At 51.0% G+C, this 220993-nt stretch overlaps 3 protein-coding genes and 2 long non-coding RNA genes across 8 annotated transcripts; 3 read left to right on the top strand and 2 right to left on the bottom strand.

The window, feature by feature from the left end:
* Positions 1 to 5256: 5256 nt before the first annotated feature.
* On the bottom strand, positions 5257 to 7828 carry MCHR1 (melanin concentrating hormone receptor 1). Its single transcript, XM_040991279.1, has 2 exons — positions 7522 to 7828; positions 5257 to 6276 (listed from the first exon to the last, which is right to left on the bottom strand). Exons 1-2 carry the CDS (start codon positions 7601 to 7603, stop codon positions 5297 to 5299), a joined length of 1062 nt encoding a protein of 353 aa, XP_040847213.1. The 5' UTR covers positions 7604 to 7828; the 3' UTR covers positions 5257 to 5296.
* Positions 7829 to 98231: 90403 nt separating this feature from the next.
* On the top strand, positions 98232 to 105466 carry LOC121160595. The gene is made up of 3 exons (XR_005884558.1): positions 98232 to 98243; positions 103061 to 103065; positions 105343 to 105466. It is a non-coding gene; the product is annotated as an uncharacterized LOC121160595 (long non-coding RNA).
* Positions 105467 to 108823: 3357 nt separating this feature from the next.
* Positions 108824 to 193770, top strand: MRTFA (myocardin related transcription factor A). The gene is made up of 13 exons (XM_040986471.1): positions 108824 to 109774; positions 161330 to 161395; positions 180333 to 180388; positions 182863 to 182938; positions 183647 to 183808; positions 185006 to 185181; positions 185416 to 185565; positions 186966 to 187216; positions 187307 to 187490; positions 188134 to 189165; positions 189668 to 189817; positions 189953 to 190013; positions 192598 to 193770. The coding sequence occupies exons 1-13, from the start codon at positions 109729 to 109731 to the stop codon at positions 193104 to 193106; spliced, it is 2919 nt and encodes a 972-aa protein (XP_040842405.1). The 5' UTR covers positions 108824 to 109728; the 3' UTR covers positions 193107 to 193770.
* On the top strand, positions 116694 to 117722 carry LOC121160590. Its single transcript, XR_005884557.1, has 2 exons — positions 116694 to 117204; positions 117561 to 117722. It is a non-coding gene; the product is annotated as an uncharacterized LOC121160590 (long non-coding RNA).
* A 148-nt stretch (positions 193771 to 193918) lies between the features above and the next one.
* Positions 193919 to 220069, bottom strand: SGSM3 (small G protein signaling modulator 3). Of its 4 annotated transcripts, none has more exons than XM_040986485.1 (22): positions 219999 to 220068; positions 201896 to 202009; positions 201586 to 201671; positions 201244 to 201310; positions 198017 to 198225; positions 197828 to 197935; positions 197438 to 197581; positions 197124 to 197319; positions 196887 to 197032; positions 196570 to 196794; positions 196328 to 196382; positions 196106 to 196233; positions 195847 to 196002; positions 195645 to 195699; positions 195496 to 195545; positions 195257 to 195409; positions 195099 to 195169; positions 194972 to 195020; positions 194806 to 194891; positions 194578 to 194700; positions 194360 to 194420; positions 193919 to 194267 (listed from the first exon to the last, which is right to left on the bottom strand). In XM_040986485.1, exons 2-22 carry the CDS (start codon positions 201900 to 201902, stop codon positions 194187 to 194189), a joined length of 2256 nt encoding a protein of 751 aa, XP_040842419.1. In that variant the 5' UTR covers positions 201903 to 202009; positions 219999 to 220068; the 3' UTR covers positions 193919 to 194186. The 4 variants fall into 4 exon arrangements, with proteins under 4 accessions (XP_040842419.1, XP_040842429.1, XP_040842438.1 ...); XM_040986495.1 differs by having other exon boundaries at positions 193919 to 194264; XM_040986504.1 differs by having other exon boundaries at positions 198017 to 198222.
* Positions 220070 to 220993: the final 924 nt, after the last annotated feature.

The raw sequence follows: 220993 nt of genomic DNA, 5'->3' as shown, positions 1-220993 counted from the left end.
TGACACAGGTTGTGCGCTGTCCGAGAAGCCTCTTCATGGCTGGGCCTCACGCTCGCTCTCATCCCCCTTTTCTGCTCAAATCCTTTGAGGTGGATTCCTGTTTGTGACACAAAAAAGAGCTCTTCCCAGTTGTCTCAGCTAGTTCTGGCTGCTGTCACAGAATCCCAGCTGCACATGAGCACTGTCTCTCCCTCCACCTTCTTGCCGTGTCCTCCCACGGCCTCTCCTGGCTGTGCGTGAGTGGGAAGGGAGAGAGAACGAGCTCTCAGCCACCTCTCCTTACAGGACACAACACCACGCCGAGGGCCACAGCCTTGTGACTTCCCAAGGCCTGCATCTCTGAATACCATCACGTTCGAGATGAGGGCTTCCGACACGCCAACTTTATCTTTAAAATGCCTCTCTTTGGGGGGCCTCTATAATGCCAGTATCCCATATTGGCACCGGTTCCTGGCTGCTCCACTTCCAACCCAACTCTCTAATGTGCCTGAGAAAGCAGCGGAAGATGGCCCAAGTGCTTGGAACCTGCGCCCATAAGGAGACCCAAATGAAGCTCCTGGCTCCTGGTTTGGAGCTCTGGTTTTTGTAGCCATTCGGGGAGTGAACCAGTGGACTGAAGACCTCTTTCTCTCTGCTGCTCCCTGTCATTTTGCCTTTCAAACAAACATATCTATTTTTTAAAATGTCCCTCTCTGTTGTCATTTAGGGATTGCTCACTGTAAATAATAGAATACCCAGACTGAATAGGTTCTTTAGTAAAAGGAAATCATTGACTTCTTTTTTTTTAAAGATTGATTTATTTTTATTGAAAAGGCAGATTTACAGAGAGGAGGAGAGACAGAGAGGAAGCTCTTCTGTCTGATGATGCACCACCACCCCACCCCGCCCACGTGGCTGCAATAGCCCGAGCTGAGCCAAGCCGAGGCCAGGAACTTCCTCCGGGTCTCCCCGCACGGGTGCAGGGTCCCATTGCTTTCCCAGGCCACAGGCAGGGAGTTGGATGGGAAATGGAGCAGCTGGGATTAGAACTAATGCCCATATGGGATCCAGGCACATGCAAGGCAAGGACTTTAGCCACTAAGCTACCACGCTTCTATGATAAATTAAACCAAGAATAGCCCCAGTTTCAGGGAAATTTGATCAAGCCCCAAACTATTTCCCGACTCTCTGCTCTGATTCTTCTCAGCTGACCTTACTCAGCAAGGCTTTGCCCCAGCAACCCCAGAGTCACTGCCTGCAGTCCGGAGGGCTATGTGCTTCCTCAGGCAAGTCTTGAGGAAATGAGAAAGGCCCTTTGTGAACAAAACGTAGACTTCCCTTTTCAGAAGCCCCAGCTGGAACTTTTTAAAAGACTTGACTAATTGAAGAGATACAGCGAGAGACAGAGAGATGTTGCTTTCACTTGGCTCACTCCCCACATGGCTGCAGTGGCCAGAGCTGGGCCAAACTGAAGCCAAGAGCTTCACGGGGTCTCCCGGGCGGGTGCGGGGTCCCAGCACTTGGACTGTCTTCTGCACTTCCCCGGGTGCACCAGCAGGGAGCTGGATGGGAAGTGGAGCGGCCTGTCTGCAGTGCAGCATCGCTGGAGGTGCTCTGACGTGCAGGGCCGCCACACCTAGGCTGAGATCTTAGATCCCCTTTGCTTACCATCGCCAACCCTGGATAAGCCTATGCTGCCAGGAAGACGGGGCACCGGCTGGCTAAAGCCAGTCAGGGCTAGTCCCCGCAGCATGATGGGAGCAGGGGTTTGGTCAAAACATCCAAACCACAAGGGCGGAAGTTCAGGATGGTGTCACGAGGGGGTCACAGTAAAGGCAGACAAAACTGAAGCCCTGTCACGCTGCTTGATGTCGCGTACTCCACCTCGGAGAGAGCATCTTGTGCAACAGCTAAAGGGAGAAACGTATTGCTCTCCAGCCACATTCAGGTACTTATTAGCTTCGCATCACTGAGGCGTGAAACAAACAGAGAAGAGGTCTGACAGGTGACTTTTCCTGCCCGGAGGACATCAGTGGGGCCCTTGGGGATACACGCTGCTTGTCCATTCCTTAGGCGTCCAAGGCAGGGCATACAGCTCCAGACAACGCACCTGCAAGGACAAAGGAGGGAGAGCCCAGACAGCACTGCCGTGGTCCACGTGTCCCCCTGGACCCAGGGTTTTAGGCCCCAAAGTCCATGTTAATGGGAGGAGAGGGCTGGAGAGCCTCCCCGGGGCCTGGAGCCCCAGACGGACTGGGGTTTCCTCCAGCATCCCTGTTCTTTTGTGAAGCCCCACCCTCAGGAGGCTTGCATTAGTGCTGGCTGTCTCGGGATGAAGCCACCTGCAGAACTAGCTTCATCAGGTCACAGGAGGACCTTCCTCTAGCCACTCACAGAGATACTGAGAAAGTCTTGGTCAGTCCCAGGGCCCTCAGGAGGGGCTTCTGCCAGCTCTTAAGGTGACCCAGGAATTTCACTCAGCCATCCCAACCAGCACACCACATGGTTGTCATTACTGCCATTCTACAGATGGGTGAACAAGCCCCAGACAGGAAGTCACAGGCCAAGGTCATGGGGCTAGCAGGAGCCACATCTGAAGATTTGCCTGCTCTGCCCTCCGGGAGAGAGGGCAGCCGTTTGCAAAGAGAAGCCCTGCGGGATAGAGAGAAGTCCCGCTGGCTTTGGCACGCCTCTGGGATGTGGGCATATGCCTGCTTCTGGCCAATGTCTATGATTTGACCATGGCCTTGGGTGGTGCATTGGCTCTGTGCTGAAGGACCCCCGAGAGAGGCCCAGGGGCCAAGCCAGTAAGACCAGCTCCTCCCTGTGCAGCGGGGAGGCCATGGGTGGAAACACTGGGGAATGGGCTGGCTGAACACGAGGCAGCTGTGGGAACCAAGTGGAAGTGCTGACTTCTTTCTCCCTGCATGGGCCCTGTAGGGGTCTCGGCTCCCCAGGGCTCCATCAGAGAGCAGCTCCAGCCTTTGCTGCCATCTGTGGAGTGACCCAGCCAACGGAAGAGTGAGAGCAAGCGAGTGAGAGAGAGATGGCTACAAGCCGCCAGCACTGTACAAGGCCAACGCCTGAAAGTCCACCAGGGTTTCTCCGTGAGAGCAGCTCGGGCCCAACCACTTGGAGGCAACTTCCATGCTTTCTTAGGTTCATCAGCAAGGAGCCAGATCGGAAGTGGAACAGCCAGGACTTGAACCAGTTCTGATATGGGATCCCAGCCTCACAGGCACAGCACCAGTCCCAAGCAGGAGCTGGAACTGAGCCATGTGACCGGTGGGCGGGCCGTTGCCTAATTTCTGAGGGTTAGAGCTGACTGAAAGGGCCACAGTGACATCTCTGTGTCAATGTACAAATGAAGCTGTGTGGACCTGGGACTCGGTGCCTGGCCTCTGGCGCTGAGATGACAACCCCTGTGGGGTGGCTGCCACTTGACACACACACATTGGGACTTTACTCCACCAGCACTGTCGGGGTTGGCAGAGTCGCGCTGTGGACTTGACTGTGCCCCAAGAGGGCTGGGCTGCTGGCCTCTTGGACACGGCCCCCTGCTCTTCCCAGCAGGCTCCCACAGCACCCCACAGCGCTAACCACAACCTTGGCCTTGAAGGGGGAGGGGAGGAATGTGCTACCCACCTCCCAGATCCTCCCCCCTCCCTCGTCCAACCAGCAACACACTTCAGGGGATTTCAAGAGACAAATCCCACAGCTCTCCCAGCCTCCGCCTCCTCTTCCCTCCCCCAGGGCCCGACTTCCCCATCCCTAGCCGTCTGTTGACATCACCGCCCACTCGCTCTCCCTCTCACCTCACTTAGCCTTCCACCAGAGCGGAGAGCTCAAAGCGGGAGGGGCGCTCTGCCCTGGGAGCAGCTGGGGCCCCCAGTGGGCCTAGAACAGCCCAGCTACCATTTGCCCGCTACCCACAGGCGCTTGGCTTCGTCACCTGCACCTCTCCTCCTTCCCAGACTGCCGCTGGGAGAGCTGGGAGGAGAGACAGACCAAGCAAGGAAGTGGAGGGGGACACTCCGGGGAGCCCCCTCTCCCTCCCCAGGAGGCCAGCCAGAGGCGGGCTCCACTAGGGAGCATCAGCTGCAACCGTGCACCCTGCTCACTCCCAGCTCTCCCGGCCCCTTGCTGGCAGGGACACCGAGCCACAGCAGCCGGCCTGCCTCGCAGTGGCCCTAGCTCTCATCTTCTGTCGATGAAGCAGCAAGTGGGGACACGGGCTCAGGGCTTTACAGTAGGTGACTCAACACCGGGAGGTGGCACTGGGGGTGGAACTTAGGCCTGAGGCGGCCAGTACCCATGACAGCCAAAGTCCCTGGGCTTCGGGTCAGAAGACAGAAAACTGAGGCGGGAGAAACAGCCCAGCAGCTGGACTGCAATCTGAATTCTTAGTAATGCCATCTGTGTCACTGAGTCCTCCCTGTGGGTTTAGGAAAACGCTCTCCCTTTCTTGGAGCTGAGGTATGAATTCCACAGCCCAAGTTAACTCCTGCTTCTTGTCTGTGACTCCTGGCCACCCCTGCGCCCAGGCTCCCGCAGTGGCAACACAGGAGCTTCCAGAGAGACTTGGGTGGAGATTTTTCTTTTATTCATCTTTGTTTGGGAGGGGAACAGCCACAGCGGAGAGATGCTGCCGACAGGGTGGCCACATGCGCAGCACACAGGCACCTGCTCCAGGTTACAGCAAGTACTCCCAGGGAAGACAAGGGGCTGGCAGCTGCAGAGGATGAGTTTTAAGACACTCCCCCATCTCACACCCACAAATAGACATACACACACCCACACCCACTCCGGGTCGACCAATGGTGCATCTCCCAGAGAACTGAGGGCTAAGAGCCCCCACACCCCCAAAATAAGCATGCACCCTCCCCCCCGAGATGAAGGATGATGAAATGGAGCCACCAAGCTCTCCTCCTCCATTGGCTGGAGATTAAGGCTCACCTTCCCTCTCTCCAATCAGACACGGGGGAGAGCCTTATGGTGACACCTTCTCCATCTCCCCTGGGGCACCCCAGCTACTTTAAACAAGACCAATCTGGAGCCTTCTACATCTTCTGTTGGTGTGTGCATGCGGAGGGGGAACAGTTGGAAACTAACAGGTGTAGGCTTCATCTGACTGACTTGCTCAGCTTCTGTTCCACTCACAGATCCCATCCTGTTTACCTGCAGGACATTCCTGGTGTCTGAGCTTGACCCTCACCCCACGCTCCCAGCCCACCTGCACTATCCCCAGGGTGGCTTCCCCACCCGCACCACGCGTGCTGTCCCGGCTCGGAGGTGTCCGGGTGGCAGGAGGGGTGGGTCAGTTGCCTTTGCTGTCTGTCCGCTCGTCCTCCCCCGTATGAGCATTGCTGACTGTGCGGAGCTGCCCCTGGGCGGCCGGCTTCACCGACAGCACCAGGCGCTTGCGGAACGTCTCACAGAGCACGATGTACACGAAGGGGTTAAGGCAGCTGTTGGCGTAGCCCAAGCTGATGGCCGCGTTGTACAGGTAGACGAAAGTGAGCGTCGGGCGGCTGATGGACAGCTGGGTCAGCTGCAGCACGTAGTAGGGCGCCCAGCACACGAAGAAGACCAGGCAGATGGCAATGGCCGTGCGGGTCACCCTCTTGGTCCGCAGCCGGATGCTGCGTTGAGAGGCGGGGGCCACTGAGGACGTCATGCGTTGCAGGATCCTTATGTAGGCGGCCGTGATGACCACGAAGGGCAGGGCGAAGGCCAAGAAGAACTGGTACAGGGTGAACCAGTAGAGGTCCGTGTCTGGGTTGGGCAGGCGGATGCCACAGCCCACGGCTCCCCCGGGGAAGGGGATGAGCCTGGCATAGAGCCACACTGGGGTGATGCTGATGAAGGACAGAGTCCACAGGAGGCAGATCACCAGGGTGGCCACAGAAGGCTTGCGGAACTTGGTGGAGGAGATGGGGTGCACCGTGGCAAGGTAGCGGTCGATGGCCATGGCTGTCAGGATGTAGGTGCTGGTGAACTGGCTGTTGGCGTCCATGGCTGTGATAAGCGTGCACATGGTCTCGCCAAAGTGCCAGACGCCGTTGCCCATGAGCTGGTGGATCATGAAGGGCATGCCCAGGAGGAAGAGGAGGTCCACCACCGAGAGGTTGATGATGAAGATGTCAGGGACGTTGCTGCACCAGTGCAGTTTGGACCGCTTCACCACCGCGAAGATGACCGTGGAGTTGCCCACGATGCCCAGCAGGCAGATGGTGCCAAACACTGAAGGCATGATGATGTTGATGTAGGCCACGCTGCCAGGACGCCGCGGCGACCCTGGGGACAGAACAGTCGCTACCTCCGAAGCCTGGGCCTCTTGCTTCCCTCCCACCCTCGGAGCCGCGAGCACACCTCACCACTTCCAGCCCTCCCCACCGCTGTTGCTCAGTCTCTCTTCTCAGCCCTCCTCCACCCCTGAGGGTCTCCTGAGCACCTGTGGGATGCGGGACCCCATCCTTGGCCTCCTGAAGGCAGGGGCCCAGGTGCCATGGTGGGCTCTGGGGGTCCTTGGGCTTCCCCTGCAGTCCTCAAGAGGAGACCGCAGGTGTGAGCATGTGCACATGCGTGTTCATCAACGTATACATACATGACTGTGTGAGGCCTAAGTTCATTTCCGTGTGTGTGTGTACACGTGTGTGAGTGTGCCTGAGTGTGCACGTGGGACCATCTGGGCGCTGCGTGAGTGCGTTTGTGCCCGTTTTGTGACGCGTACCCGTGCATGCTGTGTTAGTGTGTGTTCTCCCACTGGCAAGCTCTGCTGGTTCCTTTCAGAGGCAGACGCTGGCCACGGCCTCAGGGGTGGCTCTGCTGTGACTGCCTCACCGGGGGCCAAGCCCACCACGGCGGGTAGAGGGGGACCAGGGAAGCCCAGCAGGACCTCTGCCTCTCTCTGCCCTCGGGACTGTGAGCCTGTCTAGCAGGCGTTTCCCGGTGGCAGTCTCTGCACGCTGGGATTCCAGTGTGCAGCAGAGACGGGGCTGTGCGTGGCAGCCCAGCAGCGGAACATTCCTGCCCACCAAACCTCTCTGCCCTTTGCCTCCCTTCTGTTTCTCTCGCAGAGCCGGAATCCCAGAGCACTGCAGGCAGCGTTGGAAAGATCGGGAAGCTTAATTCACCGGAAAAGTTAATCCCCCTTGGGCTGTGGAGTCTCTGCTTGCCCCAGCCTCTCCCCCCAACCTCTCCCCAACCTCCGGACCGGGTGTGAAGGAGCCTGGGCGGCGGTCACCGGCGTACCTTCGAAGGCCTCCTCCGCGCCCTCCCCAGCTCCGACACTCACGGGAAAGCCTTCCTCTGCCGCGTCTGACCGGTCCCCCCGCCCCCCGCCCGGGCGCTGCCCCCTACTCCTCCAGCTCCTCCTCCCTGCCCCCTCTTCCCCTCCGGGGTACAGCAGACTGCAGACCAGGTCCCCAAGAACTCAAATAAAGTTTCCCAAGCACTCGGACTGGCCAGCTCCGGGGGTGAAATCCTCCCCCATGCCCGGCGGGATGGGAGGGCCGGCTCCCCTCCTCCCCCAGGACTCACCGGCCAAGGTAAGGTTCTCGGGGCCCTCGGAGGCGTTACTGGCATTGGGGCCGGTGGACAGCCGCAAGGCTTGCAGGTCCATCCAGCCAGTGCAGGTGCCTGTCCCCGGTCGCCGGCGCCCCAGAGTTGCGCGCCCGTCCACCCACGCAGGGCTGCGGCAGCCTCTGGCGCCTGCCGGGCTGCCTTGTCCCGGACCCAAGCCCCGCAGTCAGGAAGGGGGTCCTGGTTCCTCGTCAGCCTGGCAGCCTCAGCCGCCTCTAAGCCCAACTGCTCGCCCCACTCCCTCCTTCCCGGCTCCCACTGACATCACCTAGACACATTAACATTCGGAGGCAGATGTACATTAACCTCTTCTATGCCGGCTGCTGCGGGCGCCCACTTGTGACTGCCTGCAGAGCCCAGGGGCTGGGCTAGGCTGGGGCAGCCCCAGATGGGTGGGGACTTCCTTCCCATCACCGTTGGGGGCCCCTCTGGGTGCTCATGGGGCCTGCTGTTCACCTTCCTTGCTGTCTGGAAGGACAAAAGGGTGAGTCCTTGGGCTTGCCTTGCTTTGGAGTGGGGATGTGTGTGTGGGGGGGCGTTTCAGCCCCTGGCCGCTGGGGGCTGGTCCTGCTGTTGTGTGCTTGCCCCACACACGCTAGAGGTGGAAGTCGTCCAGGGCTCCATTGCAGCGCACCTCTAGGCACTGGGCATTTCGCCAGCTGCACCACCAGGGACACCCTAGGAGGCCAGGGGTGGAGCCCAGGTGGAGGGTAGGGTGCCATGGCCAGAGCCTCAGGGAGCAGAAAGGGTTAAACTCCCACCTGTCCAGGATCAGCCTGCAGCTGGTGTGCAGGGGTCTGGGTTATTGTACTGGATGCTCTGAAGTCCCAGAAGGAGCAGATTCTCCTAGGGCCCGAGCCTCATCAGTTGCTCTGGGAGAGGCAACCAACTCCATCCTCGGGCTGCGGTCCACCTGCCCACAGAGCCCAAAATAAAAACCAGACAGCGTTGGCTCACCTTCAGGCTCAGTGGACCCTTGCTGGTCTCCCTGTGCTATCGTGTGTGTGTGTGTGTGTGTGTGTGTGTGTGTGTGTGTGTGCCCCCACGCGTGCCCAGGATCTCCTGGAGAGCCTGATCTGCCGGGGGCTCCAGGCTTACATAATTAAACCCACTCCAACGTTCCTGCTTCCATGAGGCGTCTGACCTCGTTCTCAGAACTCCAGCCAGAACGAGGGGCGCGGGCCAGGGGAGAGTGAGGAGATGCTGCTGAATTTGGGGTGATAGAGAGGTTCTACAAGTGGACCGTGTCATCCGGTTACACAGAACTGTAAATGTCACTTAATGTCACTGAAATCGGCGCTTAAAGGTGGTTTAATGGTGGCATATCGGGCTAGTACTCTGCCCGCAGCGCTAGCATCCTCACCGGTTCATGTCCTGGCTGCTCCATTTCTGATCCAGCTCCCTAATTCTGGCCTGGGAAGGCAGAGGCGAACGGCTCAAGTCTATGGACCCTGAACCCATGTGGGAAACCCGTAAGAAGCTCCTGGTTCCTGGCTTCACATTCGCTCAGTTTTGGCTGTTGCAGCCACTTGGAGAGAGAACCAGCAGATGGAAGATCTCTCTTTTCCTCTCCCTGTAGCTGTCCAGACTGGGCCCATCTCAAACCGAGAGCCAAGAGTTTCTTCCGGGTCTCCCACATGAATAGCATGGGCCCACGCACCTGGACCATGCTCCACTACTTTCCCTAACACATTAGAAGGGAGTTGGGTTGGAAGTGGAGCAGTCTGGGCACAAACTGGAGCCCATTTGAGAATGCCAGCCATTCCAGGCAGCAGCCTTATCTACTACAGCACAATGCCGGCCCTACATTGGTGTGTGGCAATTCTGCATCTCTTACAGTTAGATTTGGGGTCTCATCTGCAGCAAGCCTGCCCCAACCCAAGGCTATCTTGACCCAGTGCATGGGAAGCCTGCTGGCTCCCACGGTGTGTCCTGAGTTGGGTCTGCTCCTCCCAGGCTTTCCTAGCAGCGCACACACCCTCCAGCATTCTGAGTACCTGCACTGCAGGCGTCTGGGACCGGTGCCTGGAGACATGCTTCCTTTTCCACTTGTACCTTGTCCCCACAGCCCAGGAGAGGGGCCCGTCACTACGATGCCACCGCATGCCAGGCCAGGCTGTGCAGTGCACTGTTTAATATTGGCACTGGGGTCTTCATCTTGGCGGGGGGAAGGGGTATTTGCTTTCTACCATCCTTCCAGAGATTGATTTTGGTGTCTTCCTCCTCCAGAAACAGGCGGACGTAAAGACGTGTACATGGGACTGCGTTTTAGATGTGAGTCTAGAGAGCAGGAAAAAGGTAATAAATAGGTCAAGGAGGAGATAAAAAGCGAGGACGTTACTGGGGTCAGTGCCATGGTGTAGTAGGTTAAGCCTCTGCCTAAACTGCTGTGTCATATGGGTGCAGGTTTGAGTCCTAGCTGCTCCATTTTTAAACCTGACTGCCTGTTTGCGGCCTGGGAAAGCAGTGGAAGATGGTCCAAGTCCTTGGGACCCTGTTGCTCCCACATGGGAGATAGAAGAAGATCCTGGCTCCTGGCTTGGACCAACTCAGCTTTGGCTGTTGTGGCTATCAGGGGAGCAAACCAGCAAATGAAAGATCTCTCTTTCTCTCCTCTCTTTGCAAATCTGCCTTTCAAATAGACATAATTTAAAAATAAATAAATCTTTTAAGATGTATTACTGAGCTTGTTGTAACAGGAGTAGGGGCACAGTTTATCCAGGCCTTTCTAGAAAGTATAAGACTATCTGAATGCTGCTACTACCACTGGTAATGGCAGGGGCTGGCATTTGGTCCAGCAGTTAGAATTGCACTTGGGGTGCTAACGCTTCTCAGCGTGCCAGGGTTAGCATCCTGCTCTGCTTCCCATCCCCACCACCTGCTGGTGCCCTCCTGGGAGGCAGCAGCTGGCGACCCGAGGACTTGTGACCATGCCACGCATGAGAGAGATCTGCACGGAGTTCCAGGCCCTGGCTTCTGCCTGGCCCTGCCCTGGTTACTGTAGGTGTTTGCGGGGAGTAAACCACTAGATGGAAGATGACGCTTGTCTGTCTGCCCCTGCGTCATCTGTTTCTGCACATCTGTCCTTGAAATAAATAAACCAGTATTTTTTTTAAAGACAAAAACAAGTTTCAGAATTATGCATGTGGAGCACAGTTTTGATCTGCTGGCTCCTCTCCCTGTTGGCTAGAGCGTCTCTTCCCGGCATGTACCCCCGCATTTCAGATCCTAAGAGGCCAGTTCCAGTTTTGGACATGTCCAGGGAGGAAACCAAAGAGACACAAGGCGAGTTTACAACTGTCTGCTGCAGCCAGGGCTGAGATCAGCACTGGCCAAAGCCAATGGGACGTGGGTTCCAGAAGCTTCTGACAGGAAGGTCTACTACAAAAATCCAGATAAAAGATGGTGGGAGATGAGGGCGGTGAGCTGGCGAGGAACAGTGGGTGTTGGCACATTCTGGAGAGCCCAGGGGATGGTTGGAGAGTTGGGTGGAAAACACGAGAGTCATAGGCACCAGGGATGATGCTTGGGTTCTTGGCACAAGTTCCTGCAGGAATGGCATTGTCCTTTATTTAAATAGGGACGTGGGTGGGAAGAGAAGATTTGGAGATTTGAAATTAAGAGTTCTGTTTTGCACACATTACATCCGAGACGCCTAGTCACGTCTGAGTGGGGCTGGGAGTGTAGCAGGGGTGGAGGTGGGATCCCAGAGGCAGCAGTTTCTGAGGGTTGGTCATGGCATTAAGTGGGGAGTTGGGATGTTTTTTTTTTTGCCTTGGAGTGAATGTGAGCAGAGAGTGGTCAGGAGGTCTGGGCTCTGGTCCCCGCTGCTCTTCTGCACACCATGGTCTTCCTCTGTCTACCCGGTCAGCCGACTGCTGCGTCCGTCCTGAGCAGTTCCAGTGCCCCAGTGCCCCGTGTGAGGCCTCGTGGCTGCCGGGAAGGAGAGAACCAAGCAAGCGTCTGGTACCAAAGGAGCTCAAAGTAGAAAGACGGATGACGACAAGCGAACGCATCAGTGAATCAGACGCCCTGTTCAGAGTTCAAGTCCATGGACCAGCAGTGCAGAGGGGCACAGGTGGTCACAAGCTCCGGCTCTGGAATTATCCTCCACGGGGCCATCCACACAGGTTGATGACTGCGTGCCAGGTTGCCAACGACGTGAACAGGGCGAAGGCAGCGACAGGGAGGTCAAGGAGTCCTTTAGAGAGGGATCCTAGGGCATCTTCTTTGGCGAGGGGGTCAGGTCACATCCTCCACATGTGTTCCACAGCTGTGGTGGTCCCCATGCACCCCTTCAGATGCCCTGGCCACACCTCAGCCACGTGCCTTCCGAGCTACCTGCTCAGAATGCTCCCAGACCAAGCACAGTTGAGTGTGCAGGTACAGGTTTGGTAAATGAAAGAGCTCTTTCTTTCTCTCTGCCTTTCAGATCCATGTAAATAAATACATCTAAAAAGAGATCTCGGGTCTGGTGTTGTGGCCTAGTGGAAAAGTTCCCACCTGCAGTGCCAACATCCTATATGGGCACCTGGTTGTTCCATTTTTTTTAAAAAAAAAAGGTAGATTTACAGAGAGAAGGAGAGACAAAGAAAAAGACAATGACCACAGCTGAGCCAAGCTGAAGCCAGGAGCCAGGAGCTTCTTCTGGGTCTCCCACGCGGGTGCAGGGTCCCAAGGCTTTGGGTCGTCCTCGACTGCTTTCCCAGGCCACAAGCAGGGATCTGGATGGGAAGTGGGACAGCTGGGAACCAATACCCACAGAGAATCCTGGCACTTGCAAGGCACAGAATTTAACCACTGAGTCATCATGCCAGGTCTATGACTGCTTGGCTTTTTTTTTTTTAAAGATGTATTTATTTTTATTACAAAGTCAGATACACAGAGAGAAGGAGAGACAGAGAGGATGATCTTCTGTCCGATGATTCACTCCCCAAGTGAGCACAATGGCTGGTACTGCGCCGATCTGAAGCCGGGAACCAGGAACTTCTTCAGGGTCTCCCATGCGGGTGCAAAGTCCCAAGGCTTTGGGCCATCCTCGACTGTTTTCCCAGGTCACAAGCAGGGAGCTGGATGGGAAGTGGAGCTGCCAGGATTAGAACCAGTGCCCATATGGAATCCTGGTGCGTTCAAGGTGAGGACTTTAGCCGCTAGGCCACAGCGCCGGGCCCGACTGCTTGGCTTTTGATCAAGCTCTCCACTAATGGCCCAGGAAAAGCGGAATAGGATGTCCCATGTACTTGGGTCCCCACCATCCAAGTGGGAAAACCAGAGGGAGGTCCTAAAGCCGGGCCCAGTGGACTGGCCGTTGTCACATCATCTGGGGAATGAATCAGTGGATGAGACATCTGTCTCCCCACTCTGTCTGACATGCTACCCTTTAAATAAGCAAAGCAAGCTCCTCGGCGTGACTGCAGTCTTGTGACGAGATGGTGAGAAGCGCGCTGATGCGGCCGATGGACGAGTGCAGGCTTCTTATCGTGTCTGCTTGGAACGTAGACACTGTCACCAGCCCAGGGACTGCCTCTCAGGTGTCAGGGCTGCAGGGATGTTCCCCAGCCGTGAGACATTTGAAATAGCAGCTGCAAGTGGAGTCATCACATAATTAAGTTTATGGAAATCCACTGTCATTCTCCAAGGCCCATCTGCCCATCCTCCCTGGCCAAACTGCAGAATAAAAGAATAAACTAGGAAATGTGACGAAATCCCTTCCCGGATTCCTCCAACGCCATGATGGTGTTATTAATCTCTTCGGTCCCCCAGGGGGAAGTGACGCTGCTTTTGCTACGTTACTTGGGTTAGATGGGAGTTTCCTTTTGACATTTCCCATCACTGCATCACTCGTTCTGTCCATCTGAGAGCCAGGACGGTGGCTGGGGATATCTTTTCCTGGTTGAGAAGCAGGGCTGTGGAAATGGACAGCCCCAAACATCCACGGGGCAAGCTCATCCTAGTCTATTTGATCCATCTTTTTAAAAATCAATTTATTTGTTTGGAAGGGAGAAAGAGAGAGAGAACATGAGATTTTCCACCTGCTCAATGGCCATGATGGCCAGGGCTGGACTAGGCTGAAGCCAGAAGCCAGGAGCTTCCTCTGAGTCTCTCACAAGATTGGCAGGAGCCCAAACACGTGGACCATCCTCCGTTGCTGTCCCAAGCACATTAGCAAGGAGCTGGACCAGAAGTGGAATAGCCAGAGGACTCAAATTGGTGCCCATAAGGCGTGTCGGCCTCACAAATGGCATCCAGTCTGATCTCCTGTCACAACGGCAGCTCCCACTTGATTTCTCTCTCTCATTTATTTATGTAAAAGGCAGAGCCACAGACATAGATGGGGATAGATAGAGAGATCGTCCACCTTCTGTTTCCCTCCCCAAGTAGCCACAAGGGCCAGGGCTGAGCCAGGTCAAAGCAAGGAACTAGGATTGTCTTGCAGGTCTCCTAGGTGAGTGTCAGGGGCCCAAGGACCTGGGTCATGTTCTGTTGCTTTTCCCAAGCAGCATTACCAGCCACGCACAACACCAGCCCACACTCACTACCTCTTCATCTCCACTCTAACCAGTTGGCCCCGGAGGAGTTCCGAATTCCCAGGAATCACTATGGGTCCAGAATCGTGGCTGGCTTATCACCAGCAGGGCTGATAGCCGCCTTGTCTTGGTGAATGGTTTCCCCGGGAGACGGCTTCAGATGCCCCTGGAGGAGGCGGGCAGAGGCACAGCACCAATGCTTGGGAGCTGGGGGAGCTTGGGAGCTGGGGGAGCCGCTGTGGCTGAAGTCAGCTCTCTGTTGAGCAGACCAGAGGGCTCCTTCCGCAGGCAGATCAGGCAGCAGCAAGTGTTCACACACTAGAACTCTGGAGACCCTCCACCTCCCTGGGATGAGTTAGCCTGTTCATCATGCCCGCCTTCACCATCCTGTCCTCCACAGGCCCTGCCTATTGTAATAACCACACTCACTTCCTGGAGAAGCCCACGGAAAAGGAGAACGTGCCCTTCTTGATCGACCGCTGCCATTCCCACCAGCAGCGCCCACTCCCTCCCTGACCCCGTCGTCAGGCTGCTTGGGTGCTGGTGCCACTCCCCCACACACCACGGGATTTCTCCGGACTTGGGTTTCCTAGGGGATCAACTTCTAGGCAACCGAAAGAAATGTCCACTGCATTCTGTTAACTTTATTTATTTTGAAAAGCCACCGGGAGAGGGACAGGATTTATCTTACAAGACAGCAGCTGAGATGAGCCGTGGACAGCAACATCAAGTGTAACAGGGAGGGTCCCCAGGTGCAGCGGGGTGAGTGGCAGGCACATGGATCATGGGTGATGGGAAAGGGAGTTTTTTGCTGCCCGCCAGCTGGCTCTGCCTGGCATTACTGGACAGAACTGAGGATGGAGCCAGATGGTTTGGGAGGAGGGTGGGTCTGAAGTTTTGTTTTCAGCAGGAGTTCAGAGGCAGAGGGAGCCTTGTCCAGCGGTTTGATGCTGTTGTCTAGGTCACTCGGAATCCGCACACCTGGCCAATGGAATCGGCCTGGACAGCTGTTTTTCACCATCTCAACAAGCAGGAGCCAAGGAGAATTCAAAGCCAGAGAGAGTGACAGGGGAGGAGGTTGCACACGGCTCCCGAAGGGTCCTTGGCAAAGCCAGGAACACGCTGTCACTGCGTCTTTGCACAACTACCCAAATCCTTGAGCTGTGTTATGAGTCCTTTGTGTAGGTGAAGAAGGTGGAACAGGAGCTGCCAGCCCCGACTCTGCCACCAATGGCAGGGATGGAGCTAAACAGCAAGACTACCCCCGTGGCCCTTCAGGTGTGCACTGGCAGCCCACGTGGCCGTCTGCTGGCACCCCTGCCTCTCCCATCCTCCACTCTGCTTCCGGCACGTTCTTGCTGCCTCCCAGCATCCCATCCAAGCCTTCCAGAAGAAGCGAGTGAGCCACTGTCTTTGGAGCTAGGCCAGATTTCAAGTAATTGATCTGTCACTGAGTGTTAGGGAACACCCTGTGGTTTTGCAGATTCATCATGACACCACATCAACCGAGATGTCTCCTTCTGTGTGCGTGACGGGTGTGCCCTTTGTTCTTTCCGATCCACTCTCCTGCCTGCTCTGTGCTGAGCAGGTGTATGCTTTGGGGAAACCTCCACAGGCTGAGACTCCAGAGAGGAAGGGGAATGCGGCTGGTCACTGGGCCCTGGGTCCCTTCCAAGCCAGCTTGCTGCTGGCTGCCCTCCCCCAACTCCCCTGTTCTTTCTGGGCTCTGCCTGGCACAGGCAGACTGGCAGAGGCTCCTGGCTGCTGCTGCTAAGCCTCTGGGCCCTACTGTAACCCCTTTACTGGCACCTCTGCACTTCAGCTCTCCCCACTGCCCCACTGACCCTGGGTACTCTGATCCCCAGCCAAGGAGGGCACCTGCCCCTGCTCTGCTTGTTCATGGCACCACTCCAGACATTGCAATGCTCAGGAGGGACAGCAGAGACCATCTCCCCCTCACTGCCTTCATAAGAGCTAAGTCATCTTTGCCAGACACCACCTATCCTAACTCCCCTCCCCTCCCCTGTTAACAGAAATGAGTCACATGGTGCCCTGGCTCAGATTTGCAGAAAATGGCAGGGGAGTGTGACCTTGGCTGTCAGGAATAGAGGAGCAAGGCAGAGTCGGAGCAATTGCACAAGGATTTCCAGCTGGTCACTCCTCCAAGGGCCCTGCACCTTATCCCACATGACCGCTGAGAAGCCATATGGAATGCGTCTCCCGTTTGTCCTGGGGGACAAAGTCAGCCCAAGACTTTTGCCTCACATCAGCCAATGCTGGCCCTGAGGAGGCAGCTTCTGGATTGGTCACATCCTGAGTTCCGGGGATTCCTGCGTCCTGCCTTGTGGTAGCCACAGGGAAGACCTCTTCCAAGGTAAAAGACACATCATCCCACCTGGGAGGGAGGCAGTTATAATCGCATCTAGATGCCCATAGCAGTCATGGCTATACCAGATCCAAGCCAGAAGCTGGAAACTACATCCGGGCTTCCCACGTGGGTGGAAGGGACCCCGGCAATAGTTGGACCTTCGTCTGCCACCTTCCTCAGTACCCCAGCAGGAAGCTGACTCAGAAGGACTTAAGTGGGTGCTCCCTACAGGACACAGGCGTCCCAAGTAGCAGAGGGCCCTGGGCACCACAGCTCACACCCCCTCCATGCTGGACAGCTTTCAGACGTGACCACTCCATGGTTGCGTACGCAAACGCCTGTCCCATCAGAATGATGGTATCACACTGTTGGGAACTTAGAGCAGAGAAAGGAACAGAAACCCTGGGTGGAACAGAAATATCGTGACCACCCCGAGACCAGTGAAGATTTGGGGGAGGGGGACATGATTTTTTTCTCCCAGGGGAATCAACAGCCCCTCGCCTTACACCCTCCACCCCCAAAGAGACATGATCCCGTGTGAGCCTCTTTGCATCTTGGATTACTCACACACCACTCTCAAGTCCATGGTACTAATCCACTTCCTTGACTGATCTTGACTACCAGCTTGGAGTGGAGCCCTGAACTCGGCAGCTGAGCCATGTTGTTGTCCAAGCTGTGCCACTTGGCCCCCCGACTTCCCTGTCCCAGGCCTGGTGGGTCCAACGAGGAGCTGGGGTTCTATGACAGAGATGGGCTACAGAAAACTGTGACAAAGCTCACCCCAGGGGCATCTAGGGTCTGGAGCAGAGACATGCCTTCAACAACCAATTGCCTGTTTTCTCCTTTCCAGAAATTTCTACCTCATAGTAGACAGGTGGTCCAGCCATAGGACAGCATAAGAGCCCATGCTCTGAGCCACTTGCCCCCATCCAGCGCTCCACATCTCCTGGGGTGCTCGTCATCCAGGTCTGCTTCCTATGGGGTTAGTCCTGGGAAGTGCAGGTGTGTGAGCAGGCCACACCTCACCCTTGCAGCCCCTCATGGTTACTCACCTTCCTTCCTCGAGCCAGTGCCCAAAAGGGGCGCTGGCACTGCAGGCTGTGGCCCAACTCACTATGCCACAGCACTGGCCCCTTATAAACAATGTTAACAGTACAGTACATTCTGTCCAGGAAATAATGGTAAGGGGTAAGAGTCCATACAGGTGCAGTCAAAACATTTTAAGATAAAAAAATTTTGGATCTGCAGAGCCCACTACAGAGCTGGCTGTGCACTTAGGAGAAATGAAAATATGCATCTTACAACAACAACTGGCACCAAAATACCAAAATGATGTGTGGTGACATCATTCATAACAACCTGAAGATGGAAGCAATCTAAACATCCACCTGCTGAGGCCACTGGAAGATGTGGTGTGTTTGTACAATGGAATAGTATCGAGCCACTAAAAACAACGAAACGGATGCATGTTTTAGTACAGATGAATCTTTAAGTTTTTATTCTGTAACAGTTACTCACTGGAGCCAGCGCTGTGCTATAGTAGGCTAAACTCCAGCATCCCATATGTGTGCCAGTTCGAGTCCCAGCTGCTCCACTTCCGGTCCAGCTCCCTGGTTGTGTCCCGGGAAAGCAGCAGCAGGGACTGACTCAAGTCCTTGGCCCCCTGCACTCACATAGGAGACCCAAACAAAGCATCTCACTCTTGGCTTTGGATCAGCTCAGCTCTGGCCATTCTGACCATTTGGGGAGTGAGCCAGCACATGGAAGATATCTCTCTGTTTCTCCTTTTCTCTATAATTCTTCCTTTCAAAGAAAAAGACAATAAATCTTTAAAAAGAGCAGCGGAGTCAGACAGTAAATGAATGGATGCCAAGGGCTGGAGAGAGGGTGGAGAAAGACAATGGCTGCTTTGGGCAAGATCTACTGCTGATAGACCTGTCAGGGTGATGCTGTATCACCCTGTGAACACACTTCAAAGCCATTAACACGTTGAAAGAATGTACTTTATCGCCTGTGAACTTTAGCTCAACAAATCTGCTTTTAAAAGGTGGGAGAAAGAAGGCTGGGTGTGGTGGTGCAGCGCATCAGGCCACCACACGGGGTGCCCGCATCGGCCGTCAGAGTGCCTGGGATTGAGCCAGCGTCCTGCTCAGGGGCCTGGGAAGCTGCACAGAATGGCCTGGGCACTTGGGAGACCCAGACAGCATCGCTGGCTCCTGGCTTTGGCCTGGTCCAGCCCTGGCTATTACAGGCATTTGGGGAGTGAATCAGAGAATAAAGATCTCTCTCTCTCCCTCTTTTGCTGCCATTTTGCCTTTCATATAAATACTTAGATAAAACCAATATAAATAAAGAACGGTCGACAGAGCTGTGGATGGAGGCAGCACTTCAGTCTTCAGGTAAGATGACCAACCCTGGTCCTCAACCACCTGCTCCTGGTCTCCCGGGTCACTGCCTCCTGGGAACCTCGGTTCTGTCCTGCCAACCATCGGGGGGCCCCTGGGGCCATCTCTTGCGAAGCACCTCTGCTGGAATGCATGTCCCTGGAACCTCTGAGCTAAACATGATGGGTTTCGCTGGTTCCCATGATACCCTGGGGAGACCTGCATTCTGTTGGTTTGTCAAGGGTAAGCTTGGGATAGAAAAGACAGCAGGTGCAGCTAGCCAATCTTTTACCTGTGTGCCCATCCTGCTTCTTGCAGGTTGGGAAAAAAAGCAGAGAGTTGGAGGAAGGCCTAGAAGACAAAGGAAAACATAATGGGTGTGGGGGCTCACAGCAGACGGGCACAGGGTGGCAGCTCCGAGCACCCTGGGGTCTGGACAGCAGGAGTCCTCACAGCTTCCACCCTGGCTGCTCCTGAAGGCTGCCTCGCTCTCACGGCACATCTTAACCTTGTAAATGCTCCGGTACCTTCCCAGCTTTCCATTCCTTCCTTCCCTCCCACTCACCGCCCCAGCCCACGTCACAGGAGGCATGACTCGCTTCACAAGCTTATTAACTTGCTCGGCAGCATCCAGCTCACGCAGGCGCTGAGTCAGCGCCATCCCAGCCGTCTGTCCAGGAGGGAGGCCCTGCGGCTGACTCCTGTACATACCTGGGACACAGGGGAGACCTTCAGCTTGCCAAGACAGCTGAGGGGTGGGGCAGGGCTCAGCCTCACCCCCATGGGTGCGTGCCCCCTGCTTGACACCTGCTGAGGGCTTCTTGCTGGATCACAGGGGTCAGAAGGAACAGGGTGGTGATCAGGTCTCTCTTAGGTAGCCACTAAGGCCATCACAGAGCATCTCACTGTTGCCCCACTATTACCCTCTGTACCTTAAAACATTATTGATATAGGAATTGGGCATTAGGGAGTTGAGGATTAGGTTTTTAACCCATGACATTGGAAGGGAGAAGCAATTACACTCATAAGTTCATGGCCATACAGATATGGCAGTTGGTCCAGGGCTTGGGTATGTGACCAGAGTCAAAAAGAAACATTGTGACTCAGGCTCAAAAGCCTGGGACAGACACACTTTTCTCACTGACCTTGAACTCCTGAAGGAGATAAGGACCAGGGTTGCCCCTGGCCAGTTCCTGTTTGCTGCCATGTGAAACCCAAGACCAAAAAATGTCAGAGAACTGTGTCCTCGTGGTACCCCACAGTCCTGAGTCTAACATACCCAAGGCTGGACTAATGCAGGGACTCAGGGGCATCCATGGCTCAGGGTACTTCCTTTATCCCAGAAAGGGCTCGCCCCCTGCTGGTTCACTCGCCAGATGGCCACAGCGGCTAGCATCGGGTCAGTCCAAAGCTGGGAGCCAGGAGCTTCTTCCAGACCGTCCACGTGGGTGACAGGGGCCCAAGCCCTTGAGCTATCTTCTGCTGCTTCTCCCAGGGCATTAGCAGGGAGCTGGATCAGAAGTGGAGTATCCAGGGCACAAACCAGCTTTCAGACCTCACACAGAATACCGGCAGCAGAGGTCGCAGCTTCCCTTGCAAGGCTACAACACCGATCCCATTGCGCTACTTCCATCAATCTGGGTTCAGTTTTCTGCCACTTGTATTTGGAAAAATATCAGTCTTTACATTTTTTAAAATGGTTTATTTTTATTTGAAAAGCAGGTTTTACAGAGAGAGAGGGAGAGACACACAAGAGAGGTCTCTTATCCACTGGCTCACTCCCCAAATGGCCACAAAAGAACAACACAAAGCTGGCAGCCAGGCTCTCCTTTGGGGTCTCCCACATGGGTGCAGCAGCCCAAGGCTTTGAGCCATCGTCCACTGCGTCCCACCATGCAGGTGAGGGGGCAGCAAAAACCTGTGGCGTTGCAACCCCCTATGATTAACACAAAGTTTTCCGACATTCGCGGAGAGTGCACGTCACCATCAAGGGCCCCTCCCGAGGCAGCCGGCGCTGTTGGCCAACGTGAGAAGCTAAGCGTTGGTGTTATGCCCTGGTGGGCCCGCGTGGGCTGCATTTGGCGCGAGGTCTGACGCTTTCCCCGGACTGGACCCTGCTTTGCGGTTTGGGTGAAAAGTGAGTGTGATGAGAGAGGCTGGCACAACAAACATTTCGCTTTGGAGAGTCACTCCCTGCAAAGCCACGGGCAAGGGCTTCGTACAAGCCAGGCTAAGAAGATACCCACTAGCAGCTGTGTGATGGTTTGCTCCCAAAACATGGGTGAAGAGATTGCCATTTATTTCCTACGAAGCAGTACTGCTGAAGGCAGGAGAAATTGCAGAATCTCCCAGGAGAGAGGGGAGGAATTTCAAAGCCGCGGGAGCTGCACTCATTGCTCACAACGTGTGCTGGGCTGTTGCTAAGACACTGCGCTCACCGTGGCGCAATTGCCATCGCTTTCTTAGTGGTGCGTCTTGGAACCAGCGAGCAGGCTGCGTTGCCACTGCCGTCTGCCAGAAGCACTGTTAAGCTCCCTCGCTCAGGGGCACAGGCTGAGTGTAAACGCTGAGTCTAACCATTACCCCCCACTTGATCCCTCTGCTGGCTTCCTTCTGCTGCAGCTGCCTGCCCTGCCCTGCGGTTTGGCCTCATTGGTCTCATCACCTCAGTGAGGGAAGCCTCAAGCAGGGACATGGACCTGGTCCACAGGAGTATGTGTCACTGGGCTTGGTCCTAAAGAAGGGTCCTTTGCCCCACCCTCATCCCATGAAACTTTAGGACAGCCAGTGCGTTGTGCCTTGCTTTGTAGCTCTTCCTCCTCTGAGTATTTGAAAACATCTTTGGGTGATAAGACCACTATTCTACACACAGAGCAACAACAATATTCCTATTAGAGTGATCTTTCTAGTAATGCAGATAGAAAAATAACAGGTCCTGGGACCAGCATGACGGCCAGCAGAAAAAGTCAGCATCTACAATACTGGCATCCCATACGGCCGCTGGTTTGAATCCCAGCAGCTCCACTTCCAGTCCCGCTCCCTGCTTATGAGCCTGGGAGAACATTAGAAGATGGCCCAAGTGCTTGGGTCCCAGTATCCAAGTGGGAGACTCGGAAGATGCTCCAGGCTTTGGACTGGACCAGCTCTGGCCTTTGCAGTCATTTGGGAAGTAAACCAGCAAGTGTAAGATCTCTCTCTACATAATCTCACCTTTCAAATTAATAAATAATCTTTGAGAAAACTAACAGGTGCCAGTGACCAAGAGGTAGCATGGATGGTGGTTGAACACGCAGTCCTGGACTCAGGGCAGGTTCCAAGCCTGGCTGCGCCATTTGGGAGAGCTCTTGCTTAGCTGCATGGCCCTGAGAAAGTCACAGAAAGTCTGTTAACTCATCGCAAATCAGAATAATCACAGTGAAGGCAGAAGCTGCTGCACAGCGGCGTCGGGAGGCCCAGATGGACAAAGCAGACAGCGCCTTAGAGGCCGACATGCTAACACGTCGCACACACTGCACCAGCACCAACGCTTTCCCTGTGGTGTGCAAGGTCAAGCCAGCCAGCATTTGTCAAGTAAGCAAACACTTCTCCCGGGCCCAGGCACCACCCTGTCTCCTTCGCTTTCCAGAACGTTTCTAAGAAGATAGAATGTACGTTTTGTTCTGTCTTTAAAGCTGTTTTCAGTGGGTATCCTGCTATGCTTTTCCTGGTTCACCACGATCAGAAGTAGAATGCGAATTACTTATTTATTTAGATGTACTTATTTGAAAGGCAAAGTTACAAAAAGAGGGCAGGGAGACAGAGAGAGAGAAATCTGCCACCCACTGGTTCACTTTCCAAGTAGTAGCAACTGCTAGGGCTGGATCAGGTCAAAACTGGGAGCCAGGAGCTTCATCTGGGTCTCCTATGTGGGTCCAGGGTCCCAAGGCTCTGGCCATCCTCCCAGGTCACAAGCAGGGAGCTGGAGTGGAAGTGGACATTGAGGACTGTAATATAGAATGCTGGCATGACCTCGGGTGGCAGCTTAACCTACTCTGCCACAAAGCCATCCCTGGTAGGTCCCATGAGGAATTTTTGTCCTTTGTTTGCTGATGAAACCCAAGTCCCTAGACCTCTACCTGGCGTATAACAGCTGTTTCTTAAAGACTTGTTGGGGAGGGAGCAGCTTTGTGATACAGCAAACGAGGCTGCCACTTTTGATGGCCAGTTCATTTTGGAGCAGCATTTCGAGTCCTGGCAGCTCTGCTTCTGATCCAGCCTCTTGTTCATGTGCCTGGGCAGGCGGCAGAAGAGTGCCCTGGGCCCTGCCGGCCGCGTGAGAGACCCAGACGGAATTCCAGGCCCCCAGCTCCAGCCCTGTGGAGAGTGAACCAGCAGATGTGCAGATCTTTCTGCTGCTCTTTCAACTGAATAAATAAATGTGACACAACACAGACTTTGTATTCCGAACATCTCCGGAGAAAGGCAGTGTGGGGGCTCTGCCCTACTGGGGGAAGTGGGAGTGGTCCTTTCTGTCAGTTGAGTTCCCAAAATGCCAATAAACACCAATCATGCGTCCAGCTCACACACCGGCCTTCTCAGCACTGGGGGACAGCAGCCTTCTGCGGGTCCACGTGTCCACCGGCATGTGTGAGAGAGAGAGAGAGAACCAGACGGCCTCAGACGAGAGGGCAACAGACCAAGGAAGGGAACAGGAGGCCAGAAGGGGTCCCCACCTGCCCTGCGCCCCACTCTCAGCTCCTCTGCACCGTGGCGTTCTGCAGGGTGCAAGAGTTGGGTAGCTCACTGAGGGGCACTCCCGGTGGAGTGGGGCGGGCACAGCTGTGTGCTCAGCAGCTGGCACTGGAGGCAGCAGCCAGAACTGCACCTGCAGATGACCTTCCGGGGGCATCATCCTCCTGGGGCCTCCACCCGGGCTCGGCCCTGCAGCCCCGCCAGGGAGCACGAAGCAGGGGGCAGGTGTCTAGCCAGCCCAGGTATAAGGAACAGTTGGTGATGGCTTGCCCTGTTCCTGGCTCAGTCCAGCCTTCACCGTGGTGGGCATTCTGGGGGGGACCCGATGGGTGGGCGCTCTCTCTCTGCATCTCACACCATCATCACCATCGTCGTCATCATCATCATATATTTTTAAATACAGAACTCTCAGTAAATTACCCGAGGACACCTTGCTGCTGGGGCTGGGGGACGGGGGCAGGGCAGAGAGCCAGATTTGCATGTCACCTGCTGGGCCCTGGGGCATGCTGGGTCCGCCTGCAGGGCATGTGCGGCCTTAGTCTAACACCGATGTTAGCTTGGCTCCTGTTGGCTTTATCCACACTCCAGCTTGCTAAGACTCTGGAGCGTAGGGGCCTGGAGGGTGCTGCCCATTCAGACAAGAAAACAAAATAACAGCTTCAGAATTTTGCAGCCACAAACGGCTGTGTTAAACGTTGTTCCTGAACAAGTGGATCTTGGGTAAGGAGAAACACCTGTTCTACGTCATAACTGGAGTCCCTCCGTCTGCCGCCAACAGGGTGAGGGCTTCAGGCAGGGCTGCATCCAGGGTTTCGCTTGTAGGCCTACTGATGGCTTGTGCCCCTGCCACCTGTGTGGGAGACCCCGATGGAGTTCCAGGCTCCCCCAAGCTCAGCCAGACCCAGTCCTGGCCATTTTGAACATCTGGAGAGGAACAGCAGATGCAAGATCCCATGTTCTCTCCTGCTCCTGTTGTAATCTGGGCTTCCAGAATTTGATCACAGGGGTGCAGGGGAGAGGGACTTCTGGGGGGGCGGGGACAACAAAGCACTTGTTCTTGGCAGTTCCCCAGGCCTTGGCCTAATCAGGTCACATCCTGGTAATAAGGACCCTTGGACCACTGCTGTAAGGACCGTTAGTTTCAAGTGCCCATTAGCGGGAGTTCATGGAAGATTCCTGTTATTAGAAAATGATTTCAAAAACTGATGCTCAAAGAAACTTCTTTTTGAATCCTGCTTTCCACAAACTTCCGAAAGTACCGTCCTGCCATGGCATACAACTGAAAACCCCAAACCTGGGGGGGCAGGCCGCAGGCTGGCACAGTCAGCCACTTGAAGATGCCTGCCAGGTGCCCAGAGGTTGCTGTCTCCTCTGCCTGTCTCCTTGTGACTTTTAAGACTGGTTGCCCTCTAGGTCACAAGATGGCTGCAGCTGCTCTGGACATCACACATACCCTCTGTCTCTTGGGAAACTTTTTTCCTGAATGTTCCTTATCCATGAGAAGGTCTATTGTGTCTCATTTCCATGTTGATGGGTGGCAACAATGATGGCATGAGGCGTTGGCTTCCAGCGTCTCATGGTGGAGGGCTGGATAAGGGGCGATTCCATCCATTGGTTGGTGTTGGTAGCAGCCCTGGGCTTCTGCCCTCAAGCCATCCCAGTAGACGGGATCCTCTCTCTCCCACTCTCAAACTAGAGAAGACATTCGAGCAATAAAACAGTAAGGAAACACAAAGGAAAGATTGTGATAAAAGCCAGGCAGGTGGTTCCTTGCGGGCAGGGGAGCGCTGGAAGGGGTGCTGGAGGGGACCAGGGGGACACTGGGTGTTGACCTGGAAGTTGCCAAGGTGGTTTCTGGGACATTTGTCTTTCACACTGGATGCTTGCTTTAGGTGCTTTCCAGTTTCACTTTACAAGCATCAAAGAATTGAGAGTAAAGTGGGAGTGGCACACTGGCCAGCTCACCCAGTTTCCTTAAAATGTTGCGTGGCTCCCCAGAGCCCACAAGATAGAGTTCGGGTCTTTGGCTAAGGCTTGTAAGGTTTGGCCCGACCCGGTCTGCCATCATTTGGGGCCCCGGGGACACGGGGCAGAGGCCCCAGGAAGAAGGAGCGGCCCTTACAGCCCAGAAAGCCTCCAGGAAGCGGGGGTCTGCGGCCAGCAGGAGGGCTGCCCGCCTCACCATGTCCTTGTGGGTGCTGCAGGGCCAGTAAAGGAACGGGGGCACTCTCCAGGCACAACTGCCACCCTGAAAACTTTTAGCACTTCTGACTGGCTCTCTGACCTCAGTACTAATTTCTTGAGGGGCTGGCACTGTGGCATAGTGAGTTAAGCATACACCTGCAGTGCCGGCATCCCATTTGGACATTGATTCAAATCCCAGCTGCAAGGCTGACATTCCATGATAAGTTATAAATATCTAATTCTAGTCCAAGTTGCTTCTCTTTAGATCCAGCTTCCTGTGAATGTGCTTGGGAAAGCAGCAGAAGGTGGCCCATGGGCCCCGAGCGCCCATGCGGGCCCCGAGCGCCCATGTGGGAGACCCAGAAGAGGTGCTTGAGTGAACCAGTGGATGCAAGACCTCTCTGTCACTTTCTTTTTCTGTAAATCTTCCTTTCAAATCAGTCAGGCAAATCTTGTCCAAAAAAAATTTTTTTTTTTTTTTTTTTTTACTTCAAAGGTAAAGTGAGAGACGGGGAGACAGAGGTTTTGCATCTGCTGGTTCCTTCCCCAAATGGCTCCATCAGCCGCGGCTGGGCCAGGCCAGAGGCAGCAGCCAGGACTCCAGGTGGGGCTCTCATATCTCAAACCGAGCTGTCCTCCGCTGCCTTCCGAGCAGCATTACGGAGCAGGGTCAGAGCGGGGCAGCCAGGAGTCCACCTGCCCCTCCGATGTAGTGGGCAGCGGCTTAGCCCACGGTGCCACACGCTGGCCCCTGCAGCTGCTCCTTTCCCTTCTGTTCCCCCCACCTTGATTTTTGTATTCTGTTTATATTTCTTCCGTTTTATTGCATTGAGTCTCGTGAGACTCCCAGTGCCGGGAAAGGCACACAAAGATCATCTAATGTTTGAAGGATGACTTTATTTTTTCTCGTTAAGAATCGTTCTTGGCATATTTATAGTGTGTGCTCTCTCCCCTAATAAAATAAGCTTTTAAATAAAATCTTCCACTTTATTGTAGTAACTTGAAAAACCATAGAACATAGATATGATTCAAAAATTGTTCTTTTTTCCCCCTTCTGCTAACAGACACCCAAACGCAGCTAGACAGGAGAAAAAGGTGCTGGTGTTCTGTCGCGCAGGGGGAGGAGCACGGTGTATAATGGTGCGGTAGACATGTGTATATTACAGACGTTCCAGTCGCTTACACAGAGAAACAGATCTCTCGTTTGCTGATTTATTCCCCAAATGGTCACAATGGCCAGAGCTGCGCTGATCCAAAGCCAGGAGCCAGGAGCCTCCTCCAGGTCTCCCATGCAGATGCAGGGTCCCAAGAGTTTGGGACATCCTCCATCACATTCTCAGGCCGTTAGCAGGGAGCTGGATGGGAAGTGGAGCTGCCAGGACTGGAACCAAGACCCATACAGCCTGCGCTGCTGCTGTCTCTGCACCGGTCCCTATATACGTATAAATTAAAAGGTCTGGGCCCAGCACAATAGCCTAGTGGCTAAAGTCCTCACTTTGCACATGTCGAGGAACCCATGTGGGTACCGGTTCTAATCCTGATGGCCCCACTTCCCACCCAGCTCCCTGCTTGTGGCCTGGGAAAGCAGTTGAGGATGGCCCAGAGCCTTGGGACCCTGCACCTGCGTGGGAGACCCAGAAGAAGCTCCAAGCTCCTGGCTCCGGATTGGCACAGCTGCAGCCATTGCAGCTGCTTGGGGTAGTGAGTCAACAGATGGAGGATCTTTCTCTGTCTCTCCTCCTCTCTGTATACCTGACTTTCCAGTAAAAATTAAATCTTCAAAATAAAAAGATGGCTGAATCTGTGAACTCGGCATTCTAAGGGTGTGCCTCGCAGTTCAAGGGCAGCTACAGGCAAAGCTCATCTGCGCTATCAGACACACCCGGAAGGGGGCGCCAGAGGGACTTCTCCGACCAGGGTGCTGGTCATGCAGGTGCGGGGCAATTGTGAAAAACTTACTGCACTTTATGACTGTGACATCGGTAGGTTTCTGAGCACATCAGAAGCATTTGTGTTCCAGTGAAAAGCAACAGGGCAAATAGACAAGGAATGAATGAATTCAAGTTCGCCATGTCCCTGATGGGGCAGGCACTTGGGGCAATGTTTGAGATGCTGCTTGGGACACCCACGTGCCACCGGGACGCCTGGGTTCGAGTCCCACCGTCCTGCCGTTGTGCCTCTGTGGGAAGCAGAAGGTCACGGCCTAAGTGCTTGGACTCTTGCCACCACATGAAAGACTCAGATTGAGCTCCAGGCTTTAGACTTCAGCCTGGCCCAGGCCTGCTTTCTGTGGCGAGTGAACCAGCAGATGGAAAAAGGCGAGGGGGTGCCAGTGTTTCTTGCACCAGCAGACCCCAGGAGCAGCCAGCGACGGCTCGATGACTTGGGACCCTGCCATCCCAGTGGGTGACCTGGAAGGAGTTCCCAGCTCCCGGCTTCAGCCTCGCCTTTACCTGCTGCAGCCACGTTCAACGTGAACCATTGCCTGCCTGCCTATCCATCTCTCCAGAAAATTAAAAAACAAAAGAATCTGGGCCCGGCACGGTAGCCTAGTGGCCGAAGTCCTCACATTGAATGTGCCAGGATCCCATATGGTCACCAGTTCTGAATCTAGGCAGCTCTACTTCCCACCCAGCTCCCTGCTTGTGGCCTGGGAAAGCAGAAGAGGACGGCCCAAAGCTTTGGGACCCTGCACCCATGTGGGAGACCTGGAGGACCACATGGGAGACCTAGAAGAGGCTCCTGGCTTCAGATAGGCACAGCACCGGCTGTTGTGGCAGCTTGGGGAGTGAATAATGGATGGAAGATCTTCCTCTCTGTCTCCACTCCTCTCTGTATATCTGCCTTTCCAATAAAGATAAATAAATATTTAAAAAGAGAGAGAGAGAGAGTTCTTGGTTCCTGGTTTCTTTTTTCCCCAATATTCTCTAGTTCAGGCAGCAAAAGAGGAATTGCAGTCACTAACCTCCAGGGGGCGGCAAAGAACGGCGTATGCGGCGAATTCTTGGGCCGCTGTGTCTGCAGTGGCTGGCAGGAGGAAACCCGCTTATCACGGTGCTTCTGTGCATCTCCAGGCCCTCCAGCCTCGGGCAGCCCCAAATACAGGCCCAGCGTTAGCATAGGCCAGTAACGGCATTCATCCAGCTCCTCCTCCCCAAGTGCCCAGCAGACATGTAAACTAGCCTCAAAGATCAGAAAGCCTAAATGAAAACTCTTGGGGGGCGCGGGGAGGCTGGGGAGGGTCAGGTTTGTGGAACGTGTGCCTTGTGTCATCCTGCCAGGAAACCAACCATGACCAGCCCTGCTCTGCCCTCTCACTCTCTGCCCACCCTGGCTTGACGCCCTGCGTCTCTGCTCTGTGGGATGGAAGCAAGCGCTAGCACCAAGCCCGCAGTGTTGAGGGGTGACCTGGATGAGATGAGGGGGTACACTGTCAGTGCCGGACAAAAGAAACATCGGTCTGAGTTACCGAGTGAGCAGTACTCTGGGGTACCTGCAGAGCCAGAGCCTCTGGCGTCAGAGAGCTGGGATGCTTCCTTTAGGGCGCAGGTGTCCAGCCCAGCTCCAGCAAGGTCTGCCGAGTGTCTACTGCTACCCAGAGGCTGTGGACAATTTAGAGAATGGGGGCATGTATATTTTAAAAAATATTTATTTATTTTTATTGCAAAGTCAGATATACAGAGAGGAGGAGAGACAGAGTGGAAGATCTTCCATTCCCTGATTCACTCCCCAAGTGACCACAATGGCTGGAGCTGTGCTGATCTGAAGTCAGGAGCCAGGAGCTTCCTCTGGGTCCCAAGGCTATGTATTTTTAAAAATGCTACTTATCAAGGATATGTATATATATTTGAGTTTCTAAAAAAGGTTTATTTATTTACTTATTTGAAGGGCACAACATCAGAAAGGGGGAAAAGAGAGCTCTGTCATCCACTGGTTTTCTTTCCCCAATGGCCACAGAAGCCAGGACCGAGCTAAGTTGAAGCCAGGAGCCCGGAACCCCATTCTGGTCTCTTCCAGGAGTCAAAGTGGGATGAGGGACAAGGTACTTGTGCCATCAGCTCCACCTTCCTGAACACGTGAGCAAGAATGTTGGATTGGAGGCGGAGTCACCGGGACTTGAACTGACACCCCAGTTTGGGATGCTGATGTTGCAAGCCAGGCCTTGATTTGCTGCACCACAACTCATTTGTGTGTGTCCAATAAATAAATAAATGACGTTGGAAAATATCCTTATCAGTCAGGCTTTCCTTCTTTCTGGCTGCATAACAGTAACGACTTCTGAATTCCCGCCCCCCCCCATTTCAGATTCCTGCCAACAAACTCTGAGTAAACGTCCAGACCCTGTACGCAGGGGCCCCTCGGCCTGGGCGTTCTCGGCTCTCCAGGCCAGGGCCTCCGGGCACAGCCTCCGAGCCTTCCCTCAGCGTGTGCTGTCCTTCCTGCACGCGCCTACGGTGTTTTCCAGGCCAGGATGCCCCATCTGTGCCTGTCTGCCCAGCTCAGCTCTCCAGGGTCCTTGCCGAGTGCCCGGTAGTGACCAGCTCTGCCTTCTCTCACTCTTTTCTCTTCATCCTCGGGACTGCTGGTTGGAAGGAGGACACATCAGGTTCTGGTGTTTTCTGGAAGGTTCCTGGCGTTTGGGCTCGCCCCTCTCTGCTAGGGTGGGCAGCAGAACCGGACATGGCTGCAGGTGGAGGTCACTGGGAATGGTCACACCTACAGAAGCTGCACGTGTCCTCGGGAGGTCGCCGCGGTGGGGACGGGCAGCGACAGAATGGCCACGAGCTGCTGACTGGCTGGCTGGGGTCAGGCTGCAATGTCTGGGCACTCATGATGGGCTCTCAGGATTGAGTGCGTCGGGCACAGGGTCCCTCCACAGTGGAAAGGGGGTGGTTGTAAGGTAAGACTGAGTTGGGGTCAGTGCAGAGGTGCCAGGCTCAGCTCAGCAGCGGATGGATGGACAAACGGGCAGTCGGAGCTGGGCGTCCTGGTCGCAGGGGCTCTGCTGCCGCTGGGCCCCGTGGGAGCACTTTAAGTCATGGCTGTTTGGGACTAAGCAATGGAAGCCTCGCTTGCGAGGGGGTGGATGGGACTGTAATCCCAAAGAGGGAGGGAGGGCCTCCAGGGACCTCGGGCAATAGCAGACAGCTGTTGGGGTTCAGGAACCTGCCCCTGTGCAGTGTCTCCAGGGCTCCCCTGCTGTAGGTGAGACCAGAGCAGTCCTCCACGGCTCTTGGTCAACGTCCTCCCTTGCAGATCGCTAGCTCCCTCCCCCCGCCGACAGTGCTGTCCATCCATCTCTCACAGGCTCTCTCTGGAAGGACCATGGCCCAAGACGCCAAGGGAATCGAGTGGACAGACAGGGAAGGGACCCTGGTTCTCTGAGTCCCATCCCGCTGTGCTGTCGCCTGGCTCTCCATCTGCCCTGTCTCCCCGTTGCCCCTCCTGGCTTTATTCTTCCCGTGGCCCTCCCTGTTAGCTCTGGGTGTACGGTCCGACAGTTGAGGAGCCGTCCAGAACTTATCCATCCCAATCTTTTGTTTTACTTTGTTTTATTTATGGCAGAGAGAAGGAATTGTCCATTTGCTGGTTCGCTTCCCAAACACCTTCCACAGTCAGGGTCGGGTTGGACCAAACCCAGGACCCAGGAGCTCCATCTGGCTCTCCGAGTACTTGAGCCATCAGCTGCCTCTTCTTGTGTACACACTGGAAGCTGAGTTGCGAGTGGAGGCCCCACCGCAGACCCTCATATGTGGGATGCTCTGTGGTGGGCTGCTTGTTACCCCCTGTGCTACCACACCCACCCTAGCCGTATTCGTTAACAGAAGTTCACAGACAGGTGGAAGAGGGCAGCGGTGGGACTGGCCAGGACTGGACCTTGAGGAGTGATGTCATTGCTATGACAACCCTTGCAGTTTGCAAGGGGAAGGTTGGGGTTCTTCTATGGGGAGAGAATTCATCCTTATTGTTTCAGACAGAGGGAATGGGGCCTGGGACAAGATGGGGTGAAGCTCAAGAAAATAACGCTAGAACCTAGGTCAGCCATTTGAAGAAGGCAGGTCGTGTGGAAGACGCACGTACAGACCGTTGATCCAACATGCATGCATCGCTCAGGGACCCACACAGAGTTCAGTGCAAAAGGCTGTGACGGACGAACTCATGGATTCCAACCCTACAAGCTCATGCATGTGCTTACCTGAGGGGCAGACGCTGGGTGCTGGGGACGCGATGCAGGCCCACACGTGGGTGACAAGACCCACCTCTTTCTTTAGCCTCACTGCTGTCCTCTGCCAGGGGGTGTGTGTAGGGGTGCCTGTGGATTTATTTATTGCATTAAAATGTTGTTTTCATTTTTTCCCATCTATGGACATTTTCAAGTTTCTTTCATTTACAAAGCACACCCAATTTGTGTCGCAGGAGCCACCTGTGATGCAGTCACCGGGGAACTGGCCCAGGGAGCTGCCAGGTGCACCCTGGGAGGGGCAGGGCAGTGAGGGCAGCTTGGGTCTCCTTTCTGGACGGTGGTTGGTCACTTCCTCAGGACTATGTTCCACCAAGCAGTTCTGTCAGGAGTCTTGCCTGTGGAGGGAAGTGAATGACCCATAGGGCCTAGCTCCATGATTCTGGGACGAGCACGTGGCACTGACCTTGATGTGGGATCTTCCGGCCTCTGCAGATGCCCTCCTGCCCTGCAAAGACACGAGACAACCAGCAGTCTGGACACCTCTGTAGTAGGATGGGGGGTCCCCCTAAGGGTGCCCAAATCAAGCGCCCCTTTTGTGTCTCTGGGCCTAACCTCTAGGAAGCCCTCGCGTTAGCCCTTCCCCCTCTGCCACCCCTCCAAGCTGGAGTTATCCCCCTCACTGGGTTCCCTCTCCTTGCTGCAGGGTGGGCCCCGCCTGGCTTTTCTGCCTTCAGGCAGTGTTCCTGCTGCCTGTGGAACTCAGGGACCTGGGCCCCCAACCCCGGGAAGCGGTGTCGGAAAAGGGCGGGGATCAGCATCTTAGGGGTGCACGGGGCGGCAGCCCTCACCCCACAGGTGCCCCTCCCGGATCTAGGTCCTGTGCCCTCTTCCCTTCCCCAAACCCAAGGCGCCTTTCCTGGTTGAGCTCAGCATTCCCGGCGCGTGTGTGTGTGTGTGTGTGTGTGTGTGTGTGTGGTGGGCTGGGGTGGGGTCGGTAGGTGTCCAGAGGAGCCGCCCTTGGATATCAGGGGAAACTGACTCCAGCCAGTTGGAAGCCCTGCGCCGGGCGCGGCAGCCTCTATCGGGGGGTCGGGATATCGGGATGGAGGCTTAGGACGCTGACCCCCAGTCCACCGGCGGGTCCCCCCCGCGTCCACCGCCCTTGGCGTGACAGGGTGGCTCAGGGCTGCGGCCTCTTTAAAGCGCCACGCCCCGCCTCCGGCTCCTCCCTCCTCCGAGCCAACGCTCCGCCAGTTCCAGACTTCCCTCCGCGATGAGGTCATCTCCCCGCCGCCCATTGGCTGCGCTGAGCTGTCAGTCACGGGAAGTCGCGCCCTAGTTCCCCTGCTTTCTCCGAACGGCCGCGCCGAGCGCTACCTCTGATTGGCCAACGGAGCTGCCACTCCTTCAGCGGGGCGGGCTGGGAGGCGGGAGGTGGCTCTGGTGGGCGGGCCCGGGGCTTCCGTGGCTAAGAGGAGCCGGCGGCGGCCGCGTCCGTGTGGTGGACCCGGCGGCGGCGAGCGGCGAGCGACAAGCGGCGGGAGCGACCGGCCCTTCCACCCCGCCACGCGCGCCTGGACGGTGAGCCTCGGGAGGAGAGACGCGAGCGGCCAAGAGCCCCGAGCCGAGCCAGCCGGGGCCAGCCGGGGCCAGCGGGAGAGCTCGCGACGGCGGCCGGGCGTGGGGCGTCCGGGCCGGGGACCCCTCCCCCACCGCGCCCCGCCTCGCCCGCCTCGCCCTGCGCATCCTTTCTCCTAGCGTCCCGGGGCGGGGGGACCCTCGGGGCGCCGCCGTTTGCACCTGTGCGGTCGCCGGGGTAGGCAGGGCCGGGGGGCTCCGGGTGGGTGGGGAGGCACGGGGGTGGGGGTCCCGCCCTCGCCGGGGTGGGTGTGGGGGCTGCAGGCGGCCGGGACGCGTTCCCCGGGGCTGGGATGCCCGCCGTGGCCACCCGGGGGCCGCCGGGTGGACAGGGTCCTGTGGAGGTTTGTAACTTGACTGTGCAGGGAAGCTTGGGCGAGCGCCCCCCACGCGCGCTCGTGTGCGTTTGCGCTGTGCCTGACTCTCCGCAAGGGCTGCGGTGGTGCTAACGGACACCTGCGTCCCCGCCTCGTGCATGCGCGGGGTCCCTTGACGGTAGTCATGAAATGACGCCCATGCTCTCTGTGTCCCCTCCGACCCCCCCACCCCCCATGGCTTTAAACCCTGAAGATGTGCGGAATGTCCCCAGGTTGCCAGCTTTGGAGAGCTTACTGAGGCTCCTGAAGGCCCGGGCTTGGTGAGAGGAACCCCCGGAGCCCTGATTGCTCTTGGGGAGGTGGCACGTCCCGCTGGCCCACAGCCCCGGGGCTGCAGGGTGGGGAGCCTTTGAATAACTTAGGAAACCAAATTCTGCCAGAACGTCCTTTGTGTGTTTTCCGCAGCTGGTCCTAGGGCGTTGAGACTTTCTTAATGAAATGATTGTCTTCACACCTTGCGGGGGCGTGTGGGGGGTAGCGCTGTGGTGCTCTTGCCTGGAGCTGTTAGAAGCCCCCTTGGGAAAGGCTCAGACAAGTCGCTTGCACTGGGATGTTGAGCAGCCAGGCGCGTCCCGTCCTGCACAGGTTTCCCTGAACTTGCGGCGTCCTCAGGTCTCTGCCTGCTGCTGTGAGGCCAGCAGTCGGGACCGTGTCCGCCACGGGGGCAGAACCGCCAAGGCGGCGTCACCCGGTAGTAATCGTTGGTCTTCATTTTGCAAACTTGAAAAAAAAGTTATTTAAAAGACAGGATTTTCAACCCAGAGAGAGAGAGAGGCAGAGATCTTTCACCTGTTGGTTCACTCACCAAATGGTTGTAGTGGTTGGGGCTGAGCTGATCTGAAGCCAGGAGCTAGGAGCTTCTTCCAGGTCTCCCACACAGGTGCAGGGTCTCAAGTGCTTAGGCTGTCCTCTGCTGCCTTCCCAGCTCACAGGCAGGGAAGTGGAGTAGCTTGATGGGAAGTGGAGTAGCTGGGACTCAAATCAGGAGGTGGGCATTGCAGCAGGGACTTCCCTGTGTCACCGTGCGGGCCCTCATCTGGCAGATGTTTTCCTAAGAACTGGGGCCTTCAGGATAACAACATAGGGTTTCTGCAGTGAGTGGCTTGTGGTGGAGGGCAGGTGCCCTGGAGCTGTGGAGCCAGCACTGAAGGGGGGATGTGTGTGGGAAGTTAGTGTTGGAACTGGATCCTTAAAACTCAGCTGGGGGTGAGGGTGGGAGTCGGGGAGATGGTTCTGGCATCTTTGGACCAGTCCTCAGGAGCCTCAAGGAGGAGGAAGGGACTACCAGCATTCCTCATGCCCACTGTGTGCCAGGCACTTAGCTCTGCTTGGCACATACTGCTTAATACTCTACCAGACCCGCAACTTCACAGGAGGGAAACCGAGGCTCCAGGCAGATGACTGTTGAGGGTCCGGTGGTGAGGGCCCGCAGGCGTGGGTCTGCAGGCAAGGTGCTGCTTTCGGGAGTCAGTATCGGGAGTTTAGAAAGCTCCTTTTGTAGTATTTTCTACATATATAACAGGTTTTTTTTTCCCTGAAGGCTTATTTATGTATTTTCCCTTCTATATTATTTTTAATTTTATGGTACAATTCCTTAGGCTCTGGGATTTCGCCAGCCCCCTTCCTCTGCTGCCTCCCTTAACTTATTTCTTCAATATTGTCGTAATAGTATAGTCCTTCGTAAGCAGTCGTAAGTCCATCATTCTGCTGTTTAAGTGTGTCCTGACATTGCTGGTACGGGCGATGACAGACAGCCCAGCATGCTTTTGTCAAGATACATTTAGCAGCGCGTTGGGAGTCCATCTTTGATTTGGAAGTAGAGATGCAAGCTTCATTTATGTGTTTATTTGAGAATCGGAGTTACAGGGAAAGAGGGATAGACAGAGGAGTGGTCTTGCTTTGGCTGCCTCGCTCCCGCGGGGGCTGCAGCACCTGCGCCAGGCCTGTGGGAAGTCAGCAGCCTCTTGCAGGTGTGTATGGGTGCAGGGGCCCAAGCACGTGGGCCGTCTTCTGCGGCTTACTCAGGGGAAGTAGCAGGGAGCTCGGTGGGAAGCAGAGCGGCCTGGACTCCAACCAGTGTCCAATGGGATGCTGACACCACAGGCGGCTTTTTACTCACTGTGCCACAGTGTTGGCCGCTATTAACAGATGCCTTACTGTGAAATAAATGTTTCATATTCAACTGAATCACTGGTCATATAGTCAATAAAGGTTGTTTTTGTCGGACGGTGTTTATTTTACACAGTAGTGCAGTGATGTTTCCTGCAAAGTGTGGCCGGGGGAGCATCCTGGAGCAGTAAAGGGCATCGGCATGCAGTCTGTATAGAACTTGTCAAACAGAGGCAGGCTCTCTTGAGGTTGGTGTGTAAGTATTTAACAAAGGGTACAAAGAAGGAATTTATGACATATGGCCAGTTAATGTGCAAACGGAGATTGGGATTTGAGACTGTATTAACAGTGGTGTATTACGCTTGGCGCGCACGGGTAGACAAGAGTGTGACTGGAGTTCCCGCGAAGGCCGGGGCTGTTGGTTTTGCCGGGGCTGTTGGTTTTGCCGGGGCTGTTGGTTTTGCCGGGGCTGTTGGTTTTGTTGTTGGTTTAAGGAGCGGTTCTTGGACACAGTGGATATCAATACCTTTCACATAAAAGCTGAATATAAACAAATATGTATGTGTGTGTACGTATACATATTATTGTGTATGCGAAGGTTGATAGTTGAAACTCCAGCCAGGTCTCCCACGCGTGTAGGCCAAGTGCCCAGGCACTTGGGCAGTTCCCTGCTTGCTTTTCCAGCCTCGTTGGCAGGAGGGTGGATCAGCTGGGGAGAATCCTGGAAGTGAAGTGGTGCCCACGTGGGATGCTGGCCCGACAAGCAGAGGCTTAACTTACGAAGCCACAACACCCACTTTGTAAGGACATTTATCATTTCCGTGGAGGAAAAACCTTAGCCATGAGATTTTTTCAGAAGGTTGTTGAAAAGAGAAAGCACTGCTCTATTGTGGGTGAATGTACAGGCTTGGGAAATGATATGTAAGTGGGTGCACCTTTGGAGAAAAGGGAATGACCCACTGACACAGCTCAGCAAATGCAGGCATTTGTGTGTTTGAGAAGGAAATCAGACGGGTGTGTTCTTTGTTGGTATGCAGCTGGTTTCTTCAGAAGTTAGTGTTGAGTGGGGGCTGGAGCCATCGATTAGTAAGCTAATCGTCTACCTGCAGTGCCGGCATCCCTCAGGGGTGCTGGTTCATGTCATGGCCCGTCTGCTTGGCTTCCCATCCAGCTCCCTGCTGACGTGCCTGGGAAGGCAGTGGGACACGGCCCAGGTCCTTGAGGCCCTGCACCCACCTGGGATATCTGGGTGGAGTTCCTGGCTCCTGGCTTCGGGTTGGCTTAGGGCTAGTCTTTGTGGCCATTTGGGGAGTGAGCCAGCAGATGGAAGATCTTGGTCTCTCTCTTTTTTCTCTATAAGTCTGCCTGTCAGATAAAAATGCGTAAATCTTAAACAGGCAAAAAGCTGGTGTTGGAGTGCAGCCTGTGCTGAGACCTGGCTCCCTGGCTCCTCTGCTTGTGATCCGGCTTCCTGCCACGTGCTCCCGGGAGGCGACAGAGAGGCTCTGGCCCTGGGCCCGCCGCCCTCCTGAGGGCCACGTGCAGCTGCTGGCCGCTAGCTTGCCAGGCCCAGCCCTGCCTGACATGGGGCTTTGGAGATGGAGTCAGTGGATGGACGATGCGGTGCCTTGCAAGTTTGAAAAATAAAAATTTATTATATAAGACAATGATGAATATTCTCCATGCCTCTGTGCTTTAGGAATTTGGGAGCAGCCCGGCTGAGGGGTGTAGCCTGAGGCCTCCTGGGAGATTGCAGTGCTGTCCCAAGGCCTGAGTCAAGAGGCTGCAGACCCTCATCCAGGGCTGGCAGTCTGGGCAGGCTGTGGGGACAGTTCTGGTCCCTCTCCCTGTGGGGCTGTCCTCCTGGCCATTTGAAATTGTCATGGCATCTGGCTTTCCCTGTCAGTGTGGGCGGACCTGAGACAAAGCTACATTACCTGCTGTGCCCAGCGTCAGAGGTCACTTAATGTGGTGTCTCCAGTTTTCTGTTGGCCTCGTGTCGTAGGGTGGGAAACTGCCAGGAGGGGAAGCTCGGGGGCCACCTTGAAGGGTAGACACTACTGTGGTAAAGTGCAGAGAGAGCGTTGTAGCACAGTGCTGGGCTAGGTGGGGAGGAATCCTAAAGAGAGAATTAGAGATGCCTTAATTTTATTTATTTATTTATTTATTTTTGATTTATTCACTTTCATTGGAAAGGCAGGGAAACTGATCTTCCATCTGCTGGTCACCCGGTGCCCAGGACTGCAAAGGCTGGAGCTGGGCCGACCCAAAGCTAGGAGCTTCTGAGTTTTCTACATGGGTGCAGGGTCCCAAGAACTTGAGCCATTGTTCATTGCTTTCCCAGGCCACAGGTAAGGAGCTGGATGAGAAATGGAGCAGCTTGGACATGAACAAGTACCTGTATGGGATTCTGGCGCTTACAGGCTGAGGATTAGCCAGTTGAACCATCACACTGTTCCTGAACTTAATTCATTTAACAGATATTTTTAAGTATTACTAAGTGTTCACTGTGTGCCTAGCACATGGAAAGCTAAGATGTAGAAGTGGATACTGGTAGAGGATCACATGAGATGTTTAAGTCAGGTAGGTCAGCGGTGACATTAAGGATAAATATTTGATTCCTGTATGTAAAATGAAGGTGGAGTCGTTTTTGTTGTACTTATCCGTGGTAGAGAAGCAACAGAGGAAAGCAGAGAAGAGCAAAAGGAGAGAGGCTGCCGGGGCTGGACTCCTGGTCGCTGTGTGTATGTATGGGTGTGCGTGTATGCATACATGCACATGTACGTAGATGCGTGGGTGCGTGGATGCACATATGTGGACGTGTGTGTTAGTGTGTGAGCACACGCCTAGGCCCCGCGGCTGGGATACTCCTGCGGCTTGATGTCCTCTGCGATTCACCAGCTGTAACGTGGGGGCAACAGTGCTGTCTGCTTTATGTTACTATTGCGGGGATTACATTTTACGAATGAGGTCCTCAGGCAGCTTGTCACACCGTCAGGAGTCCCTCGCCGCCGGCTTGGGGTGCAGAGCTGGCGGTGGCTGGAGGAGGTTGGCAGTAGAGGAACGAAGGCAGAACAGCGGGCGTGTCTGGAAGGGGCAGTTCAGGGCCAGCCCGTGCCACCTCAGCATCAGCTTTTCCACTTCAAGTGTCTGTGCCTAGAGGATTGTTTATTTTATAACCTAGAGTGAGCCAGTTAAGACCTGGGGCGGTGGCTGGGCTCTGTCCTGCGTGGTGGGTGTGACTGGGCCCTCTGTGGGCAGAGTAAAAGCGTGTTCTTCAGCCCGGAGAGCTGCACGGGCTTTCACGGGGCACTGGGAAAAGCACCTACAGCGTGACCTGTGCGGCTGAGGGACAGTTAATCTGCATCAAGTTCTTTTTTTTTTTAAAGATTTATTTTTATTGCAAAGTCAGATATATAGAGAGGAGGAGAGACAGAGAGGAAGATCTTTCTCCGATGATTCACTCCCCAAGTGACCACAACGGCCGGTGCTGCGCCGAGCTGAAGCCAGGAGTCTGGAGCTCTTCCGGGTGTCTCACGTGGGTGCAGGGTCCCAAGGCTTTGGGCCGTCCTTGACTGCTTTCCCCGGGCCACAAGCAGGGAGCTGGATGGGAAGTGGAGCTGCCGGGATTAGAACCGGTGCCCATATGGGATCCCAGTGCGTGCAAGGTGAGGACTTTAGCTATTAGGCCATGCTGCCAGGCCCTGCATCAAGTTCTAAAGGCACAGGAAGTTAAGATACAAGAAGCTTCTAAATGTGGGTGTAGGGGCGGATGTGTGGCACAGTGGTTAAGTAGCTGCTCAGCGTGCCTGCAGTTCGTGGTGCAGAATGCTTGGTTCTAGTCCTTATTCTTTCCTATCCAGCTGCTGCTACTGTGCACCTTGGGAGGCAGAGCACAGCACAGGTAACTGCGTCTCTGCCCCCGGTGACGGGCTGGGTGGAATCTGGGCCACCTGTGACGGGCTGGGTGGAATCTGGGCTCCTGGCTGTTGCAGGCATTTGGGGACTGAACAGGCAAATGGAAGATCTCTGCCTTTCAAATAAAAAAGAATAAATGCATAGCAATAAATGTGGACTACAAAGGTTTGGGAATTGAAAGGGCAAATTGCATGAAATCCTATTGGTTTGGACCAACTCTTGAGAGGCGTTAGTCATCTTCTTGGCTAAGTGGGTTGGTTCCCTTAGGATGCAGGAGATGGCCGTGGTCCTAGAACTGGATTAAGCTTGGCACAACTTTGCAGCCTCAGATCTCTGATTTCGTTAACAGAAAAACAAAGATTCCATTTCCTTAAAAACTGCAGTTTTAGAAAATACTTAACTTTGGGCTGGCATCATAGTCTAGTGGCCAAAGTCCTTGTCTTTCCTCTGCTGGGATCCTGTTTGGGCGCCAATTCGTGGCCTGACTGCTCCACTTCCTATCCAGCTCCCTGCCTGTGGCCTGGGAAAGCAATGGACAATGGCTCAAGTTCTTGGGACCCTGCACCTGCATGGGAGATCTAGAAAAAGCTCCTGGCTTCGAATTGGCTCAGCTCCGGCCTTTGCAGCCAGTTGGGGAGTGAATCAGTGGACAGATCTTTCTCTTTCTCATTTTCTGTAAATCTGGTTTTCCAATAAAAGCAAATAAATCTTAAAAAAAATACTTAACTTTGCTTGTATACAGAATCTATGAAAAATGAATATGAGTAAATTTCATGGTACTGCAGGTGTGAAGGCAGATTTTAAAAATGGATTTATTTATTTGAACGGCAGAGCAGCAGCTGTTCCATCCTCTGATTCTCTCCCCAAATGCCTGTGATGGCTTGGACTGGGCTGGCCCAAGTCAAGGATCAGCAGCTTTGTCCTCCTCTCGCAGTGGGTGGCAGGGACCTATGTTCGTGAGCCTTTATCTGCTGCCTCCCATAGGATCACAGTGGGAGACACTTTGGGGTCCTGACTTGTGGCCCACAAGGCCCCTCTCCTCCCCAGGCCCCCTCCTCCCCAGGACCCCCTCCTCCGCAGACCCCCCTCCTCCCCAGGACCCCCTCCTCCCCAGGCCCCCTCTCCTCCCCAGGACCCCATCCTCCCCAGGCCCCCCTCCTCTCCAGGCCCCCCCTCTTCACAAGGCCCCCCTCTTCACAAGGCCCCCCTCCTCCCCAGGCCCCCCTCCTCCCCAGGCCCCTCTCCTCCCCAGGCCCCCCCTCTTTACAAGGCCCCCCCTCTCCTCCCCAGGCCCCCCTCCTCCCCAGGCCCCTCTCCTCCCCAGGCCCCCCCTCTTCACAAGGCCCCCCTCTTCACAAGGCCCCTCTCCTCCCCAGGCCCGCTCCCCTGTTTTGGGCTGTGGGGTCCTGACTCGTGGGCCATAAGGCCTACCCCAGAGAGCATGTTTTTGCTTTTATCATCTGCTTCATTTGTTCTTATTGACTCTTATTAATTAATATGCATTCAGAAATCATTGTCTATGAAAATAAGAGCTGGCAGTGAGTAACATGAATGATTTATTTGCAAATCTGGAGTATATCCTCTGTTGTTGAGTTTGAAGACAAGTGGGTCCCTTCCAGGTCTTTGTCCTCCACATGACAAGTGGGAGTTACGAGTCACTTTGGTGTTTTAAACAATCTTTGTCCCTGTGTCAAAATCTAAAGTATAGAGGGTATAATTTCGGGGGGAAAAAGTGTGTAAGCACCTCAGTATGAGAGTAAGATGAAGCACTGAGATAGCATGTCGGGTGGACGGCAGGGACATGAGCCAGCTGTGTGATCTCAGCCTCCACTTGCACAGTGACTCACCTGTAGCTTGTGGTTGATCATTCTTACAGAGCAAGCTGGCTCAGGTCACAGAGCTGGAGGGACTCCGTGTTGGCACCTGCGTCACTATGGTCATTGGCCATCTTGGTGATCCCCAGGCCGGCTCTCGGGACATCAGTGTAGCACCATGTTGTAGATGGAGCGGCTGGAGGAAGTTTGCAGTCAAGTTTGATTTCAGATTCAGCAGTGCCTGACTTTGCCCTTGGTGGCTGTGCCCGGTAGAAGCCTTGAGCACTGCTGGAGAAGCAGCAGTTGCCATGAGAACTGTGGTGGGGTCAAGGTGTGCCAGCTCCCCGAATGTTTTCTGTAATTTTCCTTGTATGTGTGTATCTTGTTGCCATTTCTGAGATGCAAACCAATGATAGTGATACTTACTGTGCTTGATGCATGTGTGCTCAACAAGGGCGTATCAGCATGTCTGAAGTTTTAGAATTTTTTTTGTTTTTAAGATCTTTTACAGTTTTTATTTGAGAGGTAGAAAGTGTGTGTATGTGAGAGAGAGAACGAGCGAGAGAGAGCACACTTCCTTCCTTTCATCTGCTAGTTCATTTCCCGAAGGTCTGCAACGTCCAGGGCTGGGCCAGGCCCGAGGCCACGGGAGCATGGTGCAGGTGGACTGCTTCCAGCAGGAGCCCTGCTTGTGGAGGCCTCGCTGGCGCCCTCTGTGGCCTCCCACACGGGCAGGAAGCAAGTGGGGATCACCCCAGTCACCCCTGGTGCTCCTGTGTGGGGAGTGTAGATGTTCTCATTGCTCTGTTATGGATTTGCTCCCTCAATAGCTTGTTTTAAAATTATTTTTATTTCAAAGTCAGATTTACACAGAGAGAAGGGACAGAGTTCTTTGATGTGCTGGTTCACCCCTCAGATGGCAGTACCAGCCAGAGCTGGGCTGGGCTGGTTCAAAGCCAGGCGTTCATTACAGTCTCCTACATGCATGCAGAGACCCAACGACTTGGGCCATTCTCCACTGCTTTCCCAGGTGCTTTGGCAGGAAGCTCAACTGGAAGTGGAGCAACAGGACCTTGAACTGGCCCTCTGGTGTAGGATACCAACATCTCAGGTGGCAGGTTAACAGGCTGTGCTACAATGTCATCTCCCTTTTTAAAAAATAATTCTTTTTCATTTTATTTATTTTTTTAAAATTTATTTATTTTTGTTGGAAAGGCAGATATACAGAAAGGAGAAGAGACAGAGAAAGATCTTCCATTTGATGGTTCGCTCCCCAAGCAGCCGCAATGGCTGGAGCTGAGCCAATCTAAAGCCAGGAGCCTCTTCCGGGTCTCCCATGTGGGTGCAGCATTCGAAACTTTTGGGCTGTCCTTGAGTGCTTTCCCAAGTCACGAGCAGGGAGTTGGATGGGAAGCGGAGCCTCCAGGGCTCGAACCGGTGCCCATATGGGATCCTGGTGTGTTCAAAGCTGGTACCTTAAATGCTATGCTATTGTGCCAGGCCCCTTTCATTTTGTTTGAAAGGCGTAGAGACAACAGCTGTGTTTCCTCTGCTGTGTCACTTACTGAATGCCTGCAGCAACCAGGGCTGGGGCAAACTAAAGCCAGATTTCAATTGAGGTACCCCAAGTAGTGACTGGGCCACTTTTTGCTGCCTTAAGCGTACAGATATTTTTTAAAGATTTGTTTTATTTTCATTACAAAGTCAGATATACAGAGAGGAGGAGAGACAGAGAGGAAGATCTTCCTCCGATGATTCACTCCCCAAGTGACCACAACAGCCAGCACTGCTCCAATCTGAAGCCAGGAGCCAGGAACTTCTTCCAGGTATCCCACATGGGTGCAAGGTTCCAAGGCTTTGGGCTGTCCTCGACTGCTTTCCCAGGTCGCAAGCAGGGAGCTGGATGGGAGGTGGAGCTGCTGGGATTAGAACCGGTGCCCATATGGGATCCCAGTGTGTGCAAGACGAGGACTTTAGCCACTAGGCCACGCTGCTGGGCCCAAGAGTACAGATTTGAAGGAAGTTGGAATTGCAAGTGAATTTGGGACTTGAACCTCAGTACTCCATAGGTACAGATGTCTCAAGTGACATTTTAACTGCTGTGCTACATGCCCATTGATTTTCTTTAAAAAATTATTTATTTTTACTTAATTTGAGAAAAAAAATTAGAGCCCATTTTTCCCTGGTTCACTCCCCAGATGCCCGCAGCGGCTGAGGCTGACCTGAAGTCCGACATTGGGACCAGGGCGGCATGCCTCCCCAGGGGCCTGCTGGCCTCTGTGCCCAGCACTGGGGCCCAGAAGTGTGTCATTCATTAACACGCCAGCTCCATGCGCCCGGGTCACGACTTGCAGGGATGTTGTGCTGCTTTATTCTAGTTTATATTTTCAGTGAACTATTTTTCTTTATCTTGTTCAAGCATTTCCTTTCTATCCATGTATTTATTTTTGGAGGGGGGAAGTGGGCCCCAGAATGGGGACAGGGGAACCAAAAACATAACGAAATCATGCACTAATGAGTAAGGATTTTCTTTGCACCTAGGAGTTTATTTGTATATGTCCAACATGCATCTTACATCTTGAATCAGATTGCTGTGTAATCATTTTCCGAAGTCACACTCTGGTGGGATCGCCCCCCCCTTCACCTGAAAGCGGATTCTGAAAGGGGGCGTGGCAACATCAGTATGCATGGAGACTGGGTATGTCCTGTGCCACTTGGACGTGTTCTGCATGACATTTTAACATGTCTGATAACCTGTCGGGTACCTAAATAAAACTGAGTTAATTATAGTGTAACCTTTTGTTCTATTTGGAGAGAGTTAAGGGAATTTTGAATACCCTCCAAAATTCACCTTCATCAAATAAGCTTAGAAAGCTGTTTCTGGAGCAAGATTCCCAAAACTTAAACTGCATGAAGCACTCTGCTCTTTGGGTAGTTCTTTGTTTTGTTTTTCAAAAAGACTGGAAGGTTTCCTTACTGTGTGGAGATGGAAGGGGGGATGGCAGTTCTGAGCCGAGTGCACCTGTTCTGGGTTCTGGCTCGCTGGCTCTGTGATCCTGAGCAAAGAAATTAGTCTTCTGAATCTCTTCTTTCCTCGCAGCCGAGATGGGAGAGGTAAATAAATTTTCCTTTGCAGTCCTTACTAGCACATAATTGGTACTTAACACCTGTTCATTTTCATAGCATGCAGAAATTCTTTGTAGCAGCAGCCATGATTATAATGAAATAATCGTGAAATTGGTTGTGTTTTCCTTCATAGGAGCTGCCTGCAGACAAGCACAGCTCTGCTGCCTGCTCTGTTGTCTCCGGCATCCTGACTGCTGGATACAGCACCTCGCCTGTCCTCTCTTTGCTTAAAGGGCAGTGTCCTGCACACGCTTCCTTTGGCCCACTTGGGAATTCACTTGTCACTTAAGCTTTGTTCTGTAAAAGGTTGAGACAGAGTAAAAGGGAAGGTATTGAAGAGATGGGCAACATAACCAGAAGAGATCAGAGAAACGTTGAAGCATCTTAAGGACGTGTGATTTTCGCACACGCTGCAAGCTGGTATGTGGCTCTAGGTTCTGCCACAGCACTTTCCTGTGCTCACCACTGGTTGGCATGTTGCTGAGCCAGTGACTTTTCCACGGCTTAGTGAAGTGGTGGCCTCTGGTCAGGTGGGGACCTTGGATTGATCTGTGCTGCCTCACAGAATCCAGTCTCTGGGCCGGACTGTGGGAGTCTGTACCCGTAACCTGACCACTGCGCTGCACTTCATGGCCCCCTTGGCTGCATCCTCTGTATTAGCTTCGCTTCCCGTCGTTGCTGTAAAAATCTCCACAGAATTGGTGGCCTGAGACGCTGTGCACTTGTTCTCTGGCAGCTCTGGAAGTCACACATCTGAAAGCGGTTGAGCAGAACTGAAGGAGAAGTGTTTGTGAGTTGTATTTTTTCTAGAAACTTCAGGGGGGAGAGTTTCCTCTCTTTTCCAGCTGCTGCGTTCCTTGGTCGTGGTAGCACTTCGTGGGTATTACATTCAGACCTTTCTCTGTGGCTCTTTTCCTGCTATTTTGTCCTGTTTCTCTGGGCTTCCCTTTTTCCTTGCAAGCACATGTGATTGCATGTCGGGCCCGTGCAGATAATCCAGGTAGACGCAGCCCCAAAGCCTGAGCTCAAATCAAGGGTGTGAAGACTCCTTTCTTCTTTTCCCACCGTAAAGGTGACCCCAGGATTCCAGGCACTTGGGAGGACAGCTGAGATTTCATCTTAAGATCAGCTCAAAACTTGAAAATCTCATTGTCTAAAATCATCTGCTCTCTGTGCACGGAACCTTTTGGCTGGAAAAACACAGTGTAACAGTTACAGACTTTCTCATTCCAGGAACCAAATGCGGGTGTCTCTTCTCTCTCCTTTTGAGAGGTCCCCACCTTCTGGCTTTCTTTTGGGAGGTGCTTTCCCCTTCCCAAGTGGCCACAATGGCCAGAGCTGTGCTGATCCAAACTCAGGAGCTTGTTCTGGGTCTCCCATGTGGGTGCAGGGTCCCAAGGCTTTGGGTTGTGCTTGACTGCTTTTCCACAAATGCAAGGTGAGGACTTCAGCTGCTAGACCACTGCACTGAGTCCCAACATTGATCCATTTTTTATTGGGAAGGCAGATTTATAGAGAGAAGGAGAGACAGAAGGATCTTCCATTGTTGGTTCACTCTCCAAGTGGCTGTAATGGCTGAAGCTGAGCCAATGATGAGCCAGGATCCAGGAGTCTCCAGGTCTTACGTGCAGACACTGGGTCCCAAGGCTTTGGGCCGTCCTCGATTGCTTTCCCAGACCACAAGTAGGGAGCTGGATGGGAAGTGGAGCAGCTGGAACATGAATCCACATCGGATACCAGCATGTGCAAGGTGAGAATTTAGTCACCAGGGCCGAAAATTTTTACTAGGTTCTCAAAACCTTGGAGTAATCGTTGGTGACTGTAAACTCTGGCTTCGATCTCAGAGTTATTCCCCCCTGCCCGTTTTTTTTGTTTTTTTTTTTTTTTAAAGCTTATATATTTGAGATACACACACCAAGATGCTGAGACTAACTTCATTACTACCTCAGTGCTGGTGATGGCTGGAGTTGGCTGGGGCCACAGCCGGTGGCCAGGAGTGCTGCCTGCATCCTCCATCTAAGAGTTACCCTTCTGTTTTCCTCTTTAAAGTTGTGTTTTTGTTTGAGAGAGAGACACGCATGGAGCTGCTGAGACTGATTCTGATGTGGGTGGCAGGAACCCAGTCAGGGTCAGAGTCGGGGTCAGGCTCAGGAGCCAGCTCAGCACCGAGCCCAGGGACTCAGCTGTGGGATGCGGGTGCTCCAGCTGCTCTGCTGGCTGCCAGCCTCCTGCCCCCACCTCGATTTACACATTTGAAAAGTGAGAAACCGAGATCTTCCATCCCTTGTTCACTGTAAATTGCTGGCATGGTCGGACAGGGCCGGACTGCGTCTCCCACGTGTGTTTTCCTAGGAGCATTAGCAGGGAGCCACAACATGAGCTGGTGTCCTCCCAGTACGGCGCAGTTCCAGCCCCCATCCTTCCTTTTATTTATTTATTTTTATTGCAAAGTCAAATGTACAGAGAGGAAGAGAGACAGAGAGGAAGATCTTCCATCCGATGAGTCACTCCCCAAGTGACCACAATGGCTGGAAATGAGCCAATCCAAAGCCAGGAGCCCAGAGCCCAGGGCCTCTTCAGGGTTGCCCATGTGGGTGCAGGGTCCCAAGGCTTGTGCCGTCCTCCACTGCTCTCCCAGCCACAAGCAGGGAGCTGGATGGGAAGTGGGGCCGCTGGGATTAGAACTGGTGCCCATATGGGATCCTGGTGCATTCAAGGCCAGGACTTCAGCTGCTAAGCTACCACACTGGGCCCCTTCCTTTTTTTTTTTTTAGTTAGTATGTTTTCAGTTGAGTATATCCCCATCTCCAGCCCTGCCCTTAACTCCCATTTTTGGAAATTGTGGTAAAACATACATACTTGTAAAAAAATCACCTTAAATTATACTGACCTGTTGCATCCAATGTATTTGTTGTGCAGGCATCATTGCTCTGCCTCATGTCTGTCCCCTCTCATGTCTGCTGAAAATGAAATACTGTATCCACTAAAGAAATTCTGTACCTGTTAACAGGCTACCTGCCATTCTTGCTGTGTTTGACTTTGGGCCTTTGAACACCTGTAAGTGGAGCCGTTTAGTCTCTTCTGGGACAGACTTATTTCATGTAGCAAGGATAAACGTCAGGGTTTATCCGTTGGTGGTGGCGGTCATGATTTCCCACTGCTTATGTGGGAGAGTAGCTTCGTGTTCTGCCTCCTGCGTGCAGATTTGTGGTCCACTGGTGTTGCTTTGGTCCAGGCTGGCAGTGCTGCCGCTCATAGACCGGTCTCAGAAGCCTCGTGTGTTTCCCGTGTGTAGCTCAGGAACTCCTGTTTTCTCCTGTGTAGTCCCGTCTCTGTGATTGCTGGGGAATCTGAGTGCGCCCACTGTCCTCAGCAGCCGGAGCTTTGTCCAGCCTCACCTTGGTTTTCTCTAGGCAGGTGTGTCTTAACAGCTCATCGCCTCATTTCAGCATCTTGTGATCTGGATAAACTGAATTCCCCAAAGCGTGGAGTCGGGCTGGGGGCCTGGAGGGAGGGCTCGTCCTGCTTCCCGTTTCTCGTATCGATTAGTTTTTCCTCTAGCATTTTACTGTCAGCAGCAAAAAGAAAGAATGGCTGTATCTTCTCTGCTGCACCTCAGTCTGCGGCTCAGAAATCCCGCTGGCCCGAGCCTGCAGCTGAGACGCCCGCTCCCTGCCTGCTCTGAGGCACACTGCAGCGTGTCCTGCCACTGTCTGCCAAGGAGCCACGTTCCTGGACTTTCTTCTCATTTCCTCCTGTGCCTTCACCGCAAGTGTCTTTAGCGTTTGTGTTTTTACCAGCTTCCTGATTGCGAAGACATAGGTGTTTTGTGAAGTGAAGTGGGACTTTCCCACTGTGCTTCATGTCCCCTTGTAACACAGGGCGTGCTTCAGTGTTCACAGCATGTGCCGGCAGGGTGGGGACTGTCTGCCTGTGGGCCCTGAAATTGAGTAACTCTATAGCAGTTTTTAAAAAATTTAACATTTTTATTTATTTGTTTGAAAGATTTTCCATTTGCTGGTTTACTCTTTAGATGGTTTGTAACAGCTGGGGCTGGGCCACACCCAAGCCAGGAGCCAGGAGACAGGAGCTTCTTCTGGGTCTCCCGTGGTGTCAAGGGCCTAGGTCCTTGGGCTGTTTTACTCTGCTTTTACCTGGTCGTGGCCAGGGAGCGGCATCTGGAGTGGAGCCTCTGAGATGTCAGCCGCTGTCCACATGTGATGCCGGCTTTACAGCTGGCCGCTTTATTTGCTGTGCTACTATTCAGCCTCAAAACATGCTTTTCTTTTTTTTTTTTTAAAGATGTATTTATTTTTATTGCAAAGTCAGAGATACACAGAGAGGAGAGACAGAGAAAGATCTTCCATCCGATGATTCACTCCCCAAATGACTGCAACGGCTGGAGCTGAACCAATCCAAAACCAGGAGCCAGGATCTTCTGGGTCTCCCATGTGGGTGCAGGGTCCCAAGGCCTTGGGCCGTCCTCTACTGCTTTCCCAGGCCACAAGCAGGGAGCTGGGTGGGAAGTGGAGCTGCCGGGATTAGAATCATCGACCATATGGGATCCTGCGTGTGCAAGGCAAGGACTTTAACTGCTATGCTATCACGCCAGGCCCAAAACAATTTTTTTTTTAAAGATTTATTTTTATTGGAAAGTCAGATATACAGAGAGGAAGAGAGACAGTGAGAAAGATCTTCTGTCCAATGATTCACTTCCCAAGTGAGCGCAACTGCCGGTTCTGCGCTGATCCGAAGCTGGGAACCAGGAGCCTCCTCTGGGTCTCCCACATGGGTGCAGGGTCCCAAAGCTTTCGGCCGTCCTTGACTGCTTTCCCAGGCCACAAGCAGGGAGCTGGATGGGAAGTGCAGCTGTTGGGATTAAAACTGGCGCCCATATGGGATCCCAGCGCGTTCAAGGCGAGGACTTTAGCCACTAGGCCATGCCACCAGGCCCCAAAACAATTTTTTAAGTTGATTGTGTTTGTGTGCCTTGTTAATGCTGTTACAAATATCCAAATGATATTGACAGAAGAATTCTCCTACCCCTGGTTTAAGGCAGTTTAGGCTTATTTGTTTGTTTCAGTTTTGCGTCTTACGAATTCTGGCCTCTATCCATTTCTTATTTCAAAGCTACGTCCCCATTTTTAGGTATTTGTCACAGCAGCATTTCACTTGCAGGCACCAGAATCTATATCCATAGGGATTCAGGCAGAAACACAGAGCCAGCAGGAGACGCGTATTAAGAGATGTATTTCAAGATGTGGGTTTACATGATTGTGGGAACTGACTGGGCAGGCTGACATCCATGAGCTAGGTTGTCAGCACAGGCGGTGGGCCTGGTTGTGCGGTGGGCCTGGTTGAGCAAGTGAAGTGAAGCACCAGATCCCGTGCTTGAGTGCCAGTGTGAGTCTCGGCTCCTCTACTTCCCGTCCAGGTCCTTGCTGTTGTGTGGGAGGTGGGGGACACCGTTCAAGTACTCAGGTGGAAGGCCTGTCCCAGACGTGGCTGCTGTTTTAGTTTGAGAAATGAACCTGCAGATGGAGGGTTCTCTTTGTCCCTCTCTGTCTCCCTGCCCCCTCCCTCTCTCTGTCACTTTAAATATATTTACAAGGAAGGATAGACAGCGACTCTCAGTAGGACTAAAGTGGTCATCCACTTGAATTCTCCAGAGAAACCTCAATTCTGTTCTTTTTGTTTCAAAAAATTTTATTTCAAAAACGGAGGGAGGGAGAGAGAGAAGGAATATGAGAGAGAGAGATGTTCACAGATTCACTCCCACAGCCGCCAAGGCAGTGGCTGAACTCACTTTGATGCAGCGGTGCCCGACTAGAATCTTCAGAAGGCTTGCTTCTTTTTCTTTTTTAAATCCATCTCCTTCATGGAAAGGTGACCGTGGATCAGAAGGTAGCCTTGCTCCTGAGAGAGTGCCACCTGACTGCCCGATCCTGTCTGCTGCACAGGCGGCCTCTTCTGTCTGTCTCTCTGAAGGCAGGGGCTTTCTGCTGCACCACCACCAGTACTTGGCATGTAGTAGCTTGTCTCCTGTTTCCTGAATGAATGAATGAATGAATGAATGAATGACACTTGATGTAATTAATTGCTTGCTGTGGTGCCACACCTTCTCTTGAGTTCTCATGCCAACTTGGCCTCTATAGAGCTTTCTCAAGGCTCAGTGTTACTTTTTTTTTTTTTGGTAATGGTAGGAGATTCCATCTGGTCCTCCAGCTGTAGATAACACGTGCAGAGTGGTTCCTGAGTGTGTTATCCATATCTCTTGAATGCTGATCAGTTTGCCATCCCTGCCTGGGTGTCTCAGAGGCATCTCAGATTCCAAACTCAACTTTGAATCTTTCTTTTTGCCAAAGTTACTGTGACTATAACGATCCCATTTCTGCAACTCTCCCCACCCACCCTTTTTGGAGATTTGTTTTGTTTGAAAGGCACAGAGAGACAAAAAGTTCTCCCATCTGCTTCTTCACTCGCAGATGGTTGTAATGGCTAGGACTGGGTCAGGAGCCTGGAACTCCGTCTCCGTCTTCCATGTGGTCCGCAGGGACCCAGGCTCTAGGACTGTCTTCCATCGCTTTCCCAGGTGCAACAGCAGGGAGCTGGATGGGAAGTGGAGCTGCCGGGATTAGAATTGGCGCCCATATGGGATCCAGGCACATTTGAGATGAGGACTTTAGCTGCTAGGCCACACCGCTGGGCCCCGTCCTGGGTATCTTAAACACAGAGTTGCACGGGTAAGGAGTGGTAGAATTTGGGAGAATTGGAGTTCCTGGTTTAAAGAGGGTGTGTACTTTACCTCGTGCGTGGTTGGCATGTGGAACTTCAGCCCAAACTTATAATCTTAGTTTTTTTTTTTCCAAGCCAAGCTAGAAATTTGGAATTTTAAAATTGTGAACTTAAGGACTAATTTAAAATAAAATTAATGCACTTAGGAGTAAGTTTAATAAAATTGATAAAATAAATAATGGCCCTTTATCCTAAGAGTTACAAAGCTTTGCTAAGTTAAAGAAGTCCAAAGTAAGTGGACACACGTCATATTTATGATTGAAAGACCTGGTGCTGTTGTTGGATTGTCTCCTGTTGCCCGGGTAAGCTAAAGGTGAGGTGTTCCAGTTATGACACCAGCATGCCTCTCTTGGCGGTAGGCATTGGCTTGAACACAGCGGTCACAGCGCTGCTTGGGGTGCCTGTGTTCCATGTTGGAGTGCCCAGATTCAGGGTTCAAGTCCGAGCTCCACTCGTGTCCGTGGGCACCTCCAGAGGTAAGGGCGATGGCGGCTTCAGTACCTAGGGCCGTGCTGTGCTTGTGGAAGACGTGGACTGGGCAGACCCCTTCTCAGCTGCTGCTGCTCAGAGATCTCGGTCTCTGTCTTTTAGATAAATAGAAATTATCTGGAAACTTTATGAAGCTAAAATTTACTTTCAATTATGAAGGGTCTAGAATAACCAAAATAATTTAGAATAGAAAGAACTGTTGGGAAGGATTGAATTACCTGATTTGAAAATTTATTATAAACTTAGAGTATTGAAGACAGTATGGTATTTGTGCAAAAATAGATATATGGATAACTGGAATGTGGTAGAGAATCCAGAAATAGATAAATGCATTTGTGGTCAGTTGATTTCTCGCAACAGCTTACATGTAATTCAGTGCAAGAAAGGAGCTCTTCTTAACACGGTGTTGTTGGAACAACTAGGTGTTTTGTGAAGAACTGACTCTCAGTATCTTTTCCTGCATACAAAAATTCACCTTAAGTAATTTCCAGACCTAAATATACAAACTAAAGCTGCAAAGCATATTGAAGAAATTGTAGAAGAAAGTCAGTGAACTTGGAATAGGAAAAGTTAATTAACACACAAGAAGCACTGACCATAGAAGTAAAAATTGATCAGTTGGACTTGGTTAATACTAAAACTTTTCATTTTCCTATTGAAATGGTAAGAAACAAAAAGGCAAACCACAGACTGGGAGGAAATATTTGTGGTATTTCTTTGTGCCTGCAGAATATATAAAAGCTTGATAATACACTGAATGACCTGATTAGAAGATGAACAAAAGGGTCGAGTAGACATTTTACAGAAGTGTGTGAGTGTCCAGAGTGCAGGGTGACACCCTGCACGTCACCTCCTGCTCGTCCCGGGCTGCTGACCGGGCAAGAGCATGGACAGACCCAAGCATTTGCAGCTGCAGTTCTTGGTTTTTACTTTTAAAAAGATTTATGTATTTATTTGAAAGTCAGAGTTACAGAGATGGAGAGGGATTTTCCATCCACTGATTCACTTCCCAGATGGCTGTGAAGACTGGAGCTCAGCCAAGTCAGCCAGGAGTTTCTTCCTTGTCCCCCGCACGGTGCAGGGCTCACCTAGTAGGCCATCCAGTATTGCTTTTCTAGGTAATCAGCAGGAGGCTGCACGGGAGGTAGAGAGGCCTGGACTTGAACTGGTGTCCTCAGGGGGTGCTGAGGTCTGCTTTACAGCTGTGCCCGGTTGCAGCCCCAGGTGGAGTTGTTATCTATTGTTGGTAGGAGTGTGAAGTGGAGCAGGTGCTTTGGAAAACAGTCCTTCCGTTTATCAATCCAGAAGTTATTACCCCTGGGAAATGAAAGCATACATTCACAAAGGACAATGCACGTGTTCATAGCGTTATCCCTAATAGCTCCCAATTGAGGACAGTCTAAATTCCATGAACCGGTGAAATGGTTTCACAGGTGATAGATCTAAGAAAGCAGGAATGAATGACCGGAACCTGCATAGGTGTGGATGAATCTCAGAGGCATGTTGAGTGGAAGGAAGGCCAAAAGAGAGTTTATGATTTATTTGAATTTCTAGAATAGACAAAGCCAGTCTGTGGTGAAGGAGGTTAGCTCAGTGCTTGCTGAGGCTGGGGTAGAGCAAGCACTGCAGAAGCACAGGACGGGCAGTGGGAGTGTTGTTTGCTGGCTGACACTGATGGTGACATGAGAGTGTATGTCTAACAACCCAGTGAGACTGGTGTTCTCCCGCTGGCAGTGTGGGCATCCCAGGTGAGTACGTGTTCTCCCGCTTGCAGTGTGGGCATCCCAGGTGAGTACGTGTTTGAGCTCTGGCTGCTCTACTTTGGTTCAGCTTCCAGCTAATGCATCTGGGAGAGCAGCTGAAGATGGCCCAACTGTTTGGCCCCTGCCTCCATGCTGGGGACCTAAGTGACGTTTCTGTTTCTGGCTTTCATTGGGTTCAGACCAGACCATTTGGGGAAATGAACCAGCAAATGAAACATATTTATCTATAAATTTTTTTTCACTCTGCTTGCCATATATACATAAAATATGCCTTTATAGAAAAGCCTAATTGAATCTGTACACACTTAAGATATATAATTTTGCTATATTGAAGTCACACATCCATGCTATTTTACAAAACACTGTAAAGGTCCATATTCTGTGGATGGAAAAGATACCAGCATGCTAGATTTGCCTAAGCTCCCACGCTGTGTAACAACAGACCCACACCCCCAGTGTATGTGGGTACTCCAGGAATCCTGGCTGCTAACTGGTGTTCAGATTTCTGGGGAATGAGTGAATAGTGTGCCTTCTTGTAATTTAGCCCAACCCTCAATTATCTTGTGTTTTTAAAATTTTTTCCCAATTATTTTTATTTATTTGAATGATAGAACTAGAGAGAGAGCAATACTTCTTACATCTGCTGGCTCATTCCCCAGGTTCCTGGAACAGCTAGGACTGAGCTAGGCTGGAGCCAGGATCTGCACTAAAGTTGTGTGCGTGGCAGGGAGCCGAGTATTTCAGCCATCACCTGTGTGAATGGGAAGCTGGAGCTGGGAGCAATGGTGGGACTTGAACATGGGATGCAGGCATCCCTGGTAGCGACAACCAGGTGCACGGCAGTGTTCCCTCGTTGCAGTTTTTAACCTCAAGTTAATCTGTTTCTGATCTGGCAGGGTTCCTTGAGTACATATGAGGTCCTTCATTCATTCGGGCATATTTACCCTGCCTGATGGAAGGATGTGCTGAGGGCTGATACACAATCGGCAGTGGATTTTGAGGGTGGAATTTGCATTTGACTTAGAAAAGTCAGTGCTGGGTGAGTTGTTACCTAGAAATTGTTCAGTGACTGTGTCTTCGTCTTGTGCATTCATGCTCTGCTGTCTGGAAGGTAACAGGCTTGATAACAGACTCCATGTCTCAGAATGTCTTTTGGTATCAAGAAAAGGCAGGTCTTAAGGGATGAATGTACTGACTGAATTCATTTGCTGGAACAAATTGCTGGTTGCTCTTGTAGCTAGCTTATGCTTGTTTGCTGGCTCAGTCAACTTTTGGTAAGACAGATGTGGGCGGTGATAGGTTGCCCAGCAGAATTGACGCCTGTCTCTCTACCCAGAACGTTAGGAAGCCCTGGTTACTGTGCCGTACCAATACCTGTCTCTCTTCTTGCTCTTGATCCGGCTGCACTGAGTTATGAAACAGCTTTCCTTCCTATTATTCAAACATTATAAAGAGACCATCTGGTAAACTCGTTTCACATTCACCTCTCCTTTTGGTGCCTCATGTAACATCTCTCTGTCTTTTAAAAATCATGTCACTTTGGGGCCCGGCAGCGTGGCCTAGCAGCTAAAGTCCTTGCCTTGAACGCGCCCGGGATCCCATATGGGTGCTGGTTCTTATCTCGGCAGCTCCACTTCCCTTCCAGCTCCCTGCTTGTGGCCTAGGAAAGCAGCCGAGGACGGCCCAAAGCTTTGGGACCCTGCACCTGTGTGGGAAACCCGGAAGAAGTTCCTGGATCCTGGCTTCGGATCGGCATAGCACCGGCCGTTGTGGTCACTTGGGGAGTGAATCGTTGAACGGAAGATCTTCCTCTCTGTCTCTCTTCCTCTCTGTATATCTGACTTTCCAATGAAATAAGTAAATCTTAAAAAAAAATCATGTCACTTTTGGGCTGGTATGATTGCTGTTTGGCTAAATACTCGCCTTACATGTGATGGGATCCCGCATGGGCACCGGATCCTGTCCCAGCAGCTCCACTTCCCATCCAGCTCCCTGCCTGTGGATTGGCTCAAACTCAGCCGTTGCAGCCACTGGGGACAGAAAATCTTTGTCTCTCCTTCTCTTTCTATAAATCTGCCTTTCCAATAAAAATAAATCTTAAAAAAAAAAAGTCATGTCCCTTAGTTCTTTCTAGATCCTTGCTGTTGAAGTTGTAGTGCTGCTGGGCTATGACTCCTGCAAGCACAGGCTTCTTCCTTTTTGTGCACATAACTCAGTGGAGAGAGGAAGGAACACACTCGTTGACGTTGGTGTCACGGTAGGTGCTGTGGGTGCCTCCGTGCTCCTCTGTTACTTGATTTTGCCTGATGGCAGAATAGTTAGTTGTTTTTGCATGGAGCTGTTGTCCGGTGTTACCACCCTGTATCATGTGCAGAAACTTCTGGACTTGAGAGTGGTCTTTATTCTTTAGCTTCTACAGCTTTGTAAGGGAGTCCTTGCTGCTCGCCCAGGAAGGAGTGTGACCTCAGGAAGGAGAAAGTGACTCCAAGAGCGTTCGCCACCAAACCTCCTTGTTTCTTTGGAGCTTCTCTCCGGTGGTCTGTTACCTCCAAGAAGGAGTCCTGGACACTTTTCCCATGAGAACATACAACTGGTGATGAGGCCTGTAGCTGAAACATATGTAATAACTGTGTATGTAGCACAGATGCGCACACACGCAGTATGTTCACTCGCAGTACGTCTGTGTATGCAGCATACATGCATGCACAGTGTGTATAACGATACATGTATGTGTATAAACAATGCACTCTCACAGTATTATACAACATGTGTGCACTCACAGCATGTATATAATTCCATGCATGTACTCAACACAGTAAGTATGTATGTAAGTAACCTGTAGTTATACATATGGCATGGCCATGTATGTACCTGGTGTGATTACAGATAGCATGGTCGTGTATACACATATGATTACACAGTATGATTGTAGCTGTTGAGGGGCTCAAGCCAGGAGCAGGGAGCTCGGTGGGGGGTTCCATCACAGGAACCCAGTCACTGGAGTTGCCACCATGACCTGAGTTCTGTCAGCTGCAAGCTGGAGTCAGGAGCCAGAGCCAGGGCTGGGACCCGTGTGCTCCAAAGTACAACACAGGCTTGGAAGTGTCCTCTCGGCTCCGAACGTTTTGAGGCCTTCTTGTGTTTATTCTCTAGGGATGCTGCCAGGACTGAGTGAAATACACTGTGAGGGTCATGGATGTTGAGCAACTGTTTACTGTTCCTCTTCCAACGCCTGTGTTTTTCACATCACATTGAGTAAAATCTCTAATATTTTTAGTGTCTTTATTAAGATTGTTTAATCACACGCCCCATTGACAATGGAATTTATTTTCCTTTTCTTACCAATTGCAAAAAAAATTTTTTTTGTTCAGACTTTGGAATGAGGAAACTTATTTGGGCAGAACTAAATGAATGTGCTTTAGGCAGGTTGCTAAGACTTGGCAGATCTAGACAGGAAAATGAGAATTGCTTTCTTAGGGGAGTCGGTACCTGGAGCATAGTTGGCAGCGGGAAGGAAGGTTATGCAATTACATTCCTCACCGGATGTTCAGTGAAGTTATTGTCTTCTGAAGCACTCGAGGAGGTTCCCTGTGCCCTTCCTTTCTTCATCAAGAAGCTGTTTGTGGAATAGGAGATGAGTAAATGAGCATTTATCTGACTCCTGGCAACTGGAGAATGAGAAGAATGCTAACCTCTGGGCATGCGGGCTTGCTTCAGCAGCCCAGAGATCTCCTTAGCTGTCAGGACCTATCAGCTCTCAGCGCTGAAAACGACTGCTGCGGACGCCGTCTGCCCGAGCCTGGCAATTTAAAAGGTTTTACATTGACAATGGAATGCACAAATATTTCCAGTGGTCACAACCACTTGTTTTTACTCTGTGTGAAAAAGCATTTTGGACCAATTGTTTCCAAAGTAGCCACAGTGATCCTTTTTTACTGATTTATTTTTAAGTCTTTCTTTATTTGAAAGGTTAAGTTAGAGAGGGACAGACATGGGAGCTCTTTCATCCACTGGTTCACTCCCAAAACGTCTGCAAATGCCAGGGCTCTGCCAGACCAGAGCCAGGAGCCAAGAGCCAGAGCAGTTTGTGGGTCTTTCATCCTCTCCTGCTTTCCCAGGCCACAGGCAGGGAGCTAGACGGAAAGTGGAGCAGCCAGGACATGAACTGGTGCCCATCTGGGGTCCTGGCACTTGCAGACAGGATTATCCAGTTGAACTGTCGCTCAGATCCCACAATGACTTTAAACATGTAAATGGAATCACCACTTTTCTGTGTAACTCCTTCCCCCACAGCGGGTTCCTCGTTGACTCAGGATGACACCCAGAGTTCTCCCATGGCCCCCGCAGGCTCTTCCTTGAGCCCCAGTCAGGGCCCTTTCCCCACCAGTTGGCCCCACATTCATCCATGGGTCTTACTTTCTGTCCATTCCTTTCTGCCTTTCCTTCATAGCTTGGAGAGATTTGTCATTTTTTACTTGGCGATTTGCCTGCCTGCTTCCATTCCTGTGTTCCTGAAGGACGCAGGCTACGTCTTTCCTGTAGGGCGTCCTGGCATGTGGTGTAGATATTTAATATTTGTAGAGTGATTCACAGCTTAGTAAATTCTGCTCTATTTAGAAAAAGGCAGTTCACATATTTTAAAAGATTTCATTTTACTCATTTGAAAGGCCGAGTGATGGAGGGACAAAGAGGTCTTTTATCTGCTGGTTCATTCTCTACATGACTGCAGCAGTCCGTACAGGCCAGGTTGGAGCCAGGAGATCACCCGAGTCTCCACGTGGGTGGCAGGAGCCTGAGCACTGACTGGGACCACCTTTTGCTTCCTTCCCAGGGGTGTTAGCAGGGGACTGCATTGGAAGTGGAGCAGCTAGCACTCAGACACGTACTCCGATGCAGAATCTTGGGAATGGCATTCCTTTAGTTGATAGAGGAGCAGGTGTTTGCTTGTTGATTTGATACTGTAAGATAATGAAAGGTCAATGTAGGACGTAAAGACATGCTGTGTTTTGGAGTGTTTCAGAATGCAGCTTAGATGGCACCTCCGCTGGGGAGCTTTTTCCTGGCTGGGTCTGTAACATTACGTGGTTGTAGAACTGATAGCCTGTCTCGCTCCCTTGGGGGGAGAAGGGATGTACTCGTCCTTAGTGCTTGGCTTGGTCGTTGTGCCCAGTAACTGTTGGGTGAACACATGTTACACTCTAGGTGTGCTTGAAGAAACTAACAGTTTGTGGAGCTCATTGCTCCCAAGGGTCACTTTGTTCTTTATCTGTTTTTCAAGCTCACTGGGTTGTGATCATGTTAGTAAAATTAATTTTTAAATTTTTGTTATGGAAAATTTCAACCACAGGAAAAGAGGACTGTAGTGAGGGAACACTGTGGACCCCTCACAGCCTCCCAGATACCAGCAGATGGCCAGTCTGGCTTAGCCTCGTTTCCCCTTTCTGACTCAGTATTTTAAAGCAAGTCTCATATATTATGTCATTTCATCTGTGCATGTTTTGGAAAGGGATAACCAGTTTAAAAACTAGTTAGCTCTTGGAAAAACTTGATACAGAAGTTTGCCTTTGTTTCCTTGAATCTGTAGATGCCAGCTGGTGAATTTCCATGGGTGAAACCACTCCTGCTGCCTGACTGCCTACGGAAAGCATGTACTCCGTTGTAACGGCGCACAGGCTCACATAGCAGCAGTTTGCTGGAATAGTTTCTGGTGATTAAGTATATTTCCATGCCTTGAGAGGTTACCAGTGAGAAAAATTTGTTTGTCAAAGTTAAGTTTTTCCTTTTGGAGATGTGTAAAGATTATACTTTTGACATTGTATGTGACGTGAGATGGAAAAGTGACAATTCTGAAATGTGGTTTGTGTATTAGTAAATTTGCATAGTTCTTCGGGAGTGTATTTGTTAGAGCCATGATTAGCGTTAAAATGAAAAGTCAAAAACCGGAAGGCTCAGAGCAGGAACGTGCTAAGGTTGGAGGCTGGAGGGTTGAGAACCTGGGCTGGAGGAAGTTACAGGTATTGGGGGAGGCTGTGGTTCATTTTGTCTTCCAAGTTGACCCTAGACCTTCCTAGTGAATGGTCTAGCTTGCAAATAAAATTGTCCTTTAGAAAGGGGGCAGAGGACACTTTTCTTTGAGCAGGTGTTTTAAAGGATTACCTTGTAAAAGGTAGAGATCGGTACTCAGTGAATGGTTGAATTAGAGCTGTGGCTTCTTCTGAGCCCAGGTTCTCTATGAAGAAATGAAGGGGAACAGAAATGGTCATGATAATGTTTGACATTTAAATTTTTTTGTTTTGTAACCAAGGCAGCCTGACCCTGGTGATAAGCTACAAGTGCCAGCCCTGCAGGGACTGTGGCCTTGCTTTATTCCAGCTTAAATCCCTACAGGGTTCTCCTGCCTGTGAGATGGGTGGAAGGTGTTGGGTATAATTGCCCCAAATTCCCTCTCAGCTGTTTATTTTGAAAATCTACTTTTAAATTCTACTTCTTTTTTAAAATATTTATTTGAAATGCAGAATATGAGAGAGAGAGAGAGAAAGAGAAATTTCCATCTGTGATTCACTCCCCAAAAGGCCCAAAAGGGCAACATGGCTGGGGCTGGACCAGGCTGAAGTCAGGAGCTTGGAGGTCCATCTTAGTCTCCCATGTGGGTGCGGGGAGCCCATGTTCCGTTGCGTTTTGAGGCTCGTTAGCAGAAGGTTGGCTTGGAAGCAGCAGGGATACACCAGCACTCTGATACGAGATGGCAGCATCACCAGCAGTGGCTTAACTGGCTACCCTACAGCATCAAATTTTTATGCTGTCTTCTGTACTCCCATGACCCTTAGTTTGGTCCTCTGTCAGATTCAGTACCCAGTGCCTTGTGGGGGTGTATCGTGAATCTGTGCATCCTTAGCCTATAGCACGTGGTGACACGTGACGACCCCGACCCAGTGTGGTTCCTCCAGAGGCCCTCGCTGACACTCTGGTCATCTCGTGAGGCTCCTTGCCTTTTTCCTCTTCCTAGATGCTTTGTTCGTGGGATCGTTTTTCCTTTGTACTATCCAGGGAACACTTATGTCTGGAACAAGAAGAGTTATCAGACTCCAGTGGCTCGTGGGGAGCATCTCCAGCAGCCCCCAGTTGCTGTCAGAAGGAGTCTGTGCTGCAGGTGCAGAGTGCATTCCGTGTTATTATTCCTCCTTGTCGACTGAGGCTAGGCCCCTTAATAATGATGTTGAGGAAATGGGTTCCAGTCTTGATGTTTTTGACATATATGTATGTGAAAGGCAGGATTACAGGGAAGGAGGGAGAGGGAGAGAAGGCAGAGGGGAGGGATCACTTGTATTGGTGGCTTACTCCCCAAATATCTAGAATTAAAGGATGGTCGGGGCTGGGCCAAGCCAAAGCCTGGAGCCTGTAACTGTCCAGGTCTCCCTCGTGCGTGGCAGGGGCCCACATACTTGGGCCGGTCTCTGTTGCCTTCCCAAGTGCATTAGCAGGAAGCTGGTTTGGAGGTGGAGCAGCTGGGATGGAGCCAGCCAAAGGTCGCTTGGATGTTGACATCGCAGTTGGTAGCTTAACCCACTGTGGCAATCTTTAATTATAATCAGCATCATACTACATGATGTTATTTTTAAAAAATGTTTTTAAAGATTTATTTATTTTTATTGGAAACACGGACATACAAAGAGGAGAAGAGACAGAGAGGAAGATCTTCTGTCTGATGGTTCAACCCCCAAGTGGCCGCAGCGGCCGGAGCTGAGCCAATCCAAAGCCAGGAACCAGGAACCTCTTCCGGGTCTCCCACACAGGTGCAGGGTTCCAAGGCTTTGGGCCATCCCCTATTGCCTTCCCAGGCCACAAGCAGGGAGCTGGATGGGAAGTGGGGCCGCTGGGACCAGAACTGGTGCCCTTATGGGATCCCAGCGCACGCCAGGCGAGGACCTTAACCACTGTGCTATTGTGCCGGGCCCTACATGATGTTATCAAACTGTAGAGGCTGAACTAAACTGAGTCTGTACTTTATCATCTATGCAAGATAATAAAATTAAATGTTAAATATGATTTCACTGACCTGACCCTATTTATGTATTGGAAAAAAGTGGAAAGTCGGTTGTCTCAGCTTCAACGTTTGAAGAGCTTAAAATGATTTAAAAGTTTCTTCTTCTAAATTTTTTCCCTCATGATGAAACTTACCACATGTTATTTAATGTAAAAAAAAAATTGCTTTCATTTTAAAGGTGGAGAGAGAAATGGAATATTTTCCATTTGGTGGTTTGCTCCTCAATGCCCGCAACTGCTTGGACTTGGCCAGGTGGAAACCAGGAGCCTGGGCTCCCATGTGGGTGGCAGGGACCTGTTAGCTGTGTCAACACCTACCACTTGGCCAGGGTACATATTAATGGCAAGCTGAATTGCACGTGGGGTGGTTGGGACTTGAACTAGTCACTGAGCTGTGGCCTGGAGCTAGCTGTCTCAAGTGGCGTCTTCACGCTCCACCAGATGCCTGCCTCTTGTGTCAGAAGTGATGGCAGCTTCATTCCTCACGTTAGTCTGCTCTGAACTGTCTAACTTTTTCTTATTCCGTCTCCACTATGGTAGGAATACTGTATCCCAAATAAACCATTTCTATCTCCACTGCCATGACTCTGTCCTCTCGTGCTTGGATTATTGTGGTACCTTCTAACTGTTCTCTCAACTTCTGTCCTTTGCTTTATTCTCAACACAATCTTCGGAATCACTTTGTCTACCTAAGTCAAGCTGTGTCACCCCTCTGCTCATTCTGCTCTGAGTAGAAGCCCACCAGCCCCCATCCTCTCTGATAGCTGGGTTGCAGGCTCCCTGACTCCGCTGCGGCCATGCACTCTTTCAGGCTGTTTCCAGAGTCATCTCCTCCTTGGCTGTGGTTTACTTCCTGGATTATTCCCTTTGGAATACGTTTCCATCCTTCTGCTTTTAATATTACTTTCTCAGTGATGTCTACCTGACCATCTGATTTAAACATGTAATTTAGGTGGTGTCTGGTTAGGGCCTTGTTTGGAACACCCACATTTCCCATCTAAGTGCCTGGTTTTGAATACTGACTGTGCTTCTTAACCCTTAAAAATAGTGTAACTAACTTCACTGCTCTCACTGAGTGTGTGTGTGTGTGTGTGTGTGTGTGTGTGTGTGAATTTTTAAGATTTATTTTTATTGGGAAGGCAGATTTACATAACAAGACAGGAACTGAGGTCTTCCATCTGCTGGTTGATTCCCAAAGTGGCTTTAATGGCCAGCGCCGAACTGATCTGATCTGAAGCCAGGAGCTTTTTCCAAACCTCCTGCATGGGTTCAGGGCCTCAGGGACCTGAGCCATCTTCCTCTGCTTTCCCAGGCCATAAGCAGGGAGCTGGATGGGAAGTGGAACAGCTGAAACCAAACTGGTGCATTGATGGGATGTGTGTGCTTTCAGGCAGAGCATTAGCCAATTGAGCCATCATGCTGTTCCCTCAGCACTTGTTATTACCTGTTTCCTGACTTCGCTTTTCCAAAGCATCATTTCAAGACCCAGGTATTTTACTATGTTTATTATTTTATCATCTGTTAAAATAGAAGTTTCTTGCGAGCAAAACTTGAATCCTTTTTGATCACTGAAGTGTGGATTAAGATGCCTGGCACATGGCAGGGACTTAGTAAATGATTGTCCAGTAGATAGATAAATGAGGAGTCGTTGAACTGTTTTTTTTGTTTGTTTGTTTGAATCAGTGCCTGCATCGTACCCAGAGCCGGTAAAATAGAGCAGTTGTTATATTTGAATATACTATCCATAATGATCTTTTGAACCCTCGTAGGTACTGTGCAAGATGGTGGCATTATTTACCATTTCTTTAGAGGTATATTTATGTACTTGAAAGCGTGACTGAGAGAAAGGTATTTTTCATTCCTCTATCTCCCAGGCACATTAGTAGGAAGCTGGATCAGGAGTGCGGAGTAGCTGGCATTCCAGCTGGGGCTCATCAATATAGAATGCCGGGCGTCCCAGATAGCAGGTTAACTTGCTGCGCTACAACACCTGCTGTTGTTTATGTATGTATTTATGTATGTATCTTTTAGATCAGGAAATAGACTCAGAGAAGCTGAGTCGTTTAATTCAACATCCTATGGCTTAATAAGGGTAAGAGCCAAGATAAAAATCTATATGACTACAAAAAAATTCTCTGCTACCATATGATCTCCTTAGGTCAGTAATAAAGCCAACATTTATTGAATGTGTGCACCATGTCCCAGACAATATTATTGACAGTTGAATAGCAGTTTATTGTGAATTATTAATAAAAGCAGTTCTGATTTTGTCATGGTGGTGGCATAGTTTTGGAGAAGTAGCACTTTTTATTTACTTTATTTGAAAGAGTTACATAGATAAAGCTCCCCATCTCCTGGCTTACTGTTAAAACAGTGCAGGTGTATTCACGGATGGGCAGAGTGAAGCCAGAGCCATGAACTTGGGTCCAGATTGCCCATGTGGGCAGCAGGTCCACTTCTGCTGCCCCAACCCGGCTTATCCTGAGAAGAAGCGAGAGCAGGAGGAGCTGGGGTTTGAACCCAGACACTCTGAAATGAGCTGTAGGTGTGTCAAACAGTATGCTGGCCACAGGTCAAGCTCCCGCCCCAAGTGGGAATTGGAAAGCATTTTTAAAATTTATATGCAAGCTCTGAATATTTTAAGGTAGATTTGGACATGAAAATGACAATGGTGACAGTTTCATTAGTCACAGATCTTCTGTTGTTTTCAAGCACTCAAAAGAGTGCTGTATCGAAAATCAAGAAAAGAGAAGAAAATGCCTTAGATAGTCAGGAAGGAACTTTGAACATTGTTGACAATTCCTGAGAAGACGCTGAAGTGCCAAAACTGCTGTGAGGAGTCGATTCTTCCACTGCAAGTTGGAATGTGTTGATTAAACTGACACTGTGTGTTTAAAAATAGGACAGCTCTTTTTGAGAAGAAAGCCAAAAACCACAGGTGAGAGGATATGCCAGACCAGCAGAGAAGGGAGAGTGCAGTGGGCGAGATGGGAGGAGAGAAGTTCCTCGGGGAGCCCCAGAGGGGCGCTGGAAAGGAACACCCCGCTTTGGGAGGCCGTCGGAGCAGTGCTGCCCCAAAACCTCCACTCACAATGGCCTGGAAGCCTGAGAAATTGTCTCCTTTGAATGCCAAGTAAAACCTTAGTGAGGGCTGGTGCTTGGTCTGCCACGTAGCAGTTCTGGGTTTAGTACCTGCTTCAGTTCTTGACTCCAGCTGCTTGCCAACACAGCCCCAGAGAGGCAAGGGTGATGGCTCTGTGGATTGGATTCCTACCCCCAACAGCTCGTCTTGGATTCCTGGATTGAGTCCCCAGCTCTTGGCCTCAGCTGTCCAGCCTTTGTGGACATTTGAAAATGAACCTGCAGATGAGAGTGTGTGCTACTTCTCAAAAGGTGTTTTTTTGGTTTTTAACAAAACGATAAGATGCCATTTCACCCTACTAAGATGGCTATTGCCTTTAAAAAAAAAAAAGATTTAGTTTAGATTTTATTGGAAAGTCAGATTTACAGAGAAGGAGAGACAGAGAGAAAGATCTACCATCTGCTGGTTCACTCCCCAACTGCCTGGAACGGCTGGAGCTGTGCCAGTTCAAAGCCAGGAGCTTCTTGGGTGCAGGATTCCAAGGCTTTGGGCCGTTCTCCACTGCTTTCCCAGACCACAGGCAGAGAGCTGGATGGGAAGTGGAGCAGTGCCCATATGGGATCCGGGCGCATGCAAGGTGAGGACATTAGCCACTAGGCTACTATGCCAGGCCTAGCTATTAACTTTTTTTTTTTAAAGAAAGTGTTGGGCCTGGCGGCTAAAGTCCTTGCCTTGCACGTGCCAGGATCCCATATGGGCGCCTGTACTAATCCCAGCAGCCCCACTGTATATCTGCCTTTTCAGTAAAAATAAATTAAAAAAAAAAGATTTATTTATTTTTATTATGAAGTCAAATATACAGAGAGGAGGAGAGACAGAGGAAGATTTTCTGTCCGATGATTCACTCCCCAAGTGATCACAACGGCCGGTGCTGCGCTGATCCAAAGCCAGGGACCAGGAACCTCTTCCGGGTCTCCCACACAGGTGCAGGGTCCCAAAGCTCTGGGCTGTCCTCGACTGCTTTCCCAGGCCATAAGCAGGGAGCTGGATGGAAATGGAGCTGCTGGGATTAGAACCAGCGCCCATATGGGATCCCGGCGCATTCAAGGCGAGGACTTTAGCTGCTAGGCCACTGTGTTGCTGGGCCCAAAATAAATAAATCTTTAAAAAAAGAAAGTATTAATAAGTAGAAGAAATTGTATGTTATGTAAAATGGTGCTGTGGCTGATGGGAAAAATTTGGTGGTTCTTCAAATCCTTGAAGCTGGAATTGCCATCCTGTCCTGCATTTCTGCTTGCTGTAAACCCAGAAGAATCAAAAGCAGGGGCTGAATGCTGCTTATTGTTCACAGTGGCCAGAAGGTGACAGCCAGCCCAATGTCCATCAGACTGACACAGGCAAAGTGGGCCCATGCAGACCATGAGTGTTACTCAGCCTTAAAGAGACAATGGAATGGAGGCTACGATGTGGCCGAATGTTGAAAATGTGTGAAGTAAAATAAGCTAATTGCGAAAGAACAAATATCATTTCAGCGACATGAATTACGTATGAATTACATATGAACAAGCAATTTCCTGGAGTCAGGATATATAGGGGTAAGGAATGATTGTCTAATGGGTACAGAATTTCTGTTTTTGATGTTGAAAGGCTTATATCGGATAGTGGTGATGGTGGCATGGCATTATAAATCTGCTTAATGGCATTGAATTGTACACTTAAAATGGATTAAGGTGGTAAATTGTGTTTTGTATTATATTTTATCACACAAAAGAAGCCTTTCTTTTGGGGGTGTGTGTTTTGTGTGTGAGTGAGAGTGCGATCCTGGAGCTAGGCCTACTGCAGTGAGTCCAGGGTGCCAGGGCTGAGGATGAGCTCTGCGCAGGAGCCGGCTGGGTCATTGTGTACTTCTCCTGTGGTCGCACAATGACTCCATTATCCAGAGATGCTAGGTTGTGCAGTTTATGAAAAACTATGAAAAACTAATTTGCTATGGGCCTGGCGTGGTGGCCTAACAGCTAAAGTTCTCGACTCGAATGTACCCGGATCTCATATGGGTGCCGGTTCTAATCCAGCAGCTCCACTTCCCATCCAGCTCCCTGCCTGTGGCCTGGGAAAGCAGTCGAGGACAGCCCAAAGCCTTGGAACCCTGCACCTGCGTGGGAGACCTGGAGGAAGTTCCTGGTTCCTGGCTTTGCATTGGCACAGCACCGGCCGTTGCGCTCACTTGGGGAGTGAATCATCGGACAGAAAATCTTCCTCTCTGTCTCTCCTCTCTGTATATCTGACTTTGGAATAGAAATAAATACATCAAAAAAATTAATTTACTATGGAGAAAAAAGAAGTCAATGGAATAACTCAGTTTTATTCTGCCTGTTTATGCCAAAGCAGCTGTGACTATATTCACATCAGGTGTGCGGCAGAGTCCCCTCCCTGAGCTGGAACACCAGTGGACAAGTGTTCCAACCCCGTGATTCCAGTTTCCATAGAGGCTTTGCTGTGGTGTTCTCTCCCCACATCATTTTTGCAGGTTAGAAGCCTGGCACAGAAGAATAGCTATCCAAATACTTGGAAATTAGAGTGTGGGTTTGGCTTTGCAGTTTGAAAAAGCCAGGAGCCATCCCCGCATGTCTGGTACTGTAGCTGTCCCTTGGTATCCGCACAGAGCGGATCTGGTTCTGTGGCCATCACTCTCGTTTGTCCCCCTCCTCCGCTTTGCTGATGGGAATGGTGTACACTGTGTCCAGCCTTGTGGCATTGTGGTGCTGTGGGTTCAGCTGCTACCCAGCGATACCTGCATCTCCTGTTGGAGTGCTTGCTGCTGGTTCAGGTTTTCCGCTACCCTGTGTCCCATCCAGCTCCCAGCTAGTGCACTTGGGAAGGCAGCTGAATATGGTCCAATGGTTAGGCCTCTGCCGGCCATGTGAAGCCTGGGATGGAATTCCTGGTTGTTGGCTTTGGTCTGAACCATCCCTGGCCATGGTGGCCAATGAGGAGTAAGAGAGCAGATAGAAGATTAGTCGCTGGGTCAGTCTGTCTGCCGCTTCTGCCTATCCCGTTCTCCCTCTGCCTGTCCAATCAGCATAAAAGCAATTCTTTCTTGAACGATAAAGTTACAAAATGTTTCCATATAAATCATGAGGACAATCTGTTGAATAGTAAATAGCTCTAGATTCCTTGTAATACCTAGTACAATGTAAATGGTATGTATTGTTTTGGCAATAATAAGACATCTGTATATGTTAATTATAGGTGAAATAATATATTATTATAGACTACTTCTTTTTATTTATTTTTTTAAAGATTTATTTTTATTATTTTTTTATTGGAAAGGCGGATTTACAGAGGAGAGACAGAGAGGAAGATCTTCCATCCGATGATTCACTCCCCAAGTGAGCGCAACGGCCGATACTATGCCGATCCGAAGCCAGGAGCCTCTTCTGGGTCTCTCACGCGGGTGCAGGGTCCCAAAGCTTTGGGCCGTCCTCGACTGCTTTCCCGGGCCACAGGCAGGGAGCTGGAAGGGAAGCGGGGCTGCCGGGATTAGAACCGGCGCCCATATGAGATCCCGGGCGTGCAAGGCGAGGACCTTAACCACTTGCGCCACCGCACCGGACCCAAGACTACTTCTTTTTAAAAGAGATTTATTTGAAAGAATTAGAGAGGGATAAGTGATGTAGAGATAGAGATCTCCCATCTGCTGGTTTACTCCCCAGATGGCTGCAGTGGCCAAGGTGAAACCAGGCCAAAGCCAGGAGCTTCTTCCAGGTTTCCTGAGTGGGTGGCAGGGACCCGAACACTTGGGCCATCTTTAACTGCTTTTCCTAGGCCGTGAGTAGGGCGCTGGATTCCGATGTGGACATCCAGGACTTGCACTGGTGCGGTGTGTCTATAGGATGTAAGTCACAGGCAGCCACATTGCCAGCTATGCCACGATGCTGACCCCAGTTACAGACTCAATTCACAGATGGATCTGTGGCTGTGCACCACGGGGTGCAGAGGACTGGCTGTTTTAGTTCACAGCAAAGTAAGGAGCTTCTGGAGAGCTCGATGTGCTTGGAAGCAGGAAGCTTTGTTTTTATTTTATCAGGTATTGTGTGTTGAAAGCTGCCTTGGATTGGCCGGCAGGGTTGTCTAAGTCTCGTTTTCTTGTTCCTTCCTCCCTCTGTAGGAAGTACTGAATACTGCTCCCATTTTCCCTTGCCTCCTTCATCAGCTGGCATTAACTGCCGTCTTCCGCTGCCTTCCCAGGTACATTAGGGCAGCAGCTGGGGCTTCAACTGACCCTGAGATGAGATGCTAGCATAAGGTGGCAGCTTGATTTACTGTGCCACAATCTGACCCCTGTGTGGCCCGAGCTTTTAAGAGACTTTCAAATTTTCAAATCTTGGAGGCACAGACATCTTAAGTTCTTAAATTTTTTTTTTAAAGATTTATTTTTATTGCAAAGTCAGATATACAGAGAGGAGAAGAGACAGAGAGGAAGATCTTCCGTCGAGGATTCACTCCCCAAGTGACCACAACGGCCGGTGCTGCGCCGATCCAAAGCCGGGAACCGGGAACTTCTTCCGGGTCTCCTACGCAGGTGCAGGGTCCCAAGGCAGGGAGCTGGATGGGAAGTGCAGCTGTTGGGATTAGAACCGGCGCCCATATGGGATCCCGGGCGCGTTCAAGGCGAGGATTTTAGGCACTAGACCATGGTGCCGGGCTGAAGTTCTTAAATTTTTAAATTCTTGCCAATCAGAGAATGCATATTTTTCTGTGGTAATTTCTTAATGTCTTTCTTTAATAAAGCTTTGTGTTTATAACTACAGAGTAGAGTATATACGTTGGATTCATAGATGCTGATCCCAGTTTTCCAATTAAGTCGCTGAACTCTGTACTCTGATTTCTATAGCTTAAAAATGAAGGGATTGGATGTGTTAGTTTCTTGAGGTTCCCGTTATGAAATTTTAATCATGCCAAGTTTTATTGGCATTTTTCTAATGCTGATAAAAGATGAAAAGAACTTTGCTTATAATACTGTTCATACAAAAATAGAATTCATTTCAATATTAAAGTGAATTAGCCTTGGATTCTGAAGGGGCTTAGTCATTGGCTGACTAAACCAACCTCTCTATAAGATGGTCTCATGTGGGAGTTAGCTTCAGGGTGCATTTTCCGACAACTTTGAAATAAGATCCAGATCTCGTTTAGATGTTAGCGTAAGAAATCTGTCATTACCTTGTATCTTACCTCTGTTCAGATATTTTTCAAAAGTAATTAATCACCAGCAGGAGCTGATTTTCCCATTACAGCTCTCACTGAAATGCTGTTGTTTTAGTCTTTCTCCCCAAGTTCCTTTTCCTGAGAATAAAAGTGAGCCCGTCCTTCTGCATGAGGATCTGGGAGTATTTTAAGCGTGGCATGTTCAGACGTGGCTGGCTTGGTGAGTAATGTGGACATGAGAGCATTTTTTAAGTTCCAAGGCACAAACTTTTTCAAGTGAACCTGGGATTGCCCGAGAGTGATACTTGAGCCGGAGCAGCAGAGGTGTCCAGGTGTCCATCGCCTGGAGTGGGGGCTGCTGGCGAGGCCCCTGCCTGCCCTGCACATTTCTTCCTGGCCGTGAGCAGTGCCAGGAGCGGCCAGGGAGAGTTTGCTCCTTGGCGCTCTGCTACCCTCTGTTTTCAGTAGGGAGAAGGGCTGCTGTTTTACTTCTTAGAATCCTAGCATATGGAAAGTTTCTAAAAATAAATGTCAGATTTGTTATTGGACTTCTAAATTTGTAACCTCCACTGTGCATGACTGAAGGCAATCTAAGTGCCGTGGTTCTTCTCCATGCAGAGTTGCGGCACTGTTTCAGTGAGGAAGGCTGCAAAGCACAGGCCGACGCTGATTCAGTCAGCTCGTTAGCAATTTTTGTTTCAGTGCTTGTGGATGAAGATCAAGTTTTGTTGTCAGGCAAGCATTATTTGGTTGTATTTAGTGAATCCAGTTTAGCTTTTTGTTCATCAATTGTTAATATGATTATGTAGCAGATGTATTCATGAAAATGTGGAAGTATATTGAATTTTGACGAATGTACTAAGGAAGCTGACTTATAGTAAATTTGGGTCAGCTGGACATGCAGTTCATAAGGATATAACGAGCAACTTAAAAAATTTTTTTTTTGTTAAAAATTGATTTGAAACACAGAGTTACAGAGGGGACACACACACACAGAGAGAGAGAGAGAGAGAGAGAGAGAGAGAGAGAGAGAGAGACAGAGTGAACAAGAGCGTGCATCTGCTGCTTTGCTCCGCAGATGGCCTCAATGGCCGGGGCGGACCCTGGCTGGAACCAGGAGCTTCTTTCGGATCTCCCAGTGGGTACAGGATCCCAAACACTGGGCCACCCTGCTCTGCATTCCCAGGCACATGAACAAGGATCTGGATTGGATCTGAAGCAGTCAGGACTTAGATGTGCTTATACTATAGAATGCTGACATTGTAGGCAGTGGCTTACCACCTGTGCCGCAGTGCGGGCCCCGGTTTTTCTTAATGTTTTTACTTTATTTGAAGACAAAGGCCTGCAACAGCCTGGGCTCTACCTCTAGGGTGCACATTGTTAGTAGGAAGCCGTGATCGGGGCCAGGGCTTGAACCCGTGTTCTGATATGGGACGCCGTCTTAACTGCTGTGCCAGATGCTTGCCCCTGGGGGTACTGTTGTGTGTTAGGCACTGTTAGGTCTTGAGGGACACAGAGTTAAAGGATTGATGACTCCTCTTCAGGCAAGTAGAAGAGAAAGAGAAAAGGAAACCTGGGACCAATAAACTTTTAAATGCTGTAAGAAAAAAATAGTTAAATGCTATGAAATTGGGTCAGGCGTTATAGAACTATTTCAGTTGGCTTGTCAGTAAAAAAAAAATTGTTTACAATGAGGGGTATGTTCTATTGAGGGCTGACTGTGTGCCAACATTGGTGTTAGACCCACTGGGGAAAGGGGAGAGCATCGCAGGCCTGGGAGAAACAGCAGAGCCAGGAAGGAAGAGTGGTGATGACCAGGGCAGAGAGGGAGGGGGCTGCTGGAGCACAGTGAGGTCCCTGTGGCCACCCCTGCTCCCCTGTCCTCATTCTCTTCTCTCCCTGGAAGCCTTTCTCCCCTCTACACAAATCTAGCTTCCAAGTAAAGGGCCAGCGTTAGGGCATGTGCTATGTGAATATTTCTTACCCCTTTTCCCAAATCTTACTGATTGTTGATTTATTTTTTATTGAATGATTGCAGAGCCTGTACCCTCACAGGAGGCCATACTGTTTCTTGAACCATTTCTTTGTGTTACTTGTTCTGAACTGCCCAGCTTGTTTCTCAACTCCCAGAGGGCAGAGTCCAGCCTCTCCAGCACCTGGTGTGATGCTTGGCATTGTGGAGTCTCTGGTACAGAATGGGTGGATGAGCAAGGAGGCTTTCCAGTTAAACTGTTGGAAAGCTCAGCTGCAGTGATTGAAACTGTCCGTGTTGGGGCTGGCGTGTTGCTCCAAGAGCAGGCATTCCATGTGGGCGTTGGTTCGTGTCCCACCTGCTCCGCTCCCCATCCACTTCCCTGCTTATGACTGGGAAGGTAATGGAGGATGGCCCAAAGCCTTGGGGCCCTATACATGGAAAACTGGGGTAGGGGTGGGGGGGTGTGGCTCCTGGCTTCAGATCCACTTAGCTCGGGCCATTGTGTCCTGAGTCAGCAGATGTTAAGATCTTTCTGTCTCTTCTCTCTGTGAAATCTGCCTTTCTAATGAAAAAAAAATTTTTTTTTTAAAAGAACATAAGTAGGGCCCGGCGCGGTGGCGCAAGTGGTTAAAGGTCCTCGCCTTGCACGCCCGGGATCCCATATGGGCGCCGGTTCTAATCCCGGCAGCCCCGCTTCCCTTCCAGCTCCCTGCCTGTGGCCTGGGAAAGCAGTCGAGGACGGCCCAAAGCTTTGGGAACCTGCACCCGCGTGGGAGACCCAGAAGAGGCTCCTGGCTTCGGATCGGCATAGTATCGGCCCGTTGCGCTCACTTGGGGAGTGAATCATCGGACGGAAGATCTTCCTCTCTGTCTCTCCTCTCTGTATATCCGCCTTTCCAATAAATAATAATAAAAAATAAATCTTTAAAAAAAAAAAAAGAACATAAGTAATTGTCCGTGTGTATCTAAAAGGCATCCTTCAACAGTTTTCCGAAGAAATGATCCGTTGTCAGTTGGATGTAAGATGGGTTAGCAACAATGCCCGTCTCAAAGTTGTTGTAAAGATTGACTAGCGCACATGAGCACGCTGAACTGTGTCTGGGATGTTCTCGGTGCTCAGTTAGCGTTATCTGTTGTGCCTCTGTGGACCTGCTTGCCAGTGAAAACTCGGTCACTGTTGTGAGCGTGGAGAGGGTAAAAAGAAGCTATGGAACAGCCTCTTGGCTTGGGAACCAGACGCCATTCTGGAATGGGGAGAGCATGAACTTTTATTTTTCTGTTTGTGTTTTAGTGACTGAAGGGTGTGGTTGGCATGGGATTGAGTTTCATCTGTCTGTGAGAATTGTAAAAGCAAGGTAGGTGCCAGGTTTATTTACTCTTCTCTGTCTTCTTTCCCCAGTGTGTGTGTGTGTGTGTGTGTGTGTGTGTGTGTGTGTGTGTGTGTGTGTGTGTACTTCAGGGTATACTGACCCATCGTGGGTAAGGTTTGATTACCGTTTAGGGATAACATTATTTTTCAGTCTCTCTCACCAAGGCCCCCAATGGTCTTTCACCATGGTTGATCTAAGGTTATGGGCTGGCTGTCTGTCTGGTAGCTTGCTAGGATGTATTGAGTGTGGGGGAGCAGCTTGACCATAATTGGGGTAGTCATGACATGTGAGTGTACTGTTGCACATACCCCAGCCCCTCTGATCTCCCCCTGAAGGGTAGAAGGCTGGTGAGCAGTCCCCGTGTGTACTGGACACGGTGGGAGCCAGGCTGCACTGGCAGCTGCACGTCTTGTCGCTGGTGACAGGACCTCTCTGTTAGCCCTGGGTTTTGATGTGATGTAGTGTGCTGGTGTTGCTGTCTTCTGCTCTAGACTGGAGCACAGTGCCCAGGACGGCTCTGGCTCACATGCCACTGTATGTTCATCAGGTACCACCCAGAGAGCTGTGAATGGCAGCTTTGTGTAGCTCTGCAAACCTGTTTCTGTTAGAACATGACCTGTTAGTAAGAACTAGTGCTAGTTGACACAGTTCTAGTTTTCTGCTGTCCTAAATATGTTTGAAACCCTTTTGCTCGTTGGCACAGGAAATTTCCCTCCAGTGTACACTTGATAGCTTAACTAGCAAATCTCACAGTGAATTGACTCCCAAGTCCGTGTTTGGACTCTGGCTTCGTCCTACTGTAACAGTGCAGATTCCGGAGGCTTCCTCAGAAGCAGGGAACAGAAACCTTTCATACTGGACTATAAGGGAGAACGCTGGAGCCACGTTGTGAGGCTGCAGGAACCCCTGGGGTCGGCCCTGTGACCTTGGAAGGAAAGAGGAGGGAAGGGTAATTCTCTGCCAGTTAGTCATCATCTGGTTGTCTGACATTTCAGAGTCAAATCTGAGTGGTCACTCAGGACTTTATCTTTTGCTTCTATTGGGTAATAGTAGAGTGCAGTTACTTCATGGAAATACCACAAACATGCTGGGAAGGAGAGAGAACACTGATTTAATGCTTACTCAGGGTTAGGCATGGTACCATAAATTCTACATGTGTTCTTTTACTGAAATATGACAAGTTCATAGGTAGAAGTTTTCAAGTCTAGGTGCATAATCTTAACTATCATTATCTTGAACCGTTGAGACCTTTATGATAGCCTTTATGATGCTGATGGATGTTGTGTTACTTGTGTCTTTTTGAACGTTATGGAGCAAAAAAAGTATCTACATGTGTTAGTATTTTGTTTTTGTTTTCAGGATTTGTTACTGATTTATCCAAGGGCAGTGAGGCAATAGTGGGTCTGAAATGAGAGACACTTTCTGTCTTGGGAAGCTGAGACTGTTGACCTAGGGTTTGCTGAAGTTGGTACAGGGGAGGTCAGAGTAGGTTGGTATTTTCAGGACCCAAAATGGGACCCAAAATTGGTCCATATTGGAGTTGTTTAAAGGTACAATTTTGCTTGATCTTTGTATCTACAAATGACATGAACAAGATCCAGAAATGTTTGGGGAAACTTCTGTGAAAGTCCCTGATCCAATGCAAATGAATCTCCAAAAATACCACAAAATTTCCCCATTTGGCTATTTTGTCTAGCTGGGGGAATTAACTGTCGTTATGCTTATAAAGAAATTGGCATGCATTCTTTTAAAACAACTGTAACTTTGATTTTCTACAGTTGAGTTTTCTCCAGGAGTTCTCATTGGAGGTGTCATGTCTGTGTGTCATATGCAGTTGTAGGATCGGAGTGAATTGTGCCATTCTCTTGGGTAACATGACATTGAGTTGTCATGGTCCCCCTACTTTTTCCATACTGAGGGTTCTCTACTGCTAAGATAGTGACTGACTGTTGTGGGTTTGAACGTGAGCCACAGAAAGTAACCTAGAGTCACAGTGCTGTCCTTTCAGGGCCTGAAAAGTACATGCTAATACTTCATTCTCATTCTCTTTAGCACAATTTTTTTTTCTTTTTAATTTTTGCTTATCCAAGGCAGAAAGAGAAACGCACACATGTGGGGGGTGGGGTGGTGGGGGCACTTCCCACCCACCTGTTCGTTCCCCAGCTGTTTACATCGACTGGAGCTCTGCCAGGCTGAAGCTGGTAGCTGTGAACTTGGTTCAAGTCTCGCTGTTAGGAGTGGGAACCACGTGCTTGAGCCATCCGCAGCTTCCTCCCACGATGCACATGAGCAGAAAGCTGGAGTTGTGAGTTGATCCAGACTGCAACCCAGACACTTGGACATGGGATGTCCCAAGTGCATCTTTTCTCTCTCTCTTTTGAAATGTATTTACTTTTGGGGAACAGGTATTGTGACACAGTGGTTTAAGCGACTGCTTGGAATGCCTGCATCCATGTCAGAGAACTGGTTTGCATTCTGGCCACTGTGGTTCTGAGCCGGTCTCTGCAAATGTACTTGGGAGGCCACGAATGATGGCCCTAATACTTGTGGGCTGGCTGCCAGGTTGAAGACCCTGATGAAGCACCTGGCTTCTGACTTCAGCCATGCACGTCTCTGGGTGTCATGACCATTAGGGGGAGTGAATCAGCAGATGGAAGATTTCTCTGTTTCTTTCTTTCTGCTACTCTTTCAATAAATAAATAAATATTTTTAAATGACTTGAACTCAGGCACCCTAGTGTGGGTTGCAGGTGTGCCAAGCAGTCTTTCCTGCAGTGGCAGATGCCCACCCCTCCAGCAACACCTTCACCTTCACACCATGCTCTTGTCCCAACGCTTCTGGCCTCACCTGTGATCCCAGACTCCAGCTGCTGTGTGCCTGGAGGGCAGAGGGTGATGGCTCAAGTAGTTGAATCCCTGCTGCCCCCCCCCCCCCGGAGGATGCAGGTTGAGTTCCTAGCTTTGGCCTGCCCTGGTTCTGGCCATTATGGCCATTTGGAAAGTAAACTAGCACATGGCAGATCTCTTTCAAATGAGTAAAATTGAGAAATGAATTTAAAAAGACCTATTGTTACTCTTGTTTCTCTGTTGACTTCATTTGATACATATGTGTGTGTGTATGTATTTCATTTATTTGAAAGGTAGAGTGACGGAGGAAGAGAAAAATTGATCCTCCACCTGCTGGTTCTTCTTTTATTTTTAAAAGAAATATTTTGTCTGATTGCTTTTCTTTTTGTATGCAGACTAGGTATAAGTCAGAATTTAGAAGTTGAGATACAGGATTGTTCAGGATTGTTTAAAGTCTCATGGTGTAAGTTTGTCCCACTAACAGTGATGCTGAATTTCATCATTGTGTAGAATTCCTGTCTGTCACATTTACCCACTACAACATTGTCTTTCTTTTTTAAATTCATAATCTGTAGAATTATACTGATGTTTTAAAATCTATTGGTGGCAGTGTCATCTAGTTGTCACAGTGAAAATACCCCTTTTTAAAAAACAGCAACAGATTAAACTGGTTAATGCTTTATAAAAATTGATTGTTGCATGGAAGGTGCTATGTAAAAAGTGGTGTTCAGGGTCGGTTTAATTTGAGCTTCCTTGTAGTGCGAATTTTTAAGCATGGAGTTTAAATACAGTTGCTTAAGAGTCTTGGGAAACAAATCTGGTTTTGCTCAATGGTAAGGAATTTTTGCTGATAACCTTTTCATGGTTGTATTTAAGTGACCTGTTAACATTTCTCATAGTTTTCAGACAAGTTCTTTCCTGTCCCTCCCCCCAGTGTGGTCCCTGTGCCCTGGAGTCTGGAGTTAGCTGACTCAGCACTTAGCTGACCTCTCCGGAGAGCAGCATTGCCGCAGGAGCTCTCAGTGTGAGGCAAGCGTCTGCACTCTGTGTGGGCACAGTGTTGGGGAGAGAGGGATTCTCAGCCTGGGAAAACTTGTCATACAATAGTCTCTTGAATCTGTACGTGTTTACATGAACTTGTGAACATGTCTGTAGGACATCATCTTAGGATTTCTTCTGTAGATCTTCTCCATTTCATTCTTTGTGAAACTTGGAGATGTGGATTTTGTTTTAATTCAGGATACTTGTAGAGTCTATTTGTTAACTATTTTCTTTGAATGTCTGCATACCCCTTTGATAATAACCTCTGGCACTTGCTTAGTGCTATAAAAAAGCAAGAGAATCCTTGAGATTCTTGCTCGCGTATACAAGGTGAGGATTTAGCTGCTAAGCCATCACACCAGGCCCGAGTGAATCCTTTTTTTCTACTCCAGACTGTATGATCACAACATTCTGTATTAAGCTGTGATGGCTGTGTTTTACCTTCCTGTCCTGAGTTGGAGGCTGCCAAGTCATTATATGTTTGCTAGTTTCTGTAAGGAGAGTATCTGCCGAACTTGCAAGTAGTTCTAGAAGAGTCCATATTTCTACAGGGTATGTGGAAAAGGTTGGAAGCATGTTTGGTTGCAAAATGATTGTGAATGGGAGATGTACCACTGGTAATTAGTGGTCAGGGACCTGGGATAACAGTCCACAGTCAGTAGTCAAAAATTTAGCTAAGGACTTGGTGAGTTGGTAGAAAATGTTTTTTCCTTATTTATTAAAAGTAATTATTGCTTATGACAGGAATGTTTTTGGAAGAACCTTTCAGAGGAGGAAATAGGAGAGTGAGGTATTTCCCTGAAGATGTGCTGTTACTAATGTGTTTTGGGTATGTCTAATCCCTGAAATCACAAGTAGCTAGGAGCAGGGGTGTTGTGGCTCAGTGGTCAGTCATCCCTCTGGGGCCTGTGACAGGGGTGTTGTGGCTCTGTGGTCATCAGTCCTTGGGGTGCCCATGACAGGGGTGTTGTGGCTCTGTGGTCAGTCAGCTCTTAGGGGGCCTATATCCCATGTCATGGTGCCTGGCTTTGAGGCCTGGCTCTGCTTTCTTTTTTTTTTTTTCCCTCTTCCTTTTATTTTACCTTGGTATGTATGTTTTTTTTTTTTAATTTGAATTTACAATTTTTTAAGTTTTTGGTGATGCTTACATAGTTGATCAGTGTGGGAAGAGTGAAGGGTTAGGGAAAAGTGTGTGTGTGATCATTGTTTCCAAATTTGCTATTTCTTCTTCCTGCATCTGGGGGAAGGAAGAACATAAGGGGAGAAGCCATACCCAGCCTCCCGACTGCACCAGTACTCTGTGGTGTGGGATGGCCACCTATGCCAAACCAGGGTCCCTGAAGAGCTTGTTCCAAGGCTTCTGCCCAAACAGTTTTACTAGTTTTGAAACACTGTCAATCTCTCAGATCCAAGGTGAGGAACTCCTTCCAATGTCCATTGATGGACATAGTCAAACGGAAGAGTCTCCATTCGCCCAGATGTTTGCTGCCATTGTTTGGCTGGGGTAGTTGTCCAGCTTGCCTGTCTTCCTCTTGTATCTCTGTTATGGTACCAGATGTCCTCTGCAGGCCCCAGTGGCTGCCACATCTGGTCCACCTCCCACTACTCTGTCTTTGCTACTGGGAAGCTCTGACATGTGGCATGATCAGACCACCAGTCCTGGATGTGAGACCCCAGTCCCCTGCACACCCCCACCTGTGCCTTTGCCAGAGCCCTGCAAGACCACACACCAAGTCTCCGTGGCCAGTGCGAGCTTCTCCTGAGGCTGCCTGAGCAAGGCCCCACAGGGCCCTCCACCCCGGGGCCTCATGAACCCAGCACACAGGCGAGTCCAAAGATTCAGGCCAGGCGACCTGGACCCTGACGGACTCCTCCCACTCTCCCACTCTCCTCGCGGGGCTCCTGGACCCAGCACCAACTGTGCAGGCAGGCCCAAGGACCCCTGAGCCATGTGACCTGGGCCCTGGTAACTGGCATTCTGTTTTTCTTTCTATGAATCTGAGACATTCTGAGGATCTCATATAAGTGAAATGATGCTATATTCCTATTTACTGTTCTTGGTTAGGAGTTTAACCCATGTGATAAAGCTAACGTTTTCATACAAGAATTTAATGTACGTTAATAAAAGTCTTGTTCTCACTGTACGGCCATGCTCACCCTGCATTCCTGTGCACTGCCTGGCCCAGTTTATTAATCCTCTTCTTTCAGACTGGCAGAAGTGGAAGCTGCTGAGATTTTAGCTTTTGTTTTTTGTTGGCACCTAGGAGTAGAGGTACCTACTCATAGTAGAGGGGACTTTGGAGGACCTGATTTTGTGTTCATGATTTGTACGAAAGGTAATCTGGTGGAGTGAGAAGGCCCACTTAGCAGCGAGGGGGCCTGCTTTCTATTTCCGTTTTTTTCTGCCAATTCGTTTACAAGCTGTGCTTCACTTTCCTCTCCGAGGTCACTGAATCGTGAGGCTCTTTTTAACCCTTCGAATCCAGGTTTGAGTCAGTGGATGAGGTCTGTGTGTCTCCTGTGTCATCCTGAGTTCCTCTCATCTGGATGCTCAGGAGGAAGGTATGTTTTAATCTCTCATACTCAGTGGCTGTGATGGAATCATTGTGAAACTGTGGTTGAAAAATAATGTGTACATAGAAGGTGCTGTACAGATTAGAAATAATACGTACGTTATGACCCAGGTGAAAAATGGAGCTAAACGCTGTCTTCTCATGCCCGCCGTGACCTGCATGGTCGCCGCCGTCCGTCCCCTGTGCGGGGAGCTTTGTTCAGGCTCTGCCTTGACCACGCCCTCCTGGAGCTGCAAGGTGCAGTTTTTGCAGCTTTCTCTTTGCATTAAGTTGTGTGGGTTGAATTCCTTGACTCAGCCAGAGGTGAAACTGGGGAATTCACTGCTTGGAGGGCTGGAAATCAAGGTAGTTTTGCTGGGAAATTGAGCAACAGATCAGGTTACAAAGTTGAGTCCTGTTTGTGAGCTGGTCCCTGGTGCAAGGTGAAGCTGTGGCTTCATGGTTGCACATTTTGTTTTCCACTAAGCCTTGTAGCCTGGTCTCTGAGATCCCTGTGAGCTCTCCTGGGACAACATCTCCTTCAGCTTATTGGGAGAGTCCATGGACATCGTGAAAGTCATATGAAAATAGGTAAAATACCACTCTGGTTTTTTAATCAAGATTTTAAATCAGAAGTAGAGCTCTTTGGTGGGACCCAGACTTGTCAGCCCTTTACATAGCCCTGTTTTAGATTTTTAAAAACTCTTGTTCGTTAGAAGGAAAGAGACCTTAAGGACTGTGAACAGCTTGAGCACAGTGAGGCCCTTTGCATCACAGTGCCTTCGGGTGCTGTTCTGAGGAGTGCGGCCTGGGAGCCACATCACCATCAGCTCCTTCTCTACCAGGCAGACTCTCAGACTGCAAACTTAGTACGCAGAATTCTGTCTGCACACAGCTGTAATCTCAAAGGAGCTAATGGTATTGATCTGTTGTCTGGTAGATTTGCAAATAAACCGTGCCTTTTCTCAAAAAACCAAAGTTATATTGCTTTCCACATTAGAAAAAAGAAGGGGGTGTGTGTGTGTGTGTGTGTGTGTGTGTGTGTGTGTGTGTGTGTGTGTGTGTGTGTGTGATAGGGGGTAAGAGCTTTATTCTATGACCTATGGAAGTAGATACATTAGATACCCATAAAGCTAAAATTCACTTAGCTATATGATATTGCAGTTACCAAGAGACTTAGCAGTTCTTTTGGTTGTACCCAGGAGAATGTCAATATGAAAGCTTGTACATGAATGTTCATAATTCCGTTTTAGAAAAGATTTACAGGAGAGACAGAAATCTGTCCTCCGTGACTGGTGCAGTGGCATAGTAGGCCCGATAGTAGTGAAATAGTGGGTGGAAGGGGTTTCTGTGTGTGTGCTCACGTGTGCACACCTGTGTAACTCCTTCTCTCTGTAACTCTTTCAAACAAAACAAAACAAAACAGAAAACCAACCAAACAACAACAAAAAAATCTTCCATCTGCTGGTTCACTCTAAATGGCTGTCAAAAGCCAGGAGGCAAGAGCTTCTTCCGGGTCTTTCATGTGGGTGCCGGGGCACTAGCAGTTGGTCTATCCTGTGGCTGCTTTCCTAGGCACATTGGCAAGGAGTTAGGGCGGAAGTAGAGCATCCAGGCTGTGAACTGGGGTCTGTATGGAATGCTGGCTCTGTAGGCGGTGGCTTAACTCAGTAAGGCTCAGATCCAGTGCTCCAGAGATGCCTTGATCAGGCATGCCCTATATAACCAGTTTCCTAGAAAATTATAATAGTAAAAGCACTTCTTTTTAGTAAAATAGTTAAAGGGAAATCTAAAATTTTATGGCATCTACATCCATGGAGGAGCACAGAAAGGAACAGGTTGTTTCTTTTTTTGTATTTTTTAAAAAGATTTATTTATTCATTGGAAAGTCAGATACACAGAGAGGAAGATCTTCCGTCCGATGATTCACTGCCCAAGTGAGCGCAACGGCAAGCCAGGATCCAGGAACCTCTTCCGGGTCTCCCACACGAGTGCAGGGTCCCAAGGCATTGGGCCGTCCTCGACTGCTCTCCCAGGTCACAAGCAGGGAGCTGGATGGGAAGTAGAGCTGCCGGGATTAGAACCGGCGCCCATATGGGATCCCGGTGTGTTCAAGGCAAGGACTTTAGCCACTAGACCACACCTCTGGGCCCCACAGGTTGTGTTTCTCAGATACGTAGTGTTCTGGAATTAAAGCTGTCATGTACGTGTAATAAAAAGTGGTTCATTCTCAACATGGATGCTGTCTTACACACTTATATTTTGCAAATACGGGGCCCAGCGTGGTGGCCTAGTGGCCAAAGTCCTCGCCTTGCATGTGCCAGGATCCCATATGGGCACTGGTTTGTATTCTGGTTGCTCCACTTCCCATCCAGCTCCCTGCTTGTGGCCTGGGAGAGCAGTTGAGGACGGCCCAAAGCCTTGGGACCCTGCACCTGCATGGGAGACCAAGAAGAAACTCCTGGCTCCTGGCTTCAGATCAGCTCAGCTCTGGCTGTCGTGGCTACTTGGGGAATCAGTGGATAGAAGATCTTTCTTTCTGTCTCTCCTTCTCTGTGTAAATCTAACCTTCCAAAAAAAAAATACTGTCTCAACCCAGATGTCTCGAAGAATGGAACTTGCATTATTTTTTAACATATTGTTTACCCAATACTATGTCAATTAATTCCATAATGTTGTATAATGATACTGAGGCCTTGTTGGGGCTTTTAACTGACCGGATCTTTACTCTGTTAGACCTATCTTCAGACCATAGAAGGTCTCCCCAAGAGGCCACTGAACTTATCTGGACAATAGGACACGGAACTTTATGCTAGGCATGTGTTTGCAAGCAATGAATCTCAACTGAACTTGATCTATGGTTATGCAACAAGGTGGAGGAATCCACCATGGGGGGAGGGGTGTGGGAGGGGTGGGGGGAATCCCCAGCGCCTATGGAGCTGTACTACATAATACAATGTAAGCAACAATAATAATAAAAAAAAAAAAAAAGAAATTTAGACAGGAAGCAAGCAACAACTGAAAAAAAAATTTTGCCAATATTATAATGTTTATTACTGCCAGTTAATAAGCCTGTGGGCAAAGACAAACTGATGCGCGTCAAAGTTAAAATTCTCTGGGAAGTTTGGCAGGATTGTGGAAAGTTAAAATGCGTGTGTCCTTGGAACCAGCAGTTCAGGGTACCAGCCAGTAGGATAATTTGAGTTTTGTGCAAGAGGAACATGCATAAGCATTTTTTAAAAGAAAGATTTATTTATATTTTATTGTTAAGTCAGATATACAGAGAGGAGAAGAGACAGAGAGGAAAATTTTCCATCCGATGATTGACTCCCCAAGTGATCACAACGGTGATCAACGGTGCTGAGCTGATCCAAAGCCAGGATCCAGGAGCTTCCTCCAGGTCTCCCACATGGGTGCAGGGTCCCAAAGCTTTGGGCTGTCCTCAACTGCTTTCCCAGGCCACAAGCAGGGAGCTGGATGGGAAGTAGAGCTGCCAGGATTAGAACCGGCGCCTATATGGGATCCCGGTGCATTCAAGGCAAGGACTTTAGCCACTAGGCTACCATGCTGGGCCCTATTTAGATATATATTTTTATTGGAATTGATAAATTTATTACTTTACACAGAGTAGCATGTCTACATGCATTGAAATAGATAAATCCTTTAAGCATATGTAAAGAGCAAAAGACAGCAAGTTATAAAAAGTTATTTGTTAAAAACACTAAGTGTTCACTATTTCAGCCCAGTGCCACATGTCACATTCTTTCTGGTAAGGCATCCTGTGCCTGGTACCACATTCTGCATTGGAGTTGTGTTCAATGACTTGTAACCCAAAACTGCAATGTAATAATGAGTTTTTGACATTTTTTTCTTACTTAAAAGAGGTCCAGGAATAACCAGTTCGGGGCTGGTGGTGCTCTGCAATGTCAAGGAACCAGTTGGCTCCAGTGTTAGTTGCTTTGCCATTCTCAACACGTCGCTTCCTCCCTGCAGTCCAGGATTGCCTGTTCTCCAGCCGCCTCATCTGTAATCTAGTCAGGAGGAAGAAGAGTGTCCAAGAACTAGTGCATGTGACCCCTTTAAATTCAGTTCCTGGAAATCACTGTCGATTCTTGCCTGCGTGTCTGTCGGTTTGAACTCAGTTACACAGAGCTGCAGGAAAGGCTGGGAACTGCAGCGTCATTCTGGCTTTGTTCGCCCAGTCAAGGTCCTGTTGCAGTGGAGGGAGGAGAGTGGACGCTGGGCCGCAGCGTCCGGTGCCTGCTGCAGCGCCTGGGCGGGTTCTGCACTCCCGGCGTCCTTGGTCCTGCCTGACCTTGGCAGAGCTGCTCATTCTGTGTCCATTGTGTCCTCTTCTCACATTGTTGAGCATGTCCAGGTGCTCCGTCCAGATGCTTCTTGCAGGCACAGATCGCCACTCTTTGAAGATGACCCCCGGAAAGGTGCTGAAGATTTTCACACTGGTGTCCGTTTGCTTTTTTTTTTTTTTTTTTCAATTTAAGATTTACTTACTTATTTGAAAGTTGGTGAGAGACAGAATATGAGAGAATGAAAATATCTCCCATTTGTTGGCTCACTCCTCAAATGGCTGTAACAGCCAAGGCTAGACCGAGCTGAAGCCAGGAGCCAGGAGCCCCATCCCAATCTCCCATGTGGGTCATCCACTGTTGCTTTCCTAGGCACATTAATGGGAGCAGCATCAGAAGTGGAGTAGCTGGCACTTGAGTTGATGCCTTTGTGGGATGCTTGCGCCGTAGCCGGTGGCTTCACCCACCAGTGCCAGCCCCACCTGTTCCGTTTGTTGCCTGCAGCCTGCTTGGTGCTTCCACAGGTGTCTTCAGGGACTGCTGTCATGCTGCTGGCTTCTTAGAGCAGTTGTGAAAACTCCAGGTGCTCTGAGAGTGCACTTTTGTTGTGTTGCAGTCAGGTGGCACTTAGCAATGAACGTATGTTCTGAGAAACAAATCATTAGCTGGTTTAATCGTTTTGCAAGTGTGATGGAGTGGACTTGCACAACCTGAGGTGGCTGCTATGCCGCTGGACCCATGTCTTCTGGCACCACCGTTGCGTAGGATTGACATGCAGTGTGGGACTTTGGATTTGCTTTGTTTGGAAATTTGTCTCTTCTATCCCCTCTTCTGTTTTAAAACTGTAAATATAAAAAAGCATATTATTTATGAGAAGTTCTCAGCTCTTTTTTGAGAATATTAATTAGCTGAGAGTCATACTCTTAGAAACAGGAAGCTGTCAGAAGGACCAGTGATGAGCTACAGACTCAGAGCAGTTTTGTGTAGATTATCCGGGTTGGTTAGATTTTCAGAGGTTCTGCCTTGACTGAAGACGTAGCAGCTGTGCGAAGCTCAAGTGTAGTTCCATGACGCCGTGGGGGACCGTTGCTTTTAAGTCATAACTGGTCTTACTTATTCTAGTACGTTTCCTGGTATGCTGATTTTCACAGTTAAAGAGGGTAACTCCTGGACATGGTGTTGCAGTGTGAATGCTGCAGAGTGCAGGGGCCCACGTGGGAGGCTGCGTGGGGGGCTGCGGGCCTGGCCTCTCCAGGGGGCCCACTGCTGTGTGCAGATGCTCCTGCAGGAGCAGCGAGAGCATCCATTTCTTTTCTCTCTTTCGTAATGTCGATGTTTAAAGACTCACTTTATTTGAGAGGCAGAGTTAGAGAGGGAAAGACACAGAGATGGTCCATCTGTTGGCTCACTTCCCACATGGCTGCTAAAACCAGGGCTGGATCAGGCCTACGCCAGGAGCTTCATCCAGGTCCTGGGAGCTGGACTGGACGTGGGACAACTGGGTCTCCAGTTACTGTCCATAGGGAGTGCCAGCATTGCGGGTCATGACTCAACCTGCTGTGAGACAACACTGGCCCCTTAATGTCATTGTCTAAAAATAATGTCATGAATAGTTTAGACAGCTACTCGTGCTCCTGTGGTAAAATAGAAGCTTACCCCGGCCCGGCAGGAGAGGACACATCGGGAACTCCGAGGACTTGACTTGTTGGCACTGGAGCATAGGGCTTCCCTTCAGACCTCGCCCTGGAGTGGGAGAACAAAGGACAGCACTCTAAGTGTTTTCCTGCCCAGCCACCGTCTGCCTGAGTTGCAGGGGAGATTTGTTTCAACAGGTTTACCATTCCAAAGTTAATATGTTAAAGAGCTGGACTTCTTTTTGTATTTTTCATGCCTTAATAAGATCTACATGACAGGCTCTCCACATGGTGGAATTTTTTCTTTCTTTTTTTTTTTTTTGCGGCCTGGTGGCATTTCCTGGCTTATTAGTGCACGGATTTTGATGTAACAGTGGAAGTGTAAAGAATTCCTAACCTGAAAATTGCCCCAGTGGATTACATATTTCTGCAGATGAATAGACAAAGTATGCGCAGATTGTATCTGAATTTTTTCAGGTATGAAACAAGTAGTTTTACAGATTTCACAGGTTTGGATGTCGCTCAGAGTCTTACTGAATGCAATGAAAGATAAATACCAGAGACCAGCACTGCAGTACAGAGTGTCAAGCCACTGCTTGTGACACCGGCTGCCCGCGTTGGATGGCCCATTTGAGCCTCAGCTTCTCTGCTTCCTGTGCAGCTCCTATTGTGTCGCCTGAAGCAACAGGTGACGGCCCGCCACCCAGGTCAGACCAGGATGGAGTTCCTGACTCCTGGCTTCAGCCTGGCCCAGGCCTGGCTGGAAAGTGAGCTAGTGAACAGAAGAGGTGTGTGCGCACGCGTTAACTTGCTTTCTCTCTGTAGCTCCACCTTTCAAAGAAATCATTAAAAACGCACATCGGATGCTTCGAAAAGTTTGCCCAAGAAAGGAAATAAAAGATAAATTAATATTGGAAAAATATGAAATCCATGCTGTTTTCCATAAAATGTGTGTTCTATGAACTTACTGAAAACGCTTCATTGTTTGGTTTTCAAACTCAGTGGCACCAAAATAAACTTAACGTTTATTTCCATTTCCTGTGACACTTTGAAGAACCCTTGTAGAATTCCTTGTTTAAAAGTTGGAACAGATTTGAATACCGTAGAAATGGGATTGGGAAAGCAGACCTGCAGTGTTTGTGGATGTGAACAAAGTCAAGGAATGGAATGAAGTCATCGTTCAAAATAGTGCTTTAAGACAAGCAGCCTTTTCAGGAAAGGGGGTTGTCAAGTTTCTGTTAAATGTCTGCCACAGAATACTGTATTGTAGTTCATTTCTCTGTTTATTGAGGAAATCCTTCATGACAGCAGGTAGATGACCATCAACTTAGTGACAAGATACTGCATTGGGGCAGAGTAGTCGTTTTCATTAGGGGCCAGGGCACAGTGGTCAGACCAAAGCTAGAGCCAGCCGGGAGGCTAAGGCGGCCCAACAAAGGGATTTTTTAAAAGAAGATGTAAATCATCTTGTGTCAGTCACCTGTACATACGCTCCAGCCCTCTCTCCCTCCCTTCAGTTCTGTGGCAGCGCCAAGCGTGTTCCTGCCTCACTGCCCTTGACCTTGTGCTATCACGGTGGGAGGCAGAGGCACACTGAGGCCTGACTGCCGGGGGTCTGAGGCTCTCACATCGCAGCCCTGAGTGTGTCTGCACAGGAGTAGATGCAGTGCATGCTGCTCATTGTCGGGAGGTTGGTACGTGCACAGGAAGGGCCTCCGTTGGCCAGCTGTTGGCTGTGCATGTCTCAGTTCAAACGTCACTTCCTCAGCGAGATCTCTGTTGCCCATTTAGTCTGTTAACCACCCAGCCACAGGGCACATAGCACTTATAAATCTGAAGTTATTTAATTGAATGTCTTGTTTAAAAAAAGATTTATTTATTTTTATTGGAAAAGCAGATCAGATTTACGGAGCAAAGAAGAGAAACTTCTTCCACATGCTGGTTCACTCCCCAAATGGTTGCAACGGCCTGAGCTAAGCTGATCTGAAGCCAGAAGCTTCTTCCGGGTCTTCCACGTGGGTGCAAGGTCCCACAGCCGTGGACTAGCCTCTGCTGCTTTCTGAGGCTGGGTGGGAAGTAGAGCACCTGGGACACAAACCAGCTCCCATATGGGATGCTGGCGATACTGGCAGAGGATCTGTTAATGCCACTGCACTGGCCCCATATTTATTTTTATCCCTCTTTCAATGTAATGTACATGGAAGCAGGGATATTTTTCTGTTGTACTCCCAGCATGCAAAACAATTGCCGGTCAGTGTATGTTGAATGAACTAGTGGAGGTTGGGTCTGTCCCAGAAGGGATACTCTAGGCAGCTTCACTAACAGGTGGTGGCATCCCAAAGGGTGCTCAGCAGGACCAGGTTGTGCTCTAGACTGTGGGTGTCTGGCAGGGCCTCCTTGGGATAGAGTAGTTGGTATAGAAGATGTTGAGCCTGAGGACGAGATGTATGTTACACTTTTCTTCAGGTTTTTATTTCTGTTGCTTCTAGCTGCTGAGTTCATGTCCCTTTCTATAAGCTGTGGAGCTTACTTGTGTCTTTAAGGTTGGGGACAGCTGGTTACCTAGCAGCATTATAAAGTTACAGCTTTGTTGAGCTTCTAAAATGGTGAGTAGACAGTACGGATGCGTAATTAGATGCTAAGCCATGTGCGATCAGGTTGGAAGTCGAGGGGGTGGTCGAACATCCTAAGTAGGTGATTGGAGACCAGGAACTCGAGGCTTTCCTCCGAATCAAGCTTGCTCACGGTTATCGTTCTTTGATATCTATGCCATTACTTCTTATTCTTTCAACTTTTTTCTACATGTGTTAACTGTTTTTCTTGCAATTACTCTAGCTCTGTTTCCGTGTTTTCCTTCTCAGTTCTTTAATGGAATTGCAGGTGACATTTCTGTTATTTGGCCAGATTCCCTTGGATAAAATCCCTTCTCTTCTCTTTTCTGTCGGCAAAGCGCCGTTCCAGCAGTCACTCTGGCTTGAAGCCTTGCAGCCATCTCATGTTCTTCTTGCTGTCTTTCTCCCACAACCAAAACTAGAGACGTCCCGTGTCAGGTAAATTGCCTCAGTGTTATTCCTTGTTCTGTTCCAGGTTCATTGTGTGGCAGTTCCCTTCTTTCTGCATTCATTTATCTGAATTCAGGATCTCAACATGTTAAACAGTTTGCCCAGTGAAGCAGATTCGTAGCTAACCTTTCCCCCACTTTGTGGTCCTCTTTGCCATATTAACTGTCCGGGACACTAGTCGATCCTGTTCCTTTCTGCTTCTGAGAGTGGCCTTGACTTTGTATTGCAGGAATGTCACCTAACTGTGATACTCTGACCTACTCACACTTGTTTTAGCTGACGTGGTTCTGTCTCTTGGAGGAAGAGAAGCTCCTTGAAGGCAGGAACTTTGTCTCATTGGCTGTAGTGCCCAGCACCCAGTGTGCCCTGCGTGTAGTGTGTACTCAGTAAGTACTTGTTGAAAAGAATGAGTGAAAAATGCGTGGAGTTTATCAGTCCTGTCCATTTTTAGAAGCCTTTAGAGTATTGCCTTTTTCAGGAGTCTTTGATCTTCCGTGTATTTCTGTCTAAAGGCAGGCGCCTGCCTGGAGCAGTGTCTTTCTCTTTCCTCTTTTTATTGCTGCACTGACTTTGTACATGTAATGTCATTGCTGTGAAGGTAACAGTGGGTCATTTTAAATAAAGGTATGCTTATTTGACTCCGGTTCTGGGGACTGGAAGTTCAAGAGAGTGGCGTCTGGTGAGGGCCCACTTGCTGCCCTATGATTTGGCAGGGATGTCCAGGGGAAGGCAGGGCAGCACGTATGTCTCTACTCAGCAAACCACCGGCACCTGACCCTTGTGACCCTGTCTGTCTGTAGCTACCTCCCTCTGGCCCTGCCTGCAGTGTTCACCCGTTACATATGAAGTGTGGCCCACGGTCGGTCTCCACACGGCCCTAGAGCTATTCCTCCTGCGGCTCTTCTTCCTGGTGTGATTGGTATCCGTGTTCTTGGTCTTGTTGCCCTGGCGTTTGCCTTCACTTTCCCTGGTGTTGTTGTGTTGTTTCCTGGGTTAGGGTCTTGACTGCTTGGATTCCATGTGTTTTTCTTTATTCCTCAGAATTGGTAGAACATACCATGAGAAGCTTTTTCTTTAGAACTTGAAGGCAATTACTCCACTTTCATTTAGTCGATGTTGCTCTTGAGAAGTCTGTTGCCATTTGTTCAGTCTTGTAGTTTTGTCGGGAGGAATTTAGGCAGGGCTTCCTGTGTTCTGTGTGGTGTCGTACTGGGTCCACGAGCGTGAATGGGGGTCATTAGTGGCATTAGGCAGGTGCCTAGAGTACCCAGGGTCGTTTCCTTCTGTTGCTTGTCTGTGTTGTCTTGACATGTCTTACTGTTGTCCAGCAGGAAGTTGAGTTTCTTTTGTGGGGAGCAGGGCTCCAGAAGGCCAAGTTGGCAGCTGCCAGTCCTCATGAAGCCTAGTCTTGGAACTAGCACAGCTTTGCTTTGACTGTGTTCCATGGTCAAGGCAGAGCTAAGCTTCAAGGAGAAAGGAAGTAGATCCCAGCTATCGGTGTAAAGGGAAAGTATCAGAATTTGCAGCTTTCATCTACCACACTGCTCTTCTTTGTTTTTGAAATAGATGATACGTTTTTCTGTTTTTTTTTGTATCCTTTGGTTTTAGATGATTTGTAAGATGAAGAGGGAAGAAGAAGGCCTTTGCCCTTCTCAGAAGTCTTGTATAGTTTCTAACACATGTGAAGATGATGGAGGTTCTAGGGACTGAGATGGGGCAGTATGCTGGCAAAACCTGCTAACGCTGCTCATCTGTTACCCTTGAATCTAGCACAGTGCCTTGTATCTGTATAATGAGCAATCATTGGTTTGTAAGTCAGATCTTACCCATACCTGCTCAGTCATAGTGTGATTTGGCTGTATGTGACATTGAAATGAATCAAGAGTGGATTGCATTTAGCCTTGCAGCTAGGATATGGGGTGCCTGGCTCCAGCACCCAGCTCCGGCTCCTGGCTCCAGCACCCAGCTCCAGCTCCTGGCTTTAGCTTCCTGTTAATGTGGATCCTGAGAGGCAGGGTTGATGGCTCAAGAAATTAGGTTCCTGCTGCCCAAGCGAGAGACCTAGAATAAGTTCCTGTGACCTGACTTCAGTCTAGTCCAGCTCATTGCTGGCGTTTGGGGAGTGGAGCAGTGGATGGGGTCCTTCTCTGTGTATCTCAAATAAATACTTTAAGAATTAAGAATCTTTCCAGTAGAAAAAGCATTCATTGATGGAAAGTAACTTTATACAGAAAGATTTTTTTCCCAAAGAACCATAGTATGTACTGTGTGGAACTCTTAGTCATGGGTTCATACCAGAGAATCCTGTTGATACTTAGTTTACAGTTATGAGCTGCCAGAGCTCTTCATTTCTCTAACACATTATCTGCCGCCGCTTTCCATTACATATGTTGCTCCGTACAGCTGAAGGCATGCAGCCCCGAAAGGGGTGGGGCGCTGTGGAGGGAAGGCGAGACGGGATCCGGCTGGCAACAGAGGGGAACAGATGGGTTGTGGGAGATGGCCCTGCCCCCATGTTGTTTTATTCCAGCTGCTTCTGCTCAGCCATGAGTCAGCAGTCCAGAAATTGGAGTTAGTGATCCAGTGTTGAAAAGGAAAGTTTTATCCTGGGTTTAGTAGCATTAGGAATTTGCAACACTAAAGCATGCAAATTTTAAGTCAGTAAATTATTAAACATATTCAGGAATTGGTAGGTAGGATTTTATCCACTATGGCTGTATCAGCAATTTTTGGATATTATGTATAGGTGGGTGTAGTTTATTGAGATTTTCCTCGGTGAGTTATTTCATAATGAGTAGAATAGTGTGTTTGCCAGAAGAGTTAGCTTTTCCTCCAGTGTATGTTTGTTATTCTGTTTCCTTTTTTATGTTTACTTATTTATTTTCATCTGCTTGAAAGGAAGGAAGAGCGACAGAGAGAGTGGATGTCCATCTTTTGTGTGCTGGTTCACTGTCCACATGCCTGCGGCAGTCCCGTGCGGGGCAGCATTCACAAGGACGGCCGGGCCCAGTGTGGGCTGTGACCTGCTGCTTCACAGGAGGTGGATGGCAAGTGAAGTGGCAGGGACTCCAACTGGCGGCTGATAGGAGTTGATGGGTAGTCATGGTATATCCTATGCAGTGGTGTAACCCCTGGCGCCACGGTGTGCACCCCTATTCTCTCTTCGACTGCTTGGACTTGGCTTCTGGTCTGTTTTCTAAAATCAAGATTAAGGAAGCATAATGTTTTTATTAGGTCTTCCCTTTGCTGTGAAAAAATCTTAATTTTTGAAAATAGAAAATTGTGCAGTAGCATAGTAGGTAAAAGTATTTGCCTTGCGTGTGCCAGGATCCCCATATTGGTGCCAGTTCATATCCTGGCTGCCCCACTTCCCATCCAGCTCCCTGCTTGTGGCCTGGGAAACCAGTAAAGGATGGCCCAAAGCCTTGGGGACCCGGCACCCGCATGGGAGACTGGAAGAAGCTCCTGGCTCCTGGTTTCAGATTGGCTGAGCTCTGGCTGTTGTGGCCACTTGGAATGTGAGTCAGCGAATGAAGGATCTTTGTCTCTCCTCTCTGTAAATCTGCTTTTCCAATAAAAATAAATAAATCTCGGTTTTTACCCTTCTTTTTTAAACCCTTACAGTCCTTAATGATTTGACAGTTACTTGTTGGAAACCCTGGTTATCTGTGAGGCCATTTTCCCTGATGCTGAATGTTCTCCTTGTTCTTCCTTCTGCGGATAGGTGTGGGTGGGCGGAGAAGGAGCTCTCCTGTCTGCTGGTTCATTCGAAGTGCCTGCGCCTGAACCGGAACTCAGTGCAGGTTTCCCATGTGGGTGACAGGAACATAATCCCTTGAGTCCTTAGTGCTGCCTTCTGGGATCTCCTCAGCAGGGAGCTCGAGTCAGGAGCCAGAGATGGGCTTCACATCCAGTTGTTCTGACATGGGGCACGGGTCTCCTAACCAGGGTTTAGAATGCTAAGCTGGATGTCTGCCACCCTGTATTTGAAGCTTTCTCAAGATTTGTTTATTTTTACTTGAAGTCAAAGTTAGAGAGGAAGAAACAGAGAGGTCTTCTACCCACTGGCTCACTCCCAGTATGCTGCAGTGGTCAGAGCTGAGCTGATCTGCAGCCAGGAGCTTCCTCTGGGTCTTCCACATGGGTGCAGGGGCCCAAGGGCTTGGGTCATCCTCCGTTGCTTTCCCTTAGAGAGCTGGACTCAAGTGGAGCAGTGGGGACTAGAACCAGCGCCCACAAGGGATGCTGGCACTGTGCTGGCCCCTGAGGCTGGAGTTTTGATTCCATCCTCCTGCTTTCCTTTAGTTTTTGTTCCTTTTCAGAAACTCCCCTCTTGGCATGGGCTTGTGGCATAGCTGTGGATCTTTGTACCCTCTGTTGGAGTGCCTACTCCAGGTCCCAGCTCCTCTATCTCGGATCCCATTCCTGCTAGTGCATGCCCAGAGAGGCAGCAGATGGTGGCAGAAGGCCTGGGTGGAGTTCCAAGTTCCTGACCCTAGCCTAGCCCATTGCTGGTTGTTGTAGGCATTGGGAGATTGAGCAAGGAACGAAGGATATCTCTCTTTCTTTGTTTTTTTTTTTTCTTATAGATTTATTTATTTCTACTTGAAAGATTTAGAGAGAGGGAGAGGCAGAGAGCGTGATCTTCCCTGTGCTGGACCACTCCCCAAATGATGGTGATGGCTAGAGCTGGGTGGGTGCGTGGGTACAGGGACTCCTCGTCTACTTCCCTCCCAGGCTGCAAGCAGGGAGCGGATCGCAGGTGTGTGGGATGGCTGATGCTTGCAGCTGGAGGATTACGAGCTGAGCCGCTCCAGCCCCCCTCTCTCCTTCCTTTTGTCTCTTGTTCTTTTACTCTTTCCTTCCTTTTGTTTTTTTGAATAAAAATGAATATAAATAAAAATTGTATAAAATGTGTTCCAAGCCATCATTTATCTGTGTGTGTGTGTGTGTGAGAGAGAGAGAGACAGACAGACAGACAACAGACAGATACACAGAGAGATAGTAGAGAGGAATTTTGAGGTCTGCTATCCTAAGAAGTCCTGGAGTGTCATAAAATTGAAGCCCCTTTGTCTGAAATGGCTGTTGTTAAAAGAAACACATGTTTCGTGGTCAGTGGCAAGTACTGAGCCACGTAGAGGGATTCTGTGTAGCAGTTTTTTTCTAGTGCATATGAATATATGGTTTCAGTGATAAAAATCATAAGATTAAAAACAATTATGTAGGTCATATTATGATTTTTTTTAAAATAAAAGTTTGTTTATTTGAAAGGCAGAGGGGTGAAGATAGTAGAGTCTGTCTTCCATTTGCGGTTGCCCCTCAGACGACTGGGCACGGCCAGGTGGAAAGCTGGAGCTTGCACTCCTGTGGGGTCACCAGTGTGGGTTCAGGTGCCCACGCATTCCAGCCTTCTGCTCTGCTTTCCCAAGTGCAGTGGAGCTGGATTGGAAGTAGAATGTTGGGAACTTGAACTGGCACCACATGGTTTGCTGGCACTGCAGTGTGCTTCTGAATCCGCTGTGTCACAGTGTCAGCCTCAGATTTTGCATTTTTTTAAAATCAACATTTGTTGTTTTAGAATCCCTAGAAATATTTAAACCTTTAGGAAACTTTTTTTTTCCAGTACGGGTGCCTACTGAGTTCTTGTGTTTGGTTCTTCTGAACTGTCTCGGGTCTTCCAGCCCATTCAGAGCAGAGCTGCCTTGTTAATGCCATCCCTTCACGGTGTCCTCTCAGCGGAGGATGCCAGCCAGGGCTCTGGTCAGGCCGGGCAGCGGTGTCGCCCTGCATCAGGGCAGAGGTGACGGGCATCTTCATTTTCAGTGCTTTTCTTCATTTCATGGCTATCCAGTGTTTTGTTGATTTCTTCATTTAAAGTGAATCAGAATGAAAATCTCACTAAAAATTAATGCAAAGAAATACTCCCTTCTAGTTCAAGACTGTAGTTCTTTTTACTATGAAGTCAGTATAAAGATACGTATTTTAGAGAAAATTTGGAAATTAGGAAAGCAAAGGAAAAATTGTGATAGTCCAGGACAACAAAATCCATTTCTTTCTAGGACATTTTTTCCTCTGCAGTATTTTTGTATTTGATCATCTCCTGATTTTTTTTTTTTTATTAATTTGGGCCCAGTATGGTAGCCTAGTGGATAAAGTCCTTGCCTTGCATATGCTGGGATTCCATATGGGTGCCATTTTGTGTCACTGCTGCTCCACTTCCATCCAGTTCCCTACTTGCAGCCTGGGACAGCAGTGGAAAGCCTTGGGATCCTAGGTCTGCGTGGGAGGCCTGGAAGAAGGTCTTTGCTCCTGGCTTCAGATCGGCTCAGCTCTGGCCATTGCAGCTGAGTGAACCAGCGGACAGAAGTTCTTTATCTCTCCTTTTCTGTAAATCTGCCTTTCCAATAAAATAAATAAATAAATCTTAATTAAAAAAATTAATTTGAAAGGCAGAGATACACAGAGAGAGCTCTTCTGTCTGCTGCTTTTTTCCCCAAGCATCTGCAAGGCCATATGGGTGCTAGTTTGTGCTTTGGCTGCTGGTGTAGCCGGGAGAGCAGCAGAAGGGGGCCCGGTGCCCCCGCGTGCCCCTGGGAGACCCCGGTGAAGCTCCTGGCCCAGCCCCCGCTGTTGAGTTCATTTGGGAAGTGAGCCAGCAAATCAAAGTTAGTCTCCATCTCTTTCTCCCACCTCCTCCTTTACTCCTTCTTTCTCTATAATTCTACCTTTCAAATAAATAAATAGTTTTTAAAAAGTTTATTTAATTTGTGTTTATGTGAAAGAGAGGGAAAGAGAAGTGATCTCCAATCCTCTGAGTCCATCTCCGCACGCCCCCTGAGCTGGACTCGGAGGAGCCCGTAACTGCATTGGGTTTGCCCCGTGGATGGCATGACCAACGTACTGCAGCTGATCTCTGCCGTCTCCCATCATAGGGACCACCCATAGCCTCACTGGGTCCCAATTACCTCTCCCAAAACCCAGCTACAAGTACTATCAGCATATAAATTAGGAGATTAAGTTTTTAACATATGAGCTTCAGACCACAACACGTGTTCTTTCCTTTACTTGCGCTGTATGTGCCATTCTTACTGCGTTTATGTTGTCCTCCTTGAGTGGTCTAATTGAGGACAGTTTCAGACTGGAAATCTCATTTGTTCTGTGAACATGCTTGGTTGATAATACTTGCCTACATTGTTTCTTTGTGGCGCCACCTGAACATTTTTACCTTGTTGTTCCCTTCCAGGTTGTCATCACGAAAGCCAAAGTGGATTTCTCCAGTGTGGTGTGCCTCCCCCCTTCCGTCATTGCTGTGAATGGGCTGGACGGAGGAGGGGCTGGCGAGAATGAGGACGAGCCGGTGCTGGTGTCGCTGTCCGCGGCCCCCAGCCCCCAGAGCGAAGCTGTTGCCAATGAATTGCAGGAGCTGTCCCTGCAGCCCGAGCTGACCCTAGGCCTGCACCCTGGCAAGAACCCCAACTTGCCTCCACTCAGTGAGCGGAAGAATGGTGAGTCCAGAGGGTGAGAATGTGGTCATTGTCCTGTCTGACTTGAACCAGGACCAACATTATTATTTTCTTTTGTTTTAGTGCATGTCACTGAAGAATTGTACTGTTTCTTTATCAGGTCTGTACAGAGAAATGGTGGTAAATGTAGGTGCTCATTGTAAGCCCAACATTTCCTCCCTGGAATAGTATAACTGCTTTCTGATTTGTCTTCCTACTTCTCTGCTTCTTCCACCCTGTTCCTTCCGTTATTTTGATACCTATTTGGCATCAATACATAATTAGCTACTAAAGATTTAGAATTAAGGGATGAACTTTTGGCACAGTGGCTAAAAGTTGCTGCTTGGAATGCTTGCATCCCATGCGAGTGCCAGTTCAAGTCCCAGGTATTCTGCTTCTCATTTAGCTTTCTGTCCCTCTGCGCTCTGGGAGACAGCAGATGAGCGCTTGCCTCCCTGTGGGAGACCAGGCTAGAGATGAGGACTCCTGGCTCTGTCTTGGCCCAGCCCTGGCTGTTGTGGGCGTTTGGGGATGAAGCAGCAGCCTGGGTCTGGGGAGGGGAGCGGCATCGCTGTGGCGCTGGAGGAATGTCGGTGGGAGTGAGGGAGACGGCAGAACACTGGTATGTGGACAGTGGATTCGAGTGAGGGCAGCCATGGCTGTCGGGCGGAGAGGCCTTGCGCATCCTCACATTCCTCTCATAAAAGTGTCTCCTTCTGTGTCGGAAGTCCTGAGAGAGTAGTTTCCAGTCCTTGTCTCTAATGTCCCGAGACTTCGGTGCTCTCTGGCTTCTGTCATCACCTTTCAGGTACTGCCATTGCCTGGGTCCCCTGTGTCCTTTTGTAGTGGATCCTGTAGCCAGGCTTAGGTCTTAATCCTACTTGCTCGCTCTCCAGCTGTGACATGCATGACCCCTCTCCCCTCACTGCCATGGTGACACTACTCTCTCCTGGCCTTTTTTGTAAAACTTTCTGGTGATTTCCCTCTCCTTGACTGATTTTCCCCGTATTATTACAATAGTATAGCCCTAAGTTCATCATTCTCTTTCCTGGCCTTTTGATTTCCATCTTTCTAGCCATTTCTTCTCCTACTTAGATTGCTTTCTTTCTCTCTATACACCTCAAAATTTGCTACTCCCCAGCAGTCAGCCCTGGGGGAAGAGGTCAGATGAACTAGTGAGAAAGTCATCTTTATATTTTGTGCTGGGTCTTTTCCTGGTCATGTGTAGGGAGGTAAGGGTAGAGTAGAAATGGAATACTCTGGAAAATGTGTCATTCCATTAGAATAAATTCTGACATCGGAGCAGGTGCTCTTTTGTGAATGGATGTGCTGCATGAGGAGAGAAATTTGCTTCCTAGACATGTTCCACCTAGACACATCCTGTACAGAAATCCCAGGGACTAGAGCTGTGGTGCAGTGGGTCAGACTGCCTCCTGTGATGTGTGCATCCTGCGTGGTGCAGTTCAAGTCCTGGCTGCTCCACTTTTCTGCAGCTCCCTGTTAATGAACCTGGGAAAGCAGCAGACATGGCTGTTGCAGCCATTTGAGAAGTAAACGAGCAGATGAAAGATTCTCTCTTTCTCAAACTCTGATTTTCAAATAAATAGGAATTTGCTGTGTTAGCAGTAGTCCTAGACAGTAGGCACTCAAGGTCGTGACACTCCGATTTGCTAAGCAGAGAAGATGCCCTCAGTTTAAGTGCACCTTGTTGTCCCAATTCCCCTTTCTCCTAGGCCAAGTGCTTAGGTGTAACTGGGTCCTGTGCAGCCTAGGCCTGGAAGCCTGGAGAAACCCTCTAGTGTGCCCTTGGACTCCAGCTCAGCGGGCGCTGTTGAGGGAACTTGTCATGGTGGAGAACAGGTTTTTTAATGAGATGTATTTATTCTTGAACAGTATGGATTAGTTGAAGTTTACATGCCTGGGATGATTATGCAGTCTTCTTTGGCTCAGCACAGATGAGAATAGATGTGAGTCCTTAGTAGTCAATGAATTTTGTAGCTTGCTTTTCTGGAAATAATTTTTTATATGAGGATGCCTGTTTTTCTGTGTTTACCATTTGATTTCATTGGTCCATCTTAAGTGCGTAGAAAGGCCTCGCAATTTTAATTGTTAAAATTTAAGTATAACTGTAATAAACTCTTGTGTATAGAAATAGTAATTCTTTCTGCTGTGTTCTTTTTCAAGAATGTTTGTCCTGGCTATTCTTGGTTTTTTCTATTTCCATATGAATTTTGAAGTCATTATGGGAGGTAGTGAGTATCTGACAGGGTCAGGGTACACATTAAGGTTCCCACATGCTGCACTGAAGTGATCGGTACAAGTCCCAGCCCTTCTACTTCTGACCCAGCTTCCTGGTGAGGGTGCCCTGCGAGGCGGCAGGCATTGAGTTTCAGTCGTCTGGCTTGTCTCGCCCAGCCCTCACTGTTGTGAGCGTTTGAGGAGTGAACCAGCAGACAGAAAATCTACCTTTCAATTAAAATGTAAAAAAATATTGAAATTGTGAAAAAAAAATCATTATGGAGTTTTGATTGGAATTATGTCTGTCAATCAATTTGGGACAGATTGATAACTTTGTAGAGATTTATACCCCGAATATAGTATATTTTCCCCACTTATTTATATCTTTTTATATGTTCACCCAAGAGGTTTTAAAATTTTCTCAGTAGTGAAACTTTGTCTTGTTAAATTTACTTTTAGCCACTTGATATGTTTGAAAAATGTTGCAAATGTTACCTTTTTAATTTTTTTCCAATTGTTTTGCTGATGGCGAATCTTGTTGTGAGAAAGGTAACAGATCCCGACTGCCTGTGTCTGCTCTCAGGGTTGCTGAACAGGGTGGGCAGAGCTAAGAAAGAAGGAAGCAGAGACTTGGGGCGTGAAAGTGCCTGCTGTGGCCCTGCGTGCGGCTGCTCCCCATGCGAGGTGTGCGCGGTGTTCGGTTGTGTTTGCACGCTTGTGGAGGGAAGGGTAGATGATGGATTATTTCTGTAAGAGAACAGACTGTGTGCTGCATGTTGTAGTGTTGCACAGGAAGTACCGAAATTAATTGTTGGAAGAAATAAAAATCCTGAGTGGGCAGCTTCTGATGCGCTTTACCACATCCTCAGGAAAAGCAGAGATGTGTAGATTATGTCCCTCAGAGCCTTATGGATTTTCCAGATTAGCTCTCCCAGTTGAAAATTCCCAGTTCTTGGGCCCGGCGCGATGGCTCAGTGGCTAAGGCCCTCGCCTTGCACACCCGGGATCCCATATGGGTGCCAGTTCTAATCCCGGCGGCCCCGTTTCCCATCCAGCTCTCTGCATAACCCGCTGCATTCCAGAACTGGAAAGATAACCAGGTTCCCATTTTTATGTTTTCATCAAATGTTCTGCTGTGTCCCGTTGGAACAAATCAACGCATAGAATCCAAGCTTAAAACAAGCAAACAAGAAACGAGAAAACAACGAAACAAAACCCACACTCTCAAATGTTTCCTTTCCTCAGAGAAATTATTGCTGACATGTGGTCAATTTCCATCCACTGCTGTTCCAGATGTGTGCTCTTACCCCTGAGCTGGTACTAGGCTCCTCTGTGGTCACTGAGTGTGCAGTGTGGGCCTGGTCACTGGTCACTTCCTGGGAACCTCTTTAATGAGTGTGTAGCGTAGCATTCTGTTCTGTGTTGCTGTTTATTTCCGCCCAGTTGGATGTTTGAACCGTGTTCTGTGTTCTGTGTTCTGTTACTGTTTGGTTCAGCGTCTTCTGACGCTTGCTCTGCGTGGGAACCCTGGCGCAGAAGTTAGCCGTTTGACTGTTGACCGTTTATTCAGTGACTATTACATTCCAGCTGTGAGCTCATGAACGAGACAAGGCAGGGAACTTACATGGAACTTAGGGATCCCCAAGAGAGAATACTGCAGTTACACAAGCCAGTGCATAGTTACAAACTTGGGGAGCTGCCTTTTAGAAATACAAGACGCGGCAGCAGGGCAGCAGGGCCACAGGGATCTGACGATGAGCGTTCTGCGCAGGGCAGGAGGCTCGTCAGGAAAGGCTTTGTCTGGAAAGAAAGAGCCGTTTAAGCTGGGCACCAAAGATTATGTAGTAATTTGCTGAACAAAATGAGGAGGGAATAGCATGCATGCAGGGTAATGCGTGCTGGTTAAGCTCTGTAGCTCATATCCAGATGCGTGGGTTGGAGTCCTGGCTCCTCTGCTTGTGGCTTCCTGCTAACTCCTCCCTCCGAGAAGCAGCTCTCAGGCTTGGTCCCTGCCACCCGAGGGGAGACCCCGCTGGCTTCAGTCCCTGCCACCCGAGGGGAGACCCCGCTGGCTTCAGTCCCTGCCACCCGAGGGGAGACCCCGCTGGCTTCAGTCCCTGCCACCCGAGGGGAGACCCCGCTGGCTTCAGTCCCTGCCACCCGAGGGGGAGACCCCGCTGGCTTCAGTCCCTGCCACCCGAGGGGGAGACCCCGCTGGCTTCAGTCCCTGCCACCCGAGGGGCAGACCCCGCTGGCTTCAGTCCCTGCCACCCGAGGGGGAGACCCTGCTGGCTTCAGTCCCTGCCACGCTGGCTTCAGTCCCTGCCACCCGAGGGGGAGACCCTGCTGGCTTCAGTCCCTGCCACCCGAGGGGGAGACCCTGCTGGCTTCAGTCCCTGCCACCCGAGGGGGAGACCCCGCTGGCTTCAGTCCCTGCCACCCGAGGGGGAGACCCTGCTGGCTTCAGTCCCTGCCACCCGAGGGGGAGACCCCGCTGGCTTCAGTCCCGCCCTGTCTCTGCGGGTCATGCCTTTGAGGAGTGCATCAGCGAGTGGAAGATCTCTCGGTCTCTGTGTGTGTACGTGCATCTGCCTTTCAGATAGTTGGAGGGGAAAAGAATTGAGGTTTTTGGGGAATATGCTAATTATATTCCAGATTAGCCTATCAGTTTATACTTCTGTCAGGTGTGAGTGTTTGGTTTGCTTGTTAGCAATTATGGTCTCATTTGTATGAAGTGTTTTTATTTCAACTTGCATATTTTTGTTTACTAATTGGAAAGAACCTTATCCAAATGTTTGTGGCCCACATTTCTCGCACATGTTTCTGGTCATTTGGTTCTTTTTCTTTGGTTGCTGTAACATTATTTTTTTTAAAGATTTATTTTTATTATTTTTTTTATTTGAAAGGCGGATATACAGAGAGGAGAGACAGAGAGGAAGATCTTCCGTCCGATGATTCACTCCCCAAGTGAGCGCAATGGCCGAGGCTATGCCGATCCGAAGCCAGGAGCCTCTTCTGGGTCTCCCACGTGGGTGCAGGGTCCCAAAGCTTTGGGCCGTCCTCGACTGCTTTCCCAGGCCACAGGCAGGGAGCTGGAAGGGAAGCGGGGCCGCCGAGATTAGAACCGGCGCCCATATGGGATCCCGGGTGTGCAAGGCGAGGGCCTTAACCACTTGCGCCACCGTGCCGGGCCCTATAACATTATTTTTAAGCTTTTTTGGGGTGCTCTGGGGAAAGGCTGGGAGGCTCTTGTCGGGAACTGGTGGGATTCTCAGGTTGCCTCGCCGTGAGCACGTTGGAAAAGCCTAAGGTCCCGTTTCTTTTGACTCTTCCAGTTGGTGGGTAGACAGTTCTGTGGAGCTGGAAATCTGGAACCTTCTTGTCTTGTTTTCTAAAAGCTAGCTCAGATCAGCCTGCCTGGAAGGGGTGATCCAACTTTGTAATCAATCAGAATGAATTGCTTGTCTTTTACACTCATTTAGCTCCTGGTTTGGACTCTTAGCCCTTGATGTTTAATTGTTAGGTGGGGATCTCTGTATTCCACTTTCCCGTGAGCATCCTGCAGGCAGGGACTGTGTCCCTGCCTCATTGTTGTCTTCGGATCCTTCCTCGGCACGGACACCGGGATGTGTGAAAGAGTGGCTGCTGAGCGCATGACCCCTGTACTCCCTAACAGCTGTGGCCTCCCGGGTTTGCAGAGCCTCACTGAGTTCTTCAGGTGTGGGTGAGGTCACAGGACGTGGGGAGCAGGACCTGCTGCAGCTTGCCTGCTGCCGGGTGGGGTTACCTTTTGGTGTTTTCACTTCACCCGACACCAGGTGTCTGGGGGAAGAGTCTTAACTGGCTGGAGTCTGAGAAATTTCGACACACGGTTAGGTTTTTGTAGAGCCACAGCTCAGTAAAGTCCACGCGTGTGCTTGTGAGACCTGCAGGCAGGAGCGGATGCAGGGTGGGGTCGTGTTCCAGTGTCCAACACAGCAGAGCTCCTGAGGCGTGTGCCCCTCCATCGAGGCCAGCCTGTGGTACACGGTGTGGTAGAAACCGCTCTCAGTGCTTAGTGCAGTTGATGGCTTACTGTGATTACAGGTTATTTTGTGAGTGAGCAAAACTCCGTTTTCCTGGCTTCTCTTTATCTCATACAAGCTCAGCCTTTTATCAGGACTTTAATACTCCTGATGGTGGATTGTGGATGTTAGCTGCACACTTGAGCGCTTTTCATGTAGTTGTATTCAGCATGTGTTCTAATGACTATTTCACCAAAAACCTGCTCTACCTGGGTGGGTGGTAATCCTTTTGTTAGGAACTTCTTCAGGCTTTTTGGACACTCCGTGCTAGAGGGGCTTTTCATTTCTCTTGGCATGTGTTTACGAGTACTGTTGTGCCTCCCTGTGCTGGATGTGGGAATACAGGGGAGCTAAGTAGTGCTGGGGCGTGTCCAGGCGGGAGGACGATCTGCGAGCTGTGCAGAACCCCAGGAAGGGTAGGAAACGGGCGGGGAAAGGATTCTGGGGAAGGCAAGCACTCAACTTTTTTTTAAAGATTTATTTATTTTTATTGGAAAGTCAGATATACAGAAAGAAGGAGATATAGCGAGAAAGATCTTCTGTCCACTGGTTCTCTCCCCAAATGGCTGCAGTGACCGGAACTGAGCCGATCCAAAGCTGGGGGCTTCTTGCAGGTCTCCCACGCGGGTGCAGGGTCTCAAGGCTTTGAGCTGTTTTTCCATGCCACAAGCAGAGAGCTGGATGGCAAGTGGAGCTGCTGGGATTAGAACCGGCTCCCATATGGGATGCCAACACTTGCAAGGCAAGGACTTTAGCTGCTAGGCTACTGCGCTGGGCCCATAGTTGCTCCACTTCTGATTCAGCTTCCTTCTTTTTTTGGTAAGATTTATTTATTTATTGGAAAGTCAGATAGAGAGGAGGAGAGACAGAGAGGAACATCTTCCGTTCCATGATTCTCTCCCCAAGTGACTGCAACAGCCAATGTTATGCCAATCCAAAGCCAGGATCCAGGAACTTCTTCCAGGTCCCAAAGCTTTGGGCTGTCCTCAACTGTTTTCCCAGGCCACAAGCAGGGAGCTGGATGGGAAATGGAGCCTCCGGGATTAGAACCGGCACCCATATGGGATCCTGATGTGTTCAAGGCGAGGACTTTAGCCACTAGGCCACACCACCGGGCCTGATTCAGCTTCCTTCTAATGCATTTGGGGAGGCAGCGGAAGATAGTCCAAGTATTTGGGCCCCTGTGACCCATGTAGGAATCTTTTGGTGAGGTTCCGAACTCCTGGCCTGGGGTGGCCTAGCCCCGCCTGCCCACTCTCCCACCTTGACTTATTTAATTTTACTGGGAAAGCAGATTTTACAGAGAGAAGGAGATTAGAGAAAGATCATCCATCCACTGGTTCAGTCCCCAAGTGATTGCAATGCAGGTGCTGAGCCAATCTGAAACCAGGAGCCAAGAGCTTCTTCTGGGCCTTCCACATGGGTGCAGGGTCCCAGGGCTTTAGGCCATCCTCCACTGGTTTCCCATAAGCAGGTAGCTGGAAGGGAAGTGGAGTAGCCAGGAAACAAACTGGTGCCCGTATGGGATCCTGATGCATGCAGGGCAAGAATTTAGCCACGTCGCTATTGCTCTGGGTCCTGAGCCCAGTCTCAGCGGCAATATTCTGGAGTGAACAACTGTGGATGGAAAATACCTTTCGGTTTCTGTCACTCTGTTCTTCAAATGAATAAATAAGTAATCTTTTCAATAAAAGCACCGGCTGTAGGTAGTCTTGGAATAAAAGCAATGGATTTGAAGAAAATGAGGTGGTAACATTTGGTTGGTAATCTAATAAGTATGGTTACTCAAGGTGTAGGGAGAAGGATGTAATATAACTTGAGGGGGTGGTGTAGAGTGGTGCTGTTCAACGTTTGCTCTTGAACATGTAATCTTGAGATGACCAGGTTTTTAAGATTTATTTATTTAAAAAAATATTTTTGTTGCAAAGTCAGATATACAGAGAGGAGGAACGACAGAGAAGAACATCTTCCGTCCGTTGAGTCACTCCCCAAACGGCCTCAATGGCTGGAGCTGAGCCAATCCAAAGCCAGGAGCCTGGAGCCTCTTGCATATCTCCCATGTGGTTCAGGGTCCCAAGGCTTTGGGCCGTCCTCGACTGCTTTCCCAGGCCGCAAGCAGGGAGCTGGATGGGAAGTGGAGCAGCTGGGAGATGAACTGGCGACCATATGGGATCCCAACAGTTGCAAGATAAGGATGTAGCCATTGAGCCAGTGTACCAGACCCTGAAGGCACTGTTAACCAAGGTCGAAATAAGTCCCCATTGTTAGCCCTGTAAGAAAACTAACTTTATAACTGAAAAAGCCAATTAGATCTTTAAGCTTAGCTGTCTTTTTGACATGGGTCAAGTGACTAGTTAAGAATGGAAATGCATAGGATGTGGGGGCGATCTGGCTGCGACATCTGTCACCCCACTGATCATCAGGGTTGATTCGGCTGATCTGGGTGGCTAGGTGGGTGTCCCTTCCTCCCTCACTGCTCCATGTGCGTCCCTCCCGAAGCTGCGCGCTCGGTCGAAGAGGATGAGCATCTCCGCTAGAGGAGGACCGGTCTTTGGTCAAGGGTGTGCAAGTAGCTGTGCTCCCCTGCTAGAACCTCCACACAAGCTCTCAAGAATGGAAATGCATAGGCTAATAAACTTGAAGTAATCCTTACTCTTAATATGGAATGAAGCTTTTTTATTTTAGTTTTTAAACATTTTATTTGGATGCCAGATCTTTCCGGAGGGAGAGGGAGAAAGATCCTCCATTCGCTGGTTCACTTCCCACATCACGGCAGTGCCAGAGCTGAGCCAATTCAAAGCTGGAAACTAGAGCCTCTTCCCAGACACCCATGCAGGTGCAGGGCCAAGGACACGGGCCATACGCTGCTGCTTTGCCAGTTCGTAAGTGGGGAACTAATGGGAAGTGGAGCATTTGGGACACGAACTGGCACTTAGGTGGCATGCCAGCATTCCAAGCAGAGTCAGAGGGTTCACCGGCTGTGCCACCATGCTGACCCCCGAGTGAAGCACTCTTGACTTCTTCCAGAAATAGTTCAGCTACCTCAGAAACAACAAACTGCACACCTGGCCTAGCATGTTACCGGCATCGTGCAGGTGTGATGGGGACTGCAGGTGTGTCAGTGTTGACGTCGAGGTTATGTGTATTATGCCTGGTGGACCAGTCTGTGGCTGCAGTTGAACTTGGAAGGAAGGGTGAAGTTCCTGGGGGAGAACCACAGATAGCTAAGGGGTCTGCTCGGGGAGGCAGGGTGGGAGGAGCCGCTCAGGGCACCGAGACGGGTTAGGCGAGGAGAGAAAGTGGGATTTCAAAGAAAATCTAGGGACTAGGAACACGTAGAAGTATGGAGACTAACAAATCCTGTAGGAAGACTTGCTGGGATAAAAACCGGGGAGATGCCTTGTCATGAACACTGAAGGCGGCTTTGGGCTGTCTGGTGGACTCAAGGTTCAGAAGACTATTCACAAAGTTACGTTATCAATAACTGAAGTACGATGACAGTGACTTAGACATTGGAAAAATACAGTGATACTCTGCAGCATCTTGATCCTTCAGAGTAAATTCATAGAAACTGTAGATGTTGGGGCCTGGTGCAGCAGCCTAGCAGCTAAGACCTCACCTTGCACGGGCTGGGATCCCATATGGATGCCATTTCTAGTCCTGGTAGCCCCGCTTCCCATCCAGCTCCCTGCTTGTGGCCTGGAAAAGCAGTTGAGAACGGCCCAAAGCCTTGGGACCCTGCACCCGTGTGGGAGACCCGGAAGAGGCTCCTGGCTCCTGGCTTCGGATTGTCTCAGCTCCAGCCATTGTGGTCACTTGGGGAGTGAAACATTGAATGGAAAATGTTTCTCTCTGTTTCTCCTCCTCTCTGTATCTGACTTTCCAAGAAAAATAAGTAAATCTTAAAAAGAAAGAAACTGTAGATATTAAATATGTGCTGATTAGCTGGAAAATTTTGATTAGAAGCAAAGCTTATATTGGAAATTAAGATCATTTTCCTGTATTACTTCGGTGCCGTTTGCTTTAAAATCACTTACACTGGTATGCAATGGCAACATTAATGTGTACTTTACTTCTATGAAATGCTACCGTTTTGCCCAAAAACTAGTGGCTTAGAGCTGGAGCTGTCCCTGGGGTTCTGCCTCTAAGCCAGCGGGGCGCTTTTGGAGCCTGTTCTGGTGACCTGCTGCGTGCTGACCGCTCTGCAGAGTAAACGCAGGATGGGGAAAAAAGAGATTATGTTGCTCTTTTCAATTTTTTAAAAGATAGATTTTTAGATTTCTGGTTTCACAGTTTATCTTTTTGCAAGCTGTTATCATTCCAGAGCGCACATGTGTGTGAAATGTCCGTGAGACAGTGACACCAGCTGACCGGGGTGTGTCTTGTCCCTCCTGTCCACATCTCCTGGGGTGGATGGCCCTGCCAGCTGGTGCCCTGGCTCTCCTCTGCTCCTGCCGTCTCCTGTGCAGGGAATCTAAACAGTGTCTGTTCAGTTTCCTCTAAGTACAGGCCTGAGAAGGAAGTTGTTTCATTTAAAAAATCCTTACACAGCAAGTTGTACGGCCCACGCAGGGACCTTCCAGGGATGCGCTTCCCTCTGCTGCTCACCCCTGACCACACTCTGGTAGGCTGGGAGTGTAGTTTTACCCGTGTTCCCTCCGGCAGGGAGAGCTTGCCTGCCAGCAGGGGCGGGGAGGACTCTTCTGCTCCCAGGGCAGCAGCACGCACCCCCACCCCCACCCCACCCCCGCAGCACTGCCTGGTGCGTCACTCCCACGGTGCTACAGAGAGCTCCTGTGTGTTAACATGATGTTCTTGGAGAAAAAAAGGGAGCTTGGCCCTCCTGTTCGGGATCTCCCCCACCTCAAATCCACATTGCCTTATTCCTGAGATGCTGCCCTCCACCACTCCAGGACTGTTCGCTAAGGCCCCTCCAGCTTCATTGCTCACCTGTTTGGCTGTGTAAGGATTGCGATCTTCCCTGGGCTGTGTTTGTGGCTGTGCATGGAACCTGAGTTACAGGCCACCACGTAAGCAGCAGGATTGAGGATTCTGGTGAACAGACCAGTTGTCTGCTGTCTAAAAGGCAAGCCAGTGTGCAAAAGCACCTCCGTGTCATTATTAAGAGTAATAATAGTGTGTGGAAAAGTCTGCCAGGGAGTGGAGAATGTCTGAGTCTCGGGTAGGCTGAGAAGTTGCTGTTTGGGGAAGGGCTGCTGTTGTCGAATGGCACGCTAAGTTACTGCTCGTGACGCCAGCACTGGGGGGCACTGTGTGGAGTCCCGTGCTCTGCGTCAGCTTTAGCTCCCTGTTCAACAGATGTCCCAAGTGCTCGGACCCCTGAACCCTAATGAGAGACCTGGAAGAAACTTCTGGCTTCCGCCTGGCCCAGCCCCAGCCATGTGGCCGTTTGGGAAGCGGACTAGTAAATGGAAATTCTCCCTCTCTGTGTCCCTCTCAGATCAGTAAATGCTAGATAAAACAAGACTTCTTCATAGATTTGGGGGGAAAAGTTGCATACATTTAATTTAGGAGGGCCTTAATTTTTGTCTTGTGAATAGAAGGCCAGGTGCCTGTGTTCAGTGTTGTTCATCTGCTCCGTGCTAGTGGGAAACGTCGGGAACTCTGTCGGGAAAGCAGGTCTTACATAGTTTCCCATGTGTGGAAACTGGATACGATGACAGCATGATCATAAAGCATTTTTGGAAAACCAACGTGGGAACAATTTGGTGCAGCGATAAAGCTGCTGGTTGAGTGTGCTCCCTGCTGTCCCAGTGCCTAGCTCCAAGTGCTGGCTCTGCTGTTCCAACTTCCTGCAGTGTGTTCCCTGGGCAGCAGCAGGGGCGACTCAAGCAGCGGGGTCTCTACCACCTACACAGGACAGTGGGCTTGAGTGCCTCGTCCCGTGCTTTGGCCAGCATTTGGGAGGTGAACTAGTGCACCAGCTGATGGGAGTTCTCTTAGCCTCTCGACCACTCCTCCCGAAAACAAACAAACAAACAAAAACCTCCACACAACTGTCACACACACAAGCCAGCATCAGTAATCTGTTCACAGACCACTTGTCTCACACAGGCACAAGTAAGGAGCTGTTTAAGGGACTGCAGATCTGAAAGACAGATTACAGCTCCGGAATGTATTCAGATGACTTTTTGAAACAGATATTTTAATTGGAGTGGGGGTGGAGAAATAGTTGAGCTTCTGCAGTGAAATATTCAACTTCCGTAGCCTGTTATCTATAAATAACACAGATAAAGAAGCTAGTGGAATTCTTTTTCAAAAAATGTGCTCAGCTCACATACATGTATTTGTTTATATGTGTCTAATCCTGCGCCCGCCTCCCGTCAGTGGCTCAGTGATGGGGTGTTTGTCTCAGGAGATTGAGTTGGATTGTGTTTAATTTGTTGCTCTGAGCTGCACGAATGGTAGAGTCCCTTATGGTAGGGTTTTGAATAAAACCTCATCTTCTCTTTTCAAACAAGAGGAAAGAAAGCATTTGATCTGCTTTCTGAAAGTCTTTCTGTACGTCTCGCCCCTCCCCCCCAGAGACAACCAGCAAGGGGAGGAGCTCTCGCGGTTCTTACCGCACTTCGTATGTCTGAACTCGAGCACTTTTTGGTTTCCTGTCGGCAGTAATTCCACTCTGTGCCATCTTGACTTGCTTGAGGGGTGGATGAGTTGGTGACTGCGTTGCGGAGGGAGTTCTCACAGTCCGGTTGGAGCGTCAGACATGAGCCTGGGGCCGGGAGCGTCTCTGGAGCCCTGAACCAGCATCTTTGCCCTGTGACTTTGCCTTGGCTCCTTGTGCTTGGGCTGCTGCTCCTGAGAAGAGCTGTCATGACTCTGCTGGAGCCCGAGATGCTAATGATGGCCGTGCAGTCAGGTAAGCTCCGTGCTTCTGCAGACCTGTTTGCTGTAGGCTTTGTAAAAAAAAAGCTTGGACATGTTTGTTGTAGGATTGGACAGAAATGGGGAGGAAAATGAAGCATAAATTGTCTAGGAAATGTACTACATTTTTAGGTTTTGGTTATTTGTAAAAAAGGACTATTTCTCTAATCCATTAAATAAATGCTTACTGTTCAGAACACTTATTTGTGGAAAGGAAATGCGTGTTTTCTTCATCCTAAGCAAGCTTTTTACTCTTGTCTGTGGACTTCCAGTGAAGGGGATTACATTGCTTTGGCAGTTTTTGTATGTTACCGTCGAGTCGGTCATCTCTGCCTTTGTGGAGGTGTCTGCCACGTTCTCCCCTAGCCGTTCTCCTCGGCCCGTTGTAGCCGTGCCTCACGTTTTGGTTCTGTCGCGATCTCTCGGTAATACACAGAATGGGGACTAAAATGGGCACATGGGGACGTTGGAGCTGTGGGCAGTAAGCAGAAAGGACTTGTCTAAAACTCGTCTTCCAGTTCACAAGTATCTTTTAGAACATTTTAAAATTCCAGTTAGTTTTTGCTGCTTTCTTCTACTTTTAGTGTTTTTAAATTTGTTAAGTCAATTATCTAAAAATAAGGAATGTTCTTTTGTTATTTTTAGACTTCTACTCAAATGTAATCTGTCGTGTTTTCCAAAATGTATCAGAAGGTTCATACGAGTGGCGTTTGGGGACCTCACCCCGTGCCGGCCTCCGCTCGGAGGAGGACGAGCCCGTTGGTTCTGGCAGCGGGCTCGCAGAGCGGCTCTCGCCCTGCTCCTTGGGGAGCGCTTAGGTAGTGTGTTGAAGGCACAGATAGCTATCAGCCCAAGACGGATCAGACGCTCTCGGCCTGCGGGCGGGGAGGGGCCGGAGGCAGATCCTGCTGCCATCTTGTTCTGGCTTTGCAGCCAGCCAGGCAGTGAGAAGCTGAATTGCCCTGTTCCCATGTGCTGAGCATCCCAGGCCCCTTGCCCTGAGCTCCCACACCTCTGTGGGGCTTTGTGTTCTAAACAAGTCAGTTATGCTTATCTCAGTGTTTCCCGTCTGTCTCTGATGAAATAGTCCCCAGTTAAACGCACTCAGATCTTTGTTTCCTGCCTGTGTTCCAGTCCCCTGCTCTCTGTAGGCAAGTGCATATTTTATCTGGAGGAGTAGATTTGAACTCTTCTGCCTTCTTTAATTACCTTGTTACTTATGGCTGTCTCAGTCTGGTGGCTTGTGGAAGTCGGAAGACTGTTGGCTTCTCCTTGTGGTGGCCCCAGCGTTCCCAGTGCGCGTCCTGCCGGAGAGCTGTTTTTCCTATGACATATGCTGGGCAGGGCAGCCACCCAGCTGTTGGACCAGCTACTTCATAAAACTTTCAGAGGACAATAGTATGTAAGACAAGTATGGACGAAACTGACAAGGGTGATACGGTGGAAGGAAAGGCCTGCCAGGAGTGGACTGTGCTGCTGGGGGACTCGGTCTCTGTTAGCCTTATGTTTGTGAAAGAGGACAATTTGTGGTTCTTTTTTTTTTTTTTTAAAGATTTATTTTTATTATTTTTTCATTGGAAAGGCGGATATACAGAGAGGAGAGACAGAGAGGAAGATCTTCCATCCGATGATTCACTCCCCAAGTGAGCGCAACGGGTCGATACTATGCCGATCCGAAGCCAGGAGCCTCTTCCGGGTCTCCCACGCGGGTGCAGGTTCCCAAAGCTTTTTGGGCCGTCCTCGACTGCTTTCCCAGGCCACAAGCAGGGAGCTGGAAGGGAAGCGGGGCTGCCGGGACTAGAACCGGCGCCCATATGGGATCCCGGGCGTGCAAGGCGAGGACTTAACCACTTGCGCCACCGCGCCGGGCCCCAATTTGTGGTTCTTAGGAAAGAACCCCACCAAACTCATTCTTCCAGGGCCTTTCTCTCCTTTAATGATGTGTTGGTTTTATAAAATTGTTACCATTTTATTCTGAAGTGCTATGACCCTTAGCTGGGAGACTGAAAAACATATTGTGACATTTCTGATAGACTTTAGTACACTAAAACCAAGTGATTCTGCTGAAAAGTTTAGACAGCTTATTTAGACTTTATCTAAGTGAGCTGTAGGTTTTCTGGCAGGAGATTGTTTTATGCTTCCATGAAAATATAATTATGGGTCATGCTACCACTTAATACTCTTATTTTTAAAATTTTTATTGAAGATTTGTTTACTTTTGTTGGATTGGTAGATTTACAAAGAGAAGGAGAGACAGAAAGATCGTGCATTCACTGGTTCATTCCCCAAATGACAACAATGGATAGATCTGAGGCCAGGAGCTTCTTCTGGGTCTCCCACGCGGGTGCAGGGTCCCAAGGCTTTGGGCCGTCCTCGACTGCTTTTCCAGGCCACAAGCAGGGAGCTGGATGGGAAGTGGAGCTGCCAGGACTAGAACCGGTGCCCATATGGGATCCCGACGCATTCAAGGCGAGCACTTTAGCCACTAGGCCACGCCGCTGGACCCTGCTGGAGTTACTTTGAGAGCTGTTCTTACATTAGGAGATGAGTCCTCTAGCCACTGTCTTATATTTGAGTCTATCTTTGCCCAAAGCAGGTGCTGTTAAAAGCACGACTTCCAGCATTGAAATTCTTGTGTTTTGCGCACCGTGCATGGTGCCCTACCTGCCTGCCTCCTGTTAAACAACTGCGCTGATGAAGCCGCAGGTAGAGTCCCTGTCACTCCTATGAAAACCTGCCCCTGTGGTTAGGAAATGCATGATCTGCACTGACTTTATGTTATCAGGACTGACTGTGCTCTGGTCTAGAACGGAGAAACACTGCGGCTCGGCTCTGGACAGCCCAAGTTAACCGTCACAGTGCTCAGAAATGTTATTTATAACTGAGGAACATCTCCGTCCGTTTCCTGTCAGTTCTTGACATGTGTGTCCGTCCCCACCTACCTCTTCACTTGTCCCTGGTCCTGATCGTTAGTCCTGGAGGGAGAGAGCAGCGGCCAGCTGCGGGGAGATGGTGCTGTGACAGGGCAGCTGTGTGCCTTTGTAGGGTGCCGTGGCCCAGAGGTCTGAGGAGCCGGTGGGAAACTCCAGGCCCTTCGGCAGCACCTTCTGGATGCCTTAAGTCTGTGAGTATTAATGTTGGGTTTAAAATGAATGCACTTGGCGGTAGGGCTGGGGAGGGAAAAGGCAGTTTTGTTTAATTTAAGGGATTTTTGCATTTTGAAGGAAACATGAGATATTTCCTGCTCTTGGCTGTATCTGAGGTGAGGACATTGGGCCTGTAAGGTTGCCACATGTCCTGAAGTGCAGAGAAGCAGGAACAGTCGTTTCCTCACTCGCATGCCCGTGTTTTTCGGAGAGGGCTTGTCAGAGCCTCTCCTGGTGAGCTTGTTGAGCCTTTTTCCCATCTTGGTCTTCCCGTCTTGGTTTTTTCAGGCTGGAGCCCACCTCCACCCCTGGGTAGCGTGGTCCCAGTGCCGTAGCCCCCTCAGTTCTCTGCTTGGCCTGCATCTTGCCCTCCTCCTGGCCTGGGTGATGAGCGCAGGGGCCAGGTCAGCAGATAGACAGCTGCTGTCATCGGTTTCTGGCTTACTTCTCACTACCCAATCTCTGACTCATCGATTTGTCTGGTGTCTCCTTAGAGTTAGGAGCCAGATCAAAGGAATTTGAGATCGTCTGTGTGTCTCCATCATCTTCTCCACCAGTCCCCTTTGTTTCCCTCTGGATGAGGCAGACTGGCAAAACCATGAACCACAATTTTAGCTCAGGTCAGTGCGAGAGTAAGTACAGATAAGACTCAGACAGTCTACTCTTTGGCCAGGGGGAGGGGGTCCTTCACCTCTCTGATTACTGCACGCATTGCTTCTGACAATACTAAAGAACCCTGCTCTGCTATTTGCAACGTAAAAACTAAGGTGCTTTGCCTCATATTTGTGGGGCTGAAGCAGATGGAGCTCTGACTCACCGGAGTGGCAGGGTGAAGCCGGGCCGGAAAAGAGGGATGTGTGCGTGACATTGTGGAAGAGAATTTGGGCGTGTCACACTTGAAAGTGTTTGTCTTAATGTTTTCCAACACTTTACAATATCCACGCTTTTACGTTTTAGGGATATTCCCATGCTTACAGGTTCATAGTAACAGATGGGAAAGATTGAGATTCTTTTTTTTTAATTTAAGATTTATGTATTTTTATTGGAAAGTCAGATCCATAGAGATGAGGAAAGACAGATCTTCCATGTGCTGGTTCACTCCCCAAGTGGCAGCAGTAGCGTGAACTGAGCTGATCTGAAGCCAGGAACCGGGAGCTTCCTTCGGATCCTTGACATGGGCACAGGGTCCCATGGCTTTGGGCCGTCCTCGGCTGCTTTCTCAGGCCACAAGCAGGGAGCTGGATGGGAAGTGGAGCAGCCTGGACACGAACCTGCATCCATATGGGATCGTGCCTCATGTGAGGCGAGGACTTTAGCTGCTAGGCTACCACAGCAGACTCAAATTGGGATTCTTTGAAAACTACTTGCAAGATCCATTGTAAGTTAAAGTCATGTTTTATCTCGCCTCATTGAGAGCCTGTGTTCCAGGCACAGGGTTTCGCGGTGCCAGGTCCTACGTGCCCTGCCTACAGGCCTGTCACCCTCTGGTTCCTCTCCTCCTCTTCTTTCTGTTGCCCCATCTTTGCTGCTCCGCACACTGTGCTGCTGTGACAGGCGCTTTGTATTGGCTCTGCCTTCAGTCGGTGTGGAACCCCCTGGCTTGCCGCTCCACGCTGCAGCTCTTTGTTGAAGTGTTACTTTCTGAATTGGATCTTCTCTTTTGTCTTCATAGTGCTTGTCATTTGGCAAAGCACATGGCTTAGATATTTGTTGGTTATCTCTCCCTGCTAGACTGGGAATGACTTGTTTTCTGTTTGTGTAGAGGTACCTGACACACAGCCAGCCCTTAACAACTCTGGAAAACATTGCTGACCCTGAGCTTTGCAGTGCGCTGTAGGCGCTCGTGTCCCGTTGTACGGGGCGCCCTCAATGACAGGGCTCTGTCGGGCGGTGGGGCCTGCAGAGTGAAACTCCCCGGCCTGCCCTAGCGCGTTGGCACTGCTGTCACCTCACGCATGTGCATGACACTGCGGCAGAATGCGGAGTTAGGTATGAAAATGCACCTGCATGTATCTAGCATCTTTTCAGCTTTCAGTTCCACTGTGAGTGCAGTCCTCAGCAGGGAGTGTGAGGCGTGTGTGCTGTGCTCAAGGGAATGGCTTCGGAACCCCAGTTTCCTTGCCCTGCCATTAAGCAGCTTTGTGACATCGGGTAAATTATTTTACTTCTCTGTGTTACTGGTTTATTCTTAAAATGATGATAACAGATCGTACCCACCTGAAGAACGTGTTGTGGATGGAGTTAACCCGTGTTGAATGTGCATAGTGGTTCTTGGCATGTAGCAGTGTGTGTTTTTCGTCATCGTTGTTGGAAGTTTTAATACTGCTAGATTGAGAGTTTTTTAATTGCTTTGTGGGTATTCTGACATCTCGTCATAATCCTTTTGAAGTATGACAACTCATAAAAATTTAAAAAAATCTATATTTTCTGTAATGTTGAAATGCTTCTGGGAATTTGTTCTAAGAAAGCCATAAAAGATAAACTTTTTATGTAGAGATGTCCAAAGCAGCATGATTTGTGATGGTAAAGACAGAAACAAATGGGAAGAGCTTGGATTTTAAAGCTGTGTGTTAGACTTTCATCTGCTTGTGTACAGGCAGAGTGACACACACACACTACACCTGGCTGGCTGCATCCCCCACAGGGCCCCAGCCGGGGGCCTGCTACTCCTCCAGGTCTCACAGGGGGTGGCAGGGCTCAAGCACTGGAGCCATCATCCGTTGCCTCCCAGGAGCACGCTAGCAGGAAGCTGGGTCAGAAGTGGGGTAGCTTGCACTTAACCCAGGCACCCCAAGCTGTGATGCAAGTGTCCCAGGTAGCGGCTCAGCATTTTGGACCACAACAGCTGTTCCTCAACCAGCGTTGTGAAAAATATATTTATTTATTTTTTTTGGAAAGGCAGATTTACCAAGACAAGGAGAAACAGAGAAAAATCCTCCATCTGCTGATTCATTTTCCAAGCGGCTGGAAAATGGTTGTAGCTGAGCCAATCCAAAGCCAGGAGCTTCTTCTGAGTCTCCCACATGTGTGCAGGGTCCCAAGGACTTGGGGCATTCTCTGCTGCTCCTCCAGGCCACAAACAGAGAAGTGGAGCATCTAGGACATGAATCAGGTGTTCATATGGGATCTTGGCACTTGGAAGAAGAGGATTAGCCTGTTGAGCCACTGCACCAGCCCCTCAGCCTGAATTTTAATAAAGCAAGAATTCAATAAATAAATAAATAAAGATTGGTGGCTGGTGGGGCACATGGTGGCATAGTAGATTAAGCTTCTTCTACCTGCAGTACTAGCATTCATGTGAGTGCCAGTTCGCCAGTTCGAGTCCTGGCTGCTCCACTTCTGATCTAGCTCTCTGCTTAAGGCTTGGGAAAGCAGTGAAAGATTGTGAAAGCATCTGAATGCTTGGCACCCATGTAGGAGACCAGAAGGAGGTCCTGGCTCCTGGCATCAGAATGGCCCAGCTCTGGCCATTGTAGCCATTTAGGGAGTGAACCAGCAGATGGAAGATCTCTCTCTTTCTCTGTATCTTCTCTCTCCTCTCTACATAGCTCTGCTTTTCAGGTAAAAATAACTTTTTAGAAGATTGACTAAATAAAATGTCCTCAGATGACTGAATGCTAGTAATGTTGTTATAGATCATGGAAGAATGTTTTCTGTTTATCCATGTGATTTTAGGAGAATGGCTCTCGCGCTACATGCCGGGATATTCATAGCTATTTGGATAATGAAGTCATAGGGAAGTATTTTTTCCTTTGGATTTCCTATGTCTTTTTGATTTTATTGATGAGCATTTTGTCTCAGATGAAACTCAAATGGTGTATGTGTACACGCTTGTGTTCTAGAGTTAAAAGGGAGAAAATGTTGAGGCCCAGCAGCTCGGGCGAGGGGTTTGAGTGATGACTGGGGACCCCTGCTGCCAGAGCCCATGCTCCCCACCTCCCCACCCCCAGGCAGGCACTGTGCAGTAAGGCACGCCCTCTGACTCATCGTGCTGCTGTAAATCCCTTTTACATTTCTGCCTTTGTTTCTGTTTTGTAAGATTTATTGAAATTTATCTTTGCAGTGTTTGTGTTGGGCCGTGTTCTTGGCAGAGCTGTAGCCGCTGCCTATGGACACTTACTCTCAGTGTGTGGAATCTTCCAGAAGTTTTTATAGAAGAAAACAGATACTTTTGTTTTTGTTTTTGGTGGAAAAGAATGATCTGACCTCTCTCAGGCACAAAATGGTTACACTAGTGAAAAAAAAATCTGAATTATTTAGAAGTGCATGTCTGTAATAGGTTTTGTTTTTTTTTTTTTTTAAAGATTTATTTTTATTATTTTTTTTTTCATTGGAAAGGCGGATATACAGAGAGGAGAGACAGAGAGGAAGATCTTCCGTCCGATGATTCACTCCCCAAGTGAGCCGCAACGGGCCGATACTATGCCGATCCGAAGCCAGGAGCCTCCTCTGGGTCTCCCACGTGGGTGCAGGGTCCCAAAGCTTTGGGCCGTCCTCTGCTGCTTTCCCGGGCCACAGGCAGGGAGCTGGAAGGGAAGCGGGGCTGCCGGGATTAGAACCGGCGCCCATATGGGATCCCGGGCGTGCAAGGCGAGGACTTAACCACTTGCGCCACCGCGCCGGGCCCTGTAATAGGTTTTAGTCTGTGGCTCTAGGTAAGTGTGCAAGGCTCTGAGGAATCCATGCTCATTAGCAGAAAGTTGAAACTCATGTTGCCAATCTTTGCCTAATTAATAGGCCCTTGGCACTCATGTTAATTAAGTTAGCCTTCATTTTCTGAACTGTTATCTTAGTATATTTTCTTGAGAATCAATTGGATTGTATTCAAATCAGTGCCTTAAAACTAGTGTGTGAAATGGTTGGTTGTCAGGTGTTGAAGAGTTGCTATATATGTATCATGTGTCTGTGTATATATGTGACATACATATATGACACACATGCATATATATGTGTGTGTGAGAGACAGAGGGAGAGTTCCCATTGCTGATCTCTCCCCCGATGCCCAGCACAGCCAGGGCCAAACCAGACCATCGCTGGGTGTCTGAAGCTCAAATCAGGGTGTCCCAGATGGGTGGTAAGGACCCAACCACTGGAGCCATCACCAACTGCCTCTCCGGGTAAGTGCTAAGAGGAGTGGGAGTCTGGAACTTGATCCCGGGCATCCCAAAGGCTGTCCTATCCATTGTGCCAAACAACTGCCCCGAGGCTTATTCTTGACATTCTAGAATGCTTAATTAAGGAGACCATCTTAGACACAACCTGCTGTAAAGCCTTCGGTTTACAGATGAACAAATACGGGATACGGTTGTTCAGTGTAGCTTACCCAAGATGTCGTAGTGTGCACGCCTCGTGACTTTTCCTCGCTGCCCCTCGGAGTCACTGAAGGCCAAGTATTGTTTGTTGCTTCTTTTGATCTTGATTGAGGCCACTCTCAACAATTGTGAGTGGGAATAAGTTTGACACATCTCACAGCATCTTGGGAAAACAAGAGGACTCTCTTCTCTTCCTCCTGTGTGAACACTTGTGTTAGCTTCAGAAAAAGACCTGTGCCTGTTGTCCGAAGTTGAATTTCTTCTTTTAGGCACTGGTGGAGCTTGCTCCTCAGTCCTGCACCTGTGTGTTTGCGGGGACTTGGGATGAGAGGCGGTGGGGCTTGTCTGTGCTGCTGAGATGGCAAGGTTGTTGTGGTAGTGGTTTTGAGTTACTTAGTGGCAGCATTATTTTGTTTTTCTTCATAATGCTGATTTACATAGCAGTTTATGAATCAGGAAAGGCCTGGCTGTCCTGGGAAGTATTGACCCTTTGCTCACACTAAACACAAAAGGATGTTCGTTAGAAATGGCTCTTAGACCTAAAGGCGAAGCGACACGAGAGCGTGGACCATGACGCGGATAGCCGTGTTTGTTTTTGTTTTTTTGTGGAGGGATCATCTTTAACTGAATTTTGTTGAGTTTAAACACATTTTTCTTTTTTGTTCAAGATGGAAGTCATTGAGAAAATGAAAAATTTTCAGTATTTTATATTTATCTTTAAGAGTTCTATATAAAATTTATAAATAACTTACAGTATGTGATAAGAAAATAACCTAGTTAAAAATGGAGAACAGACTTTATTATACACTTGTAAAATATATGAATGTCCAATAATTCTCACACGAAAAGCTTCTGAACATTATTCATCATCAAAGAAATGCAGCTTAAAACCACAGCGGGACAGTCCTTGTCCTTCTGAAGAAGGTGCTGACAGTGTTGGGGGTAGTGGGAACCCAGGTGTGGCAGGTGGAGTGTGAAGCTGCATAGATTCTCTAGAGGGAACAGTTTGAAGGCTGGCATTGTGGCATAGGGGGCGAAGCTGCCTGCAATGCCTGCCTTCCGCTCGGGCGCCGGTTCATGTCCTGGCTGCTCCACTTGCAGTAAGGCTCCTTGCGGGGAGCCCAGGAAATCAACAGAAGATGACCCGGGTGCTTGGTCCATTGCAGCCAGAGGGGAGCCCAGGATGAAGCTCCTTGCTCAGCCCTGGCTGTTGTGGTCACCTGAGAAGTGATCAGAGGGATGGAAGATCTCTCTGTCACTCCCTCTATGTCTGTAACTGACTTCCAAATAAGCAATAAATTAAAAAAAAATTTAAGAGAATAATTTAGCAGTTTCTTATAAAGTTAAACATATTTGCTATATAACCTAGCAGTCCTGTTTCTGAGTCTTTACCCAGAAGCTAGGAAGGTCCGTAGGAACTTTGTTCCTAATAACCCCAAACTGGAAGATACCCAGATGTTTATTACCAGCTGAAGGAGTGAACTGTGATACCTGCATAAATTAGAATACTACTGGCAATTAAAACAAAGAGACTGCTGACTGATGGACTCATGTTTTGATGAATTTCAAAAGCAATTTCCTGAGTGCAAGAAGCCACATTCAAAAGAGTGTACTCTTAACAATACTACTTATGTGACACTCTTGGAAACAGGGTGATTGGACAAATGGTAGGAGACCCACATATCCTAGTGCTTAGGTTTGAGTCTGCTCTGGTCCCCACTGCAGCTTCTTGCTCCTGTCCACCCTGGAAGGAAGAAGTGATAGTTCGGGTGGAGTCCTTGCCACCCCCACACACGGGAGACATGGTTTGCATCTGCAGCACCTTGCTCCCTCCCTGGCTCTGACACAGCTGGTGTGGCAACGTGTGCAGTCAACCTGCAGTAGGAACTCTCTGTTTCTGCCTCAGCAAGTTACAATGCCACCTGCCATACCATCATCCATGTGGGCACCAGGTCACGTCCTGGCTGCTCCAGTTCTGATCTGCTTCCCTGCAAGGCAATGGAGAATGGACCTGTTTATTGGGTGTCTGCCACCCGTTTGGGAGACACAGGAAACTCCAGGGTTTGGCCTGGCCCCTGCCTGGTCATTGTGGTTACCTACATCTCTCTGTAACTGCCTTTCGACTAAAATGTGTGTGTGTATATAAATAATGTAGGCTCTGGGGTACTTCTCATCTTAAAAAAGATGGTGAACCATTGGTAAATAAAACACCCGGGATGACACTGGGGCATGCTCTGAGGGTCCTGCTCATGAGTTTTCGGTAGTTCAGCAGTTCTGAATTACTGCTGCTCTTGCCACTGCAAGCACGATAAAATCTCTCCAGAATTCATTGGCTGACATAGTCCACCTTAGAGTCTCCGTTTGCCCAGATATTCACTGCAAGCTCTTGGCTGGGATAGTTGATTGATTTATTCTGTCCTCTGTTCTCTGTTGTGGTACCAGGTGTCCTCTGCAGACTCCAATGGTCTGCCATATCCTCCATGTGCATCTGGGTATGCTGTCCACTGCTCCATATGAGCCACCAAGGAGGCCCAGCTCTGACACATGTGCTCCACAGTTAGACCATGCAACCTGCAATTCTCTCCATGGTTGGGGTTCTGAGTCCAGTGATTCAGTTGGGGGGATCTCCAAAGAAACTTCATTTGAGGTGATCCCAGACCAAATTCTTGCGTGTTCTTGCCAGTACAGGGCTTGGCACAGTCCATCACCCCAATCAGGTAGTGGTTGCAATTGTTGGGTTAGTTGTTTCCAGCCCTGTCTTCCACACGAACCAATGGATGTTACAGTCCACTGGCTGCTCCACATCTAATACACTAGCTCACTGCTGTTGGCTTGGGGAAAACAATGGAAGATGGCCCAAGTGTTTGGCTCCTGCCACCCTTGTAAGATATCTGGAAGAAGCTCCTGGCTTTGGCCTGACTGAGCCCTGGCCATTGTAGGCATCTGGGGAGTGAACCAGCAGATAAAAAGATTTCGGTGTAAGTCTGTAAACCCTCTTCTGTGAGTCTGATTTTCAAAATAAAACTTTTTAAAAAAATGAATCTTTAAAACTACACACACACGAATGAAGGACAGGTGTTGAGTGCCACATCCTACACCTCTGTGTTCCGCATCAGCGTGCTGGTTCAGCTTCTGGCCATTGCATCCTGGGTGGCTGTAAACAGTACCCATGTTGGACACTCCCATGGGTTCTGGGCTCCTGGCTCCTGCCTGACTCCCAGACCTGGCTGCTGTGGGGATTTGGGGGGATGAACCAGTGGGTGGGCATTGTGGGCATTTGGGGGGTGAACCACTGGATGGAAGGTCACCATTTCTCTGACTTTGCTGTTGCTGCATTGCATTCAAGTCGATGAAAATAACTGAATTAAATAGGTAAGATGGTATGAGAAAGCAATTTCATTTTTCTCTGAGGTGACAGAAGGCTCATGGTTTGCCTGGGTTTGTAAGGAGAAGGAGAAATTGAATACGAAGAAGTATAAGAATTTCAGGGTGAGGAGTTGCCTCTCATTGTTGCAGGTTGTACAGGCATGCACACGTCCGTATGCCTTGACTGCACTCGGTGAGGCTTGTTGCATCTAAAGCTCAGTAAAGTTGATTTTTATAAACTTGTAAAATTATGTTTAATTGTTGTAAGCCCAAAGTGATCTTTAATTCAAAACTTATCTCCTTAATATAAGGCTGACAACTACTACAGCTATTAACTTGGGTCTTTCATTCTCAATTCCTGTTCCCCTTTTCTGTCTGCTCAATTTTCAAAGAGAAACAAGATCAATTAATTTCAGTCAAACCATGTTCTTAGACCTTTGAACTGGCACCATTTTACAGCTATGCTTTTCAAAGCCATGAGTGGGTGTATTAAGTTTATGGAACATTCTATGGTTTTTTTTCCTTTTATGTGCAACTGAAAAATGCCCCATTGGGTGTAACAAATCAGAGTAGTTGCCTTTCACCTCCACACTGAAGCACTGAGCTAATTTGGGCTCCAGGAGGTTGGAGTCCAGCTGACTCCGAAGGAAGTAAGCAGAAGGGGGAGGTAGTTCTGTGCCTGATGTGGACAGAACAGCACACAAGGGGGGCCTCTTCCTCCCACCTTCATCTCTCAAAGCCTGGGAGGCTTGAGAAGAGTTCTAGAAGGTGGTCTTTCTACGGGAGGATGCCCTCTAGGCTCCTTCCCTGAGACTTCCTTCTCCCCTGCCCACCCTCACTCATGCCCAGGGTCCTGCCATGCCTAAACCGAGCAATTGAGTGTTTGATTTTCAAGTTCTGCCCCACAGGTGGAGCGCCCCCCCCCCCGCGCCTTTTAACGTTTCTCTTAATCGTAGGTAAGACAGCTTTATATTTTAACCTTAGTAAAAGAGATTAAGTAGGAAAATGCAAACAATCCCCCAACACACACACACACACACACACACACACACACACACACCCCTCTCAAATAGAATGGGCACATTTCCAGATTCTGGAATTCGCTTTGGATTTTGTAAGCATTCCAGCAAAAGTATAAAAGTATTAAATTAAAAAAATGGTAATAACCACCTGAAGTAGGTCAGTAGGGCTTACAGTATGTGGAGGAAGAGCTGCTACCTTCATTGTTTCACACCTGACCTCAGATGTGTGGTTCAGTTCTTGCAGAACCGGGAGTGGTGTCCTACCATTTGATTTGGTTTTGTTGCTGCCTGGAGTTAGCATGGACCGTACAGATGGAGGACAGTCTCACCAGCCTGCCCACAGCCTCAGGTGCCAGTCCCCAATGGTGGCCCCCTTGGTTACTCACAGTCTGTGGTCTGACTTGGTTCCCATAGCCCCCACTTCAGGGTAAATAATTTTCTGGAACAGCTCATAGAACTCAGGAGAGCATTTTAAATACATTTGTTGGTTTAGTATCTAGGCTTCAATTTAGGAGCAAAGGGAGAGGCTGGGTATAGGTTGGGTGGTTTCCCAACCTTCTCCCCAGGACCCAGCACTGTCCGGGAGCCTGCACGGGTTCAGCAGCCTGAACGCTGTACAAGCCTGTCCTTTGTGCAGGCTTTGTCATGTCAGTACAGTTGATTAGCTCATTGGGTGCTGGTTAATATGTTGGGCAGTCAGGGAGTAGGGCTGAGTGTGGTTACTCCTCCCCTAACAGCCCTACTGTTCTTGGGACTTTCCAAAGGTTTGAATTAAAGTAGCTTGTTAAGAGTAACAGATATGGGCCTGGCGCGGTGGCCTAGTGGCTAAAGTCCTCGCCTTGAACATGCTGGGATCCCATATGGGTGCCAGTTCTAATCCCAGCAGCTCCACCCAAAGCCTTGGGACCCTGTACCCGCGTGGGAGACCTGGAGGAAGTTCCTGGTTCCTGGCTTTGGATGGATGCAGCTCGGGCCGTTGTGGTCACTTGGGGATTGAATCATCAGACAAAAGATCTTGCTGTCTGTCTCTCCTCCTCTCTGTATATCTGACTTTGCAATAAAAATTAATATAAATATTTTTTTTAAAAAAAGTAATAGATATGAATAACAAATGATCCTTTTACCTTGATTGCCCTTATTATTTGGGAAATCCAAGGCTCCACCTGCAGGAGCTCTGTTGTCTGTATGCAGGCAAAGACTGATTGTAATTTCACTTTAAAAAATTGGAGAGGCACAGAAAAACATGCGTGCATGAGTGAGCATGCGTGCTCCCCCCCCCCCCACACACACACACACAATCAAAACAGAAAGAGAGAGCTCTCCTGCACTGCTCTGCTCCCTGAGTGTGGAGATGGAGTGGTAGGGAAAGTAAGGACAGGAGAGGAAGAAGTCCAGGTCTGCCCCATGGGTGGTGGGAACCCAGCTGTTTGACAACAGCCCCGCCTTGCAGGTCTGTGTTACTGAGAAGCTGGAGTCAGGAGCCAGAGCCCCCAGGTATCAGACCCAGGTTCTAACTAGTGAGATGAATGCATCCTAACTGCCATGCCATATGCTGGCCTGAAATGTTTCCTGTTATAAATTATAGTATCACATTATACCAGACAGTTCCTATCTCTTTAACTCTCTTAATTCCTGCAACAACTCTGAGATGGTTGCTCATATCCTTCCATTTTACAGATGAGGAAATTGAAAGACAGAGCGGATATGAACCTTGTCCAGGGCCATACGTCTGGCTAGCAGTGGGGCTGGCATTGCAGCAGGTGCTCTGCTTCAGGTTCCGTGCCCTTCACCACTGCTACACGTTGCTCCTCGGGCAAGCGTCAAACTGTGTATCCCAAAGCAGTTACTTGGTTGTTCTGGATAGGTCATTACGATGTGTGTAGGTTCCTGTATTCAACTTTACAGTGTAGTATTTTTTGTTTTATTATTTATTATATTCCAGAGACAGCTATTCCATCTGCTGGTTGACTCCCCAAATGCCAGCAGCGCCAGGACTGGATTAAGTGAAAGCCTGGAGCCTAGAACTCACTGCAGGAATCCTCCGTGGGCAGCAGGGAGGCTCAAGTGCCTGAACCTCTCAGAATGTGCACTAGTGGGAAGCTGCCTTAGAAGCAGAGGTCAGGCTTGAGCCCTGGCATTCTTAAGATTTATTTATTTATTGAAAAGTCAGATATACAGAGGGAGAGACAGAGAAAGATCTTCCATCTGCTGGTTCACTCCCTAAGTGGCCACAACAGCCGGAGCTGAGCTGATCCAGAACCAGGAGCTTCTTCTAGGTCTCCCGTGTGGGTGCAGGGTCCCAAAGCTTTGGGCCGTCCTCGACTGCTTTCCCAGGCCACAGGCAGGGAGCTGCATGGGAAGTGGAGCAGCTGGGATACAAACTGCCCCCATATGGGATCCTATAATGTGCAAGGCGAGGACTTTAGCCACTAGGCTACCATGCTTGGCCCAAATCCTGGCACTCTTGTATGGGGTGCATGAGAACCAAGCAGTGTTTAGTCTGTGTTGATCCCTCCCTGTTGTTTCTTGCTGTAACCTCCACAACCCAGTGATGCAACTGTTAAACAGAAAGCACTTTTCACCTTTTCTTCTTCTAGAATATCCATGATTAACTTCTGTTCCAGGCCTCCTTCTTAGCATAGGGATGACCTTTTTTGAAAGACTTTGTTCCCTGCGCCCTAACCTTCGTCCAGAGCTGCTTTGTTTTTAGCAGTGACCCCTGTACCTATTCACAAGGATTCCAAGGGATGCTATTTTTGAATTACAGTGTAGTAAGATTTCTGACTCTGTGGCTAGAGCCAACGTCATGTTTGAAATGAAGCAAAGCCTCTTGAGTGTCTTGCCATAAACGTGCATTAGAAATTTTTTCCGATGTAGCAAACAGTTTCTGTGGGGTTGGAATTAAATTTAAACCTGTGTATCTTTAGAGGAATATGTGCTGTGTAAAGGTTCTTTTTGGCTATGGTAAGAAAAATGCGCCCGCTCACTCCCCCCTTTCCCTTGAGGAAACTCTGAGAAACTCCTCAGCAGCTGAGTTGTATATCGGCTAAGTCACTCCCTGAGATAACTCGCACATAAACTTCCATTAGCTTTATCCTGAAGATTTGCTTGCATTTAGATAGTTGGTCAGCTGACTTAATGTTCCCAGATTTATATTTAATCCCAACTGAGGTAGTTTGTATGGATGTTTTTAGAAATACCTTTATAAATTTGGAGGAAGAAAGGCTTTATTTTTTTTTAATTACTAATAGAGTTTGCTGTATGCTAGATAGGACGTAAAAGGGAAAATGTGACCCTTGCCCGTGCTGAGGTCACAGTCTGAAATAGGTTTAGAGTAAGAGCTTAGCTACAGCCTGGTCCTGAGGTCAGAACTGCTCGTGCTGTTCCTTTAGAAAAGCAGGTGAGTTCCTGATGTGCGTGGCCCCGCCCGTGTGGTCTCACCTGCCTGCTGAGCAGCCCGTGCTAAGTTCCAGCAGGCTTGCTTTCTTCAGTTTTCAGATCTTATCATTCCCTCTGCCTTCTTGTATCTAACAATTTGAAATGGTGCTTAGAGAATTTTTCACTTGTTTCTCCCAAAATGCAGTTGTCTTGCTGAATTATAAACTGTATAAAGCCAGGCAACCTACCTGTTGTTTTATAATTTTATATCCAGCAGCTGTAAGGCTCTTGACACGTGGTCGGTGCCGAGTGCTGTGCAGTGATGAGTGAAGGGAATGAACAGGGAGGCTGCTGTGGACACCACTATGTGCTGCACGCAGGTCTCTCGCCCACAGCTCAACCCGGAAGTAGTCCCCAGAAGAGCAGTGGCTTATTGTGCTAAGCCGAGGTTCATGCTTGCTGTTTTTGGTTTGTTTAACAATTTAGACTCCATTTATTTTTGTGAAATTGTGAAGATGTATCAACTACAGAGCCTCTGTATCCATGTCACTAAGTACTCTTACACCCCTGCCCGGGTTGAACCAAAAGTTGTTCCTGGAGTCATACTGGGTAGTGCTGTGTATGAATTAGGGATTTACATTCTTTTCTTTATGATGTACTTAGTTTTGTTCAGGTTCTGAGAGCTCATTGTGGCATATTAAATTCAAGGAATTACCATTTTTTTTAAACAAGATTTATCTTAAAGACTGATTAAGTGGAAAGGTTACCGAGCATAAGAGACAGAAGCTGAGATTTTCTGTTGGTTGCAATGGCTGGGGCTGGGCCAGGCTAAAGCCAAGAGACTGGAACTCTGTCTGGGTTTCCTGTGTGGGTGGCAGGGCCCGGGGAACTCGTCTCATCTTTCACTGTTTTCCCAGGCGAGGAGCTTGCTACCAGGATATATAGGCTGTTGGCATCGTAGGCAGTGGCTTAACAGCAGTGGCTTAACATGCTGTGCTGCAATGCTAGTCCCAACTAAATAATTTAAATTACGTTTATTTGAAAGATAGAGACACAGAGATGCATCTCCCTCCTGCTGGTTTGCTCCCTAACTGCCTGCAACAGCTGGGGCTGGGCCAGGCCAAAGCCAGGAGCTGAACACTTGATTTGCGTCTCCTGTGTGGGTGGCAGGAGGCCGCCCTCTGGAGTCAGGAGTGTGGCTGGAACACGGGCTCAGACTCCCAGGTGTGGAACATGGACAGTCCAGGCAACATCTTTCATGCCAGATGCCTGCTCCAATTGTACCAATTTTTGTTACGACGACATGTTTTCCTTTGGAGTTTAGAAGGCGTGTACTCAAAGCAAGGGTGTTAATGTCTTCTGCTGCTTTTTCACTGCCTCATCTCATGCATCTCTAGAGTGTTTCCAAGGTAAAGGGTGCTAACTTTGTGAGATATGTGGGCTCCACAAAGCTTTTGGCTTACTGTACTCCGTTTCAAAAATTGTTTTCATAAGGACGTCAGACAGCTTTAAATTTGGTGTGCTGGTGGTGGGATTAAAGTGCCACATACTTCGCTCCTTGGAAAGCTTCCCTTTCTTCTGATTCTTTCTTTTGTTACATTAAGCTTTCTGAATTGTCTTTATTGTTTGGAGATGCTTAGAAATTTCTTTTCATAGCAGAGGAGTTATATAAAATATGATTTAGCAGATTTATAGCTTAACAAATGCTTTTGTAAACTACACGTGATAAAGATGGATCATTTAAAGTTTACAAATTACTCAGGAGATGCAGATGGCTAAGTGGTGGTGTTATGAATTTCTTGGCTTTTCAGGATGTCATCCTTTTTAGCCTTGGAGCTGAGTACCAAGAGGCTACATGTTCAACCATAAAACATTAGCCTCTGCCAACATTACATCAGCTCCACAAAACCTCATTGGCTAATTTTCCCCCGGGACTAGGCCATGGATTTGGCAGCTTGTGAAAGCTGCTTTTTCCAATTTCTCCCTTCCTGGCTGTGACAGATCCCAAAGGAATGAAGTTGAGAAATCTTCACCGTCTTTTGAAAGTGTTTGACCTCTCATTCCCACAGCGTTCCCAGGGCCAGGCAGAGAAGATCCTGTCTTCACTGGAGAATCTGTCCCGGCTGATGCCTTCTCCACGTAGTAACCCGAAGGCCCTGGCTGAGCTGTGGAAGGGTGGTAGTGGCCTGCTTCGGTGTGGCTGGCTGGCTAGCCCCAGGATTCTAATGAATACTCAGTGTAGTAGTGAAGAAGCTGGAGTATTAGGAGGGGAATGTGCTTGGTTGTGTCAGTTGACAGTTGGTGTGAGGATTAATGTAGTCACCCCGTATTTCCTTGAGGGCTGCTTTAAGAGGTCAGGGAACTAGATGACTTTGTCCTTTTAATTTCTGTTAGCCTCAGGGATTTTTTTTTTCAATCTTTGAAATAAAACTGGAGTACTTGTCTTATCTTTCTTGCAAGAATGGAATGAGATAACACATGAGCTGTTTCATCACTACCACCAGCAACCTACTCGTGGCTTTTAAAAAATCTATCCATTTATCTCTCTACTTAGAAAAATTTCAGAGTCAGAGGAAAAGACAGAGAGAAAAGGATTTCCATCTGTGGATTTATTCCCCAGATGACTGCAATAGCGATGGCAGAGCCAGGCCAGGGCCAGGAGCTTTACCTGGGTCTCTTACATGAGTATAGGATCCCAAACATTTGAGCCACCTTAATGTGCTTTTCCCAGGCCATTAGTAGGGAGCTGGATCAGGAATGGAGCAGCCAGCCTAACGGCTAAAGTCCTCACCTTGAAAACACCAGGATGCTGTATGGGTGCCGGTTCTATCCTGGTGGTCCAACTTCCCATCTAGCTCCTGCTTGTGGCCTGGGAAAGCAGTCAAGGACGACCCAAAGCCTTGGGGACCCTGCACCCATGTGGGACACCTGGAAGAGGCTCCTGGCTCCGGATCGGTGCAGCTCTGGCTGTAGCGGCCGCTTGGGGAGTGAATCAATGGACAAAAAATGTTCCTCTCTGTCTCTCCTTCTCTCTGTATATCTGACTTTCCAATAAAAATAAAATAAATCTTTAAAAAAGAAAATAAAAGAAAAAAGAAGTAGAGCAGCCAGGACATGACTGGTACCTGTATGGAATGCCGGGTCACAGGCTTTACCTGTGTCACCACAATGCCTGGCCCCACTTCATCACCTTTATAGTAAGCCTCTCTCTAGCTGATCATTTTCTTTAAGTTATTTGAAAAGCAGAGTAGAAACAGGGAAAGATGGAGAGCTCCTTTCCTCTGGTTTATTCTGCAGATGGCACCAGCAGCTCTGCGGTGTGGAGGAATGACAGGCCAGGAGCCTGGAACACCTCGGGGCCTTCCACGTCGGTGGCAGGGGCTGTCCTCTGCTGCTCTCCCAGCCACATTTGTGGGGAGCTGGATGGGAAGCAGAGGAGCCTGGTCTGGAACTGGTGCTCTGGTGTGGGATGCTGGCATCCCAGGCAGCAGCTCAACCAGCCACTCCATGTCAGCACCAGCCCAAGCTGGTCCTTCTTTACCATTTGACCCTATTCACTGCTCTGTCCTCCTCCTGTGTCTCAGGTTCTTTGAGGAACTTTGGTTAACCTAAGCATCAGATTAATTCATTGGAAGAGCACTGGGCAGAGACAGCCTTAGGAGCAAGCCTGGATGACAAGGTTCAGGAAGTGAGACACAGTTCAGGCCACATCGCAGGGCAGTCTGCTGAGGACAGCAGCGCTCGCAGTGCTTCCTGGGCCATCTGCCACGTTGCTGGCCTCGCCACCACCAACACCTGGTGCAGGTGGCATTGCCACTAGACACCTGCCGTAGTGCCAGGAGTGATTGCTGAGTGTGCTTTCCATCTCTGTGTCTTTCCCTCAGTAATCAAGGTCCTAGACAGGAGGATCTGATTGTTGTGTATTTGTGAGCTGGATGCCGGAAGCTGTTGCTCTCCAGTGTCTGAGTAGGAAGGGGCCTTTGCTTCCCTCTCTCTTGGAATGTTCCCTAGTGGGAAAGGCATTCAGATGATGGACACCATTCTGCCTACAGCCTGCTCTCCACTCCCCAGCCCCCCGGCCAGGCGTCTGTCTGCTTTGCAGTATTTCCCAGGCCTGGTCTTTGACCTGTGTTTTCCTCCCGGTTAACACATTCTCCTTGATAGTCTCATCCGAGTCTGTGGGTGCAGCTGTGCCCTACTGAGTGACGTGTTCATCTGTATCTATAACCCCGACCGGTTTCCTGAGTTAGGTTCATTCAGTCCGCTTACTCTTCCCACTTGCACATCTTGATGACTCATGTACATTTGGAGATGAGGTCACTGTTTCTGGCAGCTGCCCCTAGGCCTCATCCCTAAGGCAGTGCCGGATGCTCTAACCAGAAAGCATGGAATCCCTTCGGATTTCCTCTTTTCCTGTGCTCCTCACATCAATTTGACTCCTGTGTTCTGTAGAACTTTCCTCTACTTTGACCTGTCCAGGATCCCATTCCCATTTCTCTCCGTCATTTCAGCAGCTGCTTTGCGGATATGGGAACCCAGAGCCAGTCATTGAGCTGTGACTCTGGGCAGCAGGCGTCTGTACTGGCTTCTCAGTGATGAGGCCAGGCCCTCTCCTCTCTAGCCTTTCTGACTTCAGAGCTCTGTGGTTAAATGGCTCCATTCTCGACCCGCAGCCACTGGTTAGTCATTTTGCTTTGGCTGCTCTGAAGTTAGTGGCTGGAAACTTAGATGCTCTGAGGTTCTCTAGCCCAGAGAGTCTTAATATATCGGCACCTGTAACTGAACTGCTTTCTGTAGCTGCCTTTCCCACATCCCATGCCTCTCTTCGGAGTCTGTATTTCCACTGGGGACTGTGGCACAGCAAACTGTGTGGTTTAACTTCACTATTTTTTTTTTTTTAAATAACTTAAATCTCTGTCTCTTGATTTATTGCACTGGGAAGAATAAGTTTTGATTTTTTTTTTTTCTCCTTCCTCCTTCTGCGTCATTGAGAAGTGTTTAACCTCATGGCCTTGCTCCGGGGCTGGAAATTTGCCTAAGGGAACTCAGGCTGGCAGTGTTTTTACTCAAATTCCCCCTTATGGGGAGGGGGACTTCAGCAGGACCTGCCAAAACAGGAAGATGGTTGGGAAACTAGTTGGAATGCTCCTGCCATTAGGTTGCTGGAAATTATGAAAACTTTCATACAGTTTTCTGGAGATGAGCTGAAGCGTCTGAACTGCTTCTGAGAGAAAGCTGTTGCTTTTACCAGGTATAAACAAAGCTGGGCTGAGGAACCCAGCTTTCCTAGCTTTTCCGTTGTGTGGTGTGTTGTTGTAAAAAGACTTCCAGCAGCTGGATGACAGAGAAGCTATCCAGACAAAGTTAGAGGAGTTCAGGAACTCTATGCTGCTTAAAGAAAGCAGGCTGGGGCTGAGGCAAATCTCTTTGGACCGTGGGAAGAATTTGGCTTTATATCAAGTCTGGATTATCCCAACAGTAAGATCATAGCAGGGATTGTTTCAGGACAAATATTTCTCTCAAATTCTTACTGATATTGTCTCTATATTCAGTTTACAAAAGCACTTTGACACAAACACGATACTTGCCCAGTGAGACTTAGAATGGCTGATCTTTTGTATCCAAACAATGATCTCCCGAATAGGGGAAGGTGTGAACCAGCAGATGTTTGCAATATGACTACCTCTGCTTATTTTTATCTTGTGTCACAGAAGAGGAAAGTTGTGCAGTTGCTTGCCTGTGCAGAATGATAAGCGGAGTGGGCTCAGGCCCCTGGTGAGGGCAGCTTTGAAATAATGCAAGTGACCACACAGTATGAAGCACAGAGGCGTCCCTGCCCGCTCTAAAGGGCAGTGGGGCCTTCCTGTCGTATCCGCCTTTCTGTGGACGCGGATAAGTGAGGGTTGGTGGGAGACTCTTGTTTAATACTTAATCATTACTAATGTTTACTTTTCCCTGTTAGTCCGGGGCACTGCTAAGTAGAAACTGATTCTGGAGCCGAAGAAGTGCATGTTCTTTTTGGAGACTCAGGGTACGGATCCTCACGAGGATCCGCTCAAGGAAGAGTGGAGGTTTATGGAGATCCCTAAGATCAGGAAGTCTGTGGGTGTAAGATGAGCAGTGGATCTCAGAGAGTAAGCAAAACTTAGGGGGGTTCTGAGGGTGAAGGGAGGAGTCGGATGGTGTTCACGCACAAGTTTCCCAGGGAAAGATCTGAAAACTAGACTGACTATGGTGCTTGAGGAAGAGGAGAGCTCTCCTAGTTAGCACGGGGTGTGGTGCATGTGATGGGAGCCTGGGGTGAGCAGGTACCAAGGAGCCTCGTCCTGAGGGAGATGGCTTACAACACAGGGTCATTTTAAACTCTTATCGATCCATTTCTTTCCATTATTTAACTGAAATTTTTGTTGAGAATTCTAAAACTACATGCAGTTGTAAGATATGATACAGAGGGCCCGGCATGATAGCGTAATGGTTAAAGTCCTTGCCTTGAAAGTGCCGGGATCCCATGTGGGCGCTGGTTTTAATCCCGGCAGCTCCACTTCCCATCCAGCTCCCTGCTTGTGGCCTGGGAAAGCAGTGGAGGATGGCCCAAGGCCTTGGGATCCTGCACCCTTGTGGGATACCCGGAAAGAAGTTCCTGGCTCCTGGCTTCGTATTGGCGCAGCACCGGCCGTTGCGGTCACTTGGGGAGTGAATCATTGGACAGAATATCTTCGACTCTGTCTCCTCACTGTATATCCGCCTTTCCAATAAAAATTTAAAAAATTTTTTAAAATGTATATAATACAGGAGATCTCTAGTATGCAATAATTAAAGTTTTTATTTTATATATTTGTAACACATAGAAAGGGTAAGAGAAACTTCCATCTACTGGTTCACTCCCCAAACCTGCAAAGTAGCTAGGCCAGGTCCGAGCCAGGACCTCAAGGTCAATGCAGGTCGCCCAGGTTCTCAGGATCCCCTCAAGGCATGTGTCAGCTGGAAGCCAGACTGGGGAGCAGAGCTGAGTCCAAATCCCGCACTGCGTATGCATCGTGGCAGAGCTGCCCTCATAATGACTTTGTGAGCGCCATGTTTGTGAATGTCATTTCAGAGGTGACAATCATGCAGTTGTTACATATAATCTACTTAAATGCTTACTGTATGTTGCCTGTGCTTACTGGAAGCTAGTGGATTGGTTAGCTGGCAGATAATACTTACACTGCTCTGGGTCTTGACTGCTTACGCTGTGAAGGTTTTAATGAGACACGATACAGAAAACAGCAATTGACAAATTTAGCAATCAGAATGAGATAATTGAATAACCACTGTAACCTATTTTCATTATGTAAGTCTTTTTTTTAAAATGGGGTTTTTTTTTACACCCCATTTAGAACATTTCCCAGCATTTTAAAAACTTAAGAAGTCTTTATACATAAATGTACATATATGTAATTTTATATAGAGTCAGGAATCTGCAGATTTCAGACAGATCAGTCCTGAGTGCTGAGCAGGCCCGGATTCTGGCCAGTACAGCACTGGCCTTAAGATGGCCTGAAAATTTAGGGGCCAGTGCTGTTCAGTACCAGGTGCCCTTAGCACTGCCATCCCATAGGCACTAGTTCTAGTCCCCACTGCTCCACTACTGACCCGACTTCCCACCTATGGAATGGGAAAGCAGTGAAGGAGGCCCAAGTCCTAGGGCCCCGCACCCACCTGGGAGATCAAGAAGCCCCTGGCTTCGGCTCGGCTCGGCTCGGCTCGGCTCGGCTCGGCTCGGCTCGGCTCGGCTCGGCTCCAGCTGTTGCTATCATTTGGGGAGAGAACCAGCAGATGGAAGATCTCTCTGTCTCCACTGTAAAATCTGACTTTCAAATAAAAATAAATGAATCTTTTTAAAAAAAAGATTATTTTGAGAGTTTGAGCCATAAGAAATGAGAAAACTAAGTTCTGTTTTTAAATATTTACTTATTTTTTATTGGAAAATCAAGTATACAGAGAGAAGGCGAGAAACATAGTCGTAAGATATTTATTTCGGGCCTGGCGTGGTGGCGCAAGTGGTTAAAGGTCTTCGCCTTGCACGCCCGGGATCCCATATGGGCGCCGGTTCTAATCCCGGCAGCCCCGCTTCCCTTCCAGCTCCCTGCCTGTGGCCTGGGAAAGCAGTCGAGGACGGCCCAAGGCTTTGGAAATCTGCACCTGCGTGGGAGACCCGGAAGAGGCTCCTGGCTTCGGATCGGCATAGTATGGGCCGTTGCGCTCACTTGGGGAGTGAATCATCGGACGGAAGCTCTTCCTCTCTGTCTCTCCTCTCTGTATATCCACCTTTCCAATGAAAAAATAATAAAAATAAATCTTTAAAAAAAAAAAAAAAGATATTTATTTCGTCCAGTGATTCACTCCCCAAGTGACCACAATGGCCCGAGCTGCGCCCATCCGAAGCTTGGAGCCTGAAGCTTCTTCCGGGTCTTCCATGTGGGTGCAGGGTCCCATAAGCCTTGGGCCTTCCTCAGCTGCTTTCCCAGGCCACAAGCAGGGAGCTGGATGGGAAGTGGGGCCATCGGGATCAGAACCGGCACCCACATGGGTTCCCCGGCATGTGCAAGGTGAGGACTTTAGCTGTTAGGTACCGTGCTGGACCCAAAACTAGCTTTTTCTTTTTCTTTTCTTTTTTTTTTTTTCTTAACCCAAAAAAGCAATTAGGTGACCAGTTTTTAGTTTCTGAAATTAATTTTCATTTAAGAAGTAATTTTGTTTTGTTTAATAGTAAGCTTTGCAGAGAAGACTGCTTATTCCCGATCTGCACCATTTGCATTTACAGCTGTGATAATCATGCTTCCGTCTGATAGTTTATTTACAAGATGCTCCTAGGAAATGTTGACATCCTTTTACAGTATTCTTGATAAAAATAAAAATGTTCTCTTAGGTCGGGTGGCACCCTGCTAGGAGTGCAGCACCCTGGGGAGGGGCCAAAACTTCTCTCAGATTCCTTGATTAGTCGCCCTGCAGGCTGGCAGGCTGGCAAGCCCATGTCTGTGAGTGAAACACGTGACTGGTAGGTGAGTGGTGTCTGCACTCCAGCCTCCAAGGAGACGGCCGCACTGCAGAGCTCCCACCCAGGGTCTGTGCTTCCGAAGCAGTGAAAGAGGAAGGAGAGCCAGCAAGGTGGTGGTGACGACGCAGCCTGTGTGCTTCTGGTTTTGTTGACAAGTCACCATGTGGAGACCTTCATTGGCTGGAGACGTCTCAGCCACTGACAGAGACTAGCTGGCAGTGCCAGTCTGGGGGCAGTCACAGTCCGTAGGTGAAGCACAACAGGTGGGATTTCTGGCCACGTTTGTCCCACCCACCAGTATCCTGTCTTCATGCTACTCTAGTCTCTTCTGCTCCTACACCATGCAGCCTGAGGGGGGCAGGATGGAGCAGAGCAGGTGCACAGGCTGTCCAGACACTTCCTTGTGTGGGGTGTGGTGGGCGAGGGATGGTGAAGAGTGGGGTATTATAGGATGGGTGTCCTGCTGGGCAGGAAGTAGCAGACGGAGACTTTTTTTGCAGATGGCTGTCTCTGGAAAGGAAATTAAAATTTCTTCACCAATGGAGGAGACAGTGTAGAAGTGTGGTGTTCTTTGTGCTCTGCAGGTGTAGACTCTTATTCAACTGGAATGTAACAAATTACAGTCTACTTGAAAAATCACAGATTCGGGCCCGGTGCGGTGGCGCAGTGGTTAAGGTCCTCGCCTTGCACGCCCGGGATCCCATATGGGCGCTGGTTCTATCCCGGCAGCCCCGCTTCCCTTCCAGCTCCCCACCTGTGGCCTGGGAAAGCAGTCGAGACGGCCAAGGCTTTGGGACCCTGCACCCGCGTGGGAGACCCGGAAGAGGCTCCTGGCTTTGGATTGGCATAGTATGGGCCGTTGTGCTCACTTGGGGAGTGAATCATCGGACGGAAGATCTTCCTCTCTGTCTCTCCTCTCTGTATATCCACCTTTCCAATAAAAAAAATAATAAAAATAAATCTTTAAAAGAAAAATCACAGATTCTCCTCTGCTTCTGTCCCATGCCTGGTTTCAGTACCACAGGAACTCTGTGGGAGAAATTTGAGAAGAATCATTTTGTCCTTTGTCGGGACTGCTTTCTGTTGCTCTAATGAAATCCTTGAGGTAGGCATCTGGAAAGAAAGGTGATGCAGTTTGCCCACAGTTCTGCTGGTCCGAAGGCAGCGTCACAGCATGGCAGATGGTGCCAAGTGGGAGCAGCACGTGGCTGAAATCGCTGAGAGGGTTCACAAGTGGCTCACCGTTCCTGAGGGCTGCGTTCATTCATTCCTTTTGAGGATAATTCCCCCCATGACCAAACCACCTTGTACTCTAGGCACACATCTCTATCTTCTTTTTTATTTTTAAAGATTTGTTTATTTTTATTGGAAAGGGAGGTTTACAGAGAGGAGGAGAGACAGAAAGATCTTCCGACCCTGGTTCATTCCCCAGTGCCGCAGTGGCTGTAGCTGAGCTGATCAGAAGCCAGGAGCTGCTTCTGGGTCTCCCACACAGGCACAAGGTCCCCATCCTCAACCGCTTTCCCAGATCACAAGCAGGGAGCTGGATGGGAGGTGGAACAGCTGGGACACGAACCCACGCCCATATGGGATCCAAGCACATGCATAAGGTGAGAATACAGCCACTGAGCCACAACGCTGGGCCCCTTTTGTCTTATGTTTCATGATGTATTTATTTTTGTTTGAAAGAAAGAATGACAGAGCAAACTTGCACACGCAAGGCCTTGTATCCGTCGTTCACTCCAAGGGACAGGCCAGGTGCCTGGAGCTGCATCCCGAGCACTTGGGGACCCTCATCTGTGTTCCCAGGTGCATCGCCATGGATTGCTTTGCCAGTGGAGCAGAGGCTGGTGTCGTGGGCTGTGCCACGCATAGGTCCCAAGGCCTCACCTCTTAAAGGCTCTGCCACCTCAAAATCCTGGCAGCAGGACCATGTTTTCAGTACATGGATCTCTTAGGGATGCACTTAAAGTGCAGTCGCCTTTAGCTCCAGGTCACAGGGAGATAGCTTCTTCTGGTGTGATATACTCTGCCTTCAGCATCTTTAGGACACTCATGCTTTTAAAGTCAGTTGTAAGTAATCTATTCAGAAGATGAAATGCACGATAGTGTAGTGGTTAAAGTCCTCGCCTTGCACGCCAGAGATCCCATATGGTTGCCGGTTTGAATCCTAACAGCTCCACTTCCCATCCAGCTCCCTGCTTGTGGCCTGGGAAAGCAGTCGAGGATGACCCAAAGCTTTGGGACCCTGCATCCGCGTGGGAGACCCGGGAAATGCTCCTGGCTCCTGGCTTCAGATTGGCATAGCATCGGCCCTTGCAGTCACTTGGGGAGTGAATCATCGGACGGATCTTCCTCTCTGTCTCTCCTCCTCTCTGTATATCTGACTTTCCAATAAATAAATAAATCTTTAAAAAAAAAAAAGCAGTCTTTGGGACCCTGCACCTGCGTGGGAGACCCAGAAGAAGCTCCTGGCTCCTGGCTTCAGATTGGCTCAGCTCCAGCTGTTGTAGCCGCTTGAGGAGTGAATCATTGGACAGAAGATCTTCCTCTCTGTCTCTTCTCCTCTCTGTATATCTGACTTTCCAATAAAAGTAAATAAATCTTTTTTAAAAAGAAGATGAAGTGTTTTTTCAGTGTGTGCCTTTGGGATGGGAGCAGCAGGCTTTGAGAAGCCATGTGAATTGCTGGGAGGCAGGATTGCTCAAAGGCTGAGCCAGCTGAGAAGTCTGCTTACGCCTTGGCTCTGCCCAGAGTGGTGTGCAGACTCCTTATCGTGCTCTGAGTCAGCCTTAGTCAGTCGGAGCAGGGGGTCCTGGGAGGGGTTGTGACAGCCTCCCTATTTTGGGTGATGGTTCTGACTTTATGTACTAGGTCATGTGGAAGACGTTAGCAGTTTGAGAAACCCTGAAGGAATGTGAGTCCCAGTTGTGATCATCTTTATGAGAGGGGTTTGTGAAGTCACTAGAATGTAAATTTAGACATCTCATTCCCCTCTTTTCTACCCTGTTCTATCGTTGTCTGTGCCTTTGGTCATTAGGCATTATTCCAAAGGTGGAAAGTTAAACAATAATAAAGAGAGGGGTTAAGTTGATTTAGATTTTCTCTGCAATCAACACACTGATTATTGTCTCATTTATCATTCTAAAGCCGTAGGAATCTGCTGAGGACATCTGCTCTTCCAGGTGAGGAAATGACATTTTAAGGGATGAGTCCAAACCCAGGTTGGCAGGGACAGTAACCTGTGCCCAGGTTCTGCCTTGAGGCACAGAAGGCCCAGTGGGCCTCGGGAGGAGGAGAAAGGAACCTGGCTCTCTAACTATCTTCTCTTTCTCTCTTTCTCTCTCTCTCTCTCTCTCACACACACACACACACACACACACACTTTAAAAGATTTATTTATTTTTCTTGAAAACACAGAACTACAGAAAGATTGAGATAAAGGGAAAGATCTTCCCATCTTATTGTTCACTCCTGAATGGCCATGGTAGCCAGAGTTGAGCTGATCAGGAGCCAGGAGCCAGGAGCTTCCAGGTCTCCCACACGGGTGCAGGGTCCCAAGGCTTTGGGACATCCTTGGCTGCTTTCCCAGGCCACAAGCAGAGAGCTGGATGGGAAGTGGAGCTGCCAGGCCTGGCACCCATATGGAATCCTGGCACATGCAAAGCGAGGACTTAGCTACTAGGCTGCCACACCAGGCCAGTGCTTCACCTGTTGACCTCCGATGTTCCTCCTCCTGCAGCACCTAGCATGTGCATGACACACACTCAGTAAATATTTATCAAATGAACAAGTGTATACAATTAACCATGGGAAATAGAAGCGTTCTGACATTTTTGTTTGTAAAGTTTTGTAAGTCTGTGCTATGTTGTAAATGCAGTAGAGTACATCTTAAACTAATATTTCTGTGGTTGCTTTGTGGTGCATGTTGCCTTTTAGATAAGAAGAAGACATCTCCCGCCCGCTCTGGTTTCTGTCCATGGCCAGCGTTCCGACCGCCCGCTTCCTTCTTCCTCTCCGCAGTGCTGTAGCGTGACCTTGTGTCCTTTACTCCTTATTGTCATTCTTCACAGCTTAATATGTACATTTTTCTCACTGGGATTACAAGGCACTTCTTGCCTTTTTGATTTGCCTTATAAATACTTGTGGACATGTCTCTTCTCCTGGAGGCCTTCTCTGACTCCCCCAGATGAATCCTGTCCCCTCTTCCGTATTCCTGTCTCGGTGCTTGGGCCAAGGATCGTCTAAGGCAGTTTAGGCTTGCCTCTGTGAACAGCCCACATCCACTCCACACGGACAGGGCCTGGGGTGTTTCATCTGCCTGAATCCACAATGCAGATCGTAAATACCTGAAGGAAAAGAACCAGAACAAAGGGCAGAGCCTGTCCAGTTGAACCCCAGGTCGTAGAAACAGGGAACACCCTGTCTGCATCTTAGAAATGGAGGGGACAGGCTAGCTCAAAGCAGGACGTGGTGGGCCTGTGTTGTGCAGTGGCGTGGCTAAAGTGCCTCATGTGATGCTGGGTGGTTCGAGTCTTTGCTTCTGACCTAGCTCCCTGCTGCTGTGCCTGGGAGAGCAGCAGAGGATGGTTCGGGAAGGAGGCAGTTGTGGGCTCCTGACTTCAGTCTGACCCAGCTCTGGCTGTAACAGCTATCTGGGGCGTGAACCAGTACTAATATTTCTCTTCTCTCTGTGTCTGTCTCTAATTTATGAGAAAGCAAACCTGTACTAAAGATGGCAGGAGGCATGTTCCGACTGAACTCTGCTGGTCACATACTGGTGGCTCCACTTTACAGATGAGGAAAAAGAGGCAGAGAGGTAGGAAGTGTCTCAAGGTCACACTGCCGGAGAACTATAAGAAGCAAGTGTTAAACCCGGACAGCCTTGTTCCAGAGCTAAATTCTCAACTACTGTTCTTTTCTGGGTGCACAATATTTTGTAATATTTAAAAATTTTTTTGAGGTCAGTTTATTTCCAGTTATGGTCACCCTTTTGTAGGCAGACAGTCCAGTGGGTCTCAACTAAGCAGAAGCCACAGCAGTACAGGAAAGCACCTGAGGACGTGTGCACACAGCCCCTTGCACCGTCCTAGTCGCTGGCAGCCACTGAGCCCGTTTCTGCCCCCGTAGTTTTGTCTTTTCCTGAGTTTCACAGAGTGCCTGTTGTGCAGTGTGTGCACCTGGCTCTTCCTTAACTTAACATGATGCTTTGGGGCTCGGCAGCATTGCAGCCCGTTGGAGTAGTGTGAATAGTGTGTGTTCAAACTGCTGACAGTGATGTTTCATTGTGTATTTGTATCACAGTTGGTTCTGGTTTTTGACAATTGCAGCCGAAGCTGCTCTGTGCAGCCACGTGTTAAGGTGGACATGTGTTTTCGGTACACAGCGCAGAATCACTGTGTATAAGTACAAGTTTATAAGCATCTCCCCGAGTGTTTTTGCAAAGTGACATTTTCATTGTACAACACAGCCTCCATGTCTGAAAGCAGCCGTCACTGCTCCTCTGCTTTGCATGAAGCGTCGGTGACACGTGTGTCCTGGCATGAACCAGATAATTACCTCCACGCAATGTCGTGGGGGGAAAGTTGTTGATGAGATCATTGGCTTCCCCTGGAAGTTTATTTATGTATTTTTATTTCCACATTACAGATACTCATTGAGCAGTCTACAAAGTGTGCAGAGACAAATGTGGATGAGCCACTCTGTTCTCAAAACTGTGTACGTGGCCCTGTGCACTAGGGCCATGGCTGGCAATTGTGGCACATTTTTTAGCTTTCCTACTGGCTGAGAGGACTTGGCGTGGAGGTCCCCACTTCTACCCCCAAAGCTGTGTGCCCTGCTCGACATTGAGTGTGGAGGAGCCCTGTGGGGGACGGGTGTGGTGTCATGATGGCCGCCGGCCTCGGGTGGAAAGGCTCCAGTCGCGGCGGCGGCTTCGGCTCAGTCTTCTGGTAGAGTGCCCTGGTTGCCCACCAGAGCATAGGCTGAGATGGTGTGGCGGGCCCGGCTGTGTGTCTCCAAGCCCTGGCGGCCCCCACTGCTCTCACAGTGCGTGGGCTTGGACACTTGTCAGCACCTTAACAACTCTTCTTGTTTTGTCTTTTTCCTATTGGGTTACATCCTTTTCTTTTTCGTAATATTTATCAGCAAAGTTTTTGCAGATTGCTAAGAGTCTTCATTTGTTCATTCACTGAACACTTTGCCAGTTGAACCGTTATTTTTATGGTTGTCATCTCAATGCTGTGAATATTCGATGCTTTTTTTCCTTCAATGTTAATGATTCTTCCTGAATTTTTCCTTTGGTACCTCCTTCTCCCCACCCCTATTTTGAGGATGTGTGTGATGTGTTTGATTTATAAACAATTTAAAAACAAATGTCAAATTAAAATAGTGCTGTGCTGCAGCTCCTGGTTCCACTTTGGGCTTTGCAGAGGAGGGGAGGGAGCCTGGTCATGTGATGCTGTGCGTCTGACAGAAGCCTTTTGGTTCTGAGCAGAGAAACCAACTGTTTACTATTTTGGGTGAGTGAGGTTGGCTGGTTGCTACGAGCATTTTCTCTAAGGGAACCCTCTCCTCTTCCAGCTCTGCACGTTGAAATCATCCTGGTCCTGCCTTCTGGCATCTGGATAGAAGAGGGAGGTGTCTGTGTCAAGGCCCAGTGCTGACAGGAAAAAAGTGTTTTGCCAGGAGGCTTACAGATTCTGACCTTCTGCTGGCACTGCGTGTAGTTCCCCACTCCCTAAGTCAGCTTGGGATCTAGCTGTTCTGACAAGCCTTTGCGCTGCAGGAATGAAGTGTCCACTTTAACCTAAAGAGCAGTGCTTATCAGATCTGCAGCAGATAATGAATGGCCACTCTAAGGAGCGAGGGGAGGAAGACCGGCTTCTTGCAACACTGGCCGTTGGAGTCGCCTGTCTTCGGCATGCTGGAGGAGCCCAGGACTTGCCAGCCCACCTGCAGGATCCTGCCTCTCTCTTGGGTTGTCTTGCAGCCTGGAAAGGATAGCTGCTCCACAGTGTGCCTCACCCCTTCTCATGGTTTGCGGGAAGGTTAGCGTGTTCACCTCTTTGCATATGCATGCTTTGTGTCCTGCACTTGATGCTCTCTTTTATGCCCTCCTATTTCTCACTAGGCACCTGAACCTTGACCTTGGGTGACTTACTTTCCCAGGGCCTCTCTGAGTGTCAGAGCTTTCCGAGCACCTGACAGGTGACTAGGTGCGGAATCGCCCGGCGTGCTTCTTGACCTGATGGGCTGGTGTTAGGGTGTTCCTCCTTTTTACTCCTTTCCTTCCCTGCACACAGAGCTCAGATAGCCAAACCTAGATTGCAAAGGAAGGGAAGAAAAACGTAGCTTTAGTAAAGTTGATTTTTCCTTTTTATGTAGAGCAAATGCAGTGATCTATTAGTAAAACAAATTTTGACCATGAACAGGGAGCTAAGGTGAGCTCTGGGGACACGAAGACTTCAGAAGAACCCTTGAATGCATGTCCCTCGCATTGCGTCTTAGTATTGTTTAAGATGAGTGGTGTGGACTGACCTTGCTCTTCTGGGAGGGGTCTTTGTTGTGGCAGAGCCTTCCTCCACAGTCTGAAGCTGGAGAGAGGAGGGAGTCTGTAGAAGTAGGATGGCTACCTTTGAGTTCCTGCTGAAAAGTTCACGGCAGGGGAGTGAGGAAAGGAGAGAGAGCTTTGATTTGTTTACAGAAAGGGAAAGAGAAACAGAAAGATGTTTCATGCCCTGGTTCACTCTCCAGGCTGAAGCCAGGACTCAGGAGCTTCATCCAGGTCTCACGAGGGTGGCAGGTATCCAAACCCTTGAGCCATCTTGCCATGGCTCCTCCAGGCCATTGGCAGGGAGTCGGATCAAAAGCGGAGCAGCCAGGACCTGCACCAGCACCCATGTGGGATGCTGGCATCGCAGTTGGTGGCTTTCTCTGCGTGCCACAACAGCAGCCCAGAAGCTTTACATTGAAGCAGCTCTGAACCGTGGAGAAAAGAGGCTGTTATCCAACGTGAATAGAAAAGGATCATCAGTACTTCTGCCTCTTAGCTTGGAAATCCTGGTCATGTGCTGCCAGAATTGATAATTAGTCATATTAACGATATGAAGTTGAGCATTTTGTCCCAGTTTTTGAGGTCTTGGAGCTTTACGCTGCATTTGCCAGGGTGGCTGGAGTACGTGGCGTCTCCGGGAGAGGAGACTTGGTGATGCTGAGTGCCGGTTTGCACCGACAGTCATCCTCTAAGAACTGGCAGTTGGGTTTTCTGTGCCTACCTACAAGTGGTGTGATGTCAAAGAAAGATAATATCCTCATTAGAGGAAAGATGCTTGGGTGGCCAAGAGACAAGGTGGCTCAGGATTTAGGTCTTTACTTTCTGGAACCTGGAGGATTGTAATACTTCAGATTTCCAATCTTACCATTGATAATATGTTGGAAGTACAGAAACCTAAGGAAGTAGGAATGCTGATGTCTTGTTGTAAGTAGGACCAGAATGGAGTTTCAGAAAATGGCCGTACACAGTTCTGCAGGGTTTTTGTTTTCTCTTCTAGCATGCATGGAACCCGTATTTAGAATTCTGTGTATTTACTGCATCTTAAGAGCACTCAAATTATATCCTCTGTAAATAAATACTTCAATTTTTAAAAACCGTCATCTTGTAAACTACACAAAAAAGATTGTGCATGAGATGGTAGAAGTGGAAAGGACATCCGGTGTCAGTGCGCTGGAGTAAGCAGCTGTTCCAGAAAGAGCGACACTCTGTCCTGGAGCCCCAGAGGTACCCAGTGGAGGTGATCCTGCTTAGCCTGGGTTTTATTGTGCTAAATGCGCCTTCATCTATGTTTGTTTCTTTATTAGTAGATTTTAGCAAGGACCAGATCTGCTCGACAGTTTTCTAAGGGAAATGGACAGTGTTGAGCTGTCAGTGTCTTGTGGGTTTATATACCTTCTGTACTGTCCAGTATGATGGCTACTAGACAGAGGTGGCTGTTGAAACTTAAAAGTGACTGGGAAAGTCACTGAATTCTAAGTCTTGTTTGGTTGTAATTAAGTGTACATGGTATATGGCTAGCAGGTGCCGAATGGAGAGCATAGCTATAGACCTTCACAGCCTGACCTTAGCCCGCCTCCCTTTCACAGACCACATGTCCAGCTGAACTGGCATGTGCTGCCTATATTCTTGACCTTGTGGTGTTCCTGCCTCCAGTCCTGCCTCATCATGTTCACTCCCAGCGTAGGAACCTTCCAAGGTTGCTGGTGAGCTGCTGCCTGCAGGAGGCGGACCTGCTCCTCCTTGTGCCTGCAGACCCAACACACTTGTAACACTGTCTGGTTACAGTGACCAGCCTACATTTCCTACTTGCTTGATTAGATCTATATAGTCCTTCAGGGCTCAAGCTGCGGTTACATGTGCGACAGATTCCCTTCCTGCGATTTTGTGTTGACTTGTGCTACTGAGGCTGCTGCTGGTTACTGTGCTTCAGTGGCACTAGGGGGCAGTGTCGTGCCCACAAGGAGGGTGTGTTGATCCCAAAGTGACACAGATTTTGAGCACTGTGTCCTAATTCACTGTTGAGTCTCACGTTAATAATTGTACGCTTCAGAAGGAACTCACACCTGTTTATTGTTTATTGTCACTGACACTAATGAATACTATAATCATCCCTATGATTATCCTGAATTGGACTCTAGAATATGAAACTGGATCAGGAGACGGCTGAGAGTCTGGGAGAAACCTGGTCCGTGTGAGGCGCCAGCCCGGGCCTTCCATGTCAGAGGTTCATTCCTGGAGTGGGTGTCCCAGCACTGGCCTGGTGGTCAAGAACTAAAGTTCTTGGTTTGATCTTGGCAGTAGTGAACTTGGCAGAACAGTTCTTCTCACTGTGTACCGGGTATAACATTCATGGTCCCAACCAAAGGGTCAGATAAAACCATATGTGTGTGCAATGGTAGCTTGTAAAAAAAACATGTAAATAAACTGTTCTTTTTCCTCCCTAATTTTTATCATACCTGGCACCAAGGCATGCATGTAATAAGTGGTTAACTAAATATTTATCATGATAATTTTTAAATGGAAAAGATTTACTGCATACAAGGTCAGTGAAAGAAGTGTTCATGCAATTACATTCACCTAGACTACACCCCAGGGTGATTACAGTCCTAGGCATTTGGCTAATGTATGTACTGTTCTTTCTTGGTATGCATAAGTCTCAAGGGGAACTGTATATAATATACATTTTAAAATGTCAACAATATTAATAGACTCTTACCTAGCAGATTTATTTTTGTATACCTTTCTTAATGCTAAAAATAATCAGAGTAAGCCAAAACATTACGCAGGCTTTTCTTTTAAATTTCATTGTAGAAAATCAGAGGGGTTTTGTGTGTGTGTGTGTGTGTGCAAAGTCAGATATACAGAGAGGAGGAGAGACAGGAGAATCTTCTGTCTATCGATTCACTCCAAGTGACCGCAGTGGCCAGAGCTGTGCTGACCCAAAGCCAAGAGCCTCTTCTGGGTCTCCCACATGGGTGCAGGGTCCCAAGACTTTGGGCTGTCCTTGACTGCTTTCTCAGGCCACAGGCAGAGAGTTGGATGGGAAGCAGGGCTGCTGAGATTAGAACCGGGATCCAGGTGTGTTCAAGGCGAGGACTTTAGCTGTTAGGCCACTGTGCCGGGCCCAAAAACCAGGTTTTAATACAATTATTTATGCCAAGCAGATGTAAGTTGGAAATACGTATTTTCCAAGCCAGATTTGTGGTTAACAAGAAAACGAGCTGTTCTAGAAGAAGGTAGTAGTGGCTACTTATTGAGAACAGCCATCAGTCTAGAGCCTTCTGTAGTCATTAGATTTGTCAACTAAAATGCTCAGCTGAAGTTCATGCAATTTCACACTTACAAAACACTCTTGCCAAAGATAATTGCAAACCCACTATCTGCAATCGAATCATTTCCTGCTGAGGCTTGCAGGTGGGGAACTATTTGAAGGTTAGTTGGGAAAAATGCCTTGTTGGGAGAGCTGCCAGTGACGGGCCTAGCAAGTGTAGGGGGAATATGTAGCGCGGGTCCTGGGACTGTCCAGACGGAAGCACGGTTCTGGTTCTGGCCTACAGTCCATCCCTGGGGGTGGGAGTGTTCAGTTTCGTGTTGAACACACTCCGGCAGTGTGCCAGTCAGATGGCACAGTCCTGTGCCGACCTTCCTAACACGTGGGAGGTGTGGCTGTGCTCTGGTGCGAACAGCCCCAGGAACTGCACTTCACGTAGCCTTTGGTCCTCCCAGGCTGGGCTGGGCACTGAGTCCATGTGGAACTTGGCCTGAGTTCCCGCAGCCCTGGAACCCGTCTTACCTCGGAGCTGATTTTGCTGTCAGGGTGCCCCAGAACTGACTCACCCTCTGACTAGGAATGACCTGGCGTTAGCATTTGAAAGGCCACAACACCCTTCCCTTCCCACCCCAGCTTGTCTTCATTCAGATCTACATTTTTGGTTTAAGTCTTCCCTCTGAAGATAGGTGGGAGCTAGGCAATTTAGGCAGCCCCTTTGCTTCACTGCATCCCCTTGGCTGGCTGCAGGAAATTCATGTGTGACACACTCCTTGGACGTCAAGCCTCATGGTGTCCCGTCCCATCCTGTCCCCTCCTCCCCCCCATTTCACATTGCCCTTTGATTTTTGAAAATCTGATACTCAGACTTTCCTTCCCCCACTCACACACTAGTGGAGTCTCCTAGGCTATTTCTGTCGGCTTAATGATCCCCAGCTGTTGCTGGAGTTCTGCCTGGTTCGTGCTCAGGAGAGGTGGATAAGCCAGAGGAACCATGGGTCTTTCTGTGGGTCACTCAGTGTGTCAACCAAATCTAACTCTTCTTTTGGGGTGGGGGGACTGGGAAGCACTGAGGTGAGGCTTAAGAAAGGGTGTTTGAAAACACAGGAGGGAAAATACAAGCTCATATTACGGATATTTTAAAAATAAGCATTCTGTTGGTAGATATGACAGTCTGTCACTTAAAGCTATGCTAGAAAATTGTGGCATGGAGAAACTGAGCAATCACGGCGTTCTCTTAGATTTGGGCCTGGAATGCCGCCCCGCCTGTGTTGTGTGTTGAAGGAGCCAAATAGCTAAACAAAAAGGAGCATTCTGGTGGGAAAGATGGAAGTCCTCCTGAAGTGGCCACGGCACCGATTTCAGTTCTGCCCCAAGGGTAGGTTTCTTGAAGCCCTGTGCAAGTCTGCAGGAAGGAAATGTTCCACTTACAAATGTGACCACACAGACTTAAGAAAATGCAAAGTTGCAGTTTTTTTAACAGGGCCAGCTCCCCTGCAGTCACACATCCCTTTACTCCTGGAGGTGTCCAGCAGCCTGGCAGGTGGGGAGTGGGAAGACCCCTTCAGTTGTGCCCTGGGGCCTGTGCTGCCCCAGCCAGCTGGCCTTGGCAGTGTGTGGGCCTGAGCATTTTAACCCTTCCCAACAGTTTAACTGATAGACCTGCAGCTTTTCACCTCATGCTCTGCATGAAGTTTAATTTCATTTTTTCAAAGAAAAGCCAAATTTTTAAATCTTCCTTCAATTTCTTGAGTCAGATAGCTAAAATGGTATGTAATATTTAAGGGGGGGGTGAACTTTTTTTTTCTTTGAATCCCCCCAGAGAACTTTACACCTAAATGCATGAAGACCGTTCAGATTGCACACACGTTAGGGTTGGAGTTGCTCACCTGTCACCGAGCGGCAGAACTGTGTGTCAGGTGTGTGAGGTTCTGGATGAACATGCCGGCCTTCCGACGGCTCTGCCTGTGTGCCCAGATCTTGTGCGTGTTGCCGTGGAGACCCGCCTGCCCCCGTTGGGGGGGAGCAGCCTCGCAGAGTGGAACGGGAGCCCCAGAGTTTTGAAGATGTGCGGAAGGGCCCGATTTAGTTACTTGTTTAATGTATAATTATTAATGCTTTTACTGTGACTCTTGCATTGAATGCAGTACAGAAAAATCCCAGCTCTGCTGTCCGGCCAGCCCCTGCTAGAACTCTGGTTCTGCATCTTACGAGCGTATGTCCAGTTATTGAACCGCCTTGAACTTCAGTTTCTTTATCTGTAAAATAGACACTATAGGCTTCAGGTGGCTGTTAAGCTCAAAGGTTCCTGGGTGGTACACCCAAGCTGGGGCCTGCAAAGCGTGGCTCAGCACGAGCTTCGGAGCCTTCCAGATTCATTCTCTCCTCATGACGAGCCAGTTCTCAGGGCCCTTGCGTCTGCCAATCTGCTGCCCAAGACACCCCATTTTTTTTTTTTTAAGATCTTCAGGGTTTGTCATGCTGCCTCGGTTCAGTGTGAGATTCACGTGTCCCCTCAGAAGCCCCTTCTCTGTACCCCCTTCCTGAGCCGAGCCCCTCCCGAGTCGCTCTTTGTTTATTCAGTACTTCCTCTGTGCAGTATAATCTGCCCCCTCTGAAGTCATAATACGTACAAGTGTATATGACACCCGTCTGGCCCCCACCACACATAATGTTCTGTGAGTGCAGGCACCTCATTGTCCATGTTGATACTGCTGTTAACATAATATTTTAGAAAATATTTGAGAGGGCTGGTTATGTGGCCAGCAAAACCATCATCTGTCACACGGGCGTCACGTACAGGCACCAGTCCACCTCCTGGCTGCTCCACTTTCGCTCTAGTTCCCTGTCAATGACCTGGAAGGATGGAAGATGACCCAAGCACTAGGCTCCTGTCACCCATGTGGAAGATTTGGAAGGAAGCCACTGGCTTCTGACTTCCTCCTGGCCCAGCCTTGGCCATTGCTGCTATCTGGGGTGTGGACCAGCAGATGAAGATCTCTGTCTCTCCTTCTTTCGTAACCTTTTCAAATAATCTTTTTAAAAAACGATTTGAGAGAGATACAATGAGCAAGACATCCTATTTGCTGCTTCACTCTCAAGATATCGATAATGACCCTGATTGGGATTGAGAGCAAAGGTCAGGAATGCAGCCCAGGTGCCTGAAGGTGGATATAGAACCCAGGCATTTCAGTATGGGATACTGGCACCTTAAATGCCAACCAACATGAAGGGACAGAGGTTCTTTTTCTTTTTTTTAATTTGAAGGGCAACGTTGCAGAGAGAATAGGAGAGAGATAGATTTTTTTTTTAAAGATTTATTTATTTTCATTACAAAGTCAGATATACAGAGAGGAGGAGAGACAGAGAGGAAGGTCTTCTGTCCGATGATTCACTCCCCAAGTGAGTGCAACAGCCGGTGCTGTGCTGATCTGAAGCCAGGAGCAACCTCTAGGTCTCTCACGTGGGTGCAGGGTCCCAAAGCTTTGGGTCGTCCTCAACTGCTTTCCCAGGCTACAAGCAGAGAGCCACATGGGAAGTGGAGCTGCCAGGATTAAAACCGGTGCCCATATGGGATCCTGGCACATTCAAAGAGAGGACTTTAGCCGCTAGGCCATGGCGCTGGGCCCCATAGAGAGATAGATCTTGTATCCACTGGTTCACTCCCCAAATGGCTGCAATGAGTGGAGCTGAGCTGATCCAAAGCCAGGAGCTTCTTGCAGGTCTCCCATGTGGATGTGCAGGGACCCAAGCTCTTGGAACCTGCTCCACTGCCTTTTCAGGTCATTAGCAGGGAGCTGAATTAGAGGTGGAACTTCCAGGACTCAAATCAACACCCATAAGGGAAGCTGGTGCTGCAGGCAGAGGTAATGTGCTAGGCCATGGCACTTAGCCCCAGAGATAGATATTTTAAGCATAAAAGACTGCCGTGTTGCATAAAGAGAGGTGTGCAGTGTGGTCGTGGCTAAGAGCTCAGAGTCCAGTGCAGACAGCTGGGTTGCACTGTCCATCAGCCCTGTGTGCACTCTGTGACCGGGCAGCTTGCTCGGTCTCTAGACCCAGATTTCCTTGTCTGTGGAATAGTGCTTAATGTCTTCCATATGCATAGCTTTTGTTTTGCAAATTAAAGATCATACATGTTTTTACTATTACATAAGGATCAGAAAATGCAGGCTTTTTTCTGTATATTTTAACAGGTTAAGGTAAATTTTCATCAGCTTGTCCTATTTAAGGTAGCAGGGTAGAGGTGTAAATCGCTCAGGCTTCTCAGCCAGGAAGGTGTTTCATCTACTGCTCTACCTTTATTCCTGGCAGTATTCAGATCAAATAGAAGAGAGATTTATGATATTTGATATTTCGGTTTTCTAAAACATGATTTGAAAAGTCAATTTAGCTTCTATTTCCACACTGTATTATACAGAGATGAAAAGTATGAAGCTGAGCAATGATTGACATGATTGAGATATGATTGAGCATATCATACAGATTAATCACATTTGAAATCTCTTTCAGAATAGATGTTTTTGGAATTAGTGATTTTAAATAAAATTAGTGATTCTTCTCTTCCAGCCTTTATTTACAACATTGCATTATGATTAATTGTATGAAAATGCTTGAAAAAGTTCATTGACCTGATGCTGGTTGGCATGCCTGCATCACTTACTGGAATGCCTGGGTCCCCGCCCTGGCTCTGCTTCCCATCTCAGCTTCCTGCTGATGTGCCCCTGGGAGGCGGCAGGTGAAGGGTCCCTGCTCCCCAGCAGTGGGGACGCACACTGAGCTCTCAGCTGCTGGCTTCAGCTTGGCCCAGACTCAGCTGCTGCAGGCATTGGGGTAGGACCCACCAGCAGTGGGAGCTCCATCTGTCTGTTTTCCCCCTCCTGTTCTCTTTCTTTCTGTCTCAACTTTTTAGAAAGTATTTATGTATGCCACCAGTCACCTTATAGTATGAATATTTGGGTCATTATTATTTATTCATAATTATTTATAATAAGTAGTCATTAATTTTTTTCTCTCCAAGAGATGGCAGCATTTCTATTTTGAAAAACCAGACCCTTAATCCATTTCTGTAATTGATTCATAAATCTATGTGAAGAAAGAGTCAAATCCATGGGTTCCTGAAATTTGTGATTTTTAAAAATATTTACTTGCCATCAAGTCAGAAAGTGTACTTTTTGCTAGTTCAGTTCCCAAATGGCTGTAATAGCCAGGTCTGGGCCAGTTGAAGCAAAGCAGCCAGATCTCATGGAATGGCACCATCTGGCCCTAAAACTATTTGTAAGGCAGAGTTAGAGGTCAGGGATGCAGGTGAACCCCCCACCTGTGGTACCACCATCCCATATGGGTGCCATTTTGAGTGCTGGCTGTTCGAGACTTCTGGTCTGTTCTCTAAGGCATCTGGGACAGCAGTAGGGGATGACCCAAGTGCTTAGGTTCTGTGCTTCCATAGGAGACCTGGAGCAGCCTCCTGGCAGGACTGGTCCAGTTCTGGCCTTTGGGGCCATTTGGAGAATGGACCAGTGGATGGAAGAGATCTCTCATTCTTGCTTTGCTTTTCAAATAAATAAATAAATAAATAAATAAATATTTTTTTAAAAAGTTGTAGGCAACTGTCTGGGTTGATTGTACCTACAAAAGTATGTCACTTGTGGAGGGCAGGGTCTTGATCACTGGACTCCAAACTCCATCTGTGAGGGAAATTATAGGATCTGTGGTCAGACCATGGAGTACATGTGTCAGAACTGGGTCTCCTCATTTGTTGAAGTCTGTGCAGTGGACAGTGTGCCAAGATGAACTTGGGAGACATGACAGCCAATTCACTGAGACCTGCAGAGGACATCTGGTACTACAGAGGGCAGAACAAACTGAACAGCTTTGACAGCAAGTCTCTGGGTGAACTGACTCTAAGGTGGACTCTGTGCCTCAGTGGACCTTAAAAGGATTTCCTCATCCTTAGGAGCGACAAAGTCAACGGCATTTCAGAACTAGGAAAACCACTTAGCATTGCCCTCAGAATGTGCTCCACATTTGAAATCCTGGGGTGTCGGATGGCTGTCCACCATCCCAGGGCAGTGATGTGGTTGGCTGCTGGGAGCGGCCCTCTCCCCATTCTCCCCAGATACATGAGTAAGAGGAGATTGAAGACAGTTGTCTTACCCACTTTCCTCCATTCGTCCACCCTCCCCGCCCTAATCAGTGGTTCACATGGGCATTCGTCCTTAACTATGTAAGCATCACCAAAAATCAATTTATTATAAAAACTATATATATGTATACACACACACTTATGTATTTTAAATGGAGCCATTGCCAAGGTATAGTAGGGTAAGCCTCTGTGGTGCTGGCATCCCATATGTATGCCAGTTGGAGTCCCAGCTGTCCCACCTCCCATCCAGCTCCCTGCTGGTTTGCCTAGGAATGCAGTGAAAGATGGCCAAGTCCATCCGAATCCAGGTGCACCCACATAGGACACCTAGAAGAAGCTCCAGGTTCCTGGCGTCAGATCACCCCAGTTCTAGCTGCTATGGGCCATTTGGGAAGTGAACCAGTGGATGAAAAGTCTCTATCTTCCTTTTTCCCTCTGCAAATCTGCCCTTCATAAATATATAAATAAGTAAATAAATAAATACAGTAGTTAGCTATATTTTTTTTTAAAAAAAGACACGAGAGAGAGAGAGATTGGTCCTCCATCTACCGGTTCACTTCCTAAATGGCATAAAGCCAGGAGCCAGGAACTCCATCTGGGTCTGTGATGTATTTCAGGTGCATTGGCAGGGAGCTAGATCAAAAGTGGAACAGTGGGGACTTGAACTGGTGCCAATAGGGGATACCAACTTTACAGGCAGCGGTTTAATTCACTGAATCTCAGCAGGCCCTCCCCCTAAATTACTTTATTTTGGGATGATTTTAGACTTAAAAAACAGTTGTAGTGATGGTACAAAGAGTTCCCGTACATCCTTCGCCTCGTTTCCTGTAATATTAGCATCTTATTAAAATAATGCATTTTCAAAACTAAGAAGTTAATTTTGATACATTACTGTAATGCCAACTCCAAGCCTTGCTTGGATGCCTCTCCGTTCACACCAGTGGCCCTCCTTAGGTCCCACGGTCTATCCAACATTGCCTTATCCGGTGGATTAGTAGGATCCTGCCGAGGACTGCCTTTCCTGTACCCTGTCTTCCTGCCCGCATCCCCGACCCCAGCATTCAGTTGTAACTCTGTTTCTGACCAATGGTTGGTGGATCTTGCTGGGCTCTTCAGCCACTACATCTGTGATGCCAGCTTAGAGCTCCAGGGTCATGCTTTCAGAACACCCGGTGTGTTTAGTGTTATGAGTTGGTCCCCATTGGTCTGCCCCTCTCTCTTGGTCTAGCCCGTTCTCACCTCTCTGGAAACAGCAGGTTTGCAGCCTGCAGACTCCTGAAGTATCTTTGGAAGGGAACATTCCTCTTCCCTCGCTTTTCCTACCTCACATGCTCCCAACTCCAGCAAGAGCAGCTCAGAACACGGTCTTTAGTAGAGATGTTTAGACACCAGGCCCTTGGACTTTGCAGAAGCCATGCCAGATTCTTCTCAGCTGTCATTTCTGCCCCAGAGAAAATGTATCTAATGTAAAAGTGTCCAGGGAAATATTTGTAATCCGTTATACTTCTACAAAGCTTTTTTATGTACTTTGTAGATTTTTTAGTTTGAGAGGGCAGCAGTCGGGGTGGGCACTGTTGTCCAGCAGGTGAAGCCCCTGTTTCAGGTGCTCACATCTCTTATCAGAGCACCTCAGATCCCGTCGGCCTCTGCTTCCAGGCAGCCTCCTGTGAGTGCATGGCCGGCAGCAGGTGACGGCCAACGTCAGCTCTCTACCAGCCGTGTGCAAGACCCAAGTGGAGGTCCGGGCTCCTGGCTTCAGCTGTTGTAGGAGTTTGGGGAGTGATCCAGCAAATGGAAGATCTCTGTGGGTCACTGGACTGGAATCCATGTCTTGTAATCCTTTCTTGGATGCCTGTTGGTCTGTCCTTAAAGGGCAGTTCTGCAGATGCATGGCCTGCACTTGGAACTTAGACGTTCACATAACTAACCCTATATGCAATGCTGCCCCTTTCTCCAGAAGTCAGACTTGGGCTAACGGTAAACCCTTTCTGGTTATGGGTAGGGCTAATTATAGAATACACTGGGTCAGTAAAATGCTGTTGTTTATATTAAAAATAAGCCAGAAATACATGTCTGGTACAGTGTACCCTGAGTTAACCCCTTCAGGCTGGCTTCCCTAGTTGAAGGAAGAAACCTTAACCAAGGAAAGGACTAGAGACACCGGCAGCAGAGAGCCCCAAGCGCCCGCAGAAGCCGGCGAGGAAGCCGCCCCCAGCTGCCAGAGGGCAGGGCCCAGGGTGGAGACCCTTCCCCTCTCCACAGCTTCCTATGCCGAGCCTGGCAAGACTCGTGGGAGGAGGGGTGGGTCAGGGCCCAGAGCAATGTTACTTTTTGGGGAATGATATCAGGAAGTTGCTTGAAACTTTAGTACAAATTGATCAAGAAGATAAAATATTTTCAGGCTCGATGCATATGTTCACCGCACGGGGAGGATGTAGCTGTTTTCCTCTCTGGTTTATAGTGCTGGAGGCGATCATGTTTGTGTCTTATAACATGGTAGAAAAAATAACTTAATTTTTATTGTTTACAAACAGTACTTCTTAGTATTTTTCTACAAATGAGTGTCACACGTCAGGCCAGAAAAGGGTTGAATTTGCCAGGGACCCACAGGAATGGGGCAAGCCCACTTTTGACATCTGGGTCAGCCCAAGTTGCCTTTCTCTATCTCTTAAGTGAAAAATGGTGCTGGTGTTAGGATCGCTTTCAGTACCTCTGGAAGTTATTCTTGTGGAGTCCCTTTTTCCCACTGAACTAACGCCGGGCCCTCCTGTGAGTGCAGGGCGTGTGGGAATGGCTGCCTTGACTTGCGGGGACAGCAGAGCTGCTCGTTTGGGGTGCAGTGTGTATCCCCTTGGCCGGCAGCCTTCACACTGCAGGACTTGGCTTTCTGTTTGCTCCCCCGTGAGCTGTCACCTCCCCTGACAGCAGACTGTGTGTGTCACGTCACGACTGCATCCCCAGCAACACACAGGGTGTCTCATCAATAATGGACCAATAGTGGATCAATAGTGGCTTGCAAGGGAACTCAGGGGAGGTGAAGCTTTGACAAGGAGCTAGGGAGTGCAGTGTGGCCTGAGCCGTGAGGTGAGGGACATGTCGCTGAGCAGCACGGGTCCTGGGGAGCAGCACGACTAAGTGAATACCCAGCATACCTCGACTTCCTGATTCTGACTGAGTTTGTTTCTCAGAGTGTTTCAGTATTACGACCAGTTGTAATCTTTTTTTTTTCTTAAGATTTATTTATTTTTATTGCAAAGTCAGATATACAGAGAGGAGGAGAGACAAAGAGGAAGGTCTTCTGTCCGATGATTCACTCCCCAAGTGACTGCAACGGCTGGTGCTGTGCCGATCCAAAGCTGGGAACCAGGAGCCTCTTCCAGGTCTCCCACACGGGTGCAGGGTCCCAAGGCTTTGGGCCGTCCTCGACTGCTTTCCCAGGCCACAAGCAGGGAGTTCGATGGGAAGTGGAGCTGCCAGGATAAAAACCAGTGTCCATATGGGATCCCAGTGCGTTCAAGGTGAGGACTTTAGCCACTAGGCCATGCCACCGGGCCCAACCTGTTGTGATCTTAAAGAGAAAGTGTGAAAAGGAAGTTATCACTGAACATGAGGGGAAGAAGAACTACGGATTCTAGGATATGGTTTTCCTTACATTCTTTATTCCTTTCTATAAAATATATGTATCACAAATTGCACTTTTGTGTGTGTGTGAGAGAGATCTTGACCTGAGGTCTTTTCCCCTCACTAGAATGAAAAGCTTTGTGTGAGTAGAGACCAGGAGGGTATCTGGCACCCACCACAGTGTTTAGTGGACATTGCTAGGTGAGTGAGTGCAGGAGAGCTTTGTCTTGCCCTGAACTCTTGGTCCATACCATGGAGGTAGTCATGGAAAGTGACCTGGGCAGCTTGAGGGGCAGTGTTGGCTCGGGGCACCTTCCCCTGTGAGTGGCCACATGCTCTACAAGCGAAATGGCTGTGTGGCTTTATGACGTGGATGCCACTGGCAGATTCTTCAGGCAGATAGAAGAGTGAGGTACACAAAAATGTAGCTGTAATTTGCTGCTACAAGGATGAATGTGTTCGTTAGCATGCTGAGCTGCAGGTAGGGCCAAAACTCAACCAGCTCTCACCTTCCCAGTACAAAATATTCTCCAGTTTGAATCCAGAGATAGTAATGGTGTCTGTTGGCTGGCTTAGGTCTCATTTGCCTCTCTGGGATTGGTGCCTGACAATTAATGAGGGGAGAAATCTACAAATGATCAGCATATCAAGCTTTGGGGATTTTATACAGGGAATAGGATTTAGAGTAATTAAGTTCTACTTGAAATCAGATTCCACGATTAATGTTTATTAGATTACTGTTCTGGGCATTGATTTCCCAAGGAGCCGATTTTGCAGATGGCAGTCGTCACCTTCGTTCAAGGCAGGTGGAAATTGTGTCTCCGTGGAGAGTGGAGCACATAGAGTATCTGTCTTTGTGGCTTCTTTTCTGTTTATTCCAGTCCTCTGACGGGCACTCGCTAATGGCACCATCCGTCAGCTGTAAAGACATCTGCTCGTCTATATATAGGCTGCTCACGCAGACCCATTTAGAAACAGATGAGCCATTAGATTCGTGGAGTCCAGTAACGGCAAAGGCATAAAGACACAAGCTTGTGTGCAGAGAAGCATTTAGTTTGGACCAATTCAAGAAGTAGTAAGGAACTCGGCACAGTGCGGTGCCATGCAGTAGATTCCCTCAGATTGCGCCGCTCCCAAATCCTCCCCGGGCAGCACGGTGAACTTGACATGAGCCCAGGTGTGGGGGCAGACTCTGAGTGTATGGACTAACATCACTCCTGATGTGGGCACAGCTCTGTGCTATTTCCCGAAACGATTTTTTCTAACATGCTCAGTTTAAGGTCTGGAAAGGTAAACAGTGAGGGAAATTAAGACAGATTAAAGAGGAGGAACACTCAGTCATTTCTTTGCAGTTGGAAGTCTGAGAAGAACTTTCATGAAGTCTGTACAGCCAAGCAGAAATTATAAAATTAGATGAAGTGCAGGTTAGCTGCCGTAATTCTGGGTTTTCTGTTTTGCCCCTTCCCTTCTGCTGATACTGGGGTTAGTGGGAGAGCGTTGTGCAGTCTATAAAACAGCACATGTCTGCAGTCAGGTTGTGGCGGTACCGAAGACCAGACTGACAGAGAGCAGCTGTTTGCACAGGACCCTGGGTCAGATTGTGGACACCTAACTTCTGGGAGGAGCAAGACGGAGTTTCCAGGTTTCTGAATTTTGATTTCATGTAGTTTAGAGATGAAAAATGTTTACCAGATAAACTCCTCTCTGAACTAAAGCTCTGGGTGTTTACACACATATCTGCACATACACATGTGTGTTTATTCAGGAACACTTCAAAAAGCTCATGAGAATGGAATTAAAAGATGAATTTGTTTTGGTGTTGAAATCCATTTATGGGGGTCTTCAAATATTTATGAAAAATATATATTATGAAAAAGCTATGCATGGAGTTCATACTTTTTTGCATCAAAATAAATTTACATTTCTCTTTCTACCAAAGTCTTTGGAGTGCTATAACACACACATATGCATGTGTATGAAGTGGATTGAGCCTTTATTATCTGTCAATCCTTGGATCAGAAGTTTTGCTTTGCCTTTTTTTTTTGGATCAGAAATTTAGTAAGGAATAAATTTAGCTTCCATAGTATTGTTCTCATGAAGTCAGAGATTTTTCTGCTAAGAAGTTTGGCCCTTTCTGTTAGGAGAGCTACTGTTTGGTATTTCAAAATTATTTTTGTGTCACAGTCATTGATTTCATTAACCATTGTCTCTGGAGTGTTTGGGCTTGCTGGGTTATGTTATTTCCCTATTCTCTGAAATCAGATTGGTCTGTTGAGTTTCCTCGTTCGCTAGTTGCTTGTCTGGGCCGCAGAAGTGCTGTAAAAGTGACCATCTTCCCTTGCACCCACAGAGGGTGACCACACTGCTGTTTTGCTTTCCCACAGAGACTTGCTCTGCACGTGGAAGACTCCCCAAAACCTGAGTGTGAATCCCAGCTTGTAACTATGAGACGTTTGCTATGTTGAAAGGTCTGAGTTTTAGTATCTTGATTTCTGAAATTGAGATAATAACCATGCTGTTCTCACCGGGTTGTTTGGGAGTAAAGAGGGTTAAATAAATTAAAACATAGAAACACAGGGCCTTCTCTCCACCACCCCCTCCCCCCCCCGCCCATGGATTTCTGGGTTCGACGCCGACCTGGGCTCCTGACGCCAGCTTCCTGGTAACGGAGCTCTGGGAACGCAGTAGTGATGACTCAAGTAGTTGGGTCCTTGCCGCCCAATGAGAGTTGGATGCTGTCCCTGTCTCCTGGCCCTGGCCTGCCTGGGCCCTGGCTCTGGGAGGCGTTTGAGATGTCGATTAGTGGACAGGCGTGCACGTTCTGTATCTCTGTGTCTTGTCTCCTTCTACCTCTCAATTAAATAGAAATTAAAGTAAATGAACAAAAGCATGTCAGTCACTTACATAAGACCTGACACATACATAGTAACACACCCAGTGACTTGTGTTGTAATTGTGGGACATTAAAAAAAAGAAGAAGAAAACATTAAAATGTAATAGGGCCAGCATGATAGCTCAGTTGGCTGATTTTCCACCTGCAAGCACTGGTATTCCATAAGAGTTCCAGTTCATGTCCTGGCTGCTCCAGTTCTGATCCAGCTCACTGATAATGGCATGGGAAAAGCTACAGAGGAGGGCCCGAAGCCTTGGGACCCTGTGTCCAAGTAGGAAACTCAGAAGAAGCTCCTGACTTAAGGTCAGCTCAGCTCCAGCTGTTGTGGGTGTTTGGGAAGTGAACCAGCAGAAGGAATATCTTTCCCTTTGTCTCTCCTTTTCTCTGTGAATCTGCCTGTCCAAAAAATTTTTTTAAATCTTTTAAAAATTAGGATTTTAAAAAATTTGTTTCACAAGTCAGAGGGAGAGTCAGAGAGTTTCCAATCTGCTGAATCATTCCCTAGATGGCCGTGATGGTCAGCGCTTGACCAGGCTGAAGCACAGAGCCCAAGGCATTCATCTGGGTCTCCCACATATGTGGCAGGGGCCCAAACACTTGAGCCATCCTCTTCTGCTTTTTGCATGCCATTAGTAGAGAGCTGCATTAGAAGTGGAGCAGCTGGGACTCGAACCAGTGTCCATTTGAGATCCCAGTGCATGCAAGGCATGAATTTAGCCACTAGGTTATTGTGCCAGTCCCTCTAGATCAGTTTAATTATGTTTTGCTGAAGTTGATAGCCTGAACTCCTTGGACTGTGGTCTGAACCATCTTCTTCTGCGTCTGTTATCCACCTTGCCAGAAAATAAATGCAGTGATCATACCCGGGTCCTAGAATCTGAATCCTGTCTCACTCCTTCTAACTGATACAATTTTAGGTAAATCACAGATCTCTTTGGGCCTCACTTGCTCACTTATAAAGTGGAACTAAAACCTGTCTCCATGGAGATGTTTGAAAGTTGAATGAGTTAAAATGCAAAAGTGTGAGGGTGCATCAGCAAGAGGAAATACATATTTGGGTCAAAAAAATTTAAGTCCGTGCACAGGAGAAAGTCTCCAAAAAGTTCATGGAAAGTGTGTAATAAGGAAAATACAAGAGTTTTTGGAATCTGTTTGCAGAACTGGCTCTCTGGTGCACAGCACATCCTCAGTAAATGGCCATCACTTCTAGGAGGCTGTTGCTGTTTTTTCTATTTAATTTTCCGAGGCTTTGCTTTAATGTTTGTAATGTTACACTTTTCAGATTGTATCATCTTTTTGAGATCTAGTAGAATTAGAGAAAAGATTATGAAATGTCCCTGAGTGTGAAGAATTGGGAGGCATATGTCAGTGGGCTCTGATCCCTGCTCTGTGGGGATTTGTACTGGAAAGAATGGTTAGTTCTGTTCAACGGGGGTGGCCATTACATGGGGCTTAATGTTGTTACTCATAGAGCATCTGAAAGGCAACTCACAGGAGGCCCAGAGTCGTTTTTGAATGTAGGGGAGTGAGACGGGAAGTTCAGATGCAGTTTCCGGTAGGTGTTTCTAGGTGACGTGAATAAGAGGTGGGGAAAGTTCATGGTCCTTGAAAAGGAGTAACTGGACAGCCTTGATGAGGATGACTTGGAGAGGCAGACACAGCCGGCTGCGCTGCAGCATGGGGGAGCATGGTGGGGCACAGTTGGTAAGAGGAGTGTGAGGTGGTGGAGGGTTGAAATTGGCACAGGCATTGAGCATTAGTACCAGGCCGGGGGTCGGCGGGGAGGGTGGATGGGGAGGAAGCACCATCCGAGAAGGAGAGGGGGTGGATTAGCTTTCGAGGAGAAAGACGGGTTCTGCTTTGAATTTGAGGTGCGTGTAGGAGCTGGACAGGGTCCTGCTGCCCTGGGAGGCCTCCCGCAGCACTGGACATCAGGACAATGATCGCCAGTGGAAGCAGGGTCCCCCAAGTGCCCGGCGGGTTGCACTCTGACCTGAAGTGGGTTTGCTTGGAGATGGGGGCAGATCTTCCTAAGTCCCCGTCTCTGAACACTTCCTAACTTTGTGATTCTGCAGTGTGAAGGTGTAGCACCCTTTAGATGTCAGTGACTTTGGAAACAGAGATCATTGAGCTTTAAGTTAAACAAAAAATTCAAAAGGAGAGGGGAAGAAGCCTGTGGGTGCAGGCGCCCATGGCTCCCTCAGCCCGGATGTGCTTGGTTTTTTCACCTCCACAGAAAAGGCTCCAAGTGAAGAGGAAGAGGAAGAAATGAGATATAAAACAATAAATTTTTTTCTAGTCTGGAGAAATGCGTTGCCTGGTGACAATAGTTGTAATTTTCAGATGCAGGAGAAGAGATCTGGCGAGGGCCCATAGTTGCTCGTGTGTGCGAGTAGGCTCATCAGTCAGTCTTCTTGCTGCGGAAGTACAGAGCCTTCTGAAAGATCTGCCTGCTGGGTGGGGCTCCTTGTTACAGTGTTTTCTTTGAGCTTGGAGTTGGTGTTTCTGAGTCTCAGTGGGTCGAGGTGTTGTAGGAGGTTTTGAGCAAGAGATGGGTCCTCTGGCACTTTGTGGATTGTTATCGCCCTGCAAGACCCTTCGCAACTTCCTCTTGCCGCCCACAGCAGAATACGGAAACCCTGCTGTATCAGGCCACTTCTGCAATTACAGGCGGCCTCAGTGCAAGGGCTGCCGCTGCCATACGGCCCCTTCCTGGTTGTAGATTGTCCTTGCATTTGAAGATGTGTTCTCTAAGGTGGGATGCCCTGCTGACCCTCCCTCTCCGATCTCTCTCTGCCGCCCCACAGTGCTGCAGTTGAAGCTCCAACAGCGCCGGACCCGTGAGGAGCTGGTGAGCCAAGGGATCATGCCACGTAAGTGTCCCCTCTGCCCTTCTCACCCTCAGCTCCTCACAGAGCGGCCTCTGGTTGTGACTGTATGTGGACCCCGGGCCGTGGCAAGTGTCAGAACCAAAGCACAGAGACAGGCTTTAGTCTCCGTCTTTCCTTCCCGTGATGTCCTAAGTCCTGAGACTCTGAGTCAGAGTTTTAATAATGAACCTTGCTGGGCAGGTTGAGTGAAACAGACAGCATTTCAGTTTAGGAGTTGGGTGAAATCAGCCCTAGCCAGGGTCTCTCCACCCTGTCCCGCTTCCCTTTCTGGTGGGCAGCTGTTGTCCTGGGGTGTCGGGACGGAGTGCCCACTTCTCACATTGGTTCTGCTTTTAGGAAGGGAAGCCTCTTTTCTACCTGGTATTTTGGATGTGCCTGGCAGGGGTGCCAGCATGCCAAGGGCACTGCCACCAGGTGGGCTCGGGCTGCAGAACCTGACCTCTTGGGGGAGAAGTGAGACCAACCTAACAGTACTGTGGACTGCCAGCTGGAACCAGCAGGTTATCACATTAAGCATAGATTCTCCCAGTCTCCATCTGTGTGCTGGCACCACTTGGGTGCACCTGGTGAAGTAAACCACCCCTGCCTGCCTTCTGGGGGAAGGGATGTTTCCCTCTGCCCCCGTGCCCTGCGACCCATGGCCTTTCTGCTTTCTGGAAATGGTTCCAGTATCTCTTACATGCAGTCAGTGTGGCAAGATAAAGCTCGGTTTAGAAGGGCAAGCAGGGCGATGCATGGATAAGGTAGTTTCAAAGCATGGTGAGTGACATGAAGCAAGGGACTGGCTGATGGGTTAACGAGTGATAGAGGCATGGACCACGTTAAACGAGATGGTCTAGAAAGGCTTCCCTGGAGAGTTCAGGTCTGAAGGGTGTGATGGCGTCAGTCGCTGAGAACGCAGGAAAAGGCAGTGGGAAGAGCGAGTGCAGGGCCTGGGCGAAGCCAGCGTGCTGGAAGGACAGATGAAGCTGAGCAGTGGAAGGCCGGAGCCGAGCGAGCCAGTCACGTGCGGGGAGCAGCCGAGGGGCACAGTGTGGTCATTTGAAGTTAGAGCCCGCAGCAGGTGGAGGGCAGCTGAAGCCTGTTTTTCACTTGAGCATCGCTGGTGAGCTCTTTTTGTTTCCTTTAGTCAGTGGCCTTGCATGGCTCATCTTGAAGTACTTGTGGCTTCAAGCATCGTGACCAAACAGGGCAGTGCTGTGCTCATGGAGCACTCAGATCTGCCATGTACAAGCCTTGCAGAGGAGCGACTTGCCCAGCACTGCATCCGCTTGTCCCTTCTGCCAGAAAATCATGTGCTTAGTGCCTAATCTAGACCTGGGAAACATGGTAGCTGCCTTCAGATGCCGAATGACCAGCTTTCCTACCTGTAAAATAAGGAGCGAGTCAGTGCTGGTGTGTGAGGTGGGGACTGTGCTTACGGCAGCTCAGAGGGCGCAGTCTACTCCCAAGGCTCTCTGAGTTTCTGTGCTAAAAGCTGTGCACAGAGTGAGTGCCCTGCTACTGGAGGTCATTGTTAATAGAGTTGATCAATTATGATCTCTTAGCATTCTTTTATTTTTTAAGATTAATTTTTATTGGAAAGTCAGATATACAGAGAGGAGGAGAACAGAAAGAAAGATGTTTTGTCCATTGATTCACTCCCCAAGCGGCCACAGCGCCAGAGCTGCACCAGTCTGAAGCCAGGAGCCAGGAGCCTCTTACAGGTCTCCCATGTGGGTGCAGGGTCCCAAAGCTTTGGACCATTTTTGACTGCTTTCCCAGGCCACAAGCAGGGAGCTGGATCAGAAGCAGAGCTGCCGGGATTAGAACTAGTGCCCATATGGGATCCAGGTATATGCAAGGCAAGGACTTGAGCCAATAGGCTACTGATTTGGACCTAAGCTCTTAGGATTGCTGGCAGTTCTCCATGTTGCTAAGCTGTTTGATGCTGAGGTTCCTGCACTGGTTTCCTTATGTGTCTGTGTCTACTACCAGAGCTCCTTGAGAAAGTGTTGCTTTCCCCCAAGATTTATTTATTTAAAAGGCAGAGTTAGAGAAATGGGGTAACAGAGAGAGATCTTCTGTCTGTTGGTTTGTTCACTCTGCAAATGGCCACAATGACCAGGACTGGGCCAGGCCAAAGCCAGAAGCCTGGAATTCCATCTGAGTTTCCCACATGGGTGGCAGGGCCCCAGAAGTTAGGCCGTCTTCTGCTTTATCAGGTGCATTGCCAGGCACCTGGATCAAAGTTGATGAGCAGAGCCTCAGCCCAGCGCCCATGTGGGATGCCCTGAGTCCTGGGTGGCAGCTTGACTCTGCGCCCTAAACCAGGCTTGAGAAAGCATTTCGTTTATGTTTCTGACTGCGGTGCCTGTCCCTGCATGACAGTAAAGACAGCCAATTGTGGATGAGGTGTGTGAGAGACAGCCCGCCAGCCAGAAACCTGAGATTCTGGGTGTGGAACGTGAGGCAGCACTTCCCTGTTGTCAGGAGCCCAGTCTGTACAATAGTTTGTACAATATCTAATTATACACTTGAACTGTCCCCTGGGTTTGAGAAGTGGAAGTAAAGGCCTTTCTGATAGGAGTAGAAGTGACCCGCCCTGCTGAGAGTCGTTTGTCTTTCCCTGAGAGCCGCCTCGGCTGTGGACACAGTGGTACCCAGCTCTGCCGGCGGAGGGAGGAGGTCGCAGAGACTTAGATAGGAGAGGGGATAGGCTCAGGTGGGGTGTTCACTGCTCACCTAGGCACCTGCTAAGACACAGATAGGATCCTGAGTTCCTGTGGTGAGGATTGGTGTTGTGGCCAGCCTTCACCTGTGAGTAAACCCTAGCCCACTGCCACCCACATCCCTAACCTCTATGTCATCTCCCACATCCTCTGCCTCCCTAATGGCCCTCTACCCTGCCATCCCCCACTAACCCCATGTTTTACCCTCCACTGTGTATTGTTTAAGGAAAACATGAGCAGTGCGTGGAGCAAGTTGTGAATGGGCAGCAAGCTGTCAGTGTTGGAGACGTGGTGTCTGCCCACTCAGCCCTGTTTTCCTGGGCTGAAGGATTCTGGAAAGAGCCCTTGTGTTGAGCTAAGGAAAGGGGCCTGGTCGCCGTCTCTGGTTTACACCTTGCGTCAGGTTCCTCTCATTTCAGTCTGCTTCTAGAGTTGGAGGAAAGTAGACACCCTGTGTGTTCATTGTCCAGAACATCACAGAGTTCCCATGAGGCACTGGCTTGAGGTCTGCCATCGTGTCTGTGGGACACACTGCTTCCGCGACTCAGGGTTCCCTCAGGTTGTCATTCAGGGTTGGGATGTGGCCTTCCTGTGGTCCTGGAGGAGTCGAGGTCTCTCAAATACCATAGACTCCTGTCCAGTGCGCTAGCCATAATGTCCACCATGGGATGGAGAAGTTCCTGTCTGATCCTCTGCAGGACCCTGTGTTATTCTCATCATGTAAATGTTTGCTTTAACACCACCTCACCCAGAATGTGGCAGAGCAGAGGCTCCGTGGCCTAGGCCCTCCACCCTGGCTCTCGGGGCCTGGAGCTCTGACAGTCCTGGGGCAAGATAGGCTTACAGTCCAAGGTGGCATGTGCTGTAGTGTTTTTTTTCTTCTTAAAATGTATTTATTTGATAATCAGAGTTACAAAGAAAGCTCTGTCCTTTGCTCACTCCCCAGGTGGCTGCAAGAGCCAGGGCTGGGCCGGACAGAGGCCAGGAGCTTCCTCTGGGTCTCCCACTTGGGTGCAGAAGTCTGAGCACTTGGGCCATCTGCTGCTGCTTTCCCAGGCCAGTTGATAGGGAGCTGGATAGAAAATGAAGCCAGGCCTTGGACCAACGCCCATATGGGACAGCAGCGCTGCAGGTGGTGGCTTAGCGTGCAGGACCACACTGCTGGCCTCCAGCTGTTGTTCTCAAGTAGTTTCCCCAAAGCCTTCCTCTTGGATGGTTAGAGGTGTGTGCAGTCGTAGGAGCAAGGTGAAAATGAAGTGTGTCACTGAGGCTGTAACAGGGACATGGTCTATTAAAGGAAGACAGGGAAGTTCTCCAGACCAGTGGGGACGAGTCTCCTGTTACCTTTCTGGAGGGGAGAGAAGAACTCCACGGGTCTCCTCCTTCTCCGCCTCTATTGAGAATCCCTGAGAAAGACAGAGTACTGAGTACTGGGTCTGCGGTCCTGCAGTGGACATCCCAGAGGGCGGTACCCTGTGCCCTTCAGGTTCTCTAGGGAACCTTCCAGGCTCTGGCTTCTTGAGTGAACGCAGTTTTTTTCTTAAGGATTTATTTATTTTTATTACAAAGTCAGATATACAGAGAGGAAGAGAGACAAAGAGGAAGATCTTCCGTCTGATGGTTCACTCCCCAAGTGACTGCAATGGCCCCAGCTGCGCCCATCCGAGCCAGGAACTTCCTCCAGGTCTCCCACACAGGTGCAGGGTCCCAAGGGTTTGAACTGTCCTCAACTGCTTTCCCAGGTTACAAGCAGGGAGCTGGATGGGAAATGGAGCTGCTGGGATTAGAACCGGTGCCCATATGGAATCCCGCTGCGTGCAAGGCAAGGACTTTTAGCCACTAGGCCACCACACTGGGCCCTGAACTCAGTTTTAATTTTGTTTTTTGTGTTTTAAGTGGCTTTTCTGTGTACCTAGGCGGTGCCACTGGTGACACTTTGGTTAGCAGAATCTAAGAGTGTGAAGGCAGACATCTTAGCCAGTTGCACTTCATAGGCTGCCTTGCCCTTGAGAAGTAAGTACGCCTGGACAAACCAGCCCGCTAGCTGATGCTGACCAGTTTGTGGGTCAACAGGCAGGGCCTGTGGGTCCCACATAGGAGCAGGAAGATCGGCTGTAAGCATTGCTGCATCTGCACGCTCCAGGCCTTTGATTCCACAGTTTGAGCCCTTCAGCTGTCAGTGGGAGCCACATGTTTTGGGGGATTCAATGACTGGTAATCTGCTCATCTGACTGTAGCACCAAGAAACTTGTGAATTCTGACAAAGGTGATTGAGTGCCCGGAAGTAACAGGAATGCTTGCTAGATCGCTTTTCCGCCAGAGATAAGAATCTGAAGTGTTCCCGTTCCTTGTGACTTGGGCTCATTGCTGACGCTGTTTTACTGGATGTACAGACTCCCTTTCCTGAATCCATGTCAGTCAAATCCGGGAACTTGTGAGCCTCCTGTGTGGCCCAAAGACATGGGCCATCTTCTGTTGCTTTCCCAGGTCACAAGCATGGAACTGGATTGAAATTGGAGCAGCTGGGTCTCAAACTGGCACCCATATGGGATGTTGGTACTACAGGCAGAGCCTTAATCTACAAAACCATGACACCCACCCATTTATTTAGTTGAAAGGCAGATTGACAAACACACACACACACACACACATACACTCACACACACCCACATAAAGATCGTTCTTTGATCTGGTTGTTTGCTGCCTAAATGACTATAGCAAAAGCCTGGAACTCCATCCAGGCCTGTCACAAGGTGGTACAGGCCCTGATGTTTGAGCCATTCCCCTCTGTTTTCCCATATGCATTACCTGGGAGCCAGATTGGAAGTGAAACAGCCACATCTCTAAGCAGCATACGAGGGATGGCTTAACCTCAGCACCACAGTGTCGGGCCCACGATGTCTAGGGCTTAGTAACCAGCGAGTACAGAGCTGCCAACAGAAATGCAGAAATGTGGAACGCAGTTCCCTCTGGGGCAGGCCTGGCCAGGCACATTAACAGCAGTGACTGGTAAACCAACATCCTAAATCTGTTAACACGTGCGTTATTACTGCTGTGTTTTAGACCAGTTTTAGTGTCATAGCAAACTTGAGCAGAGGGTACTGAAATGTTTTAGCTTTTTCATTTTTTTGCCTTTTTTAAAAGATAAGCCAACCCCTTGAAAGCTCCAGAGGTCCTTGTGTAAGGTGGGGTCGCACACAGGCATCTGACCTTGCAGTATGGGCCCGCATCCCACGGCAGAGTCTCAGCTCCCTAGCCCAGCCTCCTGTGCGCTCACTCGGGAGGCAGCCGACGGTGGCTGAAGGCCTTGGATAGGAACTGTCCACATGCCTCTGTGTCTCAGATAAAAATAATAGCAACTTTTACAAAGACAGAGGCTTACAGATTCATGTGGTCACTGTCAAGCCATCTTTATTCAGTGCTGTGGAATCTTCTCCCCAAGAGCCACTGGACTGTCCCACCCATGGCCCTTTGCATAACACCGACCCAGGCACTGTCACTGTTGAGCACTTGAAAGGTGTTATGTGGCAAATGAAGAGCTAAAATTTTAACCTAATTTTAACATTAATATTAGACAATGGAGTTTTATACCTTATAGTACTATTTATGAGTTAGGGCATCTTTTCTGAAATCAGTTTTCATTTGGTAAAATCAGTAGCACATTTTTAAAAAAGATTTATTTTATTTTTATCGCAAAGTCAGATATAGAGAGGAGGAGAGACAGAAAGGAAGATCTTCCATCCGATGGTTCACTCCCCAAGTGAGCACAGTGGTGCTGCAGCAATCCGAAGCCAGGAGCCTCTTCCGGAACCTATTTCAGGTCTTCCATGCAGGTACAGTGTCCCAAGGCTTTGGGTCATCCTGGACTGCCTTCCCAGGTCACAGGCAGGGAGCTGGATTGGAACTGCGGCTGCCAGGATTAGAACTTGCGCCCATATGGGAACTTGGCACTTTCAAGGTGAGCTTTAGCTGCTAGGCTACCAACTGGACCCAGGGTAGCACGTCTTAAGAACTGTTCCCCACACAGTTAGCTTTGTGACCCTGTGTGGTTCATGCTTTGGGAACGTGGGCAGTATTATGCACATTGGGCAGTAAAATGGGCATTTTCCTGCATCTACTGTCTTGTGACTCTGAAAGCTGCTTTCAACATATATCTAACTAAGTTCTCTCAAAACTAGAGTTTTAGGAACAGGAATTATTTTTTAAGAAATAAAACTTTTAATATTTTCGCTTTTCCTTCCTGCTGATGGATTGAAAAACAGCTGCTGTTCAGTTGCCAGCAGTCAGAGCCGTCAGACAACTTAGTCCTCTGAAGGCCACTTCTCTTGTGGCTGGATAGTAATAGGACCATCATTAGCTTGCCCTCTCCATGGTGGCGAATGTTTCTTTGTAGCCTGTTTTTCTTAAACCAGCGAGTGGCCATATTGGAGATCATGTTTTCCGCTTTGGGTCCCTTTCCGAGAGACAGAAGTATGGGCCAGGGCGATGCCATGGGGACTCCAGGGAAGACAAGGGTGTGGACCAAGGTCACCTGCCTCCATCCCTTTAAAAACATTTTGTTTTTTTGAAAGGCACAGATTGAGAGAGGAGCAGAGAGAGAACCTCCATCACTGGGTCATTGCAGCAGTGGCTGCTTCCCCAGGTGCGTTAGCAGGGAGCTGTATTACAAGTGCCAGCATCACAGGGTGTTCCTGAAGCTTCCTCACCACAAACACAGCTCCTGTCTTTTTAAACTTGCGAAGACTCAAGATGGCAAAACTATAGTTTCAAGGAAATGCCATTTGTTTTCAGTGAAGTTGTATTTATAGGTCAGTGGGTTTGGGTGAAAGGCAAGGGCTGGATGCTTGTCTCTCTGGGCCTGATCTGTCCCAGTTTGCTCCAGTCCATATTGGAGCTGCTGGCAGTCATGCTAGTCTCTGACCTGCTGCCCCTGCAAGCCGAAGGTGCCTGGCCAAAATCCCACAGTTCCCTTCTAGGAACCCACCCAGTTGGATCAGGCCCTGGGTCTCCTGCTGGTTGAACTACCCTCTGTGGGGCGTGTTGCCATCACCATTGCTCTTCCAGATACAGTGTCCCTTCCTTGTCCTCCCTTCTCCCTAGCAAAGAGCCTTGGCTGGAAGTGAGGCTTCCCGTAGGAAGGGGACCGTGTGGCTCACCTGGTTCCTAGAGTTTTAACTGAGAGAAAATTCTGCTGGACTCAGGGATCCCCCCTCTTGTGTCTGGAAAAAGCTACTGGGCCATCCCTCGGGTGTCCTGTTAGTTGGTGACAGATGGCAGCAGCCTTGCCTCCCTCCCTGCTCTGGCAGGGGGTGTTTTTTACCTTGGTGGGGGAGAACAGAGAGCCCCCTCCATGAGCTAGCAAATCCTAAGATAGGACCATGTCCTGAGTTTTGTGTTCGTGCTGGGAGAAGATTGGTTGTTGAATTCAAAGAGAAATTCAGCAGGAAGCTCTGTTGAAGAGGCCACATGGAGGAGTGGGCTCCGTGAAGCAGAACAGCCTCGGCTGGCAGCTCGTCGAGGAGGGATGTGTCTGCGCGGCTCTGCTGCCCGCTAACTTTACCTCGCATGGAAGTCCTGAAGGCATGCATGCTCAGGGGGCCGCCACAGGTGGTGGCTGACAATTCCTCAGCCAGGAGGGTGTGGGGGCATCCTGTACCAGAGTGCCAGTTCAAGTCCCAGCTACACCATTCCATTCCAGCTTCTCACTATGCACTGGGAAGGCCTTGAAAGACGGCCCACATCTTTTTGGGACTCGCTGTGGATGCTGCTTCTGTCGGGACTGGATCTTGAGCCTTCTTGATGTTCAGTTCTCTCATTCATGCTTTCCTAATGCGTGGGACGGGAGTAGCAGCCCAGGTGCCCCAGAACATGGGGTCCCTTCTTCGCTGCCCCAGGCTCTGTGTCGGTTTCATGTGAGCTGAGTTCTGGTTCTGGTTGTCCGTCTGGTCAGCCTCTGGAACTCTCAACACAACTCTTTGGTTAATGGTCTTTGTGGCAGGATATTTTTGCTGGCATTTTAGCATGTCAGCTAAACTCAGATGGTAACTGAAGTTGATCCCTGTTAGCCCTCGGGGTTACCTGCATATACGTGCTGTTTCTTCCAGGATAAAGATGGCAGGGGAAAGTGGGAGCAGTGCCAGTGTCTTAAGAGTGTGGTAGCTTCTGGCAGATAGCAAGGCACTTTCAGCTTGCCAGCATCCCTCTTGCCACCCAGAGCAACAGTTAATAGAATGCCTCAGTGTTACCAGATAGGCCCTGGGCCATACTGCGGCCAAAACAGTCAGACCCCCAAGCCCTGAGCAGAGCCCTCACGGTCACCATGGGCTCCAGCCTTGGGACATCCCACTGTGCTTTCACCAGCAGTTCAGTTCTGAAACTGAGGACACTGGGTGGGGAGCGGGGGAGGGTGCTAGAGGCAGGACAGCCTGAGGTAAAGGTGCAGCCAGCTCATCACAGGACCTGAAGACCATGGGCATTGTCCCATTTCCTGCTAAAATTTCGGGTTTTCCATGTCTTGTGTGCATACCCTTCCACTAGACACCTTGTCCGGGAGTCTGACATTGGTGCCCTGTGTTAGGAACCCTGACTTGGCCTGCACAGGGAGTACAGAGGCTCATGGTCAGCCCTCTGCCCCAGGAACTTTTGCTTTGTGTCCCTTGGTGTGAGTCCCAGTGCACCTACTGCGTGCCAGGCCCGACCATCGATGGCCGTTGCTGGCTGTGACCCTGGACCCCTCCTGCAGACTGCACAGAAGGATAGAAATTGCGTTACTGTGGTTCCCAAGGAACCTTGGAACTCACAGCCCCTTCTCCACACAGCTGCCAGAGCCATGTTTCTTTTTTTTTTTTAAGATTTATTTATTTTTATTGGAAAGATGGATATACAGAGAGGAGGAGAGACAGAGAGGAAGATCTTCCATCCAATGATTCACTCCCCAAGTGACTGCAACGGCTGGAGCCAAGCCAATCCAAAGCTAGGAGCTCTTCTGGGTCTTCCACGTGGGTTCCAAGGCTTTGGGCCGTCCTCAACTGCTTTCCCAGGCTACAAGCAGGGAGCTGGATGGGAAGTGGGGCCGCCGAGATTAGAACCGGCGACCATATGGGACCCTGGTGTGTGCAAGGCGAGGACTTTAACCACTACGCTATTGTGCCTGGCCCCAGAGCCATGTTTCTGATCAGGCTCTTGGGATTTCATCCAGTCCTTCCTTGCGTGGTGTGCATTTTAGTCCGCTAGCACTTCTTTGCATCTCGATGATGGAGACACAGAACTGGCTCAAGATGGAGAGGCTCGGGGTCCAGGAAGCCTGCATTGCAAGGAGACTCTTGCACCCCAAAGGTGTTCTCATTTGAATGGTCTGGAACTGTACTTGGGGAAGCCCTTGCCCGGTGCGGCTGGCAGCCTCCTCTTCGGTTTTAGTGGTGGCGTGGTGTGCTGCCTCTTCCCGGGAGTTCTGGAGTACAGGGAATCCCTGGCCGCAGGATTCAGGTGTTGATGGGAAACCCCAAGAGTGGCAGGGCTGCTGCCTGTTGGGTGATCGTGGGTCACGTCCCTAGTGCTGAGCCTGCCCCTCCTCTGGCCTGGGATTGTGTCTGCTGTCAGGCCTGGCAAGTTAGTGAAGCGCCTGGAGCTGTGTGACAAACAGGGCTGAGGCCGAGGCAAAGGACTCGGTTGACGCTGGGTGGAGTGTGATTACGCACACTCCCTTTCTGCTGGTTGACCCCTTTGAGACAGAGTCGGGGGGAAGTAGTGGAGGAACGTGTGCCCCACGGTGCTCTAAGCTCCCTCTGCCTCTGTGCCAGTGTTGGAGACCAGGACACGGCAACAGTCATTTCCAAAGAAGTTGCCGGGAAAAGAGGCCGATTGAGAAAGCAGATTAAAATCGCTTTTGGATGAACACTCATAAAAGATGCTCGATGGGAAGCCCCCTCCTCAGGACCACGCTTGAGGGGACCGACTCCGGGCTGCAGGAGGCAGGGTGAGAGCTGGGCTCAGGCGAGTCCTTCTCTGCTATGAGCCGTACCCGGGAGTCCACGCCAGCCACATGAGTGCTTGCGGCTGCCCCCTCTGGACAGGCACCACTCCACACTGCCCTCATTGTGTCCCCTTGGTGCCCCTCAGGGACAGAGTGGGCCTGGCTGCTCTTGCCCCGCTCTCCTCAGAGACCCCAGGCCGTGGCCCCTGTCACTACACTCTGCGGGGCCGTCCGAGTGGCCACAGGGCCTGCTCCCTTCCTGGGCTTTCTCGGAACATCCTTCTCTGGTCATGCAATGCAGCAGCCCCGCGCCTCACAGCCCTGCACACTGTATGTGCTGTGCAAGAGTGTGCACTCTGCCCCAGCAGCAGAGCAGGGCCACACGTGGGTCCCCGAGTGTGAGTAAGCAGCAGATGCTCACACACCTGTTGCCTCAAGGAGCCTCAGGTCCCCAGCACAACCTCCTCACCCTGGTCACCTCTCTGTCTGCTCCTGGTTCTGCCCACCGAGCTGGCCTCATGAGGCTGCCCTGGAAGCCCTGTGGGCTGAGCTGTGGCTCTCCCGTGTGGCATCCTCTGTCTTAAAGGTAACTCCTGTGACAGCAGCTTGGCCGTGTCTGCCACAGCCAGGACCATCCTCAGACTCCTTTGCTGGGATAGGTCTCTCCCGTCCTTGGGTTCTGAGATTCTCCTAAGGTTCAGCCTTCCAAGTATTCTGTTTACACCTGCCACAACACATTATCCCTAGGTGACATCATCTTTAGGAGATTGTCTCTCCTACACACACAGGCAGGTGCACACACACTCACACTCCATCACACACACGTGCTCACTGCCATACTCACACATACTCATCACACACATCCTGACACACTTGTTCACTCAGTCACACACACGCCTTCACAGACTCAGGAATACACACTCAGTTACCCACACACATCTCATAGTATGGAAAATTAGCATAGAGTTCAAAACTTTTGCACCAGGGTACATTTGTCTTTTAGTTGTATTTCCTACAAACTTTCAGGTAATATCTTATTTTCGGTTTAGTTGAAAGACTTTTCCCCACATTGGTTGTCCACTTAAATGTCCACTAGGACCAGCGAGGGATGAAGCCAAGGCTAGGTGCCAAGAACTCTGTGGGTCTCCTCCAGCCGTGCTGTGGGCCGAGGCGCTAGAGCCATCACCCATCACTCCCCAGGAGAACCAGCACGGACCTGGGTCAGAGCAGGGCGAAGACTCAGTCCGGGGCATCCGGTGCGGGCTGCAGGTGTCCCGAGTGATAATGCAACCCACTGGCCCTCAGAGCCCACCCTGCCACAGGCTGAAGTACTCTCGTGTACGGTAGGATCAGTTTCCCCCGCACCCAAGGACGTCTCTTAACAGGGGGTCTCATGATTACCCGATTGCCCGAAGCATGCTACCTCTGTACGCCTGCCTACCATGTGACGCCACACTCTTCCTCTTGCTTATTTCCTTACTTATTGGAAAGGCAAGGTACAGAGGAAAGTCAGGGAGAGGAGAGAGAGAGCTACCCATTTCTTCCATCTGCTGTTTTGCTCCTCCAATGACTGAGGTGTTGAGGGCTGGGTCGGGCAGAAGCCACAAGCCTGGAACTCCAGGCAGGTCTTGGACTTGGGCCAGCCCAAGGACTTGAGTGTCTTCTGCTGCTTTCCCAGCACATGAGCTGGGAATTGGGTTTGAAGTGAATCAGTTGAAACTTGAACCAACACCCATGTTGGATGTTGATATTGTGGGAAGCAGCTTAATCTGTTACTGAGTTCTGAATGGTCTCATAGCCATTACTGGGGTGACCTTGTAAAAATGCTGTTTGACATGTTAGAATTCCAGTTACAGTGCTTTAATTTGTGGTGATTGATTCAAGGCAAAGATCGCCAGTAGGTGCATTAGGTAGGTGGTTGTTGAGGAGCAGGATTTTCCTGTGGCCTCGAAGTGTCACCAAAGGGAAATACCAACGCAGGTCCAGTGTCACCTTTCAGACCTGGCACCGTCAACGTCAAGAAGCACATGTCAGCTGGATGGTCTTGCCAGAAAATGTCTCGTGTGTGTTCCACTGTGGGGAATCAATTCAGAATATAGACCATTCTACACGGTGGCTGGCTCAGATTGAAACGAACGAGGAGCCATTGACAAAACGGGCAGATTGGGATGGAAGAGACACAGCACGTGGTGCTTGATTGAAACCTGGACTGGGGCTAGAACTCAGAGAACTGGAAAAGATATTCTGAAGGGCGTCTGAGGCTCTTCGGTGAGGACGGTGCATCTGCTGCCGGGTTAGTGTTTGAGTGTAGACGACCCCCATAGCATTAGGAAGTGCACGCCGAAAGATTTGTGGTGAATGTTGTGTGAGTGGTAAGTGCAACTTACTCCCAAGTGAGCCTCTAAATGAGTGTGAGTGTGTGTGTGTGAGAGAGAGAGAGAGAGAGAGAGAGAGAGAGAGAGAGGGAGAGAGAGAGAGTTGGTGGGTGCAGGTGGGCTGCAGGTTATAGGCTTGTCCTGTTGATAGCTCGAAGAAGGGCTGACTTGCAGACATAGGCGATGGTTGAGAGTGGTTGCCTGGCACTCAGTAGCCGCATTCTGCTCATTTTAGTGTTGGGTGGGTAACTCCGAAACCACTCCCTGTGCCTGGGCCGCCGTGGCCCTCGCTCCCCTGCTCCAGGTGCCGGCTGCTGGGCGGGCTGCTTTACTTCTTGTGCCTTTGAGATGGTCCCTTCATCTTTAATTTTTGGAACTTTCGTTATGGTTAGGCGTGGCCCAAATGTCTTTAGGTTTCTCTTAGGGTTCACTCCGCTTGTTCATGTAGAGTCAGCTTCTGGCCAGCTTTGAGAAGTTGTCATCCGTTACTTCTTTAAGGACATTTTCAGCCACACCCTTTTTTGTCATACTTCCTCCGGGTAGAGTTTCAAGTCCCTGCAAAGCCATGACCATCCCCGCTGTCTCATGTCCTGGTCTTTTTTCTTCCTTCAGCCCAGGAGATCTGTCCCTGAAGACCACCAGACCCTTGGCCTCAGTGACACAGGAACTTGCCTGTTAGTTGTGGTATATACGGCTGGTTCACACAGTCCTCGCTGCTCCTGCACGTGCCCCCTGCTTCCACAGTGGGGAAGAAAGCCCCACGCTGGCCTGTGGCCCTCCCGCCCCCTGCTTCCACCGTGTTGTGTTATGGCCTGCGGTAGCTCAGAACTGTCACTGAGCTTCTGACGTGGTGTTTCCTCAAGGGCGGCAGTGAAGAACCAAGTCTGGCAGGCTCGGTGACTGACTGGCCTTCCTGGCCTGCTGGGTGGATCCTGGGAACTGACGGGCCTCGTGGCTGTGTCCACCTGGAGCTTGGGACCCTCGGATGGAGGGGTCAGGTGGCTCGCCCGGGCCTCCTCCCTTACCCTTAGGCCAGGCCTGCACCCCGCACAGGGGGGTGAACAGAGGGGGCCTCTCTCGAGGGGTCCCTTTAAATGAGAAGTGGCTCCATTGAGTGCAGCAGAAGAGAGGCCTGGTGCTGGTGAACAGGCCCTGCTAACTGGGCGGGCCCTCAGAACTGAAACCGTGCGTTCTCTGGGCAGCCAGAACAGGTGAGGGTCCCCGGGGACGCGGCTCCAGGACGGGAGGACGGAGACTGCCCTCGGTGACCATAGCGTGTGTCCCTAGCAGCTCTTGTGCTTGGTTGGTCTTTCCAGAGACTGCCTTCCAGGAGTTCTGGGAAATCAGAGCCTGGGTGAGTGATGCCCCTGGCGGAGCCACGGAGGCGACAGGGCCAGCGCAGCCCTCAAGTGGACACACGTTTCTGGACTTGGGCTCTTGGGAAGCAGAAGGAGAGCTTGTCTGCTGGTTTGCTCTTGAGATGCCCACGACAGCCAGGACTGGGCCAGGCCGAAGCCAGGAGCCTGGAGCTCAACCCAGGCCTACCCATGGGTGCTGGGGGCCAAGTACGTGAGCTGTCACCTCCCAGGATCACATGACCAAGCAGCTGGAATGGGAAGCAGAGCAAGGCCTTGGATCCTCTCACCCTGTGTGGGATGTGACCGTCCCAGACAGCCTGTTAGCCACTGTGCCAGACACCTGTCTTGACAGTGCTAGGACAGGTATTGTAGTGCAGTGTGTTAGGCTTCTGCCTGGTTTAAGTCCAGCTCCCTGCTACTGGGTCTGGGAGGCAGGGGGTGGTGGACCAAGTACATGGGTCCCATTCTCTCTGTTGGAAACCCTGGCTTTGGCCTCACGTAGCCCTGCCTGTTACGGGCATTTGGACTAGTGAACCTGCTCATGGAAAATCTTGAACTTTCTGCTCCTCAGATAAAGTAAACAAATGTTTTTCTGCTACTGTGTGTTTTCTGCTTTGGCCGTGAGATGGTTTTGACTCCCCCAGCTGGCTCCACGTTAAGGAGGCACCTGTGTCCCTCACTCCCCCCCCCCCCCGGCTGCCCTTCACAGTGTGGCTCCTGTCAGCTGGCCGAGCACTCTGGGCTAAGCACAGTTACTCCCAGAGGAACACAGAGGCACCATCAGTTAGTTGCTGTCATTTGTCCCTTGTGTTCACAGAAGTGGCTTCTGAAATTGCTGACCTGCCTGTCAGAGCAGGTTTGAGAGCAGGGAAGGAACAGCCCAGGCTGAGCCAGGTTCCTTGGGGCCCAGCCAAGGCCTGGCCAGGGAGAGGGTTTGAGGCTGCGGGATTGGGGTGGGGCCCACCTGGCAGCTCCCCGCATCTCACCCCTGTCAGATTCCCCACATGTAACGTTGGAATAGTGATTCTAGATTATGTGTTATAAGTGAAACCATCCCTTGGAACTGGTTCTTGCTCTATTGAATTTTTTTCTTGGTCTTGATTTCTGGTTCTCTTGACCAGGCCCTGTGACTGGTACATTCCCCTGGCTTTGTCGCCAGGCTGGCTACCTGCTGGTAGCACCACCAAAGGCAGCTGCTTTCCCCTGAGCCTCAGCTGTGGCTCTTGTACCCGCAGCCTTGGGGCCCCTCACGCCCTAAGGGCTCCTCAGCCTTCCTCGCACGCCTGTGTGTCTGGGCCTGCTGACCGACCGGCACGGTGAGCCTGGGCTCCCACCGGAACCTGGCTGCATGTGTGGGTGAAGCCTCTCACACCCTCCCTCCCCCGTGTGGCAAATTTTCCCTTTTCTGAAAAAGAAACTGCCCAGCGTGGGAAGCCCTGTGGACTGAGGGCAAGGCAAGGCAGGCTGCGATCGGAGCTGCTGTCGCCAGCGTGTCCCAGCCTCACACGGCTGCAAGCAATCGCCTGGGGCACAGAGGCTGCTGCCCATTTTGGGGCCCAGGGCAGGGTACCTCCTTGCTGCCACCTGAAACTTTTCTTAGCTCAGTGGGACCCAACTGCAGCTGTTTAACCTGTCACTCAGCAGGCCAGGCGCAGACTGGGCTCCTGTAAGCTGCGGCCATTTACATGCCAGTCTAATGCAGCGCCCCCAGCTGAGCAGGTGCACGTGGTGCATTGCCCTCTGAGTTCTGGGCTTGTGTGCTGCCTTTCTCAGTGTAGGACTTGTCCCTACCCCTTGTGGCCACCGTGGAGGTTGTCAGGGAAAGCTGTTGCAACCAACAGGGGTGCCTCCCTGTCTGGGGCTGTGCTGAGAGGAAGCAGGCTTGCAGGACAGAGGTACCAGCGAGTCCCTCCAGTGAGGGCAGTTCTGACCAGGTGCCTACTGCGTACAGCCAGGGACCCTTATTTATTTGATTTTTCCCAGTTCTTTTTTTTAATAAACTTTTTTATTTTTGATAACTTCTATATAGTTGATCAGGGTGGGAAGGATCTAGGGTTAGGAGAAATTGGGTGTGATCATTGTTTACAGATTTTCTCTTCCTGTGTCTGGGGAAGGGGAGGTCGTAAAGGGAGAAGTCACACCCACGCTCCCAGCCCCCTGTACCCAGTGGGGGGTCACACCCACGCTCCCAGCCCCCTGTACCCAGTGGGGGGTCACATCCAGGCTCCCAGCCCCCTGTACCCAGTGGGGGGTCACATCCAGGCTCCCAGCCCCCTGTACCCAATGGGGGGTCACACCCACGCTCCCAGCCCCCTGTACCCAGTGGGGGGTCACACCCACGCTCCCAGCCCCCTGTACCCAGTGGGGGGTCACACCCACGCTCCCAGCCCCCTGTACCCAGTGGGGGGACAGCCGCCAACGTCACCCACACTCCCCGATGGCGCGTGCTCCGAGGGCTCGCCCACTGTTTTCACTGATTTGGAAATGCCGTCAATCTTGCCGATCCAAGGGTGAGGAACCCCTTCCGGTGTCCCTTGGTTGACACAGTCAAACTTAACTCCAGTCACCCCAGATATTTGCTGTCATTGTTTGGCTGCGATAGTTTGTTCTGCTCTCCTTCCACTGTTACGGTACCAGATGTCCTCTGCAGGCCCCGGTGGGCTGCCGAATCTTCTGGGCCAGCCGTCCACTGCTCTGTCTTTCCCACTGGGGAGGCCCAGCTCTGACACATGAACTCTGTGGTCGGACCACCAATCCTGGATGTCAGGGGCCCAGGGGCCCTTATTTCCTATTTGGGCCTCACAGGGTTGTGGCCACACCCTGCCACGACAGCAGGGGCAGGTGGCCCAGTGCTGCAGCAATCATGCCTGCACGCCACCCAGGGCTGCATGAAGTCTGGGCCAGATGAGAGGTGGGTTTCTGGCTGGCTGGATCCCAGTGTAAGATCGGACACCTCAACTCTTCACTCTGCATTTCTTAACAGGAAGTCGTTATTCACAGAATGAATCATTACCAGGATGTGCTGGGTGTCCCCGGCAAACAAGACCCTTGCTAGACAGTGTGGGTGGTGTGGTGTGGTGTGGTGGGGACCCTAGGCGGGCAGGACACATAGCATCCGAATGGCAGTTCCTGCGGACAAAGCCCAGGTGGGCGGGGCCCACGCTGCATGGCTCCCAGCTCTGTGCTTCCCTTGGTTGCCTGTGCACTCCTGCTGGCCACTGTGCCTGCCACAGCAGGGCTCTGTGCAGTCTGGAGTTGAAGCAGCTTCACACAGTGGGAGCAGACCCAGGGTGTCTGCATACCTTCTAAGCTCTGCAGGGCTGGGGAGGCCGGGGGAGGCCGAGGGACACCCGGGGAGGCCGAGGGAAGCCCGGGGAGGCCAGGGGAGGCCGAGGCCGAGGTCTGGCTCCTCTGTAATCATTTGTTGAGTCTGGAGCTCCCCCTGCTGTTGGAAGGTGGGAAGGGCTCTCAATGGCACTTCGAAGACTAGTTTACATCCTGAGATTTTTATAGATTATGTTAAAAATAAGGACTGTGGTGACGTGTGGCACTGCCTTCCGGGACCACTGATGCAGAGGCCCAGTCCAGGGGCCCAAAGAGCAGGCAGGATAGGCTGCTATCTGCACTCCTGCTACTTTTAGCCCCTCCTGACCCTGCTCTCCCACCACAAGAGCTTATCTCCCCCAGCAGGGGCAGCCTCACAGCTGCTCTGAAACTGGGGAGTGGCAGAAGTGAAACTGACCGCACTCTTGTCGATTTCTCTTTTATTGCCACCGTCCCTGCCAGAGTGAGTCAGGCCTTTCCCCGCCCGCTAGGGCGAGCTGTCGTCTGTCCGGAGAGCCTGGCATTTGATGATGTTAGGAGAGGGCTGGGTCAGCCTCCCCCTGCCAAGTGCTGGAGTTGACAGCTGTGGTCTGTGTGCTGGCATCCCCTGATAGAGCTGGGCCCGCGCCCACTGCTGCCTGTGAGCTCAGCCAGACGATGGCTATGAAGACCTATGAGTCCTTAAAGATGGAATTCAGGCCAATGTTAGCAGCCCGGGTGAAGAAGGAACCAGCATCGAGAGGGTGTGGGTCTTTCTGGCTTAACCGTCCACTGGGACCACTCGGCCTCTTGGCAATCCTGTGAGGCTGAAAAAGTAAGGTAGACCCAGCCAGCCAGCATGCCTCTCTACCCCCCCCCCCGCCCGCAGGTCCAGAGGGACTGAGTCCCAGCTGGTGTCCTAGGAGGCCACACGGCCACAGCCCAGCGTCTCTCTGAAAGCGACAGCCCCTTGGGCGCCTTCCTAGAGCTTGGAGCAGTCGGGCCATGGCCAGTGCTGTCCTGCTGGGCCAGCCATGGCCTGAAGAGCCATGCACGCCCCAGGGTCAGGACCGCCTGTCCCCAAACTGGGACTGCTGCTGTGGGCAGCCTCGGTTTACGCTGCCGTCTCCCCGGGAATTGGGGTGGTAGACATGGTGCTTCCCTGTGACATGATGTTTTTGCTGGTTCTTCTTTCAACAGCTTTGAAGAGTCCGGCTGCGTTTCATGAGCAGAGAAGGAGCCTGGAGCGGGCCAGGGTAAGGTGCCTTTCCTCCCAGCAGCCTGCACGGTGCCTTCCCAGAGTGCAGGCCATTGCTGGCCACACGACTCAGGGCTCGGGGCCTAGACAGAGTCTGCTTTTCCTGCCCTGCCCAGCCCTGCCCAGCCGCCTCCTGTAGTGATCACATTGTATGAGATCAGAAGAGATTTTTCTCTCAGCCTCCCTTCTCCAGCCTTGCCTGGGGGACCACCAGTGTCTCCATCCTCAACCCCACGAAGCCTTCGTGGACATCAAGACTTGGAAAAGCTTCCTGAGACATGGGCTTGGCAGGGAGCCTTGCGGGTCCCCGGAGCAGCCTGCAGGGAGCAGCAGGGCCATGTGCCAAGCAAGGTCCCCAGCTGTGGCCCCTCACCTGCACCCCATCCCTCAGTTTCAGTTCCCCAGGGCCCTGAGGAATGTTCTGCCCAGTGTGGGCGAGTTTGGGGAAGTTACCGGAACCTGCTTCCTCTCCCACCCTTTGGCTTTGCGTGAGGCCAGGGAGAAGCTTCCCAGCCTTGGCTCCCAGTTGCTGTCAAACGTGTAGTGAGGTCGGGGTTGCTGGGAGCACAGCGGCGACACACACAGCAGTGGGCAGCCGGGAGCCCTGCCCGTCTCTGCCCCTCAGGTGGGCAGGGGTGGAGAATCGATTAGAGCAGCTTCCAGGTCACTGAGGAGGGGCTGGGGCTCGGCACTTCCTCGGGGTTCCTGGTTCTTGTAAGCACAATCCCGCTGCTCGCTCACGCGCGGTGGACTGCCCCATCCACTGTGAGCTTTTCTGGCACGCCTGGCACACGGGACTCCAGACACAGCAGTGCTTCTGTGTGGAAGCGCGTGTTCACACTGTCAGCTGAGGTGAAAGGTGAACATGGTTACAGAGAATGTGACTGCTTGTGGCTTGTCGGCAAGTAGTATACAGCAGCATCCACCTGCAGTCAGGTGACACTGGTCCCGTGCCACTGCGGGGCGCTGCTGGCCCTCCTGGCTGGCGCGGGTCAGGGACTTGCAGACACCACGCACACGCTGGATAACATTTCTCAAAAGATTGATTTGAAAGCCAGCAGTGGAGAGAAACAGAGGCCTTTTATCTGCCAGCTCACTGCCTACATGGCTGTCGCACTGGGGCAGCTGAGATCCGGGAACTCCATTCTTGAAGGGCTCAGGCCATCCGCTGCTGCTCAGACATGGGGCGCTGGTGTTGCAGACAGTGGCTTCACCCACTGCACCACAGCACTGGGTCCTCTCCTCATCTTGGTCTCTGATACGCTCTGGTGCTCATCAGTACTGTTAATATGAATTGAAAAGCTCTTCCCTTCAGATCCTGCACTAATCAGACAGGTTCCCTGGTTTTCCATCATGAAGCTTGGACATTTTGGATTGGTTCCTGGAATGGTTTCCAGATGGCCAGGCTTTGGCCCCTGGACATCATTGCTATGCTCGCGGTTCTGTTGGTGGTAGCACAGCTCAGCCACAGGCAGAGGTACATGTGACATGGGACGGGGCATGGACCTCATGTGCCCTCGCCAGCCCTGGAGCCATCCCGGGGGTTTCTTACTCAGTGCTCACTTAGCCCTGACCTATGAGCGTTCCGAGCCTCCCCTCCGATGTTCCGATGGTTCAGGAAGCGGGTTTCCCTTCCATGACTCCGAGGCCCACAGTGTCAACCCTTGCTGAGCCGTCCTGGGGAGCAGGCAGCCCAGAGGGAGGACTCGTCCATGCCTTGCTGTGCGAGATGTGCTCTTCTGCCCCGCACCCTCCATGCAGCTCCTGATGTGCAGGTGCACAGGTCAAGAGCCCTGGGAGAGACAGACGCACGTGCTGTGACCAGGCCTGGGCAGAGGGTGCGCTTTAGCCTGCCCAGACTAAGGAATAAGAAATGAGGACGTTGAGTTTTGAGGAGTGAGAACAGGTGAAGTTCGCCTGCGAGCACGCCTCGCTACATTGTGGCAGGACGGAGGACGCGAGATGATGTTCAGGCTCAGGCAGCAGTGCGGGATCCCGGTTCCCGCATGGTGGAGGTGTGGCTAGAAGCAGGTGCCCCGGAAGGCTGGGAGAGCGGCGTGAAGGCAGTTGTGTTGCTGTTTGATTTCTATTGTTCCCTGAGGAACACAGCACTTTCATGATAACACAAGCAACAGTTAACTAAGGCGCAAAGGGTACTTGAAAAGGGGAAATGGAATTAAGATGGTTTCGGTCCAATTGCATTTGCAATATGTTCAGTTTTTCCACACTGCACCCTTTCCATCGCGTTTTCAGACGCTGGCTTCGCGGGGACAGGCATTCCTGAAGGGCCTGTCCTCAGCAGGTGCAGTGGGAAGTTGCTGTGACTTCCCTGGCTTCCCCTCACCTCAGAAACCTGCAGTTGCCACTTGAGGTCACGGGGCCCCTGAGGTGACTGGCCGGTGACAGCCACCATGACCCAGGCCGCGTGGCGGGCTGCTGACCGAGGCCTGAGGTTCCGGTGTGTGTTCGCAGACTGAGGACTATCTCAAGCGGAAGATCCGCTCCCGGCCGGAGAGATCGGAGCTCGTCAGGATGCACATTTTGGAAGGTGCGTGAGGTTGACGCGGCACACTTGCCCAGCCCTGCCCTCAGCACGCGTGCCATGGTGCCCCGCCTTCCGTGTCCTCTCCCCGTGTTCCTGTGGTCATTGCTGCTGGCTGGGCGATGTCCTTGGGCTCGGTAGTCCTTTCCCACCCTGCAGCCTGAAGTCGCTTCTCTCTGCCCGCCCCCGTCTGTCCTGGGAGTGGACTCTTGCTTGTGTTCTCCCCTCGTCTGCCCGTGGTGATCTTGGCAGTTGCTTGAACGTGAGGTCCGAGGTGGGCAGCCCCAGCCGCACCCCACCTTCTGCACTGCCAGCGAAGGAAAGTTTGCGGCTCCCTGCAACAGTATACGAAACAACCGCCCGTCTAGTTGGAGCCAAAGCTCAAAGGAAACTTCCTTGTGTAAACCCCAGATTGCAGTAGTGTCATGCTGAGCGAGGGGGACTGTCCCCTCGCACGCGAGCTGCAGGCAAGACAGAGGAAACCCCCCGCTCCGTTCTGTCCCCCACCTCCAGTGTCTTCGGGGGCACCTGGGCTTGGCTACAATCCTGTGACAGGGTGGCCCCTTTGTCCTTGTGAGCCTGCAAGCCAGGCCATCCTGCCCCTGAGAAGTGCCCCTGCACCCCACCCAATAGGTGTTGTGCGCTGCCACGGGCCTTCTGGGGCAGATGGGGTGGGCCGGCCTCACATCCTGCGCCCCTCTGTCCCACGAGCAGAGACCTCGGCCGAGCCTTCCCTCCAGGCCAAGCAGCTGAAGCTGAAGCGAGCCAGGCTGGCGGACGACCTTAACGAGAAGATCGCGCAGCGGCCAGGCCCCATGGAGCTGGTGGAGAAGAACATCCTGCCGGTGGAGTCGAGCCTGAAGGAGGCCATCATCGGTGAGCCGTGCTGGCAGCCGGGGGCGGGCCGAAGTGAGGCCTCAGCCCTCCCACCTCCACCCACGCAGGCTGGGGGCTTGTTCCTCTTTCAGTCTGGGAGGCGTGGGCCCGTGGTGTGCGAGCGTGACAGGTGTGACAGGTGTCAGCTGGCAGGGCTCTGCACGTTGTACCTTTTTTTTTTTTTTCATCTTTTCCTGGATCCTGGCCTGCTCTGCAGAAATTTCATGCAACAACTGGTAGCTGCAAGCAGGGAAGGGCTCTGGGACAGAATGCCACGCCCAGGCTGGCTGGGAGCAGAGGCCCCGAGTCCACACACAAGAGGTCACTAGCCTCCTGCATAGGTGGTGCAGTGTGCCTGCACAGGCAGGGATCAGCTGAGTGCAGGGCTCGGTTGGGAGACACAGGCAGAGCTGGAGGAGAGGTGCGTGTCAGGGGTCGGAGGTGAGCAGAGGCCACAATGTGCAGAACTTCAGGCTGCGGCCAGAGTGCACCTGCCACTGCTTCGGCTCCCTGGCCCAGCACCTCCAGAGGACAACCCATGTCACACGCCACTGTGCCACTTCCCACGCTGGCTGTGACACAACAGAGCCGCGGTTGAGGGCTCCCACGGGCTGTCCCAGGCCTTCACCGCGGACCAGCTGGCTGTAAATTGGCACTCTGCCAGCCAGCCTTGGTGGCTCTAGTTTGCCAGAGGAGCTCACATCTCACGCCCACGTTCTGTGGCTCATTATACCATACTGTTGGAGACGCAGCCGAGCGCCCGTGGGAAGGACAAGGTGTGACGTGGCCCCACAACTGCCTGCACCTCCCCTCCCCATGTCACTGTCCCGAGTTGTGCGGTGCTGTTCTGCCCACTCCTGTCCCCCATGGTCTCATTCCTTGGTGGCCAGCGACCCCTTCTCTCATTTACAAAACCCTGGGGTGTGGTGTGTGCTTGTGGGGAGGGTGTCTGGGGCACTGACCCTGGGCAGGAGACCAAGTGCTGGCACACTGCTCAGACTGGGGAGTGGAGGGAGGCTTGGAGGCCACAGGTCAGTGTCAGCTTGCACGTGGGTTGCCTTGGAGGCCTCTGGCTGGACAGTCTTGGGGACCTGGTGATGAATTTGCCAGTGTGCTACCAGGCTGTTGTCCACCGACGAGCCTGGCGCTGTGTTCCCTGGCCCCTGGCGGAGGCGCTCATGCCAGTCTTGGTTGCAGTGGGCCAGGTGAACTACCCAAAGGTGGCAGACAGCTCCTCCTTCGACGAGGACAGCAGCGATGCCTTATCCCCGGAGCAGCCTGGCAGCCATGAGTCCCAGAGCTCTGTGCCATCGCCCCTGGAGGCCCGAACCAGTGAACCACTGCCCAGTGCCACCTCCGTGTCTCCTGTTCAGGTGAGCCTGCTGCGGCTGCCGGGGCTCAGGCCCTCGTGGCCCAGGTGCTGTCTGGCTGCTGGGTTTTGGGTGGCGGGGGAACGTGGGCAGGGGCCGACTCCCACAGCACACACTGCCTGGAGCCCTTGCAGCATTCCTGCCCAGTCCCTCTCCCCACCTCGCTGGGGCTGCTTGTGGTGGGGGTGTCTGGGGGCACTGGCCCTGGCAGGTCTCCTAACTGCTCTGCTCTCCCAGGTCCTGTCTCAGCTCCCCGTGGGCCAGGACTCCTCAGAACTGCTCTTCCCGCCCGAGCAGCCGCCTCCGCTCCCTCCACCCCTGCTGCCTTCCAGCCTTCCCAACGGGGACACAGGCCCCACTGCCAAACCGGCCCCCACACTCATTAAGGTATGGTTACTCCTGCGTGTGGCCCTCCCCTTGGACCTGCCAGGACCTCAGGCAGCCCCGGGGCTGGGTGCACCTTTCCCACAGAGCCACCAAGGTGACCTGCAAGTGCAGCCTGGCTCAGGGCCACCTGCTTTGGGACCTCTCACCCTATTGCTGGCACCCTGATGCTAGGGCACCAGTACCTGACCAGAGAGCGACTGTGGTTCTGAATTGGGCCCAGACAGCCTCACCCTCCCCCTCGGTCCTGCTCCCTTCACCCGCTGGACCCTCGGGGGCTCCTGGCCACCCTGGGCTGTGCAGCTCAGGAAACCCTCAGGCCTTGGACTGCCCCAGCGTCTGCAGTCTCAGCTGCTCCTGTGGCACTCCCTGGTGGGGTCTGTGTGGCCGAGCTGTGCACCTGCTCGCTGCCTGTCAGAAAGCCCCAGGCTCTCCGGGTCTCGTCCTAGGCTTGGTCTGTCCCACTCCGTCCTGTCGCCCGTCTTGGGCACTGCAGGTTGGGAAGAGCACAGCTGGGTGTCCTCGGGCTCCCGCTCTGGCACGTTGGTCCTCAGCCTGTCCTGAGTTAGTTCCCAGCCACCCCCAGGCTACTGGGCCCCGGGCTCCTGCCTATGCCCTCCCCCCCCGGGCCTGTGACAGTTCCTGGTCCATCCTTGTGGGCGTCCTACGGCACCGTGGCCCCTAACCCTCAGGTGTCTGTGCTGCTTCTGTGGGGGCTACCTCTGTCCTTCCATTCGGTCCCCTCTGCACCCAGCCAAGACCCTGGCTGCATCTCCCACCCCTCTCTCTGCTGTTCTCTGTTCACAAAGTTCGAGTTTCCTCGTGGCCTTCTCTAACACTCCCCTGCCAACTTTTTTGCCCTTCAGCCAGCTCTGCCGTCCTGCTGGGGACAGGCCTCTTCAGCATGTGCTCTGGCCCTTCTTGGTCAGCCTGGGTCCTCTGAGCCACTCGGGAGCTGCTGGGGCAGCTCAGGGCAGGTGACTGCTCAAAGGCCATTTCTGCATTTTAAGCACACGTTCCTGCTAGGACAGCGTTGTGTTTAAGATTTACTCATTTGAAGGGCAGGGGACAGAAATCTGGAGCTCCATCTGTCTGCTGTGTGGGTGCAGAGCCCAAGCACCCCCTTACCCTCTGGGGCTCCCGCACTGCAAACCGTGGCTTAACCTGCAGCTTCTCCCTGCCGACTTCCTGTCCTGGCATTCCCACAAGGCTTGATGGTGTGCCCCTCAGCCAGTTGGCACAAGGGCAGGGAGAGGCTGTGTGTGGAGGGTGCTCTTCCCCCAGCTAGAGGCCCTTTGAGGACAGAGTGGGCACAGCCCTGCCCCTCCCAGGCCTGGGGGGATAGCACTGGGCCACCATTGCACCCCCCGCCCTCCCGTGACGGTGCCGCCCCTGTGCCACAGCAAAGCCAAGCCAAGCCTGCGGGTGAGAGGCCACAGCGCAGCAAGAAGGCCAAGGAGCCCAAGGCCAAGGTGAAGAAGCTCAAGTACCACCAGTACGTGCCCCCGGACCACCGGCGGGAGCGCGGCGCGCCGCCCATGGACTCCGCCTACGCCCGCATCCTGCAGCAGCAGCAGCTCTTCCTGCAGCTGCAGATCCTCACCCAGCAGCAGCAGCACTACAACTACCAGACCATCCTGCCCGCGCCGCCCAAGTACGCACAGGGCGCTGGGTGCTGGGCGCTGGGCAGGCAGGCTTCCAGCAGAGGCTGGGCCCTGCCTCACCGGGGCTGCCTTCCTCACAGGCCGGCCGGAGAGGCTCCGGGGAATGCTGGGTCGCCCCCGCTGCGTGGGGTCTCCTCTGCCAGCAGTGGCTCCGGCCCAGGCGTCCCAGGCGTCCCAGGGCCCAGTGGACTGCCGAGGCCGAGCAGCAGCACCCCGCTGTCCAACAAGCCTGGCACCCTGCCAGCCAACCTGGATGACATGAAGGTAGGGTCACCCTGCCCACTGGAAGACCCGTGCTGTGCCCACCTTGCCCCTCCCCCGGGTACTGTCTGGAGGTGGCTTTTTGGCAGGGAAGACATCTGGCCTAGGCCCTGCCATGGTCACGGGTGACAGGGACCCTGAGATCCTGGCAGGCCACGCCTTCACGACATCAGCCTTGACATGGTGGCAGGTCCAGGGCCCCGGGAGTGACCCAGCAGTGTGTTGGGGGTTGGGGAGGACAGGTGGTGAGAAACAGGCCCTCTGCCCCAAGGCGGCGGTGGCAAGGGCTGTAGCCGCTTGCCCACACTGGGGGGACGCACTGCCCTGGAGCTGGCCTGTTGGTTACATGATTCTTGCAGTGAGCATATCCACATGGCCTAGATGTGCTGGCACCAGCCCGGGGTCCCTCCTTGGCTTGGTGACCCTGTCATGAAAGCCGGTGCACCCGGTCAGTAGCATGAGCACAGGAGCTTGGCGGCCAGGCCGCATGTGAGGAGACAGGGTGGGGCAGAGGCAGCACTGGCCGCGGGGGTCAGGGACGTGGTGCATGTGGAGTGGCCAATGAGGTTCGGACCCATGGCCGAACTTAGAGCATGCTGGCTCTGCCCCCAGCTCCCAGCCACCCTCACGCCCGGCCTCCCTGCAGGTGGCAGAACTGAAGCAGGAGCTGAAGCTGCGGTCACTGCCTGTCTCGGGCACCAAAACGGAGCTCATTGAGCGCCTGCGCACCCACCATGACCAGACCAGCGCTGTCCCCGGGGGCCCCAAGGCGCCTGCCACCTCGCTCCTCTCCAAGGCCGGCGAAGTGGTTGTGGCCTTCCCAGCTGCCCGGCTGGGTACGGGTCAAGCCCTGGTGGCAGCAGGCCTGGCCCCAACTGAGGTGGTGGTGGCCACAGTGACCAGCGGTGGAGTGGTAAAGTTTGGCAGCACGGGCTCTACACCTCCCGTGTCCCCCACCCCCTCCGAGCGGTCACTGCTCAGCACAGGCGACGAGAATTCCACGCCTGGGGACACCTTCGGTGAGATGGTGACGTCACCGTTGACGCAGCTCACGCTGCAGGCCTCACCGCTGCAGGTCCTGGTGAAGGAGGAGGGGCCCACATCCTGCTGCCTGAGCCCGGGAGCGCGCGCTGAGCAGGAGGGACGCGACAAGGACCAGATGCTGCAGGAGAAGGACAAGCAGATCCAGGAGCTGACCCGCATGCTGCGGCAGAAGCAGCAGCTGGTGGAGTTGCTCCGACTGCAGCTGGAGCAGGAGAAGCGGGCCCAGCAGCTGGCCCCTGGCGCACTCGGGGGCCCCGTGAAGCAGGAGGGCAGCTTCTCCAGCTGCCCGCTGAGCTGCCCGCCCCCCAGGCCTGCCCCCTCCTTCAGCCCCAGCCCTGCAGCCTCGACGGCCGACCGTGGAGACACTCAGGCCACAGCCCTGGAGCCCCACACCGTGGCGGTGAAGCAGGAGGCCCTGGAGTCCCCCGCTGTGGCGGTGAAGCAAGAGGCCCTGGGGCCCGAGCCCAAGCAGGTGCCTGCCTCACAGCTGCTCCTGGGCACCCAGGGCTCCGGCCTCCTCAAGGGGGTCACGCCTCCCACCCTCATCACGGACTCCACGGGGACCCACCTTGTCCTCACCGTGACCAATAAGAACACAGACAGCACGGGTCTGCCCGCTGGGAGCCCCCCACAGGTACCTGGGGAGGGTGGGCTGGTGGATCAGGCACATGCAGTTTCCTTCCCCTCCCACCAAGGACACTGGGCCTTCTGGGTGAGGGTCTGCTTGGGACCCCACAGACAGCAGGAGCCGCCTTCCCCTCTGGCCAGGGACAGCAGGACAGTTCTGTGCTTGGGCTGCACTGTCTAGGTCCAGACCCTCACACCGTGGCCTTCCAGCAGGGAGAGGGTGTGAGCAAACTGTGGCCTCCTCTACAGTGCCAGCAGCTGCCACTGGCTGCTGGGTGTTGCAGGGCTTGGAGTAGAGTTCAGTGACAAAGTGGGCGCTTTAGGATGTCACAAGGGCCCCCTGAGCCAGCCTTAGGCAGAGCAAGTATGCAGACATCTGGGGTGGGTCAGGCCTAAGCTGGGTCACATCTGCCCTGTGGCTTCCTGACTAGGTCAGGGAGGCAGGGACTCCCTTGCCCGGAGGAGGCAGGGCCCTCTTGGCCCACTCATTGCTGCCTCTCCCTGTCCAGCCCTCCTCCCAGCCCAGCTCTCCTGCCCCTGGCGCCCCTGCCCAGATGGACCTGGAGCAACCCTTCCAGCCCCTGTTTGGGTCTGCCTCAGCCCTGAAGACAGAGCCGCCTGGCTACGAGGAAGCTGTGAACCAGCAGCCCAAACAGCAGGTGACTGGTGCTGGGGCTGGCCAGGGCATGCGACAGCCAAGCCCACAGGGAGGGGTGCTCCGGGAGGAAGGCCTTGGGACCCACACTGGGCGTCTCTGCTGGGGATTCTCATGGTTTCCTGTTTTGGTCTCCCAGGAGAACGGCTCCTCAAGCCAGCAGATGGATGACCTGTTTGACATCCTCATCCAGAGCGGAGGTAACGCCCTGCGCTGGCTGTGGCCATGGTGGCTGGGTCCTGGGAACTGAGCACTTGTGAGTCTGCTGCAGGGCCCACGCCCCGGTGCCTCCAGGCCTGGGACTGACAAGGGGACAGAATGCTTGCCTGGTGGGGAGGTGGACCCCATGTGGAAGGAGGCCATTAGGCCGAGTGGCAGAAAGCAACAGTGAGCCAGAGCGAGGGCCTCCTGGACTGCTGGGAGGGGATTGCGGGGACCCTGGCCAGGCAGGAGCTAGAGCCGCACATCCTTTGGGGAGAACCAGTCTGGGTGAAGGCACAGTGGCAAGGCCAGGGCTGGGGCAAGTGTGGGGGTACGAGGGGGACTTGTGCAGGCAGTCAGATGTGTAAGTGACATTTGGACAGGGACCTGGGAACCCTGGGCATCTAGACTTCTGGGTCATGAGCAAGGCTGGAGCCCAGGCTGGCAAGGCAGTAAGGCCTTAGCGGGGACCAGAGTTCCTGCTGCGGCACTGGAAGGGGTGAGGCGTGGTGGGGTACACACGGGGACACCAGGGCAGATGCAAGGGGAGACCCCTTTAGTGTAGAGGGAAAACCCTTACCCCCTCAAAAGGCCCAGGGGTGTCCTTGGCAGCCACAGCAGGGAGGCCTACTGAGGGCTGTGGTGTGTCAGCTGCAGGACCACCCTGGGGTGGTGGTTGTGCTGTTAACACTGTTGCCCACGGCTCTGAGGATGTGTTGGGCCAGGCTGGCTCCAGGAGCTCCACCTGGGTCTCCTGCAGGGTGACAGGAACCCGCTAAACGCTGCTTCCAGTGGAACATTGAACTAGTACTCTGGTCTGGGGTGTGGTGTCCTACACAAATGCCAGCTCCCTGGGTGACTTCTCCTGACCAGAGCCCCAGGCTCCTTCCCAGGGCTGGGCGTCCCAGCCTCGGGTGTGCCAAGACAGTAGCCCTGGGCGGAGCAGGCTAGAACTTGAGCACGTAACCTGACAGAGAAAGGGTATGCTGGCAGGGAACATGTGGGCCAGTGGGGCAGGCCGTGGGTAGCGGGTTGGCCAGGGCCTTAGCGGGAGCAGCTTCAGGAAGATGCCATGTTCACTTGGAATAGGAAGAGAGTGGGGTGAAGCCTGGATTCTTTGTTCTTTAAATCTAAGATCTAGGTCAAAATTTGCCACTCTAGCTATTTTTTAGTTTAGTGGCGTAAGTACATACATAATGCTAACCATCACCACTGTCATTTCTAGAACTTTCCCATCCTCCCAAACTAAAACAGTGCCACCTGCCAGGTACTCTGTACTTCTCCCACCCCCTAGGTGGCCACTATTCTACTTCCTTTGTGTCACCCGGGGATCGCCCTGTGTTTGTCCTTGGTGGCTGGCTGCCGCCCCATGGGCCTCCAGCTCCGCCTTCTATGTGCTGTTGTCAGGTCCCTGAGGAAGTGCCCTGCACGGTCAGGGGCTCCCAGCCTGGCTGTCCCCGTGCGTGTGTGCCTTCCCACGAGCAGAGCCCAGGGCTGTCGTCTCTGCATCATCTGGGTTTTGAGGGTAGCCGTCCTAATGAGTGCCACGCCGTGCCAGGTTAACCGTATGTCCTGGTTGGTGCACTTCTGAACCGGCTCTAATGCATCTGACGAAGCAGTGCAACTTGGCCCAGACATTGAGATGCACTGCACCTGGGGGGTGAGTGGGAAGACGTTCCTGGCTTCAGTCTGGCGCCGCTCTTGCAGCCATTTGGGGAGTGAACCAGCAGGGTGAAGACAGTCTCTCTGTAACTGCCCTTCAGTTAATGGGGCTAGTGCCTTGACCTCGTATGCTAAGCTTCTGCTTGTGACGCTGGCATCCCATAAGGGCCCCAGTTCCAAGTTGTGGGCCTGAGAGAGCAGATGGCTCAAGTCCTTGGGAGCTCTGGCAGCACACTGGCCCATGTCCAGCTGTGGCAGGCCTCAGGAGTGCAGCAGTAGGTGAAAGACCTCTAACTGGCTTTGCCTTTTTTTTTTAAGCTCCCCATTCTCCACCCCTCTGCCTTTAAAACAGGCAGAGTTGTGCCTGGCATGATGGCTCAATAGTTAAATCCTCACGTTTCAACCAAGATATCCCATATGGGCACCATTTCATGCCTTTGCTGCTGCACTGCCCAAAGCACCCATGTGGGAGACCCAGAGGAAGCTCCTGGCTTCGGATCAGCTCAGATCCAGTTTTTGTGGCAACTTGGGGAGTGGGCCAGCAGATGGAAGATCTGTCTGACCTTCCCTCCGTAAAATCTGATGTGCACCTCCAACACCAAACAGGCAGTGTTAGCCAAAAGGCTGAGAAGTGATGGTGGGCTAAGATCCATCTTCCATCTGCTGGTTCACCCCCCAACGCTGGTCTGGAGCCAGGAGCCTCCTCCAGTCTCCCATGGGTGCAGGGCCCAGGCCATAAAGCAGGGAGTTGGATGGTAAGTGGAGCAGCCAGGGCTGCACTGGCTCTGTAATCTGGCATTATGAAGATGGACCCCATTTGCCTCTCAGCTGTCACACTCAAGGCTTCAATGCATTTAGTTAGAGTCTGTTCTGAGTGGTTTGGCCTGCATTCTGATGCCCACTCCTTGTGTTGATTGGCAGAAATTTCAGCAGATTTCAAGGACCCGCTGTCCCTGGCTGGGAAAGAGAAGCCACCCTCAACAGCAGTCTGCGGGTCACCGTTGGCCCCCCAGCCTTTGCCCTCCACTGAGCTCTCCCAGGCCACCCCACCACCACCGGGCTCACCTGCACTCCCCGGGCGCCTGGAGGACTTCTTGGAGACCAGTACTGGGCTGCCCCTGCTGGCAGGTGGGCAGGAAGGGCCGGAGCCCCTGTCGCTCATAGACGACCTCCACAGTCAGATGCTCAGCAGCTCTGCCATCCTGGACCACCCCCCGTCCCCGATGGACACCTCGGACCTGCACTTTGCTCCTGAGCCCAGCAGCAGCCTGGGCTTGGCTGACGGCCACCTCGACAGCATGGACTGGCTGGAGCTGTCGGGGGGCCCTGTGCTCAGCCTGGCCCCGCTCAGCACCGCGTCCCCCAGCCTCTTCTCCACAGACTTCCTTGATGGCCACGACCTGCAGCTGCACTGGGATTCCTGCCTATAGCGCAGACCTGCAGCCGCAGGGCTCCCTGTGCGGATGGAGTCTCGACAATCAGGCCCCTCTGCCTTGCCTGTGGGCCGTGCCCTGGCTCCAGCTCCCCAGGGCAGGGGCAGGAGGAGTTGGTGAGGAGTGACCCATGCCAGGGGTGGACTGTGTCCATTTGGCCTCCTTTTGTGAGGTCGGAGGTGCACCGCCTGGCTGACGTGCGGCTGGGCGTCCAGCCCCGCTGAGCCGCAGCACGGCCGCTGTACATACCTCTCATCTGTATCCACACACCTACACGTCCGTGGGAGCTGGGCCGGCTCCCCCACCCTCCTCCCTGCCCTGCAGCAGGGACACCCTAGGGTGTACCCCATGGGGTACAACTACCCAGGCCTGCTCATCACGAGTGCTGGACGTACAGAGCCCGTCACGGCCTCTGCCACCTGTCAGTGCCACGTGGGCAGAGGTGCTCCAGGCCACGCCAGGAGCTCTCCCCCAGCCCACATTCCATCCCCGTCGCCTCACTGCAGCCAACAAGAAACTGGGACAGGGGGTGCCTTTTGTCCCACCCTGCCTGCAATGGGCTAAGAGGTGGCCCCTCCTGGTGCCCAGGGCCACTGACCTCGCATTCTCCGGGGGGGTGGGAGGGAGCTGTGTGAACTTTGAAATAAAAGTGAGACCACTACCATGTCTGTGTCATCGTGGGCCGTGGGCCGGGCCATGTGTTGTGTTCTGGGGCACCACAGTGGCCTCCTTCCCCCCAGGCTGACCTGCAAGCATCCCCAGGACGGGACCAACGTCCGCAGCGTGGCTGTGGCTGGACGGAGACAGGAGGTGGTGCTCGCAGCTGGTTTATTCAGAAGCCTCAGCGGCCAGGAGCCCGCCGCCACCCTCCTGCCTTGCTGAGCAGAGCGTGCCCACAGCGCATCAGGTCAGTGCCGGCTGCCAGCTGTCGCTGGGCTGCCCTAAGGGCACTGGTGGCAAGCACTGAGCCAGTCACCTGCGGCCCCTCAGCTGCTGTCCCAGGACAGGCTCACAGCTGGTCAGCCTGGTAACACTTCCTGTTGCGGGCGGGGCCCCAAGGGCAGCAGGGTGGTGGCGTCAGCCGTCTATGTCCCAGCTGAACAGGTGGTGCTTCACCAGCATGTCCTGGACGCCCTCCTTCAGGGGCCGCTTCTCCTCCTGTGCACACAGTAGCCAGGTTACCCGGGCAGGCTCAGGCAGCGGGGCTGGCACACAGGTCCCCACCAGGCCCCCTCAGCCGCCCCACCCACCTCTCTCTTGGCAGGGAGCTCCCAGTCCTGAGACAGGCTGAAGGCAAAACAGCAGAGGACACTGGAGAGAGAAAGGCGGACGCCGTCACCCAGGGGTCAGCCCTGCCGCCCCAGCCCCACGCTGCCGTCACCCAGGGGTCAGCCCTGCCGCCCCAGCCCCACGCTGCCGTCACCCCGGGGTCGGCCCTATCTGCCCTGCACTGCTGCCAGGTCCTCACCGGAGCTCACACTTGATCTGAACCCAGCCAGGGCTGCGCAGGAAGGACCAGGGCTGGTACCACTTCTCCACGGTGGGCAGGCTGGAGCACAGCACCTCCAGCCACAGGTGCAGCACCTGCTCACTGGGGATGGAGGAGCCGAGTAGGGGCCAAGCCTCGGGCAGGCCGGCAGTCCCCGAGGGTCCTGCTGTCTCCCCCAGCCGCATTCCCACTGTGGCGTCCACTCACTTGAGCCCCACACAGATGAGCGAGCGGAGCTTGACGTCCATCTGCACATGCGCTGCATCGTGGGTCACATTCACGGACTGCACGGCCTGCAGGGGCACGGTGGTCACGTGGCATGCCCCTTGGGACCACCTGGGGCGTCTCTGGGCTGGCAGGGCAGGCTGCTCACCCGGTACAGCAGCTCCTCAGGGGTCAGGACTTTGCCATCTTCATCCAGCCTGGAAAAGGAGCCGAGCTCAGCGCCCTTCGGGGTCGGGAGGCCTGGGCAGCCCTGCCCGCCCGCCAGCCCCGACTACCTGTAGGTCTTACAGAGCACGAGGCGGGAGTACACCGAGTCAAAGTCTCTCTCCACCTCCCGGCCTGCTGCCTGGGGACACAGGACACCTTCAGTGCGGCCCAGCCACCACCCGCCAGACCCCAGCCTCTCCCACTTCAGGGTGCAGTAGCCACTCACCTCCTCAATGAAGAGCCAAGGGTGGCATGCACCCCCAAGCAGGGACGGCTTCTTCAGTCCATGCTCAAACAGGGCCTTGAGGGCCGGGCACAGGGTCCCTCGCACGAGGTCCGTGACCCCCTCTGTCACAGAGTCATCCCCCGCGATGGAGTACTGTGGGGGAACAGGTCGGAGAAGGCCGGCCTGCGGCGGGGACCCTTGCTGGGGCAGGGGACCCTCCGGGGCTTGCCTTCTCTCACCTCCTTGCTGCGCTCGTCCAGGACTTCCACAAACTTGGCCGGAAACCAGCCTGTGGGAAGAGTGCAGGTGACCCGTGGACCTTTCCCTGGGGGCCCAGGAGAGCACCCCATCTCCCTCGGGTCTCCCCGAGGCCCCTGCGGGCCCTCACCTCGCAGGCCGTTCAGCTCCCCGACCCAGCAGTGCTCGTCCTTCTGAGAAACGATCTGCAGGAGGGAGACCAGAGCCCGTTTCCCCGGGGCCAGGGCCTCACCCCTCCCACCCTCACCCTAGACCCCACGTGCTGGGGACGGGGGAGGGTGGCCAGGGCGGGAGGGGCCCCCTGGTGCCCACCGCACCGCACCGCACCGCACCGTAATGATGTCATTCTTGCGGAAGCCCAGCTCGTCGTCGTCATGCCGCTCGAAGTCCAGCAGGGCCTTGGCGCGGCGCCGGTGGCTGCGGGAACAGGCCACGTAGTTCTCATGGTCCCGCTGGTGGCTCTCCATGCTGTAATCTGGAGTCAGCTCCTGCCCAGATGGACAGAAGCGTTGTGGGCGAGGGGACTGATGGGGACAGGCCGGCTCCAGTGCACACGGTGGTCCTGCACGGCCTGAGGAGCCTGCGACTCACCACGCTGCAGTTCTTGGGATCCGTGCACTGGAAGTGGCGAGCCACGCGCAGGACGGCCTCCCGGAGGTCAGCCACCAGCTCCGTCTGCTTGATGTTCTTGGCTTTGAGCGCCTCCAGGTCATCCTCCCCTAGGGGACAACACAGGGCCGTGGCCGCCTCCCCTCCCCAGGCCCTCAGAGGGGCACTGCCATGTGCCCGGCTGCCTGCCACAGAGGGGCTCACCGAACAGCAGGGAGCTGATGGCGGACTTCCTGCGCTGCGTCCTGCGTCGCACAACCTGTGGGTAGGGAGTTGGGTGTCAGCGGCCACACCCGCGCCCAGGACCGCGCTGGCTGAGAGGACGCTCGGGGCTCGGTCTCACACCCACCCAAGCCAAGATCAGGACGCTGGGATTCACTGCACCCGAGGGCAGGCTCACCCCACGGCGGTGGGAACCCCCGAGAAAGCCCGTGCTGCGGGCCGACCTGGGAGAGGTTGCTGGTGGTGCCGGTCCCCAGCAGCTGGCCCTGGTCTGCAATGAGGTAGGCCAGATGTTTACGGCGCTGGGTCTCCACAGCCACAGCCGTGAGGGAGCCGGCCAGCCGCATGGCCTCCCCCAGCAGCAGCTCGGCGTCGTCCATCTGCGACGGGATGTCCGACAGAGTGTTGAAGATGGAAGCCGAGTTCTCTGACTGGATCAGCTCCTCCTCCTGGGCAGGGCAGGGGGCAGGGTTGGCACTGCATGGGCCTGGCCAGGAGTGGACCCGTGCCCCCTCATGCTGCACCGCCCTCCCGCGGGCACCTGGAGGCGCAGCATGCCCAGTGTGGTCTGGAACAGCACCAGGGAGCCCTCGTAGAAGAACAGGTCCCAGATGCGCAGCAGCAGCCGGATGTGCACCACGCTGGCGAAGGCCGTGAGGAACCAGTGCAGCGTGATGAGGGACAGTTCTGGGGACAGCACGGAGCAGTGACGGGACGCGCGCAGGCCTGCAGCCTCGGGCCTCTGCCAGCTGCGTCTCCGACCCCCACCGGGCCTCACCAATGTCATGCTCCTGCAGAAGCTTGTCCAGGCGGGGCAGGTACTGCACGATGAGCTGGCGCAGCACCCGCTGGTCAGTCTGGACACCCAGCAGGGTGGTGCTGAAGTAGGAGGCGGGCAGCAGGTCCTCGATGACAGCCCCCATCATCCAGAAGGCATCCTCCTCCTCCAGGAAGAGCAGGAGGCAGGCCGCCACCTGGCCAGGCATGGGGGCAGGGACCTGTAGCCAGGACTTCAAAGGGGCCCTCCCCGAGGGTGACCACCCCTCACCAGGGAGCCCAGTGATGCCCCTGCCTGCCTGAGGCCACGCTCACCATGCCAGTACCCTGGCAATAGCCAATCTCAGGGTAGAGCCAGGCCAGGGCCCGGAGGACCCTGCGCAAGCGGGGCACCCCGACGCTGTCCACGCTGGCAAAGCAGGCGTTGCTGGGCATGGTGCGGAGCAGGTCCTTCTCGATCTGCCAGGAACCCAGACCCCCCGATCAGACCCGAGAGATGGCAGACCCCAGGCCCTCTTCCTCGGGGTCAGACCCCAGCGCTACTGTGGAGCTGGCCAGTACGGCAACCACAGGCCATAGCTGGCCTGGCGTCTCTGCAACCTTTTGGGCAGTTCTCCCGGGGCCTTTGAGGGCTTGGGAGGAGTGCTCTATGGCAGAGAGGGCTGCTGGCCCTGCCAAGGTCACCCCCAGGCTGGTACCCCTCACCTGTTTGGCAGCGATGGTCTCGTCGTTGGAGCTGTTCCTGACCATGTCACGGTAGGACAGCTCTGAGCTCTTCTTCTTCTGCAGGGCCCCAGAGAGCCGCATCCATAGCTGAGGAAGGAGTGTAGTCTTCTCAGATGCCATCAGGGCAGCCCCTGTGAGCCCCCTGGGATAGCCCCAGGGCTGTCTCACCTGTGGCCTCATGCCATGCGGAATGCCAGCCAGCACCAGGGAGCGCAGCTTCTCGGAGCGGGGCAGGGAGACAGCAATCTTGTCCCAGGTGAGATCCCCCACGTCGTGGTTGTGGGTGAACTCCAGGTGGGCCTGCCACCGCAGCCTCTGCGCAGGATCCTCCACCAGGGATGCACTTGGCAGTGGACTGCAGCTGGGCTCAGCACCTTCTGCCAGGAGATAGGTGCAGCAGTGGGCAGTAGGCCAAGGCTGTCCCGAGGCCCTGAGCTCTGCCTCTGGGGCCAGCTCTCCACCCTGAGCGCCTCCTGTGCACTCAGTGACACTTCCTCCAGGCAGCCCAAAGATGAGCAGGCTTGGTCTACACTGCCCTCCCACAGCAAGAGACCCCAATGACATTCTCAGGCTCGGGTCTGAGCACGGAAGACAGGGCAGAGCCTCATGCTTCCGGTAGGGTGCGGCAGTGGGCCTGCTGACCCCGCTCTCTCCACGGGGGACACAGCGGTCCTTCCAGGAGTCCACAGCATGCCTCTGCACCTGCTCGGCCCCCTGGGATGCCTCGCGTGGCTCTGCCCCCTTGCCTAGTGCCCTGCCACCTGCCTGCTCTTCCATATCGCTGCCCACTCAGCACCGCCACACCTGTTGTTCCCAGCTGCCCTCTCCTGAGAACCCTCCCTGCCCAGGAATGCTGCCTAGGTGTCCTCCCCGCCCCTAGCAAGTCATTTGGGTGCACAGTCTGCTTTCTGCACCCCAGGGGGTTTCTTGAAATATTTACTCAATGAGTGAGGGTGAAGCGTTCTTGCCTCACAAGAAAGCCAAGCCCTTAGCTCTGCTTCTGGAAACATCCACTTAAGTGCCTTCCCTTACACAGTAAGATGTGGGAATTCTCACTCAGCAGTGCCTAGCCTCGTCTTCCCCAGGGGCACCTGCTCCCATCGCACAAGGAGTCTTCAGAAAGACTGCTTTGAGACTGTTTGCACCAACATAAATTTGTCTTTTGATTCGAGAGACAGACACACACAGGGAGAGCACAAGTGCCCAGCACTGATTTACCCCCACAGCCTGCCGTGGGTGCTGGGCTGGCCTCCAGCTGGAAACTCAATTCAGGTCCCCCTTGCTGGGGCCAGAAGTGTTAGCTGAGTTGTTGGCTCCTAGGGCCTGCCATCGGCCTGGAGGCAGGGGCCATCCCCTCCCAGGGCCTCTTCCAGGCCTTCCTCGGCCCTCCTCCCTGCCCTCCCAATAGGGACGTGACATTCTAGGAATCCTTTTTCACTTTCATTTGTTTGAAAGGCAGAGTGACAGAGGAGAGTGGTCTTCTGCCCCGATTCATTCCTAAATGTCTACAACAACCAGGAACACCATCTGGTCTCCCATAATCCAGGCCCATGGTAAGTGCCTGCCGCCTCTCGGGCACATTTGCAGGGAGCTGGACTGGCAGCAGAGGACAGGTGGACCTCAGACCAGGCCTTCTGACAGGGTGGCAGGCATGCCGAGTAGCAGCTGAGCTCGCAGTACCAGCAGGTGCCCCTCCCCAGGTTTGCTCACTGCTGGCCCAGACACCTGCTCCTTTGCGCACTTCTTTAAGTCCACCTGTACCCAAGAGTCCCCTGACTCCACCTCAACCTTGGCTTTTTAATCTCCAAAAATCTGTTGCAAATAAGCAGTCCAGAGAACTTATACCAGAAACAAAAATGGGAGGGCCAAAAGTTTTACACCTGCACCTCAGGCCTGATGGTAAGAGGCCCCGGGTTCTGGCACAAGGCCTTCCTGACAGCCCGCAGGGCACTGACAGGTCTGCTCACAGCAGAAAACAATGGAAATGGTTTACAGGTCCACTTTAATAAAAAAAATTAAATATTATGATAAATCTGCATTAGGATATTCTACAGCCACTGACAAAGAAGTTTTTATCTTTGAAAGTGTATTGACTGGGCCTGGCACGGTGGCGCAAGTGGTTAAGGTCCTCGCCTTGAACGCCCGGGATCCCATATAGGCGCGGGTTCTATCCCGGCAGCCCCGCTTCCCTTCCAGCTCCCTGCCTGTGGCCTGGGAAAGCAGCAGAGGACGGCCCAAAGCTTTGGGACGCTGCACCCGTGCTGGAGACCTGGAAGAGGCTCCTGGCTTCGGATCGGCATAGTATCGGCTGTCGCGCTCACTTGGGGAGTGAATCATCGGACGGAAGATCTTTCCTCTCTGTCTCTCCTCTCTGTATATCTGCCTTTCCAATAAAAAAATAATAAAAATAAATCTTTTTTAAAAAAAAGTGTATTGACTGACCCTGAAAACACTCATGGAATAATGTTAAAATACAACAGATATGTCATCTAACCTTAGTCATGGAAAGTCTATATAAATACACAAAGCCAGGAAAGGAATACATTTAAAATGTTCGCAGTTACAGAATTTTGAGTTAATTTTGTTTTATCATTATACCTCTCTGCATTTTCTGTTAAAGATTTACCTTTTTTTAAATTAGAAAGCCATATTTATAGAGAGGAGAGGCAGAGACAAAGATCTTTTGTCTGCTGGTTCACTCTCCAAGTGGCCACGACGGCTAGAACTGAGCTGATCCGGAGCCAGGAGCCAGGAGCTTCTGCTGGGTCCTCTGGCTTTGGGTCGTCCTCCACTGCCCTCTCAGACTATAAGCAGGGAGCTGGATGGGAAGTGGAGCAGTCGGGACTAGAACCAGCAGCCATATGGGAACCTGGCATATGCAAGGGGAGGACTTTAGCCTCCAGCTGTCACAGCCCCCTCTCTGTATTTTTTAACTTTGTTCCTGTTTTTAGATCGATAAGGGCTGGCTACTGTGGTTTAGCACACTAAGCCTCTGCCTGTGATGCCAGTATCCAAATGGGTGCCAGTTCAAGTCCGAACATATCCATCTCAGGTCCAGCTCCCTTCTAATGGACTGGAAGGCAGCAGATGAGGGCTGGATTCCACGGGGCCCTTCACCCATGTGGGAGACCCAGAAGAAGTTCCTGGCTCCAGACAGACCCAGCTCCAGCTACTGTGACCATTTGGGGAATAAACCAACAGATGGAAGATCTGTCTCTCCTCCATGAAATTCTGCCTTACAAATAAAAAATAAGAATCAATAAAAAGCTCTACATATTTGTACCAGCATCACCCTCAGATCTGCCTGCCTGGGTCAGAGGTCATGTGATACAGAATGCAAGCCTTGGGAGCTGGCGTTTTCCCAGGACAGTGACAGACGAGGGACTCAATTTTACCTTCTTTGTCCACGCGGAAACCAAACTCATCATAGTAGGCCTCGGGCTGCTCTGCAGACTCCTCCTTCTAGAAGCAGGGTTAGGAAGACGTCAATTGTCCAGCTCCCAGTGTGGGGCCAGCGTGATGGCTGCCTTCCCAAACCCCCGATCACGGACAGGGCCCTTGCCTCTCCCGTGCCTGTCCATGACACTGAGACCACGGCCAGAAGCGTGCTCTACGCATTTCCGTGTCTGTGATCCTGAGGGCACAAGGCCAGCACGCCTTCATCCAGCTGTGGCACTCAGGGCACCTGGTGACCCTGTGCGCACCCAGTCCCGGGGCAGGGCGCTGCTATGGTGTACCTGCTTGCACCGAGCCAGAATCTCCTGGGGCCACATGCTTGGGGTCAGCGCCGAGAAGGGGCCGCCGGCAGAAGGGGTGTGGCTTCCTGGAAGCAAACAGAGCAAGAGAACATAGGAACCCCAAGTCTGGATGCCCCCCTGTGAGGGGGAGTATGGAGTGGCCCACTTCTGAAGGAGGGGGAGCACAGAACGGGAGCCACGCTCACACCAACGCCCCAGTCACTCCCTTCCCCACCTATCTGGACTAAAATTTTATGAAATCTCCGCTCTCAGCAAGCCCCCACTCCAGCACCCGGACCCCAGCTTCTACCTGACATGGCGCAGCAGGCAGGGTGAGGCCGAGGGGCCTCAGGAGCAGTCCTGTCCCAGTCTGTGGGGGTTGGAAGGCTTCCCCAGACTCATCCGGTCCATCTGTTTATCTGCCCTGTGGAAGAGCGGCGTGCAGGTCACTCCAGCACCCCAGGTTAATGAAGTGCCCCCCTCAAGCCTCCCCTTTACCAGCCAGGAGCAGCTGGGAGAGAAGTCCTACCACCGTGCCACAAAGAAAGGGAAAAGTTACACTTCACCCTTCTTAAAGTGGGCATCTTTTTATTATCATTTTTTTAATTGAGAGGCTGAGAGAGAGAGAGAAAGTGAACGTGCCCCAGCCACCAGGGCTGGGCCAGGCCGGAGCCAGGAACCAGGAAACCCCATGAGTTTGCACACGGGCGGCGGGATCCAACGACCTGTCTGGGCCGCCAGTCGCTGCCTTCCTGGGTGCGTGTTAGAGGGAGCTGGCCAGCAGTGGGACCTGGACCTAGGTGCGGAATCCGAGTGTCCCAACAGTGACTTCGCCCACAGCCGAGCCAGAGGCCCACCCAGCAGGGAAAGAAGGCATCCTATTCTGAACATTTGGTCTGAGGGCACACGCCGAAGAAGGTGCCAGCATGCAGCCCTTTGATTAAGGACGCAGAGTCAGTCAGGTGTCCTAACGTCCCATGCTCAGGGGATGCGCTTTCAGAGAGAAAGCAGAGAGATCTCGCCGCTGCTGCTTCACTCCAAAATACACAACAGCTGAGTCTCATTCAGGCCTCCGTGTGGGCGGCAGGGGCCAAGTGTCTGGGCCATCACCTGCTGCCCAGCTTACAAGCGAAATCAGAAGTGAAGTAAACCGGACTCGAACTGGTGCTTCAACACGGGACGGGGTGTTGCAAGAGCTGGCTTATTCGGGGCTGGCACTGTGGCACAGCAGCTTAAGCCAGCGTCATGGGTGATGCTGGCATCCCAGATGGGCCCTGGGTTGTGTCTGGCCTGCTCCACCTCCACCGACCTAGTGCTTGGGCTCCTGCACCCACGGGAGAGACCAGGGTGACGCTCTCGGCTCCTGGCCTCGGCCTGATCCACGCGTGCTGTGACCATCTGGGCAGTGAGCCAGAGACAGAAGCTCGCTCTGTGTAACTGCTTTTCAGATAGATAAATCTAAAGAAAAAAAAAGGCTTAACCCACTGAGCCACAGTGACAGCCCTCTAACCATATTTGTTGTTCTTTTTCAAATGTTCACTTATTTTCATCTACTTGAAAGGCAGTGAAACACAGAAATGCCAACTGTTCACCTGCTAGTTCGCTTCCCAAATGCCTCAACAGCCATGACTGGCCCCGGCCTGACCCGGCAGCTCAGGACTCATCTCACTAAGGATGAGCCCACAAGTTTCTGAAGGATACGCGCCCATCCCCCCACAAAAATAAAACCAATAAAACCATGTGCCCACTGAAAAACACACGTTACTGCTCAGGGCAGCGTTACAGTCAATAAGTAACTCAGAGGCCCATCAAGTGAATGGATATACAGAATGCACCCACACCATGAATATTACTCAGCCACAGAATGAACCCCCGACGCACACTAAGCCATGGAAGAGTCTAGAAACAACAAAGTGAAAGGAGCCCGACACCAAAGTGTAGTCACTGTACAGACCTTATTGAAAGGAGTGTCCAGAAGGGGCGGAGTCACAGAGGCAGGCAGCAGCTCAGGGGCCGGGGGGCCGGGGGGCACAGCTTACAGCGTGTCTCCCTTGGGGGATGAAAGCACCAGGAAGCAGACAGTGGCAGGAGTGGTCCAATGAGCTGATTCTGCTAAAACCACCTAAGTGTGCACTCAACACATGAATTATACCTCAATCCAAAGAAGTGTCAATTAGGGCATTAGTATCAGGCCTTACTCTAACTGTAATTTTTCACTGATGACTTCCTTCCCCGTTAGAGCTCCCTGAGCTGCACGGAGATGCAATTCTGTTATTATTACTATTATTACTATCATCTCTTCTCTGCTTTTTTCTCTTACTAAGCCTTTCACTATGGAAAAACAGGCTCTACTTCTTGGAGATGAATGGCAGGTGACAGTGAGACGTGGGGAAACTTCAGGCACAGCAGCCTTCCCGATGTGCAATCAGGCTTGGCGAAGCTGCCGTTTCTGAGGTGACAGGGAGGTGCTTCCTGCCGCGCAGAGGGCCAGGCCAGACCCCGCTTCCCCAACAGGTCGCCACCCTGACTTTGTTTTGAATGAAGAGCATGGAATGCTGGGAAAGCGGAATCACACAGCCCTGCTCTGACTCGGCGCTCCGTCCCTGGGCGAGCATTTACATTTCTGCAAGTCCAACACTTACATCATCGGTTTTCCAACATCTTTTTTAAGATTTATTTATTTTTATTGCAAAGTAGAGAGGAGAAGAGAGAGAGGAAGATCTTTTGTCCAATGATTCACTCCCCCAGTGATCACAACGGCCGGTGCCGAGCCGATCTGAAGCCAGGAGCCAGGAACTTCCTCCGGGTCTCCCACACGGGTGCAGGGTCCCAAGGCTTTGGGCCGTCCTCGACTGCTTTCCCAGGCCACAAATCCCAGGGAGCTGGATGGGAAACAGGGCTGCCGGGATTAGAACCAACGCCCATATGGGATCCAGGCACGTTCAAGGTGAGGACCTTAGCTACTAGGCCACCGTGCCGGGCCCATCTCCCAACATCTTAAAGTTGATGACCACCTCTGCACCAATACAAGAGAAGCAAGCCTGTGAGAGACTGCTCGCGAGTGTCTGTGTGTGTCTGCCACACCAGTGACATGAGGTGCTGAAGATGGGACACAGGGCAAGGGCCCGGGCCCTCCACGGCAAGTGACCACGTGTCCGTCTCAGCGGGGCAACCCCTGCCAGGGGTGAGAAGTGGCCACCAGCCACAGCAGACGGACCTCAGTGGGAGCCTGGAGAGACAGACTGAACAGACTGCAAACAGCCTGCAGCGAAGACACGGTCCTAGTCACCTAGTGTACACACACTGCATACGTGCACAGACATGTGCGAACAGGGGCACCTCTCCCAAGGTGTCCCCCCCTCCCAGCCCACAGCAGGAGCCGGATGTGACACAGCTAAGCTGGGCAGGCAGGTTTGTCCTGCCTCTGGTCACCATGGAAATCTTCCTGACAACAGCCATCTGGAGCCAGCAGAAGCTGACACAAGCAGCCACGTCACCAGGGCTGCCCTCCCACTGTCACGGCAGTTCCAACTGCCCTCCCAGCCACAAGCAGGGAGCTGGATGGGAAGCAGGGCTGCGAGTACATGAATCGGTGCCCATATGGGATTCTGGTGTGTGCAAGGCAAGGTCCTTTGGCAATTAGGCTACCGTGCCAGGTCCAGCAGAAACTTTTAAAAAACTGATTCTAATCCCAACGGTCCCGCTTCCCATCCAACTCCCTGTTTGTGGCCTGGGAAAACAGTCGAGGACGGCCCAAAGTCTTGGGACCCTGCACCCGTGTGAGAGACCTGGAAGGAGCTCCTGGCTTCAGATCAGCTCAGCTCCAACCGTTGCGGTCACTTAAGGAGTGAATCATCGGATGGAAGATCTTCCTCTCTGTCTCTCCTCCTCTCTGTATGTCTGACTTTCCAATAAAAAGAACTAAATCCTTTAAAAAGAGGGACTGACTCGATTAGAGAAGGAGGAATCTTTACCTCGCACTGAGGTGCCATGCCTCAGACCCTGCCTCGACGGGCAGGCCGTTTGCCAGCCAGAACAACTTCCTGCAAGACACACTGCTCCGACACAGAAGCAAAGGTGGCCAGAGCTCGCGAGGGCGAGGTGGCTGTGCCGCACAGATGCACAGAGGGGGCGCGGCCCCTGCGGCCCCCCCTGCCTCCAGACCACAGGGCACAGCTGCTGCAGCATGGGTGAGCCTCTGCAGCTTCCAACAGGCTTGGTTCTAGCCTGCAGCCACTGGGGCATGAACCAGCAGGTGGGAGGTCTCTGTTTCTTCCTCTCTAATTCTCTCAGGCAAAATAAATATCTTTTAAAAAAGCAACACCAGGGCCCGGTGGCGTGGCCTAGCGGCTAAAGTCCTCGCCTTGAACGCCCTGGGATCCCATACGGGTGCCGGTTCTAATCCCAGCAGCTCCACTTCTCATCCAGCTCCCTGCTTGTGGCCTGGGAAACAGTCGAGGATGGCCCAAAGCCCAGTGACCCTGCACCCGCGTGGGAGTCCTGGAGGAAGTTCCTGGCTCCTGGCTTCGGATCGGCACAGCATCGGCCGTTGCACTCACCTAGGGAGTGACTCATCGGACGGAAGATCTTCCTCTCTGTCTCTCCTCCTCTCTGTATATCTGACTTTCCAATAAATAAATAAATCTTAAAAACAAAAAAAGCAACACCAGATAATAGCTATTTAGTGGAATACTAACTTTTTTGGGAAACAGGAAAAAGGATAAACATTATTTTTCAAGGTAACTATATGACACTGCCGACTGTTTTTCTCTAGGCCTCCACCCTTCAGCCCTTGCTCTCCTCAGCTGGGGTTCTACTGGGCAACTTCACCCCTGCCGGGGCCTCCCTGGTCATCTACTGAACAGCCTCACCCCTGCCAGGCCTCCCTGGTCATCTGACTAGACAATCTCACCCCTGCTGGGACCTCCCTGCCCACCTGCTCATTCCTTCCCCTCATTAGCAGTTTCTTCCTACTGTCAATGCCAATCTAATCCCAGTCTCTCCTGCTTGATGCTTAAGCACCTGCCACCAGTGCCAGCACCAGGTCCCCTGAGGCGCTCTGTGTTCTGTCACCTGGCACTGCCCCTTCCGTCTCTCTCACGGTGGGTCACACTGGGCCCACTCAGATCAGCTGCCATTGTACTCTCCCCACTCCTCTGTCTCCAAAAGCCTCCTTAACCTGCAAGACAGAGCGGGAATGAACTCATGATGCCCAAATGCAGGTATGGAGGCAGCACACCAACGCAGAAGCACTGGCGCTCAGGAATACCTGCCCAGGCCTGGTGCTGTGCTGCAGCCAGCTCCGCCCCAGCCTTCAGGGCCTGCATCCCCAACGGGAGCCGCTTCAAGTCCCGGCTGCTCCACTTCCAATCCAGTCCCCTGCTTATGGCCTGGGAAAGCAACAGAGAGTGGCTCAAGTCTTTGGGCCCTGTCCCCACGTGGGAGACCGCAGGAGGCTCCGGGCTCCTGGCTTTGCATCAGCTCAGCTCTGGCCACTGCAGTCACTTAAGGAACAAACAGTGGATGGAAGTTGGATCCCTTCTTCTCTGTAACTCTGTCTTTCAAATAAAAATAAATACTGAAAAAAACCTTTGATCAGTTTGAATAGGAAAAAATAACCAAACCAACACAAACACAAAGGGATATTCTAGAAATCCTGCAGATCTCAGAGACCTTAAAAGGATAAGACAATATTTTGAACTTTGTGACAATAATCTCCACAATATAGGGAAAATAACTGCATTGTGATCACAACATATTAATCCATCTTAGCACATCCACAAATTAAAGGGGAAATGAGCATCCCGCCAGAGAAAGCATTTCACAAAACTCAGTATCTTCTGATAATAAAAGTAAACCTTCCAACAGGAATCTTCCTCAGCCGCAGTAAGGACATCCACAACCCCACGTCACTCTCACACCACCTGACCGAAAGGCGAAGGTGACGCTGACAAAGGTCAGACACCCAGGGCGGCACAGTCCAGACAGTCCACCCCTACGGCCTCCACCCGGGGTCTCGCTTGGAGATGGAGCCAGTGTGGATTAATCCATTTAAGAGGATGTCACAAGGAGAACATTTTGCAGTCTGAGCAGGATGTGGTCCCGCACCTCATGCAGGTGCGTAAGTTCCAAGGTCACGAACTGGTGACATGCACAGGATGGAAGGAGCACATTACAACAGCGTCTAAAGGTGGGGCAGAACCTGTACTGACAGTCATGATGGGAAACAATACAACCTAGAGCTCCCACAGGCCCTAGCAACCCAACTGCTGGGTACTCATCCAAAGGAAACGAAACCGGAATCTTACAGCTCCATCTGTCGCCAACGTCACAGCAGCACTGCTCCTCCCCAGGGGAACGCGTCCCCTGCCTGCGCAGACCAGTGGGTGGGGGACGCTGCCCAGGCGGCTCTCAGCAGCCACTGAGTGTTCACCGTGGTGCTTCTGACACCAGCATCGCGCACTGAGTGCTGGTCTGCACGGCGGCCCTGACTCCTGGCCCGGCCTGGCCCGAGCCCTTTGGTGGCCACAGGAGGAGTAAACCAGCAGAAACTCTTCCTTTTAAGGTAAAGAAATATCATAAGGGGGAAAAAAAAAGATGGCAAGGGACAATCGGCTCCAGAATTCTAATTAAAAAACAACCCCCAGTCTGTGATATCCTGTGACGGCGACATGTCAGTCACATGTGTTTTTCAGAGATTGAAAAAAGGAAGACAGAAAATGGCCCTTGGGCCTGGATGATAGTGGCTAAGCTCTCTCCTTACACACGTTGGGATCTCTTATGAGCTTGGTTTGTATCCTAGCTGCTCCTCTTCCCATCCAGCTTCCTGCTTGTGGCCTGGAAAAGAGCAGAGGACGGCCCAAAGCCTTGGGACCCTGCACCTGTGTGGGAGACCCGGAAGAAGCTCCTGGCTCTGGATTAGCTCAGCTCCTGCTGTTGCGGTCACTTGAGGAGTGAACCAGCAGATGGAAGATCTTTCTCTCTCCTCTGTAAATCTGCCTTTCCAATAAACATAAATAAATCTAAAAGAGGAACAAGGAAGGAAGGAAGGAAGGGATAGAGCGAGGGAGAAAGACCGCCCTCAGTTTGGTAAGTTGCAGCTTGTTAGTGCTCTTGATAAAACCTTGTAGTTTTTATTTATAAGAAACATGAGAACTCCCTTCTGCTGGGTCACTTCCCTAACGCCCGCAAGAATTAGCCTTGGGGACTCGCCAGCGGGAACTCAACCACCTGAGCCACCACCTGCTGCCTCCAGGTTTACATCAGCAACAAGCTGGACAGGAGCCAGAGCTGGGACTGCACCAGGCCCTTGGATATCTTAACGTGTGCTTAGCCACCATCCCAAACTCATGCCCCAAGAGCTGATCTGAACAGCAAAGGTGAGGTCTACCAGCAGCTGGTAGAAGAAAAGCCACCCTCAACACGGAAGCACTCCGTGATCTCAACCACCGAGGAACAAACACCTGCTAAAATGACAGGAAATGGGAATCTGGCTTAATTAGATGGCAGAACTTTGCAGTGTTTGTCTTGATTTTTTTTTTAAGATCTGTTTATTTTTGAAACAAAGACAGGAGAGACAGAGAGAGATCTTTCATGTGCTGGTTCACTCCCCACATGGCCGCAACGGCTGCAGCTGAGCTGATCCAAAGCCAGGAGCCAGGAGCTTCTTCCAGGCTGCCCACAGGCACAGGGCCCAAGGACCTGCGCCAATCTCCACTGCTTTCCCAGACCACAAACGGGGCTGGATCAGAAATGGAACAGTCAGGACACAAGTGGACACCCACAAAAGATGCCAGTGCCATAGACAAGAGGATTAGCCTGTTAAGCCACCATGCTGGCCCATTTTTGTTTTGATTTGTAATGTTATCTTTTTTGAAAAATATTAATAGCATATTTAAAAACAATAATGCTATCTAAAAATGTGTACATAAATTTCACAGCAGTATATATAGTAAAAAATGGAAACAAGCCAACATTCCATCAATTAGTGAATGGATAAACAAAATGTGGCATATCCACACACTGGAATATTACTCAGCTGTGAGAAGGAACTGGAATATTACTCAGCTGTGAGAAGGAACGGAGCCCTGACACATGCCGGATGGCCTCTGACCATCATGCTACGTGAAAAACAGCCATAAAAAGCCACACATTTGGGCCCAGTGCCATGGCCTAGCCTTGAACGCACTGGGATCCCATATGGACGCCAGTTCTAATCCCCGCAGCTCTACTTCCTATCCAGCTCCCTGCTTGTGGCCTGGGAAAGCTTTGGGATTCTGTACCCGTGTGGGAGACCCGGAGGAAGTTCTGGCTTCTGGCTTTGGACATTGTGGTCACGTGGGGAGTGAATCATTGGACGAAAGATCTTCCTTTCTGTCTCTCCTCCTCTCTGTATCTCTGACTTTGTGATAAAAATAAAAAATAAATTTTTATTTAAAAAAGCCTCACCTTTACATGGAATGTTCAGAAGAGGCAAATGCTGACAGTAAGAAAGCACATCAGTGTCGCCAGGACTGGGGGAGCGTGCTCACAGGTGTAATTCTTTAGGGCTGATAGGAATGTTCTGGAATCAGTAGCAATGAACAATGCAATTGAATACTTGCACATGTGACTTTCACAGTGCATGAACTCTTCGCTTTCTAAATGTAAAGTTTAGTACGACAGAAGAGCAGCAGAGACGCGTTCTCCGAGTCTCTCCTCCGGCTGCCTCCGACAGAACCCCTGCCCACCACGCCTCCCCGCGGGATCTGATGTTTATACCAAACCAAGAGGGCAAAAGGGACCCCAGCGCAAACCCCGGGGCACAGCTGCTGTCTAACTGCGAAAAGGATTCCTCGCTCAAGTAGAACAATTGATTAGCACAGCCCCGTGAGAGTTCAACATCTCTGCAGCCTGTGAGGTCGGCAGCTTGCTGGGCTGCTGGAAGATCTGCCGTTTTCCAAGTGACTTTAACGACTGTCCCGTTTCCCCTACAAAAATTTAAGAAATCACTGAAAATAAGACAATACTTTGAAACTCAAAGTTCAAGTCACTTTTTCTTGTTTTAAACAAACTCTGCAGGAGTCTCACTTCATGCAGCCTTCACTGATTATTATACTTACATCTTTTTAAGAGCAATAGCCACTAAAAGCAATTTAAAAGAAACAAGACGAGAAATGCAGAGCAATTTGCAAAACAGCCTTTAAAGAGGAAACACTATTTCTGAATTTCTTTTGAAAAATGCCTCCCCGTCTCCTAGGTGTGCTCCCAGCCGGCACTTGGCCCAGACCTGACCCGGCAGCTCCAGGAGGGGTGTGGCCTGCCAGGCGGGAGCCACAGTTTCTTTCCAGCACTTCAGGGCAGAGGAAGCAAATGCCCATGGTGCCAGCCAACTTCGCCACTGAACATCAGGCATGACATACAAATGACCAATTCCATGTATCATTCAACAACATAGTATCTATTTCAAAATTACCTTACATGATACATTTATTGGAGAGCTTAAGGCTATAGGAATCCTACACACAAGGTAATGATACATTCATGGGTTAAGGTGTAGCAGGATTAATTTAAGCACTTGCAAATCTCTAGATTATAAACAGACTGGAATTACCATAGAAAAGAAAGTTACAGATGCTTTTCTGAATTTTGTAATTAAAGTAAAAACTTAATATGAGGCTGACACAGTTTGCAGCAAGCTAATTCCCTGCCTGCCTTGCCGGCATCCCACGCAGGCAGCCGGAGCACCAGTCCAGGTCCCGACTGCTCCACCTCTGTCCAGCGCCTGCTAGTGGCCTGGGAGAACACTGGAGGACAGCTCAAGTCGTTAGGACCCGGCACCCTAGAAGCAGGAGACCAGAAGTTCCTGGCCTGAGGATCAGATCAGCTACTGAGGCCATCTGGGGAGTGGACGGCGATTTGGAAGCTCTCTCCCTCCACTCCTGTTTGAATTCTGCCATTCAAATAAAAAATAAAATATTTTAGAAAAAACAATGCAAATCAAAATAAAGATCCTGCCACAATTTTGACATCCCAATGAATTTTCTTCCCATGTATTTTTTTTTTAAAAAAAGATTTATTTGTTTTCATTGGAAAGTCAGATATTCTGAGAGGAGGACAGAGAGGAAGATCTTTCGTCCAATGATTCACTCCCCAAGTGATCACAACGGCTGATGCTATGCCAATCCGAAGCCAGGAGCCAGGAACTTCCTCTGGGTCTCCCTCAGGGGTGCAGGGTCCTAAGGCTTTGGGCCGACTGCTTTCCCAGGTTACAAGCAGGGAGCTGGATGGGAAGCAGGGGAGCTACCGGGATTAGAACCGGCGCCCATATGGGATCCCAGGCATTCAAGGCGAGGACTTTAGCTGTTAGGCCACGACACTGGGCCCTCATGTATTTTTAAAAATTTTGTTCTACAGATGTAGTTCGTCATAAATTAGCTTTTCCTCTACCAAACATTATCAATATTTTTCCCAATAACTATACAATCTTTTTTTGAAGATGTATTTATTTTTACTGGAAAGGCAGATTTACAGCGAGGAAAGACAGAGAAAGATCTTTCATCTACTGGTTTACTCCCCAAATAGCTGCAACAGCTGATGTGAAGCCAGGAGGCAGGAGCTTCTTCTGGGTCTTCCACGCGGGTGCAGGGTCCCAAGGCTTTGGCCGTCCTCGACTGCTTTCCCAGGCCACAGGCAGGGAGCTGGATGGGAAGCGGGGCTGCTGGGATTAGAAGCGGCGCCCATATGGGATCCCAGGGCGTTCAAGGCGAGAACCTTAACCACTGTGCCATCGCGCTGGGCCCAAGAAGCATTTTTCTAAGCACAAAGTTTGTAACAAATTATTGGCACCAGTTTAGTATTCTGCCATCTGAAGCAATTAATCTAAACTTAAAACATACTTATAATTATCACACAATTAAAAATAGCATGTTAATAGAATTAGCTCCAGAAAAACTCCCAGAGTGGTTATCTTTGCGAAAAAGATAAAGCTTTTTTTTTTCAGATTAATCTCATCTGTTTTAAAGAGAGACAGGGAGACACAGAGGGAAGGCCCCTCGCTCACTAGTTCACTCGTGACCACCACCAGGACCGGGGCAGGTGGGGAGCCCTGGGCAGCTCTAAGGCCCTAGGTGAGTGGCAATGGGCCTAGCACGAGGGTCGGCTGCTGCTGCCTTCGCAAGCACATCAACGGGAAGCTCAGCAGGTGGGACTCTCAACCCCATCAAAGTGCTGACTTAATCCCAGCCTCTGCCAGGGTGCTTTATGGCTCCCTAATATCTCTCCTCACCCGCCCCCCCCCCCCAGGATCTTGACCTGTAGTTCTCCAACTGCCGTGTCCATCCAAATCCCCAGACTTTCTGACTCAGTTGGTCTGAGCAGGATCAGAGAAGTCACCAGTCCTACAGGTTCCTTGGGGACGCAGTTGGTCCAGAGAAAACACTTTCAGAAGCAGGGAATTCCTTTGATCACGCTTCCTTGCAGCGTAGCCCAGCTGGACCTGCCTAACAAGGCCTCCCTTCCAGTGTAGCCCAGCTGGGACCCTCCCCCTCTGCACTGATGGCCTGCTGTGCGGGGCTCCAGCAACCACCCTGCCCACAAGCCGCCCATTCAATCTCCTTATCTCTCACGGCAGGCTTCCTAAGAGCCAGGGGCTCTAAACGAACCTGTATTAAAACCAGCCCAGCAATTCTCATTTCCAGAAATGTATCCTACACTTTAGCAAAATGGTCCCTATGAAGCCAACTTTCTAAGCAACATAGTAAACAAAATATTAGCAAAATATTAGAAACTCTACCTACGCAGAGCTAAGGAACTAGTTAAGCACACAGGGCATACGACTAGAGCAGGGCAGAGTTGTCCAAGGAGAATGGGGCAGCTCCTTGCACTCTGAGGAGTGACCGCCAGGCAGCACCAAGCAAAAGACGAGAAGATTGTGAAAACCCATGCAAAAACGGCAGAAAACTGTACATCAAATACACAAGCCTTCGTGTGAGGTGGACCGGGAGGCAGGGAGACATTTTTTAATCTATTTATTTATTTATTTTATTGGAAAGGCAGATTTGCAGAAAGATCTTCCATTTGCTGGTACACTTAAGAAGTGGCCACAGTAGCCAGAGCCATGCCTACCTAAAGCTAGAAGCCAGGAGCTTTCTCTAGGTCTCCCACGTGAGTCCAGGGTCCCAAGGCTTTGGGCCGTCCTGGACTGCTTTCCCAGGCCACAGGCAGGGAGCTAGCTGATGGGAAGTGGAGCAGCTGGGACACGAACCAGTGCCCATAGGGCAGTCCAATGGATGCAAGGTGAGAATTTAGCCTCCAGGTCATCACACTGGGCCCAGCAGGGAGACTTTTAATTTGAATATTCCTTTATATTTTTTGAATTCTAAATCATGTTAATAATATATCACCAATTCAGGCAAAGTTAAACAAAAAAAATTAAAGATCTTTAGACAACCATAAAATATATTAGGATGTATATTTAGTTCAACACAAAATAAAGTAGGTATGAAGTTTGGGATTTTTTCACAGATGACTTGGCAACGTTCTCTGAAATGATCAATGTCAGCTTCTAGGCCTGGTTGTTGAAAGTTACCGCAGCACCCGGAAGCTCATCAGCCCCAGTGCCGACACGGCCCGCAGCCCCAGTTCAGCCCTCAGCAGCCTTTCCCTGTAATCGCTTCCTCCCCTCTCTGGCCATCCAGGGGCCAGGCCACCCTCCTTTGGTTTTCCTCTGCATTTCCGGGGAATTCTACCTGGCCTCCCTCCTGTTCACGGACTGCATGCACGCCCTGTCCTTGACGCACACCCAGTCCTCCCCACTCCGCTGGAGCTTCCCGAATCACGGAGCCGACCATCACCACCTCTGCCTCAGTAGCTCCCCGCCTCCAAGGAACCCAGCACCTTCCTCCCACGCCTGGCCCTCCTCCAGCTGTGCCTCTCTCAGGAAGGAGCTGGGGCTGGCCTGCTGGCTGGCCCAGTAAAGCTGCTTTCCCTTCCCTGAGTCAATATTTTACTTGTGATGAGATAGTGTTCCTTCAGGCAAGGCTTAGGCACGACTGCAGAGACAGAACACGGCCCAGGGAGACCCTTCCTCACCCTGGCACTCAGCCGAGCACCAGCCCTGCCAGCAGAGACCCTGTGAATGGGCTCAAGTCCTCAGGTAAAACCGTTACTCACCCATGATGATCTAGTTACCTGTGAACCACCACCACCCCCCCGCCGCCCCGTTCATTCCGTTGACATTTACAGCTTGGCAGTTTCCGGAAGGTGACAGAAGGGGGGGCTGGTGTGGCACAGTGGCTCAGCTGCCATTTGAGATCAGTGTCACCTGGAGTGCTGGCTGCTCTGCTTCCAATCCAGCTCCCTGCTAATGCTTCTGGGAAGGCAGCAGAAGATGGTTCAAGTTCCTGGGCCCCTGCCACTAACCGGCAGGTCACCCTGACCTGGTTCTGACTGCTGTGGCCATTTAGGCAATCAACCAGCAGACAGAAGCTCTCCCATCCTCCCCCTTCCCTCTGCCTTTCAAATAAAGGAAGAAAGCAAAAGCCCCGTAATTGCACGAACCCTTTGTCACTCCTGCTGCCAGCGAGGAAGGGGACACCATGCCCCTTGGGCATAGAAACAAAACAGGTATTGGCAAACTGCAACTCACCATTCAGGTGGTTAGAGAAATAGTGGGTGAGAGGTTCTGAGGAAAACATAAACCACCAGCAATCTGGACATGCAGTTTCAGAACAACGCAAAAACGTAGGGCCTTAGAAGCACCTGGGAATAAACACTACCAACAGAGTTCCTATTTCTCATAACAGACCATAAAGGAGCCAAAGTCGGGAAAGCTGAGCCTCCCACATGGGTGGCAGGGACCAAGTACTGGGCCACGCATCAGCAGGGAGCGGGACCATGGTCAGGACTGGCGCCCACAGAGGATGCTGTGTTTCCTGTTGTACCACAGCACTGACTGGCCCCTGTAACTCTGAGTGACAAAGTTAAGGCAGTCTCCACTGGAAGCCACAAAAACAGACCTCAAGGTCCTTAACTCTTGGAAAACAGGAATGTAATTGCAAGGCTATGAGCTGGGAAATGAAAACCACCAAAGAGCTGCTCCAGTGTCCAGGTACTGGGAACTGAGACACGATCGTGAAGGGGCTGCGACCGTCGTCATGTCATCCAACCTAAGACTCAAGTTCAAGGGGAAGAAATGTGACTATCTGAGGAACACACTTTGCCAGACAGGGGTCATATGCCCATCACCTGCTTGGTCAGAGAAAGACTAACTCCCTGAGCAAGATTAGGCTGTTGTTCCCAGAAGAACCTCGTCTGGATCCTGGGCAGGACAACGCAACTTACGTCCACTCAACTCTCTCAAAATGTGACATACTCTAGAGCTGGCAGGGAGCAGAGCCAAAGCATCGTGCTGTACAGCCTTGGGGAAGTGTCCAGATTTGTGCCTCGGTCTCCTGTCCCTAAATGATGACAGTCACAGCAACACTTGGCTGCCCCTGCAACCAAGTGACAAAAGGTGCACAAGATGATGTACGAACGTGAAGGTCACTCTAGCAGCTAAACACTCGCTGAACGTGTCACAGCCTTGACACACACTCGAGTTGTCAGCACAGGGTCTACAGTCAGACACTGTGGGTTCAAATTCCGACTGCCCTGCTCACTGTGGGCACCAGAGCAACGCCCCTGGAGAGGGTGCAGAAGGATGACCAACCTGCATCTTAGACAAAGAGACACACTCAGAGTTCTAACGGAGACAACAGCCTGGTACTGGTGGCCACAGAACACGGTGACAACCATCAAATTAAACTAAATAAATAAATAGAAAGAAAATGATGACATGCCGACTATTTCAAAAAGCTACAAGGAAAGACAGTCAATGTTTTTACCACTGAGAAATATCAAAGACATGGGGATGTTTACCCTGGTTGGAATATCACACACGCACACATGTGTTGAAACATCACATGGCACCCACTAAATATATATAATTCTATCAATTAAAAAGAAAAGAAGTAACAGGGCTGGTGATGGGTGAAGCTGCTGCCTGCGCCCCCCAGCATTCCGTATGAGAGCGCAGGTTCAGGCTTTCTGCTTTTGCCCAGCTCCCTGCCAGCACACACGGGAAAGCAGAGGAAGGGGGCCCGAGTGCCCTGCCACCATCTGGCATACCTGGGTGCAGTTCCAGGCTCCAGTTCTGGCCTGGCCCAGCTTATGGCATTTGGGGAGCAAACCAGCACTTGGAACATTTCTCTCAGCTCTTTCAAATCAATCAATCACACTTTTAGAAAAGATAATTTAAAAAGTACCTACTATGAAAAATATGTGAAAAGTGCATTCGTCAATTAAAAGAAAAAGAAGTTATGCAATTTGTGTTGAGTTCTCAAAGGTTAAAGTGATAGAGTCAGAACTTGAATTTCACCGCTGGTGCTCCCAATTGTTAAATTGTTTTCAGAAGGAAATTTAAAAAAAAAAAGTGGTATTTGGACTTTAACCCTATCTTCACGTCAAACAAAGTAAGAATATTTACAAAAGAAACTCAAACAAGAGAAGAGGGAAATGATTTGCTGCTTCCTGTCTTTACACTGCTGGGCAGAAGGCGAACAAGCTACCTGGGGAAACAGACATGAAGGAAAAAACACCAAGCCCAAACTCTCCCAGGCGTCCGGAACTCCACGCCCGCCTCCAGAAGCAGTCGCTCCCTAAGTGACCTGGTTCGCTCAGCTCACTGCCGATGCCGCCCTCACTGACACAGCCACGGAGTGACGGACTCAGACGAGTCAGCCTCCAGACACAACGACAAATACAGAAACACCCAAAAAATCAGGAGACACACAACTAAGCCCGCCACCTGAGAACACATGAACAACCTCACTTATGGTGATTACAAAATAATTAGCCTAAATTTGTGAAACAGGGGAAGTGATTCTACGTGTAACATCCCAAGCAGGTGCTACACTGTCACACTAAGCCTGGTTATTCGGCCCTATGCCACATCGACAGTACTAGGCCGTACCATGTGGTGGACACAATGCTAAGTTGTCATGCAGCAAATACGTGCTGATGGCCTGTCCTTGATCCAGGACACACGGGTGAGCCCGGGCAGAGTGGCATGCACCCTGCAGGCAGGTCTTACAAAGGGACCACCACGCACGTGCAGGTAGGTAGGTCAGCTCCACACGGTTCTCAGCGCCTGTCCCAGCAGACAGCGGAAGCACACACACCACCACGCCATGCTGCCACGACTGTCCAGCACAGTCAAAGGTGTCTCTACTGGCAGCCCAGGGTCACCTTCTCAACAACATGCTCCGCCCTCTGCCCAACACAGCCCGTTCAGCACCAGGTCGCACATCAACAGTGACGGACTTACTCCTCGTCCTCGTTAGTCCTTGACTCTTAGATGACAACTATCACAGCTTGGCCATCTTCTAAGTCTAGAGATGCAACACACAAATACAGGAGATAACTCATAAATGGCTGACTGGGGCTGGCACGACGGCTCAACTGCCTAGTCCTCCACCTGCAAATGACAGCATCCCAAATGAGTGCCGGTTCGCATCCCGGCTGCTCCACTTCCCATCCAGCTCCCTGCCTGTGGTCTAGGGAAGCAGTAGAAGATGGCCCAAGGCCTTGGGGCCTCTCATCCATGTGGGAGATCCAGAAGAAACTCCTGGCTTCAAATTAGCTCAGCTCCAGCTATTCTGGCCACCTGGAGAGTGAACCAGCAGATGGAAGATCTTTCTACCTCTCCTTTATGTAAATCTGCCTTTCCAATAAAAACAAACCTTAAAACAATAAATGGCCGGGCCTGGCACAATCGCCTAATGGCTAAATCTTTGCGTTGCATGCACTGGGATCCCATAAGGGCACCAGTTTACGTCCCGGCTGTTCCACTTCCCATCCAGCTCCCTGCTTGTGGCCTGGGAAAGTAGTCGAGGATGGCTCAAAGCCTTGGGACTTGGAAGAAGCTCCTGGCTTCAAATCGGCTCAGTTCCAGCTGTTGTGGCCTCTTGGGGAGTGAACCAGCAGATGGAAAAATCTTTTTCTCTTTCCTTTCTATAAATCTGCCTTTCCAATATTAATAATAAAAATCTTATTTAAAAAAACCTGGCTGAACGGAGTTCATGAAAGCAATTCCAGGCTTCATCGAACTACAAAATAGATGGTAGCAAAGGGCCTGATTTGCTTTCTGAGGGAAAGTAGAAATGGCAATCATTCAAAGGAGAAATTTAACGGGAAAGGGGTCAACTTACACAGTGCTATAACAGTGACTGTGACACAGAATGCACTGTGTGACTGGTGTCATTGTCACAGGGAAGCCAGGCAGACCCTGGTCTTCCAGCTCCTCCCACACTCTGAGAAAACCCAGACCGCCTGAGTCTGCGTGCAGCTGGAGATGTGTGTGTGCCACCCTCCAGGCCAGTCCGCCCGAGCTCATGAATGGCCGACGTGGAAAATTACTGATGCTGCCATCTGGACAACAGACAGCCCGGAGGTTCAAGAGTTCCCAGACAGACGGCCCCGTGCGCGGCAGTGACCGCGTCTCAGGAGTCCCCCAACAGCACGGTCCTTTCCTATCAACCCGGCCAGCGCCCACACTCAGCAGGCGCGGATGTGCCGCAAGACCCTTCCCGGTTCACGTCGGCCACGGGGTCAGGTCCCACGCGCCCCATCCCCTGTCCCCTCCCCGCTCCTCTCTCGCAGGTCACACCACCTCACACCTACCGCCTGAGCGAGGGGGTTCAGTGATGAAAACCTTCCCCAGGGGTTACCCCAGACAGGGAAGTTCCCCTTCACTCAGAGTGGACTCCGTCTGGAGATGACAGGGAACAGAGAACACGCAACACGAAGACCAGAGCGGACAGTGCACACCACACTGGAAGGAGAAGGGATGAACACGGAAAGTGGGAGACTCAATCACGCGCGTCATCATCACTACGCGGCCAGCACCCAAGCCCTAAATTTAGCTTTTGTGAATCAGTTTGATTAGGAACTTTTGTGTCACAAGAACGGAGGACTAAGAATATTCCAGAACATCTCTAAATAGCCGCCCCCCCACCCCCCAGCCACCAGGAAACAGCCCGCGCGACCCCCTGCAGGTGTTCCACGGAGCGGGGCTGGAAGACACGGCTGCAGCCACTCACAATCACTGAAAAACAACTTGAAGACGCCTCCGGCTCTTCCTCCGACCAGAAGCCGGCTACCGACCCCAGCACCCCGGGCGACCCTGCGTTTCCCCAGCGGGGTTCCCGGCTCTCCGCACTCCCGGGGGGGCGGCAGCTTCGGAACGGCCGCTCCCCGCTGCGGGCTCGGGCCCCTCAGGCACCGGCCACCCCACGCCGCCACGCCGCCCCACGCCGCCACGCCGCCCCACGCCGCCACGCCGCCCCATCCCGCCACGCCGCCAGCCGCGTCCTGCCCGCCGGGCCCGCACTCACAGGCCAACCCGGCTGCCACCTCAGCGCCAGTCCCGCGTTCAGCCCGCGGACGCCCGGCCAGCGCCGTCAGCGGCGCCTCTGCGCACGCGCGCAGGGGAGAGGGGCCCGCGAGGCATGCCGGGGATTGTAGGCGCCGGCCCCGCCGCGCTCACCGCGCAGGACACTGCGGAGAGCCGGCGTGATGGATGCCTGCTTAGCACCAGCATGAAGCCATGCCAGAGCCTCTGATGTAGCCGTGACGTCAAAGCCTGTGACGCCGCCGTGACGTCAGAGTCTCTCGATTTCACAACACTCCCAAACTGCCTGCACCTTACAGAGGACCTGGGTCAACCACAGCATGGCTTGCAATTGCTACTCTAGAAAATAAGGTTGCCTGAGGGCCATGAGTTTCCTGTTTTCTCAAGTATGAGAGCTTGCAAGAATTAACCTTTTTAAAAGTTTGTCTCTGTGACTACCATACCCAGATGTGGGGATACAATGCAATATGCATCCTTGCTTTCAAATCAAAGATAGACCACCCCCCCCAATGAAACTACTGGACATGTGTAGACAATGGGATGCTGGACTGTCTGACATTGAACCAGCAATGTCGGGGCACACCTAAATAACAGACTGATGGATCAAGACTCCTTCTGAAGGACCATACTGTTGTAACAACGTGGGGGAAATCAGCCAAGGGGTGGGATAGTGGGGGTGGAGAAATCCCAGAGTCTACAAAATTGTACCATAAAATTCAAAAATTCAAAATAAAAATTAAAAAGTTTGCCTCTGTGGAAAAACACAGTGAATTCAGGTGTCAATTTGGCGGCCAAATCACGGTGATTTTTGCAAGGCTCCCCAAGGTCTTCGCAATAAGCCGCTACGTTTCATGTCTGCCCACACGCCCAGCGGGAAGCTGGAGGTGTTGTCCTATGGCTTCCAGACCTCCGGAGGCAAGGCAGGAGACTCACCAAAGACCCAGACTGCCTACCTCGGAATCTCCTCTTTAAAGTGGG

The sequence above is a fragment of the Ochotona curzoniae genome, unplaced genomic scaffold, assembly GCF_017591425.1.
Source record: "Ochotona curzoniae isolate NIBS_2020 unplaced genomic scaffold, NIBS_Ocur_1.0 contig_1014, whole genome shotgun sequence".
In the NCBI taxonomy this organism is placed as follows: Eukaryota; Metazoa; Chordata; class Mammalia; order Lagomorpha; family Ochotonidae; genus Ochotona; species Ochotona curzoniae.
Note: the sequence above shows the minus strand (reverse complement) of the source record. Positions and strands in the feature narration are given on the sequence as shown.

Excerpts from the sequence above, each read along its gene's own strand:
- MCHR1 (XM_040991279.1), bottom strand. The coding sequence starts at position 7,603 with ATGGACCTGCAAGCCTTGCGGCTGTCCACCGGCCCCAATGCCAGTAAC. Across the intron at positions 6,277-7,521 it reads CGAGAACCTTACCTTGGCCG|GGTCGCCGCGGCGTCCTGGC; the intron begins GTGAGTCCTGGG and ends TTCTGTCCCCAG.
- MRTFA (XM_040986471.1), top strand. The coding sequence starts at position 109,729 with ATGACTCTGCTGGAGCCCGAGATGCTAATGATGGCCGTGCAGTCAG. Across the intron at positions 180,389-182,862 it reads GGAGCCTGGAGCGGGCCAGG|ACTGAGGACTATCTCAAGCG; the intron begins GTAAGGTGCCTT and ends GTGTGTTCGCAG. Across the intron at positions 185,182-185,415 it reads CCTCCGTGTCTCCTGTTCAG|GTCCTGTCTCAGCTCCCCGT; the intron begins GTGAGCCTGCTG and ends CTGCTCTCCCAG.
- SGSM3 (XM_040986485.1), bottom strand. Across the intron at positions 196,234-196,327 it reads CATCAGCTCCCTGCTGTTCG|GGGAGGATGACCTGGAGGCG; the intron begins GTGAGCCCCTCT and ends GTTGTCCCCTAG. Across the intron at positions 195,170-195,256 it reads CTTGGCTCTTCATTGAGGAG|GCAGCAGGCCGGGAGGTGGA; the intron begins GTGAGTGGCTAC and ends CTGTGTCCCCAG.